Source organism: Pelobates fuscus, chromosome 7 (assembly GCF_036172605.1).
Source record: "Pelobates fuscus isolate aPelFus1 chromosome 7, aPelFus1.pri, whole genome shotgun sequence".
NCBI lineage: Eukaryota > Metazoa > Chordata > Amphibia > Anura > Pelobatidae > Pelobates > Pelobates fuscus.
In genome coordinates, this window is record NC_086323.1 from 16,039,871 (window position 1) to 16,326,212 (window position 286,342).

A 286,342-nucleotide genomic window follows, 5' to 3' on the forward strand; every position below is an offset into this window, starting at 1 on the left:
CTGTGTGTGTTTGGGGGTGCTGTGTGTCTGGGGGTGCTGTGTGTGTCGCAGGGTGCTGTGTGTGTCTGAGGGTGCTGTGTGTGTCTGGGTGCTGTGTGTGTCTGGGTGCTGTGTGTGTCTGGGGGTGCTGTGTGTGTCTGAGGGTGCTGTGTGTGTCTGAGGGTGCTGTGTGTGTCTGGGTGCTGTGTGTGTCTGGGTGCTGTGTGTGTTTGGGGGTGCTGTGTGTGTTTAGGGGTGCTGTGTGTGTGTCTGGGTGCTGTGTGTGTCTGGGTGCTGTGTGTGTTTGGGGGTGCTGTGTGTCTGGGTGCTGTGTGTGTTTGGGGGTGCTGTGTGTGTTTGGGTGCTGTGTGTGTTTGGGGGTGCTGTGTGTCTGGTTGCTGTGTGTGTATCTGGGGGCTGTGTGTGTCTGGGGGTGCTGTGTGTGTCTGGGTGCTGTGTGTCTGAGGGTGCTGTGTGTGTTTGGGGGTGCTGTGTGTGTCTGGGTGCTGTGTGTGTCTGGGGGTGCTGTGTGTGTTTGGGGGTGCTGTGTGTGTTTGGGGGTGCTGTGTGTGTCAGGGTGCTGTGTGTGTCAGGGTGCTGTGTGTGTCTGGGTGAATGTATATTTTATTTAAATTTAAATATATTTTTTTATTAATTAAGAAAAAATATATATATATATATATCCACCCCCCCCTCCTCTTACCTTTAGCCTGGGGGTGCTGTGTGTGTTTGGGGGTGCTGTGTGTGTTTAGGGGCGCTGTGTGTGTTTAGGGGTGCTGTGTGTGTCTGGGTGCTGTGTGTGTGTCTGGGTGCTGTGTGTGTCTGGGTGCTGTGTGTGTGTCTGGGTGCTGTGTGTGTGTCTGGGTGCTGTGTGTGTCTGGGTGCTGTGTGTGTGTCTGGGTGCTGTGTGTGTTTGGGGGTGCTGTTTGTGTTTGGGGGTGCTGTGTGTCTGGGTGCTGTGTGTGTGTGTGGGGGTGCTATGTGTGTTTGGGTGCTGTGTGTGTCTGAGGGTGCTGTGTGTGTTTGGGGGTGCTGTGTGTGTCTGGGTGCTGTGTGTGTCTGGGGGTGCTGTGTGTGTCTGGGTGCTGTGTGTGTCTGAGGGTGCTGTGTGTGTTTGGGGGTGCTGTGTGTGTTTGGGGGTGCTGTGTGTCTGGGGGTGCTGTGTGTGTCGCAGGGTGCTGTGTGTGTCTGAGGGTGCTGTGTGTGTCTGGGTGCTGTGTGTGTCTGGGTGCTGTGTGTGTCTGGGGGTGCTGTGTGTGTCTGAGGGTGCTGTGTGTGTCTGAGGGTGCTGTGTGTGTCTGAGGGTGCTGTGTGTGTCTGAGGGTGCTGTGTGTGTCTGGGTGCTGTGTGTGTCTGGGTGCTGTGTGTGTCTGGGGGTGCTGTGTGTTTGGGGGTGCTGTGTGTCTGGGTGCTGTGTGTGTTTGGGGGTGCTGTGTGTGTTTGGGTGCTGTGTGTGTTTGGGGGTGCTGTGTGTCTGGGTGCTGTGTGTGTTTGGGGGTGCTGTGTGTGTTTGGGTGCTGTGTGTGTTTGGGGGTGCTGTGTGTGTCTGGGTGCTGTGTGTGTCTGGGGGCTGTGTGTGTCTGGGGGTGCTGTGTCTGAGGGTGCTGTATGTGTTTGGGGGTGCTGTGTGTGTCTGGGTGCTGTGTGTGTTTGGGGGGGCTGTGTGTGTTTGGGGGTGCTGTGTGAGTCAGGGTGCTGTGTGTGTCAGGGTGCTGTGTGTGTCTGGGTGAATGTATATTTTATTTAAATTTAAATATATTTTTTTATTAATTAAGAAAAAAAAAATATATATATATATATCCACCCCCCCTCTCTTACCTTTAGCCTGGGAGGAGGGGGGGGTCATTTCTGCCTAGGGGAGATCCGTGTTGCCTGGGGGGAGGGGGGTTGCGTTCTGCACGGGGGGGATCCGTGTTGCCTGGGGGAAGGAGGGGTTCCGTTCTGCCATGCTTCCCTGGTGGTCCAGTGGTGAGAGTGAACTCTAGCCCCTGCAGGCTAGAGTTCACTCTCGCGAGATCTGAGCGTTGCCGTGGTAACCGCGGCAACGCTCAGGCCTCGCGAGAGGACCCGGCGGAGCTGCTGGCTAGAGCTCCGACGGTCCTCTCTCCTGCCGGCGGCCGTCTAGAAGTGCCTGTGGGCCGGTGAGGGAGATCTTTGATCTCCCCACCGGCCCATGGAGACACACAGCAGGGCTGGCGCTCGGGTAGCGCTGGCCCTGCAGGGGCTGGCAGGGGAGATCCTGTGATCTCCCCTGCTGGCCTCGGCCCCACGGCCATCGCGGCCCACCGGGCATTTGCCCGGTGTGCCCGATGGCCAGTCCGGGCCTGGTACGTGCATATACTGGTGTATCGGTCGGTTGGTTGCACGTGGCAAAGATACGATCAGTAGTGTACGGAGCATGTGCGAGAATACCGGATGTAGTATTCCCCTCCTCCATTGTGCTGGGCAAGCCATGCGGTCAAACAGGAAGTTAGTTCTTATTCGTTTGATTGGGTAAGAGAATGTGTGGGTGGAGCTACTTATAGGTGGAGTTACATGCTTATATAAGGAGCCTACACTATTGTCCGGGGCTCAGAACTTGTTGTATTTTGGTGACATTAGTCCCTCTGAGTCTCGATCGGTGAACCGAATAAAGAATCTCTTCCTTCCTGAAGAAACCTGTGTCCATCTCTCTGTGCTTGGCTTCCGTCAGTTTCTCCGGTATCAATTTAAAGGAACACTCTAATTTAGAAAATGAATATATTCATTTTTATTAGAGTGTTAGTTGAGATTACTGCCCAACCCTTATTATAAAAAAGTTAACGATTGCCTTAAACTTACCTTTATTCTAGGTCACTCCCATTGTTGCAGCCAGAACTCCTCTAATGAAGTTCTGATAACCAGGGCATTTAGTGAGAATTTAAAGTTAATTCAAAGCAAATGTCCAATTTAAGGCCAAAATGGCTTTTTGGTTTGGCTGCCCTGGCCCTGAAATTCTCTTTGATTTTTCACTTGGGTAAATAATTCTGCAGTATGAAGTTGTTTTGGTGCTGAGAGATCCCATTTAACCAATCCCTCCTTAATGAACTGATTTCCTTCTTGGAGCATATCAATTCTACTCCCTGCTGGGCAGCACTTTTCATGTGCTGCCAACCAGACATAACACGTGCGGGAAAACAAAGTCAGCAGTCAAATTACATTTCAAATTTTATGCCAAAGTAGCGGAGTTTAAAGCAAAGTTGATTTTTTCCAATTCAGCTATTTTGAGCTTAAATGTGAACCTCACTTTAAATCCTCTCTTTAGTGATTAACCCTGACTGTATTTGGCAATTTGTCCTTTCCATAGTGTCCTATCCTTTACCAAAAAGCATTTCTAAAGATTACTAGATCTTGCATTTCCGAGCTGAAAGAAATTCTTCCTGAGAATTTATACAGGAACGTGGCTGGTTAAAAGATGAGCTGTATGTTTCCATTTAATGTTTTACCTCCTATAAATCATACAGAGAAGATTTATGTATGAGATGTCTGGATTTATGTTTTTCTCCCTAAACTATGTTAGCCTCGGGCGTCAGGCACCCTCATGAACACAGATTCTTTATTTTGCGCTCAAGCAACGGCAGCTGAACAAAACTAGATATACTTTAGAAATACTCTTTTTTTAAATGGATGGCGACTTTAACCCCTTAAGGACACATGACATGTGACATGTGATTCCCTTTTATTCCAGAAGTTTGGTCCTTAAGGGGTTAAATAGGATCCTCTCTCCATCACTGAGGCTGCTTTGTGCGCCATGGCCAGTTGCGTTGACATAACGCTGGAATGGTAGCAGATCGGATCGCGCTTTAACCTGTCGGGGAGTTTTACGTGCAGCGGAGAGGATTGAGGGTTTATTCACTAAACTGGGAATTGTAGAGAATTCATTAGAAATTGCATATTGGAGACCAAGGTAGCTGAACCGGTAATATTTATCTTGCACTGCCATTTTTCCAACTTGAAACAAAACAGAGTGATTAATCACAACGTAAATTACACCCTAAAATGTGTCCTAAATATAAAGCTACGTATATGCAAGGGTATTGCAAGTGCTGGACAATTACAGATGGAGAGCCTATGGAAGCAAAAATATGCAACACATAGTGTGACGAGACCAATCTCGCCACATTGCATTGGAGGAGCCTGGTTGCCCGCCTGCTGCCTTTGGATTATGGACCGGCAGCTAAAGGGTTAATTTTACTGTGCAGAAAGATTTATTTTTCCCTTTCTGCACAGCCGTTCGGTAGATTCTATCTACCGAACAATCAGCTCCTTTTCAGCCTCCCCAGAGCCGTGGAAAGCCGGCCGGCGCTGTTAATGGGCCACCCAGAAGCTGGCGTGTGCCTCCAATCGACCTCCCTGAAGCCGCGGTTAACCGTGGCTTAACAAGCGTGTGCTGGCAATTGACCACCCAGTAGCTGCGGTTAACTGCAGCTTAATTGATTGTTACTGGGTGGTCGCGGTTACACTTAGCCGCCACACGATGGCGGTGTTCTGGAGCTCCCCGGGCAGCCAGCGCTTTTCTGCCCGGCTTTCCTGCACCAAACCCAGACACTATTACGTGGAGGCACCGCTGAGCTGTCCGTCTCCTGGTTCCTATTCGTGGGGATGTAGCCGAACAGCCGTTCATTCGGTATTTTTATGTGAATTTGTGGTAACCCAGATAGCTATGCCATGGAACCTATTCGTGTGATTAAAGAATTTGGCTCCATGGCGATTAAACTGTATTCGTGTGGTCTGAGTGCCATTCACCTAATAATGTTCACTCAGACCTGAGCTATCTGGGGATATGTGACATGTCTGTGTTTAATGTATGAACAGTAACTTTATGTATTTTAAAGCATATTACTGTATTTGGGTCCCCACGTGTGTAATGGAGTCTTGCCTTTGTCCTGGGAGATAATTGAATTACTTCTCCAATTATCTCCAGGGCAGAAGGGAGGAAGCCAGGATGCATTGTGGGGATGTTTTACTTCTGTGAGTCTGTAATGTGATACATGTCTGTCTGTGTTACAGTCTTCCATCTGGTCCCTTAGGGGAGTGTCCACCAGGTGGGAGACCTGCATAAATACAGGGGCAGGTAGCCCTCAATAAAGAGACCACTGCTTGACCCTCAACACGGAGCCTTGTCTCGTTCTTGGGGGGATTCACTGTTGGAGACTGATTGCCAGGAGTGTAAGTTGATGTATGCTTTTCCTGTTCGTGCTATTTTGTATCCAGTTCGGGAATTTGGTGTTCTGCAGTAGCTGTGCCTGTCTCTCAGAAAGGGGCATATTGCCTAAACGGATTTTAACCCCTTGTCTGCTGAAACGGTCCGTTACACATAGTGTATACTGCACATACAAAATAAAGTATTGTATTATTCAATTGTTGCACTCACAGATTACAGAGCCATGCTAGGCTCTCAATAAAATGCCCAACAGTGCCTTTGGGGAAAATGGACACCATCTGTGAACAGCTCACAATGAAGAGTCTGCAATAAGATTGACACCAGCAGCACAGGAATCGAAAAAAAAAAATATTGGCAAAAGGAATTTTTCCAACTTTTCCAAAACTTTTTTTTGGTTTGAAACTTATAATTCTCCATCTATCTTGTTTATTGAATACTGAAAAGACCATTTGATCTGTACTTTGTGCTAGCTAATGTGCTTGCAAGTGTATAGGTGACAGAATCTCTATCTTATTTATTATTCTCATTTTAGGCCATTGTTATAGTGGTAAAAGCAATAAATATGTGTTTGGGTCTGTGAGTGGAAACTCTGAGGATGACACCCCGTGTACTATCGGTAAAGTGAATATTTCCAATCTCATCGTTATTATTATAATCTAGGCAAGAACCCAGCAGATGGTTATGGTGCTTGGAGTATCCCTTTACCATGAGCCACATGTTCCTCTTGTGTTCCCTTTCTATGTCCAATATGTTTTTTTTGTTTTTGTTTTTTTTGTTATGCTTTACTGAACATATTGTGTCTCCTTGTTTCTTTTTCTATTCGCAGATGTTAATGTCTGGAGATCGGGCTTCAGAGAGACTAAGGGGAACATGAAAGATATCCATATAGGGATCTCCTGGACGATGGGTCTGATTATCACAGGCCTTTGAAGTCCGAGTTCTGCCGTCTTAATGTTTCCCTTCCCTCAGAAATTCCAGCTTTACTTAAAGTGTAAGCATTGGTAGAATATCTGGGTATACCAGGACTAACGAGAGATAGTATCCAATAGAGTTTAGTGTTAACTAATAATCCTATCGCCAGTAAACGTCACTCACATACAAACAGGAGGCTTTAGTATCAAAATTCATTGTGAAATGTGAAGAAGTCATCTTTAGACTTGACCTTTAGAATCTAAACATTAACTGTGAGAATCTGCCAATTCGCCCTATGTATTTACCCAGTCACCTTCAGAATCTGCCCGTTCATCCTGAGAATCTGCCAATTCACTCTGAGAATCTGCCCATTATACCTGAGCATCAACCCATTCACTCTTAGAATCTACCCATTCACTCTGAGAATCTGCACATTCACTCTGAGAATCTGCCCGCCCGTTCACTCGGAGTATCTGCCCATTCTCCCTGAGAATCTACCCATTCACTCTTAGAATCTACCAATTCACTCTGAGAATCTTTCTATTCACCCTGAGAATTTTCATATTCATGCTGAGAATCTGCCCATTCACTCTGAGAATCTACCCATTCGCGCTAAGAATCTGCACATTCACCCTGAGAATCTACCCATTCACGCTAAGAATTTGCACATTCACCCTGAGAATCTACCCATTTACGCTAAGAATTTGCACATTCACCCTGAGAATCTACCCATTTACGCTAAGAATCTGCACATTTACCCTGAGAATCTGCTTATTCACTCTGAGAATCTGCCCATTCATGCTGAGAATGTGCACATGAACCCTGAGAATCTGCCCATTCACCCTCATAATCTGCCCATTCACCATGAAATCGGAGTACAAGTCCCAATGCTCTGGGCCAAATGCCAATAATACCCAGGTATATAATGAAGGCCACACAGAGCGTCCCACAGCCAGCGAGCCTCACGCTCTCCTGAGCTGCCATCAGTGAGCAGGTTGTGTTGGCCCCAGTAATTCTGCCTACAGTGCAGGGAGGGGACTGGGATTCAGTTTTGAATAGCAGGAGGGAGGATGGGGGATATCAGATCACATGTTAAAACCTAGCCCAGACAGAATGAGCTCTGAAAAGAATGAACTTGAAATGGGAGCCTCTTACCCACCCAGAGACCCACTGCAGCTCAGTGTCACCCCCCTCTCCTCCTCTCTCCCTCCCTCCCCTGCCTGAACTTATAAAGTGAGGGGGACAGAGGCTGAGGCAGACAGTTTTCCTGCCTGGGATCTGCAAGTAAGCCTCTGCCAGAGAGTAGACAAAAAAAGAATTACAAGGAACATCTTTAGATACTTGGCAGCTGTTAGAAAGTAGCAGAACTGAGTAGACGTTTCCTCTCTCGTGAAAGGGCCGGGATTTTATATAGATATTTATTTTGTTATTTCCAATGGCTACGGGTCAGAAGAATTCTACAAAGAAGACCCATGACTTAAAAACAAATTAGAATAGTTCATTAAGTTCATCACTGGACACTTTAGTAGAAGCAGAGATTTTGCCTTTTTGTTTAATTTTGTTTTGCCATGGGTTTTATCGGCCACTTATTCCCAGGATTACCCAGATTAGAGATGGGCTGTTCTGCCTACTTGCTGGTCGTGCTTTTCGTGGGTGAGTTCTGCCATTCTCTCGCTGCCCATGTGAGCACCTGCGAAGCCAATGGCAGCATCTACTACGTCGGAGAGTGGTACTTCCTGGACTCCGATCACTGCACTCAGTGCGAGTGTACTGCCGAGGGGCCCGCCTGTGCCAGGACAGAGTGTACATCCCTACCACCAGCCTGCATGCACGTCAGCCACTACCCCACCGACTGCTGCCCTCGGTGCGAAAAGATTGGCTGCGAATACAGAGGAGAGGTCTACGAGCTGGGTGAACAATTCCAGGTAAAATCTCCTTTTTCTGATCCACGAACATGTCTAGTCATTTAACCCCTTTAAGGACCAAACTTCTGGAATAAAAGGGAATCATGACATGTCACACATGTCATGTGTTATTAAGGGGTTAAAGAAAAAGTTTTTTTTAGAATTCGGGATTGGTGAGCGAGGAATTGAAAACTTTAAGTGCAGAAAGTTTTTTTTTTTTAAAATCACCATTTTGGCTATTATTCCAATTTGGTGATTTTAGCCTTACATTTGATACCCCCTGGTCAATTCTGCAGACATCCTAGGTTAGTAAATAAAGTTCATTAGGAGTTTTACAGAGCCCTCGTACATACACAAGTGATTAGAGGTAATTCCACACAAACTGAGGAATGAAATGCAAATGTTTAATGGAAATCTATCCCATAGATGTAACGTCACAGCAGACGAGTTTCACCCATTTTTAGGTCTCCTCTCTCTCTTTTCAGATAGTCGCACCGATAAGTCAGTGCAGGCCACAGACATGGCCAAACCTGCTTTAAATTCACAGCTACCTGTGTCTTTGGATCTTAAAATTGTGGAATATTGCCAGGGAAATCACAAATTGTGAGTGAAATAGCTGAAATTAATACATTCACTATTTTGGCTATTTTTACTTAAAAATGCAAACTATAAAGAATTTTATTTTAAGGGTTTCATTAACTAGAGCCCAATGTGTGAAAATGTAATTATCAGAGAAAATGTATTTGTTAGCGTTTGTATCTAGTCCTCTTTCCATCAGTGAAAGATCTCAGAGTGACTTCTTAAATTCCCATAGAAATGTATTGAAATTGCGATGTCACTAAACTATATACGCACATAAATAGGAAACATCCAGATGCAGTACTGAGCGAGTTTACGAAATCATTCATTAAAGTGAAAAATCATCAGTTTTATAATTCAACCCACAATATTTCTTATCAGAATAACTCGCAAGAACAGTGGTCGCGTTATTGTAACCGGCTTAACCCCTTAAGGATTAAACTTCTGGAATAAAAGGGAATCATGACATGTGACACATGTCGTGTCCTTAAGGGGTTAAAGCCTGTACTCTACATTGTTATGTGGCTACCAAGATCCTCAGTAAGCACGGTACTGTGAAAACTTTATCTCTAGTGAAAACTACCAGAATGGGGAATAGAATTCTCCTTTATCCAACTTCATTAAAATATTATCTCTCGATAAATCGAATGGAATAAAAATAGCTCACTTTCTAATACGAATGTTTCACGCTGTGATATACATTTTGTCACAATGAGTGAGTTGGGGGTTTCCAGGGACGGGGCGTTACTGAAACATTTTAGGAGACTTACTAATAACAATTTATAGAACTAAAATGGAATTTAGAACATGCACAATGTATCTCATTTACACAGACTGATTTCTAAGCACATTTATTGTAGATTAAAGACACATTACTGGGAGTATTATTGCTGTGGAGCTCTGTTATACACTCAGACACATTACTGGGAGTATTATTGCTGTGGAGCTCTGTTATACACTCAGAAAAATTACTGGGAGTATTATTGCTGTGGAGCTCTGATATACACTCAGACACATTACTGGGAGTATTATTACTGTGGAGCTCTGTTATACACTCAGACACATTACTGGGAGTATTATTACTGTGGGGCTCCGTTATACACTCAGACACATTACTGGGAGTATTATTGCTATGGAGCTCTGTTATACGCTCAGACACATTACTGGGAGTATTATTGCTGTGGGGCTCCGTTATACACTCAGACACATTACTGGGAGTATTATTGCTGTGGAGCTCTGTTATACACTCAGACACATTACTGGGAGTATTATTGCTATGGAGCTCTGTTATACGCTCAGACACATTACTGGGAGTATTATTGCTGTGGAGCTATGTTATACACTCAGACACATTACTGGGAGTATTATTGCTGTGGGGCTCCGTTATACACTCAGACACATTACTGGGAGTATTATTGCTATGGAGCTCTGTTATACGCTCAGACACATTACTGGGAGTATTATTGCTGTGGAGCTATGTTATACACTCAGACACATTACTGGGAGTATTATTGCTGTGGAGCTCTGTTATACACTCAGACACATTACTGGGAGTATTATTGCTGTGGAGCTCTGTTATACACTCAGACACATTACTGGGAGTATTATTGCTGTGGAGCTCTGTTATACACTCAGACACATTACTGGGAGTATTATTGCTGTGGAGCTCTGTTATACACTCAGACACATTACTGGGAGTATTATTGCTGTGGAGCTCTGTTATACACTCAGACACATTACTGGGAGTATTATTGCTGTGGAGCTCTGTTATACACTCAGACACATTACTGGGAGTATTATTGCTGTGGAGCTATGTTATACACTCAGACACATTACTGGGAGTATTATTGCTGTGTAGCTCTGTTATACACTCAGACACATTACTGGGAGTATTATTGCTGTGGAGCTCTGTTATACACTCAGACACATTACTGGGAGTATTATTGCTGTGGAGCTCTGTTATACACTCAGACACATTACTGGGAGTATTATTACTGTGGAGCTCTGTTATACACTCAGACACATTACTGGGAGTATTATTGCCGTGGAGCTATGTTATACACTCAGACACATTACTGGGAGTATTATTGCTGTGGAGCTCTGTTATACACTCAGACAACTTACTGGGAGTATTATTGCTGTGGAGCTCTGTTATATACTCAGACACATTACTGGGAGTATTATTGCTGTGGAGCTCTGTTATACACTCAGACACATTACTGGGAGTATTATTGCTGTGGAGCTCTGTTATACACTCAGACACATTACTGGGGGTATTATTGCTGTGGGGCTCCGTTATACACTCAGACACATTACTGGGAGTATTATTGCTATGGAGCTCTGTTATACGCTCAGACACATTACTGGGAGTATTATTGCTGTGGAGCTCTGTTATACACTCAGACACATTACTGGGAGTATTATTGCTGTGGAGCTCTGTTATACACTCAGACACATTACTGGGAGTATTATTACTGTGGAGTTCTGTTATACACTCAGACATATTACTGGGAGTATTATTGTTGTGGAGCTCTGTTATACACACAGACACATTACCGGGAGTATTATTGCTGTGGAGCTCTGTTATACACTCAGACACATTACTGGGAGTATTATTGCTGTGGAGCTCTGTTATACACTCAGACACATTACTGGGAGTATTATTACTGTGGAGCTCTGTTATAAGCTCAGGCACATTACTTGGAGTATTATTGCTGTGGAGCTCTGTTATACACTCAGACACATTACTGGGAGTATTATTGGTGTGGAGCTCTGTTATACACTCAGACACATTACTGGGAGTATTATTGCTGTGGAGCTCTGTTATACACTCAGACAAATTACTGGGAGTATTATTGCTGTGGAGCTCTGTTATACACTCAGACACATTACTGGGAGTATAATTGCTGTGGAGCTCTGTTATAGAGTCAGACACATTACTTGGAGTGATATTGCTGTGGAGCTCTGTTATACACTCAGACACATTACTGGGAGTATTATTGCTGTGGGGCTCTGTTATACACTCAGACACATTACTGGGAGTAATGGAAAACATGGATAGAGGGATTTGGGCCCTAAATAGGGACTATTGGGAGGTATTCTGTAGTGAGTTATTTAATTTTTCTCCCCTGACGTTGAGTGTCCTAGTTAGTAAGTAGCAACATAAAGTATGCATATTTGAAATTTCAGCGCTTAGTAGATAATCCCCCTATTAATAAAGAGGGTCTTAAAATAAGAAACAGTGAAAAAAATATATGTAACACTGTAAACCATATAAAACTATGAATGAATATGGAATAAGATGACAAACAAACAAAAATAAAAATTATGAACTAAAGTGGAAAAATTCAACTGATAAAAAATCCAGAATCAAAAGTGGAAAAATACCACTGCAAAAAATCCAAAGTACGGTAAAAAGGAGGATGTAAGTCCTGCACCAAAATCCTAATGTATAATGGAAAGTAGGGGTCCAGATATGCGAAAATACCTTAGATAAAAGGGAAACAGAAACGGTATATAGTGTAAAACCGTAACACAATTTATTCAAGTATAAAATCCCCCCCTACATAAATACTCTTACACGAGAAAAAGAGATACTCATCGTGTAGCAGACTGCTTCTCTGCCCAGTAGTTAGTTCGAATGAAGCTGTAAATCCTCCAAGAAGACAGGAACTGCCCGGTGCACTCGGGAAAAAAATGTCTTTGTTGTTGGTCGGGGAAACAGCGGACTTGCGGCAAATGCGGCTCAAGTGGGTAGCCGATGGAACAGAGAATGCTGCAGATGAAGTCTCAGTAGACACCTGATCAACGCGTTTCGCCCCTACTACGGGGGCTTTTTCAAGATTTAAAGTAACATAAAGTAGTAGAGGATTTTGTTTTCTCCAGAGAGAATAGCACAAGATCGCTGGCAAAACATGAAGCCTCTACTGTGCACAAACCTTTTCTATTTTGTTTAATAGCCAAACTGATAGACTTGTTTAAAGGACAACTATAGTACCAGGAAAACAAACTCGTTTTCCTGGCACTATAGCGCCGTGAGGGTGCCCCCACCCTTAGGGTCCCATTCCCGCCGGGCTGAAGGGGGAAGACGGGGGTTAAACACTTACCTTTCTCTGAAACTGCTATGTTTACAGCAGGCAGGGTTAGCCCTAGATGGACCTGGCACCAAGGCCACTTCATTGAGCTGAAGTGGGCTGGGTGCCTATAGTGGTCCTTTAAACTCATGACAGTGAATTGGCGGGTTCCCTTTGAAGAGGCAGGCTAGTAACAATTTCTACAGGTTTATATAATTTCACCGTGAGTTTGAATGCTTTACACCAGGCAATTAATAACACTGGGACTGTCAAAGTACATTAGTTTTAGACGAGTTAATTCGACTGGACCTTTCATGGAAAAAAAATCAAGTATAAGTAATTTTATTTTGCTTCGCACAGTATAAAATCTGGGAATATGTTTACCTAGACCTCCGACAGGCGGCTATCTGCTTGTGATTAATAGAAACTTATATAATACGCATTATAATTCTGAATGGCCTCCTTCCTGCTTCAAAGCAGCCGCTGTGTTATTGAGTAAGATGCGCGTGATGAACTGCTGGCAAGACTCTTACCAAGGTATTAATGGTGCATATTTAACCAATTCATCATACAGATAGCACAGCACATTGTGGTGACATTGGTGTCAACCCGTCCCTATCTATTAAAACACAAATATCCGACCAGCTCGATTTTCCTTATAAATAGCAATCTTAATAATAGCATGTCTCTCCAGCTTAGGTTACAATTTGGAGCTCTTTTAAAGGGAGCTTATCACAACTCACCTCACCCTATGCTCACCGGCCACCATGTCCTCAGGCATGTACCTTTTTCTAACTCTTGTAATTACTGGGGATCTACTCAGCTTTCAATTAAGTTGTTATGGTACCCAGAGTGTTCCTAAAAAGAGATAACAAACTAAATAAACCAGCTAAATGGTGGTTTTCACACTATACGGACAGGAAAACATTTGTGTTCCTGACCCTATAGTGTTCCCTTAAAGTGGAAAATATAGAAATATAGAAAATTTAGAAATATATCACTGAAGATCTCCCAGCGGATCTAGGTAACTTTTAAAATGTTTGCAGAAGGCTTTACCCCTTACCGTGGGATGGTTCAAGGGGACTCATGGCACCATAACCACTACAGTGCTCTGTAGTGGTTATGGTGCTTGAAGTGCCCTTAAAGGTTAAAGGGGCACATTAAACACTAATATAGATAAGGAGTCCTTGAATGCAGTCCTTATAGTTTTTGTAAAAATTGTTGCTGCAAGTTCTGATTTACGTTGCCTTCACTAAGAACTCCCTAATTATTATTGCCATCCAAGGCTGAGAGATTTTGGTCGGATAAAGGGAAAAACTTTATTATTTATTTATGTATTTTTCTTATATATTATTACAGATAATTTTAGTGGAGGCAAATGGGAAGGATATTCCATGTTTCAGTCAAATGCTCAAGTGGTTTGCAAAAAACTTGAGGGATGACGTCCCCAAAACTCATTTTACAAAAACCATTACAATAAGCTTTATTAATACAACAGCCTGTAGTAGTTATGGTGCGCACAGTGAGGACATATTTGTTAGTTTATTCTTATATATCCCATAGTTTTTCACTCAGTGGTGATTTATCTCTTTGCTCATTTATAAAGAAAATATAAGGAAACAAAAAAGCATTCACAAAACATTGTCATAAAAATAAATACCGTATTCATCTGTTGTAGCAGGTATTATTAGATTCGACTTTGCAAAGTTATAAAAGCCTTTGGGATCAGTGGCAGCAGCCTGGTACGCACTACAACAAGGAGACTGTAGGAAGGGATTAACCCCTTAAGGATTAAACTTCTGGAATAAAAGGGAATCATGACATGTCACACATGCCATGTGTCCTTAAGGGGGTTAAAAGGCCAATCTCGTTTACACTAAACAGATCGACTTCTAGATTCTTGCACAGGACCACATAGTAATCTACCCTACAACAATTAAAAAAAAAGTTAATTTTTCACAATAACTATCCTTTAAAACTACCAGTTTTTATTATTTTGGAAATAATATAAAAGCCTCTCTGCTAAAATTATCCAGTTTTGGACAAAACATTGCCCAAGAGTAACACGGTTTATTTTAATTTGGAGCTAACTAAATAATCACTTAGCCCCATGAGTTCTTGACACTTGGAATAAATTATAAAGACGCAAAACGTGCGAATGGAGGTTTTTGTTCGAAGGTCTCAACATCGTTTTGCTCTTTGCCTGAATTTTTCAAAAGGAATTTAAGAATTGATTTTGTTTTCTTTAAATCTCATTGCTCCAGTCTAAAAGTATATAGAGAGGGGGAGAAGGGGGTGTCAATATTTTGTCTTTTCACAAAAGTAGTCAGATTAATTTAATAGAGCAGTGTTTCCCAAATAAAAATACGAGGATGGGTGGAGTTCAAAAGGTAGAGATCTTCATTATAGTAATGCTGTGACAATAGGACAAAAGTACACGAAACGTTAATTTTATTTTGCTCAATGATCCTATAGTTATACAAAGAATGGACCTCATTCTAATGCAGTAACCATGGGAACGGACACCAATACACTGCTTTAAGTACAGTTTAACGCAATAACCATGGGAATGGACCCCGATACACTACTCTCAGTACAGTATAACGCAGTAACCATGGGAATGGGCCTCAATACACTGCTCACAGTACAGTATAACGCAGTAACCATGGGAATGGGCCTCAATACACTGCTCACAGTACAGTATATCGCAGTAACCATGGGAATGGACCCCGATACACTACTCTCAGTACAGTATATCGCAGTAACCATGGGAATGGGCCTCGATACACTGCTCTCAGTACAGTATAACGCAGTAACCATGGGAAAGGGCCTTGATACACTGCTCTCAGTACAGTATATTGCAGTAACCATGGGAATGGACCTCAATATACTGCTGTCAGTACAGTATAACAAAGTAGCCATGGAAGTAGATCTCAATACACTGCTCCCAGTACAGTATAATGCAGTAACCATGGGAGTGGAGCCCAATATACGTCTCTCAACACAGTATAACGCAGTAAGCATGGGAATGGACCTCGATACACTGCTCTCAGTACAGTATATTTCAGTAACCATGGGAATGGACCTCAATATACTGCTTTCAGTACAGTATAACAAAGTAGCCATGGGAGTGGACCTCAATATACTGCTTTCAGTACAGTATAACAAAGTAGCCATGGGAGTAGACCTCAATACACTGCTCCCAGTACAGTATAACGCAGTAACCATGGGAATGGAGCCCAATATACGGCTCTCAGTATAGTATAACGCAGTAAGCATGGGAATGGACCTTGATACACTGCTCTCAGTACAGAATATTGCGGTAACCATGAGAATGGACCTCAATATACTGCTCTCAGTACAGTATAACAAAGTAGCCGTGGGAGTAGACCTCAATACACTGCTCCCAGTACAGTATAATGCAGTAACCATGGGAATGGGCCTTGATACACTGTTCTCAGTACAGTATAACACAGTAACCATGGGAATGGACCCCAATACACTGTTCTCAGTACAGTATAACGCAGTAACCATGGGAATGGACCCCAATACACTGCTCTCAGTACAGTATAACGCAGTAACCATGGGACTGGCCCCCGATACACTGCTCTCAGTACAGTATAACACAATAACCATGGGAGTAGACCCCAATACACTGCTCTCAGTACAGCATAACGCAGTAACCATGGGAATGGACCCCAATACACTGCTCTCAGTACAGTATAACGCAGTAACCATGGGAGTAGACCCCAATACACTGCTCTCAGTACAGTATAACACATTAACCATGGAAATGGACCCCAATACACTGCTCTCAGTACAGTATAACACAGTAACCATGGGAATGGGCCTTGATACACTGCTCTCAGTACAGTATAACACAGTAACCATGGGAGTAGACCCCAATACACTGCTCTCAGTACAGTATAACGCAGTAACCATGGGAATGGGCCTTGATACACTGCTCTCAGTACAGTATAACACAGTAACCATGGGAGTAGACCCCAATACACTGCTCTCAGTACAGTATAATGCAGTAACCATGGGAATGGGCCTTGATACACTGTTCTCAGTACAGTATAACACAGTAACCATGGGAACGGACCCCAATACACTGCTCTCAGTACAGTATAAAGCAGTAACCATGGGAATGGGCCTTGATACACTGTTCTCAGTACAGTATAACGCAGTATTCATTGGACTGTAGTGGTTATGGTGCTCAGAATGCACTGGCTACATCCCTTGGTGGGTAGTAAAAACAGTCTATATTCATTTAACCCTTGGTGCTGGTTTTCTTCTAGGGAGCCTGTTTGATTCAGAACTTGACCTGTATGTTCCCCGGTGCTAATGTGCATCAAATTCCATTTTAATGAATTCTGTATTTGTAATGTAGTATATATTATTAATGTCCTTCCAGACAGGCATTGTCCTTTAAATTACTTCCAAGAACCCAAGCAGTGTGCTGTAAAACACATATAGAGAAACAGACATCATCTGTCCCAAAATAAATACTTCTCTGCACCCATGATTATCAGCCTTGCTAAATGGTGTGTAATATTATATATATAATATAACATTCCTGTATGACAAGCTTGAATAATTAAAGCAAGGTTTAACAATTCTCAGACCACGAGCCAAAACTCAGGTCTTTTAAATGTGTTCAGCAGATTGTTACATCATTTTTGTGTAGAGAGAATATTTATCTAAAATAATTATTGTAACAGTTCTTCCAGCATTTCAAATGGAAAAAGAGGGACGTTGCATTTTAAGGGTGTGGGTGTGTGAAAATTTCTCAGACATTTTAGGTGAAATAATAATAGTTTTAGTAAAGACACGGAGGCTCCTATTATGCCGTCTCATTTCTTTAATTTTCCTCAGTAGCGAAGAGAGATCGCCCGTCCATCTCCCTCTGGCAACTAGTGAGGGTAATCGGCGTGTTGGCTTCCTCCATTCAGGCAATATTCCCGGGCCCGTTACATTTCAGGCATTACAGAGACTGAAAGCATCTTACCTAAGATGTGGTCTCTCATACGAAATGCACATTTCGCTAGACGAAGAATCCAGGGAAGAAGTGACCTGGTGGTTGGCCCACATGGAAGCGGGGAACGGACGGGCAATCTTAGGATCCACTCCAGATCTAGTGATAGAATCAGACTGGAGCTTACATGGCTAGAGAGCGCGTTGCGGACCCATATCCACCAGAGGCATATGGTCCATGAACAAATCGTTTCTACATATAAATTGCCTGGAATTCTTGGCAGCTTTGTTTGCCATTCGCAGTCTCTCGCCCAAGAGCATCTCCTTTAAAGAGAAATGTAAGGTAAAAATGTAAGGTGTAAAAATGAGGAATCACAAAAAAAACTAAAAGGGTTTTAGTTTTTTTTGTGATTCCTCATTTTTACACCTTTTATCTACATTTCTTATCGGAATTGAATATGTTTTTATTTAAAATGATTATACCCTTTTACTATATTTATCATCAGTATTACTCTTTTTGATAGTAGGTGTCTAATTCTTTTATACTTGCATATTATTATGGATTAGACCTTTTGTCTGGATCTTTTCATGTATAGTATATTCTGCGCAGTTCCTTTTTCGATTTATGTTTTTTATACTTTCACCATCATGCATATTTGTCCAGTTTCTTCATTTTGTCTCTCATTGTGGTATTTATGGTGTTCCTTTTTCATTTATTAATTGTTAGCATTATTCTTTTTTCCTGATAGTTGGTGTCCTTTTCAAATTATTCTTACATATCATTACGGATTAGATAGTGAATCTTGATCTCTTTATGTATAGTATATTATGTGCAGCTCTTTTAAATATGTTTTTATTTTGCATATTTAGTAGACCTTCCCCTTTTTATCCATGTTTTTATGCTTTTTTTTGTGTCTTATATAGTATATATTTAGGTCCTGTAGGTATATCTAATTGATTGTAAACTTTTATTATTTATATGGAATGGATATTCCTCTTTACAGCCACGTTTTTTAGCCTCTTTCTAAGTGACTTGTACAATATTATGAGGCTCTGTAGGCATATCCAGTTGACTGCGGACTTTCAATTTACTTTGCACTATATTGCCCGATATTGAGACTTTGGAAATTTGGATGGCGGATCTGAGGAAGCCGAGTCATCAGCGAAACGCGTCATCGTGCCTTCACGTCATCACGTTGGCACGCTGGTCAGAAGCCCCGCCTCCCAGAAGAGCAGCGCACACAGTACCCGTTTTTTTGGAGTTCCGTAGTAGCTGGCAACGAACCCGTTCTCTTGGCCACACTTCAAAGAGGATTAGCTATACGCAATAAGAGGTCTTACCTGCCAGCCTGCGTGTTCTTTTATATGAAGCTGAGTAAAGTATTTTACTACACCACGGTCGTCACTCTGATTGTATTGAAGAGCCTTTACAGTTCGAGCAGACTTCTCTTGTGAGTTGGATATTCCCCCCTTCCCCCCTTTTTTGTTTACTCCGTTGTACTGTATTGCTCTATGTTTTTCTATTTTATTTTTTTTCATGTGATATTCCTGCAGTAGTTACTCGATGATGATAGGAGTATCTATATAGTGTTCTTATATAGACACAGTTCTTAAGCAACTATTTTTCACTGATTTTTGCACCTTATCGCGGTTGTTTCTATATTGCACTTTATTGTGTTTGATTGCATAGTGCACTTTCACTGATTTTTCTGTGATTCACTTTATATTCATTTATATGATATGAATGTATATATGCACTTTATCATTAAGTGATATCACTATTCACTTTGTAATATTTTTAAAGATCCAGCGCACTTTATTTATATGTTTTTTTTTATTCCTTTTAAGATTGGTCCAGGAACCGGTTTTATGCCTTTCCCCCGTTCAATCTGATTGCTCGGACTCTGGCATATCTATGGCATTGCAAAGGCACCATAGTCCTGATAACTCCATTCTGCATCTCATGGAGATGGTGGTGGATTACCATCTTTTATCTTTATGACAGTATTCTCCATGTAGGAATCAAAGACACAGCTGAATATCCCTTCTATGGGGGTTATGCATAAAGTCTCAGAATAATTTTTATTGTGTTTCTGGGAATCGTTTAATTTTCACCTGTACTGTAACATGTCTGCTCCAAAAAATCTCCCTCTGTGTCTACATGGTTTTTACTTTTTGTTTTGTTTTCGCCAATGCTTTGAGTTTCTGAATTGTCACTGATTAGTGCTGTTTACTGCCAATAAATGTTATAGTAACACTGCTTGCCTGCATGACCCCCGATAAGTGTCTGCAATCCATAGTTATTTTATAATAATCTGAAACAGACTGCTACAAAATATCATTAACCAAGCATTTCATTAAACTACACGCCCAAAGAAAGGTATTTATTTCATTCATCAGACAAACTAAAACTTAACACTAGTTTAAGTCTAAAAAATTAAAATAACTGAATTTAAAAATGAAGAATTAAAACCAAAATGAATCAGATATACAAATAATAAATAAAGGAAATGCAATTCTGCCGTATAAAAATCTGCCGCAAACCGACACAAAATTGGCATCAGAGAAGGTTGTTACTAAAGTAAGAATTCAAAGTAAATTTCAAATTTAATGTCAACATTTGAGTTTGGCTACTCAGGCCTCAAATTTAAAATTCACTTTGAACTCCCAATTATTCTCACATTAGTGAATAAGATGAAATGTAAACAGACAAAACATCTCAGCTTCAGGATACATTTCGACACACCACCTGCGCATGTAACCTGCGGCCAATAAGACCCATATATTCTTCAGTTTGTCTGCTTTGCCCTAAAATGTGAAACTCACTTCGAATTTGTGACCGTTTAGTATTGTGAGTAAATCCCCAGTTCTACGTGTGCTGGAAAGAATGACCCCGAGCAAGTTGTACAGTATGTAAATAGCTGCCATATGAGTCAATAAAGTACGAGGAATGATAAGTACAAACAGGTACAATGGGAGCTGCCAGTACAGGAAGAGACCTTGTGTTCAGGAATGCCCAATCCTTTCAACAAGTGGAGAGCAGCTGTTAGCACGGCCATTAAACCTGGAAATAATACACAATTCAGTACACGAAAAATAAAATAAAAAACTGATATCACAGATCGTAAACAAATAAAAAGGAAATGTTTTATGTAATTACCGGATCAATTTAATCTGTGCCTTTAATTGGACAGGTCTACACCAGCCACACCGAGGACTAACATTTACCGCACCCTATCCGGGTATCTTTAAGGGGATTGTGACAAATGATTTTTTGTAAATCCTGGGAGTAAAGCTGTTTAAGATTTTCAGGGTGTATGGCTCCTCAAGTAGCACCTTGTAAAAAAATGAATGTAGCTCCGCCCTCCTGGTGTTTCATCGCAACAGGAAGTACCAAGTCTTTAACCCCTTAAGGACAGAGCTTCAGAAGCTTGTCTTTCACTTAATGACAACAGCATTTTTTGCATTTTTTGCTATTTGCGTTCAACTGCAATTTGCATTTTACTAATTTATTGCACCGACACATATTATATACCGTTTTTTAAAGGACAGAAAGGGCTTTAATTTGATGTAACACATATATATATAAATGCTTATTTATTATAAAAAAAATACAGAAATATGCAAAAAAATGAATTTTTGTGTGTTTTTTTTACAGTTTTTGCAATAATAATGTGTACATAATTAGTGCAGGTTAAGGAAAGTAATTAAAAATAAATTCATTTAGTTGTTCTGAATTACAGAATATATAATGTGTCTGGGATTTTCAGTTTTTTTTGGTAGTTACAGGTCACAAAGCACAAGGAGTAAAATAAACTTTTTATGTGGAGCGATTTTAGGATTTGGTATGTTTGTCTTGTAAGCCTAATAGCCATAAAAGAAAACAAAATTGCCACACAAAAGTATATATTTATATAAAGTAGACACCACAGGCTATTTACCTAAGGTTGTTTTGACACTTTCTACGTAGCCATTTTACCGCCAACCTCTGCTAAATATTGGAGTAAAATTGTGTTTTTTGGGGGTTTTCGCACACAAACTTATAACAAAGAACTTCTCATGTGTATTTTGTAAAGTTGGTGTGTGCTATTCCTGTACAAAGTTTTATTATGTGTTCAGTTACTTCTGCTGAGTACAACGGTACCCCCATTGTATGTCTTTGGCACTATTTCGTGAAGCTACAGTGCCATATAGGAGACCTGTCCTTTTCAGTATTCACAGTAGAATTTTGAGAGACGGATTTAATGAGCCTATGCTTCCATTTGGGGTATTATAGTAGTTTGACTGTTCAAAAAAACCCCACAAAGGCCTACCATTTGTAAAAGTAGACACTCCAGGGTATCTCGTAAGGTGCATATTGTGCCTTAACATGCCCCCATTTTTTTACCATTACATGCCAAAGTATGTGGTAAAAAATAATTTTGTGCATATTTTACATACGGATTGCATTTTTGCTGGGCATTTTGTATATTTCATGTGTGCCACTAAGTTCAAACCCCCCAAATTATGCTCAGCTAAGTCTTCTGAGTAAAAGGACACCCCCATTGTATGTCTATGGCACTATTTCGTGAAGCTACAGTGCCATACAGGAGACCTGTCCTTTTCAGTATTCACAGTAGAATTTTGAGAGACGGATTTAATGAGCCTATGCTTCCATTTGGGGTATTATAACAGTTTGACTGTTCAAAACACCCCACAAAGGCCTACCATTTGTAAAAGAAGACACTCCAGGGTATCTCATAAGGTGCATATTGTGCCTTAACATGCCCCCATTTTTTTACCATTACATGCCAAAGTATGTGGTAAAAAATAATTTTGTGCATTTTTTACATACGGATTGCATTTTTGCTTGCACATTTTGTATATTTCATGTGTGCCACTAAGTTCAAACCCCCCAAATTATGCTCAGCTAAGTCTTCTGAGTAAAAGGACACCCCCATTGTATGTCTATGGCACTATTTTGTGATGCTACAGTGCCATATAGGAGACCAAGCCATATCAGTTTTGACCGAACTTTGAATTTTGACGCCGGGCCTATGTGCAATTTCCAAGCATCTTTGCAGGTTTTAAATTCAAACTACCCCACAAAGGCCTACCATTTCTTAAAGTAGACACCCCAGGGTATTTCAAAAGGCATATTTTGAACCTTAGCGTGGGATCATTTTTCCGCTAGCGTGTACCAGGTGTAGTGGTTATAAGCGTTTTTTTTCTGCCTTTTTGACACACAAAGTGAGTTTGCACAGTATATTTTGCAAACCATATGTGTACTACCACTGTATAATACTTCATATTTTGCTCAGCTATGTCTGCTGAGTAAAAAAATACCCCCGTATGTACCTTTGCCAGGTATATGTGGACATCGGAGGGGCACATTTGGGACACAGCCATTCCATTTTTTTTTCAAATTTTGAATTTTTACGCTGTGCCCATGTCCCATTTTAGAGTATTTTACCAGGCTATATAATCCAAATACCCCATAAAGCCATACCATTTCTTAAAGAAGACATCCCAGGGTATTTCAAAAGGCATATTTTGAACCTTAGCGTGGGATCATTTTTCCGCTAGCTTGTACCAGGTGTAGTGGTAATAAGCGTTTTTTCTGCCTTTTTGACACACAAAGTGAGTTTGCACAGTATATTTTGCAAACCTTATGTGTACTACCACTGTATAATACTTCATATGTTGCTCAGCTATGTCTGCTGAGTACAAAAATACCCCCGTATGTACCTTTGCCAGGTATATGTGGACATCGGAGGGGCACATTTGGGACACAGCCATTCCATTTTTTTTCAAATTTTGAATTTTTACGCTGTGCCCATGTCCCATTTTAGAGTATTTTACCAGGCTATATAATCCAAATACCCCATAAAGCCATACCATTTCTTAAAGAAGACATCCCAGGGTATTTCAAAAGGCATATTTTGAACCTTAGCGTGGGATCATTTTTCCGCTAGCTTGTACCAGGTGTAGTGGTAATAAGCGTTTTTTCTGCCTTTTTGACACACAAAGTGAGTTTGCACAGTATATTTTGCAAACCTTATGTGTACTACCACTGTATAATACTTCATATGTTTCTCAGCTATGTCTGCTGAGTACAAAAATACCCCCGTATGTACCTTTGCTAGGTATATGTGGACATCGGAGGGGCACATTTGGGATACAGCCATTCCATTTTTTTTCAAACTTTAAATTTTTACGCTGTGCCCATGTCCCATTTTAGAGTATTTTATCAGGCTATATAAACCAAATACCCCATAAAGCCATACCATTTCTTAAAGAAGACATCCCAGGGTATTTCAAAAGGCATATTTTGAACCTTAGCGTGGGATCATTTTTCCGCTAGCTTGTACCAGGTGTAGTGGTAATGAGCGTTCTTAAATGTATTTTTTTACTTTTTAAAACTTTTTTACTTTTTAAAACTATTTTTTAAACTTTTGTTTTGATTATTCATTTTTTTAAAGTTTCCTAAACTTTCGTAAAACTTTTTTTTACAGATTTAACATTTTTCTAAGCTTTTTTTTTTACGTTAACCCCTAACTAGCAGTAAGCAGCACTAACAGTAAATTCCCCATTTTCCCATAACTCCCACCCACCCCAGCTAGCAAAATATTTAATTATACAATATTTAAATTAGTTAATTAAATAAATTTAACCCCTGAGGGTTAAAAAATAAATAAAAGTTAATCGTCAGGGGTTAAAAAAAAAATTAGAACAGTATAATACTGTGATCTGTATTTTGATCACTGTAGGCAGTGATCGACTGGCAGGGAAGGGGTTAATTTTTATTTGGACTGGGTAAAGGGTTTATTTTTAAAATTTTTTTACTTAAATGTTATTAAAACTTTTTTTTTAACTTAATTTTTTAACTTTTTAAAGCGTATTTTTAAACTTTTTTTAACGTTAACCCCTAGTTAGCGTAATACTAAATCCCCCAATTCCCCACTAACTTCCACCCTCCCCAGCTAGCTAAATTTATAATTTTAAAATATTTAAATTAATTAATAAAATAAATTGAACCCCTGAGGGTTAAAAAAAAAAAGAATTAACCCTCAGGGGTTAAAAAAAAAATCAGATCTTAGTAAAATGTAATCCCTGCCAATTGATCACTGTAGTCAGTGATCAATTGGCAGGGAAGGGGTTAATTTTTTATTAAAATGGGTAAAGGGGGGGTAAAGGGGGGTGGGATTTTAATTTTACTATGTTTTCTTTCCACCAGGGGGCAGGATCACTGAAGATCCGTCTCCCTGCACTTCACACAGAACCAGGAAGTGCAGGGAGGCGGAGGTGAGTATACACAGCACATGTGCCCGCTCTGGCATGCTGTCAGAGCGGGCACATGTACTCTGACAGCCCGATCCGGTGCTCCCGGTCTGCCTCTAATGCAGAGGCAGACCGGAGCACCATTAACCCCGCGATCGCCGAGATTGCGGCGATCTGGGGTTAATTTTAACGGGTGACGGACGAGGTCCGTCACTCGTCATTAACGCATTCCCCTGAGTGACGGACCTCGTCCGTCACTCGTCGTTAAGGGGTTAAGCAGAATGTTGCGCAAAATTCTCGAGGCAGCACTTGCCCAGAACATCTGCCTTGCAAAGACTTCTGATTGGGAAGTCTCTGGTTGTAAAGCCACAGAAAGTCTGGGCGGGATTCGAAGGGGAGGGCTTGCAAAAACTGCACACAAGAGGTGTGAAGCTTTTGCAAAATGTTTTTAGATATACACGCATAATTAAATGCGTGCATGTTTTCATTGGGGGTATGTCTACTAAGCAGTGATTTTCAATGTTTATTGTATTCAGACAGGGAAGTGTTCTAAATGTATATTTGGTTGGATGGTCTGAAAAATAAAATTACTTTTATAAAATCCCATTGCTGTATTTATCTTTATTCTTGAATTGAATGGGACTCAGGTTTGGCCGGTTTAAGTAGCTTAGGGGAGACATGTTTGTGTTACTGCCTGGAATGAAAGAGGTTGGCAAAAGTTATGCCATCCTAAAAGGAACACATTCAGGGCCGTCTTAGCGCATGGGCCCACTGGGAAGTTTCCCAGGGTCCCCACAAGCATAGGGGCCCCATAGGTTTGCCAACGTTTCTGTATTAATTCCAGGAGATTTATTCAGAACCTTCCAACCCTCTTTATTAAACCGTCTAGGTGGACTAAGCATCTCAGTATCAGCCAGCTGTTGTTTGTACACGCGATCTTGCTGTTGCAAATACATACTTTGACTTTGACGAAAACAATGTACGCGTACTAATTGTACATAGGCAAGTCAAAATAAACACAGAATTTATCGAAGCTATAATAAAGTTCTTCTAATATCCTGAAGTCCATTGACTTCAATCCAATTATAAAGCAATTCTCTGCAAATAAATTGTGCAAACGTGTTGAACGATTGATTAATAATAAATAATTCATAGTAATTTCGTACTGTGCCATCTCTGTCTGTATGAGTTACCGAGTACCATTTTTATGTTGAATTTCTTGTTTTTCAACTTGAAAGCTCATGTTATATTGTCCAAACATTTGTGTGCAATAATCTGTGCTGTAGAGCAGGTTTTTTTTTAATGTTTAAACACTGATTTTGTTGGAGGTACCTTCATTATAGGTAGGGCCCAGTGCACTGCTTTACCCGGGGGCCTAGAATGCTGTTAAGATGGAGTTGAACACATGCATGACGTTTTATTGTAAAGTAATATGCCAGCTGACACCAATAGCCCGCCCTCCTTTCAGCTGGCCACTTTTCACCCGCAGCCGTCTGTCTTTATAACACGCTAGACTATATCCATAATAATCGCTTCACATACCATGCCAACTTCCGCACATGGTTCTCGCTGTTTGCAGTATGCCAATATGTGCCCATAGCACTCCCTGTACTCACCGTGCCAGAATACACTAATGAGTTTTCTCCCATCATGCCAACATGCAGCTAGAGCACTCAATGCCATTAGCGAGCCGCGGGGACTCATTGCCTATTCTCTCAGCATGCAGCTAGAGCACTCTCTGCCATTAGCGAGCCGCGGGGAGTCATTGCCTATTCTTTCAGCATGCAGCTAGAGCACTCAATGCCATTAGCGAGCCGCGGGGACTCATTGCCTATTCTCTCAGCATGCAGCTAGAGCACTCTCTGCCATTGGCTAGCCGCAGGGACTCATTGCCTATTCTCTCAGCATGCAGCTAGAGCACTCTCTGCCATTAGCGAGCCGCGGGGAGTCATTGCCTATTCTCTCAGCATGCAGCTAGAGCACTCTTTGCCATTGGCTAGCCGCGGGGACTCATTGCCTATTCTCTCAGCATGCAGCTAGAGCACTCTCTGCCATTGGCTAGCCGCGGGGACTCATTGCCTATTCTCTCAGCATGCAGCTAGAGCACTCCCTGCCATTGGCTAGCCGCGGGGACACATTGCCTATTCTCTCAGCATGCAGCGAGAGCACTATCTGCCATTGGCTAGCCGCAGGGACGCATTGCCTATTCTCTCAGCATGCAGCTAGAGCACTCTCTGCCATTGGCTAGCTGCAGGGACTCATTGCCTATTCTCTCAGCATGCAGCGAGAGCACTCTCTGCCATTGGCTAGCCGCAGGGACTCATTGCCTATTCTCTCAGCATGCAGCGAGAGCACTCTCTGCCATTGGCTAGCCGCGGGGACTCATTGCCTATTCTCTCAGCATGCAGCGAGAGCACTCTCTGCCATTGGCTAGCCGCAGGGACTCATTGCCTATTCTCTCAGCATGCAGCTAGAGCACTCTCTGCCATTGGCTAGCCGCAGGGACTCATTGCCTATTCTCTCAGCATGCAGCGAGAGCACTATCTGCCATTGGCTAGCCGCGGGGACTCATTGCCTATTCTCTCAGCATGCAGCGAGAGCACTCTCTGCCATTGGCTAGCCGCAGGGACTCATTGCCTATTCTCTCAGCATGCAGCTAGAGCACTCTCTGCCATTGGCTAGCCGCAGGGACTCATTGCCTATTCTCTCAGCATGCAGCGAGAGCACTCTCTGCCATTGGCTAGCTGCAGGGACTCATTGCCTATTCTCTCAGCATGCAGCGAGAGCACTCTCTGCCATTGGCTAGCCGCAGGGACTCATTGCCTATTCTCTCAGCATGCAGCGAGAGCACTCTCTGCCATTGGCTAGCCGCGGGGACTCATTGCCTATTCTCTCAGCATGCAGCGAGAGCACTCTCTGCCATTGGCTAGCCGCAGGGACTCATTGCCTATTCTCTCAGCATGCAGCGAGAGCACTCTCTGCCATTGGCTAGCCGCGGGGACTCATTGCCTATTCTCTCAGCATGCAGCGAGAGCACTCTCTGCCATTGGCTAGCCGCAGGGACTCATTGCCTATTCTCTCAGCATGCAGCTAGAGCACTCTCTGCCATTGGCTAGCCGCAGGGACTCATTGCCTATTCTCTCAGCATGCAGCGAGAGCACTCTCTGCCATTGGCTAGCCGCAGGGACTCATTGCCTATTCTCTCAGCATGCAGCTAGAGCACTCTCTGCCATTGGCTAGCCGCGGGGACTCATTGCCTATTCTCTCAGCATGCAGCGAGAGCACTCTCTGCCATTGGCTAGCCGCAGGGACTCATTGCCTATTCTCTCAGCATGCAGCTAGAGCACTCTCTGCCATTGGCTAGCCGCAGGGACTCATTGCCTATTCTCTCAGCATGCAGCGAGAGCACTCTCTGCCATTGGCTAGCCGCGGGGACTCATTGCCTATTCTCTCAGCATGCAGCGAGAGCACTCTCTGCCATTGGCTAGCCGCAGGGACTCATTGCCTATTCTCTCAGCATGCAGCGAGAGCACTCTCTGCCATTGGCTAGCCGCGGGGACTCATTGCCTATTCTCTCAGCATGCAGCGAGAGCACTCTCTGCCATTGGCTAGCCGCAGGGACTCATTGCCTATTCTCTCAGCATGCAGCTAGAGCACTCTCTGCCATTGGCTAGCCGCAGGGACTCATTGCCTATTCTCTCAGCATGCAGCTAGAGCACTCTCTGCCATTGGCTAGCCGCAGGGACTCATTGCCTATTCTCTCAGCATGCAGCTAGAGCACTCTCTGCCATTGGCTAGCCGCAGGGACTCATTGCCTATTCTCTCAGCATGCAGCGAGAGCACTCTCTGCCATTGGCTAGCCGCAGGGACTCATTGCCTATTCTCTCAGCATGCAGCAACCACAATGCATGCAAACTAATATTTAAATATATCTTATTAAGCTTATCATTTGTCTTTCCTCTAAACCTATTTTTGAGGCATTGTGACAGTATCTGTCCTTTTCTCCAGTGCCCCTTCCTGCTGAAATATGAATTTCATTTAATTTCCCCTGAGTATTAATAAAAACGAGGAGATTATTCTGTAAAATATCCCTGTGCCTCTGCCTCCTCTCCAGTGCCGTCCATTAATCGTGAAGTACACGGCAATAATTAGACCCACGGTGAATTGGCCGAGTGTTACTCAGAAATTCGAATCTTTCTAAAATTAGCCTCTTTGCTGGCTGCAGTCACATCCTCCGGCTCGATCACCACAACGCCTCGGTGATGGCCTGTCATGAAATGTTTCCCTTGTAAGCAAACACTGTAACGAGCCCTGTAAGTGTGGGGTTTAAAAGCCACTTCAGTTGGGATGAGAGTAAAAAGCTGAGGATTAATCTCCTTCATATTAATATCTTAGTTATGTGTGCCTGCCAAACAAACCAAACAAAAATAGATGTATTTGTGTCAAACTTACTGGGGACCCTGCTGGTTCTAACCTTCTCACTCGACTTATCTTCACTTATTTCAACTTTAACACATTAAATTGTGTCTTTCTCTTAAAGGGAGACTGTCATTTCCCAAGGTTTTTTTTTATTCTGTTTACTTATCCCCTTAAATTAAAGGGACACTCAGGAACCATAAAGCATTTAACTTTGCTGAAATGCTTTATGTGTGAAGAGTGTGTCCTCTTTTTTAATGTTACATAATGTGCAGATTGCATTAGAAATTGGCACTTCTACCTGTTACTTCCTGGTTTCTTTAACTCAGTGGAGATAAATTTAAGAGGCAGCAATAGCCAGAGCACCGACCTGCCCTCCAATGTCTTCTCATTGAGCTGCATGGGGAAGTCTGTGATTGGACAGCCACAGAAAGTCTGGGCGGGGTTAGAAGGGGAGGGCTTGCAAAGGCTGCAGACAAGAAATCTGATTTCAGGGCATCAGAGTCAGTCTGACAACATATCAGTGTTTTTATGATCTTTATTACAATTTTCTGTTTCTGTTGCTTCATGTTGAAACAGTGGGATATTCCATCAGGGCCGGACTGGGGATACAAAGCAGCCCTGGAAAAAATATATATGCCAGCCCCATAAGTCAATGCGCCATATATTGTCGCATGTAATATGTAAGGCTATGTCTTGCCACCCCACATGATTGAGTAAAAAAAAAAAAAAAAAATATATATATATATATATAGCTTTTTCTAATATAAAATATTGGTCCTTTCATAGTAAAACGTTTAATTATAAAGTAAGCATACTCACATGCAGACACAGACAATGTCACTGACACACACAAGTTCATTGATACACAGCCTCATAGACAAACAATCTCACTGATATACATAAGCTCATTGACATAAAAACACAAGCTCACTCACTAGCAGGCACACACACACATGCAAGCAAGCAAGCTCACTAGCAGGCGCGCGCACACACACACACACACCGCTTAATGTAGTGGTTCTGGTGTCTATAGCCTGTTCCTGCAGGCTTTTCAATGTAAACACTGACTTTTCAGAGAAAAGGCAGTGTTTACATTGCTTCCAAGTGACACCTCCTAGTGACATCATGACACACAGACACACACCCACCCACCATGACACAGACACATACCATGACACACACACACCATGACACAGACAGACACATACCATGACACACACACACACTGACAACATAACACATATTACCTGTGGGTGACCGGCCAGGGGGGTCATGCAGGGTAGAGAGCTGGGTGTGATGGCGGCCACTGGAGGAGCAGGGATGCAGTGGCGGATCCAGAGCCTGACCTCGGGAGGGGCACTTGCAGATTATTTAGAGAAATAATCCAGACACAATACCCACTACAGCTCAGTGTAGTGGTTATGGTGCCAGTACCCCCTCCCAGAGTAAGTAGTCAAACCGTTTAAGAACAGTTTGACAACTTACCTGAGGTCTGCTTGGAAATGGGGCTGTAGTAGGGCATAGGAGCAGGGGTGCAGTGTGTGTGTGTGTGTTTTGTAAGAAGGACTGTGTGAGCAGTGTGTGTGTGTGTGTGTGTGTGTGTGAAAGTTGCAGTGTGTACGTGAGGACGGCAGTGTGTGTTAGGGGGGGCAGTGTGTGTGTGTGCGTGGCAGTGTGAGTGGGGGGCAATGTGTGTATGGGGGGGAAGCTTGTGTGTATGGGGGGAAGTTTGTGTGTATGAAGCAGTGTATGTGTGTGGGGGGCCAATGTGTGTATTGGGGGCAGTGTATGTGGGCAATGTGTGTGTATGGGGGAAGTGTATATGTGTGGGATCAGTAGTATGTGTGTATGGGGGCAGTGTATGTATGTGGGGCAATGTGTGTGTATGGGGGCAGTCTATGTAGTTGGGGACAATGTGTGTGAGTGGGGGCAGTGTATGTGTGTATGTGTGTGATAAGGATGTGGGGCTTTTTTTCAATGTTTTTTTTTTGATAAAATGTTTTTTTTTTTTTTAAATATAAATAATGTCCCCCCTCCCTTCTTACCTTTGTTTAGGGAGGAGGGGGGACGTTTCTCAATCCCTGGTGGTCCGGTGGGGAATCTCTGGTGGTCCATGTGGTGAGAGTGAACTCTAGCCCCGGTCTCCAGGGCTAGAGTTCACTCTCGCGAGATCCGGAGCGTTGCCGTGGCAACGCTCCGTGCTCGCGAGAGAAGGACCTGGAGGAGCTGCAGACTGAGCTCCCCCGGGTCCTCTCTCTCTCCCTCCCCTGCCGGCGGCCAGCAAACAGTGCCTGCGGACCGGAGAGGGAGATCTCTGATCTCCCCTCCGGTCCATGAAGGCACATTGCAGGGCTGGCACTTGGACAGGCCAGCCCTGCATTAGCCGACAGGGGAGAGGGAGAACTTCGGATTCTCGGGGGGGCACTTGCAGTGCAGGGATGGCGTCCGCAGAAGAAACTGTGCTGGCGGCCGCTGGAGGAACTTTTCTGGCGGCCGCAGGGGAAGCTGTGCTGTGTCTGCTCCCCCGCCCTCACGCGCTACTGAATGAGACCGGGGCTGGAATATGATGTCATATTCCAGCCCCGGTCTCATTCAGTAGCGCGCTGGAGAGCAGACACAGCACAGCTTCCCCTGCGGCCGCCAGAAAAGTTCCTCCAGCGGCCGCCAGCACACCCACATGTCTGCCCGGCCCCAGGTGCCGACGGCCCACCGGGAAATTTCCCGGTATCCCGGTGGGCCAGTCCGGCCCTGTATTCCATTCCTCCTTTTCATTTGTATTCAATAAACAGAGTATCGGCCAGAGATTGAAGGTTGTAGACCAAATTAGCCAAGCTGGGAAAAAATCGTAGAGTTGCAAATGGTTTCCAGATCTGGTATCTTGACAGGAAGTTTTCAATTGCAACAAACTCACCGTTTAGCGAGCTAACTTCTAGAATAGAGAACATTGTAAGTGTACAACCAATATCTATTTGCAACGATAGAGATTACGGACCCAGTGGAATAAACAATGAAAACTTTTAATTGCTATTTGTGTGCCCAGGTGATTAACGGGAACTAGGGTTGTTATAGGGGCGTCTGCAAAACACACATTCTAGTTAAAACGCAGCCCTAAAATCAACGTTTTTTTTTGTTTGTTTTTTAAAGGCGTCCATTAATTTAGCAGCTGATCTAGTTACCGTACAGGGAGGGCTACACACAGATCAGTTCAGACTTAGACTGACAAGTTGGATCTTGTTAAATCAGTCATGTTATATATGGTGCTTATGGGATTTTGGACAGACTGCGATCCATAAAAACATGATTTGGGTAAAGTGTTCTATGTTCCAGCAACACTGCTAACAAGTAATGCAGTCACATTGCACATGGGAATTATTTTTGGTTTTATTGTTTTAAATTGCTATTAAAAAAAAAAAATGAATGCATAATTGCAAGCTCAGTTACGATATCATAGAAGAAAGCCTTCATTTGTTTTTTGTTTTTTTTTTCATTTTTAGTGTATAGTTATGTATTAAATGTACTACTAGGATAAGGGGGAGGGCTTGATTTGCAGTTCAAGAGTAGAATATTTTCTGCATTCTACTAGGATTTATATAATTATTTAAATAATGATATCCTGAACTCTTTAACACTTCATGAGGTCTGGTAAAAAATGCAAAATGTTAGCCCGAAAACCCCCATTTTGGGCAATTTTGCTGAAATGTAAGAATAACGTACATGAAAAACAATGTTTGGGAGAATATTACACCATCTGTGATTGAGACGTGTTTGGCACATCATTAGCAAACATGGATTTAAACATTGTATATAGAGTTATAAACTATGACTGTTCTGGGGAACAAGAAGCTCATGGCTATACGCAATCCAAGAATACAGTGGGGCTAGCCACACACATGGCATTCTGGGTTAGGCATTGTTGGAGCATGGGCATGCAGGCATCCCAACATTCCTGATTTCGTTGTGACAGTCCTTATGTGAGTGTCATGTACTGCCAACTTTGTTCTTTGGTGTCCCACTTTTGGGGACACCATGAAACTATCTCTAAAAAGTGTAATGTAAGCGCATCATTAGACATGCTAGTACTGCACTCTGGGCACTAGAACCCATTAGAAAGCCATGTAACAGTGCTCCCTATATGGTCCGCCCTGAGTGGGCAATTTGTGTGACTGGCCCACATCCTTTGACCCCTCCCACTTGCGTCTTTCTTTACGGGACACTGAAGTTCGGGGGATTTGTGCATGTACATGCCTCTGTCTGTGCACACTACACCTCAAACTTCAGGCACGTTTATCTTTTAATCTATACAATTGATTTTGCGAGCACATGGCGGGGACGCTGTCACCTACACAGGGGCATTCCAAAAAACTTTCGGGTTTATATGGCAGAACTAGCATTGCCGATACCGGGTGAAATATTTCTGTGTTTTTATGTCACCATATTTGGAGTTAAGATATTTTTGTGCATCACATATATGCATTCTACGTTCTTCCCCCAGGAGACCTGTCTGCATTACAATCCTGGCGTAGAGTCAGAATTCATTACTGGATCTGTCTGTTGAAGTGGAAACTGTAATTTGCACATACTAAGCCCCGTCCAGCTTTATTCTACACACTCAGCATCTCTCTCCCTGACTGTGATGGCGAGGTTTATAGAACGATACACACATCCTGTATTACTCCCAAGATACATGCACACGGCAAGGGTTCCGGGATCTTTTTATTGATGTCTGGTAGCAATTTTCACGAGCTGCTGGCAACACATGAATGCGCTATCTCGTGGCCCTGAGCAACTAAAGGGATTTAGCCACGTACCTTTAAATCCCTCTTGTTGCGCATCTTCAGGAAATGATCAGCCTCATCAAAAAACAGGACAATTCCCAGAGTTTCGCTTCTAGCATTGTCTGTGGAGAGCGGCACAAACGGCAAAAGGCACTTAACCTAAATATTAAAATCATTCATTCAATTTGTGTCCGGGGATTGTCGATCATGGGTCGTGGACAGGTGTAAAGAATAAAAGTGTACAATCCCAAATGATTGGTTCGATATGTAAATAAAACCTGGGTGTATGTTATTAAGTCTTGTAGTCCATTTGGTACTAAAAGGAATTGTGATACATCATGATTCTGAATAGGTGAAACCACTGAAAAAAATATATACACCAGTCCCATTGTATCCCAGCTTTTTTAGAACTTTTCAATGCTTTTCAGAGCTTGACACTTTGATACGTCTTTGCCTTGATACTTTTAAAATCTCACAGGAGGCCAGTACGGTAACATTACAGATGGCGAGGTTTGTAGAGACAGCCATTCCCAGAGTCCCATGGATCCTGGAGGCTCTGCACCCCAATATTCCTATTCACTTGTAGCCTCTTCATCCACCTTCCCTCACTGCAAAGAAACCTGATCTAAAAGTTTATACCATGCAAACCAATGGTGGCATCTCGTAAAAATGGCCGCTTGGTTAAGGAGACGGCTAATATCTCGATTATTATATTTTGTATCTCACATATAATGGTTTAGCTGTTTATTCTTTGGATTGACAAGGGAAAGTTAAAGACAGAATAATGAAATTGGAATAATTGTACAACTAAGCTATTTTTCCATAGCTTTTAGCAATTCTGGTCTAAAACAGGGGTAGCCAATGCAGATTTTATGGGTCACATCTCCCGTGATCATTTTACAGCTTTATGGGTGTAAGAGCATAATGTGTAGTCCACAACATCTGGAGTGTAGACCAGCCTACCCCTGGTCTAAGTTTGCAGTTCCTGATTTAGTAAAGGGCTGTCCTCAGACTTTAGTTTTGGTCTTTTACCAACCGTTTGCCATCTGCTTATTGGATGGATTTGGCTTACCTCCGTCTACAGACTGTTTTTGGCTCGGACTCTGAGTTTTGATCTTAGTGTTTTGGATTCTGCAATATATTATAAAGACAAAAACATACTGTTTAAAGTAAAAGTCCAATAGTACAAAGAACATTTTGTTCAGTAAACACGGCATGGCATGTGATGGTATAATGCAGGTGTGTTGCTTTATATGATTACATTCGTTATTTGTAATTGGCAATCAATATCACTAGGAAGAGTCTCCTTTCTAACCCGTTGACGTGCTACTATATGTCATATTTTAAAATTCTTTATTAAAATGGCATTGTTACCCACCCCACCCTCCACCTGCAAAATCAGTATTTAATACAGATACAATCTTTATAAAATACTCACGCTGACTGTGTTGGAAGTTCATTGAAATTCAAACCTAGTCAAAAGATAGACAAGGACAGGCATAGGCAACCTTCGGCACTCCAGATGTTTTGGACTACACCCAGTGGCGTACACATGACCCATGGGGCCACGGTGCGAAAATTGATCCGTGCGCCCCCCCCCCCCCCCCCCCCCACGCTTACTCTGCGCGGGCCGGAACACATGGCGGCGGGCACCTGGTCGCAGGGGTTGCAGGGCTGCGACCCCTGCAACCGCGGTATGTACGCCAGTGCATGCAGATGCACACACACTTAAAGGACCACTACAGACACCCAGATCACATCAGCTCAATGAAGTGGTCTGGGTGCCAGGTCCCTCTAGTTTTAACCCTGCAGTTGAAAACATAGCAGTTTCCGAGAAACTGCTATGTTTTAACGAGGGTTAATCCAGCCTCTAGCGGCTGTCTCATTGACAGCCGCTAGATGCGCTTCCACGATTCTAAGACACTGAACGACCATAGGAAAGCATTGAGTAATGCTTTCCTATGGGCGGTTTGAATGCGCGCGTGGCTCTTGCCACGGATGCGCATTCGGAGCTGAGAGGCGGAGGGATCCCCAGCCCCAAGGGAGTCCGGCGCTGGAGAAAGGTAAGTGCTGAAGACACACACACTCTCACAAACAGACGCATACACACTAGCTAACAGACACACACATTTACTGACAGAGACACACTCAGCGACAGACATACTGTTGCGGTTGCCGGCTCGCCGCGTGGCAAAGCCCGACTGGCACAGTCTAGCCGACGGCACAAACTTACCTGCTCACCGGCGAGCCGACAACCGCTTCTCCGCATCCTCCGACCGTAGCGCCCGGATCCAAAATGGCGCTGACCGCGTGGTCACGCCTAAACTCTGCTCCGCCCCCAAAGTTTATACGGACGTGCGCGCGACGTCACGATGTCGACGCGCATGCACGTTCTGGGGTCAGAGGTCGCCCTCTGACCAATCAGACCTTTGAGAGGGTTATTTAAATCCCTAGCTCACTCCAGTACCTTGCCCTGTCGTGGTTTCCTGTTCCTGGTTTCCTGAGAGTGCTTTATATTTGTGAATCTGATTTCCTTGTATCCTGATCTTGGCTTTTCCCTGGTTATTCTGAATTCTGGTTTCCCTGACTTGGCTTGTGTAAACAGTATTGTGTATTTTCTGGCTTCCTTGACCTCGGCTTTCCCTTTGACCATTCTCTGCCTCTAGCGTATTAGTCCGGCCATTCTAAGGTCCGGTTTACGCTCTGTTCTTTTATTTTCCTTTTCTTGTCTATGTATATGTTTACATAGTTTCTGCATGCTGGACCACACTAGTAGTCGTGACACATACATACACACTCACTTACAAAACATGCACTCTCACTGACAAACACACACTCACTAACAGACATCAAACAGACTCACTAACAGACACACACTCAGTAACACACACTAACACTAACACACACACTAACACTAACACACACACACACTTTTTTTTTTAATTTAATCCCCCCAGCCTCCTTACCTGCGGGAGTGCTGAGGGGATTCCCTGGGGTCCAGTGGTGTCACCCGGCGGGCAGGCTGGCGGGCGCGCGAAAGAGCACTCTCCCTGGCTGAGTGCTCCCTCTTCAGCTCCCTCGCGCGGCATCATCTTCCGGCTCCGGCATCAGTGCGGTGTACGAGGGAGCTGAAGAGGGAGCACTCAGCCAGGGAGAGTGCTCCCTCGTGCGCCCGCCGGGTGACACAAGGGCCAGCCTCGGGGGGCCCTGAGGTGGCCGGCTCCTGGGCCCCCCAGGAGAAGAGGCTGGCCACAGTGGCTACATACCAGGTCGCAGGGCGGCCGGGCCCCCTGGTATGTACACCACTGACTACACCTCCCTGGTATGCCCTGGTATGTACACCACTGACTACACCTCCCATGATGCTTTGCTAGCATTATTGGTGTAAGAGCATTATGGAGGATGTAGTCCACAACATCTGCAGTGCCGAAGGTTGCCTACCCCTGGACTAGGAGAAAGCAGGGGCTACTTTGTCTCAATATACTTCCTAAACCTGACACTTCTAGACACTGAGAGGAGCTACCCAAGCGTAGAAGTGTCAATGTCTCAGCCCTCATCAGTGACGGCTGCAGAGATATTAGCTGTATCTATGGAGGATCCTGCTGTCTCACCAGATCCTCCATAGACCTCAATGCTGCACTCTCACGCTTCTGACACTTCAGAAAAGGACCGTCTGGAAGAACATGGCAGCACCCGCGAGAGACAGGCTCAGGTAAGTAAATTTCACTATTCCTTTCCCTGCTGTCCACTATACCACCAGTGGTGATGCCACCCTCAGGGGGCCTTGGCAAATTATGCAGAATCCCCAGACAGTGGAAGATGCTCTTTAATTAAGGAGATATTTTATCACACTAAAGATGCCCACTATAACGATCCCAATACTCCAGCTGAATATATCCATGAAGGATCTCCCAAGTCCCAAGCGCAGTAGTGATTAAAGTAGTGAATACAGTGCTCCCAATCCCCCAAACATTAGCCTAGACTTAATGAAGGGGTAGAACGATCTGTTTAATCCAGGCTCCATGGCCTGCTTTTATACAATACAGGGACACAGTAAACACGCCCAGGACACTCCCATATACACACACAAAAATTGTCCCCAAAATGTCATGTCACCATGTCTAAGCATAAAATTAAAAATTATAGAAAACACACAAAAATACACATTTCGCATAGGGTTCCCCCTATAGTTTATACATCCCCGGATAGCCTGGATCTGAGTGCCCAACATATCCGAAAACCGAAACGCCAACGGGGTAACCATATCCAAACACAGCCAAAACGCCACCGGGGTAAAGTTCTGACCGGCCACACACATGGTCCTATGCCCAAAACAGTTCCAGGGCATTTTGTGCTTTTGCCGGTCAACTTTGGGAGTTCCATGCGAAAGAAATACTGAACGCACACTCTGGCTTGTTGGTAGCATTTGTTCGTATGGTTAACACCTAACAAATGGCGCTATCCTGACATGTTTGGGAAGGAAGCAGGCGTTCGTCAAAGTTCAGTGGTGTTCGGGAGTTTCCGTGTTCGATTTTAGTTCCATGCGGTCGACGCCCAAACACCGCTGCCTGCAAGTGAATTGAGCAGTGAAATTGCAGGGGAATGATCTATACACTAAAACTGCTTTATTTAGCTAAAGTAATTTAGGTAACTATAGTGTTCCTTTAAAGAGATTGAGGCAGATTGCTGCAATACTTCATATATGATCTAGCTGTATTCATTGGATTTATTCAGACATTATTTTTACATTCTCTGGCCATATTTAATAAGCTGTACTGTTAGTTATGCCTTCAGGCTCTCCTTACAAATACCTATAAGCTAGGAATGTGTGCGTTTATATATATATATATATACACATTTTGTCATACTTACTGTATGTGAGAAATCGTAACGCTAATATTTCAGACTCTGTGTGAAATATTGCAATTACACCATATAAGGCGTTTTTTTATTTCACTATATTTATGTAAATGAATTATAAATATTGTGTAAATTAAGATATTTTTTTCTAAATTTGAATGCTTGTTAAAATAACAATTTGTACACAATACTGCTGTAGTATCGTGTGTTTATGCTATCTATGCATCCCATGATTCAAACAAATCTTATGCTAATATTTCTGTAAACCCATGCCAGGATGAGCTGGACCTGGTTGTATATAGCATTCTGCTGGGTGTGCTGGGATACCACTGTGATTACCACCTCTTGGAGCCCACAGCGATCTTTCCTGCCCATTCAGTTGCTTCAAATAGTGACCGTAATGTGATTGGGCAAGCGACCAGTGTACCCGAGATGCCAGATATTGGGATTATACTTTGATGATGCCCTAACCATCTTTTGACATTAATGCTAGAATATAATGCTTGTCGCCACAGAGGGCTTTTAAAAGAACAAAAGAAATTAAACTTGTACCATGGGAGGGCCTCATGCTGCACCCTGCTCAAATCATCCCCATAAGGACGCCACTGGAAGATGATTTATAGATGTTTTCGTGGGACCATGGAATAATGAATTGCTTTTTCTGTTTAAAAAGATCCAACAGCAAAATAGTCTCAAATTGTATTATAGTTTGGAACAAAAATTCCACTGTCTGTTTAACCCTTAATGCCTGTAATGCAATATACCGTACCGTGAAGAAATGAAGGGGTTAATAAATAGGCCCCTTTCCGGGGCAATGGCTATACACCGTTGTTTAAATAAGCCCTTTAATGAGATTTCCTGCTTGGTGGGAAAATTCATCGGCTCTCCAAGGTTAATTATTTCCAGCTGTATAAGTTGCACAGGATCCAACAAGGAAGGACATCAGAGAACCACTTAGAACGCTTGTTCAATATCACCTCTCCTGAGGGTTCTGCAAAAAAAGTGATTTCTTCATCAGCGAATCAAGTCAATTCTAAATTTGATGTTTTTCTGCCCCCTTGAGAGGGTTATCTTTGGAAAAGAACAATCGCTTCTTGTTTTTGTTTTCTGTTTGTGTGGTCGGTCTATCAGTCTGTCTATCTATATGTTTGTCTGTCTGTCTATGTCTGTCTGTTGATCTATCTAATCCTGGATATTTTGAAATATGTATACGAGGTCTGTCCAAAAAGTATCCAGCCATGTAATATGAACAATAGAGATATTTATTGAAGATACATTGTACGTAGGTCAATGGCACTTTAGCCCCCTTCAAAGTAGACACACAGTATTCCCAGCGTCTCTTCCACTGCTCAAAACACTGTGCAAAGTCCTTTGTTGGAATCGCCATGAGCTGCCTCGTCGTATTTACCTGAATCTCATCGACGGTCTGAAATCTCTTCCCTTTCAAAGGTGATTTTAGTTTTGGGAAAAGCCAGAAGTCACAGGGCACCAAATCTTTCAACAGATTCTCGACCATCTTTGAAACATTTGTGCCACACTTTTCTGAATCCTCTGAATAGTTTCCGTGGAGGACTATTCAAGCTTAACGCAAAATTTGATGCAGATTCCTTGCTCTGCTCGCTCAGTCATTTTGAAAGTGACAGTCACACAGTACACATGCCCACTCAGCGACGTCTAGACGAGTACAGTGAAGTCGTCATTGTTCACGCATGTGCCTTCCAGTCCACTCTCCTTGGCTGCCAGGTAAATCGATTTCGCGCAAACCACTCTCGTTATATTAACAATGGCTGGACTCAGACCTTGTAGATCAAAGCAATTAGTGAAATTTGGGTAGCTGTGTGTTTGAAGTGGACCCTCATTCCAGGAGAAATGGAGTGGCTTACTGACAAAGTCCATGTCTACGAGAGAGGTAATATATATCTGTATGTCAGTGTACCAATCAATAGACAGATAATGCAGGTATTTTACATTCAGACAACTTGGTGATTTAGTGTTTCTATAATGCTAAAACCTATATTTGTGACCAGGACCAAATTTACATCCCAGGTAACAATCATCAGGAAGAGCTTCCTTTTACCCTAAAATACAAACCGCTTTTAAATTAGAAAGGCTGTGTGGGCAGGATATGGGCTTGGAGCCGTATGGTATAACCCAACTTTGGTGGTGTGTAATAGACATGGACAATGTCAGCTGAAATACTCTTAGGTTATAATTAGGTTTGGCAACATTCCTGGTGCTCTAGGTAAGTAACTAGTCTCACTTTAAGGGAACCCAATATTTTACATTGCTAATAGAGTACATTAACCAGTAGCTATATTCATATGAGGAGGACTACAAACGTGCTGCCACCACAACTGATGGAAACGAATATAACATATCACTTACTAAATAGCAATATGAATAGTTCAGTGGTGCTAGTAGAGACGTTTTAAGATTTCCAGGGCCCTAAGCCGTATGCTAGATTTGGGCCCCGTTCTAAAGCCCTGGACTTTGTTCAGTCAGTGTTGTGTGAGTAGTGTCTGAGTGCAAGAGGGAGGTGTAATCCCTGGTGGTCCCCTGGAGGTATGCTGGAGAGCTGGGGGGATACCTAGTTGTCCAGTGGGGGAGCATTGTGGTCTACACCTCAATCGGTTGCAGATCACTTAAGGAGCTACCTTGTGGTCGAGCACTCAGTTGGTAACTCAGATCATGGCCCCGACGCTCTGAGTCATGGAGAACTGTTGGGCCGCCAGTAAGCTTGTAAGGCAAAATGCTACCTCAAGTATGTGAGAGGGGCACAGGGCTAAGCAGAGAGATCTTTTGATATCCCTTCTGGCTCAAGGAGGCCCCCCTCAGAGCCAAAACTAGAGATTCAGGCTCAGACATTGACACCTATGACGTCTTATGAGTAATTCGGTTCTAAGTGCTTGATCTTTCATTAGGTTTTATGTAAACACTCAAAAAACATCACTAGACCGCACTTAACTGATGCCACCAAATCCACCCATAATCCCCATAAATGTTATGATTTATTAGAGAATAATATAGATGCAAAGCAGGAAAATGTCCATGCACCACGTATAACGTGGAACAGCGGAAACAACTCTGAATAAAAAGAAACCTAGCCTAATTCCACATCTACACGGACACTTTCTCAGAACCCCCTTCTTCATTAGTATGAAGTCCACAGATGGAGACCTGCTCAGGATGACCAAACGTTTGATAAAAGTGAATTGTGACAATAGATTTACTGATGGAGGAGGTCTGTTTGGATCTGCTGAAGGTCCGTGGGAACACGGTCACTTATTCATTCACAGAAGAATGTTTGTTGGTGTTTCACATTGCAATTACGAGGAACTCTGGGCAAATTTTGGAATAATTAAAGCAGTATTGCTGTGGTGCTATCATTGAATTCACTGGAAGCACATGGGAGCATGACATCCCACACACTCATGTTTACGGCTGCTCTCATATGTGTGTAAGGAGATCCGTGACTGGCTGAAATAGATTTTGGACATTTCTTAAATGTTGGGGGAAGCAAAATGAAAGAAGATGGCTAACAGATAAAACTGTGTAGATTTCATTTTTATAAACAATTAGGGCTGGATTTGCTTAGTTAGGGTTTCCTCTACATACTGAATAGCAGTTTTCCCGTAGACTTCAATGAAGCAGTTTCTATATATTACCATAGTAAATGGTAACTCTGTTAAGAATATAACCCATGTTTTTTCTGCTTATTTTGTAGTTCATTATCAAGTAAGTAAAAATTTTATACAAAAAGCAACAAAAATGGTGGAGTTATAGGGGTCACGTCCAATATTGCCTCTAGATCTGTGAATGAAAATGTACCTTAAATCATTTTTTTCTATCTCACAGTCGCCTCTCCGCTGTATTAGGAAGTCTCTTTATGAGCACACTTTATAAGTAGCATTTATTGCGCCTTTAAAATTCGAGTGGAACACGTAGTGAAATAAAAAAGCCAATTCTGTAAATGAAAGAAACAGACTTTGTTTCTTTCTCTTCGATGTGTTTCGTAACTCCAGGACCACCGTGAATGGCCGCTATGAATTTATACAGCGCGCAGGCATTAAGAGTAACGTGTTCTTCAAACATTCAGGCAATTAGAACAATCCCATACGTATCTCTTCCTATTCATCCATACTCTTTCTTATAGAACGTTAGCTTCCAGGTTCTCACAAACACCCAGACGAGCTAAAACAACGTGCCACAACTGGCAGCACTCAGCTTTTCAGATGAATTGATGCGGCTCAACAATGTGATCTTTCCCCAAGTTACATCGAGGCGTGAGAAAATCACAGTTTCCACTGAACATTTGGCAAGGGTTAACCGTAAAAAGTTTAAAGGGACACTATAAGCACCCAGATCAATTTATGTCAACGAAGTGGTCTGGGTGCAATTCCCCCCTAGTTTTAACCCTGCAACTGAATACATTGGCGTTCTGCAAAACTTATTGTTTTCACTGCATGGTTTAAAAACCTCTAGTAGCCGTCACTCAGAGAGTCACTAGAGAAGCCTGGCTATTTCTCAGAGAGACCCTCTAAATTGGTGCAACGCTATAGTGTTCCTTTAATCACTACAATTAGAATTGGGACAAAATGAAAATGAAATTGCAAACACACTATCGAAATGCAATAGTATACATTCCAGATATTTATTACATTTGGCTATTTGGACCTAAAACTTTAAATTTCCCTGTCAGTGGTCTCCAGTTTACTAAATATACCCCCCTAGAGTAGGGGTCTCAAATTCCACCATCCCTCCCCTGCCAGGTGATGATGGCCTACATCTCCCACATGGCCAGACAAACTAGGAACTTGTAGTTCAACAACATCCTGGGGAGGGTTACAATGTCTGCCCTAGAATGTTGGTGCTTGGACGAAGGATGTCATCACACAGGTTTATACAAAATACAGCCCAACAAAACAACATGGTAGGGGTCGCTATACTACTATATCTTGGGGCTCAATTTAATATTTTTGGAATACACTTGATTTTAAAATGATTTTAAAAATATATGTTAAAAAAATATCAATATATCAAAAAATATTAAAATTGTTTTCAAAACATTAAATCTTTTGAAATGTTGATCCAAAATTATTAAATCAAGGACTTAATTGAAAAATAGAGACCAAATCCTAAATTTCTATATTTTCAGGGTGTCTTCAATAATCTGAGAGAATATTTGATTGCACCCCTGATGACTATAATAACGTCCCCTTATTGTAGTGTGCAAGTCAAGCTTCCCAGCAGATGTGCTCCTTTCAGTATCTAAAAAGCAAACATCTGTTTCTCAGCTCTCCTATAATAAGGATAACATGAAGACAAAGCCCGCTGTTCCCCTATAGCAATTTAATTTACCCATATGGATCGCATTAAGGGATCTGGTTACCAAACTCCTAAAATGGAATTTGTCAGAAATGGCCAGGTGCCCGGTGTTGGCAGATACATTCGCTGCGGCCTCTTGAAGGTGTCACAATGAGTGAGATTAAAGAGGTACTAATTCTTATTTATATTTCTTCCTTCAGTCAGGGACTGCCCATTTATGGTTTTACCACAGTGAGAATTAATTAAATCTGGCATCAACTGATTTTGGGCAGGATTCTTCTAAAACCATTAAATGTATCACGAGATATGGGATTTCGCCCAACGATCCTGGGAGAAACATTGTGCGTAATCGTGGGGAAATTGACTTATGGCATTAAATAGAGTTGGGAGAATTATTGGAAGCGTAGTCTAATACCCACTGGAGAATTACAGTTTGATGCCCCTACTCTCATGAAAAGCATGAGACAAATATGCGTTGTTGTTGTTTCATAATACATAATCCTGGGGACATGTAGCTATCCTATTGACTTTCTTGGTTCATGGTGAATACAATAAGTATGTAGAATGTGGGATATTATAAGAAAAATGGAGATTACTGCCTCCACCAATACATCACCCAGCTTCGTCCTATCCATTTAGAGTTTGAGATCACTGTGCCCCCTGAGGTATGCTTACAGACACTGGGAGATATTAAATCATGAAGTTGGGATGGAACTCTGGCCCCACAAGAACATTAGGTGGCAGCCTCATCCCAAAAAAGTGGGGTGCTAACTCTGCAGGTGCTTGTTTAGGGTTGAAAGGTTGTCCTGCCAGCGGGCATGCCGTGGCTGCTCTCACACAGAGATAATTAGCCTTAGCCAGTACCAGCTGGGGGACCATTTTAATGGATAATGATGTGGTTGTGCTGCATTTTGTTTTGGGGTGTTTAGTGTAATGTTTTTTATAATGTCCCCATATAAATTATCTTCAAAAATCCAAGGATGTGGGTCGGGGGCATCAAATCAGGACTGTCCTGCCAGATCTGGGAATGTTGGCAGAAATGACGAATCACTAAACATATATACACAACAGCCAGCATTGTGTAAGATTAGTAAGACCCGGCCTTTTACCACTCTATAGAAGTGCTAACATTTCAAATAACGTTTTCCTTCTATAACAAATACAGCAATACTATTATGCACAGTTACATTTATTTTATCATGTGTATTCCAATATAAACACAGTTTCTTTCTTTCTTTTTTTTGTAATTCTTTATTTTTGTGGGTATGCAGAATTCAAACTTGCTTTACATCAGGTGTATATAGAGTATCAGATGTATACAATACATTTAACATAGACATCACATATTGGATATATTTGCACCCCTGCCGATCCACTCGTTTTCATGTAGAAATTCACCTCAAAAACCCCTCTTGCTAATCACAGTTATTCGATGCTGCGTATTTGGAGGGCGCAGGTAGCCAGCTATAGGAGCCCAGCTTAAGGATGTGGGGGCTAAGAAATTGCCCGAGCTCTTGGTTGGTGGTATGGGAATACTCGGGTATATGGCCAGTGGCCGCTTAGACGGCTAAGTATGGGAGGGGAGGGGGAGGTCGTCTTGAACAGAATCTCAGGCTGTCTGCTTACAGAGCCAGATGCAATAGTTTACGTAAGCTAAAACTTTGCAAGCTATCTTTAAAATACAAGTATTTTTAGAAATAATGCTATGAAAGTAAACTGTGAAAGTGAACTAAACTAAAAACACAACAGACGCTCATAAAATTGATGTATATACTAGATACAGGAGTTATTCATAGGCCTGCATTAATGATTAACGAAGATCAATTATAGGTAACAGGTCCGCTAGGTGTTTGTCTCAGGTCAGGGAGCCTGTCGCCCTCGGTGCTATGTCTCTGGGTGCAAACGGGGTGATATCTTCCATGTTCCATATCGGGCGGGCGCCCATAGGTGCTGCCGGCAATGAAAGTCCCAACGACTGTAAGAAGGTAGACGCCTCAGACAGTGGTGTATCCTGGTTTTGTGCTGCCCTAGGCAGAACAAAACTCTGGCGCCCCCCCCCCCCCGCGCGCCACCCCCACCCAACCTTTACCCCGCCCCGCATTCTAAATACACACACACACATTCACTGACAGATACGCATACACTAGCTAACAGAAACACACACTCGCTAACAGAAACACACACACTAATAGACAAACTCACACTCAGTAACAGACAAACTCACACTCAGTAACAGACAAACTCACACTCAGTAACAGACAAACACACTCACTAACAGACACTCACTAACAGACACTCACTAACAGACACACACTCACTCACTAGCAGACACACACACTAACATACACACACGGTCAGACACACACACACACACACACACACACACTCACAGGCAAACACACTAACAGACACACACTAACAGACACACACACACACACACACACACTCACTAACAGACACACACACACACTCACTAACAGACACACACACACTCACACTCACTAACAGACACACACACTCACACTCACTAACAGACACACTCACTAACAGACACTCACACACTCACACTCACTAACAGACACTCACATTAGTGGCTTTTTTAACATTAACCCCCCCCAGCCTCCTTACCTTTGGGAATGCTGGGGGGGGGGCTTCTTTTTTCCCTGGTGGTCCAGTGGCTGCTGGGCGGTCGGGCGGCGCTGCTGGGCGGGCGGCGAGGGAGCACTTCCTCTGAGCTGTCTGCTCAGCTCCCTCGCGCGCCGCACAGTGAGGCTCCCAGCCTCACTGTGCGGCGCGCGAGGGAGCTGAGCAGACAGCTCATAGGAAGTGCTCCCTCGCCGCCCGCCCAGCAGCGCCGCCCGACCGCCAAGCAGCAGCCCAGCATGTCTGTTAGCCGCAAGGCTAACAAGACATTTGCCTTGGGCATTTGGGGGGCGGCTTTTTTTGCCGCCCCCTGGAAAATGCCGCCCAAGGCAAATGCCTTGATTGCCTCGCGGCTAATACGCCCCTGGCCTCAGATACATGAGACATGGCGATCTGCTTCCCGGCATGTTCCGTTACGAGGCGATGCGGGCCCCATTTATAAGGGACGGAGTTCTCTCTTAGCTGCAGGGTGACGGGACGGAGGGATCTGCGCCACGTGAGGGTCTGTCTGGATAGGTCTCTGTATAGCGTTAGGGTATCACCCTCAAAGGTAACTGTAGGTGAGCCTTTTGCAGCTCCCATCCCTCGGTCTGAGTCTCGAATAAATTTAATGAGTACGTCTCGTGGTGCTTCCCGGGGTGCCTTGGTCGCTTTGGGGAGACGAAAGCAGGAGTCCATCCCTACTTGCTTTGCCTGCTTTGGGACCAGCAACGTGGCTATGAGCCTCATGCAATAATGTGGCAGTTCCATATTGGTGATCATTTCCGGCACACCTCTGATCCGCAAATTCCTAGCCTTTGCCTTGTCCTCCATGCTGGCCATTTGGGCCGACAGTGTTGCACATTGCTTTTGCAAGGACCCCAATGTGGCATCCGTGGCCGCTTGCGCCACCCTGGTGCTCTTAAGGGACTCTTCAATTGACCCCACGCGGCCAGTGAGCGTCGAGACCTCACCTCGAACTTGCGCCATGTCCGCGTCGAACATCGCCTTAATTTCCTGCATCAGTGCCTTTATGTCGGCCTTTGTAGCTGGTGCCGCGTCCCCTAGTTCGTGAGGCGGCAGGAATGTGATTTTTGCGTCCTCCCGGGAGCGGGAACAGAGTCAGGTATACTCTCTTCATCTGAGGATTGGGAGGCATAGGCCTCTCTCGGCGCCATCTTGGCGGGTACTTGCCGCTGTGCCTGCCGCAGAAAAGTGCCAATATCTTGGGAACCGGGGCTGGGAACTGCCTTTTCCCCCATGGTGCTGGTGGCCGGGGGACCGGTTTTCGGGTCCCAGACTTTTGATCGCTGAAATGCGAGGTTTAGCTGGTCCCGTACTCGGAGCTGCCGTGTACCAGTTTCTTTTTTTAAAATCCTGATCAAACCTTTCAAGCAGAAGGCGGATTGGGGTATCTTATTAAGGATGAGTCTCGCACATTGAAAGAGTATCAGTAAAAGACGGTTAGGCCTTGATTTTGTGTTTTTGTCTAAACATTTAAAATGTTTTAATATTATGAGGAATATTTTACTTTTGTAATATTTTGATATATGTAATAAGTTGTGTTCTAAGTCACCCAAAACACAAGCTTTTTTTTTAATCCTCAAATAATATCTAAGGATGGATTCAGGTATCAGTGGGAGATCAAACGGGAATCTCCAACAAGGGTCTCTGAGTCCCGTTCTCAAGTTGATGAATGGACTCCATAAAAAAGAAAAAGTGTTTAAACGCTTTAAATTTACACTTCTTACTAAATCTAACCGTTTGTAGGTTTATTTAATAGATCCAGAGACATCGGAGACCTAAAGACAAATAAAGTATACTATAAAGTAGTCAAAACACAGTATTGATTCAAATTAGTCGATTTTCCGGTACTTTTTATAAAACGGGTTTTTTGTAAAACACTACTAAGTGAAAACAGCAACTTCATTGAAACGGAAAACAGTGGAAGACTTTCATATTATGTCTTTTAAAGCAAAACACATACTAAACAGAATAAACAAAATAAATTATACTTATTTTACTTACAGTAAATGTACTTTTTTTTTATGCATTCTAAAAGCAAGTCTACCAATTAACTGGGCAATCAAAATAACCATTTTTTGAAAAATCAAAATCAAAAAAATGATTAATGTCACCACAAACTAAACTGATAGTTTATTTATCCATCGGATCCTGAACTCTCCCAGAATGGCTAACAGACCTCCAATTCACTGCAGGGGGCACCAGGTAACAGGAGATTCCTGTATTGTCTCCCCACCAGTCACAGGTAATCCTGCACAAACACTAACACACTAACACTATCGTGAATTAAAATACAAAATGAACATTTTGTTGAACAATAGCTGATTTGGAAAAATATCCAGCTAGGCTGTATATATAGTATGTGAAAAAACAGCATTGTTGGGGGCAAATGCTTATTCTAGGGGACCCTCTCAGTCACCAATGCAATGTGGACGCTGTAGTGGTTATGGTGCTTAAAGGGTCCCTTACCTTAAAGGGAGTGTGCCGTCACTTACCTCAGTGTCTGCTGTCCCTCTGTAACGCCCACCTCCGGTCCACCTTTGCTCTTCCTGCTCTCTTCACTGATTTGCCCTAATTGGGGACGCTTCCCAGAGAAGGACAAACCTCCTCCGTGATGCCAACCAAGCTGGCTTCATTGCCAGCATCGTCTGCTAGTAGCGTCGGTTGGGGAGTTACCGTATCAACAGGGTGACCAGATCCACCATGTTTACAGGGAAACATGAGTTTCTCATGTTTATGAAAAAGCATGAAAGGGGCTGCCCTGCAGTGTGTATAATGCATATTCTGCCTATTTGCTTTTTAATCTAATACACCTTCTTCTGAATTCTGCATACTACATGGCTACCCTTTTTATGTGCTGCCTGTTGATATGTATACGTGATATGTGTCCCAGAAAACATGGTAAATATGATCACCCTGCGTAGCAACCACAGGGCATATGCAGTGGTTGCTATGGGTGGAGAGCAGAAGGACTGCCTGTGGGAGGTCTCTTCTACTGTCCTTTGTCAATCAATTCCTTGGCACAGAATCTAGGACAAAGAAAGGATTGACAGGTTGGAGAAAAAAATATATTTTAAAATAGGTTTTCACCCAATCTATGCATAAGCAAAACTTATAGCACAATGTAGCGATGTGATTACATGCTCTTTAAAAAGAGATAAAGTGGTTTTGGACCTGACGGATTTTCTTTAAAATTCCAACAAAATTTTCCTACCTAAAAGCAGGAGAAAAGTGTATGTTGGGAAAGACTGCCATCTTGTGGCTAAACATGTATTTACCTTTATATTTGTATTTTCCATTTAAGGCAGTTGGAAACAAGAATGGTTACAGCAGGAAAAGGTCTAGAGATGATTTTACTCTGCTAATCTGTAATATTTCTGTTTTGTCCCCAGCCGTCAGAGTGTGAGCAGTGTACGTGTGACCTGGATGGAATTGCACGTTGCCTGGTAGCCGACTGCGCGCCTCCTCCCTGCGTCAACCCTGTGTACGAGAAGGGAGAGTGTTGTCCCCGCTGTAAAGACGGTCAGTAAATACAGTAACTAACACAGAAGATTGGGAACATATATATATATATACACACACACACGTTGCTAAAATTGTGAATACTTTGTATTTCTGAGGTTCGATGGCTTATAACGTCAGGGTTTTTAGAACAATGCCTTAAAATGACATATCATTCTATAAATAATTTAATGCAGAATGTAATGCAGCAGACGTTCTTAAAACATGCATTATAATAGGCGTTATACACAGAAAACCATAACAAAGGAAACCATGGTAAAGTGTATTTATTGATTAGAAAGTCTTAGTCTCCTGGGGGGAAGGGAGGAGAAAGAATTGCAGCCGGTGGCTCTTTTAATGTTCTTAGCTGCAAAGTATCATAAATATTGTCCAAATATCTTCAAAATGCCTTGAACCAGGTTGACATAGGTTTTACATGAAATGGTTGACTGACTGAGATTGGTTCCTGTAAACGGTACATAGAGGTTATAGAACTCGCTGACAGGCTCTATAATAAGGCAATGTTTAGTATGTAATTAAATGAACACTGTAATGCTGGAATAGATGTTTAGGAGACCTGTCCCCCACTCTGTGGAGGTTAAAGGTGATTAATGGTGAGGCTGCAGCTGGCCCCGCCTCCTTGACTGAGGACATGTTGATGATCTCAGCCAATCCAATGCTTTCCCATAGGAAAGCATTGGGAGGCTATCGCACATGCGCATCAAAATGCAGCACTGCACCAATCAGCATCTCCTCATAGAGATGCATTGAATCGGAAGCGTTTAGCATGCAGAGCGCGGAGACACTAAACGTAGGTAAGAAGCACGTCTAGTGGTTATCTGAGTAACCGCACATAGAGCAACGTAAACACTGCCTGTTCTCTGAAACGGCAGTGTTTACAGTGCTAATACTTCAGTGACAGGCTATAGACACTAAAACTACTACATTAAGTTGTATACTATACATAAAGCTGTACTGGTTCTGATGACTGTAGTGTCCCTTTAAAATTATATGTCTTGATTTTATCCCATCTTTGCTCTCCAGGTCCAAACTGCTACTCCGATTCCTCCCAGAGTCGGATCATCCCTGCTGGTCAATATATTTGGGTGGATTCATGCACCAAATGTCGGTGTCACGATGGACAAGATGTTGGTTACTGGGAAGGAAACCGTCTGGCAAAGTGTGAGAAAGCCAAGAACTGCAGCCCAGAAGAAGGACGAGAAAACTCTTAGAGTATGGAATTCACAGCCCATACATGGCCGGATCTGCAGCCCCCAACCCTAGAGCTCTGAGCATAGAAGCTATTGATATAGTGGGTTGTATGGATCTTCCTGTTTGGTTTAATCATTGTTCCTTACCCCTCTATATTCCTGTAGGACACTTAGAGTATTCCATAAATTTGGTAGCATTAAACGAGATCCCAGATTAAGCTGTAGCACAGACAACAGCCTTCCCTTAATAGCCTAATGCATCATTCTTCAAAGCATCGGGTCAGCAGAGTCCATCACCAGTCAGATGGTCTGAGGTTGGAATCTTCTCTAGTTTTGATAGAAATGTATATTATGAACCGGTGTGTCTGTTACAAAGTGTAAAGAAGGGTTACTGCATGTCACACCAGGATTTGCAGTTACCTAGATCTCCTGTTTTAGAGGGGCAATGGCAAAAGTGTGCTAAATTATAACTCTAAGTAATGGAGGCGTTCTGGCAGTTAAAGTTCTGCTGTTTATCTCCCATTCTGCAGTTCCACATTTGGCCACTTGGAAAAAGTAGTCCTTTAAATGTTTTAATGCTCCCTACCCTCCTGCCATGTACATTATATAAAGATTGTTTTTATAATTCTAGAGTTCTATATTTATTAAGTTAGTCATGGACCCTGCTCGTCCTCAACAAAAATATAATGACAACAGGCTCTTTTGGGGCATATGCTGTAAATAAAAGTTGGCTCTTTTTTTTTTTATTTAAATGCATTAGAAAAAGCAATCTCGTTTTATAGATCAGTATTCATTTTATTATTAACGTTACAATGAAAAAAACTCTCCAATTATCTACAGTAATAGTACATAGACAAGATCCTGGTGAGAAATTACTTAAAGATTGAGCTCTTGGACATCCTTTAGAACCAGTTTTAAGGAAATCTGAACTGTAGCTCTGTGCTTGTTTCTCGACCCATAAAACAAAACTAGTAAAGGAACAGCCCATAGCTGCCAAGTGGCCCGATTTGGTCAGGGCAGTCACTATCCAGTTTAATATCAATATCTAGATTACTCCACTTAATCAGTCAATGTTGTTGACGCGTGCTATTGCATTAAAAGTTACATAGATTTGATTGTGAATCATAGCTTTTTAAAGGATCATTTAGATCAGTGTGTGCATGGTACCTGAGATGTTGGTCTGGCTGAGTGCTATGGAACAGTACTTCACAAACACTTCAAGGTGCCAAAATTGGTCATCATCGTTTTGTATTATTTAGTAGATTTGTACACAGCGGGATTGTTCGGTTTGAACAAATTTTTTTCACAAAATTTAAAATTTGGTTCAGGAGATCCAACACTCGTGAATCAGGGAAATATTCTGACAAAAAGGCCAAAAAAATGGGCCAATCAGTGTACTGCAAAATATAGACATAATATAAATATTACTGATAGGAGCATTTTCCCAGCGTTTGGTTCACACATCAAGCAAGAAAAAGTCATCATTAGAGGATATATTTAAAGGAAATAGCGGAGGATATATCATTCGAAATCTAAAGATATTTATATATTAGATATAGAATACACAAGTATATACACATTTTGTTTTGCTCCTTTTCCCCTCTATTGGTTACTTCTCACTTGATCTTTTAGCAGCTGTAGCCATTAATTATCTTTTTTGGCGCCTCTGCTGGCACTCAGAATGCCGAATAATAAAACCAAACGTTTGCTCAATTACAAATTTGGGTGGTGCTTTGAGATAAAGAATTCAGTCAAAAAGCTGAATTTATCCAAATGCACAAGTCTACTACTTGGAGTTGGTACAATTATAGCTTTAACCAGAGAGGTTTGTTACCAGAGAGCAGAACACACTGAGGAAGATTCTCAGAACACTTCTCCAAAAGTGGGGCATTCACCTTGTAAACCAACGAAATCACCAGATATACTTCTCAAAGTTGGCCGTGTTTTAGAATGTCACAACACTTGGATACATCTTCCTACCGTGAGACAAGTAACTATTCTGTAGATAACCATGCCTTAACCCTTAAAAAGCCAGAGTGGAGAGGACTTGATTAAAGAAACAAACGCTGGTGGTAGAACCTCAGGATGTGTCTTCAAATAGAGGAAGAAAATATTAACAGAGTTTGTATTAAGTAACAAATCCAATAAAACAATATATATTGTATCCACTGCTCTCAGCAACACGATTTTTTTCTTTTGCTTTTAATATTTTCTAAACCTAAAGAAAGATATTTATTTTGAAAAATGATTTTCAGATTATCCAAGCCAAGATTTCTCTAGAGTGCTGATATTAAATACACAAAGTTATTTTTTAATCTATTTCACAAACTGTACCTTTATTTGGAGAATAAAGTTTATTGTTTAAAAAATATATATAATAGATGGCATTGAGAAGCTGTTGTTGATCTGGAACAAAATGGAGATTAGTTAAAGGGATAGCACAGACTGGATTTCACCATTTTCTAATGTGTGTCATATTATATATATCTTATGGTCATACAATCTTTGTGTGACACTTGGGTTTCAGCCCTGATCACCTGGCAGACCAGCACTGTCATCTGTCGCTGGGAGGACTAAAGAAAGTGCAGCACAAGTGAATGACTATCTGTGGTCATAGGAACACGCCACTGCCCAATAAATAAATAAATAAATTAAAATCACTGTTTAGTAGATACAGCCCAAATAATAACATCCATGTATTTATTATGCATTTTTTCATTGGGAATCTATCTAAAAACAAATTGTAAAAGCTGCAGTTCTGTTGTCTGCAGCCTTTGCAAGCCCTCCCCTTCTAACCCCGCCCAGACTTTGTGTGGCTGTCCAATCACAGACTTCCCAATGCAGCTCAATCAGAAGTTTTGCAAGGCAGGTGCTTTGAGCAATTGCTGCCTCTTGAGTTTATTTCCACTTTGGTAACCAAACCAGGAAGTAACAAGACCAGTTTTCTGACTGACAGCCAGGGGGGTGTAACCAGGTTTGTTTAGAAAAGTGTAATTTTCTATTGAAATTTTTCTATTGAAATCTGCACTTTTTGTCAAGTGAAAAATTAGGACACATTCGTCACAGATGAAAGTTTTCAGCAAGCTAAAGTGCTTTTGATGTCTGGAGTGACCTTTTAAGAAATGCTCGGTATAGCCCTTAAAGCTGCGGTGAGCAGCTTTAACCCCTTAAGGACACATGACAGAAATATTCCATCACGCTGGCAGTTTCCTTCTGAAGCTGTGTCCTAAACGGGTCAAGGGTGGTCCGTAATTACTGTCCCTTCTATTTCTTGGTTTATCTTTAGGCTGGGTTGGAATTTCAGTGAATTTTCTACACAGTCAATATGAATATTTTGTAAAAATTCTATCTCTATGAAATATTCATTTTTGAAGGGGTGACCGTGCCCCTTTAATATGAATTTATGAAAAACAGAAAGATTTGTAAATAAGTGGTTACACAATAATAATTATTTGGGTTTTAGAATTATATATATTTTTTTTACCTTTTACCATTTAATTTACCATTTTGATCAAACCTTCCAAAAACACAGCAAAATATATGGAAACAGAACAATTAAATCCTCCATGAAATCATCTTTTCCACAGCAGGTTTTTTTTCTTCCAATTTTAATTATTTTATGAAAACTGTAAAGGCAGAGATTGCAATAGCGTATTGTCTTGAAATCTCCCATTCCCACAGAAATAGAAAAGAAATAACAGGCAGACATATCCAAAACGGATGGACGGACCCGTCTCCCCCTCCCCGCTATACATACAAAGAGGAGCCGGACCTCTGCCAATGCAGATACTCATTTTAGCAGAGATGTCCCAGGTTACCAAAACAATGCCAAAGCCATCAATGAACTCTTGGTGGCCCTTTCCAGCCTGGGGGGTTACTGTACCATGAATGGGTCTGCAAAGCAGCAGTTCTAGAATTCTCCTGACATTTAAAGGAATACTCACTCTATTTTGTATTATGATTTTAATATTTTTTTTTCAATACCATGCTCCCACATAGCAGATCACATCAGATCTGTTTATGTTTTAACCGCTCAATGTTCAATCATTTTAGGTTTAGTTTTGCCCACCCTCTGTGATTAATGGTCTACCTATGGTATGGCACAAGAGGTAAGTACACAGTTGGTGAACAACTACAAATCCATTGATGCTCAGCCATCTTTAAGACCTAGAAAACGTTATGATGGGAATTGTGGTTGTACTTTTGCCCACCACGTGTAAAAGTCATCCTCCTTCAAATGTGCTGGCATACTGTACTGGGGCTTTAACTTTCTCGACTTTTTAATTTTCTTTTAAGTATTTTAAACCTTATATTGAAGCTGCCATTTATATAGAGGTTATGTTGCTTTTTAATTTATTAATTGAAACTAGAGTACCGGTATATTTAAATGAACACTATAGTGTCAGGAATACAAACATGTGTTCCTAACACTAAAGTGCTGAAATGCAGCATTAGGTCCCTGTCCCCCTCTCTCCGGAGATTAAAGCAGATTTTATGCCTCTCTGCGGCTAGCCTCTCTGGTTCAACTTGCGTGGTGGAGATCATTAATTTCGTTGATCTCAAACAATCCAATATTTTCTCAAAGGAAAGCATTAGGATGATATAGCGCATAGAGTGCTAAGGTTGTAGAGACATGCTATAAACACCAGAAGCATTACACTAAGCTGTAGTGGTTCTGGTGACAATGGCGTCCCTTTAAATGAATAAAATAAAACATGTGACCGGGCTCACTATTAATGTCCGCGATTGGTTGAGCACTTTAGAAGAAACAGTTTTTACTTTTAGGTTAATTCACTAAAGCGAGAATTGTGGGGAATTAAGAATGATACTTTTTTTTGGCTTAATTAACGAACCTAGAACAAGTTAGCGGTTTTCATTTAATCGATTTTGGTCTAAAGTTTGAAATTCACTTTAAATCCCCAACGAATCACACCATAGAGAATAACCCTGGGTTTTATTCATTGTGAAATGTGTAAAATTAACAAGGAAATTGCTCATTTTAGGAAAAAAATTGAAGACTAGGAAAACTAGCGCAGATAGAAAGTTTCTCCAATAAGCAATTATGCCGTAAATAACGCAATTCTCATGTTAACCCTTCAAAGTTCACAGTTTATTAAATAAATAGATATTACCCTCTGAAAATGACCATGTGTGTAAGATTACTCGATGCTTTAAAGGATTACTGCAGCCAAAAGCTGTGTTTTAATAAAACATGCAGGGTTATTCACCAACGTGAGAATTCAAAGGGAATTTAGTCGAATATTTCCAATTCAGCTATCGGGACCTTAAATTTGAAATTCACTTTGAATTCTCCCTTTAGTTAAAGTAAAGTGAGAATTCAATGTAAAGTTTAAATTTAAGGCTAAAACATAGCTGACTTAGAGAATGCTCCAGGTCGGCTATTTGTTCTTAAATAAACACTCCAGATGCTACAGCACTTTAGCTTACCGAAGTGCTTTATGTGTAATGAGTGTGTCCTCCCCCTCTTCCCCCCTGTCCTGTCCTGTGATTTCAGCTCTATAATGTGCTCTCAAGAGACAGCAATTGCCCAGAGCACCTGCCTTGCAAAGACTTCTCATTGAGCTGCACAGGGAAGCCTGTGATTGGACAGCCACAGAAAGTCTGGGCGGGCTTAGAAGGGGAGGGCTTGCAAAGACTGCAGACAAGAGATCTGTAGCTTTTCCAAGCTGGTTTTAGATATACACCCAGTGAGATTAAATATGTGCAGGTTTTCATTGGCCGTATACCTGCTTAACAGTTTTGACTCCCCTTTGGACAATGGTGTGCCCCTTTAAATTTGAAATTCACTTTGAATTCTCACTTGCGATTAACCCTTGATGGCATGGTTAGCTGTGATCCCACACTCTTGTTCGGGACAGGTTAATGACACTAACAGAGTTACACCTCCTGCGAAAAAGTGCCACAACGCTGTATGTGCACTGTTTCAAACTGAAATACTGCACATACTAACTCCAAGTTACGTCCACTTCAAATCACGGAAGTGGTCATGGTGCATGGAGGAACCCTTTAAGTAAAAGCATCCTTTTAAACAGGTTGTTGAATCCTGTATCATCTATACTCATGGGTTTACATTATATGTAATCTCAGAATGGGAACAGGGACAGAGGGTGAGGAATGAATGAGTTCATGTACAGAGTTCCTAGAATTTATGTACTAACCCATTTACCACCAGAAAGCCCAGTAACATTGTGGCTTGTTTATTGGTCCTGGATTAGACCCAGTACTGCATTTTTTTCGCTCTCTTTAGAGAGTTTCATGTTGGCCATCCCTGCTTTATATTCTCAAGCACTGCATAGCAAAGGAACGCACCACATTCAAATAAAAAAAAAACCATTAACATGTATCACTCGTCAGTACACAATCTGCAATCCATGATGCTCAGCAGTCCAGAGGTGACGACCGGTCCTTAGTCCACCAATATTAAAAGATAAAAAGTGCCTGCCCCAGTCTCTGTTGGCAGTGCCCAGAAATCAAAGGCTGATCTCCACAAGGTCCAAGTAAGGCAAATAAAAATGTTCTCCGAAAGTCCATGCACATCCAGGGCCCTGCAATCCGGCCAGGGTTTGCCACTTGTAGGACGTTTCACACCATTATGAAGATCCTGTGTTGGAGCCAACATTACAAGCCGGGTTAATGTATATTTTACATGCACGACTTACAGAAATCTTTATTGGAAAAGGTACACACTAACACAGATCTCAAATTCCGATTACATCTTGCTATCCAAACACAATATGCCAACTCCGTATCCTAGTTACTTCCTGACCTCAGTCCGTTATTAACTGAGCCCGGCAACCCTTTATCAATGCTCTGCACATGTTTTTATATATTTATATAGAGGGTTCACACTTGGAATGGCCAGAAAGTAGGTCCCCCAACTGCTGTAACACTACAACTCCCATGATGCTTAGCGAGCCTTAAAGGGAACCTCTTTAATATTTTATTTACCTCTATTTTTTTTAACAAATATGTACTTAGTACTTAGAAGTGTGTAAAATAAAACTACATGTAGAAATCCACACTTCTTTAATCTACACCATTATACCTTCCTGACAATCATTGTTATTAGCTCTGTCCTATGCACAGAGAAGGGCAAACATTTGCAATATTTGTCTACGTTGTCTGTGAACTGAAAGGTGATGTAATTTGCCAAATTTTAGACGTCACAAAACAGAGCATTGCATAAACAAGTTAAGACTAGTTACAGGTGATTTTGAGTGTTTTATTTAATATTGCTATTTACAGTGACAGTCCCCTTTGAGGTGAGTTAAAGAGATTTGTATTTTTATAGCAGTTTCTAAACTGTTTAGAAAGACACCTCTTTGTGTCTGCACCGTAAAAGGAACCCCGGATAGTTTCCACAGTAATCTCTTTTATAATATGCATTCCGCATCCGCTATAATTGAGCATCTGTTTAGCTCTACAAAGCTTTTTCCACCCCCGGCCGTATTCGCATGAAAAGAGGCAGCTTTTTACTTAACCCTTTTAGTGCCAAAGGGTGGGATAATCCGCAGAAATATCTCATCCCTCTATCACTAGAAGATTATACTGCCTTGAAATGCAGGAGGTAATCTTAAAATGTGATATCAGAGCTTTCCTCTGCCTCTACTACATACAAACATTTAAAAAATAAAAGTTCCATTGAGTCAGAACCTGAACACAGCTCGTTGATATAAACACTGCTTTGTTGCAGTAATTCTCGAGACTGTATTTACTAAAGAGCAAGCAATGGTCAATCTGACGGTCAACTCAAGATTCCATTAATAAAAAGAACCCCAACTCACCTACGCCGTGCTATTTGTAACGCACGGTTTAGCAAACAAACCCTTTGAAGAACTAGTGACATGTTTGCCGTCTTTTAAGGCGGAAGCTGTAATTAAACATTATTTTTCCATGAACAGCAATTTCAAGGCATTAACTGAAGATTCTTTTCCGGATGAAGTTACGTTCTCTACCTTAATGGCCTGCCTGGGCGGACAAGGCCGTAATTGTATTGCTTTATAAGTAGACGAAGCATCAGATGGGAGTAGGAGGGGGTTTAGATCAAGGCTTCACATAAGATTTAAATGGTACCTGAGCAGTCATTTTCTCCCACTTACTGTCTCCAGTACATGATTTAAAAAATAATAATAATAATAATAATAATACTACTATCTAAAATAACCAAACATAAATATAAACCATGCAATTTGCAGAGCATGAAGTCACCGTCTAGTGTTCGGAAGGCCATCTGAACAGATCATTCTAGGATCATCGATTAGCAATGTATCTAGCCGGTGCAATATAATATACCGAACTGGATGGTCTAATGAGTTTGGTGATATCTAATATCCAATCACAGTATAGTAAAATGTCAATATGTGATAAATATTTTCTAATTTCTCCATCTGACTGAGCAGTTGTAATAAATCAAATGACCTTATTTTAAACAAGGAGGCTTATCGCAAGCACATGTTACCGCATGCATTAATATCATGGCTGTCCTGCGCCATATAAAACATGATGCCCACCCCAGTTAAAGGGATGACGTGCTGCCCCCTGTGGTGCAGCTGGTAGCGGTTGTGTAAAGAAGTGTAATATACACTGCTTTCAGAGTAATGTTAAAGGTCCACTATAGGCACCCAGACCACTTCAGCTTAATGAAGTGGTCTGGGTACCAGGTCCAGCTAGGATTAACCCTTTCTGCTGTAAACATAGCCGTTTCAGAGAAACTGCTATGTTTATATTTGGGTTAATCCAGTCTCTAGTGGCTGTCTCATTGACAGCCGCTAGAGGCGCTTCCGCGCTTCTCACTGTGATTTTCACAGTGAGAAGATGCCAGCATCGATAGGAAAGCATTTAGAATTCTTTCCTATGGACTGGCTGAATGCGCACTCGGCTCCTGCCGCGCATGCGCATTCAGCCGATGACGGTGATATGGTTATGTTTAAATGTCACTTCTCTCAAAATAAAATTGTTAAATAAAACATTGAACATCACCTCTAACTTGTGCCACCTTTTTATGTGATGCTTTACTTTATTTTTTATGGATATAAAAAATTTAGCAAACTATATAACAGTTCAGTTCAGACAAGGCATAGCCAAGGCACACAATGCAAATTAGAAGAGACAGAAACACCGCTTCATGACTGACAGGGAAGATGAAGCCGCCCAGTTGCAGGGCAAAGAGGTGTGGATTCTACATTAAAGTACCATTATAGGCACCCAGACAACTTCAGCTCAATGAAGTGGTCCGGGTGCCAGGTCCCCCAGGTTTTAACCCTGCAGCTGAAAACATGTCAGTTTCATAGAAACTATGTTTACACTGCAGGGTTAATCCAGCCTCTAGTGGCTGTCTCCCTGACAGCCACTAGAGGCCGGTTCCGCGATTTACACGGAGTAAATCGCACTTATTTGACGCTAGATGTCCACACGGAATCCGGCGTCAAAAAAGATCCCAATAGGAAAGCATGGAGTAATGCTTTCCTATGGGCCGGTTTGAATGCACACGCACCTCTGGCCGCACATGCGCATTCGGCTCCACTCGGCAGCTGACATCGGCGGCGGAGGAGAGGTCACCAGCACCGGATTAAGGTAAGTGACTGAAGGGGTTTTAACTCCTTCAGAGCCGAGGGAGGGGGGCCCTGAGGGAGGGGGACACTCCAAGAGCCTATAGTGCCTGGAAAACGGGTTTGTTTTCCTGGCACTATAGGATCCCTTTAATTTATTTTTTCACATCCAACATATTTGTTAAAACATAGGGGATAAGGAAACATAACAAACCTCCAAAACAATTTCCACCAACTTTAAACTTTCTTTGGCACTCAAAGAAATCCTATAAACGGGACAACAATGTGGCAAAGGTAACAGCTAGAACGATCTCCAACCGTGACCCACCTTCAATTTAAAGAACAAATTAAAAAACAAAAAACAGCACTGGAAACGTGGTCTGTAATAGCTGCCTACACATCTAGTCAGAGGTCAAATTTCAGAGCTCTACCTGCATAAAAAGGATAATTTTATTCCCTCCCAGATGTATGGATTATAAAAATGTATATAAACCCTGTATAACTACCAATTTGGGGAGAAATGCTGTTAAAATGAAATATGTTCACTGAAATCTATATTTTGTGGCAATGATTTAAAAGTGAAGCAGTCACCATGAAAACCAAAGTATTATTCCTACTAATTGCTCCAAAAATTGCTCTTCATAAAATCATCCCCAATGTGTTTCACAAAGAAAATAAGGAACGAGAGATGTGTTTAAAGGTCACGTTGGATCTTCCTGCGTTTTCATGCGCACTAAACATTGGCTTGGAGACCTCTTCCTATAACAGCACCAGGTTTGTTAAACCACCTTGTCATCCTCTAAACACAGCAGTTCACTTCCACATTAAGTAGCAAAAACCAGGAAAGGAAATATTCCCGCTGTCCTGTAACGGAACACCCTGGTGGAGGCCGAGCAGAATGTACTTTGTTTTCCAAGACTGAAAATAAAAATTGTACAGAATGTGGATCCTTCCAAAGATGGAGTCCAAAATGGGCTACAGGCAGGGAGCAGAGCACCAGTCACCCCCGGATTGGTCGAGGTGGCGGTTTTCCTATATCCACTGTTATATTTGTGTACATGGGGTATTTGGCGGTGTGGATCACTTGGTAGTGTAGCGTGTTTATACCATCCTTCTTCATTGTCATCTTAGTGTTCTGGATCTTTGTGAATCTGTAAGGTAAAGAGAAGACAATTTTAATAAATGGCAAATAACCCAAACTGAAATCCAAACCACAGATCATTGCACCTAAAGGAAACTTTGTTTATAATACATCATACCACGTCATCATATTACACCATCACTGATTTCAGGAGTCCATTACAATAAAGTGAAATTTTAGAAAACAAGATTTAACTTTAGTAAGTATTATGTCTGGATCTATTCACGGAGGATTTTGAACTGAACCTGGAAATATGGGGAGTTGACAAGGGAACTGCAAATATGAAATTGAAAAAGAAATGCCCCCAACCCTGCCGAGATGGCTTCACAACACTAAGAACAATCAGAGGAGAATGGGATCTATTTCTCCAAATTATTAATCTATTTCATCCTTGAGATCTGAACCCCAGCAGCCGGTATTGAGATGAAACGCATGTGTTAATCCGCTAGATCCACAATATAAACAATACGGATCATTTACTGTAAGCACAAACAATAAACTGAGTTTTGGAGATACGAAGGTTACTTTCCCAAAAAGTATTGGATTTTTCCTGTAAACGCTGCATTTATTCACCAAGCACGCCTTCCTCTCACACCCCCAGCAGCTCAACGTGGCAAGTTCTATGTCTCCAAGTGGCAGAGCCACCAAGACACTTCATCCCGAGAGGGTTCTCAAGAGAAGCCGTGATTAATTCAGGTCTAAATTTAGAACATCCCAAGGATTGTGTAAGCAAATCTTATTTGTTCTAATACCAGTACAATTAGGTTTTACATGGTTGTTGTCTTCCTCTCTCTTAATGAGGGGATCTGGGAATACAAGGGAAGAAGACTTTCCTGTCATGCTTGACAATCTCATTTCATAACAAAGAACAGGAGACCAACCCACCTGACTGCTTCTCTGCCTCTGCATTCAACCAAAGCTACGGGGTCACAATTTCCTCCACTGTAGTCTGATTTTATGGTACTGTTAGATCCCCCCCCGAAAAAAAAAAACCCAACAGACTCAACAAAAATGTATTTACAGAAATAATGTTGAGAAAGCAGTCTGGGCTTAAAGGGACATTCCAGACTCCTAAAGCATGTTAGCTTGCTTAAATGCTTCATGTGTGAAGAGTGTGTCCTTTTATAAATGAACCTTGTTATACCCACTGGCTGTCAATTAGACAACCGGTCCCGTTATTTCTTGGTTGTTTAGGTCAAGGTAAACTAAAGATGTGACAATTGCCCAGAGCACCTGTCTGTGATTGGACAGTCAAAGAAAGTCTGGGCGGAGTTAGAAGAGGAGGGCTTGCAAAGGCTGCAGGCAACAGATCTGCAGCTTTTGCAAGCTGGTTTTAAATTTAAATTAATACAAATCTTGTAGTCTATATAAACTCCCAAATACCTTAAATTCCCCGTTATTATTAGAGGGGCAGTTTATTTTCCATAAATTTTGTGTCAACCATTGTGAAGTGGTTTAATTAAAAACCAAACTTTCTCGGGGGGCGTGGCCTGACTGCACATGTGAGCGGACGTGCTGAAACGGAGCTCTCCCGATCCGCGGCAATAAACCGACATTATCAGCAAGTTAAACCCGAGAAAACGAGCGAACAGAAGCACCCAGCCATAGGTGAACACCCAGCACACATGGCATCAAAAAAATTTAAGCAGAAAACCTTAAACTTACACCTGGAACGGCCCCAAACCGTGGAGCCGAAAATCCAAGATGGCGCCGACGGTCGGCACTCTCCTATTCAGGGCTCTGACACGAGGGAATATCCACCTGCGCCTGAGAGCCCAGCGACCAATGCCTCAATCAGGCTAATCATGCAGGAGCTGCAAACTTCATTCAAAGCTGACATTCAAAAAATGACTGCGGACATCAAAGCTGACATCCACAGTATAGGAGAACGCACTGCCTCCCTGGAGGACAGGACAGAAGAATTGGTGGATGCACACAATGTGATGGCTGAGGCCTACACAGAACTCGAACGCAAGCTTAAGTTTCTGGAAGACAAAATGGCCGACCAAGAAGACAGAAGCAGGCGGAATAACATCCGTATAAGGGGTATACCTGAGACCGTAACGCAACAGGACCTATCCAGGTATGTTAAAGACCTGTTTAAAATCCTGATACCATCGCTGTCGGAGTTTGACCTCATACTCGACAGAACTCACAGGCTCCCCAAACCTAAACATCTCCCACCCGAAACTGCTAGAGACACAATTACTAGAGTGCATCACTTAACTGTCAAAGACAGGATCATGCAGATCTCTAGGATCACGAACAAGTGGCCGGAACAGTACAGAGACATTAAACTATTTACGGATCTCTCTGCAGCAACTATGACAAAAAGGCGCACGTTTGCACCAATAACAGAAGCGCTGAGGAGCGCAAATATTCCTTACAAATGGGGCTTCCCCACAAAACTGCTTGTTAAAAGGAATGGCATCGACAGACCCATCATGACTCCTGAAGACGGTAAAAAGGCACTGCAAGATTGGGACGTACCCTTCCTATCCACCAGCCCTAAGAAGAAACAAGCCCCAGCCCAAACACCCAAGGCACTGCAAAAGGACTGGTCGCGAGTGTCTAGAGCCTCCCAAGCACGCACAGATCCCGGAGAGGCACCAACCTGAGACCACCCGCCTACTGACAAGTCGCCCTTTATTGAGGACTTTGACTACAGGTTTATACCGTTCATGTGTTATATTTATGTTATAATATTGTTCACCTATATTACCCTACCAGGGTTTAACTGTAGGCTATAAGCCTAGCCGCTACGGGTGAGTAACACCCGGATGCACCATGCTCTACGTTCCTATAGATCTCAAGCACACTGAGAACTTAGTGTTACACCTCGTGTGGTACACCCCCAAGGCCTTAGTAGCCTTTCTTCTTTGTTGCCTTAGGCAACCACATGTCACCAGAATGTGACTTTCGGATTGATGTATATAGTTTAACCCCCTGTTCTGCCTCCCATCCCTATCCCACCCCCCCGATGAGAGTATCGTGCAGACATAATCTAACTCCTGCATATTTTTATACACCGCCCAGACCTATCAAGGTTACAAAACAACGCGAATACCCCTTAGTATGGCCTGAAAGAGAGGTCGACAGACTCGGCCACACCTCACGAACCACCGGCGCAGCGCGCCAAACACTGATTAGATGGTGATTAAAATAATGTCCCTCAATGCTAAAGGGCTTAACTCCCCGAATAAACGACGCCTGGCCATTCAAGAGGCAAGGAGAAGTGGAGCCCAAGTGGCATTTTTCCAAGAGACCCATTTTAAATGGGGCTCTAGACCCAAATTCACTTCCAAATGGTACCCACACGATTTCCACTCATGCTACTCGGCCAAAAAAAGGGGAGTCTCCATAGTAAGTGGCAAAGATGTGGTGTTTTCCTTAGTTAGAAAGATTAGTGACAAGAAAGGTCGTTATCTAATTATACAGTGTATGTTGAACAATGCTCCTTATACGCTCATTAATGTGTATAGCCCCAACGATAACCAAAATGAATTTTTGCTAAGAATGTTAGCGCTAACTGATATGTATAAACACGGGGAGGTGATCATTGGAGGCGACACAAATTTTTTATTAGATAGCACCCTGGATTCCTCATCGACAGCTCAAGTCAAAAGTTGCACACTCAAACACAGGCACGCACTTACAACAAAGATTTGTTCCACACTAGCCGCAGCACGTATGGTAGACCCGTGGCGCATTCTACACCCAACAGATATAGACCACACCTGCTACACGGCAGCCCACAACAGCTATTCCCGAATAGACAGATTCCTTATTTCCTCTATGTCAATGGCCCGGATAGAGGGAGCCACTATTGGAGTAATGACATGGTCGGATCATGCCCCCATCACACTCAGCATTAGCGAGACGTTCTCCAACAGAGGCTCAGGCTCCTGGAGACTCAATGAGTCCCTCTTAGCAGACCCATCAGTGGAGTCCCAAATAACACAAGATTTACAACACTATATCACGGAAAACAAAACCGATGAATCCTCAATTGAGAATATCTGGTTAGCACATAAAGCGGTCATAAGAGGCAGTTTCATAAAACATGCTAGCCATGCTAAAAAACGGAGAATGGCTGAATACACCAACCTCTTAGAAAATATCCGCACTCTAACTCACCATAACAAAAGGGACCCGAATCCCACCACTAAATCAGAACTTCTGGCCCTTCATAACAAGCTAAACACCTTAGAACTGGCCAAAACAACATACACACTTAGGAAGCTCAAACACAACTTTTTTATGAGTGGCAACAAAGCTGGGGCTATTTTAGCGTCGCAGTTAAAGAAAAGAACTGTCGCTTCCAGGATCGCCTTCCTCCATGATTCTAAGGGTTCGAAAGTAACAAACCCCCAGACGATCGTAGATCAATTCACCAAATACTACAGTGAATTATATAACTTGAAACATGACCCCAACGTCGCTAAGCCGACACCTGATACAATAGATGGTTTCCTATCCTCACTCCACCTACCTAAGCTGACAGAAGAAGACCTTATACCCCTAACACGACCCTTCTCCTTGGACGAACTCACAAAAGCGATTTCCCGACTCCCAGCACGTAAATCACCAGGCCCAGATGGCCTCACAAACGAATATTATAAGACATTTTCTCCCACCATAGCACCACTACTCCTCCAATTAGTCAATGAATGCGCCACTAAAGGAGCACTCCCCGACGAAATGCTCTTGGCACATATCTCCACTCTCCCCAAACCCGGCAAACCTCCCACACATTGCAAAAACTACCGACCCATTTCCCTCCTCAATGGGGATGCCAAATTGTATGCAAAACTGATCAGCAATCGACTAGCCCCCCTCCTCCATAAAATAATTCATAATGACCAGTCAGGGTTCATCCAGGGCCGACAGGGCTCAGACAATACCAGAAAAATTCTGAATATGATCTCGACGTTAGAAACTAGAAAATCACCTCTCGGTGTTTCTGGGGGCAGGAATTTAGGCCTCGCCGCACGGTGCGTCCTGTCCAGCAGTAGGATGTCTATTGGCAGGTCTGGCGCCACGGAGTGGAGTAGCTCAGTGATGTAGGTCTGGAGATCCGCCTGTGTGACTGTTTCTTTAACTCCGCGTATGCGGATGTTATTGCGGCGTCCCCTGTCCTCGAGGTCCGCCATTTTGGACTCGTGTGCGTCTATTTTGGCTTGTAGTGATGTGAGCTTACCTGCGAGCTCATTGTGTGCGTCGGCCATTTCCGCCATTTTATCCTCCACTGTGGAGGTCCGGGTTCCCAATTCACGGACTTCGTTCCTGAGGTCCCCCAGAGCAGTCTGCAGTGTTTGCAGCAGTTTAGTGGAGAGTGCATCTAGCATAGTTTGCATAATCTCCTATGTGAGCGTTGCTGCTGGCGGTGTCACCGTGTGTGGTAGCTCCGGTTCCTCTTCGGCGCCATCTTGGTCTGAAGTCTGGGCCTGTTGGGCTTTGTGCTGGCTTGCCCTGGAGGCAAAAAAGTTGGGTTTTTCTGTTTTCTCGGACTTGTCAGCGGTCCGTTTAGTTTTGCTTTGAGACATGGTCGATAAAGTATGTTCGGCAGAGCGTTAGTGTTCTGGATTATGGCCGTTTTCGTACGGAGCTCTCAAGCCATGCGACCTCTCCGTTCAGTCACACCATTGGATATATAAAATCATGTTACCATTTAAAATGGAGGATGGAGATGGTTGGCAATATCACTTAGTGATGTCACTTCCGCCAACCATTCACACCATTGTATTTTTTTTTTTTTACCATTTAAAATGGAGGATGGAGATGGTTGGCAATATCACTTAGTGATGTCACTTCCGCCAACCATTCACACCATTGGATATACAAAATCATGTTACCATTTAAAATGGAGGATGGAGATGGTTGGCAATATCACTTAGTGATGTCACTTCCGCCAACCATTCACACCATTGGATATATAAAATCATGTTACCATTTAAAATGGAGGATGGAGATGGTTGGCAATATCACTTAGTGATGTCACTTCCGCCAACCATTCACACCATTGGATATACAAAATCATGTTACCATTTAAAATGGAGGATGGAGATGGTTGGCAATATCACTTAGTGATGTCACTTCCGCCAACCATTCACACCATTGGATATTTAAAATTATGTCACCACCAATGAACATTACGTAACTAAACATCACTGATGATTGACAATTTTGTCAACAAATGGAAATTCTCTACCACAGATGTTTTCTCTTGTAACATATAATGTAGCGCGTAACCTGTTTTCCAATTTGTGATTAATTCCACACCATGTGACTTCAAGAGGAGGATCCACAAGGACTTTCAAACATTTAAAAAGAAGGATTCCTGAGGCTATCATGCAGCTACTGAGGAAGCTCATAGAGTGAAACGCGTTTAGCTGATTATTCTGGACTTTTTATTGGACTTTTATTGGATCTTTTTACTTTCTAAGTACCCATTTATTTTGTTTTTAATGTATTAACAATAAATGTTATTTACTATTTTATACTTTAGTCCAAAGTCCTTTATAGCCATCAGGAACTCCATTGGGGAGAGTGCTATTCCCCCTCTAAAGTAGCACATTGTTTATCAACCTCAGAGCCGGGATTTCAGGGCTCTGCAGAAGGTGAGCACAACTATTTATATTTCAAAATACCATTATAGTATGTGCAATTCTACACAGTTGTTTTTCTGCTTTTCTTCTCGTTGTATACTCCTGGAGGGACACTACCTGGGATAAAGGGGTGTGTTGCTGCCCTAAAAGCATAAAGGATCCTTTTACGGAGCCAATACCATATAGGCTCCTGTCCATGTGAGTGGTTTCAGTCATTACTTACTACCAATTATCCATTTTGGAACATCTGCACTATATTTTTGTTTCTCTTGTTTCCTTTTATATGTACATTCAAGTTTTTCAAGACTGTCACTGTACCAAAGGGGTGAGTAAACCCCTCTACTGTTTAGAGCGCTCCACTTGTTTGGTATAATTTGTATACCTTATTTCTGTATATTTGTTTTTTATTGTGGGTAAGGGGTATTCCACTTTTAGTGTTGAGCAGCTTTTACATTTTGGGCACTGTAAAGAAACACTTTCTATCTCTTTATTGAGGTAGTTTTCTCTATTTTGATAAAGCTCAGAGCTGCATAAGGCTCAATGTAAGGATTTGGCTGACGTGGGAATGCAGAATTACAAGCAGAAATCACAAGTGACGTCGGCTGTAAGAACACAAACTGCAGTGACTGAAACTCTCACACTGCACTGGGTACGCTGCCCCTTTTGGCAATCAGGGACTGCATGCTCCCTGCTTTTTAAATGAGCCCTGGGAGAGGACTGTGTATGCTGATGCAACCGTTTCCTTGAAGGATGGAAACGAGTGCTGCTGCAAAGCGTGATTATTTTCTGCCACCCGGCTTACATACTGCTTGTACTAAATGCTGTGTGTCCAATGCATTTAACGTAGTTTACACACACACACGTTAGCCAAATCTCAAGCATTCTTCATTTCCTTTACTGTGTTGCATATTACCACTGTCTGTAAACTAGACATCTTTAACATCACCGCTTCAATTTCCACCCTTCAACCTCAAATCTTGAGAGTGCTCATGTCAACATTATACAACACAACACAGATAATATTTTGACAGAGGTTCCAGAACTTTACCTTCGGCATTGATACTCGACAAAAGCAAGTGCCCAAACAAATAACTTGCAGTGATTCAGCGTGGGATGTTGGGATTTTTAAGAGAAGCTTAATATATCAACATGAATATCTATATAAAATATGTATATGTATATACAACACCACTTTTTCTAATTATCAGAGTTGATAATTATCAAAGTGATTTAAAAGAGAATTTCAAAATTTAGCCTGAGTAGTCAAACTCAAAGCATATCTAGCTTAAATAAATTTTCCAATACTGATAATTAACCTTAAATTCACTTTGAATTCTTATTCTAGTGAATAACGGTATATGTTTAAGGATTTGTAGTTCATTCAAGACAGAAAATTCTCCTAACACATTGTAGGTGAATGATTTACTAACACTGACAAAGACAGTCTATTTACTATCTAAAAGTATAGGATTGTGCTGAATTCTACACACGGGCTAGCATCAGATAGTCTAGATAACACGGGATCCAGGAAAAGCCGAACACATGGTCATTGTCTGTGCAGACCTTTCTAGGGGCTCTTTCATGCTTTATTCCCAACTGGTCAACAGGACGAGGTGGCAAAACACCTTACCCTCCAAAGCAAATCATCAATTTATTTTACCATGAGAACGAGTGAGGTGCCCATGGCAGATTTACACACTCGTACTTCTAGTAACATATAGGTTTACATCATCCATTCGTTTTCATCCTTTAGTACTAAAAGGTTGTAATAAACAGTCAGTTGCAATTTAAACTCTTGTCCGACAACTTAGGCACATATTTATTCAGACACAAAATACAACAATGTATAATAAATGTCAGAATGGAACTACATCAATAAAACCAGTGCAGGATATTTAAACTGTACCATGACATCACTAGAAGTCTTGAATTAGTTAAGATTGTTGCCATATCAAAAGCTCACAGATCTGAAGGAAAATTACTTCTGCCCTTGGTTACACAAAGTTACATTTATTTTAGAGACAATGTTAAAACACTCTGGCTCTCTCCAGTTTGCCCTGATAGCTCTGGGTTTGCGAGATCCCTAGTGGATTCCGTAGTAGTCCTGATTCCACCACCTCGAGTTTAGAGTTTCTCCCACCATACTGAGCCCACTCTCCTCTGATCCACATCACAATCTTGCTTGCCTTGCAATGTACTACTACTGGCTTCGGTAGGTGTCCACAGGTAAGACAGGCAGATGAAATTGAAAAAATAATTTATTGGAAAATTAAAAGCTGGACATATAAAAAGCAGTGTGTAATACACAAATATATATACACTACCACACAATGTCCTTGTAATGTAACAATAAAAAATTACATTAAATTTTACCAAAGCCAGTACTGGCACCATGAGGCTATTTACATAGAGCCTGGCACGGCTCCATACTTGTGAGTGAAACCCTATACACACTCATTGTACATTGTAATGTCATAGATTACACTATGTACGTATGTTTTATCTATTTCCTTTTAGAAACAGTATTCCTGTACTAGTGAATATTGCCTGATACTGTTAAGTCCAAGTTATTATTTTTATCCTTCTATTCCAACACAGGGTGCTGTGCATTTTAATAGTGGTTTTACCTCTATGTGTTTTTGTTTATTGATGTCTTAAGGTGTAAGGGAAAACATCTTAATTGCGTTTATTGCACGTTTACCCACTGTGTGTTATCTGAAGCGCCTGTACACCTACTGGTTTCCAGTATTAGCTTGTTGCAATGTACTAGCGCTATCATCAGGATAAGTTGTGAGTGAAGCAAGTGAAAGGTCACTAAACCAAATAATGTGACATTTAAGGCTCATGTACCATATTCACCAAATATGCATTAACTTGGAATAATTTCACACGTGGCTTACAGACATTTGCGATGCCATGTTTAGTTATTTGAACTTTTCTTACTCCCAGTATACATACAGTATTCAAAACATTGAAAGCGATCCTCATTTTGGTAGAAGACAACAAACACTAGTAAAAGTGAGAGATTACCTCTGAGGATTGGGCTCATTGTGCTTGTCACGTTCATGTTTTATCATCCGATAACGCCCAATGCGGATGTCAGGCCTGGAAACCTTCATGCCGTTGAGAGTTATTCTACAAATAGAAAAGGGGGAAAAAAACGAAATCAGTCAGATCTGTCAAATCAGAGCAGGAAAAGATACACCCAACACGCAGCACACCCAGCCAACCCAAATTACACCAAATCAAAGGGATTTCTTGCAGTCTTGATGGTTAATTAGGCCCCAAAAATGACCAGGTAACGATAAGAGAGAAGGATGACAATGGACACATTCTGTGTATACCAAGACTGCAAATTACAAAAATCTTGTTATAATGTATCCATTTAGTTAAATAAAAGATATGGGTATTTTCTAAAGGATAACTTATTTTGAGCTGCTAATATAAGCATGATATATGCGGCAAAATGAAAAAGTGCAGACTAGCAGAGGATTTTAACTAAAGTGAGAAATCAAAGTGAATTGTACGGCCAAAGTAGCAGTACTGGAAGCCTAGCGCACATAGACAATGTTTCCAGCCGGCTATTTTTAACGTGAATTTTAAACTCACTTTGAATTCTAAATTCGAGCGAGTAACCCTGTAGCTTTGCAATCTTGAACAGGCAACGGGTCCACCACCAGGGGGAGCTCACACAGTGAGAGGCCATCATGCATAAATATTGACTGCACGTCCCAGACTTTATTCTAATATTATGAGAATAAAGGGAATGCTGTGGGCCCAGGGCCTTATCCTCTCTGAGCGACCAAACGGTACCCGGGCCACCAGTGGTGATTAGTTGGGTATAAACGAAGAACAAGACAGCAAATACCTTAATATGTGGAAAAACAAGTTATTTTATCAGATAGAGGATATTCACATGACTGATGTCAAATTAAAACATACTTTAACGATTTGCACACACTGTGTGTATGGTTATTTTTATTTGTTTTAGATAAAGGCCACTTTCTGCCTTCCAGCTACTCCGCCAGGAATCTAATCTAAAGACGAACAAACTGGGTATAAAGTGCCATATAAGACGGTAAGAGATGAGTGGCACTGCCAGGCAAGACTGTGATCACAGTGACTGGTGGAAATACTTGCAGTGATTCTGACCAGCACCATCTGTTGTATCTAGTGTAGGGCTAAACACATATGGCAGAGGAAGGCCAGGAGATTAAAGCCAGCAGGAGAACGCGATATAAAATGAGTGAGAAGGACGGTGATATTAAACGCAAGGTAAAACATTTGCAGCACGGAGACCTACAAACCCAGGGCTGACAACAGAGTTTAATACAAAGTCACAGTGTCTCCCATCATGGGGCGGCATGCTATAATGGCCAGCGTCTACCAAGGACAGGCATAGCCATTAAGAATCCTTCTTTTAGATTATTCTAGAGAAGTAGGGGGGGCGCTCTAGTTTTATTTAACCCTTTTAGATGATTGTTTATAACTAGGCAAAACATTTCAGATGTTGAAACTTTGGGGACCGTGTAAAAGGTTTGCTTGTATAAAGAATAAACTAAATTATAAAATATCTCTTCTGCTTGATTTCTCTTTCACTTTAAGCAAAACATAAAAAGGCTAAAACAACCAAAAAAAGGTCAAACGTTTTGTTTTGTGCATTTATTCTGATGTATGAAAATTAGTGGTGAATATTACAGAGTGTATGAAAAGAATATAAGAACGCACAAATAATAGTATAATGTACCTAGCGAGTGCAATATTACTGTAAGTGAATACGTACCGGTTGTAAATATCATCATCTTCTCCTCCCCATCCCCAGTATTCATTGGGAAAACCATTTATCTTTAAAAACTGAGCCTTACTAAGTCCAGACACTCCTCCAAAATAGCCAGCGTACGGCAGCCTGGGAAGGACAGAGAAAGAATTACAAATGTGTTGACATAATGGACAGCTATGTCTCTCAGCAGGTATTGGAATTACGGTATGTGATATGTTACAATAAAATGCTCTATAATACAGTGTAGATAACATTGTCATTCTTCATCATCAGGCTTTTGAAATATAGCAGGCAAGAGTCAACAGTAAAAGTACCTGAAGGACCGATATTAACCAGCATCGTTTAAAAAACTAAATATATTAGGTCTGCAGGGGAGGGATTCACAGCCCTGCCCACTTAGACAACACCGTGACAACATGTGATCCCACCCCTGAGCTTCCCTGTCAGGTCCTTCCTCTACTGCAGGGACATTGAGAGCCAACTGTGACACTGCAGATGGTAGTAAGTTACATTAGCCAGATTTAGCTGATGTGCCAATGCTAGCCATCTCTGTCCTAAGAAGAGGAAGGGGAGGATGAAAATGCCCAGTTTGTGCCTTTTTATAAAACTATCCACATGTCCACGTGTAGCTTTATTAAAACAAACAAATAAACCAAAAAAAAGGAATATATACACACACTACTCCTGAGCCGCTACCTTTACTTTATGGATTCAAAAACACTCATTAAGTCAAATGCGGCTGATTTGCTTTAAGCTGAATGCCGAACACCATTTCTGCAAGAAGGCTCGATTTTCAATCCAGGACGTAACCTAATCTATTTAAGTAAATATCACAGTGTCAAATAAAAATAATCCTTCTTCCAATTTACAATAGAAACCTGGAATCTCATCTGCTACAAATCCGACGATGCTGAGGCAGCCGACAGCAGGTCAAGAACTGCCGGAATTGCACTCAATATGAGTAAGGGTGTGTGTATGAAAATTAACTATCAACATAACCCCCTCCCTAAATTGCTCTCCTCGTCTACCCAGTGCAGCGCGGTTTCCCCATGCCCAAGTTCAGAAGGTGGATGGGCGGACGTGCCACTCAAAGACAATTGCTGCAGCTGCCAGTCACTGTCGCCTTCAGGCGATGTCATCATAAACACAGTTCGATGAGCACTGATAGCTCTCTCCAGAGCCAGCCTAAACGCAATTCATCGGAAGGGCAATTACATCCTATTAGCAACTGTTATTGTTTCTTAATGTAGCTGTCATATGCTTCCTCTAATCCCATTCTTTCCAGATCAATGATGTTCCGTCATATGAAACTAAATGCCCAGGGGACTTCAGGGCACCTGGAAAAACATAGCTGCATTATGAATTCACCAGCATAAGGCTGGGTTATATGTGTTTTATCATTAACTTGAATTCACTATTTCTATTTTCATGGTTAGGCTTAAATATTGTCTGTTACAATTAACGTTAGGGTGTTTGGCCCTGGAGATCCAATTCATTGCTGGGGTTACACCACCGCCCATCTGATAAATGCTTTGACAATGGCTTTTTAAAGTGGGGCGAGGGTTAGGCCGCATTCAATCTGCTGGGAAACAGAATGGATTCAGGAAAGCTGGTAATTCATCAGAAAAATACTACAAACACAAAGTGTGGGCAGTTTCTAAAAAGTACAGTTAATTAGGCAAAAAAATGTCTTATAAGTGACAAACCAATCTAATGGCTCCTGTTAATTGCAAACTACTCAGTATCAGAAATGAGAGGTTTTTGGGGATTGAGGGAATGAATTATAAATAAATGTTCTCCTCTACTCTATTTTCACAGCATATATTCCCATTAAATTGTTCATTGTGCACTCCCTGACAGCTTTCACAAAATACGCCAAGTCGCCCACTCACACGGGGCTTTAGGAGGGACAGGATTCTGCAATGCCTGGCAGAGTGCCCCCGGCTACGAGACAGTAACATGACAGGATATGGTTACACTGCAGCGGCACTGACACCTCACTTTACAAAACGTCCATGAAAAGGGGCATACAGGTCAGTGATAAAGGGATGGTTTTTTTATTTTCTCTTTAATCAGTACATTTAAAACAAAAACAAACAAAAAAAAAAAAGGAATAAAACATCTGAATTATTAATATTTCCCTGTGTGTATTCTAGTTAGATGTATGTTTAAACACTAAACAATAGACCCTGAGATTATTAATATTTATAATTATTATTATTATTCTCTTCTACCGGGGACCATGTGATTGGTGCAGAGCAGAGATTTTCCGTCCCTGTGCTCTAGCCTCCCAATGATTTTCTAGGATGAAGCATTGGGTTGGCTAACATCATCAAGACAGATTAAAGGACACTCCACTGCCCACATCCAAACAAAATAAAATTCACTGTTTAGTAGCTACACCCCCAGTGGAAACACATATGCTTCTAATTACACACTTTTTTCATTGTGGGGAATCTTTTGTCTGCAGCTTTTGCAAGCCCTCTCTGGCTAACCCCGCCCAGACTTTCTGTGTCCAATCACAGACTTCAGAGGCAGCAATTGCAGTCTCTGGTTTAGTTCCACTAAGCTACACAAACCAGGAAGTAAAATTACCAGTTGTCTGATTGACAGCCAGGAGGGTGTAACAAGGTTAATTTTTAAAAGTGGTTAATTTCTATTGTAATCTGCAGTTTTTGTATAATTAAAAAGAGAACACACTCTTCACAAATAAAGCTTTTCAGCAAGCTAAAGTTCTTTAGGGGTCTGGAGTGTCCTTTTAAGTCTCCTTGCACCTTAACGCTGACTACTGTCTTTGGTTTCCCCACTTTCAAGATAAAAAGGTGGGGTAACAAAAGCAAAATAATTAGCTCTAACATGCCTATTAAACCCTACAATGTTCATTTTTATTGCATATCTTTTCCCTTTAAATGGCTAAACAAACACGCTGGTCTCTCGATCAAATCTTACCTAAACCCAAATTTGTCCATAGCGATGGCAAAGTGTCGCGGCTGCTCGTAGCAGTGATACAGATTTCGGTCATCCATCGGGATGAGGTCTACGTCACTGAAAATAAAACAGTCGTACTCTGCATCCTTTAGAGCTTCCAGGAACCCGATGTTCAGCAGCTTGGCTCGGTTGAAGGTGTCCTCGCCAAACTGAAAAAAGAAAATAAAGGGAATATTAGAAGACATATTACACCCCGAACTGGTATAGAGGGTTAAAGATTGCATTTTTTGGGTAGTATAAATATAGTATAATATTTCAAAGTTTAAAAATAATTCAAGACAAATGTAAGTAAATGTACTGAATGAATACGAAGGTAAAATATTGATGGAGAGGATGAAAAGGTACAAAGGTTTGAGGGGTTTATGAGACTTGGAGAGAAATAATGCAACATATGGAATAAATGAAGAAAGAAGTAGAGAAATGGGGTGGGAACCAAGGGTCAACAAGGTTTAAAGGTGATCAGGGAAATAAGTATTTGAGAAAAATAGAAAAGGGAAAAATGAAAGGGGTAGAGATTAAAGGAAAGTGGGGAAAAGGGTAAAGATGAAGAAGATATAAAACAACCCCTCGCCAGACCTGGTTTCATCAATACTCCGTTGGAACAGAATGGGGAACCCACCAAATGCTGGACCATTGAGGTTCTCAAATAAAGGGCTCAAAACCACTCAGAGTAAAACAACAGTGGAAGACAGAAAGAAGGAGAGAACGATCTAGATGGAAGAAGGAAAGGGTCAAGTTTTATGAGAAAGTATGTGAGCCTGGCAACACCAGGAAACAAAATCTGGACAGCGGGAGGACAGTACCCTGAAATGTGTGTTTTGCTGTGCCACCAAAAGTTGGGACATGGGAGGCATGTGTAATTATAGGCAAGCTGTGCCCAGTTTCTCTCACTTCCACTCTGAACTACAGTCCAAAGCAGGTGAGGAAGAAAACATCCCACGTGTCTGGTTAGTGTTTTTAAAAAGCACCAATTCCACACGAAATCAGGATTTTATAAAATAAGCAATTTAACCCCAAATATTTATTTTTTTACATGGGAGTGTTCCTTTAGAAAAAAAAAAACCACCACATTTTATTATTCTTATTATTGCCATTTTTAAAGCACCCACTTAGTGGAAACAAAAACGACAGACACACAGATTTCTTTAATAACACGGGATCTAATGTGCTGAGTTCACGAGCCGCTGCCACCGCGGAAGGGATGGTAATGTGATTGAAAGTTTTAATTAGCTTTTCTAATTATGAGTTGAAATAGGTGCATGGCAGATGTAATTTACATTTTAATCTCATGAAACCAGTAATCCTAAAAAGCCCAAGCCCATTTAACAGAAACCCCTGAAACCGCGTGCACTCCGGAAAAAAGAAATAAAATTAACTCCAATTGCGAGTGCAGCCTCTTGGAAATTCTCCAGCTTCCATTTAGTATTCTGTACATGTTTAGATCATATACACTATCAATTTAAGAAACTCTGTATAAAATATAAACATGCTAAAGAAATAAATACATTTTTGTCCATTTCTTAAACCAAGTATAGAACAAAATCCTATTGATTTCAACCTTAAGAATCTTATACAGAACCCTAAGGCAGGGATGGCCACAGCAAACTCCCATGATGCATTTTACGTAAGGTCATGGCTTGCAAAGGAATATAAATAAATGCACATCTATATTTCACATGATACTGCTCAAAGCAGCAACCTAAGGTGACCATAGACAGTTGCCTAGGACCAAGGATTAACTATAGGTCCTGGGATCAACAACAATCAACAACAGAATGGCTTAAACAGAAGAAAATACGCCTTCTGAAGTGGCTCAGTCAGAGTCCTGACCTCAACCCGATTGAGATGCTGTGGCATGACCTCAAGAAAGCGATTCACACCAGACATCCCAAGAATATTGCTGACCTGAAACAGTTCTGTAAAGAGGAATGGTCAAGAATTACTCCTGACCGTTGTGCACGTCTGATCTGCAACTACAGGAAACGTTTGGTTGAAGTTATTGCTGCCAAAGGAGGTTCAACCAGTTATTAAATCCAAGGGTTCACATACTTTTTCCACCTGCACTGTGAATGTTTACATGGTGTGTTCAATAAAAACATGGCAACATTTCATTCTTTGTGTGTTATTAGTTTAAGCAGACTGTGATTGTCTATTGTTGTGACTTAGATAATGATCAGATCACATTTTATGACCAATTTGTGCAGAAATCCATATCATTCCAAAGGGTTCACATACTTTTTCTTGCAACTGTATATTGACCGCTCTGTCCATAGCTTTTGTCATGTTGCTTATATCGTCCCTTTAAAGAATTCTCTCTTCGAAAATGTGAAATAAAAAGTTTCCAGTAATTTTAAAATGAAACTTTTTCAGGTCATCCTATCGCTCCTGCCAGCCTTCTGAGATGCTATCTGTATTGTGTGCAGGACCAAGCTAGGAGAGATTAAAGCAGTCACATTTATAGAACTCTGTGTTTCAAAGAACAGAACCCGACAGATATTCTTACAGAGGATCTGCCACCTAATAACACATTGAAAGAGCTAAATAAATGTAAGATTTTGGTTTCAGGATAAAAAAAAACCAAAAACAACCGATTCCATTAAGGTTTAAGGTGTACATTATTACGTATATAGGAATTAACACCTTGATGACATATTGAATATATATTAACATAGAAATTGTCCTGATATAGCATTAACACATACTGCATTGCTTAATACTCTGTATAGAGGGATTAACATTTTATCTTGGTGCTTCTATAAGGTTAATATTCTAGCGCTCCACCACAGGGTTAGGTAGAGGCTTTCCCCTTATTTAAGCTTTGTCCTTTACAAATCTAAAATTTAAAAATGATGTATATATGTAGTTACGTATACTGTATATACAAATACCAGAACAATGCACTTTATTTACTTGTTTAAAGAAAATTTGTTTCCCCAGATTTGATTGCAGACATGTTATTCATGGTTTTTCACCACAGCTAACAGTTTGAAAGCAAGAATTCCTTTGCAGTAATATAAGCGAGTTCATGCGCTTGTTGCATAGTGAAATAACCAGACACCGCGATAAAATGATGGCTTATATGTAACCGTCATTATTAAGATGTGACATCTCCCTCCGCGATCGGATAATCAGATGAACGATCAGCCCTTCACTATCTGCCGTTTTGCAGTAAAATCTTCACTTTTAGGCCTTTTTAGAGGAAAATACAAAATCTATGGGATTAAGAAAAGGCGAGACAGATGGCTTCCAAATTGTTCCAAAGTTATAAAAAGCAACGCTTGTCCTTGAGTTTATTTCTGCTCTGACAATCTGCTCTGATAATGTATATTTCTATCAGAGACTCTCTCCCCCTCCTATTGTAAGCCTTGCCCCGTGTGCAAAGTGCAGACAGTGAAAGAAAATCCTGAAATTTAGGCAAAAACAGCCAAGTTAAAGATTGTCAAACTCTGTCACGGCTTTTGGTTCTCAATTCCCTGTTTAGGGAATAAATCCTCTGCCAGTTCTTTACATTCACCTGATTAGTGCAAAAACTACAAAGAAATTTCAAATGTTCGGCCATAATAGCGTAACTAGAATTTCTGCAGGTCATTTCTTTCTAATTTGGGTTCTGCGGTGTAAAATGTAGAATTATCTGATTGCTTCTCCACAATTCCTGGATTGTGCAGCAATGCTGTATTCCTGGCACTACAGCTAACTCCCCAAATGCAAACCATCACTTCCTGGAATGTAAACCATTTAATAAAACATTGGCGATTATCTATGTGTGTTAACTTTTTATCCACGTGATGCTTGGCTTTCTTTTACATTTATGATACAAGCTGTCAAATGACATTGTAAGCCACACACAGTCAGAGCACACATTGCAAAAGGAACACACATAGAAAATACATTGTATCATTTCTCCTTTCCTCTTTACACTCTCTCTGTGCTGACTGCCAGGTGCAAAGGGAGGAGCTTAGAAAAATGATTGACAGGGAGCAAAGATGGCGGCGCCCAGTTACAGGACAAGGCCGTGTGGATTATCACATTTCATTTTCTTTTTTAAAGCTCACAATTTGTTGATTATTAAGGGAAAAGTGAACACAATTTCTAAAATCTGGGAACCATTTCCCTTTAAAGTTCAATAAGTGAATGACAGCCAAGCAGAAAATGACTATTGATCTGTACGCTGACAGCAGGCCTGTCACCAAATGTATTGGTCAACACCCGGCTGGCAATCTGTACGTAGTCAGCTCACTGATGTAAAGAAAACTGATTAAATGTTATTTTTAGCTACTTCAGCGCACTCGTGTCAGTTTGCATAACAGGTGCTCTCTGAATAATGCATGCGGTATCTTTATAGCAAAATCTGTGCGTGTGCGTGACCTCCTAAAAAACACGCCAGCACTCAGGGAAACTCATCCCCTGCTCCCCTGGAGGTGAGAATGATAGACTCCACACTTACAAGTAAACACAATTTTAAGTTTCCAAATGGTAATGACATATTGATAAACACATTACTGAATATTTGTGGCTTTTCTGGAAAAATATATATTTTTAAAAATATAATACTGGTATTAAAAACACCAATTTGGCTGCCTGCTGGATCACTAACATGACTTTGGTGCATAAGCCACAATATTTCTGTACTCTTGGGGTATTCCAAAATGATAAGGGTTTATGTAAGCTGGCCGTTGATTCCTTTAATGAGTCAGTACCTAAATATTGGGTTACCATTACTAAAAAGCAGACAGGGGGTCAGTTTGACAGTCGTCTTGTCTTGAAATTGAAGGGAACATCAGACAGACACTGGCTTATCCAAAGGATCAATGGCAGCCTCTGTCAGTGGGTGGTGTATACAAGTCATTTAACACACAGCACAATTGCAAAAAACAAACAAAAACAAAAAACACAAAGCTATGTGCACTCATTTAGTCAATACTATTATACACTATGAAATATGTTCCATATTATTTGACAAGTTAACAGCCAATAATGTTGAAGCGACCACAATCACATTGTTTTGATATTTTCTAAAAATTTTCATCCACCAGTATGGGTTCAGTGAAGACGACTCTTTACCGACCATTAAACAATGCCATTTCATCAATCACAATCCTGCCGAAGCAGTTACCGACACTTTAAAGGAACACTCACTACAACTCACTGTAATGTTATGGTGCTTGGAGTGCCCTGGTGCCCCCATCACAAGGAGTAAAACAGTTTGACTTCTTACTTGGGAGCAGGAAGTGGTGCCCGGATTCAAAAATTGTTTGACTCCTTAAGATGGGTAAAGGCGGAGCACTATGGCACCATAACTACTATATCAAGTTGTAGTGCTTACGGTGTTCAGAGTCTTCCTTTGTGGGGACCAGCAGACACTTAGCAATTTCCTGAAAGGACTTTTCTAATGCTTTTAATAACACATAATCCCAAATTATTTCTAAATGTTTAAACATGAAATGAATGAACACCACCAACAAAGGCCCCCCACGGGATGACGATAGCAATAAACAGCGTAAATTACTGATGCCTTGTTATTCAATGGATCCGAATGAAGAACAAATAAGCACTGTAACCAAAATACAACACCGCAACACGATAACAGAATAAAGAATCCTGCGCCTAAAATGGAACACCCTGCAATGTCTCTTCCTTAGATGAGGTTAATATGACATCGGCAAGCCTCCTAACGGCCTTGCTTTAGTTCATTGGTGGCTCGCATCTGTGAACACCATGGAACTGTCTTTGGGTAGTCTAGTGAGGGCGCATGACGCTGTGCAGGAGGCTCTAGGACCCTGCAGGAAGGGTTTCAGCAGTGCTCCATGCATGGTCCTGAAGGCTAGGGGCCTGACAGTGGACAGGCGCGGACACTCCCAGATGGAACACTTCAAATGTCCTTTAACACAAAGTATTGATTAATAGTAGTATTAGTAATAGCAGTATTTGCCTTTCACAAAAGAAATGAACTCCCCCCAAAACAGCTGGGTGCACAAATAAACAGAATGTTCTGCACTGCAGGCCTACGTTAACTAACATAGAAGCCCTTTCGGCTGAGGCCGCCAGCCATTCGGTCCAGCTTTCACTGGTTAAAGACTGTATGGGTGTCACAAAGGCCTGTGGGAAACTTATCATGGACTGTTCAAATGATTTATCTACAAAAATTACCTCAGACCTTAATGATGACTTCTGCAGATAAATCATTTCATGGGTTTATCTAAACCTTTAAATCGTTTAAAAACATATTAAAAAATATGAAATTGAGGCCTATATTAGCGGACCCCATCCAGGTCTCTGAAACAGGGTTTTCAAACAGTAATACCCCAGTTTTGGTACCAGTCGTTTAATTTGTTATGATACAGTACGGCCATGTAAACAAAGGATTCACCTCTTCACAAGGACAGCTCTGGCAAGTGTAAACACATTCTACAGTGACATTATGTAACAGTGTTATTGTAACAGAGAATGGAGCCGTATCTGATCAAATAACATGTAATTGTATGTGTCACCATGGTAACAAGTATCCATTGGAGGAATGAAACCAAGGGCTCTGCACAGCACATCATGTAAATGGGGCTGTGATTGATCGGGTGTGCTATTGTACTTTAACCCTTTCAATCAAAATCCTTCATTATTGTTATAGTTCTGGCAGTCATGGGATCTGAAGGAGTTAAATGTATGCAGCGCATGTTTGTTTTTCTTTTAAACTGAAACAACTAACAATAAAAAAAATAAAAAAAATTTGGCATGGAGAATGTACCCACTGGACTGTGAGTTAGGAAGCATAGAAACATAGAATGTGACGGCAGATAAGAGCCATTCGGCCCATCTAGTCCGTCCAATTTTCTAAATACTTTCATTAGTCCCTGGCCTTATCTTATAGTTAGGATAGCCTTATGCCTATCCCACGCATGCTTAAACTCCTTTACTGTGTTAACCTCTACCACTTCAGCTGGAAGGCTATTCCATGCATCCACTACCCTCTCAGTAAAGTAATACTTCCTGATATTATTTTTAAACCTTTGCCCCTCTAATTTAAGACTATGTCCTCTTGTAGTAGTTTTTCTTCTTTTAAATATAGTCTCCTCCTTTACTGTGTTAAGAAAGACAACGTGTTTATTATATACAAAATATATATAGTTAGAATGAACAAATACTTGATGAAATAGGGAGATATTGCGGAACCTTTTCAAAACGTGAATAGTGATACAGGCAGTTAGATTTGGGAAAATAACAGAGAGTGAGAAATATTTCAACAGAGACCCAGAATTCAGGAAAAGTTATCTCCAATTGAAAAAAAATAAAAAGGACAAAAAAACACTTTCATCGTTGGTTGATATTTTTGCTGATGGAAACAAGTAAAACAAGACTTTATTGGTGCATGTAAAACAATAATAAATCCCTTTACTATGAGAAGGATGTCAAGGACAATAACCACTACGCAAATACATTTCATTGTATTGAGAAATGTGATTTTCTCCCAGTATATTACATGGTTTAGGTAACCTATTTAGATGTTGTTTGTATTTTTATGTAGAAGTTAAATCATAACATCGATCCGCTATTGTAATATTTATCAGGAAAGATACAATTGTTTATTGAGAGCCCTCTCAATCACGCATAATGCTATTAAGTCATTGAGGTTCTGGTAAGACCAACATTTTTTTAGGAGCCCTTTCACAATGACCCCCAAAAAAGAGAGACAAAAACCAAAACATATTACAGATCTTCTTCATGGAGTTAGAAAGCGGGGAGACGGATAATCTAGTGTGGGGGGATGGTGACGAGAGGGATAAGATCCACCCCCCCCCCCCCCAGTCTTGAAGGTGTTATATTTAAAATTATACGTTCTACTGTTAAAGATAAAACAAGACAAATACAAAACACATTTTTGTTAGTTAAGAGTTACTTATTTTCTCCAAATAAAACAATTACATTTCAAGAATATTTAAAAAAAAAATATATGAAAAGACTGAAACTTAGAACATCAACGTGTATTCATTTTGAGAAATTGCATGCATACATACATACATATATATATATATTTATATTTAAAAGGTGAGGCCAGATAGCTCCAATAGGCCTCTATCGCATTCTCCTGATATCCTCCCCAGTGATACTGTATCACTTTGTCTGTTGAACGCAGCGTCGGTTTAATATATGCTCCTCTGTGCCATTTCATTTGCTATGAGATCCTATTCCCACTGGATTTTCTTCCTACGTCGATAACCTGCTTTAAATGTACTGCTCCACACAGACGCACCATAAACCGTGTGATCTATAACATTGTGGCTTTTATTTACTTCTTTACTCAAATCGCTTTAAAAAGAAAAATGCAACTGCTGTGATCACAAAACCTTTTCAAACCATCAACTGCTATCTCATTGTCCCATGACTATATACTAGCAATATCCCCATTCTGATAAAAATTATGACGAGATGAATTGTGACATGATTAAAGAATGATTTCTGTGCAAGGCCTGGTCACGGAGGGATTCCTACTGCTGTAACTAGATTGAAATATAAGGGTTACGCCAAGCATTATATCCACCTAGGTCATGCCACTGTCACGGTTATGGTTATGATGGTAGGAGTACCATGGCCCTGTTGCTCTCGGTGCTCCGGAGCAGGACCAGCAATCCCACAATGACAAGGCAACACAAGAAATTCTCCAGGCACTCAAGGTGTTCAAGTTTTAATAGAACAAAACAAAAAAAAAGGGCAGCAGCGTTTCGACCTGCTAAGAGGTCTTTGTCAAGCTATGTTAGCAACGTTTCGACCTGCTAAGAGGTCTTTGTCAAGCTATGTTAGCAACGTTTCTCCCTGCTAAGAGGTCTTTGTCAAGCTATGTTAGCAACGTTTTGACTTGCTAAGAGGTCTTTGTCAAGCTATGTTAGCAACGTTCCGACCTGCTTAGAGGTCTTTGTCAAGCTATGTTAGCAACGTTTCTCCCTGCTAAGAGGTCTTTGTCAAGCTATGTTAGCAACGTTTCGACCTGCTAAGAGGTCTTTGTCAAGCTATGTTAGCAACGTTTCGACCTGCTAAGAGGTCTTTGTCAAGCTATGTTAGCAACGTTTTGACTTGCTAAGAGGTCTTTGTCAAGCTATGTTAGCAACGTTCCGACCTGCTTAGAGGTCTTTGTCAAGCTATGTTAGCAACGTTTCTCCCTGCTAAGAGGTCTTTGTCAAGCTATGTTAGCAACGTTTCGACCTGCTAAGAGGTCTTTGTCAAGCTATGTTAGCAACGTTTCGACCTGCTAAGAGGTCTTTGTCAAGCTATGTTAGCAACGTTTCGACCTGCTAAGAGGTCTTTGTCAAGCTATGTTACCAACGTTTCGACCTGCTAAGAGGTCTTTGTCAAGCTATGTTAGCAACGTTTCGACCTGCTAAGAGGTCTTTGTCAAGCTATGTTAGCAACGTTTTGACTTGCTAAGAGGTCTTTGTCAAGCTATGTTAGCAACGTTTCGACCTGCTTAGAGGTCTTTGTCAAGCTATGTTAGCAACGTTTCGACCTGCTAAGAGGTCTTTGTCAAGCTATGTTAGCAACGTTTCTACCTGCTATGAGGTCTTTGTCAAGCTATGTTAGCAACGTTTCGACCTGCTAAGAGGTCTTTGTCAAGCTATGTTAGCAACGTTTCGACCTGCTTAGAGGTCTTTGTCAAGCTATGTTAGCAATGTTTCGACCTGCTTAGAGGTCTTTGTCAAGCTATGTTAGCAACGTTTCGACCTGCTAAGAGGTCTTTGTCAAGCTATGTTAGCAACGTTTGGACCTGCTAAGAGGTCTTTGTCAAGCTATGTTAGCAACGTTTCGACCTGCTAAGAGGTCTTTGTCAAGCTCTGTTAGCAACGTTTTGACTTGCTAAGAGGTCTTTGTCAAGCTATGTTAGCAACGTTTCGACCTGCTAAGAGGTCTTTGTCAAGCTATGTTAGCAACGTTTCGACCTGCTAAGAGGTCTTTGTCAAGCTGTATTTAACTTGACAAAGACCTCTGGGCAGGTCGAAACGTTGCTGCCCCTTTTCTGTTCTTTTAAAATGCCTGCGGCTTTAACACCTTGAGAATTTCTTGTGTCACAACGCTAGTATAGAGCACTGCAGATCGTGGTGTTAAGCATTTTAAACTAATAGAGGTGCTAAGCACGGCTAGAATAGTGAAAGCAATTAAACTTTGAATATATTTTGATCGGCATAAGAACTCGGTCTGCCTTATTAGAAGCCAATTACAGTCTAACAAAGCGGAGCTGATTATGTAAGGAAGAGCCTTCTGCATTATTCAAAGCATTGGACACACAATGACAGGAAGACAATGGCAATGCTTTGTCAGATTCCATGATCTGGATATATTAAGAGGGGGACTTATAGCCACAATAAGGAGTCCGCCTGGATCCGTGATATGGAGGATGAAGTGTAAAATCACCCGTCAGTTTTCATATTTTACCATAATAAAATTCAATATGAGAAAGTGGCTCAAAGGTGTGTGGATAAGGGGGGGAATAAAGGAGGGGGGGAGGGTAACGTGTTCTGTTTAAAAGTTACTGCTAAACTGAGATTCCTACACAACTACATCTTACAGTCCTTCTTCTAGAGGCTATATACAACACAGACAGAATGCTAATTAAATGCCAGTGCTTAAAGGGATACTCTGTGTTCAAAAATGCATATTTTGTAACTCCTACTATAAATCATTGTAATAAATAATTATATGATTTTTTTATATACAAAAGAAATAAAAGATTGCACTTAGGATATCGGCATAATGCTACCAAGATGCTGTTAGTGAAGCGGACACTGACAACAGAGTCACAGTTCATGTTTTAGGCCCCCAACTGAATACTTTCCAATACTGTTTCAAACAACACAATTTAAAATATATTGCCAAAACCAAAAAGAGGGTAAACATTATCTAGAAAGAGGTTGTATAAGTGACCTTACTCATGACAAAAAAAACAGAAAAACATAAACAAAGAAAAACTAACAGTAAGAGTGAAATGTGCACAATTCAGATGCTCCAGATATGTAACTACAAAAATATTACATAAGACATCAGCAATCCAATGCCAAATCACTAAACAATGTATCAACCTACAGCCTTTGTACATACATTATAACTCTGTTAAGTACAAATTATACAAATATTTCCTAAGCCCTAAAAATATAGCTTCTATTAGCTGCAGAACTGGCCTTCGCCACTAATGGAGATCCACCGCCATTTTGTCCAGCACTTCCTGTTAGATGGGTGGCTTTATTTAGATTTAGGGATTTGTGACATTGTCAGCCAGTCAGAGAGTATATACTGCCATACACCCAGAAAGAAAGAAAAAAAGCTGCCGAAATTGAATTTCTGTACCCTCCTCGGTAATATGAAGTTGTTATGGTGTTTAACAATAAACCATTGGGAGCTAAGACAGATACGTTTGGAAATGTCTCCAGAATTCCGAGATTGTATTTTCTCACATTATGTATATTCAATAGTATGTGATTATTTGGGGTGTGAGGTTCATGGAATATTCGGGCAGTACTTACACAGCTGGTGGAAGATGTTGCCACCATCTCAGCCCTTTCCGAATAATGATAACCTCGCAGAATTGTGCTGTTTCTGTCTTCCCAGCCGCCCTCCAGGTATAGATTCCTCTAATGAGAGAGGAGCTAAAATACTGAATAAAATTCAGTATATTATTCAATGTTATACTTTATATAAACACACAGGCACACAGAATGTAGCACATTCCCTGTAACCACTATCCACTCTGAGTCCTTTTTATACATTCACACAATGTGTATTGTCTATATTGTTAATATGTCATTGAAAACAAAAACAGAATCACAGTGGGTTCTCTGTTTGTAAACATTTCCAGCAGAGGTTTGCAAGGTCTCCATGAATGTGCGCACACAGTTTATGAGCTTCTGTAATGGAAGTAAAACAAGAGCGAGCCCCCAGGGCCTCTGCCAGGGAATGGTTTAGACTGCTTTGTGACATGGTGGATTTATATCTGTGCGGACTGCGGCCGCTGAACGCTGTGACTGTACTAACACGGGAGGAGAGCCAACTAAAGCCTGAAATTCCCATTACTCTAAGTCATCTTTGCATTGGGGGGGGGGGGGGAATTTTACCCCAATAACAGTCATAAACAAAATGGATGGGTTGGGAGTTGTAGTGACACTAATTCAAGACTGCCTAATGGTGATAGGAGTCACTGTCCAAGCACTGGTCTGGAGGTCATTAAGGGCTTATCCACTAAACTGTATGTTTCAGCAAGCTTAGAAGAAAATGGCAAAATTCAGGTCAAATTAGTCCAAACCAATTATTTCAGAATCAATTATACCATTCAATTTTTAATTTCTAAAATGCCGTGCTTAGTGAATAAACGTGGCAGGCTACATTTTACAACTTCTGCCAACACAGCACAGACATCTTTTTATTGAATAACATGCTTGTGTCTTCCAGTTATCAAATGTACATAATAAAATATTCATAACTATACACAAGCAATCATTACAGGGATGCTATAGTCACCAGAACCACTACAGCTTAGTGCAGTAGTTCTTGTGTCTATAGCATGTCTCTGCAGTGTTAGTACTATAAACACTGCTTTTACAGTGCTGCCTAGTAACACCTCTAGTGGCAGTCACTCAGACAGCAGCTAGAGGTGCTTCCTATTTCAATGCTGCACAGTAGGCAGCACTGGCGTTCAGTGTCTCCACGCTCTGCATGGAGGCACTGAATGTTCTCCACAGTGATTCAATGCATGTCTAGGAGGAGATGCATATTAGCACTTATTTTCCTGGCACTATAGTGCCCTGAGGGTGCCCCCACCCTCCGGGTCCCACTCCCGTGGCGCTGAAGGGGGAGGAAGGGGTTAACCCCTTACCTTTTTTCCAGCGCCGGGCTCCCTCGGCGCTGGGACTCTCCTTCCTCTTCTGATGTCATCGGCTGAATGCGCATGCTTTCCTATAGATGCTGGCGTCTTCTCACTGTGAAAATCACAGTGAGAAGCACGGAAGCGCCTGTCAATGAGACCGCCACTAGAGGCTGGATTAACCCATAGGTAAACATAGCAGTTTATGTTTACAGCAGAAAGGGTTAATCCTAGATGGACCTGGCACCCAGACCACTTCATTGAGCTGAAGTGGTCTGGGTGCCTATAGTGGTCCTTTAAATGTTTTGTCACGCATGCGCAATGGCCTCCAAATGCTTTCCTATTGATGATGATCTCAGTCGTGGAGGTGGGATCAGATGAGGCCGGCTGCAACGAGACAGGAGCAAGTTGGATGAATTGGTAAGTCTTGCTTATCCTGTAGCCAAGCAATAAGCGTAATATTTTGGGGGATTTTTCATTACAGATTAGCCTGGGGGTATGCGGCACCACAGCTGCCAAACCTCAGAGAAAAAGCAGGTCATATTTTGCTTGTCACGTGGGAATTTAATACCTTGTTCAAAAACATTAGCGTAGAATATGGGATTCCTTTTATCAATCGTGATATTGTAATCGATGTTTAACGGTTCTTGCAGGAGTTCTTTCAGGTCGCTCTATGCCGTTGGAGTCTTGCTGTCTGTCATAATAGAACACTTGGCAAGACATGGATAGCTGTGTATCTGTGACTCACTCAGAATCCCATTAAAATGGTTATAGCTGGTGCCTGCCATGCCACAAACCCTTGGGAGGGGTAGACTCAATTTTTAATTTTAACCTTTCTCATTATAAGCCGCTAAGTGCTTTAGGACTGAATAGAAGGTCCATTTCAAACAGCGCTGGCGCCAATTCTGATCCTAACTCAATGTCAACAGTCACGGTGCCAACATTAAGATTTGATGTTTCCTTAGATGCTGGGCAGATAATTGTTGCATCCCAGCTGTTTGAATTTGGCTTCCTGAGTCTCTGCCAGTCTAGTAGGGAATTATGGGAATTGTAGTCCAACAGATGGTGGATTCTTTATCCCTTGAGTTTTGTGGTGTCCATGCCTCGACGCATCAGATCTGTTTTGGCAGCACGAGGGGAACTTATGCGATATTAGGCAGGTGGTTTTAATATTGTGGTTGATCAATGTATACACTGTTTGAAAAGCCTGTCAAGCATTCTTCCTTCCTGGAGCATGGTCGGTTTCTGACAGATCTGAGGTATATATTAATATATTATTACTTTTCTTCCTGATTTTTAATAATACATTGTGATCATTTTCTGTTAACACCTCAGCTAACAGAATGCAGATTTATTGATCCAATACAGCATTGCTGTTAGAAGCAATTTTGTCATTTATAACATTCTTAGTTTAGGTTTTTTACTTGGCCACATTAACCATTTTTTGTTGCGTGCCTTGGACTTTGTAATTCAATGTCACAAAGTAAAACAGAGAATCGATAAAACCAAGGGTTGGAGTACACAGGGGGCCTATCCAACAACTGCTGCAAGGCCTCAGTATGCTGGGCAGGTACCGTGCAGCCGTGCGGGTAGACTGGGTTCCTGTGCAGCTGGAGTTAATCATTAAAAGAGCTTTCAAGTGTTCTTGGAATGGACAGGAAGGAGAAGGACAAAATAATTAACAGGAGATGGGGAGGTGGTGAAAAGCAAGGGAAGAGGGAGAGATGAAAGGAAACTGAACTATGGAAAGTGTTCAAATGGAAGCCATTTTAGAAGATATCAAGATGGAGCCCAATTCTAAAGGATTAGGACGATTCTATGAGGTAGATAGTTAAAGGAAGAGAAGGAGAGCAAAGAGGGGCAAAACGACTCATTGGAATTAAAGGAGATGAGACAAGAAAGGGAAATGCAATGGGAATGGAGAGGCATGAGTGAGATGAAGAGGACTTGGACTGGGAGAAATGAGGGGATATGGAGTGAAGGTGGAGGGTGTAATCAGTTTGGGGTACTTGTATAGGAAGTGTGAGGTATGGTAGTAATTTATGGTAACATTATAAAAGGAGGAAGAATTATGTATGTGTGTATAGAAAAATAAAGCACTGTTAATGATCAATATGTTGGGAAACACAAGTGATTCAGGCAATAAAAATCTAAATGTAAAAAACAAGTAAAATAAACTTTAAAAAGATATGGGAATATACAGATATATACAATTCCAGGAATTGATCACAAAAATAAAATGGCTGCCACACCATGGGACCTACATGACCAAGCAAATAAAATGGACACAGCACAGACATTGCAGATGTCATAATATGTTTAACAAGTTGCAATATTGCTCAGTAGTGAAATACAAGCTGTAATATTGTTCAACGGCAGGGCTCGAGTCCTGCAGGAACGTGTGGGAACGGCGTTTCTGCACTTTTTGCACAGCAAGAACGCCGTTTCCGTTAGTAATTTGCCTTGTTAGCCTCGGGGTAGGCGGCTGGTTGAACTCCAGGCAGGCGACGAGGGAGCGCTGATTTCGGAGATCTTCCTGTGTCGCTGAGTGATGCCGGGAGCCGGAATATGGCGTTATATGTCCCTCACCGCCCACCTGGAACTCAGTTGACCACCCGCCTGCCTTCTTTCCTGTCCAAACAGCCCGGCCAGCAGCCCCACTGGACCCCAGGTAAAAAAAAAAAAAAATCAACCCAGTTCTCCCAATGGTAGGGAGGCTGGGTGGATTTAAATTAAAATAAAAAAAAATAATCTGTGTGTGTCAGTTTGTGTGTCTGTCAGTGAACGTGTGAGTGAATGAGTGTGTGTGTGTCTGTAAGTGTGTCTGTCTGTCAGAGAGTCAGAATCCCCATACACACACGGACACCCCCTCCATACAATATCACCTTCCACAATCACCTTCAGCCCCCACACACCGTCACCCCTTCACCCAGCTATAAATATGCATACAAGGGTATAATTTGTTTTGGGGGGATGGGGAGGGGTGGAAGGTGGATCTTGGGTGAGATTCCACACTCCTTTCCCCAGGACTTGACCCCTGTTTAACGGTGAAAAAAATGCAAATGTACACTTAAATGTAATTAACTCCTGGCAGCCATCTTGATTTGTAAGGACGAATGGCTTTGAACAACCATAGTAGAGGATCAAGCCATGGACATGCTTTCTCAAATTTCCCTTCTTCTAGCAAAGAGTTTCAAGTGAACACAGCCGTGGACACGTGTTCCAAATTTCACATTGTTCTGACAAATGGTTTCAGAGAAGAATTTTACACAAGACAACATGGCTGCAGAATAAGGTGATAAATCTATATAATATATAATCTATATCGAAGTCATGGAATAACTGCACATAGCGATTTGCACACCTGGCGCACCATAGGTCTCCAACACGCCAGATTTAAAGAATTTTTGTTTAACCCCTTAAGGACACATGACATGTGTGACATGTCATGATTCCCTTTTATTCCAGAAGTTTGGTCCTTAAGGGGTTAAACTCTTGGCTTTTTATAGGTATTTTTTTTTTAAAACAAACGCAGTGGTAACATGCTGATGCATGCGGGTTCCAAGGTACGGAGAACATGAGGAAAGATTCTACAAACTGTGTTTAGAAAATATATATTTTTTTTAAATTGTAGTACAGCTTTTCAACACTTCTGGTCCTAAAATGGGGGGAAAAAAGTCGCCAATACAACTATTTTTGTAGCTTAGCCTTTTTGGCCTAAAACTACTTCTCAGTTCTGACAATATTTTCTGGAGCCAGTTCTAGAGGGCTGGAACACACTTGGGCTTTGTACGTGCACCTCCTATGTTTTAGTATCAAAATCCTATAACAGCCAACACCGGCATCATAAACATCTACAACAGATTTCTCAATCTCTGCTATTCAGCGTTTGATTTAAAGCTTTAAAACAATTACTGAAAACACAATACGCCATTAAGAATCTCAGCATAATCGACGTTCGAGCTTTGGTAATTGGTTTAGAGTTTACATATTAAAACAACAATCTGCTGCGATAAAGCTCAGCTTTTGTTTATGGAGAAACATTTTTCCAAATTTCACTGCAATATACATGCAGCTGCCTGCCCTTCAATCTAATGTACATTGTAAGCAACATACCAAACAAGTGTTATTGTCATGAAACATGAAAAGGACTAAATCTGTCCATAACCAGGACCCCTTTAGAGTCTTTCCTTCTTGCTAGGTCCGATTAAAGCTCTTTCCCTCTATCTAGGCTTTCCTGTGGCTCTTTCTAACCAGAGACTGCCTTTGCCTCTATTCATTTTTACCAATGGCTCTATTCCTCTAGCTGGGCTTTCCTAGAACTCTCTCTTTAGTTAGGTCTGCCTATGGCTATTTCCTTTTATCTAGGTCTGCCTATGGCTATTTCCTTTTATCTCGGCCTGCCGATGGCTCTGTCTATCTGGTCCTTCCCATGGCTCAATCCCTCTAGTCGGGTCTGCCTATGGCTCTATCCCTGCAGCAAGGCCTTCCTATGTCTCTATCCCTCTAGCTGGCTTTCATCTGTCTATCTGGGCTTTCCTACAGCTCAATCCTACTAGCCGGGTCTGCCTATGGCTCTATCCCTCAAGCAGGGCCTTCCCATGGCTCAATCCTTCTATACGGATCTGCCTATGGCTCTTTCCATCTATCTAGTCCTTCCTATGGCTCTATCCCTCTAGTCGGGTCTGCCTATGGCTCTATCCCTGCAGCAAGGCCTTCCTATGTCTTTATCCCTCTAGCTGGCTTTCCAACTGCTTTATCTGTCTATCTGGGCTTTCCTACAGCTTAATCCTTCTTGCCGGGTCTGCCTATGGCTCTATCCCTCAAGCAGGGCCTGCCTATGGCTCCTTCCATCTATCTGGTCCTTCCTATGACTCTATCCCTCTAGCTAGGTCTGCCTATGGTTCTATCCCTGCAGCTGAGTCTAATTCTGGCTCTATCCTCCTAGCGAGGCCTGCCTATGGTTCTATCCCTGCAGCTGAGTCTAACTCTGGCTCTATCCTCCTAGCGAGGCCTGCCTATGGTTCTATCCCTGCAGCTGAGTCTAACTCTGGCTCTATCCTCCTAGCGAGGCTTACCTATGGTTCTATCCCTGCAGCGGAGTCTAACTCTAGCTCTATCCTCCTAGCGAGGCCTGCCTATGGTTCTATCCCTGCAGCTGAGTCTAACTCTGGCTCTATCCTATTAGCGAGGCCTGCCTATGGTTCTACCCCTGCAGCTGAGTCTAACTCTGGCTCTATCCTCCTAGCGAGGCCTGCCTATGGTTCTATCCCTGCAACTGAGTCTAACTCTGGCTCTATCCTCCTAGCGAGGCCTGCCTATGGCTCAATCCCTGCAGCTGAGTCTAACTCTGGCTCTATCCTCCTAGCGAGGCCTACCTATGGTTCTACCCCTGCAGCGGAGTCTAACTCTGGCTCTATCCTCCTAGCGAGGCCTGCCTATGGTTCTACCCCTGCAGCGGAGTCTAACTCTGGCTCTATCCTCCTAGCGAGGCCTGAATATGGTTCTACCCCTGCAGCTGAGTCTAACTCTGGCTCTATCCTCCTAGCGAGGCCTGCCTATGGTTCTATCCCTGCAGCTGAGTCTAACTCTGGCTCTATCCTCCTAGCGAGGCCTACCTATGGTTCTACCCCTGCAGCGGAGTCTAACTCTGGCTCTATCCCCCTAGCAAGGCCTGCCTGATATATTAAGCATTAAACATATAGTCAGGCTTGCCTTTTGTATTAGCCATGAAAGTAGTCTTGTGCACCCCCTTGTATAAGACACATGCTGTGAGGCATGGCCCAACATAGTAACTCCATACTTGTTAGACACCAGGCAACCTGGCCCAGGTTTTAGTGTTAGCCCGGTAAGTCGTTCAGGAGACAGCCAGACATGTCATGTAATAATCATGTTCAAAAAAAGTATTAAATCTTATATTAAGTGCTGACTTCCACCAGCCTTTCTGTAAAGCCAGAGATGTAGAAAAAATTACTATTATTTAAAAAATTCTTTTCATATAGGGCAGAAAAATAAAAACAAGCAAAATCATAAACAAAAAAACATCACATTCACTTGAGTAGACCCTCATACTACCCACCTATTTCCCTAGGTTAAGGACTGAAGTATTAACATGGATGTCATTGAATTCCTATATTTTAAATCCCTGATCTAGTGGAAGAGCAATGGGGGGAGATCTTATCTCTTAGTCCCTTATCTTTTAGTCAAATACTATAATAAACCGACTGACTATCCTCATCTAATGCTTGCTTAGATTCTGTTTACAAGGCTTAAGAGAATCAATCTGAATGTGGGTCCGCAATGTCCGCAGTGCTTGTTCGTTATGATTTGTTGCAATTCGAGGTGAGGTGCAATGATTCGATTTGGATTCAGAGATAAGGCAGTTGTCCGTTTGACACAATGGGGAGGGGGCCTTGCTAAGTATCCCTTGCTCTCTAACTGCCAATATTGATAATTCACTACCTGTATTCCCTCCATGGATTTTCTCAATCTAGTAAAGCACTGTTTTTTTGCTTTTATTGGTGTGTAAGAGAGTAAATTCGCTCAGTCTGCAGTCATGCTGTGTAATTTGATTCTGTCACAGAAGCAATAAAGTCTGAGACATTTTTTTAGCTTCTTTTCAAACACGGTCACATTTTGTGCTAAATTAATGTGTAATGTCTTGACAAAGAATGACAATTTGTTTAATACTTCTGCTTTAAAACGGACTAGTTCCTCTACTACAAAATAATCTGCAGTGTTAAAAAATATCAACATATGTATCAGGAATCCCATGTATCCGTGTGATGGCAGCCATCTTAATTTACAAACAAAATCGAAACACTAGCAGGTAAATAAAGCAACTTTTACATTCCACACAATTGCTAATTAAATAATCAAACAGTGAGTTGTCGGTAAATGTTATGTCTGCACAATATATTCACAAATGAAATCTATTTTAACACATTTTGGCTGATTTCATCTGAAGAACAAAACATGGTAATGTGTTCTTTTAACACATTTGAAGAAAGTGATATTTACTGTATGCATGTTTATTAACGTTTTTATCACAGTAGTACAATTATATTTGTTATATTCAATTCTGTAGATACATTTTTCAGTTGTGGCTGGTGGCCCCTATATCGACATAATATACAGGATAATAACCTACTGAAAGTGGAATAACATGCCAATACCAATAGTCATTTTTATAGTGTGTGTGGAACTGCACTCATTCCTATAACCTTTTTATGCTATTACTCACTACTGGCATCATTACCATTCACGGCACCAATTTTTAAACGCCGTTATCATTATTTTGGCCTGTTTTCAACAGTGTATAGCACCCACACGCTTTTAGTTCTGGGGGCTTTAATAGGCAGCGATACTTAGTATCTAACGCTTGATAGCGCGTATTTATCACGTATATAAGTGCACGACTATCGTTTGACCAATGTATGTTACCTAATTACTATCTACCAGTATTACCAACATTTCTGCACTCACTATCAGACGCCGCTACCATTCTGTTTTCAGGTCCTATTAGCTTGTGTTTTGCGTTATCTTATAACCCAGGTTATTCTATGAGAACCTTTGTATGCCACCATCGATTACGGCATCAATTACCAGATGCCGGTACCATTCCGTTTGTTTTCAATAGTGCATAACATTCATCCACTTCTAAGTCTGTCGGCTTTACAGACCGTGATATTTAGAACTTACACTATACAGTGCTCACTCCTGTTAGTGCACTATTATCAATTGCTCAAATTATTGCTTTTATACCACTACTTTTAGCTGCATAGTGGAATTCTTTGCGATCTTTACTAATATCTAGCAATCATATGCTTGCATTATCTGTCACCCAGACATGCTTTCTGCTTTTCTCCATTAACATTTTTAGCCTATGTCTTCCCATCAGCACAGACGTGTGCTGATATACACATAGATACACCGCAGGACAATTTTGTATTTCATTGTTATAATATATTTATGTACTTGACACACTTACCATATTACCCTGATACACTCTGTCATTTATACCAGGTCTGCGTTCTATTGACAGATGTATCATTTATCTACTTGATACACTTATAGTACCATGACACATTTTGTCCCGTATATCCAGATCTGTGTTTCATTGACAGATATTTATTAGTGTGTCAGGTTTGTGTCTTATTGACATAAGTATCATGCGAATATTTTGAATATATTCATTACTACCTGTTCTTTGTTTAGTACTTCTAGACTTTTTTCGAATTCTGTTATATTATTCAGTATTCAATACATTTATTTTTTGTTTTCTGACCTTCTGTCTTTTTAACTCGTGCTCCAGCTTTTATATATATATATATATATATATATATATATATATATATATATATATATATATATATATATGATTATTATGTAGCACAGGCACCTATCGCCTTTTCTCAATATATATATTCTCGGTACTCTATTTCTTCAATTCTCTGAGCCAGGGTGCTTGCTGAACTGGAATCAAATACCAGATTTCCAAAAATGTATAAAGTAATTATAGTAAGAGGTCCAGGCACTCCTTGGTTCAAGACAGGTACTTTATTAAGAACCACAACAGCAACGTTTCGACCCCAAATACTTGACAAATACTTTTTGGGGTCGAAACTTTGCTGTTGTGGTTCCTAATAAAGTACCTGTCTTGAACCAAGGAGTGCCTGGACCTCTATTACTTTAATACTAATAGTGCGGCATAAATAAGTTGACGGCAAAAAGAAAAAGTATAATATTAATATTGTGCGACATGTCATGATTGCCTTTTATTCCAGAAGTTAGGTCCTTAAGGGGTTAAACATATATTTAATATAAAAAAAATTAAAGTCTTGTAATATAACAGACGATTTTGGCCAATGAGACGTAAAATGACTGCCGTTTTTGGAAAAAAAACTGTGAGCACTACTGGAGTTGGGTTACACAGTAATCTAGCTTGGAAAACTTTATCAAGCTCAATTTAGCAATTTCAGACTTTTCTGATGCCCAAGGTTGTATGGCTTTGTAATGCTGAAGCAGAGAGCAGGCTTTGGGAGAAAGACATCATTTTTGTCAAACCACTTAGAAACAGTTTGACTGGGCATTTAGTTAATATTTTTGGAAGGATGGGTAAAGCACTGGGAAATCCTGCAATACAACCCCCGGCAGATGACAAATAAATGGACGCTCTGGAGAAAAGTCACCTTTCAGCTGGATGAACAATCCAACCACACTGGAGTGGACAGGAACAAAGACTAAAAATGTCTGTGTAAAAGTCAAAGGTCTTGATCCAGTTAAGAGCATGTAGCAAGTGTTTGAAAACATGTCCACAAGTAAATGTCCAAATGGTTGATTTTGGAGTTTGTGTGCGTGAAAAATGATCACCATAAAATTAAAAATGTAAGTGTACCATCTGTTACGAGATAAGTTGTCAGGACCAAAAACAAATGGACATTGCCTATATTTTCTACTGACACTGGTAAAACGTTGAAACATTGGGTTTTAGAAGTCACGTCTTGTTGAGTACATATTGAGTTTGTCTATGGTTTTAAGGTAAGGTTTCCACCATTGTGAGAATGACCTACAGCACAACTCAATGTGAAATATTAAATTGTAGAAGGATAAAGAAAAGTGACAAGATAAATTTCTTCGTTTGGCATTTCATAGCTCTAGAATGTTCTATATTTTTTCTTTTCTCTGTATAAATTGTCAAGTTTCTAAGTATGATTGATGTTGAGTGACAGGAACAGAAGGTATTAATCAATAACATAAGCTCTTTTCTTTTTTGGAGTCTCAAAGGAACAAAAAAGTAAGAAGTATTATTCAACATATACATCTTCATAAGGCTGTGGCTTTGTTACTGGTTTATATGCTGAGAACACCAAACAGTTTGTAACCCTACAGGGACAATCTGGGCTCCATAACAATCGGAATACTCTGGGCTTCATAACAACTTAATCGGAATGAGGTTTTCATGGTGCAATGACATCCCAGGTGCCCATCAATTCTGCCCATGAATGTCTGTTTTATTCGGAGGCTTAAATCATGAAGTCTTGGACCCGGGGCGCCGCTTATAGGCAGAGAGCATCAGATGATCAATAGATTCCCATTCACAAAATTGAGTGAAAAAGTTTGTTATGGTGCCCACAGTATTACAAAACGCTATAGTGTCTCTTTTACCTCAAGGGCCCCTTACCTTAACCCCCCACAGCGAATTATGGGACAGGGACACTGCCCCCAGAGCACTTCAATTAGATGAAATGATCTGCCAATAACTATGTATTCCTACCAATGCTACTCAAACAAGCAAAAACTCTCAATCAATTCCAGCTTGCCTTACTTTGGGCACATTTCACTACAAAACAAGGAGCAAATATTAAAGAAACACTCCAATATTAAAGAAAGCACCATAACCACTAGAGTGGTTTTCTTGTGCTAAGTTAGCCCATGGCGTAGAACTTAGCTCATTAACTGAGATCCCTCAGCTGACACTCTCAGCCAATACTCCCGGTCAACACTGCCAGGCTTGCACAGTGGAAGTAATTAAAGCTCTTAGCAGGAGCTTCTGGCTATACAAGAGGCTGTGACCTGTATCTGGGAGATTCTAAGTTATTACCTTTAGAATGTATATAAAGTTTCAACATATTCCAAAGTGCTTTACAATTATAGAAACGGGAGATTTAGTGCAGAAGGCCCTGCTCAAGTGAGCTTATTTGTCAAACTGTTTACAAATGGTTTGATCACGTAACCTGGGAGCTGCACCCATGGCACCATAACCACAACAGCACAGTGGTGATTTAAGTGTTGCTTTAAGATAATTTAACAAAGCATATTACACGTTTCAACAACTTAAATGCAACTCACATTGCGAGAATTGCCTCCCTACAGAATAAATCCATATATATTTCATTTATTGAAAGCACTTTTTCTCTTCAGCACATTCTTCCAACAAGAGAAATTTAACAGAAAATACGTAAAAATCAATAGAATATCAACAAATAAAAAATCCTTGTGTTGTGTTTTTGGTTGTGACAGTTTCTTTGCTATTGACTCCAGTAGACACTATGACGTGTACAAACGGATAGTAATTAGTTTGCACCACAAAAATATAAATATAGAAAATTGTTAATACTGTAGCGCTTCACAATATTATGAGAGGGGGGATTTAACTATAAATAGGACAATTACAATAAAACGTACAGGAACGATAGGTTGATATGTTTTTAAGATGGAATCTACAGGATTTGGCAACATATTGGATGTGAGGTTTAAAGGTGAGGCCAGAATCAAGTATGACACCAAGACAGCGCGCTTGCAAGGATGGACTTATGTGGATACCACTAACTTTAAGGGAGAGCAAAAGAGGAGGATCAGTATTAGGAGGAGGAAAGACAAGGAGCTCAATTTTAGAGAGATTGAGTTTCAGAAAGCGGGAGGACATCCAGTCAGATATGGAAGAAAGGCAAGCACTGACAAGTTGCAGGACGGCAGGGTAGAGGTCCGGGGAGAAGAAATATAACTGGGTGTCATCAGCGTACAGGTGGTAGTGGAATCCAAATGAGGTAATAAGTTTGCCAAGAGCAGTATAAAGAGAAAATAGAAGGGGACCAAGGACAGAGCCTTGGGGTACTCCAACTGAGACAGGATGAGGGGAGGAGGTATCATTAGGAAAAGAGACACTGAATGAGCATTGGGAGAGATAGAAGGAAAACCAAGAGAGGACAAACTCACAGAGACTGAATGATTGAAGAGTTTGAAGAAGGAGAACATGATCAACAGTGTCAAAGGCAGTAGAGAGGTCAAGAACAATTAGTATGGAGTAGTGTCCTTTGGATTTAGCTGCAATTAGGTCGTTAGTAACTTTGATAAGAGCAGTCTCAGTAGAGTGGAGGGGGCGGAAGCCAGATTGAAGAGAGTCAAGGAGAGAGTTGGAATTAGGGAAATGAGACATACGGGTAAAGACAAGTCTTTTCAGAAGTTTTGAGGAAAAAGGGAGCAGGGATATAGGACAGTAGTTAGAGGGGGAGGATGGGTCAAGAGATAGTTTTTTCAGGATAGGTACTACAGTGGCATGTTTAAGGTCAGCAGGGACAACGCCAGAAGAGAGAGAGCAGTTGAAGATGTATCTTAAGTAAGGCACAAGACAAGGAGAGAGAGATCTGGTAAGGTGAGATGGGACTGGATCGAGCGGGCAAGTGGTGGGGCGAGAGGAAAGGAGAAGCGCAGTCACCTCTTGTTCAGTAGCAGGGGAGAAAGTCTAAAGGATAGGAAAGGCTTGATCTACCCTGTGGTTGAGAAAGAGAATGGCAAGGTTGTCGGTAAAGTAGCATGCAAAGCTATCGGGTGTAAGGTTAGTTTGGGGGGTGGCCACAGCAGGACGAAGAAGAGAGTTAAAGGTGTCAAAGAAACGCCTGGGATTGAGGGAGCATGAACTAATGAGAGAGGAAAAGTAGGACTGTTTGGCAAGGGCTGCGCGGTATGAACACAATATGAATATATAATGGAGAAAGTCTGACTGGGTGCGAGACTTCCTCCAGGAGCGTTCAGCACAACGGAAGCAACTCTGCAGATAGCGTGTTGATTTAGTATGCCAAAGTTGGGGGTGTGTCCTCCTTGAGGTGCATGTTTGAAGTGGGGCTGCAGCGTTCAGGGCCGAGGTGAGGGTAGTGTTATATGTGGAGATGGCCAGTGAAGGGCAGGAGAGGGAAGGGATGGACAGCAGTTGTGAATCAATTTCAACTGACAGCTGCTGGATGTCAATAGAATTGGTTCCTCCTGAGTTGAGGTAGATAAGCTGAGGTTGTTGGGTGATAGGGTAATCGAGAGCAAATTATAAGAGGTGGTGATCAGAGAGAGGAAATGGAGTGTTGCAGATATTAGATACTGTACAAGAGAAAATTAGGTCAAGGGTATTGCCAGCTACATGGGTGGGAGAATTAGAAAGTAGTTTAGAGGCTGCTGAGGTCAAAGGTGAGTTAATGGGCATATTGAAGTCCCCGAGAATTAGGGATGGAATATTAGAAGAGAGGAAGTAGGGTAGCCAGGCAGCAAGTGGTCCAAAAAGTGGAAGAGGGAAACCAGGGACGCGATAAATAATGGCAGGTTTGAAGGAGCAATGAGGTGAGAGGAGAAACCCTACATCACCACCTTTACATTCAGAGTGTCTTGGGTTGTGGGTAAGTTGAAGACCACCAAAGGATCAAGATGCAGGGGTAGCAGTGTCAGATGGGGAGAGCCATGTTTCTGTTAAGGCTAGTAAGTCTAGGGAATGAGAGATGAAGAGGTCGTGGACAGCAGGGGATTTTGTAATATTGCAAACAGAGCATGCATTCCATAGGGCAGTATTGAAGGAGGATTTAGAGGAAGAGTAGCATGAGATGGGTATGAGATTGGTGTGGTTCCTTGAGTTAGTACGTGGTGGGTTTGCTGAGATGGGACTGGGGTTTGGAGAGACATCACCAGCTGCTAGAAGCAGAATGATAGAAATTAAGTAAAGGTGGGAGTAGGATATGAATGCCAGGGACAGGTGAGCAGAAGGATATAGATATTTTAGTAATAAGAGAAGTTAGTGTGAAAGTAAAAAATAGAAGGGAGAACATTATTTAGAGAAAATGTGTTTTGTTATATAGATATATACACACATATACCTAAGAATGATTAAACTATGGTTAAGGAATGCAGTTTATTAACAGAGGGATTTCATGGTGAGGAGAGGTTTAGTGACTTGATTGGTGTAGTTTGAAAACCAGCTGATCTGCACTATCTATAAGTATGGTAATCACCTTGAGGTGGGGGTTGTGTGGGGGGGGAGGGGGGGAGGGTTGTGCGGGGAGGAGAGGGTGGGTAGCCTTCCAGAGATGATACCTCTGCTTAGGCTTTTCTGCTTGGTTGCTTGTGAGTACTGGTTGTTGCTAATCAATGATGTTATTTGGGGCCCAGTCTGAAATATAAGGTCTGGGGTTAGAAAAAAAAGCACCATTATGGGTGGGGAGACATGGAGATATAGAGGTAATTAGAGATGAAAAACCAGAAGAGATAACACTTGGGATAAAAAGATATGAAGGATCAGATAGGTGAAAGTCAAACAGTGAACATACATTTACAAGACTATCAGTGAAAGAAGTAACACTAGCTAAACAAGCAATTAACAAAAAAGTAACAAACATTCAAAAAGGACTAATGTACTCGGAAGATGTTTTAAAATGACGGATGAAGAAAAAAAAAAAATCACTAGAAATGCTCTAAAGAAATATTAACCAAAAATGTTTTTGTTTGTTTGTTTTACCATCAAAAGTATAAGAAAAGCCTGAAATAATTGGTCACTAATGTGAGAATTCAAGTTGTACTGTAACAGACGACTTACGGGACTTACCTGATTAATGATATAAATCCCATATCCCACCTTCTGACGCCGCAGTATAGGGTGGAGATAATGCAGCCAGTATTTCAGATGGTGGTCTCGGTGTCGAAATGGAATGATTATAGCCACTCTCTCTTTGGGCTGGCAGTCTGGGGGAGTATATTTGCCCCCTTCAGTCACATCTGGATTTTCCCTCTGAACTCTCTCCATGCTCATAGGCGAGCTAAATTCGATAAGGAGACGCCCAACTGGAAGAGAAAGGACAGACTGATTAACTATTTGTGTGCAGAGGACTTCAGTCTTCAGGGAAAAGTACACAAATCACTTTAAAAACATATCACTAATGGAAAAGTGAGAGTTATAAAATGGGGCAATCACTGTGGAGATCAATGTAAGCTTCCTGCTGGTTACATTGATTTCCATGGCGATGGATCATTTTTAGAATTTTGACCCACTTTCTACAAGTGACAGCTCCATAAATCACTCCTCCGGACAGACTGATTCTATATTTGGAGGAATTATGGTACAGAATATCTTCCCATGCCATATAAATTCTGCTATAAAGTAAAGAGATGGTTAGGAGGACCCTGCCCCTGCTGCCTGTTTTGAAAACATGTTCCGCATAGAACATGTGCGGACGCATGGGTCTATTACATTAATGTAAGCAGCTTGACTGGCACAGAAAACTTTCTTCTTTTAAATATAGTCTCCTCCTTTACTGTGTTGATTCCCTTTATGTATTTAAATGTTTCTATCATATCCCCCCTGTCTCGTCTTTCCTCCAAGCTATACATGTTAAGATCCTTTAACCTTTCCTGGTAAGTTTTATCCTGCAATCCATGAACCAGTTTAGTAGCCCTTCTTTGAACTCTCTCTAAGGTATCAATATCCTTCTGAAGATAGGGTCTCCAGTACTGCGTACAATACTCCAAGTGAGGTCTCACCAGTGTTCTGTACAATGGCATGAGCACTTCCCTCTTTCTACTGCTAATACCTCTCCCTATACAACCAAGCATTCTGCTAGCATTTCCTGCTGCTCTATTACACTGTCTGCGTACCTTTAAGTCATGAGAAATAATCACCCCTAAATCCCTTTCCTCAGATGTTGAGGTTAGGACTCTATCAAATATTCTGTACTCTGCCCTTGGGTTTTTACGTCCAAGATGCATTATCTTGCACTTATCCACATTAAATGTCACTTGCCACAACTCTGACCATTTTTCTAGTTTACCTAATTCATTTGCCATTTGGCTTATCCCTCCTGGAACATCAACACTGTTGCAAATTTTAGTAGTGCCAAGTGGGGTTGCAGAGTCCTGTGCCTTGTTTGTTAAAGCACAAATACAGCTGCTTACATGGGAAAACGTGTAATATCATATAACTTGTATAATATGACATACAATTTATATCATTGACTAGAACTCTGCCATGATTGGGAGTGGACACACTCCTATACTGCTCATTATAATGTCAAAATAGGTACAGACAGAATAAAAAAGGAGGGAAAAAGATAATAAAAATGAAGAGGTAAGAGAAGATAGAGAGATGAGAAGGGAGACAAGAGAAGGGAAAAGGAAAATAAGAAGAAAGAAGAGAGGAATAAAGAAGTGGTTGACAGATGACAGAGAAAGTAGTGGGCAAGAGAAAAAGAGTTTGAGAAAGAAGACGTTGGAATAAAGAAAAAAAGGGGTTGAGAGAAAGATGAGAGGGGAAAAAAAGAGAAGGGATAAAGAAGGGAAGAAGAAAGAAGTGGTAGAGAGATAAAGAACAGAGGGAGAAGGTAGAGATCAGCAGAGAAAGAAGAGGGTGAGAGAGAGGGAGAAAGAAGAGGGCGAGAGAGAGGGAGAAAGAAGAGGGCGAGAGAGAGGGAGAAAGAAGAGGGCGAGAGAGAGGGAGAAAGAAGAGGGCGAGAGAGAGGGAGAAAGAAGAGGGCGAGAGAGAGGGAGAAAGAAGAGGGCAAGAGAGAGGGAGAAAGAAGAGGGCGAGAGAGAGGGAGAAAGAAGAGGGCGAGAGTGAGGGAGAAAGAAGAGGGCGAGAGAGAGGGAGAAAGAAGAGGGCGAGATAGAGGGAGAAAGAAGAGGGCGAGAGAGAGGGAGAAAGAAGAGGGCAAGAGAGAGGGAGAAAGAAGAGGGCGAGAGAGAGGGAGAAAGAAGAGGGCGAGAGTGAGGGAGAAAGAAGAGGGCGAGAGAGAGGGAGAAATAAGAGGGCGAGATAGAGGGAGAAAGAAGAGGGCGAGAGAGAGGGAGAAAGACAATAGAGAGGGAAAAGAAAAGGTTAAGAGGGGAAGAGAAAAATAAGATGTTGAGAGATGAACAGAGAAAGAAAATGTTGAACGAGAGAAAGAAAAGGTTTGACAAGAAATTGAAAGAGTCAAGAGACATATTATTAATAGAACAAGTGATGAGACCCTTGTACCTCTCGGGGATCACATCACTTATTGAGTAGGTGGGTTTTGAGATGTATTGGAAATATACCCACTCAGCCAAGCCTGCGACTTTTAGTAATGTATTAAATACAAGAATTTCCAAAGATTTGTGCAGCCTGGGACATATGTCGGTTATAAATACCCAAATTATATAGCATCATTCCAATCTCAGAGCAGCTAATTAAAATGTACAGGGGAACGAAACTAATCTGCTCAGACTTTAATTATTCCCCGGGGCCCCCCCACCTCCTACTCGGCAAACAAGACAACAAGAAAAAATAGATCTGCCCTATATCTGTTTCTGAGCTGCTGACAGCCTGTCCCACAGACTTAATAGTAAAAATCCTAAAAAGAATAATAATGGTCGTTCCATGGAAGAATAGGCACCGACGTCGAGCTAATTATTCTTATCATTTATTTGCCAAAATATTGTGCAACTGGGAGCGTAGGGAAAATAATCACACAGATAGAACGAAAATTATACGCACGTCCTACCAAACACACACAGGTTACTAAAGAAAAGTCGGGTATCACACCAACTGTGCCCTTCTCACTACCCTAGTGTCCCATTTTCTAGGAGCTCCACAGCAATAAGACTTACAGTGACCTATAGTGTGTATGAATATATCACAGAGCTCCACAGCAAGACTTACAGTGATCTATAGTGTGCATCACAGAGCTCCATAGCAATAAGACTTACAGTGATCTATAGTGTATGAGTGCATCACAGAACTCCACAGCAATAAAACACAGAGTAATGTGCAGCGTATCACAGAACTCCACAGTAATAAAACACAGAGCAATGTGCAGCGTATCACAGAACTCCACAGTAATAAAACACAGAGCAATGTGCAGCGTATCACAGAACTCCACAGCAATAAAACACAGAATAATAATAATAATAATAATAAAGCATTTTAGTTATGAAGAAAGGTTAAAAAATGTAAATCTCTTCAGTTTGGAAAAACGGCGCCTGAGAGGGGATATGATAACATTATACAAATATATTCGGGGCCAGTACAAACCATTATCTGGAAATCTATTCATAAACAGGGCTATACATAGGACACGAGGTCACACATTTAGGCTTGAAGAAAGGAGATTTCATCTAAGGCAAAGAAAAGGTTTTTTTTTACAGTTAGAGCAATAAGGATATGGAATTCTTTGCCTGAAGAGGTGGTTGTGTCAGAGTCTATACAGATGTTTAAACTGCAATTGGATAAATACTTGCAAAAACATAACATACAGGGATATAATTTCTAATTAGTGGGGTAATAGCTGCTTGATCCAAGGAGACATCTGACTGCTATTTTGGGGTCAAGAAGGAATTTTTTCCTAGTTTGTTGCAAAATTGGAGGCGCTTCAGACTGGGTTTTTTGCCTTCTTTTGGATCAACAGCAAAAGCATATGTGAGGAAGGCTGAACTTGATGGACGCAAGTCTCTTTTCAGCTATGTAACTATGTAACTATGTACGGTAACTATGTAATGTGCAGTGTATCACAGAACTTTACAGCAATAAAACACTGTGCAATGTGCAGCGTATCACAGAACTCGCAATGTGCAGTGTATCACAGAACTCCACAGTAATACAACACAGAGAAATGTGCAGCGTATCACAGAACTCCACAGTAATAAAACACAGAGCAATGTGCAGCGTATCACAGAACTCCACAGCAATAAAACACAGAGCAATGTGCAGCGTATCACAGAACTCCACAGCAATAAAACACTGTGCAATGTGCAGTGTATCACAGAACTCGCAATGTGCAGTGTATCACAGAACTCCACAGCAATAAAACACAGAGCAATGTGCAGCGTATCACACAACTCCACAGCAATAAAACACAGAGCAATGTGCAGCGTATCACAGAACTCCACAGCAATAAAACACAGAACAATGTGCAGCGTATCACAGAACTCCACAGCAATAAAACACAGAGCAATGTGCAGCGTATCACAGGACTCCACAGCAATAAAACACAGAAAAATGTGCAGTGTATCACAGAACTCCACAGCAATAAAACAGAGTAATGTGCAGCGTATCACAGAACTCCACAGCAATAAAACACAGAGCAATGTGGCATTCATATTTGAGTTTTCACACCCATACCTGGATTAACCATAATGTGCCCTAATGCCCTGGATTTTGCAATGGACAGGGCACCATGAAGATACTTGGCCATGTAAACTGGGGGGATCTTAATCCTATTTTCTGTGTATATTTTGAGAACCAGACTAGATTCCTTTTTAGGTGGAGCTCCCTGCACCTCCACTATAGGTACCCCTTTGGAGGTGACCACAAAAAAATGTACATTTGAGGAGAGTCAGTGGAAGCAGTTTGAGCAGTAAGTATTGCAGTTAGTATGTTCATCCTTAGTGTAGGACTGTGATGGTGACTAGTGACGGGCTGAACACGGTATGGTCATATAGTGTCACCAAATTCCCATATTTGTTTGCTACAGTAGGTAATTTTAAGTAGCTCTATAAAATTTCAAACTGTATTTTTTGTGTGTGTTTTTATATATATTTTGGTCTTTACAGCAGCACCAGCACAACTGAGAAATACATGTTCTGGATGTGTCCCTTAATTAGTTTTTTTTTTAAATATATTTTTTTCTGGATCTTAAAGGGACACTATAGGCACCAGAACAACTACAGCTTATTGCATTTGTTCTGGTGAGTAGAATCATTACCTTCAGGCTTTTTGCTGTAAACACTGTCTTTTCAGAGAAAATGCAGTGTTTACATTACAGCCTAGTGATAACGTCACTGGCCACTCCTCAGATGGCTGTTAGAGATCCTTCCTGGGTCATGGCTGCCTAAAATGTATCCAAACATTCAGTATCTCCTCCCTCTGCATGGAGACACTGAACTTTCCTCATAGAGATTCATTGATTCAATTCATATCTATGAGGAGATGATGATTGGCTAGGGCTGTGTTTGAATCATGCTGGCTCTGCCCCTGATCTGCCTCTTTGACAGTCTCAGCCAATCCTATGGGGAAGCATTGTGATTGGACCAGGCTACCACTTCTGATGATGTCAGCAGACTGCTTGTTTTTCTGAGTCTAACAGCATGCAGAGTTACAGCTTCAGGCTTGCATACAGTACGATTTTTACTATATTTATGGAGGCATGAGGGGCCCAGGGGGGCTAGATGGTAGTTTTAACACTATAGGGTCAGGAATACATGTTTGGGTTCCTGACCCTATAATGATCATTTAATCCTTCTCTATTCAAATCCTCTCCTAGATTTATTTTTGGGCCCTCCCGCTCTCTTTCTACCCCATACAAGTATCCGCAAAAAGGTAGATATATAACTCTAACTTCCGTTGTCTTTCTCCAGCTAAAAATAAATATCAACTACTTTAATCTGCATTAGAGCTGAATCCGGCTACTGTGTGTTTGAGATGAATGTAAAGTAATTACAGAAGTTGATGGATTCCTACAAATATGTGCATGAAATCTTAACGCAATTAGGAGATTCCATATGAATCCAATAACAGCAGTGAAGAAGCCTAATCCCCTTCCGGTTGAGTTCCATTATTACCGTGTCTTGTTACATCTTCCCACATATTGAAGGGATATCTGGTTAGAATGTAACGTTCTTTGTAATACAATATTCTAAATTAAATAATTAAGATAAAGTATAAAAATAAAAAAACACTAATATGATAAAACTACCACCGTTGATACTATAAACTAGAGTGCAAAGCATTCCACTCTCCATTAGCCATTGGAGCGTAAATATTCACCCTGGTGAGTGTGCCATGGTTGGTGGGAACCTTTTAGCCCTGGGCTATTGGTGTAGGATGTGATATTTTTATATCCCTTAATGCTTTGCCAGCATTATGGCAGTTAGAGCCTTAGAGGAGGTGGTTATAGTGCCTACAGTGTCTTGTTACTGCCGGTAATTTGTAAAACCAATATAACCTCCATGGACGTAGGGGTGTGTACATCGTGTACGACGGTCTAAATATTCTCAGATATTATTCCATTTTATTTCTCACCAAACTGAAAAAGACTGCAAGAAAGATCTCCTTTTGTAGGCATAAAGTCAGGATGTTGATTGAGCTCCCCAGCTGACAGCCTTTGTAATCTGGTACATATGTACGCTAGCGATAATTAGCTGTACCCTGGTGATTGGGACCCTGATGGAATTATAAAAAGGGAGTTTGATTTATTGCGTAGAATTAAAAATCAATGAAGATACGCTCCTAGGAGCTCGGGCTGACAGACAGACAATCGAAGACTCTGAAAGTCACTAAATTAGGTTTTATTTTGCAGCTCCAATAATTTATCTCAGCAGAGGGAAAGCTATAATAAATTTGGGGAGGGGAGATAGGGTGAAGAGTAAAAGTCCATTGTGGCTTTCTCTAAAAAGAAGGCCTAACAGTGGAATGTAAATTAGTTACCGGTATAGGTTCATGGCAAACAGATACAATTGGGGGGGGAATGTAAACTTAAACTAAATAAATCTATCCGTGCTGTGAGCCTTCAGATATCACAGAGATCTTTCAGAAGGGACAATGTGAACAGCCGGTTTTAGGGAGGTAGGGAGCTTTGAAGTGGAAATGAGCAGATGGTTCCTGGAGAAAGAAGTCTATTTTTTAAATTATTTTTTTCCCCTCTTTTCCACAGTTTCACTGAAAGAATTAATGCAGACACAGAATGTCAGGTTCTCCCCCTCCCTCTCTGATGCTGCCCCCTCCTTAAAGGTTTTAAAGAATTAAAGGGACACTAAGGACCATAATCACTACAGCTTATTGTTTCTTGTTTGTTTTTATTTAAGGAGTGTATTGATACAGTCCATTCATATTTTTTCGTCAAACTGTTTTCGAGTTGTTTAATGTATCTTTAAAAGGGTTTATAAAATACTTTGGCGTGGCCATATTCTGCTCATATAAATATTAAGTAAGGTGAAGAATCCAAGCAGAAAGGCTGGACTTAGGGTACCAGTGAATAATTGTTTTTTTTGTCACTTTGACAGAAATTGGAAGGACAGCAGTCACAGCCTTCTAGCAATATAGCCTTTAACCCCTTAAGGACCAAACTTCTGGAATAAAAGGGAACCATGGCATGTCACACATGTCATGTGTCCTTAAGGGGTTAAAGGGACACTATGGTCACCAAAACAACTTTAGCTTAATAAAGCAGTTCTGGTGTTTAGACCATGCCGTTGCTGTTTCGTTGCTCAATTCTCTGCCATCTAGGAGTTAAATCAGTTTTGTTTCTGTTTATGCAGTCCTAGCCACACCTCTCCTATCTGTGACTGACACAGCCTGAATGAAAAAATGTTTCATTTTCAACCTGATGTTAACTTACTTTAGAAGTTTTTATCTCCTGCTGTGTAAATCAACTTTATTTACATACAGGAGGTTCCTGTAGAGTCCATCAAGCTATTGATAGAGCAGGAGATAAGAAATTCTAAATTAAACAGAATTCCAATAAAGGAAGTTTAAACATTAGATGACTCTTTACAGGAAGTGTTAAGGAAGGTTGTGTAAGTCACATGCAGGGAGGTGTGACTAGGGCTGTTTAACCCCTTAACGCCGTTACGGCGTTCCATGCCGTCGCACTTTAAATGGGCTTTAAACCCGTTGCGGCGGCATGGAACGCCGTAACGGCTGCAGTCCCCAGGACCTCGTCGGTACTCACCTCCGCCGCGGTCCTCTTCTGGAGGGCTGCCTGACAGCCCAGGCAGCTCTCCCACGGCAAGTGAGGCCCCCGGGGGCCATGTGATCGCTCTCAAAGAGCGATCACATGGCCCCCTATAGCTGGCTATGGATCTGCCAGCAGGGTAGTGTAAAAAGCAAAAATTAAACATCTTTAAAAATAAATTAAAAGTATTTTTATATATATAATATATATCCATATTATATATATATGTAACGTCATACAAAGTGTATTTTAATACTAATATAAGTATATATATATTAGTATTAAAATATACTTAGAATGATGTTACATATATATGTGTATATATATATATATATATATATATATAATATACGTATAATTAAATAAAATAATAAAATAAATAAAATATTGAAACAAAATTTAATATAAATTATATATCCATTTGTAATTTTATTCTAACTGTATTTTGTTATTAATATATATATATATTGGTAACAAAATACACTTAGAATGACATTCTATATATAAAATACAAATAACCGCAAATATATATATATATATATATATATATATATATATATATATATATAGATAAATACATATAATTACATAAAAGATTACATTAGTATACACGTAGAAATTAAATACATTTCCTGACCAATTCTACATGGCAGCATTTACTCTTGGGTAGCTCCTCCCCTCACAGCAGAAAGGACAGGAAACAGAACTCTGAAACTGGTATATATAGATCCTCCCCCTACCCATCAGGCAGTCTTTTTTTCCTGTCCTTCACAAGCAGTTTGGAAGGAGTCTGCTTATGCAGGCCAAGGTTTTCTTTTATGCTCACCAGGCTATATTTTTGTAGCCATGCCAGGGTTCAGCCTCTAAGCCCTGAAGACCCAGCAATACGCACTAAGATGAAAAGCTGCTACCCTGGGTACCCCCTTTAGTGACCGGGGGTTGGACCCAAACTCTCCCTGAAGGGGATGAAAATGGTCCACTGCATGCCAGGGTTCAGCCTCTTATCCCTGAAGACCCAGCAACAGGCCAGCTTGGGTACCCCCTAAAGGGATGTATGTGATCTACTGTATGAGTTTCCAGCCTGGGTACTTGCTTCAGCATCCAGGGGTCTGTCTCTTGGAAGTAATGACAGTTGTCCACTGCATATATGAGGCCCAGTTGAGTCTAAGCTTTTATCCCTGAAGACCCAGCAAACGGTACATGTGTAGGAGTTACCAGCCTGGGTACCTCCTTCAGCAATCAGGAGTCTAACCCATAACTCTCCCTGAAGGGTTGACAGCGGTACACTGCTTACATGAGGCCCAACAGAGTTGTGACTGCCGGGGTATACCTATTATTTGTGTTCCACCTTGTATGGTGATGATGAATGGCATATGGGGTACAGATGGAAGCCTATAGTTTAAACTGTTTAGGCTGTCAGTTGTTCAAATCCCCATTTTTTCCGCTGAAACTCAGTCCTGCAACGGTTCAGGTGAGTGCATTAGTAGTTTGGATTAAAACTAGTATAGGCACCTGGGTCTCTGTTCTTTCAGTCCCTCCCAGCTGCTTATTTTAGGCTTCCTTCTAACAAATAGGTCACATTTAGGAGATTTGTGTGGTGAGCATTTTAGGTAAGTTTATATTGTTTGGTGCAGGTATATGTACCCAAAAGAGTGCTGATGATACAAGTATGCATTGGGCAAAGTAGTGCTGATAATGCAAAAAGAGTGCTGATAATACAAGGAGGCATTGTGCAAAGGAGTGCTGATAATGCAATGAGACGCTATGAAAAAGAGTGCTAATAATGGATATCCTGGCTGTACAAAGTCTGCTGGAATTCCACAGCCTGGGGTCAGAGGAATATCCAAGGTAAGAGAACCTTCCTGGGTGTCTGTTTGAAGTACACATATGTATATGACAGGTTTTGAAAAACCTAGCTCCAAGGCCACACAAACACTTGTTTCTATCAAGGTATGTGGCATTGATTGCTGTTATCTGTGCATTATCACAAATAAGCAGGCCTTTGCAGACATTGGAAGAATATGCTGCACAGGAGACCACCGGGCCTCAGTATCTGTACATGAACTGGTGGTGATACAGCATCGGTATGTTTCCACTACATGCTCTAATGTATGAACAGTGTGTGTCCGGTATATGCTCTAGGTATGAGTTGCTATGAGGACACGGCCTCAGTATTTGTATCCACTATATGCTCTAGGTATGGGTTACTGTGGGGACATAGCCTCAGTGTAGGTGTCCGCTATATGCTCTGTGTATGAGTTACTGTGAGGACACTGCCTCAGTATATTTATCCACTATATACTCTATGTATGAGTTACTGTGAGGACACTGCCTCAGTATATTTATCCACTATATGCTCTATGTATGAGTTACTGTGAGGACACTGCCTCAGTATATTTATCCACTATATGCTCTCTATAGGAGTTACTATGAGAACACAGCCTCAGTGTATGTATCCACTATATGCTCTATGTATGAGTTACTGTGAGAACACAGCCTCAGTGTATGTATCCACTATATGCTCTATGTATGAGTTACTATTAGAACACAGCCTAAGTATATGTATCCTCTATATGCTCTATGTATGCGTTACTATTAGAACACAGCCTAAGTATATGTATCCACTATATGCTCTATGTATGAGTTACTGTGTGTACACAGCCTCAGTATAGGCACGGCATCAGTGTATGTATCCACTATATGCTCTATGTCAGGGGTAGGCGGCCTTCGGCGCTCCGGGTGTTGTGGACTGCATCCCCCATAGTGCTCTTACACCCATAATGCTGGCAGAGCATCGTGGAGGGTGTGGTCCGGGATGGCTGGGGTGCCGAGGGTTGCCTATGCCTGCTCTATGTGTTAGTTGCTGTGCGAGCACAGCCTAGGTATATGTACCCACTATGGGCTCTGTGTGAGTTACTATAAAGATGCTCTGTGTGTGAGTTGCTGTGGGGACACAGCCTTAGTATTTGTACCCACTATATTGGCTGTGTATGAGTTGATCTGAAGACTCTGCCTCAGTGTGTGTTCTTTATATGCTCTAAGTCGCTGTGAAAACTCAGCCTCAGTATATGTCCTCTACATGCTCTATATGAGACATTGCTTCAGTGTATCTGTTCCCTATGTGATTGATGTATTAGTGGAAACACAATATGTGTGAATGATATAGGGCACATCCGCTATATGAATCCAAGCTAATACTGGTTCTATGTCGGTTGTAAGTCGCAACCTCAGTATATATGACTGGTGTAATATGTGCATGAAGTTCGGTTAGAACACAGCCTCAATTTAGCTCATTCATATAATCTTAATATGTGTACAGGCATAGTGTCACTGTATATAGCAGAGGTAGGCTATGTATGATTTCTGTTTAAACAGACTCCGTATATGTAACTGATATATCTGTGCATAAGGTGCTGTTAGTAACTCTCACAATGTATGTGATTCATATAATCTGTATGCAGGTTGGTATTATTATATAACCCCAATTTATATACGGCATTGGTAGATTTAGTATATACGAATGATCTAAGGTCTGTTTTGCGCTGAAATGTAGCACTGCCCAGTTCTAGCAAATACTAATGCACTAGTAACTGGATAAGTAATTATTGCCTACTGTGGATTTTCTATTTCAATTTTTTAAATGAAGTATATAAGGGAACATACTGCTGTTGGCTTTGTATTAGATTCCTTCTCCCACAGGTGTTTCAGGATAAGCAATTAACACATTTTTATCACTTCAGGTAGATTGCAGGTGTTACTGAACCTGTCTGAGTGCCTCTCCCAGGAGAGAAGGAGACCTGATTTTCCAAAATGAAGCATGGTACTGTTTCACAGAATCAATGTTAATTATTTTTTTTTTTTTGTGGGTGCACATCTATGTAATTATTCATGAGACAATAGATTTTCTATTACCAGGTATCCTCTCCTCTCTGTCCAAGATAGGGAATGTTTTTTTTAATTGGTGACAGTGTTTTACCTTTAGATATATGCTGATTACTAATTCACAGCTAAGTAGATCATACTAGTTGCAAGAGTACAAATTGGGCTAATTGATCTCACAAGTAGGTAACGCTGAGGCCATTACCTGATTTAAAAGCTGTTAATATTGTTTTTTTCTCTCACCTGGTCATAACCTTTTAGTCTTTAAATCTGAATTCATTTCCTTAAAGCATAAATCTTATCTTTTATCCCTTGGGGTCCTGAAAGTTTGGCAATCCCTTTCGTATATGTCAGGAGTGTCATGCTTCTGGTTCTTAATGTGTTAATGATCAGAATCTTCTGACCAATTCCCCTGTTGTGAAGGGGAACATTATAAATTCCTTTCTGCAATAATGGTATTATTTTAGGCTCATATGCTCAGGTAACTTTGATGCTGTGAATTGCATGTATTTTAAGGTCTTTCCAGTCCCCAGTCCTTCCTACCAGGTTTTCTATTTTAGGTAAAAATTCACCTGCTACCTGAACAATAGTGGAAATCCCTAAACAGGTTCTGTAATTGCGACCAACCTGTGGATTATATGTTTGGATTGGGGTTGATATCTTGCAGATATAACAAGCTGCTTATTATCACCATAGGCTCTGCCATAAGTCCTTCTTCACTGTCTGAGGATAAGGTAAGAGGAAGTATGTGGTTGTTCTCCTAGGGATAATTGAATATCTTCTACTGCCCTGCTTATTGTGTGTCTGTTGCCACAATGTATAATGTGCCTCTGGTTACCACCTTCCCATCAGTATCTTGCCTAATATGTGTGTGTATATTTTCTATTACCATGTATATCTTACTTATGTTGCACAACAGTCTCTAGTAAATGTGATTAAACTGTTTGGCATAACCTGTACTATTTTACAAATATAGGTACTGACATGGTTAGCCTCCTTATTGATTATTAGTTGCCACAAATTCTATGGTTCATACCGATATTTCTTTATTTTCCTCAACTAATCTGTATATGGTTCTTCTTGCCTTTTGCCTAGTAATGTGATTAGTTTATCTCCTGTGGCTGATCATTGCTGTATCAATTCGTCCACTGTGTGAGGTTGTGAATCTGAATTTAGCAACATCGGGTAATTGTTGCAGTGTTTTAATGACCGACTCTTATTTCTCTACTAGGCTCTGCCCCTTTCTGACAGGCAGGTATTGATTTGTTCCTGTTGCTTCAGGTAAGTAGTTCACAAGGCAAGAGGAAGCGGTGTGAATCGTCTTTTTTTTTTTTTATTAAATACATCCAGAAAGTAGTAAGATTCTCAGTGTTATTCTCCCCATGTTTAATAGCATGGGGTCTCCGTTCTCATCCAACATTTATCTGCGTGTTACAGTATGATCACTGGAAGTTATGCCTTTGTTGAGGTTTTGATTTGATGCTATCAATTCGGTTTTATATCAGTAACATTTTTCTTCTCTAGTTTATGCTTTTATGGCCTTAATTCCTATCTGACTCTATATCTATTCAGGATATTTCTGGTTTTGAATGCCAGGAGGTTGCTGACCTTGCAGCCTCTAGGGGAAATTTGTCTTGTCTGAGCAGATTTTTATGACAATTTCCTATGGATTCTTGTTTGGCTTTGTAAAGTCTTCTACGATTTATACAGCTCAATAATGGTTTTATAGCTATTGGCTGTTTTTGAACTCTGTCCCTCCCTCTATGTATTGCTTGGGTATTCCCCAAGAGTAAATGCTGCCATGTAGAATTGGTCAGGAAAATGGAAAATTCCTTCATACTTACCGTAATTTTCTTTTCCTGATAATTATACATGGCAGCATTACGGTCCCACCCATATACTATAGGAGGTGAAGCTAGTTACAAAGACTGCCTGATGGGTAGGGGGAGGATCTATATATACCAGTTTCAGAGTTCTGTTTCCTGTCCTTTCTGCTGTGAGGGGAGGAGCTACCCAAGAGTAAATGCTGCCATGTATAATTATCAGGAAAAGAAAATTACGGTAAGTATGAAGGAATTTTCCATTATATATGCATATATATTAAAATTCTACATGTATATTTAAGTAATCTTTTAACATAATTATGTGATTTGATTAATAAAAATTTGATTGACATGCCTGACAACACAGGGAGAAAGTGCAGAGAATTTAATTCGCAAGCACTATATTTGACCCTGTAACTCTCCAAGACACCATAAAACCTGTACATAGGGGGTACTGTTTTACTCGGGAGACTTCGCTGAACTCAAATATTAGTGTTTCGCTGAGAAGTGGCGGCGGAACGGAATGGCCGCATAGAGACCGAGCTCCTCCGGCCCCACTCTAACACGCGACAATAATAAGCCACGGACACGGGAATGGGGAAGCACACCAAGGCGGGGAACACCCCCAAACCCTCGGGGACCCGCCAGGTGAGTCAGACCGCTTCCATGCAGCAGTAATTGGACGCAGCGCCGGACCCGCCATCCCAGGCGCAGTCCGAGGCCTACACACCATCAGAGGCCTCCACGCCACACTCACTCTCCCCAGGCAGTGATGAAGCCAGGGAAACCCCTCCACCGGACTGGCTAGCCCTTCTTCAAGCACTGCCCACACGGGCAGACCTTACCCAGGCCACCTCAGCCCTGCAGCCCTCCATCAGGGCAGACATACAACTGATGAAAGCTGATATCCAGGACATAGCAGACCGCATGGCCCAGATTGAAGCAGACCATGATTCCCTCACTGCAGCACAAGCAGCCCATGCTGTGAATCAATCTAAACAGAACACCCAAATGCAAGCAATGGCCAGACATATAGAAGATCTGGATAACAGAGGCCGCAGACAAAACCTACGAATAAGGGGCCTGCCAGAAGGAGAAGACTCACCAGCTCTTCTTAAAGGTACACTCACGGCCATATTCAACAAGCTCCTGAGTCGCCCCAAAGAGACTCCCATAGACTTCATCAGAGCACACAGGGCTTTAAGACCCAGGGGTCCACCAGAAGCATGTGATCTGCTGCCTGGCACTCTACTCCCTGAAAGAAGATATCCTGCATGCAGCGCGCACAAGAGGCGACATCGACTTCGAAGGCCGACAACTACAACTATACCCAGACCTATGCCCAGCCACCTTGGGGTATCGCAGAGCACTGAAACCACTCACCAGATTGCTTGTGTCACAGAAAATCCGATACCGCTGGACCTTCCCTACAGGCCTGATAGCCACTACCCAGCAAGGCCCTTGGCTGATCCGCACCCCACAGGACTTACAAGGGCTGTCAGAAGAACTACACCTGCCTCCCCTCCACATGTCTTGGCCAGACCCGCTGGATTTCTACAATAGCCCACCCGTGCAGCAAGGAGTATCTTTACCACAACAGCGCAGGAACCGGACGAGATAGGAGACTGTTAGACCGGCTGGAGCAACGCGCTAATGGACTTTCGAGACGAGCCAACGAGCAGGGAGCAGCGCACTGAACTCGTAACTATGCATTGGGACACTATACACATAGGCCCACAACACTTTTAGGCCACATAATGCACCGCTACACTACCTTGCACTACACGTACCGGGGGGGGGGGAGGGGGCGGGTACACTGAAGAGGTTATCCGGGACAATCTGATTGCTCACCCTGAAGAAACGCAAAAGACACACTGGGACTTAATGTCTACTACACACCTGCTTGGGTGGGGGATACGGGGGGAGTACCCTGAAGAGGTTATCCGGGATAAGCTGACTGCTCACCCTGGAGAAGCACAAAAGACGCACTGGGGACTTAATGCCTAATGAACACCTGCTTGGGTGGGGGATCTGGGGGGGGGGGGGGGGGTGAGGAAGGAGCGAATTGGGACCACGTATTGGGCCGCAGGGAAAAGGAGCCGGGGGGCACATGGGAAGGCAATCCCCAAAAGATAACCCGAGTAGCCCTAGCCAAGGAACACAGCCAGACCCCCAACCGAGCTCCCCCACCTTACAGGGCAACCTCAACGGGGAAGAACGAACGCTAGGGTGGGTGTGGGAGTACGTAAGGGACCAAACAAGGGCAACCAGACACATACAGCTACCACACCAGCCTGCACGTTAGCACATAGATACACACTGCCGCACGAAGGGGGGGTGGGGTGGCGGAGGTGACTCAGGCAGGACTTGATCGACTCCAGGGGTTTGCTCACGGACATGCGTCTGGGTGGGAGGGGGAGGGTAGGAGCTGGGTCAGGTAGCTGCCGACACCGCCCGTACCGACCAGATAGCTCCCAAGATGATGGGGGCCGGGGGACATGGGGAACCCAGACAGGGAAGAGTTACACCTCACTTGGCCCTTGGAAGGGGGGAAAAGTGGGGTAGAGGTCACAAGGCCATGCTCCCAACAGACAGGGGCACACAGAAGTTGGCGAGGGGACTCGGCGGTGCAGACAGGTGCGGCGCAGTCGACTCCTGCTTAGCCCGTACCCTAGTCTTTTCTTTTTGTGTTTTTCTCCTTATCCTTCTAGTTCACATTTTATTGGTGCTCCGATACCAACAAGGTTTATTGTTCTAATCTGTTATACAGTTTGATATTTGTAGCTGACGCTCGCCTCTCCCAGCGGGGCCCACGGGGACAAGGGACGAACCCGCGAGAGGTGACCTGCCCACGAGACGCACGCAAAAGCCAGCCGCCCCCACCCACCCCGACCACTCCCACCCGTCACACCCTGTTCACTTCGAACCGTACCAAATATGCCGTCCCACACCACACACAAACAAGCCGAAATAAAATTTCTCTCCATTAACGCTAAGGGCATGAATGTGCTCGAAAAGCGCTCACACGCCCTACGGCACTTTCATAGCCAGAAGTCACAGGTAGTTTTTATCCAGGAAACACATTTCAAAGAAGGCCAAGTACCCAGACTGACGGACCGCCACTACGCACAGTGTTTTTTAAGCAATAACCCTGAAGGGAAATCCAAAGGTACAGCGATACTAATTCACAGATCGCTGCACTTTGCTCCCACCGACACACTACGAGATGACCACGGACGATTTGTTTGTGTCAAAGGAACGATCGCAAACCGCACATACACGTTCGCGAACCTGTATACCCCCAACAAACGCCAACACCAATTTCTCTGCACAACACTCAAAAAGATTGAGGGGTTTGCGGAGGGTTGCCTGGTCGTGGGAGGCGACATGAATGTGGCCCTGTCGCCGAACATAGACACATCTATGGGGTCCTCTGCGACGCCCCAACACATCTTGACCCATATTGCAAAAACCATGAAAGAGCTGTGACTAGTGGACTGCTGGAGAGCGCTTCACCCTGACGACCGTGACTACACTTTTTACTCCATCCCCCATAGAACATACTCCAGAATAGACTACTTCCTTATCCCGCATTACTACCTGACCGAAGTAAGACGAACTGACATCGGGACGGCGACATGGTCCGACCACGCCCTGATCACGATGACATTAGTCTCCCCACTATACAGGCCCACTTGCAGTAACTGGAGACTCAACGAATCAATGCTAAACGACGTAGTAACGACCACGGAGGCTAGGGAACGACTGATACAATACTTTGCAGAGAACGATACGCCTGATGTCACACCCCTCTGCCTCTGGGAGGCCCATAAAAGCGTGATTCGGGGCCACTTTATAGCAAAAAGTGCCGCGTTAAAAAAGGCCAGATCCGCGAAACTAAAAACCTTAATAACAGATATACAGGATCTGGAACATAGGCACAAACAAACCCACCTACCAGCAGACTGGACACAACTGACTGAACTTCGGAGGGAACTTTCCACCATTCTAAACGCCACTCACAACAGGGCCTACCTACACACCAAAGCATTCTTCCACACAAACGCAAACAAATGTGGTGCCCTCCTTGCCCGCATGATCGCCAAAAAGAGAGCGGCGGCCTACATCCCAGGGATCCGGGAAGGGAAGCTACAAACCATGCCGACCGAGATGGCCAGAGCTATCCGGACATATTACGCTGGCCTATATTCGCTAGACGCACAAGGAGGAGAAGAGACCGGAGCCGACAGGAAGACTAAGATAACAGACTACCTAGAACCGCGCATACGCAAGCACATCTCTCTAGAGGCGAGAGCGGACCTGGATGAACCAATCGAGACACACGAAGTGGCGTGGGCCCTCAAAAAGTCCAAGGCGGGTAAGAGCCCCGGTCCAGATGGCCTGCCCTCACGCTACTACAAGACCTACGCGGAGCTTCTCGTCCCTCGCCTCACGACAGCGCTGAACGCGATCCGAGAAGGGCAGCAGTTTCCGACGCAGACTTTGGCGGCTAACATCGCCTTGATACCCAAAGAAGGGAAAGATCCCGAACACTGTGCGAACTACCGCCCCATATCACTCCTCAACTGTGATCTGAAACTGTTCACTAAGATACTTGCACAACGAATACAGGCCTATCTTCCGAACTTGATACACGGAGACCAGGTGGGATTCACCCCACACCGGGAGGCACGGGACAACACGATTAGAGCACTGTCCCTGATACACGTCGCGAAGACTAGACACGAGGGCCTTCTCCTGCTCTCAACTGACGCGGAGAAGGCGTTTGACAGGATCGCATGGGACTTTATGTTCCAGATCCTGGAAACGCTAGGACTGGGACCATTCATGATGGCCTGGATCAGAGCAATATACTCGACACCTACTGCTCGAATTTGCATAAACGGGGCCTTCACCGACCCCTTCCAAATACGGAATGGGACCAGGCAGGGCTGCCCACTCTCCCCCCTGCTCTTCGTACTGGCCTTGGAGCCGTTCCTGAACTCGGTGCGCAACAACCCGAACATCCCTGGGCTGAGGGCTGGACATGGAAAACACTCGGTTGCAGCATACGCTGACGATCTCTTGTTTTTTGTGACCGAACCAGAAGTATCCATGCCCGAGATCATGAAGGAATTTGAATCGTACGGAGCTCTATCGAACTTCAAAATCAATTTCTCTAAATCCACGATCCTCAAAGTATCCATCCCGGGGCCCAGGGCAGAGGCCCTTCAACGAGAGTTACCGTTCCGATGGTCAGACACCTCCCTGAAATATCTTGGTGCAGTGCTCACAAAAGACCTCTCCCGCTTATCCGAAGCAAACTTCCAACCACTTCTGACCACCATACAGAAGGATCTTCAAGATTGGGACCAGGTCCGCCTCTCGTGGTTCGGAAGAGTGGGTGTGCTCAAAATGAATATCCTCCTAAGGGTCCTGTACCTGTTCCAGGCCATCCCGGAGGCCTTCTTCACCTCCCTCAGATCACTCGCCCTTGGGTTCGCATGGCAGAAACAAAAGGCGAGAATTAAACACGACGTGCTCACACTACCGAAAGCCAAAGGAGGTCTGGCCCTGCCAGACTTCAAGAGATACCACAGGGCCACCCATATCCAAAGGATACTGGAGTGGACCAAACAAGGGGTGCAGAAACTGTGGAAGGACGTGGAAGAGACGCTAGTAGGGAGACCGATGGCAGTCCTCCCCTGGCTGGACCCCCAACAGGGTAGACAACTGGCAGCCCCACACCCCCTGATCAAAGCTACCATGCAGGTGTGGCACACAATGGCAACGCCACTCTCGCTCACCACCACACCATCCCCAATGCTGCCACTGGTCCACAATCAAGCCTTCCCTCCGGGAAGAGAACCGAGGTCGCTGGCTCTACTTCTGAACCACGAAATACCGAGGCTATGCCACACCCTGGACAACGGCCACACTAGGACGCTGGAGGCCATGACGGGAACCCCCAATCACTCATTTATGACGCGATTCAGGTACAGACAACTAGCAGGGTTCATATGGGAAGCTACTCAAACCAGGCACACCCTCAGACCACTCACAGCTTTTGAAGAGCTGTGCATGGACCCGGACCCTTTGGCCAGAGGCCTATCAACGCTCTATGAAATGATCATGCGGATGAGGAGGCTGCCGCCCCCAAGCTTCATGGAGAAATGGGAAATGTTGTAAGGCACCACATTCACACCTGACCAGTGGGACAAAATTTGCACCCTCTCACTTCACTGCGCACCGTCCAGCGGGACGCAAGAAACTGCATACAAAATCCAAGCCCTCTGGTACCGCACACCACTCCAAACACACCTATATGACCCCACGACAGACGACACATGCTGGCGCTGCACCACACACACGGGTACATACCTCCACATATGGTGGGAATGCCCGATCATACTGGACAGCCATACACAAGATCATCACAAGATTCTCAGATACCCCACTACCCTTAGATCCCGCAACATTCCTGATCCATCACACTACGACTAAAATGTCCACCTATAAAAAATCCCTAACCATCCGGATACTTAATGTGGCCAAAAGCCTGATCCCTCTTTACTGGAAAAAGCAATGTGCACCCCCTCTAGACACATGGTTCCAACGGATGGAGGAGTTGAGGGCGATGGAGGAGCTCTCCCTGCTGGCAGAGGGGAGGACACAGGCGTATATGACAATCTGGACACACTGGATCTTGACAACGACCAGAGCAGACTTCCGAGACTTGTTGACTGACTGAGACGCCTGACTTGACGACATACCATCAAACCCGGAACACGAAAGCACAATCAAGCAGTGCAGATAAAGCAAACCAACCCAATACGGAAACTAGCTCACGCCCCCACCCCCCCTCCCTCTTAACACACACCGCCCCCCCCCCCCCCTTCTCCCCGGGGGTACCCATAAACGGACAGGCGACACAGCAGAGAGGGTAGGCAGACGCAGAGAACCTGGACAGATGGGCGCCCGATATAGCGAGGGACGCGAACTAGGGGTTCCCTGCACGGCCTGAGACCTAACACCCAGATCAGGCCTAGTAGTGACAAAACCCACCGACGATGTAGACCTTAGGCCTGCACCTGTAGGACTGAGACGTCACACTGACACTCCTTAGGGGAGTGAACCGTATCTCACTAAATACCAAGTCACAGGTCAGGGATAACACCCGCTACAGTAGAGTTCCCAGAATAGCTTTCGAGACCACTCGTTAAGAGGCAAGGCCCGCCTTCACTTATGTTGTAGGACCTGCGAGCCCTACCTGAAACATTTGCTGACAGATGTTGGGTGACTTGCACGTCACCACTGTTATTTCTCTTTTATGTCTACTTCATGTTCAGGAAATACTCTGAAAAGTTTTATCAGCGGACCTGCGTGTCCACAGTTAACACTGCATATATAACTTGAAAAAATGGAATAAACAAAAATTTACCACAAATATTAGTGTTTCAAACTGGTAAATTGTATTACAACGATGATATTTTAAGTAAAAGTTACGTTTTTTGAATTTTTTACTGCATGGACTATATTATTGTTGTAATATGTTTTACTGTTTTAAAACACTAATATTTGTGTTTAGTGAAGTCTCCCGAGAATAACAGTACACCCCATGTACAGGTTTTATGGTGTTTTGGAAAGTTAGAGTCACATATAAGGCTTGCATTTAATTTTTTTCACATTGAAATTTGCCAGATTAGTTATGTTGCCTTTGAAAGCGTATGGTAGCCCAGGAATGATAATTACCCCCTGATGGCATACCATTTGCAAAAGTAGACAACCCAAGGTATTGCAAGTGGGGTATGTCCAGTCTTTTTTAGTAGCCACTTAGTCAAAAACACTGGCCAAATATTAGTTTTTTGCTTTTTTCACACAAAAACAAATATGAACGCTAACTTCGGACAGTGTTTGCGACTAAGTGGCTACTAAAAAAGACTAAACATACCCCACTTTCAATACCTTGGCTTGTCTACTTTTTCAAATGGTATGCCATTATGGGGGTAATTCTCTTTCCTGGGCTACCACACCGTCTCAAAGGTAACATTACTAATCTGGCAAATTTCAATTTGAAAATGGAACGTTCTATATTTGACCCTGTAACTTTCCAAAACACCATAAAACCTGTTAATGGGCGGTACTGTTGTACTCGTGAGACATCGCTGATTACAAATATGTGCATTTTTTTGCAGTAAAACCTAACAGTATTATGCCATTCACAGCTAAAATGGCAGACGGAAATACAAATTTAAAAAAAAAATCTTATTTTCTCAATTTTTTTTAAATGTTATTCATAATGAATTATGTTCCATATATGAATAGTTATTGATAAATTAAAGCCCTGTTTCTCCTGAACAAAATGATATATAATAAGTGTGGGTGCACTTAATGTGACAGCGGTTGAACAGACATATAGCGCAAATTCCAGTTTTTGTTTACGTTTTGTTTTGATCAGAACGTGTACTATTGACTCCGTCCTGAAGGGGTTAAACAATATGATCTAACTCCAAAATGTCAGAGATTTGAACAGTAATACTGCTGGAGCATGATCGATATACCACCACTGCTTCATTAAGCTAAAGTTGCTTTGGAGACTAGTGTCCCTTTAAAATAAGCTGTACAATACGCTATAAATGGGTGTGGGGCTTTGAGTGTCCATTTAATATTTTGTTTCCTGGTTTATGTTCTACAAGAATTTCTGTTAAATCACATTTATTTATTTTTTAATTCAATTAACTCTCTGCTGGCAGTAATTGTCAGAGTCTATGCTCACTTAATGGGACCTGGGTTTTCCAATCAAATATCTTCCTTATTTGTTGCTGTGTAAATACCTTCTTGAAGATAGGTGTATCCACGAAGTATATCCAAAGAGACACTCCAAGGTTACAGTGGAAAACGTACTTGGTCCTTAGATCACTATAATTGCTTAGAATGATTAGGGATTGCAGTAATCACGGAATTTGGGGGTTCTGTGCTGTAGTGATTCATGGATGCCCCTAACTCCAGTCATGAGAAAACATGTACAGAGATATTTGGGAAACTGCAATTCATCTATTCCCATAAATGCAACTGTTGCAGAGGCAGACCCTAGCTTGGGCGATCTGTCCTCTGCCATTAGTACCTGGATTGTATGCATGGGATTTGCCTCTTCTTAATGGGTTAATATTTAGGAACATGTTCATTCGTAAATCCAGGTACCTCATTTTCCAAAAACTGAAGGCAATTATAGTCAGTTTGGCAACTTTAGGGAGGGCTTTGTAATTATTTATTTCACTCAAAGAAAAGCAGAACAAAATGTGTATGTAATCACTTATTATAGATTTACAGAGGGAACAACACACTAAAATGGGAATTCATACAAATTCAACATGAATTTAATTTGTTTTAAAAAAAAATCTGTTTTAGTTTTGCTGTTTATGGCATACAATTTGAAATTCACTTCGAATTCTCAATATTTTAGTGATTAGCCCAGAGAATTGTCAGAAACTCTGCAAGAAAGCACTCAGCAGTATGTGGCAATCACATGCTGCGAACCTACAATCTAGACCTTAATCGTGGCTCTTCCGTTGGAATCTCACATGTGCTTGTTTAATACCTGTAGCATATGAATGCTTCGTACCACTGGGAGAGCTTTTCATGCAGAGTCCCACCGTAAGAAAACATGGCTATCAATAGCCCTAGGTAAGCATGCTCTGGTACTCCAGCTAGTGTGGACTACATCTTCCATGATGCAAAGACGTTCTCTTCATATAGGCAACATGTAACACTTCACTTGCTGTAAATGTGTTTCTCCTTTGGTTGGCTGAGAGCTATGAGAGCTGGAGTACTAGTGCTCCTCGATCTCTGGCTCTTGTCGGCTCTAGATACTTATTAAATACATTACTCTAGCAGTCTGTTCCTGGCACAGCCCACTTTAATCCATTAGTAGGGGGCAGCTGTAATGATAACAATTAAAGAATTAACCAGTAATGGCTCGTCTGCAATGATTACCACCCAGCCCACTGCATTCTAGCTAACTGCTCGTATGGCTGGACCTCGCGTGCTGCTATTAACTTCATCTGTGCAGACTGTAAATGGTTTTCATACACCATGCTGTGACAGGCTGTTAGAAGGGAAGGGATCACAGCATGTTCACATTTTATCAGGGTTACTCGATAAAGGGAGAATTCAAACATCAGCAATGTGCTCAGATTGACTACTCTGGCCTTAAATTCTCACTAACAATTCACACTAGTAAGTAACTCTGGAGGTCTTTCAATTCTATTTCTGGACTCTCCGACATGGATTCCTTAAACAGTGGAATGTAACGAACCCAAAATTTCAGCTAAAGTAACCAAGCAGTGATTAAAGCGGAGTTGGAGAATTTTTCCAAACATGGATATTTTAGTGCAAATTTGTCAATTCACTACAATTGAGTGTTTACGGAATAAACCCGTGTGACATATGGATGTAAATATTTATGTTACTGAATACTGAGATTTAGACTTGTTCAGCACCAAAAGATGTTTAACCACCTCATTAGAAAGCATAGTGTGTTTAATAAAATGTATTTGTCCAGATTCTTATCTTCAATCAACACTAACTACACAAGATCTAAAACACAGAGCTGGTTAAAGAGACTGCTAGAAGATAACAGAGGCTTTACTCATTGAGTAACTCTAGAATAAAGATCTAAAACACAGAGCTGGTTAAAGAGACTGCCAGAAGATAACAGAGGCTTTACTCGTTGAGTAACTCTAGAATAAAGATCTAAAACACAGAGCTGGCTAAAGAGACTGCCAGAAGATAACAGAGGCTTTACTCGTTGAGTAACTCTAGAATAAAGATCTAAAACACAGAGCTGGCTAAAGAGACTGCCAGAAGATAACAGGGGGTTTATTCATTGAGTAACTCTAGAATAAAGATCTAAAACACAGAGCTGGTTAAAGAGACTGCCAGAAGATAACAGGGGCTTTATTCATTGAGTAACTCTAGAATAAAGATCTAAAACACAGAGCTGGTTAAAGAGACTGCCAGAAGATAACAGGGGCTTTATTCATTGAGTAACTCTAGAATAAAGATCTAAAACACAGAGCTGGTTAAAGAGAGTGCCAGAAGATAACAGAGGCTTTACTCGTTGAGTAACTCTAGAATAAAGATCTAAAACACAGAGCTGGCTAAAGAGACTGCCAGAAGATAACAGGGGCTTTATTCATTGAGTAACTCTAGAATAAAGATCTAAAACACAGAGCTGGTTAAAGAGACTGCCAGAAGATAACAGGGGCTTTATTCATTGAGTAACTCTAGAATAAAGATCTAAAACACAGAGCTGGTTAAAGAGACTGCCAGAAGATAACAGAGGCTTTACTCATTGAGTAACTCTAGAATAAAGATCTAAAACACAGAGCTGGTTAAAGAGACTGCCAGAAGATAACAGAGGCTTTACTCATTGAGTAACTCTAGAATAAAGATCTAAAACACAGAGCTGGTTAAAGAGACTGCCAGAAGATAACAGGGGCTTTATTCATTGAGTAACTCTAGAATAAAGATCTAAAACACAGAGCTGGTTAAAGAGACTGCCAGAAGATAACAGAGGCTTTACTCATTGAGTAACTCTAGAATAAAGATCTAAAACACAGAGCTGGTTAAAGAGACTGCCAGAAGATAACAGAGGCTTTACTCATTGAGTAACTCTAGAATAAAGATCTAAAACACAGAGCTGGTTAAAGAGACTGCCAGAAGATAACAGAGGCTTTACTCATTGAGTAACTCTAGAATAAAGATCTAAAACACAGAGCTGGTTAAAGAGACTGCCAGAAGATAACAGAGGCTTTACTCATTGAGTAACTCTAGAATAAAGATCTAAAACACAGAGCTGGTTAAAGAGACTGCCAGAAGATAACAGATGCTTTATTCATTGAGTAACTCTAGAATAAAGATCTAAAACACAGAGCTGGTTTAAGAGACTGCCAGAAGATAACAGAGGCTTTACTCATTGAGTAACTCTAGAATAAAGATCTAAAACACAGAGCTGGTTAAAGAGACTGCCAGAAGATAACAGGGGCTTTATTCATTTAGTAACTCTAGAATAAAGATCTAAAACACAGAGCTGGTTAAAGAGACTGCCAGAAGATAACAGAGGCTTTACTCATTGAGTAACTCTAGAATAAAGATCTAAAACACAGAGCTGGTTAAAGAGACTGTCAGAAGATAACAGGGGCTTTATTAATTGAGTAATTCTAGAATAAAGATCTAAAACACAGAGTTTGTTAAAGGGACACTATAGTCACCTGAACAACTTCAGCTTAATGAGGTTGTTCAGGTGAGAACTATAGCTCCCTGCAGCCTCTCTCATGTAAACACTGTATGTTCTGAGAAAATACAGTGTATACATTGAAAGCTAGGAACACCTCCATTTGCAGTCACTCAGAGTGAACCAGAGGGACTTCGGAGTCGATGGAGGCATAATATGCCCCCATCCACTCAGATCTGCTGTCAGCAGAGCACAGGGCAGCACTGTGCACAGCATCCTGTGATTCAGTATCTCCTCCCACTGCATGCAGACACTGAACTTTCCTCATAGAAATTCATTGATTCAATTCATCTCTATGAGGAGATGCTGATTGGCCAGGGCTGTTTTTGAATCATGCTGGCTCTGCCTCTGATCTGCCTCCTTGTCAGTCTCAGCCAATCCTATGGGGAAGCACTGTGATTGGATCAGGCTATCACATGTCAGCAGACTGCTTGTTTTTCCTGAGTCTAACAGCATGCAGATTTACAGCTTCTGGCTTGAATACAGTAAGATTTTTACTATATTTATGGAGGCATGAGGGACCCAGGGGGGCTAGATGTGTTAACACTATAGGGTCAGGAATACATGTAGTTGCACTGGTGACTATAGTGTCCCTTTAAAGAGACTGCCAGGGGATAACAGGGGCTTTTTTACTCATTGAGTAATTCTGCAATAAAGATCTAAAACACAGAGCTGGTTAAAGAGACTGCCAGGAGATAATAGGGGCTTTACTTATTGAGTAATTCTGCAATAAATATCTAAAACACAGAGCTGGTTAAAGAGACTGCCAGGAGATAACAGGGGCTTTACTCTGAGTAATTCGGCAATAAAGATCTAAAATTGGAGCAATCACCACGGCGGCCAATGGATTGTTTCTGCAGATTGTTACACTTTTAGAACGTTGTGCACATTAAATCCCAGACTGACACTAATCCATTCTGTGTGTTCTATATGTTCTAATTATTTTTCTTATATCATAACAATCTTCCCAATGCCTGTACCTGGCGATCAAGGGTGAAGGAATCTGTCCCCGTTTCTTCGATGGCTGCATATAGGGTGTCATATTAGGAGCATTATTCATATATCTCATGCAGCAATGAAGGAATGCAATGTGGGAGCTCTTTCACCACTTCAAAACATGCACATACACAGGTAAAAATGGAAAGATATGCTTATATTACTGCAGCATGTAACTGCAGTCTCATTACCCTTTTTTTTTTTTCTAACCCCTTAAGGACCAAACTTCTGGAATAAAAGGGAATCATGACATGTCAAACATGTCATGTGTCCTTAAGGGGTCAAATATAGGTCAAAAACAGAAACATTATTGTATCAGCAGGGCTAGGAAAATAGAGACCGAATGCCCTCATAGCAACATTTTGACCAATTTACACCTTGTTACACCTGCATCTCCATCTCAAAATATATAGTTGGAGTCTACAAATATCGGAAAATACCAACTGGCTGTTCCTAAATTAGAACCTTTGTATAAGTAAAAAACAAAAAAAAGTTTAAAGTCTTACCGAGACCTGGAGGAGAATCCGGACAAGGGATTAGAGGTTTCTCGGTGATGGTCTGATTGAGTTCCAGCTTGGCACTGAGTGTAAATGGGTCCCCTGCAGAAGTGGCAGCAGCATAGCTGTGGACAGTGCCATTTGGCCGTGAGAAGTTATAGTATGGGTGTACTCGAGAGGAGTTCTTGATGTTGAACCTGTTAAAGAAGTCCAAGCGTTGGGCATAAACATCAAAGTAGAGGATCATGATGATGACAAAGTGCACCAGGCAGAGCAGGAGGACAGCCTTACAGATCCTCTCTAGGGTGACTCCCAATAGCAATCTGGTCATCTTCTGGGTAGGGGGTAGCGAGGCAGGACACCATGTGCCCCCAAGGAGTGGGAGTCCAGCACTGACTGCGAATGATGCAAGACCTGCTGGAAGGGAAACAGAGAATTATTATTCCAATTTGTGTATTAGCCACGTGAATTACGATCATAAAAATACAAAACATATTTCCGGTTACTGAGTCACTTAGGCCTTGGATTTAATATTTTTTATATAAGCTTTTCAAATGATTTATAGTCTTGGATACATTTTTAAAATGTATATATTTTTCAAAAAAAAATAAATATTTTTTTTTACAAAAAATACAATATATAAAGATATATCAATGTAGCAAAAAGTATATTAAATAGGAAAATCTTTTTCAAAAATATTAATTTCCAAAGTTTATCCAAAAATATAAACATTTGAAAAGCTTATCCAAAAATATTAAATGGAGACCTAAATTGGATATATTATCCTGGAGCCTAGCACGGGTGTTGTCCTCAGTTTTAAGGGGATACCTTTTCAATCGTTGGTTACTATTTTAGTGTAAATGCAGAGTTCATCATCAAAACCTCTTGTAATTGGTCAATCAGGTCAAAGAAAATCCACAAACAGATTTCCTTACCCAAGATAGGTACTGCCTGGGGTTTGTGTAAAACACACCTATAGGTAGGGATTCCACATTCGATTTACGGGGCCCTTGTCGATGGCCAGATACAAGATTGCCGTAGCTCTACGACTGGGAGCATGTGAAATAAACTGAAACTTTATAACGTAAATCCTAGTAGGGCCCAATGAAATACAAAACAATTGGATTACAAGGACCTGTAGACCATCTTGTCCTATTATCCAGAATGGGTCTCGACACATCTGCAATGAAGGTTTACGTGGAGAGCAATTCATTTTTCAGAACCAGACAAGAGTTTGTGAGCTCCCATTGGGGACATACAATTTATACAAGCCTAATGTGTCAGACCAGCGGTGAATATGCCCAATCATCTGACTGCAGCCTTTAAAGGACAATGGTCATCGAATTTTCACTTCTTATTTTTATTTAAAGTTTATTACATGTAAAGAAGCATATCTTTATTTTTTAATTATTTATTGATTTTTTTTTTTTTTTGAGGAAAAAAAAAATGAATCCCCTTTTATCTGGCTGAACAGCCGTGTTGGGTCAGACTTTACGGTTATCGGACCAACTACTGCTCGACCTAGCTTGCTGCGAATTCTCTGTGTGAAACTGCACACAGCAGCTGTGACCCACGGACTCTATAGTCCGCCACTTCGGATCGGGGAGGGAAACTGCAAGAAATTGGATACTAACTGTCAGTTTTCAAACACGGTCTGACCCAAGATGTTTGTATATGGCAGAAGGATCCTGTCTTATTCTAAAGGCAGGGGTGAGTTTTTATTACCGGAATGAGAAACTCTTGAAAACTTGTCTTATAAGTATTATTAGTAGTAAATAGTATGTTAGCCCAATAAGATAACGGTATTGTTGCGTACTGCAATACTCGGTTATTTTGGCATCCTCGTCATTCAGATGTATTGGAAGTGGGGTATATTCTGATTTTAAAAAATGGCAGGGCTCTGCACTTTGCTATCATGTATAAAAACGGCACTGCGATTGAGGAATGATCACTCACATAAATACGATACTACAAACAGATACATTGTATTTACATCACAGATAATTATCCCCTTCAGGACCGAGGACGGTTCAGGACCGTCATCGGCATTTTTGCATTGCCGACCAGTGACGGTCCTGAACCACCCTAACGGTCCAGTGTACTTACACGATCGCGGTCATTCCCCCGGCGGCGATCGGTGTTGCTCCAGTTGTGGGGAGACTGCCTGCAGCCCAGACAGTCTCCTCATGGCGGATTAGGACCCATGGGGCCATGTGATCGCTGAACAGAGCGACCACATGGTCACAATAGGTGTCCATGTGTCTGCCTGCAGGGGGACTGTGTGTGCTGACAGGCAGTCTCCCTGCTAGTATAAAATCATAAAAAAAAATTAAAGTTAATAAAAAAAAAAAGAAAATTATATATAATATATGTTTATATATCATATATATATATATATATATATATATATATATATATATTATTATTATTGCCATTTATATAGCGCCAACAGATTCCGTAGCGCTTTACAATATCATGAGAGGGGATTTAGCTATAAATAGGACAATTACAAATAAACTTACAGGAACAATAGGTTGAAGAGGACCCTGCCCTGCTCAATTGAGCTTACATTCTATAGAATTGAGCTTACATTCTATAGATATAATATATAATGTCATACTAAGTGTATTTTTATATTAATATGTACATATATTAATATAAAAATACACTTTCACCACCCAGCTACGACCTGAGGGGGGTGAGGATAGATCTGTGGGGGAGGGGGAGAAGGGAGAGTTTAATAATGCTGATTGGTTTGTAATGTTTATAAGGTTTTCTAGTTTCCTATTACACATGCTTATTCACACGCATACACACGAAGGGGGGAAACCCATCACCGAGCACTGGACGGGGATGGCTAGGCTGGAGGGGGGGGGGGGGACCAGGACCTCGATGGTGCCACGGGACCTGACACACAACCAGGCTTACACTAAAGAGACCCCGGAGACCCAGGGTCCCACGGTGGTAAATCAGCAGACACGGGGAGGCCCTATCACAAAACTCCCCCATACCGAGGGGAAAATTCCTGATGTATATGACGGTGGGCTGGGAGCCCTGCGAGCAGTGCGATAAATACGACCGTTTACTCCAGACCGGGCGATCCACATACCCCAAGTGACGGACTCACACTGTACATATACTCGGAGGCTACTCCGGTGACACACCCCGAGGGGACTGGACACCGGTGGGCGACCGACTCCGAGGCGAGTCATAGTTACCTACTTTACGGACCGACAACCCTACCCCTGACATTGACCAGACTGAACCCCAACCACCCCTAAACCCCAGCCCTGTGAAATACCCCCACACCCACAACCCACACCGAGCACAGACAGAGATGGGCTCCAAATACGAGCTGGCGCCGCTTACCCTATGGTCTAACAATGTAAGAGGCTTGAACGTTCCCAAGAAGCGATCCCAAATACTCCATGCCATATGGGTGGAGCGCGTCTCGGTGGCGTTCTTGCAGGAAACGCACCTTAAAGGCGCGGGTGCCTCCACCGTGAAAAACGGGCGATACCCCACAGGGTTTTACGCAAACCACTCGGACGAAAAGAAAGCTGGAGTGGCTATCCTATTCTCACACAATGTCCCGTTCGTATGCGTAGAGCAACAGACAGACCCAGGGGGACGATACTTGTTTATCAAGGGGACCATCGCACAGCACACCTACACGTTTGCCTGCCTGTATGCACCAAACCGAAACCAACATGTCTTCCTGAATAAGACACTCACACGGCTAAACAAATTCAGAGACGGCCTCCTGATTGTAGCCGGAGACCTTAACACACCACTAGACACTAGGCTAGATACATCTAGAGGAGAATGCTCCATACCAGGTCATTGCATACGCTCTACGGGGAGAGCCCTGACAAGGAGTGGCCTAGTAGATTGATGGAGGGCGGCGAACCCGGAAGGCAGGGACTATTCCTACTACTCGGCTGTGCATCAGCGCTACAGTCGAATTGACTACATCTTTCTAGCACAGGAAGCCCTACCCTTGCTCCGACGGGCAAACATAGGCCTGATAGCAGAGTCAGACCACGCACTGATCACAGTACAGATCCAATCCCCACTACACAAACCGGTGGAAAGACATTGGAAGCTAAACGAGAACTTGCTACTCAAACTAGAGGACACAGAGCAAGGCAGATAAGCACTGACACAATACTTCGACACCAACAACACCCCAGATACACCGCCCGTGACCGTCTGGGAGGCACATAAATGTGTCGTTAGAGGGCACTATATTAAGGTCTGTACACAACGGAAAAAAGAACACACACGACTGCTAGCCACATTAAACTTACAAATTGCCAAACTAGAACAGGCTCACAAGCAAAGCCAGGACGAAGGGACAAACCTCCAACTGACAGAACTTGGCCAGTGTTTTCGACTAAGTGGCTACTAAAAAGACTTGGCATACCTCATATTGAATACCCTGGGTTGTCTACTTAAAATATGTACATGTGGGGTGTTAAGAGATTTATGACAGATAATAGTGTTACAATGTCACTATTGATAAATTTTAGAAATGTTTTGAAACCACAATATCCTACTTGTACCTATAGCCCTATAACTTGCACACAAAAAAAAAAGCAAAAAAGCATGTAAACACTGGGTATTTTTAAGCTCAGGACAAAATTTTTAATCTATTTAGCAGTTTTTTTTTCATTTACTTTTGTAGATGAGTAAACGATTTTTCAAGTAAAAGTCAAAAAACATGTATTTTTTTCAATTTTTCATCATATTTTTTTTAAATTAAATGACATGAGATTATATAAATAATGGTTTGTAAAGAAAGCCCCTTTTGTCCTGAAAAAAACAATATATAACTTGTATGGGAACAGTAAATGAGAGAGCGGAAAATTACAGCTAAACACAAACACCACAAAAGTGTAAAAAGAGGCCTGGTCGCAAATGTACAACATCGCAAAAACAGTCCGGTCCTTAAGGGGTTATATCATGCTTATAATCCTCAACTGAAGATCTGCCACTAGGGTTAATCCCAATATTTAAATCTCTGTGACTGTTGACTAAAAGAGCTACTGAAAGCATGGGATGTCAGCAGCCAATCAGAAGCGGACTTTCACAAATAAACTTTTTTTTTAACGCTTAGTATTCCATTGTCCAGCAGTGAGAAATTGGTTGTTTGACCTGCCTGATGAAGCCAGTATTATGAAGAATCTCAGTTTATCTGAGAATCTAGCTGGGGGTCTACCCGGCAAGTACGGTATCTTGAAAGCCACAGATTCTGAAAAAATATTTTGCAACTACAGAGGGAAGCAGGTAGTTGGAGATCATGTGAATGTAATGAGGTCCTGATATGTCCCCCCCAGATTGGAAAATGTCCTAAGCTGCGGCAGACAGAGAAACATTTTATGAAAACAACTTATTGGATTTTTAAGTCAGGTGTAAGAGTTTACATTTTTATTATTTATAGCCAATGTATGAAGTGAAGAGAGGGAGATCCTGAATTAACAAAGACACCAAGGTCAAACTGTGTCTGCTGTTTGATACCATTTGGACAAAGGGCATATTGTATAGTACAATCTGCTCCTATCCCCCATCACATCCTATTACAAGCAGAATGGGTTTGACGTGTGCATCAGAGGGGAAACAGGAACTCACTCAATATGTATATATTCACTCAGAAAAACAAATATTGCATTATTACATAAATCAAAGAAGCTTGTTCGGTTTTACTTTTTTTAACCCATCTGTACCCTCTATATGTCCGTTACTTATATAGTACAGCGGTTGGTTAAACGCCTTCCATATCTGGGATCATCAGTAAGAGTGTCCAGTAACTGCCCACCCCCGGGCATTGCCAATAATGCCCTCCTATTTCCAACTGGGCGTTGTTGGTAGATTGGGCAATGCCCGGTGCATGCTGGTTACAGAATGTACTGGGCTTTTGGTGGATGTCTCAAGCACACTGGCGGCTCATTATGTTTTGTAATGGTGGGGCACTGACTTGATGGGCTCTACCCACTTAGCCCCAGGGGTGCCATGCCGTGTTCAAAACCAGCACCATCTCAAATCATCAATAGAGAGGAGAATGGTACCTGAACATATAATCATGACATACACGTCTTCCTAACACACAATGTCCAGTTTTATTTGCAACACTGCTCAAGCACGAGACATCCATTAATACAATCACGGACACCTTCCCAGTATCGGAATATTATGACCAGCTCTCTGATGTTTGTCAGACTATTGTGCCAGGCCTCAAGCGGTCTCTGTGCCCGGCGTGTACAGACTACAGAGTAATGCTGGCAGTCTCAGCAATAGAGATTGATTGGCTCCCCGGGTCATCACCTGACAGCTAAGTCAACGTGATCACGTGATTGGCTCCCCCAATAATCAATCAGCCTGGGGGCCAATCTACAAGCAGGTGTCTGAATTACTGTTGGGGTTAGCTAGTTAATAAATATATAGGGGGGGGTGGGGGCGGGCCGCCGAGTTGACCAGACGCTAACACATACAGCTCCGGCTCCGGGCCCCTAAAAAGAACATAAATCACCTGAAGCAACTATCTCCAAACCCGAGGGTGAAAATGCAAGGCTGAGGGGAATACCCCAGAAGCTTCCCGGAGCAGGGACATGGTCGTTTTTCGACCCAGACATGAATGTCGATGACCGCGGCCTACCTTCACGTGTGAGCCTACTCCACGGACAGGGAGAACAGTGCCCTGGCGGTTTCACGTGCGGGAAAGGCTCGGCCCCGCTCTCCCCCCCCTGGGCTGGGGGGGGTTATCCCGGCCCATCACCACACAAATATAGCGGATCAACCGCGGGCTGAACAGGGCCTGCAGAAATTGTGGCCTAACTACTTCAGATTGCTTTCCCCAGCATGCAACTACCGATAACGCCGCTACCATTTTGTGGAAGAGGGGTGCAATCTTACCTGGCGGAGGGTCTGTCACGTCCAAGCTTCAAGATCCTGAGTGGCTTTCCGGGGAGCGGTGTCTCCTGTTCGGAGGAGCGGCTGTGTGAGCCTTGGCCGACTGGATGTCGGGGAATATTGTCCCTATCGCTGAGAGCCCAGCTGGGGGGTATCGAGGCCTCCGGTGGACCGGTGGCTGTGAGGCCAAGTGTGCCCTGTCTCAGAGAGGAGGCCGGCGGTGGGCGAGACATGAAGAGGCTGCATGTATTCCTGGCCGGGACCAGCAGCATAGCGGAGGTGCAGGAAGCAGCTGACCCGCAGACTCGTGGCTCGGCGGGCTTCCGAGTGCCCGTGGTGCGGTGGATACCCGGGTGGGACAGTTCTGCTCATGCCGACCCGGGGCACTTGCGATCCAGAGAACCCTAGTGACAACCCTTGGACAGTGCGGAGAGAGCCTCCGGATTCATGTCCCTTACATTTGTTGATGCAATCTATGAGGCTAAACAATGTGTCCTCCTGCATGTACTTCCCCAGCGTTTCTCTCTTGTTATTAATAGGCGGTAGTATGCTTTATAATACTTCTCAGTTTACAGTTGACTACCAAACATGCACAGTGCATATACCTTAACCACTACTGACACGCGGTTTATATAAGTTAGCACACACTGTGGTATATTTATCTCTGTCTTTAACAACTCACCATAAGCATATATTGTGCATTAACCTCCACTACAACCATTAAGCGAGTAACCCAATCTAACATGCACTATGCTAGTTTCCACTAACTCACTATAAGCACATACAGTGCATACACCTTGTATTACTACGACTACGCTAACGATATCGCCAACATACACGAAGTTACTCCTGTTTATCTCGATGCATATTACCTTGCTGTATTTAGTTACTCGGTGTCAGACTACAAAGCATATCTTTTATAATCCTTAAGTATTTTCATTCACTGGCACGTCTCGATTTGACCTGTATTTTATTGAAAAATTTGTGCACCGTATTTTTGATGCCATGTTACAACCTGTTGACAAACGGTCTCATACAGCTATTGTGGCGTAACAGACCTAAATGTTAATTCATGCATGAACAAAAATAAAGAATTAAAAAAATATATATATATAGGGGTGTATATAAAAATAACCCATTCTGTCTCATTAGAGATATCTTTGCCAGAGACTCAAAGAAACAAGGTGAATGGTTAGAGTTAGGACCCACCTAGGAGGTCTGCCTTGACGTTGGCAGGTGGGCTTACCTTCTCATGGCCATTGGAGGTAACTAAAAAAACCTCCATTTGTTTAAAAATACATAGGGATTAAGGAGAGAGCGCAGGTAACTTGTTTTTCTTTGGGTTTTTTCTGGGGTTAGCTAGTGTTAGTGTTTGCCAAGGTTAGGGTTAGCTAGCGTTAGATAGCGTTAGATAGGATTACGGTTACATATGTTAAGAGTAAGAAATCGCATCAACATTTGACACAGTCTTTTGACACAAAAACAATGTCTATAGGGTAAAATTACAAAGGTACATAAATGGGGTACTGCTGTGTTCAGGATATGATGCAGAGAACAAATTGAGTTTTTAAGGTAGTAGGATTATGGGCCTGTGAAATTCACCATTAATTACTTTCAATATGTATTTGCTAAAACAACAGAAAATGGTGATAAAATGGCCAAGGAAAATGAAAAACAAAAAAACAACAAACTAAAAATGCCCCATATTAAGTAGTAAATAAATAGTTTACTGTGATGGGAGTAAAGTGCTCTTTGGGGCTACTATTTTATGTGTACGAGTGTCATGGCCAGTAAATAAATTGGTGAAAATGTGAATAATTTATATTGTTATGTCTGATCGATTTTTGAGACTTTGTCAAATCAAATCACAAAGGTCTACAAGGGAGTATTAATGTTCTCTAGGGAAGCAGCATAATACAAGTCTGAGGTCTTTACCGTAGTAGGACACACACAGGCTGTGATATTCCTCATGAAATTTAAACGTGTAGAAAAAAAATACAACCAGCAGATTTAGCAGAGGTAAGTGATGAAAGAGTTAAACAAAAAAATGTGAAAACAATCTTATTTAAAATTGCTGGTAGTCTGCTTTCTACAAATATACCCAGTAGCGGTTTTGGATTACGGTATTAACCCCTTAAGGACACATGACATGTGTGACATGTCATGATTCCCTTTTATTCCAGAAGTTTGGTCCTTAAGGGGTTAAAGGGACACTATAGTCACCAAAACAACTTTGGCTTAAATAAGCAATTATTGTGTATAGATCATTCCTCTGCAGTCTCACTGCTCAATTATCTGCCATTTAAAAGTTAAAGCATTTATTTTCTCTTTATCCAGCCATAGCCACACCTTCCCTGGCTGTGACTGACACAGCCTGCATGAAAATAAAAATGATTTCACTTTCAATCAGATGTAACTTATTTTAAAAGTTTATTTTATCTCCTGCTCTGCAAATTGGTCTTTAATCACATACAGGAGGCTCCTGCTAGGTCTAGCAAGCTATTAACAGAGCAGGAGATGAGAAATTCTAAATTAAACAGAATTTGCAATAAAGGAATAGTAAACATTAGAGGACTCTTTACAGGAAGTGTTTAGGAAGGCTGTGTAAAGGCACATGCAGGTAGGTGTGGCTATGGCTGCATAAACAAAGTGATTTAACTCCTAAATGGTAAATAATTGAGCAGCGAGACTGCAAGGGCATGATCTTTACACCAAAACTGCTTCATTAAGCTAAAGTTGTTGTTTTTTTACTATAATGACCATTAGTCTCAGCAGACCAAATTCTGCAAACATTTATTGCTAAAACCATAATTCAGTCCTTGCAATATTTGTCATATAACTTTAATGAATTGACATCCTAAACATTGACATTTTTACAAATCAGGAAGTAAATATAATCTGAATTTGTTTTCCTTAGTTGTACAATTTATGTAAAAATTATTAGAAGTATTTTTCCATTTGTTTTTTTATGTTCTTTATACTTTTGTGTTGTGTATTGATATAGATTATCAGAAAAAGGTTCTATATTTTACTTAAATATTGATCAATAGATCACTCAAAAAGAAAATGTACATTTATGGAGGAACAAACACATGGTAAATGTGCAAAGCTCTTGTAAAACATGGTTTTGTTTTGTTGTTGTAATTTCCATTTTCTGTATCATATGTATGGGCTAAGTTATGAAGTGGTTTAAATTCAAAAAAACAACTTTCTTTACAAACTCAAAATGATAGCAAAGACTAAATCACAAAGTGATCAGGAATATTCTTGTACACTGTCAGATGTCAGAATTCAAAGTGAATTGCACATTTCATACCATATTAGCCAAATTGGATAAAATATCGAAGTCAACTATGCATCTGGATTGGCTACTTTGGTCGTAAAGGAAGACTAAAATGTTAGAATTACAAACCTGCATTCCAAACGCTTTTAGTGTCCCTGTACCTAGTTAGACGAATTCCCCACCCGCATGCAGAAAAAGAAAAAAAAAAAATATGATAAAATAAAGGTTTTTACTTAAATTTTCCAGCACTTAGAGTCCCTCGCGCTGCTTACTTCTCGGCCTCCCACAACATCACGGAGGAGCATAGCCTCCCCCCAGCATGGTCCAATAAAATGTGACTCATAAAGGGATATTGCAGGGCTAATGCGCATACGTGGCAAATGCCACACACATTCTAGTGTCCCCATGGGAAGGCATTGAATCATGTCACGTGACCAAGTTTTACACTTTTCGTGCAATGGACGCACCTCTAGTGGCTACGTGGCAGGGCTAAACTTACAGGACCACTGCACCCAGGCCACTTTATTGAAACAAAGTGGCCTGGGTGACTTCAATGGTCCTTTAAATTTAGAAACCCCTTTGAATACCAGACATTTCTCACTATAGTGAATAGTCATGTGTGGTTTATTCACTAAATTATCAACTGAAATAGTGAACTGAAAACACAATTGCAGAACGTTAGCTAAAATATTAAAACCGCCAGTATAGCGTAGTATAGAGTTGGAGATATTTGGGCCTAACTTTTGTTTTTCAGTTGACTACAATTGGCTGTTTCTGGAACAGAACCAAAAGCGTATACTCGCTAATGACTTGAAAACGGCAAATAAAAAAAAAAAAAGCAAAAAAATAACACAATATATAAAATACATTATAAAGGGCTAAGTTGTGTCAGTTTGATTTTAATATTGTAATTGTATGTAATATTTGGAATTCACTAATTTTGTGTTGTAATTTCTTTTTTTTTTTTACAATATCTTATTAGTAATGTTTTACAATTTCAGGATTATATGAACATTGAATTTAATAAAAATGGCAAATTTGAGGCTAAAATAGCTTATATTCAAAAATTCTCCAACTATAAATCACATCTCGAATATTTTAGCCTACATTTTGACATTTGGCTTTAAATACAATAAAATGTGGTGTTTAGTGAATAACTTGGTTGATGTATGGCTCTATTTCTTATATTTTTTTTACATCAAAATAAAACTCTCTCATCACAACTGCTTCACAAAAATGGCACAAACAGGGCAATTTATGCATAAACAAGCAGAAATGCAAATATATGCTAATCCCATACCTTCCCCGTAATTCCTTGTGTGTGAATTTGTAATTAGCATACAAATTGCTGTGAATTGCACAGGAATAAGCTAGTGGCAACATTCCGCTAACAATAAATAAGCGAGGGGTTAGCAGAAGGATTAGAAAATAAAGACATAAAAAGGCAGGTTCAGGGAGGGGTGCTAAATATATATATATTTTGAATATAGGGGTATTTACTGGGAAACAAAATAAATAAACTCAATAAAACACCGAAATACAGGAAGGTGATAGTTTGTATCGTGTTGATATAGAAGGGTTTTAAGGAAATGTGTTTATAAATGCATACTGTAGAGTTACACAAGGAATCCAACTTACCAGCACAAGTAAATGGCAGGCTAAACCAAAACAAGGAAAACCAAAATTGACAAACTGTTATGAAGCTCGAATACATCATTCTAAGGCAGGTTTCCCCAAACTCCAGCCCTCCAGATGTTGCTAAACTACAACTCCCATGATTCTCAGTCTATTTAATTCATAGAATCATGGGAGTTGTAGTTCAGCAACATCTGGAGGGCTGGAGTTTGGGGAAGCCTTTTCTAAGGTATAATTTGCCATTCCTGGCATGCATCTCTCAGGTTTCGCCCAACGTTTGATGATGCCAGTGTTGTGACTTTTGGACAGACTTCTCGGGCTCTGGGGCAAAGTGTTACAATTCATGGTTTGCCAGAGTTAAATGCTTCAGTAATGATTTAAGGATAAATATGGCATATACTCAAAAAATAAAAAAAAGAGTCACCAAATATTCAATCAGGTGCAGAGTCCTGAAAGCCTTTAAAATGTCTAAAGCGCACCTGCTAACTAACTTCAAAAACGTTTCTTTCTTCAAGTTAATGGGTCGGTCATGTTAACCTTTAAAGCGGACCTGAAGTGGTAGAGGTTAACACAGTAAAGGAGTTTAAGCATGCGTGGGATAGGCATAAGGCCATACTAACCATAAGATAAGGCCAGGGACTAATGAAAGTATTTAGAAAATTGGGCAGACTAGATGGGCCGAATGGTTCTTATCTGCCGTCACATTCTATGTTTCTATGTGTTTCTGTCACTTTTCAGTATTTTAGAATGATATAATCTTCATGAAATGCTGATTAAGACTGCATTGGAATTTTACTGCAATGCTAACGCAATCCAGTGATACCATAAGGCAAAGTAGGTGGTTGACTAAAGTTCGAGGTCCTCTATAAAGTTTTGGCCAATCCCAGCAGCCATCACAAATGATAAGTGTGGGATTTAGGCTTTGTGGTCTTGTGGGATCCTCAGGCATGCCCGAGAGTACAGCACACGCAAGGCTCCTGGCAACTTACAATAGGTATAACACAAAGAGCTGAATATAGTGTCCCTTCATATATACTACCAATAATAACAGTAAATAATAAAATGGCTAAATACCGTGCTTCTAGAAATTTGTAAACTGATGCCATTCTAAAATTGCAGCTCCCAAAAAATAGCACAAGACTATGACACTGTCCACATACAGGAAGTACGGTCATCATGCATCCGTGCAATGTGTGCTGCCTTCTGGGAATCCTTGTATGCAGGGCTTGGCAAACGTGCTTGGAGCCAGCTAAAAAAGTTAGGAGCCAGGGTTTTTTTTTTTGTGAACTAACAGTTTAATTTTAAACAAGAAAAAAATAAAATTCTTAAAGGGACACTCTAGTCACCAGACCCACATGGCTTAATGTAGTGCTTCTGTTGCCTATATCCTTTCCCTGCAGGATTTTCAATGTAATTACTGTCATTTCAGAGAAAAGACAGTATTTACTTAACTGCCTAATAACACCTCTATTGACAATCACTTGGACAGCCATTAGAGGTGTGTCCTGGGTCTGTGCTGCCCAATGTGCAGCACTGACGTTCAGTGTATCCACACTCTGCATGGAGGTACCGAATGTTCCACAGAAAGATGCATTGATTTAATGCATCTCTATAAGGAGATGCTGATTGGCCTCCCAATGTTTTCCTAATCATCAAGATTGATTATCTCAGCCATGAAGGCGGGGCCATCCATGGCGAGGCAGGCACAGTGTGGAAAAAAGGTAAGTAAAAACCCATGCAATCGGAAAGGTGGGGGGCAGTCACCTAAATAGACGCACACGCTGACAGACACACACGTACTTACTGACAGACAATCAAACACTCACAAATTATTATTATTTCTATTTCAAGTCCAGCCAGCTTTTCGACATCACTGAAAGGGGTGCGAGGGAGCAGAGCAAGAAGATCAGGAAGATTACTGCTCGCTTGTGCACCTGTCTCCATGCTCCCTGGGCCACTCCCTGGGCCGCCCACCCACCACCGCTGACAAATATCAGTTGCAATGACAAACTGGTGACTGGGATTTGTCAAGCCCTACTTGTATGTTACTGAGTGTCCTCAGTGCTCTATCTCAGTCTGCAAAAACCTCTGGTTGCCAGAATTCACCAGCACAGTTTGCCCAGAATAGGCTGTGGTTCCCTTACAAGGAGGGAGTTTGCAATTTATAGCTCCTATATATGGATATATATATATTTTTTAATTCAACATGCACAAACCACCTCCTATTATTAAATACCGATCCAACTAAAATAATTTTTGACTTAATTCCAAAAATCGAACTTTTTCACTGACAAAAATAAAAGAAAGATTTAAACTCACCTTGCCTTGTAATAAAGGCAGTGAAACGCCACTTTTAACAAGGCTCTCTCCGGAGTTTAAACACTAGGCCGATGTCTTGTTAATGTACTCAAACTGATATTCAGAGGAATGTTGCAGGAAAAAAAAATTAAAGTAAAAATATTATGCTGTAGTTTTGCCAGCAGGTACGATCATCAGAGAAAAGCAATTTCATCTGTAATATAGAAGCGCATAGCAGGGATCCCTTCGATATTAATGTCAAATAAAGAATCATAATATATTCTCTACTTCTAGATATATAATAGGAACAAAGTAGCCGTACCATTGAAGAAATTATTGGAGAGAGAAAAAAATGCAGAGAGCATTACTTTATCATGAATGAGAAAGCAGGGGGGAGAGGATACTAGAGCAGGAATAAAGTATATTACATTGAGCACAGCCAGACTCACAGACTGTAACAGATATGGACCAACACTACACACTGTTCCACTCCACTAATTCAAGTACTTCGATATGGATTCACACAGCCGAGCTGGATATTGCGCCTTCTTGTCTGATGAGCCATTATGCTTGGTTGCATGTGGTCACATCATATTAGAGGGCTAGGCAGTCACGAGGAATGAAATGTTCCAAATATAGGTTATTCAAAGAAAAATAATACTCTCTCTCTTTTTTTTTTTTAAGGGAAATGAAGCCAGGGTCACGTCAGGTTAGCAGGCCAAAGGCCTCTTTTCTAACAGAGCGACGATCAAACCATTCATCAGATTATAAAGAACAATTTCTGAAGACGAGGCAAGCAAGGAATTTAAAGCGATATCATAGTTAAAAATACAGTTTGATGTCTATGAAATAAATGTTTTTAATGGGTAGAACGGACCCCTTAAAGCGGCACTGTCACTACCTCCAGCAAGGAAAATGAGTATTTCATAAAGATAGAATCATTGTGAAATATTTAATTAGGGACTACGTTGCCTCTGTATATTTCCTCCACCCAGTGGGATGCTCCATAGACCTCTTGTGCATGCACGAGAGTACAACAGTGATGTTGGCTCCTTGCACTGTGGCACCAGGAGCTGGTGAGGACACACGGGAATATGGCGGTGCCCGAGAGGGACAAGTTTATGTAAGGAGAACTCACCTTTACCTTCCCCTCCAGGCACTGAACCCCCCAGTGATGATGTTACCATCGGAGGTCTCTACCCATTCTGCAAAGTCCCCAGACAGTGACAGTACCACTGAAAAAACAATCTAAGAAAACAATATGTGAGACCTACCAGGCATTTTCTATGTTTTAAGTAAAACGGCTGTGTAGTACTAAAAAATCCACCAGTGTGAGTAGCTTTATTCTAGAAAATATAAACAAATAAGGCAAAAAACACAAAACTAAAACATGAATGATCATGGAGTATTAGAAAGAAGATGGGACTGGAAGGTACACATAACAGACTAAGACGGAGTACGTCCACCAGACCTCTGTCAGGTTTGTATTATAACCAGCTGTGTAATAATTTGATGGAACATTTCACTTGCTTTGTATCTCAGTGGTAATTAGTCATAAGTGCTTAACTGATTAACTACTCCTGAGGTATGAAACGCGTTAACAGATGCTGTGCTTTATTCTTACCGATGGAAGAGCTCAGTTTTAATCTGTTGAGTGCGCCTAACACACTCTTATTGTTTTATGAAGATATTGCAATAACCTATCCCTCCCCCTATAGCTCATATGGATTTATTTGCTAAACAGCGAATTGTCATGGAATAAAAAATACGAAATTTCTCAAAATGTATGCCAAAATATCCGGGATAGAGGAATAGCTTTAGAACAATGCAGCTATTTTAGCCTTAAATGATCAATCTGGTTTCAGTTTACCACAATTCGCTGTTTAGCTTTTACAGTTACGTCACTACTTGCCTAAAAGGCTAACAATTAGAGCGCTCGAAGGAAGCAAATGTGTAATAAGACCCCACTGATGTGTGCGAAGAGTAACCTATATTAGGCTGATTAAACATTGAGGAAAACAGAGTTTAAACATCTGAAGTGGCTCCTATTGTACGTCCTTGTTAACAGGAAAAAACACAACCACGTTTAGGGATTTTGGTGACTTGGGAACGTGTGTTAATTTCCATATATAGGAAATTCGGCCATTCACCTGCTGTAAAGCGATATTACCGAGTGACAAGACCCGGAGCAGATATCAGCGCGATTCTCACTGGGAATCCACTACAACAAACAACTAACCGCGTGTCTATTCACACACAAAACGGTCTAAAAAACAGCCAACCACAAATTGGAACCTCAAAGGCCCTTGAAAAGGTTAGAACTGACTCCGTCTTATAAACATAAAGCACTAGAAATAAAGCAAAAACATTGCATTTCCCTCATTTACTGCAAATCCCTAGGATCTGTAGTTTCTGCCGTGAGATCAGTGAAGATCAGAATGTTTCACACACCATACAGTTTAACAGAAAATTATATTGACATTTATTTTAAAAGTGTCAGCTCTGTGGCCCAAAAATTATCAGGCAATGCCCAGAAAATTGGAAATTGTAGGTCATAATAAACCAACCTGAAAAAATTAAAAAATTAACAGAGAAGGAGAAATTAATTAATTTAAAATATACCATCCCGTGGACAATTACCGATTTGGTAAAAACAGGGTGTAAGAGAACGCTGAGAAAGGACTAAGACACTACTGTGTGTGTTCCTCCTGCAGTGAATAAATGACCAATAAAATTATGAAACGTTTGACAGAAAAATAAATCTGTTAAATTCTAAACGGAGAACAAATATCTCAAAGCTTAATAAAACTGTACAATAAAGAGACAAAATGGTCCACTCTGTCTAAAAGGCCGATACTATGAAACAGTTAACACACACTGTGAAGTATCACCGCTATATATTTCATTGGAAAACGCAGGATTAGCTGGCGGTTGCTGAGCTCTCTGATGAACTACAGGACAGGAAACAGATCTTCCAACTGTGTTTGCTCTGAGATTTTCTCCAAAACAAATATCCACAGAGAGAGACCTTGTAAAAAGGTTGCATCAATCACGATGGTGAAGGTAGGGGCAATCCAAGGAACCAGAACAATAAATACTAATAGAGCGATGATGCTGTAGCCCTAGTTATCCTATGTCCTCGTCTTCTTGTACAGCAGCTAATGAATGCAAAGATTTGTAAAAAAAAAAATCACACAGTTATAACATACCTTCAATCAGTCACAGATTTTGCAGCACAGTCCTTAATTTGGGCTCCTGTCAAACTGTCCAGGATTTGTTTATGGGGGCACAAAGGAAATTTCACCAGGAAGTGCATGTACGGCATAAAGTAACCTCTAGGCATTGAACCCATGCCAGACCACTTTGTGCAGAACGGGGCTGGCCAGACAGGCGTGAAAGTCAGCACACACGCCAGACTGATATGACACTTTTCCATGTAGTTGTCCGCTTTGAAAGTTGCCCCTTGTCTGAGACTTCCTCGTCACGGATCTCTTGTGAATCGCCCATTTTCCCATCTTGCATCCAAATATCCCAATGTTGGGAGGTATGCTATAAGCCTGCGCTTTCAGACATCAGTCGAGGAAGCTATACCTTATCCTCTGCTTGTCCGATTAGAAGTAGAGTGTGGACACACTACTACTACAATTTCCCCTGACAGGTTCTGTATGAGAGTCCGAGCCCAGGCAGTCACATTGAGATGACACTGACCTCCATTTGCAAAACGATGAACGGATCGGTAACTAGAGCTTATGGTGGCCACAATATCGCTGGTGTCTGCTTAGCCATTCATGTTATGTGATGAATTCCTACCATGTGCTTAAAGGGACACTATAGTCACCAGAACAACTACAGCTTGTTGTATTTGTTCTGGCAGGTATAATCACTCTTTAGACTTTTTGCAGTAAACACTGTCTTTTTAAAGAAAACGCAGTGTTTACATATGGCCTAGTGATAACTCCATTGGCCATTCTTCAGCTGGCTGCTAGAGGTGCTTCCTGGGGCCGTGCTGCACAGTGTGACTGACATTCAGTGTCTCCACCCTCTGCATGCAGACACAATTTTTCTCAATGCATCTTTAGGAGTAGATGCTGGTTGGCCAGGGTGGTATTTGGCTCCACCCTCTGTCCCACTTGCTTGGCAATCTCAGCCAACCCAATGCTTTTCTTTGGGAAAGCATTGTGATTGGCTCAGATCATGACTTCTGACGTTGTCAGTCAAGGAAGCAGATCAGGGGTAGATCCAGCACCAGCAGGCTGGAATATAGGTAAGATTTTACTATAATTATAGGGGGAGCAAATGTTGATTTTAAAACTATAGGGTTGGGAATACATGTTTGTGTTCCTGACCCTATAGTGTTCCTTTATCTACACATCAGACTCAGATGGGCAGGGATTTATGGAATAAGTTCATGATCCACTGAATATAACGAGTGCCTCCTCAAAGTCACTTTCTGGTCTGGACATAGCTCAATGCAAAAGCTGGAAGTGTAAAGGGGGTCATATTCTTATTGTAATCTTTTATTTTTTTGCATATATTCTTTAAAATGAATAATAAAGGACTCTTCCAACGTGGAATTGATTATCTACAAAGTTACTGAGGTGTAGGCAGGAGGTAGAGATATCAAGAAGATTTTAAGTTTCAGAGCGGCACATTTCCTCTGGTGTGAAACCGAACAGATTGTCACTTTAATTAAAGAATGTTTGTTTCTGCATTCTGGCGAAGAAACCCACAGCTATGCTCCCTCGGAGGACCAAATATAGGCCAGCTCTCAGCAAAAGGTAGCTGCAAAGCATGGCATTTAAATCACATCTCACACAGTAAATGGAAACCCCTCAATGTGACGGGGAGTTCAGAGTCTTTCTTTTTTTTTTTAATCTTTTAAAGAAGCAGAAGCTGAAATCTGATGGCAGATAATGAATTCATAGAACACGCCTTCCCAATATGACTGACGTGGGTTATATTTAATAATTTATATATATATTTGCAGGTAAGTACTGTGTGTGTTTAATTGTTGTACTTTTAGTCATGCATATCTAGGCAGTTAGGACCCACCGTAATTGGAGTACTTTGGCGCAGTGGTGGGCTGCATACATCTTGGCCATTTATGTATGTCTAAATCTCCAATGTTTTACATTTATAATAATACTTAGCTATGTCTCCTCTTGTTTTGCCTTGTACCTCTTGTCTCGTTTATTTTGTCTTGCATTCCCAGTTCATGTACAGTTCTGTAAAAAATAGAAAGTGTATACAATAAAACCAATGTGAACAAGTGTGGTAGCCAAAATGCTACAAGCCACCTGAGTGGGAAGACCCCTCACACCACTCAAAATAACATAATTAATACATACAATAGGTGGAAAATCACACTTCTGGAGGATCTGTAAAATATATAGCACACACAGTAGTGTAATACAGTTAATATAACTGAACAGTATAAAATATGCAGATGTGGTACTCACAAACGTGGAGCCAATTATATGTGGCTCTCACTCGAAGTGCCTTGGGACTTTTTGTGGGAGGATGTCCCTCTCCTGACTGGATCACAGGTCCCACTTAATCTCCGGATAATTCAAGGCTGGATAGGTATGCCCAATTGTGCGGTAAAAACAAAGGGTTCCACTCTCCAATATAGGGTATAAAAAGATGGCATCAACAGCCAAAATATTTATTGGAACAATACTGGTAAAATAACAATAAAATAAAGAAAACGTTTTCTATTAAAAACAGAGCAATGTAAAATAAATCCGGCTATAAATGCAGGATAAAATAATAGCCCAATGGCTAAGAATCAAGTCCGAAACGCGTTTCGCCCCTTCCAGGGGCTTTGTCAATCGGTATGAAAGTCCAAACTTCTTTTCGGCGGCTTTTTCTCAAATGCCGACTATTTTAGACTGTTCAGTTATATTAACTGTATTACACTATTGTGTGTGCTATATATTTTACAGATCCTCCAGAAGTGTGATTTTCCACCTATTGTATGTATTAATCATGTACAGTTCTGTCCTGCCCTGTCCATGTCGTTGTTCTTGTTCCCCTCATGTCTTGTGTACATGTTCTGGGTTCTGCTTTCTGTCCTGCTCCGGTTCTGGGTTCTTCTAGTCTTGTCTTGCTATCTTGTTTGGTGCCTGTTCTAGTCTTTCCTTGTTTATAGTACTGGATACATATCTGCATTTTATCAAGCTCCTGGGATCCACAGAAGCTGCTACAGGGCCCTGGTATGTGGCCGCACAAACCCTGGTGCTCATTGCCAGGGTGCATGTGGTTACCCAGCACCAGACTCGGATTGGTCATTTCCAACAGAATGTTAAAAAAAAAAAAAAAAAAAGATAAAATTAAATCCTTCATTTGAGCATAATGCCTTTTATTTTGCCTTTCATTTGAGCATAATAGTTACATTCTATTTTTTTTAAAGGTCTTTTAAAAGTACCATTGCAATTTTTTTTAAATCTATTTCTGTAGAGCTGTAATGTTTACAGTAAAATTGGAGAGTCGCTCGTTTACTGTAGGAATGCTAGCACCCATTGAAACTAACCTAACCTTTCTATTTGGAATGAGGGGTTAGCTGTCAATTTCATCTTACAGGCAGATATTAAATAATTGTTAAATGGCTCTCAGCAGAGACATTTAGCCCAGTCTAAGTTGGCAATCATTCCAGGAGTATGAATTAATGGGATATTTTTTTATTTTTTTTTAAAGTGAATTTAAAGTTTCCAAATTTGACTATTTTGGCTTTGAGTGGCAATTAACAAAACATCATACTGCTTTTGCGATCATTTTCTTAGTATTATTTTGGGATCAGTGTGAATGAATATTAGTAGTCTGTTTGCAATTTAAAGGGACACTATAGTCATAAGAACAACTACAGCTTAATGCAGTTGTTATGGTGAGTATAATAGCTCCCTTGGAGCATTTTCATGTAAATAATGTGAGGGAGGGAGAGGGGGAGGACGAGGGTGGCAAAGCAAAATGGTGTGTTTTCTCTATAGGGTCAGGAATACATTTTTGTGTTCCTGACCCTATAGTGATCCTTTAAGTCAATTGGTAATACTGATTTGGTCTGAGAAGACTAGCCAACTCGAGATTTAGATTTTGTTACAAATACAATAATATATGCTTTATACTAACGCCAAATGCAGTCACGCTCACACTGCTCCCAACTTTTAGGGATTTTTTTCAAGCCCTGATGTTGTGCGTGTGGATGTACATATAAGGTTAAACACGGATAGTCTAATTCCAGAAAATATAAGAATAATCCTACTTGCAAGGCTAATTAAAGCAACAACATTTCTTCTATTACAAGGGTTACTTAAATCATCATAACCACTGTAGTAGTTATAATGCCAGGTGTATCCTTGCCGGTTCCCCAATAATGGGACAAACTGTTTAGAGACAGATTGCCCCCCTAATCTAGATCCTAGGGGCAGATGCTCCCCTGTGGTCTGGTGTCACACTCCGTAACATTCCTTGGCTGAACGCATCAGCTAACTATTCTCAGTCAATGACTGACATTCTGTGCGGGAGGTAGAGTTCCCCTGCCGGCAGGAGAGGGGTTAAACTCTGTATATGCAGCTTTTCATATTAAAACGCTGCACATACTGACTCCAGGCACCATAACCACTTCAAATTGTAGAAGTGGTTATGGTGTTTGGAGTAAGTTGTTGAAAATCTTCATGAAAATTTGTATTGTAGCTCAAAAAGAAATGGCTGCCTTAAGATATCTAGCACAGGAAGGAGAAAGCATATCTCACAGTTGTGAGGGCTTATGGTTTCAATAATATTTCATATTTTGTTGAATTTTCCTGTCTTTAACCAATAAATAGATGATGATCTAATTTAGCCATTTAAAAAAAAATATATATATTTTTTTTTTAGCTGCCCCAGTTACTGTTCCCTGAACCATAAATGGTAAGCACCTCCGGTTAGTCTCTACGTTTTATTAAGATAAAGTACATAGTTTCCTATGGAAAGGTCTAACAATGTAATGACCAATTCAGATTTATATTTGGAGATCACCTGACATTTATAGTTCCAAAATGCATTTGTCAAATTATCTAGATGTAATATTCTCCCTGAATGAGGATTTCTTTCCAAATGACGCATTGTCTTTTTTTTATTATGAGCAATTCCTCATTTCAAATAGGAGTTCATTAAGTCTGGTTCCCCCCATCCCTCTTTGCAGGATCTCTGACATCACTTATTAACTGTGCACATGCCACCGGCCCCTGCTGATGCTATAATACCTTTCGGAATGCTCTAGCTGTTGAGACAAGCAATATGCCATCAGTGTACAGAGCTGTGCTGGGCACAGAGACAAACAAGGAAACTGACGGACGCTGATGGACATAATTATTTTAGTTGAGTTTGTTGGTATTCATAAGGGATACTCTAAAAACCAAAATAACAGCTTAATGAAGTGGTTTTGGTGTACAGATCATGGCCCTACCATCTAACTGCTCAATTTTAGACGTTCAGAAGTTTAAGACACACCCCACACCCCTAAAGCACTTCAGCATGTGCCATTTTTGTCTGAACCAGAAGGGGAGACTGTCAGCACTCAGACATACCAACAACAGGGGACAAAATATTTGGTAAAAGGAGCATTGCAAGCACTATAATGTGTTGTAGTGGTTATGGTGCCAGGAGTGGCCGGGATTCTTCTTAGGGTAAGTAGTTAAACAGTTTGACAACTTAACTGGGGTATACTGGGTGCTAGTCACAACCTCCATTAAGAGACAGAAGCTGAGCGTTTGTTAGTTCTTGCGAGCTAAGCCCTGCTGAGAGAATCAGACGATTGCTCTCAGCCAATGAGCTAAGCCCTGCTGAGAGAATCAGACGCTTGCTCTCAGCCAATGAGCTAAGCCCTGCTGAGAGAATCAGACGATTGCTCTCAGCCAATGAGCTAAGCCCTGCTGAGAGAATCAGACGATTGCTCTCAGCCAATGAGCTAAGCCCTGCACTGGCAAACAAGCTCCATGCATTGAGCTTCTAGGTTTCAATGAAGAAGGCGACCATTGCTTGACAGACCCTAGTAAAGTGGTCAAACTGTAAATAATCTGACTGATTACATTGGAGCTGCTGGCACACTCCAGCCACCATAACCACTACAGCATGATGTAGTGATTCTGGTTCTTGGAGTGTGTCTTTAAATATATGGACTGCACCCTCCAAAAGAAGGATCCTTGGGAGACATGATAAAAGATGTGCAAGATAATGCAAAATGCTGGTTGTAAGAGAATACTGAGAGTTGGAAAGACATTAAAAGGGGTAAATAAAAAAAAATCAGAAAGAAAAGATGGTAAGAATGGGACTGGGAAAAAAAAAAAAAGGGTACTCGCGGCTTCCAGCAACTTTTATCTTCCAATTATAATCATATGTGAGAAGAATGTAACGGATTACAAACCGAGATTTTGCACAATTTACAGAAATATAAATTTTATTTATTTACTACAAATCCATTAAGTGAAAATCAACTCACTAATATAGGAAAGCCAACCACAAAAAAAAATGTAAAAAAAAAATACATTTTAATTGTTTATGCAGAGAATTTTTGGTTATACAAAGTATTAAACCTTTTGATTGTAACAAGTCAGGTTATTGTTTTCTCAAACACTCATTAGGGAAATCCTGCGGTGGCAGACCTCGGGAACGAGTGTCACATGCCTACAGTGATCTTTGAAATAGTCTTCGGATGACTGATTTAGAAACAGAGTAACAATGACTTTCTGTAAAACTGTATCCATGCCAACTATACCCTGCTCGGTCCCACAAGATAATTGACTATTTAAAAGATATTGAACGGGGCTTTTTTTTTTTTTTTTTTTTTACTTCTTTAAATTACACAGACAGGGGACAATGATGATCTATGATGTTGATCTATACATAGTACAATTTAAATAACTATAGCAATGTATAGATTTAATGATAGTATAATTAGACTGCTAATTAAGCACGTTAACTAAATTAAGCAAGTATGGGTATCTCCCATAAGTCAGCCTTTCTGTGTCTCCCATAGGTCAGCTTCAGCCTGTCTGAGCATGGACCTCATGTGATCCCTGCCACCATCACCCCCCTACTCACCTTTTCACAGTCAATACCTGAAGATCGTAGTCATCATACATAGTCAGCTCACTCACATGAAACAAAGCATCACCATAAAGACAACACACAAAGAGCACAAGCATCCCCACCTTACACACAACACAAGAAACGAACCCACACACAGATGCTCCAAGACACAGAAGTGCAAATGCACACATTCACACACAAGGATGTTCAGGCATAGACATAAGTACACAATGTCAGAGATACGGACAAATTCAGTGAAAAAAAATGTATGCTCCCTCTCTTTCTCACATAATGCTAGACAGACACACTCGGACCCCTCTCCCTCATATACACTCACCTCACCTTCCTCCATACACTCAACATTCAGCCACTACACACACACTATTCACAGAAACAGAGCACAGGGCTCTAGGAGGGGGCCCCAACATGGCAACCTGCCAAGTGCCCAGGGCAACATTAATCCATCGCTGATATCTCCAGTATGTAGGGATCTCCAGAACAAAGGCACATCCCAAGGGTAGGCACAATAGTGCATCTTGAACAATCCAAAGGAGAAGCATTCTGATCAATTTCTATAGATAGAAAGATTGACAGACAGATAGACTTAGTCATAGTGTCAGAGTCCCCTGGTGCTCCATTAAAGGGACACTATAGTCACCTGAACAACTTTAGCTTAATGAAGCAGTTTTGGTGTATAGAACATGCCCCCGCAGCCACACTGCTCAATCCTCTGCCATTTAGTAGTTAAAACCCTTTGTTTATGAACCCTAGTCACACCTCCCTGCATGTGACTTGCACAGCCTTCCATAAACACTTCCTGTAAAGAGAGCCCTATTTAGGCTTTCTTTATTGCAAGTTCTGTTTAATTAAGATTTTCTTATCCCCTGCTATGTTAATAGCTTGCTAGACCCTGCAAGAGCCTCCTATATGTGATTAAAGTTCAATTTAGAGATTGAGATACAATTATTTAAGGTACATTACATCTGTTTGAAAGTGAAACCAGTTTTTTTTTTCATGCAGGCTCTGTCAGTCATAGCCAGGGGAGGTGTGACTAGGGCTGCATAAACAGAAACAAAGTGATTTAGCTCCTAAATGACAGTGAATTGAGCAGTACAATCACAGGGTAATGATCTATACACTAAAACTGCTTTATTTAGCTAAAGTAATTTAGGTGACTATAGTGTTCCTTTAAGTGTTTCAATCTATTTAACATTAAACAATGGCTCCAGGCTATGCACAGCCATGGCCCCTACAGGACGTATGGCCAAGTAAGAGATTACACCCTTCCTCCTAGCCATACCAATTCACACCAGCAATGCGTGCTCTCATAAGCTGAAAACAAGGAACAAGTACCACAAAGGGGATGGGATGCTGGGACTCTTGTTTAGCATTAAAACCAGTCTAAGTCAGAATGGAAAGAAGGCTGGCGGCAGGGGACACCATACACTATAACCACTTCAATGGGGTAAAGCAATAACAGCGCCTACAGTGTAACGCTAAGAAGGAACAGTCACTTGGTAAATTATAGCACAGACTGTTAGTTAGCTATGGTTATTTTAGAATATACTCTGCTGGTCTGAGTACATAAATTATTTACATTGTGCACAATACTGCTCGAGAAAGTGTATAAACGTGTACAACATCCTCATAGACTGTTAGCTCGTTTGAGCAGAGCCTTCATCACCTTGTCTGTTAATTACTCGTTGTCAGGTATCCCCATTTAATCATTGTAAAGCGCTGTGGAATATGTTGGCGCTTTATAAATGCTTATAATAATAATTTCTCCAATACATGAGTGTGCATGCATGCAATTGAGGCATCATGGGTTTGAGAGGTCGCTGCCACATGTAAGTGCAATGGAGATAACGTTATTTACTAACCCCCACTGCGTTCTCCCCCCCATAAAATGATGCAATAGCGTTTCCTGAGGTGAAGGAGCAAGGAGTTCCTCTTTAATAAATTCACCGCTTCTGTTCTAAAAAAATTTATTGAAAAACCGACCACCAAAGCTTTACAATTTAACAACAGAAAATACTCAAGAACAATAGCCACAACCTTCACAAAATTTAGAGTAGATTATTATTCAGTTTGATAGAAATTGGTAACCTTCTAACTTGTTCCTGATTAACAGCGCGGCAGGAACACACTCTGTTTGAGGGCACAATCGTCGTCCTAAAAATTATAGAAGAGAAAAGAAAATATCCTTCTTCCGCCAACAGGTATTGATTTGGTGGGGAGGGAGGAGGAGGGGAGATTGGGATTTATAGCAATTTTAAAGAGAGAGTGTCATCATTACGGTGATGAAGGTTCCACTTTTGCTTTCCCCAATAAATGTGATTGAAGCACTTACTGGGGCGAGGTGTGCAGGGGAAAAAGGGGGAAATGAACTTCGCTTCACTGCATTCCGAGCGACTGGGCTGCTATATTCCCAAGGTGACCTGCATTAACATAATTCCTGTGACGTCTAATTATGTATTTACAATTTTTATTTTTAAGCATGTAACCTTCAGAATCCTCATCATACTCGATATCAAAGAAATCTTAAAACCGTTTTCCTGGTAAACACATAGTTGCAAGATAATTAAAGTATTGCAGTATCTTGAAGTAGATACTAACAGGACTGAGGAAGGAAAGCTTCCAAGAGTCTCTTTTCACACGCTCTAAGCTCCATAAAGAATACTTGGAAAAAGAGCAGTTCTCTAAATACTTGTCAATCAGAAGGTATTACAAGAACTTACTGTAACCAATGCATCTACTCTGAGTCACAACATAGACAACATCTAACTCATGAGGTCGAAGGGGACCAACGTTATCCTCTCTGGCGGAAGGTAAAGAGGTGAATCCAGTCTTGCAAACTCTAGAAATTAACAACATAATATACATAATAGCTATAGCAAACATTGTGAGATTTAAGAGACATCATGATAAAATTTAATGGCAGAAAAAACAAAATAATGGGAGGAGGAGAGATCTTCTTTAGGATTGAGCACCTGGCTTTCTGACAGATATTTTACTTTTTTATAAACAAGCACTGAGTATTGCTTACAGTCCTAGAATTAACACACACACACTGGCATTAAAAGGGCGCTGTAAGCACCATAACCACTACAGTGCCTTAGCGCTGTCCCATGGTATGAATTCAAACGGTTTTCGAATGGTTTGTTACTTACCTGACAGAGAATCATTACAGCTTACTACAGTGGTAATTGTGCCACAGAGTCAGTTTCACGCCAACACTTAATAAAGCTTAGAGCTCCTGGTATGGACAGCAGTGATAACGAAGAAGTGAAGGCTTGGCTATGGGTTCCAGGAAGACCCTCCATTTTTTTTGTCAAATCTCTCAAATTGGCAACTCACTCAAAGACTCCTTGCACCACAACCACTGCAATGAGCTGTGACAATGCAGTACACTGTAGTGGGTAGTGATGTTCTGGCAGGGACTCTCTGACTAGAATTAGGCACAAAGGAGTATTTATTAATTATAATTTAAAAAAAAATAATAATAAAAAAATACAGTATATGGGGGGCGGAGCCTGGCTAGCGAGCGAGCAAGACGTGCTCAGCTCGAGCTCCCGCTGAACGGGAAATTTAACGCTGAAAATCAGGGCGCACATACCGGGAAAATCCACAAACGGGGGCTCAATAGACGGAGGAACCCAGTAGGCGCCCGCAGATACCGGTCTCATCTCCCGGAGTGCCCGGGACCCGAAACGGTGGAACGAGGCAAGTGAGAGAAGGGGAGTTGGGAAGGCGGCCGCTTCCTGCTCAACACTCCGAGCCACAAGCACGCACGGAACATCCCCCCCCCCTTTGGACCGGTGGGGGACATCCCGGTCCCCGCCACACAGACCCAACCCGGTCACTGACCTGCTATTGCAAACAACGGTTCAAGCAGACGGACCAGAGGGGAAGGCCTTGAAAATGGCGGCCAAAAGCGACGACTGCACTCGTGACATGCAGCAGCAGCATGCATCACATTACCCCACTCCTAAAGCGAGAGACTCTCTGGACATCATTTTTGATAAGTTTTGGGCCCAGCTAATGGCCCATATACGACCAGCTACAGTCATACCACTCCCTGACCCACCTAAAAGGCAAACCAGCAGCCCTGGGAGGACCGGGAAACCTCTGATGGGCGCAAAAAACGCCAATCCACAGTAACCAAAATGAAGCGCCTGCCTGGACAGAGGGCAACGGGGGGACCAACCCGCAGGTACCGGCCACACAAACGGAGGGCTACAGAACCCACACGACGGCCCGCGCCAGATACACGCAAGGCCCGCCGCACCCGCTCGTCGGGAAAGACCCTGGACCCAAGTGGACCCCAGGCTCGTGGCCTGAAGGTACCAGCCCTCACACTGATCCAGGGCCGAGGAGGCGCCAGGCCTACGAAGGGCTGCATGGCTGACCAGATAAGCCTCTTCAACTGCTCCTACACCCAGCTGCGTATAGGGATCGGATGATCGACCTGCAGGAGAGATGCAGCTGAATTGGCCTTACACGCAGTGGGGCTGTAATGCTTAAACCATACCTGGACTCTCCTAAACACACTTGCGCTTTACGTATGCTCTTCTGCATACTCTTACCTGATCTGTACGTCCTGTTAACTCATCTAAACCAAACTAGAACATAAGCTGTCGAAATATCGATCTTATTACTTTAAATATGCAGCTGACAACACTGTTAAGCTGGAATGTACCTACATATTTAGATTTAATTACTTCTCATAACTAGTCTAGCAACGACAAGCGTAGATGGTTTTTCATTTGTTTAATTCATTTAACTCTTGATGATACAATCGTTTAGTTAAAACTACCATTATAACTGTTACTTTATGCGTGCTATTAACCTATTGAAAAGTTTGCTTAATATAAAATATAAAATGAGGCTGTCATTCGAAGGAGATGTACTACTGTGTTAAAGCAATCCCACTTTGTACAAATACTGTGCATCCCCTCTTCTTTATTCTGTACCCCATTTAACTCCTGCCTCAATAAAAGAAAGATTGACAAAAAAAAAAAAAAATACAGTATATAAAATATCTAAATCTGTGACAAGGTATTATTCATTTAAATTCTTGGCCCAATGGGGCAAATAGGCCTCCACATCTCAAAGACCTCAGTCACCTGTTCAAGCCTTACCAGTTTACAGAATCCCGGTCCTTTAAAATCCTATTTGACATTGATAAATTACTGCTGCAACAACAAACTAAAACAAACCAAAAAAAATTCAGTTTGAAATGTATAACCCACCATTAAAATAAAAAACAGTCAATTACCCCATGAAAAGCAGGACAACGAAAGCCACCCAATCGTCTGTTTAACAGGTTTCTAAAAGTGAATAAATGTGACAGCCATGATCTCAGAGACCTTATCGCCCTAACAAATCTCTTACAATCTGTCCCCTTATTTCTTGCACCCACCTCCGCTGCTCTGTTAGTAAGTAGGCAGAGGTAGGGTCCAGTACATAAGAATTCTAATGTTTATGTAGTCCTTACAATACTTTAGATTGTTTGATACCGGTTCTATTTTACAGAGATACAAAGCCTCCAGGTCTCGTGTAAAACTATAAATAAATAGAGAAAAATATAAAAGAATAATGACCACAAACACAACACAAACTTATTGGTGATTCTATTGGTTACCGTGGTGCCTGTTCCACTTTTTAGAACGTTTCCTCGTGTTTATTAATATGTAGCAAATTGAAAGTGTAGAAACGTGCACCGGACCTTGAGGGGAAAAAACATTATGGGAGACAGCAATGATTTAAATGGGTGGTGTAAACAAACAATATGGCAGAATGGAGAGGGGACTGCCATTTTGTAGATTCTGGTTCCATAGGATTATGAGATTTTATCAGCTGTTCAATTAAACCATGGTATAAAGGTAGCTAAGGACATAAAGGTCTGGTATCGCCTACTGTTTCTAATGGACAAAAAGGGCCAAATTAGTTGAATAAGGGTGTAGCAAGGGATGGATGGTGGTATACTGAGAAATTTTAGGGGACTTAAAATTGTAATTTAGAACAAAAACAGCGTATCTTATTTACACAGACTGATTTGTAAACACATTTATTGTAGTTTAAAGACACATTATTGGGAGTATTATTGCTGTGGAGCTCTGTTATACACTCAGACACATTACTGGGAGTATTATTGCTGTGGAGCTCTGTTATACACTCACATTACTGGGAGTATTATTGCTGTGGAGCTCTGTTATACACTCAGACACATTACTGGGAGTATTATTGCTGAGGGGCTCTGTTATACACTCAGTCACATTACATAGAAACATAGAAACATAGAATGTGACGGCAGATAAGAACCATTCGGCCCATCTAGTCTGCCCAGTTTTCTAAATACTTTCATTAGTCCCTGGCCTTATCTTATAGTTAGGATAGCCTTATGCCTATCCCACGCATGCTTAAACTCCTTTACTGTGTTAACCTCTACCACTTCAGCTGGAAGGCTATTCCATGCATCCACTACCCTCTCAGTAAAGTAATACTTCCTGATATTATTTTTAAACCTTTGTCCCTCTAATTTAAGACTATGTCCTCTTGTTGTGGTAGTTTTTCTTCTTTTAAATATAGTCTCCTCCTTTACTGTGTTGATTCCCTTTATGTATTCAAATGTTTCTATCATATCCCCCCTGTCTCGTCTTTCCTCCATGCTATACATGTTAAGATCCTTTAACCTTTCCTGGTAAGTTTTATCCTGCAATCCATGAACCAGTTTAGTAGCCCTTCTTTGAACTCTCTCTAAGGTATCAATATCCTTCTGAAGATAGGGTCTCCAGTACTGTGTACAGTACTCCAAGTGAGGTCTCACCTGTGTTCTGTACAATGGCATGAGCACTTCCCTCTTTCTACTGCTAATACCTCTCCCTATACAACCAAGCATTCTGCTAGCATTTCCTGCTGCTCTATTACATTGTCTGCCTACCTTTAAGTCATCAGAAATAATCACCCCTAAATCCCTTTCCTCAGATGTTGAGGTTAGGACTCTATCAAATATTCTGTACTCTGCCCTTGGGTTTTTACGTCCAAGATGCATTATCTTGCACTTATCCACATTAAATGTCGGTTGCCACAACTCTGACCATTTTTCTAGTTTACCTAAATCATTTTCCATTTGGCTTATCCCTCCTGGAACATCAACCCTGTTACATATCTTAGTATCATCCGCAAAAAGACACACCTTACCATCAAGACCTTCTGCAATATCACTAATAAAAATATTAAAGAGAATGGGTCCAAGTACAGATCCCTGAGGTACCCCACTGGTTACAAGCCCAAGCTTCGAATATACTCCATTGACTACAACCCTCTGTTGCCTGTCACTCAGCCACTGCCTTACCCATTCAACAATATTGGAATCCAAACTCAAAGATTGTAGTTTGTTGATAAGCCTTCTATGTGCAACAGTGTCAAAAGCCTTACTGAAATCTAGGTAAGCAATGTCTACTGCACCAACCTGATCTATAATTTTAGTTACCCAATCAAAAAAATCAATAAGATTAGTTTGGCATGATCTCCCTGAAGTAAACCCATGTTGTCTCTGATCTTGAAATCCATGTGTTTTTAGATGTTCAACAATCCTATCCTTTAACATGGTTTACATCACTTTCCCCACTACTGAAGTTAGGCTTACTGGCCTATAGTTGCCCGACTCCTCCCTATTACCTTTCTTGTGAATGGGCACAACATTCGCTAACTTCCAATCTTCTGGGACTACTCCTGTTATCAATGATTGGTTAAATAAATCTGTTAATGGTTTTGCTAGTACACCACTAAGCTCTTTTAATAGCTTTGGGTGTATTCCATCAGGTCCCATTGACTTATTTGTCTTTACTTTTGACAGTTGAAATAGAACCTCTTCCTCTGTAAACTCACGTGTAATAAATGACTCATTTATCCTTTTTCTTAACTGAGGTCCCTTTCCTTCATTTTCATCTGTAAATACCGAACAAAAATATTCATTGAGGCAGTCAGCTAGACCTTTATCCTCATCTACATACCTTCCTTCTTTTGTTTTTAATCTAACTAATCCTTGTTTTACTTTTCTTTTCTCATTTATGTATCTAAAAAAGGGAGTATTATTGCTGTGGAGCTCTGTTATACACTCAGACAAATTACTGGGAGTATTATTGCTGTGGAGTTCTGTTATACACTCAGACACATTACTGGGAGTATTATTGCTGTGGAGCTCTGTTATACACTCAGACACATTACTGGGAGTATTATTGCAGAGGGGCTCTGTTATACACTCAGTCACATTACTGGGAGTATTATTGCTGTGGAGCTCTGTTATACACTCAGACACATTACTGGGAGTATTATTACTGTGGAGCTCTGTTATACACTCAAACAGACCAACAATGTGGAGCTCCTAGAAAACAGGGACAGAGGGCTTTGGGATAAAAATAGGGACTATCAGTTCTAAGTATGGGCACTTGAGAGGTATGGGTCTATGGGTTATTTTACAAAAAGGCCGTGATGGGGCAGGGTCAGTCAGTAGGAATATTCCAGGTCATTTCCAAGGTAACAAGACCACATCAAGTACCTTGCCCATTATCAAGTACCTTGCACATCAAGTACCTTGCACATTATTGGGAGTATTATTACTGTGGAGCTTTGTTATACACTCAGACACATTACTGGGAGTATTATTACTGTGGAGCTCTGTTATACACTCAGACACGTAACTGGGAGTATTATTGCTGTGGAGCTCTGTTATACACTCAGACACATTACTGGGAGTATTATTGCTGTGGAGCTCTGTTATACAGTCAGTCACATTACTGGGAGTATTATTGCGTTGGAGCTCTGTTATACACTCAGACACATTACTGGGAGTATTATTGCAGAGGGGCTCTGTTATACACTCAGACAAATTACTGGGAGTATTATTGCTGTGGAGTTCTGTTATACACTCAGACACATTACTGGGAGTAATATTGCTGTGGAGCTCTGTTATACACTCAGGCACATTACTGGGAGTATTATTGCTGTGGAGCTCTGTTATACACTCATACACATTACTGGGAGTATTATTACTGTGGAGCTCTGTTATACACTCAGACACATTACTGGGAGTATTATTGCTGTGGAGCTCTGTTATACACTCAGACACATTACTGGGAGTATTATTGCTGTAGAGCTCTGTTATACACTCAGACACATTACTGGGAGTATTATTGCTGTGGAGTTCTGTTATACACTCAGACACATTACTGGGAGTAATATTGCTGTGGAGCTCTGTTATACACTCAGACACATTACTGGGAGTATTATTGCTGTGGAGCTCTGTTATACACTCATACACATTACTGGGAGTATTATTACTGTGGAGCTCTGTTATACACTCAGACACATTACTGGGAGTATTATTGCTGTGGAGCTCTGTTATACACTCAGACACATTACTGGGAGTATTATTGCTGTAGAGCTCTGTTATACACTCAGACACATTACTGGGAGTATTATTGCTGTGGAGTCTGTTATACACTCAGACACATTACTGGGAGTATTATTGCGTTGGAGCTCTGTTATACACTCAGACACATTACTGGGAGTATTATTACTGTGGAGCTCTGTTATACACTCAGACACATTACTGGGAGTATTATAACTGTGGAGCTCTGTTATACGCTCAGACACATAACTGGGAGTATTATTGCTGTGGAGCTCTGTTATACACTAGAACACATTACTGGGAGTATTATTACTGTGGAGCTCTGTTATACACTCGGTCACATTATTGGGAGTATTATTACTGTGGAGCTTTGTTATACACTCAGACACATTACTGGGAGTATAATTTCTGTGGAGCTCTGTTGTACACTCAGACACATTACTGGGAGTATTATTGCTGTGGAGCTCTGTTATACACTCAGACACATTACTGGGAGTATTATTGCTGTGGAGCTCTGTTATACACTCAGACACATTACTGGGAGTATTATTGCTGTGGAGCTCTGTTATACACTCAGACACATTACTGGGAGTATTATTGCTGTGGAGCTCTGTTATACACTCACATTACTGGGAGTATTATTACTGTGGAGCTCTGTTATACACTCACATTACTGGGAGTATTTTTGCTGTGGAGCTCTGTGATACACTCAAACAGACCAACAATGTGGAGCTCCTAGAAAACAGGGACAGAGGGCTTTGGGACCAAAATAGGGACTATCACTTCTAAGTAGGGGCACTTGAGAGGTATGGGTCTATGGGTTATTTTAGAAAAAGGCCGTGGGGGCGGAGCTAACCGTGCAGCAGAGAGGTCGCATTTTTCGGAGCTCCGTCTCTGACTATCGCAAAGTTGAAATATATGGTGGAAACCGGGCTAGATATCACCCACAATCAACTCTAGAGAAAGCAGAAAGGCCATGGGCAGAAAATCTAAAAAGGCGAAAGCCGACAAAAGCCCGCACGGGAGGGATATCGGAGAAATGCTCCGGGCCACGCAACAGGCCGCATGGTCCAAAATGGCGCTGCCTGACGATATGTCCTCGTACTCATCGGAGGATTTCACCACAGAAGTCCCAGAGGGGGCCGCATACAGACACCCTTCGGAAGGCAAAACCAAAAGCCTACCAACCGGGGACCCGGTCACGGCTGACCAGCTCAAGGCTATGTTGGCGGAACTCCGCAAAGATTTGGCAGCAGACATGGCTTGCTACCGTAAGGCCATAGAAGGAGCCACAATAAAAATTACGCAGTTGGAGGCCTGCACTAGCACCCAGGGGGAGAGGCTTCAAAACGTTGAACAGAAAATAACTGACCTGATCAACGGGCAAACAGCGACCACTGACCGCCTAGACGCCATGGAGGATCAGAGGAGACGTTATAACCTCAAAGTAAGGGGGATACCGGAGTCGGTAGCCCCTCCGGACTTACCCCACTATATCAGGCGCCTCCTGGAAGTCTTGTTCCCACCGAAACGGGTGAAAACTGTTAAACTAGATGGTATGTTCCGGCTGCCGAAATCACCTCGAGCACCGAAGGCAGCGACCGCGGATCTCATTTTGCGGTTTCAAACGCTGGCAGACAAGACAGATCTTCTCACGGCACTGCGGGGCAAAACTCCCCTGATGTTTGAGGGGTCGTCGCTCACGGTGTTTCCAGACTTAACCAGAAATACGATCAACTGGCGGAAAACATTACAGCCCCTTCTGCACCACCTCCGTACCAGAGACATTCTATACAGATGGGGCACTCCACGGGCAGTACAGTTCACCCATAACGAGACCCACTACAAGGCACAGAACCGACAGGAGCTGGAAACCCACCTGCAAACCATCGGCATCCTGCCAAAGGCGCCAGAGAGCAGTAGAAGCCTATCCCAGCTGAACCCGGCCGGCATCCGAGAATTCGTCCCACGGGACTCCCCTAGATTCTCTACTGGCGGATCGCCCACCTGAAAAAACGGAGACCAGCCACCAAAAGAGGGATTACCCTCACCATCCCGCTCCACCAACCATGCAGAAGCAACGGTCCGTATAGTCAGAGACTCATAATACTCGGACTCACTACTCCTCTCTGGACACTAACATAACACGTTATCACAATTTGACGTATTGGTTATACTTTTGTTTAGGTTTTTATTCACCTCAGCTATAGTAGGTACAGCCTATTTCTTATGACATACGAGGGCAATACAAGGGGGCTTTGCTCTCACGAAGAGGGCCACCGTTTATGAGATAGCAAACCACATTAGAGAGCACACACCCAACCAAACCGCCGGATCCCGAAACACTCGCACAAAGATGCTGGCACGTACACACAACACATAGAGGCACAATACAGCCGAATTGTAGAGTGATAACCTGACATCCCCCCCCCCCCCCCCCCTCCCGCCGACACAGAGCTGGACACATAGGATATGAACATGGGGGGAAGCCCTATAGGGCTAACTGTTTAACCGTTAGGCTACACGAGTCTTAATCCCTCACAGGGCCTAAAATCTTTATAACACATTTGTTTTTCCTTTTGTTTGAAGAACTCATATTACTATAAAAAGTGCAAGGATAAAAAAAAGCCACGTTTGTTATACAATGCATGTGATGTCTGTGAACAAAAAGCTGTTGTGGCTTCGTTCACAATGTTGTTACCACTTTGCACACAAAAATAAAGAATTAAAAAAAAAAAAAAAAAAAGAAAAAGGCCGTGATGGGGCAGGGTCAGTCAGTAGGAATATTCCAGGTCATTTCCAAGGTAACAAGACCACATCAAGTACCTTGCCCAAGAATTGATCTCGATAAATAATGTGCACTGTGTTACAAACTATGGTGGGTATGTAAAGGAAGGTTATAGAGAATATACACAGCAGGTCATTGCATTACTTCTACCATGAAAGACAGGTATACTGCCTCATAATCTAATTAGCCGTAGCATTAATGGAGCACCAACATACACCATAGCGCTTTACAGAGATACAGTGGGGATAAAAACCAGCAAGTAACTGACAGATACAAGAACTGGCTGAAAGAATCCTTACAATAAAAACGCTTTCAGATTTGCAAAGTGATTTTAATTGCTTTATTCACTAAAGTGGGATAGATGGAGACGCAATGAATGAAATGGGAGAAATCCTTCAGCCCGCTGTGAGTTCTCTGCAGTTTAGTGAATAATTCCCCAAGTGTTAGCAAGAGGTGAACCCGATCAGACGTACATAAGAGCTGCAGAATATATCAGAACTTTATAAATAAACTAGAATATGAATCATCTGCAGGTCTCTGAACAGATTTCTAAGCTCCGCACAGAGAAGAACATATTGTTCATGACACTTTACATATTGTATAATTATTATGGATCAAGAATGGACTATTTACCAACAGAGACAGAACATTTTTGACAAATCGTATTTTTATTTCAGCCATAGACCTGGTTAAGACCCAAGATATCAATCCAGACAGCAGATCTAGAGTCAGGTTATAGAGATCTGCAAGGTTTTTTTTTTTGTTTGTTTTTTCTGTGGTACAATAAACAGAATTAGAGTTAAAAAGAATAAATAGAGATGATAGCTAATGAAGAACATTTAATGGGTTGGAAGAGGCCTTTTTTTTTTCTTTTTTAACAACTTGTAAATAAATGTACTAATAGATTAAATAAACAAAGGTCTGGTGTCATTGTGCCTTCCTCACCTCGTGTGATCAAAGTATCAAATGCACAACATACGGACACATATTATGCATATTATTATTAATAATGGCATCTATACAGCGCAAACCTATTACTCAGTGCCTTACGATATCATCAAGGGGGAAATTTAACAATAACAAAATAGGAACAGTAGGTTGATGAGGACCCTGCTCAAACGCGCTTACAGGCTACAGGAAGTGCGATTTAAAACCACAACAACACACATCGCCCCTCTGCCAATCCTTACACTGGCTTCCTGTTTCCTATAGGTGTCAATTCAAAACACTAACCCTTAACTATAAAGCCCTAAACAACTCTAGTCCCTATTACATTTCTTCACTAATTTGTAGGTATGTCCATTCTCGTCTCTACTCGGCCGGTGGTCTTCTCCTGTTCGCTGCTCGCACACTTACCGCTAATTCGCACTTTCAAGACTTCTCGTTGGCAGCTCCTTTCCTTTGGAACAGCCTGCCTATTCCCATCAGACTCTCTTCTAGTCTTTAATCATTTAATAAGTCCATCAAAACCCATCTCTTAAGAAAACCTTTTGGTCTCCCAGGTACCATCAACTTGCAGGGAGAACGAAAGAAGAGGATCAGTATTATGAGGAGGAATCATAAGAAGCTCAGTTTTAGAGAGACTGAGTTCCAGAAACTGGTAGGACATCCAATCAGAGATGGAAGAAAGGCAAGCAGGGCAGAGATCAGGGGAGGAGAGATATATTTGGGTATCATTGGCATTCAGATTGTAGCAGAACCCAAAAGGAATTTAATAAGTTTATAAAGACAGGCAGTGTAAAGAGAAAACAAAAGGCAAAGAAGATCAGAGACTTGGGGGACGTCAACGTAGACAGGACAAGGGGAGGTGTCATTAGCTGTCATTAGAAACATGGATACTGAATGAATGTTGGGAGAATTAGGACGATAGGACAGAGACCGAAGAATTGAAGAGTTTTTGAAGAAGGACATTATTAACAGTGTAAAAGGTAGAAGAGAGGTCCAGAAGAATTAGTAGGGCGTAGTGTCCATTCTATTTAGCCGTGATTAGATCGCTAGTTACTTTAATCAGAGCGGTCTCAGTAGAAGGAAGAGGACGGAAGCTAGATTGAAGAAAGTCGAGAGTTGGAATTGAGAAAGCAATCAAGATGGGTAAAAGTTGTTCCTGGTTAATCTTGATCGTAAAATAGCACTCAAAGCTATCAGCTGAAAGTTTACATTGGGGGGTGGCCACAGCTGGGCAAAGAAAAGAGTTGAAGTTATCAAAGAGACGCCTGGGATTGTGGAAGCATGAACTAATGGGAGAGGAAAGGTATGATTGTTTAGCAAGAGTGAGTGCTGCGCTGTACGAACGCAAGATTAATTTATACTGGATAAAGTCTGACAAGGTGCAAGACTTCCTCCAGCAGCACTCAGCTGAACGGGAGCATCTCTGCAGGTAGCAGGTCGAATTAGTGTGCCACAGTTGGAGGCACGTCCTCTGTGAGTTGTATGTTTAGAGCGGGGCTGCAGCATTAAATGAGGAGATAGAGACAGGCATCTAAAAAGATAAGATCATGGGTATTGCCAGCTACATTACGTTAGATTCACAATTGCTGCCTTAAAGTTCACAAAAAAAAAAAAAGTAGAACACGTCTTTTGTCCGTCCCTTACATAGGGGACACAAACACTACCCCCCCTTACACATACTGCACCCCTCAAACACATACTACACTTATTACACACACACACACACACAACTCTGAATTCTCAACACACACTAGAATCCCTATAAACACTCTGAATCCTCTACACACACACACACACACACACACGGTAAACGTCCTATACACACATACTTTGGGTCCTCCACACACACCGGATCTCCTACAGGCACAGACTGTACCACCCACACACATACACACTACATTATGATATACACACTCTGGATCCGTTATGCACACACACTTTACAACACCTACACACACTACATTATCTATACACACACATACACTACAGCACCTATGCACACACTCCACTCACTACATCTCCTTTACTAAGATTCTCTCACTCTTTACAGCCCATAGCCAGATATATTACACTTCAAACACAGCACTACTGAAATCGACATTTACATAAAACACCACACTACAATTAACTCACTTTACACACAAGCAATCCCACGAGCAGGCTCCTAACACATGCACAATACACTTTCCTGGCCCTTTTGTCCTCCGGTATCCCACTAATGAAGACACCAGCGACAAGTCACAAGAAAACAGCGCAAACATGTTATTAAATTTGCTTGCAATGCGCAGAACAAATACAAGGCCTTTTTCTCTGCGCATGGTCTACCCTGGAAGAGCATTGAACCAACATGCTCACTTTGAGAGTGGGTGTGCTTGACATTGGTGATGACAACCCCCCCCCCCCCCTCTCTGGACCCATCCCCTTAACAGTGGGCCACTGTGATTAAAAATGCCCGGGTCTAAAAAAAATGTTACCAGTCTGGCCCTGGATAGAAGCATCTCTGGATGGCTGGATGGAGAGAAGAATGAGCACGGATCTCATTGCTCGTTGTGAGTGGGTGTCTAAATTGCATTTATACAGAAAGGCAGTGATTATGCATTGTATAGGTCACTGCACTGGGAAATATAATAATCCACATGGAATCTTTACTACATCTGTACGCAAAGAAACACATGCATTGAATAAATATTCCAATAACATTCTTATTCTGTACATTCAGACGTAGGAGCTCAAAAGCGAATATGACTAAAATACGAAATCACCTTTCAGTGAATACACAAAGTCAGACCCATGCCCTCAATCACATACACACGGCATCCCTGAACAGACACAGGTATTTTATTGTGGACACACTACTTGAATATACACGTAGGCTTCAATTCAAAACCACTGGCATCTGTTTTCCTATACACAGACCACACATTACAGTTTATATTACATAGAATAGGCCCATATTATTATTATTATTATTGGCATTTGTATATAAGCTGATATTACACTGTATATTACATAGAATAGACGCATATTATTATTATTATTGTTATTGGCATTTGTATATAAGCTGATATTACACTGTATATTACATAGAATACGCCCATATTATTATTATTATTGTTATTGGTATTTGTATATAAGCTGATATTACACTGTATATTACATAGAATACGCCCATATTATTATTATTATTATTATTATTGGCATTTGTATATAAACCCAGCAGAGTGATATTACACTGTATATTACATAGAATACGCCCATATTATTATTATTGTTATTGCCATTTGTATATAAGCTGATATTACACTGTATATTACATAGAATACGCCCATATTATTATTATTGTTATTGCCATTTGTATATAAGCTGATATTACACTGTATATTACATAGAATACGCCCATATTATTATTATTATTGTTATTGCCATTTGTATATAAGCTGATATTACACTGTATATTACATAGAATACGCCCATATTATTATTATTGTTATTGGCATTTGTATATAAGCTGATATTACACTGTATATTACATAGAATAGACGCATATTATTATTATTATTGTTATTGGCATTTGTATATAAGCTGATATTACACTGTATATTACATAGAATACGCCCATATTATTATTATTGTTATTGGCATTTGTATATAAGCTGATATTACACTGTCTATTACATAGAATACGCCCATATTATTATTATTATTGTTATTGGCATTTGTATATAAGCTGATATTACACTGTATATTACATAGAATACGCCCATATTATTATTATTGTTATTGGCATTTGTATATAAGCTGATATTACACTGTCTATTACATAGAATAGACCCATATTATTATTATTATTATTGTTATTGGCATTTGTATATAAACCCAGCAGAGTGATATTACACTGTATATTACATAGAATACGCCCATATTATTATTATTGTTATTGGCATTTGTATATAAGCTGATATTACACTGTATATTACATAGAATACGCCCATATTATTATTATTGTTATTGGCATTTGTATATAAGCTGATATTACACTGTATATTACATAGAATACGCCCATATTATTATTATTGTTATTGCCATTTGTATATAAGCTGATATTACACTGTCTATTACATAGAATACGCCCATATTATTATTATTGTTATTGGCATTTGTATATAAGCTGATATTACACTGTATATTACATAGAATACGCCCATATTATTATTATTATTGTTATTGCCATTTGTATATAAGCTGATATTACACTGTATATTACATAGAATACGCCCATATTATTATTATTGTTATTGGCACTTGTATATAAGCTGATATTACACTGTCTATTACATAGAATACGCCCATATTATTATTATTGTTATTGGCATTTGTATATAAGCTGATATTACACTGTATATTACATAGAATACGCCCATATTATTATTATTATTATTATTATTGGCATTTGTATATAAGCTGATATTACACTGTATATTACATAGAATAGACGCATATTATTATTATTATTGTTATTGGCATTTGTATGTAAGCTGATATTACACTGTATATTACATAGAATACGCCCATATTATTATTATTATTATTATTATTGGCATTTGTATATAAGCTGATATTACACTGTATATTACATAGAATAGACGCATATTATTATTATTATTGTTATTGCCATTTGTATATAAGCTGATATTACACTGTATATTACATAGAATACGCCCATATTATTATTATTGTTATTGGCATTTGTATATAAGCTGATATTACACTGTCTATTACATAGAATACGCCCATATTATTATTATTGTTATTGGCATTTGTATATAAGCTGATATTACACTGTCTATTACATAGAATACGCCCATATTATTATTATTGTTATTGGCATTTGTATATAAGCTGATATTACACTGTATATTACATAGAATACGCCCATATTATTATTATTATTGTTATTGCCATTTGTATATAAGCTGATATTACACTGTATATTACATAGAATACGCCCATATTATTATTATTGTTATTGGCACTTGTATATAAGCTGATATTACACTGTCTATTACATAGAATACGCCCATATTATTATTATTGTTATTGGCATTTGTATATAAGCTGATATTACACTGTATATTACATAGAATACGCCCATATTATTATTATTATTGTTATTGGCATTTGTATATAAGCTGATATTACACTGTATATTACATAGAATAGACGCATATTATTATTATTATTGTTATTGGCATTTGTATGTAAGCTGATATTACACTGTATATTACATAGAATACGCCCATATTATTATTATTATTATTATTATTGGCATTTGTATATAAGCTGATATTACACTGTATATTACATAGAATAGACGCATATTATTATTATTATTGTTATTGGCATTTGTATATAAGCTGATATTACACTGTATATTACATAGAATACGCCCATATTATTATTATTGTTATTGGCATTTGTATATAAGCTGATATTACACTGTCTATTACATAGAATAGACCCATATTATTATTATTATTATTGTTATTGGCATTTGTATATAAACCCAGCAGAGTGATATTACACTGTATATTACATAGAATAGCCCCATATAAACCCGACAGAGTGATATTATACTGTATATTACATAGAATAGACCCATGTAAAGCCGGCAGAGTGATATTACACTGTATATTACATAGAATAGCCCCATATAAACCCGGCAGAGTGATATAACACTGTATATTACATAGAATAGCCCCATATAAACCCGGCAGAGTGATATTACACTGTATATTACATATAATAGCCCCATATAAACCCGGCAGAGTGATATTACACTGTATATTACATAGAATAGACCCATGTAAAACCGGCAGAGTGATATTATACTGTATTTTACAAAGAACATTGGGGAGGTAGATAATCGAAGGATAGATTATGGTAGTATGGATAGACTGGGGAGGTAGATAATAGGAGGATAAATTATGGTAGTATGGATAGACTGGGGAGGTAGCTAAAGGGTGATAGATTATAGAAGTATGGATAGACAGGGGAGAGATAATGGAGGGATAGATTATGGTAGTATGGATAGACTGGGGAGGTAGATAATGGAAGGACAGATTATGGTAATATGGATAGCCTTAGAAGAAGGATAATGGGGGGCTAGATAAAGATATTATGGATAGACTGAGGAGGTAGACAATAGGGGGATAGATAAAGGTATTATGGATAGATAATGGGAGGATCGATTATGGATGTATAGGTAGACTGGGAGGTAGATAATGGGGTGATAGAATATGGTCATGGGGTAAATTAGCAAAGTAAATTATGAGGATAGTTTATGATAGCAGGAGAAGATTGAGAATGTAGATAAAGGGAAGATAAATTATAGAAGGGCTAGAAAGGAAGGATTGGTAATGGCAGTAAGGGTAGATGAAGGGGTTATATTCAAGCAGTAGGGGTAAATAATATGGATATAAAAAACAAACCAAAAAAAAAAAAACAGTAGGTCCTTACGGTAGAAACATTGGCGGCCCTTCTGAGAAAGACATTGCCAATTAAAGGAATTGTGGTTGGTCGACAAGACCATTTCGTTTCCCTTTATGCAGACGATATAATCTTAATATTATTATCTCCTGAATCTTCTTTTATCGAAGTTCTAAAGACATTACAGACATATAGTCTGTTTTCTAATTATAAACGTAATTTCTCTAAAACTCAAATAATGTCTTTTTATATTTCTAATTCTAATTTTCAAACTCTAAATGAAAGCTATGAAACGTTAGATTGGTCTAATAAAGAGGTACGATACCTAGGATTTAAACTTTGTTCAGATTTTAAGTCTACACTTTATAAAAATCATTCGGAGCGAATTATAGATCTCAAAGAGACAGTAAGTAGACGGAACGGCCTAGAGATTTCTTGGCTCGGACAAATAAATATACTTAAAACATACTTACCGGTAGTCCCAAAAACATTTTTCCTATTTAGAGTTAGTCCGATTCCAGTAACATCCAATATAATAAAATACATGGAAATTATTTTATCCACACATGTCTGGGGAGCTAAGAAGCAACGAGTCCCTAGGTCTATACTTAAAAGGATGATAGATTCAGGAGAACTGGGATATCCAGATTTACAAATAAATTAATAAAAACTTGTGTGCTTTCCCAATTATTTATGTTAAATATTAAAAGAGATAAAGACTTGGGATGGTACAATTTAGAAAGGTGCAAATGTGGGAGGGTGGGGGGCGGAAGGATCGACCCTTACTTTTTTCTCTGGTTAGAGTACAAACATTTTAGACAACTAAAAATCTCAAATCAAATACGGACCAGACTGATGGGTTGGCTCTTTAAATTTAGAAAGAGGTTTGACCGACAGACAAACCCTAAATGTTATCACTAGAGCTAGTACTGTCTCATCTCTCTTTGTATATAGAAAATTTGGACATCTCCCACTGGCAATCATACGATTTAAAGATCTATATGATACTGATTCAATAAATTCTTTCTCCAACTTACAAGATAAATTTGGTCTTTATCCTCGGGAAATATTCAAATATATTAGGATAAAGCATGTTCTTACTCCAGACCTGCCTAGACACCCACTTATTATGGATAATCTACATATTACACCACTTAATTTACAAACAATCACTACAATTGGTAAATTTATGGATAAGAAATTTTTTTAAATAAGTTTAAAGCTTTGTTGAACTGGGAGAGAGATTGTGCTTTTACTGCCCCATTAGAGACCTGGAACAATGCATGGTGACTATCAGGATCCGATCATGACAACCAAGTTATTATTCTGTTTATTTCATGCAATACCTGTTTCTCACCTCTAGTGGCCTCTCTAGCCACTAGTCTCCTTAGTCACCTTATCAGCCTCACCTGCCTGGACTAACAAAGAGGCTTCATAAGGCTCCACCCCACTCACAGAGAGAGAGAGAAGTTGTGCTCTGCTCTGCTCCTGGCTCTTACTGAGATTTGTTACAATCTGTTAACCCCTTAAGGACACATGACATGTGTTACATGTCATGATTCCCTTTTATTCCAGAAGTTTGGTCCTTAAGGGGTTAAAGGCCTGTTCCACCCTTACTTACCTACAACCATCCTGATTCATCCAATACAACCCTGCTTTATTTCTAAACTCGTCTTTGGTTTCATATTGATTTCCTGGATATTACTGACATTCTTATTATTTTGCAATTATCCTCAAACACCCTGAATCTGCAGTTCTGTTTTCCAGCCAAAGAGGCTGATCACCTCAATTGTTACTTTTAACCTGTTTCTTTATTCTTTTTATATTCCTGTTTAGTTTTAACTAATTGTCGTCCCGTCCCCCCCCCTTTATCTTTATTATCCATTTCTCTGTTTATCCAGTTATATTGTTTCCTTTGTCTGAACCATGCCTGATAATTCCAATAAACTACCTGAAGAACCATGTCTGACCTGATCAGAACCATGAGAGTGGCTCATGAGAGCCTCCATGCACAGTCAGTCTACATGAGCAATATTTTCAGTTAATACAAAGATGGTCTTTGGCTCCCACATGGCTTGTGAGATTTTGTCCTAATTCAGAGAACTAAATCATTTGGGTACACAAACTCCTAGATGGTGGGAATGTCCAAGTTTGGCGTCTATTAAAAGATACATAGAACTACAGCTGACAGGTCACTTCTAATTGACATGTATCTTAACGCCACACGCATTTTTTATTTCATATCGATTTACCGGTTACAGGCAGACATGATAAATATTAAGGCATTAATATCTTTGCAGCAACAAAAATGTGTTTAGCCAGACATTGGAGAAGTATTTCTATCCCATCATGGACTGAAATAAAAACTCACTCTTTTTAGAGAGAGTAGACATTAGATACATATAATAACATTTGAGAACCATGGATTCAATATTCTAGAACTTAGTACCCTGTGAATTGACTCAACCTCTTGGAACTTCTGCTCCCCTTGAGGGCCACCTATAATACCCTCCCACCTAACTAACTATAAGTGGGCAATAATTCTTTAACTATATAATGGTAAACTCATCTTTCTTTTTTTATTTTTTATTTATTGTCTCTTTAGACTAGTCCAGAATCCATCCGAATGTATGTTACATGTTGTAAGCTATGTGCTGTATGATTGTTTAAATACATATCTAAACATCGTATTGACAAATATTTGATATATGTATGTATGTCTTTTTATATCTTAAATTAATAAAGTTGTAATTTGAGGAAAAAAAGCAAGAAAAAAAAAACAATAGGGATAGATTGGCATAGATAAGTAGGATCGACTATAGCTGCAGGGGTCTAATAGGAGGGATATATTTTGGCTGTAGGGGGTAAATAATAATACAATAGCAGGAGGGTTGATAATACAGCGTATATAAAGAAGGCAGGGGTAAATAATAGGTGATATGTTACACCAGATGGCAAAGATTATGGGCTAGATTAAAGCAGTAGGGGCAGATAATTTGGAGAATATGGAAAAAAAAAAAAAAAAGAAGCAGGTGTTGATAATGTTGGGGGATTTAACGACAGTAGGAATAAATAATATGGAGGTATATTAAGGTAGTAGGTGGTAGTGTATGAGGGGTATATAAGGCACTAGGGGTAGATAATGTGGCAATAGATTATATCACAAGTGGTGGATAATGTGGGGTACAAAACGGCAATAGAGGTAGATAATGGGGATATAGTACAGCAGCAGGGGTAGATAAAATGGGGAATTATAAAGCAGGGGGTAAATAATGGAGGGATAGATTAAATATGTAGGGTATATAATATAAAGAATATTAAGGCCAGGGTTGCAGATAATGGATTATATTAAAGCATTTGTCGTAGATAATGATGTATATTAACAGTAGGAGTAGATATTGGGGCATATTAATACAATAGGGTAGATAAAGGGGTATATTGAAACACTGATGCTAGATGATGGGGTACAATACGGCAGCTTGGGTATATAATGGGGTATAAATCAGAGCTAAAACACTGTATTACTATTCTAATATTCAGGCCTTAAAGTTACTGGCCTCTGCAAGTCATATTGTACCCTCCAGGGGTAATTCCTACACACCATTGGCTAGTGAAAGTTTTGAGCCCTGATATAACATTATAGCAGAGATAGATAATTAATGCAGTAGGGGTATATAATTGGGAATAATAATACAGATAGGGTACATAATGTGCTTATTAACACAGAAGGGTACATGATGGGATATATAATACAGTTTGGGTAGATAAAGGGATGTACTAACACAGAAGGTTACATTATAGAGTATATTAATATAGTAGGGGTAGATAATGGGGTATATTAACACAGAAGGGCACATGATGGGGTATATAATACAGTACTGGTAAATAATGGGGTATATTAACACAGAAGGGTACATGATAGGTATTTAATACAGTAGGGGTAGCTAATGGGGTATATTAACACAGAAGGGTACATGATGGAGTATATTTATATAGTAGAGGTACATAATGGGGTATATTAACACAGAAGGGTACATGATGGAGTATATTTATATAGTAGGGGTAGATAATGGGGTATATTAACACAGAAGGGTACATGATGGAGTATATTTATATAGTAGGGGTAGATAATGGGGTATATTAACACAGAAGGGTACATGATGGAGTATATTTATATAGTAGGGGTAGATAATGGGGTATATTAACACAGAAGGGTACATGATGGAGTATATTTATATAGTAGGGGTAGATAATGGGGTATATTAACACAGAAGGGTACATGATGGAGTATAGAAACAAGAAAGGAAATATTCGAGATGGACCAAGTCTACCTCAAAAAATTCCCAATGGGTTACAGAGATATCAGAAGGGCATGAACCCCATATGTGTTAAAAGAAAAAAGACTAAAGTGAAATTGGGTATTCCATTACAGTTAGAAAAAATTGGACCCCTGTTTCACTAAAAGATATCTCTAGAAAAATTGAATAGATGTACGGTATAACCTTTATTTAGCCGCTTACGGACAACACAAAAAACAAGTGAAGTAATAGTGACACACTCGTGAAAATACAAGTGAATTAAAAACTGAGTAGATGCAGTATGGATATTGTCCACAGGTAATGGAAATGGCAGTGATATCTGAATTGTAGTTAGAGTACAGAATACAATATATAGTACGGTATAGATTAAGTCAGATATCACATACACCAAATTCCTCTAGAACTAGATATCCACAGTCTGTAAGACTTTAAAGGTATCTCGGCTATAGAGGTGGGATTGCACCGTCAGGCTGAGATGAATTGTATATCAATACTATTATTTGTTAAAATCAATAGTAGTACATAGGAGACTGTGGGGTATATTAACACAGAAGGGTACATGATGGGATATATAATACAGTTTGGGTAGATAAAGGGATATACTAACACAGAAGGTTACATTATAGAGTATATTAATATAGTAGGGGTAGATAATGGGGTATATTAACACAGAAGGGCACATGATGGGGTATATAATACAGTACTGGTAAATAATGGGGTATATTAACACAGAAGGGTACATGATGGGTATTTAATACAGTAGGGGTAGCTAATGGGGTATATTAACACAGAAGGGTACATGATGGAGTATATTTATATAGTATAGGTACATAATGGGGTATATTAACACAGAAGGGTACATGATGGAGTATATTTATATAGTAGGGGTAGATAATGGGGTATATTAACACAGAAGGGTACATGATGGAGTATATTTATATAGTAGGGGTAGATAATGGGGTATATTAACACAGAAGGGTACATATTGGGGTATATAGCACAGTAGGAGTAAATAATGGGGTATATTAACACAGAAGGGTACAGGATGCAGTATATAGCACAGTAGGGGTAGATAATGGGGTATATTAACACAAAAGGGTACACGATGGAGTATATTAATATAGTAGGGATATATAATAGGGTATATTAATGCAATAGGGGTAGACAATGGGGCAGAAGGACACATGATGGGGTATATTAATACAGTAGGGGTAGATAATGGGGTAGACTAATACAGTAGAGAACGTCTTGAGCATATCATGTATTTTTCCCCAGAAGGAAGCCACCCTAGGGCAATCCCACCATATATAGCGGAGAGTACCCAGGGCAGCCTGGCATCTCCAACAGTTGCCATCTCATAGAGAGCCTATTGTCTGTAAAACCTGTGACAACCTGGGTATGACTTGCCAGGGAGCAGTGATGGACCAGGTCATCTATTATTTTCCCATTGGGATTCTGTAAAAGTGGTGTTCAGCGCCACCTCCCATTGGCCAAAGAACGGAGGAGCAGGACACCTGTTTTGTCACTGTATGGTGGAATGCCCATGCACCATTGGTTCCGCCTCCATGCACAAACCCTTGAAATCCATCAGATCTGTGGTAAGGAAGGGCCATTGTGGGATATGTGCTATAAAAGCCGTAACTTGCTGGTAATTAAATCTTTGCATGAAGGTGGGCTCCAAGCTACCAGTAAGTCTACCCAGCGGGATCGCATGTTCTGATTATATGTGTCTCAGCTGGGGGATCGACTGAGAGAGCGATGTAGCAGGGTTACAGGCTGGAAGCAGGTGGGTAACTCTCCAGGAAAATAGTTGCTTTGATTTAATTTACAATGTTAGCTTACTGAAACCTGCTATATTGAATTGATGGCATTGTGACACTAAAAACACTGCTTTTCATTGTATAATGTCTCATTGTATGCTAACGTTTGCGTCTGTGGCAACCAGAACTTCAATAAACAGATATTCACAAAAATATATTTATATATACATATACTTTTACAGTAAAAGAAGATAATGAGTACGGTATATTGATACAGTAGGGGTCGACAACAGGGTGTATTAATATAATAGGTGTAGATTATGGGGTATATTAATGCAGCAGGGGAGATAATGGGGTATATTAATAGACTGCAGTGGTAGATAATTGGGGATACTAATACAGTATGGGAATTGTTTGGGGTATATTGATACAGATGGGGTAGATAATGGGGTATATTATCACAGATGGGGTAGATAATAGGGTATATTGATACAGATGGGGTAGATAATGGGGTATATTATCACAGATGGGGTAGATAATGGGGTATATTATCACAGATGGGGTAGATAATGGGGTATATTAACCCAGTGGGATTAGATAACGTGTATAGTAATACATTGGGGTTAGATTTTTGGGTGATACACTATATGGGTATATAACCGGCTTTATTATTACAGCAGGGGTGTTTAATTGGGTATATTGATATAGTAGGGGTGTATAATGTGGATACTGATAAACAAATAGGTGTGTATAATTGGGTTAATACAATTAATGTTAATACCGTAGGGCTAAATAGTAGAATATATTAACACAGTTGGGGTAGCTAATGGGTATATTAACAGAGATGGGGTAGATATGAGTATATTGCTACAGTAGATATGTATAACTGGATATACATGATGTTAATACAGTAGGGGTAGACAATGTGGTATATTAATACAGTAGGGGTGTATCATGGGGTACATTGATACAATAGGTGTATAAAAAAAGTATTATATTGATACAGTAGGTGTGTATATAATGGGGTATATTAACACTAGTGGTATATAATTGAGTATATTAATACAGTAGGGGTGTATCATGAGGTACATTGGGCAGATAATGGATTATTTATTATTGTATGGTATATAATGAGGTATATTAATGCAGTAGAGGGTAGATATTTGGGTATATTAACACAGAAGGGGTATATTGATACCGTAGGGGTATATAATGGGTATATTAATACAGTGAGGATAGATATTTGGGAATGTCAATACAATATGGGTTATATAATGAGGTATATTAACACAGTAATTGTATATTATTACAATGAGTGCATATAACTGGTTATATTATGACAGTGAGGTATATAATTGGGTATATTATTACTGATCGAGTATATAATTGGGTATATTATGACAGCAAGGTATATCATTTGGTATATTATCACAGATGGGGTATATTATCACAGATGGAGTATATTATCACAGATGGAGTATATAATTGGGTATATTATCACAGATGGGATATATAATTGGGTAGATTGTCACAGATGGGGTATATAATGGGGTATATTATCACAGATGGGGTATATAATTGGGTAGATTGTCACAGACGGGGTATATAATGGGGTATATTATCACAGATGGGGTATTATAATGGGGTATATTATCACAGATGGGATATATAATTGGGTATATTGTCACAGATGGGGTATATTATGGGGTATGCTATCACAGGTGGGTATATAATGCTGTATATTATCACAGATGGGGTATATAATTGGGTATATTATCACAGATGTGGTATATTATCACAGATGGGGTATATAATCACAGATGGGGTATATAATCACAGATGGGGTATATAATCACAGATGGGGTATATTATCACTGATGAGGTATATTATCAAAGATAGGGTATATTATGGGGTAGATTCTCACAGATGGGGTAGATTATCACAGAAGGGGTATATAATGGGGTATATTATCGCAGATGGGGTATATAATGTGGTATATTATCACTGATGGGGTATATAATGGGGTATATTATCGCAGATGGGGTATATAATGGGGTATATTATCACAGATGGGGTATATAATGGGGTATATTATCACTGATGGGGTATATTATTACAGATAGGGTATATTATCACAGATGGGGTATTATTATTATTAATATTATCATCATCACAGATGGGGTATATTATCACAGATGGGGTAGATAATGGGGTATATTATCACAGATGGGGTATATTATCACAGATGGGGTATTATTATTATAATTATTATTATCACAGATGGGGTATATTATCACAGATGGGGTATATAATGGGGTATATTATCACAGATGGGGTATATTATTACAGATGGGGTATATAATGGGGTATATTATAACAGATGGGGTATATAATGGGGTATATTATCACAGATGGGGTATATTATCACAGATGGGGTATATTATGTGGTATATTATCACAGATGGGGTATATTATCACAGATGGGGTATATAATGGGGTATATTATCACAGATGGGGTATATAATGGGGTATATTATCACAGATGGGGTATATATTGGGGTATATTATCACAGATGGGGTATATTATCACAGATGGGGTATGTTATCACAGATGGGGTATGTTATCACAGATGGGGTATGTTATCACAGATAGGGTATATTATCACAGATAGGGTATATTATCACAGATGGGGTATATAATGGGGTATATTATCACAGATGGGGTATGTTATCACAGATGGGATATGTTATCACAGATGGGGTATGTTATCACAGATGGGGTATGTTATCACAGATGGGGTATATATTGGGGTATATTATCACAGATGGGGTATATTATCACAGATGGGGTATATAATGGGGTATATTATCACAGATGGGGTATATAATGGGGCATATTATTATTATTATTAGAATGATCACAGATGGGGTATATAATTGGGTATATTATCACAGATGGGGTATATTATCACAGATGGGGTATATAATGTGGTATATTATCACAGATGGGGTATATTATCACAGATGGGGTATATAATGGGGTATATTATCACAGATGGGGTATATTATCACAGATGGGGTATATAATGGGGTATATTATCACAGATGGGGTATATTATCACAGATGGGGTATATAATGGGGTATATTATCACAGATGGGGTATATATTGGGGTATATTATCCCAGATGGGGTATATTATCACAGATGGGGTATATAATGGGGTATGTTATCACAGATGGGGTATATAATGGGGTATATTATCACAGATGGGGTATATTATCACAGATGGGGTATATTATCACAGATGGGGTATATAGTGGGGTATGTTATCACAGATGGGGTATATAGTGGGGTATGTTATCACAGATGGGGTATGTTATCACAGATGGGGTATGTTATCACAGATGGGGTATATAATGGGGTATATTATCACAGATGGGGTATATAATGGGGTATATTATCACAGATGGGGTATATTATCACAGATGGGGTATATAGTGGGGTATGTTATCACAGATGGGGTATGTTATCACAGATGGGGTATATATTGGGGTATATTATCACAGATGGGGTATATAATGGGGTATATTATCACAGATGGGGTATGTTATCACAGATGGGGTATATATTGGGGTATATTATCACAGATGGGGTATATTATCACAGATGGGGTATATAATGGGGTATATTATCACAGATGGGGTATATAATGGGGCATATTATTATTATTATTAGAATGATCACAGATGGGGTATATAATTGGGTATATTATCACAGATGGGGTATATTATCACAGATGGGGTATATAATGTGGTATATTATCACAGATGGGGTATATTATCACAGATGGGGTATATAATGGGGTATATTATCACAGATGGGGTATATTATCACAGATGGGGTATATAATGGGGTATATTATCACAGATGGGGTATATTATCACAGATGGGGTATATACTGGGGTATATTATCACAGATGGGGTATATTATCACAGATGGGGTATATAATGGGGTATATTATCACAGATGGGGTATATAATGGGGTATATTATCCCAGATGGGGTATATAATGGGGTATGTTATCACAGATGGGGTATATAATGGGGTATATTATCACAGATGGGGTATATTATCACAGATGGGGTATATTATCACAGATGGGGTATATAGTGGGGTATGTTATCACAGATGGGGTATGTTATCACAGATGGGGTATGTTATCACAGATGGGGTATGTTATCACAGATGGGGTATATAATGGGGTATATTATCACAGATGGGGTATATAATGGGGTATATTATCACAGATGGGGTATATTATCACAGATGGGGTATGTTATCACAGATGGGGTATGTTATCACAGATGGGGTATATAATGGGGCATATTATTATTATTATTAGAATTATCCCAGATGGGGGTGATATTATCATTATTATCACAATGATGGCAGTCGGTACTCACCCCCGGTCGCTGTCCAGCCCGCTGTTACCCCCTCCTCCCTGCAGCCATGTCCCGGGTGCTCCCCCCCCAGCCCCGGGCCCCGCGAGGTTCCATCTCTCTGTTACTTTGTATCCGTTCTCATGGCCGCCCCCCCTGTCAGCCGGCCGGGGGGAGGGAGGGAGGGATGGAGGATAAGGGGGGGCTCCTCCCGGGCCACACTGACTCCCCAGCCCCCAATCCCGGACAGACAGCGGGAGGAACACGGGGCCACAAGGATGGGAATAAATATATAACCCGAAACCCCCCAAAAAGCAGCCGCTACGGAGAGCCGGAGAGATCAAACTGCAGGAGAATCAGAGCTCCTTCCCCCCCTCCTCTCCATCCTCCTCCCCCCACTCCCTCTCTGTCTGCCTCCCACCTACTGCTGCTCTACACTACCTGCCCCCTCTATCTGCCCATCACTACCTGCCCCCTCTATCTGCCCTGCTACCAACCCATCTATACCTGCCCCCTCTATCTGCCCATCACTACCTGCCCCCTCTATCTGCCCATCAATACCTGCCCACTCTATCTGCCCTGCTACCAACCGATCTATACCTGCCCCTTATATCTGCCCTGCTACCAGCCCATCAATAACTGCCCCCTCTATCTGCCCTGCTAACAACCCATCAATACCTGCCCCCTCTATCTGCCCTGCTACCAGCCCATCAATACCTGCCCCCTCTATCTGCCCTGCTACCAACCCATCAATACCTGCCCCCTCTATCTGCCCTGCTACCAACCCATCAATACCTTCCCCCTCTATCTGCCCTGCTACCAGCCCATCAATACCTGCTCCCCTTATCTACCCTCTCTGCCTGCCCCCTCTATCTGTCCTGCTACCAGCCCATCAATACCTGCCCCCCGTATCTACCCTCTCTACCTGCCCCCTCTATCTGCCCTGCTACCAACCCATCAATACCTGCCCCCCTTATCTACCCTCTCTGCATGCCCCCTTTATCTGCCCTGCTACCAGCCCATCAATACCTGCCCCCCGTATCTACCCTCTCTGCATGCCCCCTGTATCTGCCCTTTGCATACTTCCTCTATCGGTCCTGTTACCACCATAACCTCTACCTGCATTCTCTATCTGCCCTACTACCTTCTCATCACTAACTGCTCCTCTACCTGCATTCTCTATATGCCCTGCTACCTTCCCATCACTAACTGCCCCTCTACCTGCATTCTCTATATGCCCTTCTACCTTCCCATCACTAACTGCCCCTCTACCTGCATTCTCTATCTGCCCTGCTACCTTCTCATCACTAACTGCCCCTCTACCTGCATTCTCTACCTGCCCTGCTACCTTCCCATCACTAACTGCCCCTCTACCTGCATTCTCTACCTGCCCTGCTACCTTTCCATCACTAACTGCTCCTCTACCTACATTCTCTATATGCCCTGCTACCTTGCCATCACTAACTGCCCCTCTACCTGCATTCTCTATCTGCCCTGCTACCTTGCCATCACTAACTGCCCCTCTACCTGCATTCTCTATCTGCCCTGCTACCTTCTCATCACTAACTGCTCCTCTACCTGCATTCTCTATCTGCCCTGCTACCTGCCCATTACTAACTGCCCCTCTACCTGCATTCTCTATCTGCCCTGTTACCTTCCCATCACTAACTGCCCCTCTACCTGCATTCTCTATCTGCCCTGCTACCTGCCCATCACTAACTGCCCTCTACCTGCATTCTCTATCTGCCCTGCTACCTGCCCATTACTAACTGCCCCTCTACCTGCATTCTCTATCTACCCTGCTACCTTCCCATCACGAACTGCCCCTCTACCTGCATTCTCTATATGCCCTGCTACCTTCCCATCACTAACTGCTCCTCTACCTGCATTCTCTACCTGCCCTGCTACCTTCTCATCACTAACTGCTCCTCTACCTGCATTCTCTATATGCCCTGCTACCTGCCCATCACTAACTGCCCCTCTACCTGCATTCTCTACCTGCCCTGCTACCTTCCCATCACTAACTGCCCCTCTACCTGCATTCTCTATCTGCCCTGCTATCTGCCCTTTACTAACTGCCCCTTTACCTGCATTCTCTATCTGCCCTGCTACCTTCCCATCACTAACTGCTCCTCTACCTGCATTCTCTACCTGACCTGCTACCTTCTCATCACTAACTGCCCCTCTACCTGAATTCTCTATATGCCCTGCTACCTTCTCATCACTAACTGCTCCTCTACCTGCATTCTCTATCTGCCCTGCTACCTTGCCATCACTAACTGCCCCTCTACCTGCATTCTCTATATGCCCTGCTACCTTGCCATCACTAACTGCCCCTCTACCTGCATTCTCTATCTGCCCTGCTACCTGCCCATTACTAACTGCCCCTCTACCTGCATTCTCTATCTGCCCTGCTACCTGCCCATTACTAACTGCCCCTCTACCTGCATTCTCTATCTGCCCTGCCACCTTCCCATCACTAACTGCTCCTCTACCTGCATTCTCTATATGCCCTGCTACCTTCTCATCACTAACTGCCCCTCTACTTGCATTCTCTATCTGCCCTGCTACCTTCCCATCACTAACTGCCCCTCTACCTGCATTCTCTATCTGCCCTACTACCTACCCATCACTAACTGCTCCACTAACTGCCCCTCTACCTGCATACTCTATCTGCCCTGCTACCTTCCCATCACTAACTGCCCCTCTACCTGCATTCTCTACCTGCCCTGCTACCTTCCCATCACTAACTGCTCCTCTACCTACATTCTATATATGCCCTGCTACCTTGCCATCACTAACTGCCCCTCTACCTGCATTCTCTATCTGCCCTGCTACCTTGCCATCACTAACTGCCCCTCTACCTGCATTCTCTATCTGCCCTGCTACCTTCTCATCACTAACTGCTCCTCTACCTGCATTCTCTATCTGCCCTGCTACCTGCCCATTACTAACTGCCCCTCTACCTGCATTCTCTATCTGCCCTGTTACCTTCCCATCACTAACTGCTTCTCTACCTGCATTCTCTACCGGACCTGCTACCTTCTCATCACTAACTGCCCCTCTACCTGCATTCTCTATATGCCCTGCTACCTTCTCATCACTAACTGCTCCTCTACCTGCATTCTCTATCTGCCCTGCTACCTTGCCATCACTAACTGCCCCTCTACCTGCATTCTCTATATGCCCTGCTACCTTGCCATCACTAACTGCCCCTCTACCTGCATTCTCTATCTGCCCTGCTACCTGCCCATTACTAACTGCCCCTCTACCTGCATTCTCTATCTGCCCTGCTACCTTCCCATCACTAACTGCTCCTCTACCTGCATTCTCTATATGCCCTGCTACCTTCTCATCACTAACTGCCCCTCTACTTGCATTCTCTATCTGCCCTGCTACCTTCCCATCACTAACTGCCCCTCTACCTGCATTCTCTATCTGCCCTACTACCTACCCATCACTAACTGCTCCACTAACTGCCCCTCTACCTGCATACTCTATCTGCCCTGCTACCTTCCCATCACTAACTGCCCCTCTACCTGCATTCTCTACCTGCCCTGCTACCTTCCCATCACTAACTGCTCCTCTACCTACATTCTATATATGCCCTGCTACCTTGCCATCACTAACTGCCCCTCTACCTGCATTCTCTATCTGCCCTGCTACCTTGCCATCACTAACTGCCCCTCTACCTGCATTCTCTATCTGCCCTGCTACCTTCTCATCACTAACTGCTCCTCTACCTGCATTCTCTATCTGCCCTGCTACCTGCCCATTACTAACTGCCCCTCTACCTGCATTCTCTATCTGCCCTGTTACCTTCCCATCACTAACTGCTCCTCTACCTGCATTCTCTACCTGACCTGCTACCTTCTCATCACTAACTGCCCCTCTACCTGCATTCTCTATATGCCCTGCTACCTTCTCATCACTAACTGCTCCTCTACCTGCATTCTCTATCTGCCCTGCTACCTTGCCATCACTAACTGCCCCTCTACCTGCATTCTCTATATGCCCTGCTACCTTGCCATCACTAACTGCCCCTCTACCTGCATTCTCTATCTGCCCTGCTACCTGCCCATTACTAACTGCCCCTCTACCTGCATTCTCTATCTGCCCTGCTACCTGCCCATTACTAACTGCCCCTCTACCTGCATTCTCTATCTGCCCTGCTACCTTCCCATCACTAACTGCTCCTCTACCTGCATTCTCTATATGCCCTGCTACCTTCTCATCACTAACTGCCCCTCTACTTGCATTCTCTATCTGCCCTGCTACCTTCCCATCACTAACTGCCCCTCTACCTGCATTCTCTATCTGCCCTACTACCTACCCATCACTAACTGCTCCACTAACTGCCCCTCTACCTGCATACTCTATCTGCCCTGCTACCTTCCCATCACTAACTGCCCCTCTACCTGCATTCTCTACCTGCCCTGCTACCTTCCCATCACTAACTGCTCCTCTACCTACATTCTCTACATGCCCTGATACCTTGCCATCACTAACTGCCCCTCTACCTGCATTCTCTATCTGCCCTGCTACCTTGCCATCACTAACTGCCCCTCTACCTGCATTCTCTATATGCCCTGCTACCTTGCCATCACTAACTGCCCCTCTACCTGCATTCTCTATCTGCCCTGCTACCTGCCCATTACTAACTGCCCCTCTACCTGCATTCTCTATCTGCCCTGCTACCTTCCCATCACTAACTGCCCCTCTACCTGCATTCTCTATCTGCCCTGCTACCTTCCCATCACTAACTGCTCCTCTACCTGCATTCTCTACCTGCCCTGCTACCTTCTCATCACTAACTGCTCCTCTACCTGCATTCTCTATCTGCCCTGCTACCTTCCCATCACTAACTGCCCCTCTACCTGCATTCTCTATCTGCCCTGCTACCTTGCCATCACTAACTGCCCCTCTACCTGCATTCTCTATCTGCCCTTCTACCTGCCCATTACTAACTGCCCCTCTACCTGCATTCTCTATCTGCCCTGCTACCTTGCCATCACTAACTGCCCCTCTACCTGCATTCTCTATCTGCCCTGCTACCTTCCCATCACTAACTGCCCATCTACCTGCATTCTCTACCTGCCCTGCTATCTGCCCTTTACTAACTGCCCCTTTACCTGCATTCTCTATCTGCCCTACTACCTACTCATCACTAACTGCTCCACTAACTGCATTCTCTATCTGCCCTGCTACCTTCCCATCACTAACTGCCCCTCTACCTGCATTCTCTACCTGCCCTGCTATCTGCCCTTTACTAACTGCCCCTTTACCTGCATTCTCTATCTGCCCTACTACCTACCCATCACTAACTGCTCCACTAACTGCCCTTCTACCTGCATTCTCTATCTGCCCTGCTACCTGCCCATTACTAACTGCCCCTCTACCTGCATTCTCTATCTGCCCTGCTACCTTCCCATCACTAACTGCCCCTCTACCTGCATTCTCTATCTGCCCTGCTACCTTGCCATCACTAACTGCCCCTCTACCTGCATTCTCTATCTGCCCTGCTACCTGCCCATTACTAACTGCCCCTCTACCTGCATTCTCTATCTGCCCTGCTACCTTCCCATCACTAACTGCCCCTCTACCTGCATTCTCTATCTGCCCTGCTACCTTCCCATCACTTCCCATCACAGAATACAAAGAGTTGTCGTTAATGGTAAATTTTCAAGCTGGACAGAGGGGGCAAGTGGTGTCCCTCAGGGGTCTGTTCTGGGACCCCTTCTATTTAACATTTTTATAAATGATCTTGAAGACAGCATTGAAAGTCATGTTTCAGTGTTTGCAGATGACACAAAACGTTGTAAAATAATACAATGTGAGCAAGATATTACTTTGCTGCAGAAGGATTTAGATAGACTGGAGGACTGGGCACTCAAATGGCAGATTAAATTTAATGTTGAAAAATGCAAAGTTATGCACTTCGGCGTAAAGAATACACAAGCAACGTATACCCTTAATGGAAGCGAATTAGGGATAACAACACACGAAAAGGACTTGGGAATTGTTATAGACAACAAACTATGCAACAATGTGCAATGTCAATCAGCAGTGGCCAAGGCCAGTAAGGTATTGTCATGCATGAAAAAGGGCATTCATTCTCGGGACGAGAATATCATTTTGCCTCTCTATAAATCACTGGTAAGACCACATATTGAATATGCTGTGCAATTTTGGGCACCTGTTCTAAAGAAGGATATCATGGCACTAGAAAAAGTGCAGAGGCGGGCTACAAAATTAATAAAAGGAATGGAACATATCAGCTATGAAGAAAGGTTAACAAATTTAAACCTATTTAGTTTAGAAAAACGTCGCCTGAGAGGGGATATGATAACATTATACAAATATATTCGGGGCCAATACAAACCATTGTGTGGAAATCTATTCACAAACCGGACTTTACATAGGACACGAGGCCATGCGTTTAGACTGGAAGAAAGAAGATTTCGTCTAAGGCAAAGGAAAGGTTTTTTTACTGTAAGAACAATCAGGATGTGGAATTCTCTGCCTGAAGAAGTGGTTTTATCAGAGTCCATACAGATGTTCAAACAGCTACTAGATGCATACTTGCAAAGACAGAATATTCAAGGATATAATCTTTCAATGTAGGGTAATAACTGCTTGATTCAAGGATAAATCTGACTGCCATTCTGGGGTCAAGAAGGATTTTTTTGTCCTAGCTTGTTGCAAAATTGTGCTTCAAACTGGGGTTTTTTTTTTTTTTTTTTTTTTTTTTTGGATCAACAGCAAAAAACAGGTGTGAGGAAGGCTGAATTTGATGGACGCAAGTCTCTTTTCAGCTATCTAACTATGTAACTATGTAACTATGTAACTATGTAACTGCCCCTCTACCTGCATTCTCTACCTGCCCTGCTATCTGCCCTTTACTAACTGCCCCTTTACCTGCATTCTCTATCTGCCCTACTACCTACCCATCACTAACTGCTCCACTAACTGCCCCTCTACCTGCATTCTCTATCTGCCCTGCTACCTTCCCATCACTAACTGCTCCTCTACCTACATTCTCTATATGCCCTGATACCTTGCCATCACTAACTGCCCCTCTACCTGCATTCTCTATCTGCCCTGCTACCTTGCCATCACTAACTGCCCCTCTACCTGCATTATCTATCTGCCCTGCTACCTTGCCATCACTAACTGCCCCTCTACCTGCATTCTCTATCTGCCCTGCTACCTTCCCATCACTAAATGCCCCTCTACCTGCATTCTCTATCTGCCCTGCTACCTGCCCTTTACTAACTGCCCCTTTACCTGCATTATCTTTCTGCCCTACTACCTACCCATCACTAACTGCTCCACTAACTGCCCCTCTACCTGCATTCTCTATCTGCCCTGCTACCTGCCCATTACTAACTGCCACTCTACCTGCATTCTCTATCTGCCCTGCTACCTTGCCATCACTAACTGCCCCTCTACCTGCATTATCTATCTGCCCTGCTACCTTGCCATCACTAACTGCCCCTCTACCTGCATTCTCTATCTGCCCTGCTACCTTCCCATCACTAAATGCCCCTCTACCTGCATTCTCTATCTGCCCTGCTACCTGCCCTTTACTAACTGCCCCTTTACCTGCATTATCTTTCTGCCCTACTACCTACCCATCACTAACTGCTCCACTAACTGCCCCTCTACCTGCATTCTCTATCTGCCCTGCTACCTGCCCATTACTAACTGCCACTCTACCTGCATTCTCTATCTGCCCTGCTACCTGCCCATTACTAACTGCCCCTCTACCTGCATTCTCTATGTGCCCTGCTACCTTCCCATCACTAACTGCCCCTCTACCTGCATTCTCTATCTGCCCTGCTACCTGCCCATTACTAACTGCCACTCTACCTGCATTCTCTATCTGCCCTGCTACCTTCCCATCACTAACTGCCCCTCTACCTGCATTCTCTATCTGCCCTGCTACCTTCCCATCACTAACTGCCCCTCTACCTGCATTCTTTATCTGCCCTGCTACCTGCCCATTACTAACTGCCCCTCTACCTGCATTCTCTATCTGCCCTGCTACCTTCCCATCATTAATTGCCCCTCTACCTGCATTCTCTATCTGCCCTACTACCTTCCCATCACTAACTGCTCCACTAACTGCCCCTCTACCTGCATACTCTATCTGCCCTGCTACCTTCCCATCACTAACTGCCCCTCTACCTGCATTCTCTATCTGCCCTGCTACCTTCCCATCACTAACTGCCCCTCTACCTGCATTCTCTACCTGCCCTGCTATCTGCCCTTTACTAACTGCCCCTTTACCTGCATTCTCTATCTGCCCTACTACCTACCCATCACTAACTGCTCCACTTACTGCCCCTCTACCTGCATTCTCTATCTGCCCTGCTACCTGCCCATTACTAACTGCCACTCTACCTGCATTCTCTATCTGCCCTGCTACCTTCCCATCACTAACTGCCCCTCTACCTGCATTCTCTATCTGCCCTGCTACCTTGCCATCACTAACTGCCCCTCTACCTGCATTCTCTATCTGCCCTGCTACCTTCCCATCACTAAATGCCCCTCTACCTGCATTCTCTATCTGCCCTGCTACCTGCCCTTTACTAACTGCCCCTGTACCTGCATTCTCTTTCTGCCCTACTACCTACCCATCACTAACTGCCCCTCTACCTGCATTCTCTATCTGCCCTGCTACCTGCCCATTACTAACTGCCACTCTACCTGCATTCTCTATCTGCCCTGCTACCTTCCCATCACTAACTGCCCCTCTACCTGCATTCTCTATCTGCCCTGCTACCTTCCCATCACTAACTGCCCCTCTACCTGCATTCTTTATCTGCCCTGCTACCTGCCCATTACTAACTGCCCCTCTACCTGCATTCTCTATCTGCCCTGCTACCTTCCCATCATTAATTGCCCCTCTACCTGCATTCTCTATCTGCCCTACTACCTTCCCATCACTAACTGCTCCACTAACTGCCCCTCTACCTGCATACTCTATCTGCCCTGCTACCTTCCCATCACTAACTGCCCCTCTACCTGCATTCTCTATCTGCCCTGCTACCTTCCCATCACTAACTGCCCCTCTACCTGCATTCTCTACCTGCCCTGCTATCTGCCCTTTACTAACTGCCCCTTTACCTGCATTCTCTATCTGCCCTACTACCTACCCATCACTAACTGCTCCACTTACTGCCCCTCTACCTGCATTCTCTATCTGCCCTGCTACCTGCCCATTACTAACTGCCACTCTACCTGCATTCTCTATCTGCCCTGCTACCTTCCCATCACTAACTGCCCCTCTACCTGCATTCTCTATCTGCCCTGCTACCTTGCCATCACTAACTGCCCCTCTACCTGCATTCTCTATCTGCCCTGCTACCTTCCCATCACTAAATGCCCCTCTACCTGCATTCTCTATCTGCCCTGCTACCTGCCCTTTACTAACTGTCACTCTACCTGCATTCTCTATCTGCCCTGCTACCTGCCCATCACTAACTGCCCCGCTACCTGCATTCTCTATCTGCCCTGCTACCTGCCCATTACTAACTGCCCCTCTACCTGCATTCTCTATTTGCCCTGCTACCTTCCCATCACTAACTGCCCCTCTACCTACATTCTCTATCTGCCCTGCCCTCCAACTTGCCCACCACTGTTGTACCTGCTATCTGCCCTAATTACTGACCAATTCCATGGCCACCCTCTAACTACCTTCCCTCTCTTATCTGCTCTACGCTACCTCGTCCTCTGCTCCACTATCTGCGCACCCCCGCCCCTGCCACTACATGTCTCCTCTGTCTGCCCCACTACCTCTTTCTCTCTGCTCCACTATATGCGCACCCTCCCCTACCCCCCGCCACTATATGTCTCCTCTGCCTGCCCCACTACCTCTCTCTCTCTGCTCCACTATCTGCGCACCCCCCCCTAACCCCGCCACTACATGTCTCCTCTGTCTGCCCCACTACCTCTCTCTCTGCTCCATTATCTGCGCACCCTTCCCCTCTCCCCCGCCACTACATGTCTCCTCTGCCTGCCCCACTACCTCTCTCTCTCTGCTCCACTATCTGCGCACCCCCCTAACCCCCGCCACTACATGTCTCCTCTGTCTGCCCCACTACCTCTCTCTCTGCTCCACTATCTGCGCACCCTACCCCCCGTCACTACGTGTCTCCTCTGCCTGCCTCGCAAGCAGCCCCTACCCTGCCAGAATCCTTACCGTCATTTTATAGGCAGCACTGTGAGCCACATAGTAACTGCACATGCATTCCCCTAGCACTCACTGGTCCACTCCTCTCCTAACCTTCTTACTAGCAGGCAGAAGTTATTAAGATGGTGACTATAGTGTTCCTTTAACGCGGCTCTGTCACTGTCTGGGGTCTTGCAGAAACGTCAATGTTTACCTCGAACGGTAAAACACATCACCAGTGACTGTTACACTGACAGACACTAGTGGTGTTTTTGCTGCAGTAGACTGAGTTAAACTCGGTCAAGTGACACGGAAGCCATCGTAGAAAAGTAGAAACCTTTATATAACCAGGGACAGGGACTCTAACGCTTTAGTGTTCCTTTAAATTTTGCTTTAGTTTTTAAAACCCACTACAGTTAGGTAAGGGTCTGTTCACTGTCTCCCATTTGTTTAAGAAATAAAAAAAATCCTTCAAATTGCGAATTTGCATGTTTATTCCTAGTAATAATATTTGTCTTATTTTGTGAATGTAATCAAAGGTGTAATCATCAGGGAATAAAATTCTAAAAGAGGAATAAAAAAAAGAAAGATTGATAACTTTGTCGCATGACAGACAGAAAACAATGTCAGTAACGTATAAAGATGGCGTTATAGGTTTATACAAATACGAAAATGGTTCATGCTCACGTTATGGATGCAAACGTGAACCCAAATGCACGTTTTTATGCAAAACTCCATTATTGCACAATTTGTGCCTTGGCTGTGAACAATATTATGATGTCGATTGCAAAGTCTGTCATACACATTTAAAATAAAAATAAGTCTCACGTGACAAAAAGGAATACAAATGATATAGGTGATTTGCTCTGATTTAGTCGATGGTGTAATTTCCAGAGAAGTAACAGATCCCCTTTAAAGGGTCACTCCGAACCATTAAAGCACTTTAGCTAGCTGAAATGCTTTATGTGTGAAGAGTGTGTCCTCTTTATTTCATTTTAGAAAGAGTGCCGATTTCAATAGAAATTGACACTTCTATAAATTAATCTTGTTACACCCCCTTGGCTGTCAATCAGATAACGGGTCCTGTTACTTCCTGGTTTGGTTAGCTGCCTCTTGAGTGGAGACAAACTCAAGAGGCAGCAATTGCCCAGAGCCCCTGCCTGGTGCTGCATAGAGAAGCCTGTGATTGGACAGCCACTCAAAGTCTGGGCGGGGCTAGAAGGGGATGGCTTGCCAAGGCTGCAGACAAGAAATCTGAGACTTTTGCAAGCTGTTACCCAAACATAACAGTATATACAATGAAAAAAGCAAAATGAAACGCATACATGTTTTCATTGAGGGTTTGTGTACTAAACCGTGATTTGTATTTGTTTATTTTTGTATTAGGACAGTGAAGTGTCCCCATAATGTTTTAAGGGAAAAAACGTGATAATTTAATTGGCTGGTAACATGTTAATCAATTTTTATTTTTCTCTTTTTTTCTACACTTCTGAAGACTCCTTTCTTTCCTGTAATATCTCTGCAATATTTCCTGTAATTATCTTTTTGAATGGTGTAGTCTTTGATAAGGAAGCTCTGCAACAATCACAACTGACAATATGGTACCTCAAGTTCCCATGGACATTACAGGATGTGGAAGCTATGAACATACCAATATTAAATATTTCAGCTCTGAACTGCTCATACAGTGCAAAAAGTAATGTCCACACGTAAGAATATGTGTATGCTTCACAAAATTTTAATTTCAGTATAATGATTCTCAGAAGAGAACAAATAAGGTAAGAACACAATGTGTCACATTTTTTTTTCTTATTCGTAAAGCGCCACCATGTTCTGTAGCGCTGTACAATTAATAATTGAGACAAGTAATTGCAATTTTAAAAAAAATGGTTTTCATGAGGGAACAAGAGGTGATGACAGATCTTCAGTGAGATCACGGTCTAGTGCAGAGATTCGTTGTTAGCCGAAGCCCCTGACCTGATAAAGTACCGCTCCACGATCTACATGTGAAGTTAAAAGTATCTCTCCTGACTGTCCCACTGGGAAGGAGCTCTGTATGCTAGATACGAACCTCCCCCTCTCTCAGAGTATGGAAGAATGGAAAGGGAGCCTGGGAAAGAGGCGGTGAGGGCATGGGAGAAGGATGGCAGACGGTTGAGAGATTGCCCAGCAAACATATGGCTAGTATCTGATCCCTGTGTGTGAGCAGACTGACACCTCAAATCATGGCAACCAAAATCCACGGGAGGTTGCCAAGGTGTGATATCACTGGGACACGGTTATTCACTAATGAATTCTGAATTTGATGCCAGACGTAAAACTCGAATTGCGCTTTAACTTTCTTTCCTTGCAGTAAAGTATGTGTAAACGTGAATAAAATGGGACGTTAGAAAAGCCAATCACATCAAAGCATGCTTTAATTACCATTGTATCAATTCTAAGCGATTTTAAGTAAAATTAAAAACGAATATTTTTATTTTTTTCTTTTAATTTCACTGCGTGTTTCCTGGGCTCTGAGGGTGCTGTGAGCATGATGCTTAAATGATTACTCAAAGCATCATAAGAACTACATCCCGCAGTGCCCTGCTCCGTTTAACCCCTTAAGGACCAAACTTCTGGAATAAAAGGGAATCATGACATGTCACACATGTCATGTGTCCTTAAGGGGTTAACCGGTAATGGGGCAAACTGTTTCGCAATGACTTGCCCTCTTTTTTCGGTCACTGCCAGGCTCTGAGGTTATTTTTATCCTCAGAATCGCACTCCAGCATGCTGTACAAAAACAAAATCCACAGAACTGATATACCCTTGTTCCAGGCTGGCTAATGATGTTCCTATGACGGTGCCAGAGGTGAAGTTAAACCTAAGGCAGCTAAGGGTTTAACCCCTTACGGACACATGACATGTGTGACATGTCATGATTCCCTTTTATTCCAGAAGTTTGGTCCTTAAGGGGTTAAAGGGACACTATAGTCACTGTATCTCATTAAAGTGGTCTGGGTGCAGTGTCCCTGTCCCACTTAGTCCTGCCATATAAAACATTGCAGTGCTGGTGGCTAACAGACTTTTGGTCCCCTAAATGACACTGGACGTCCTCACGCTGAAATTGCTGAAAAGATTAATGCTGGCCATGATAGAAAGGTGTCAGAACATGCAGTGCATCACACTTTGATGCACCTGGGGAGGTGTAGACACAGGCCAGTCAGAGTGTGCATGATGACCCCTGTCCACGGCCAAAAGTGCCATTAATGTGGATGGGAGCATCCGAACTGGACCATGGAGCAATTAAAGAAGGTTGTCTGGTCTGTGTAATCACTTTAAAATGAAAAGTTTGAAAAGAATGTAAGCTTGTTTGAGCAGGGCCCTTAATGCAATCTGTTCCTGTGCGTTCAGCTCGTCTTGATGCAAAAACATGTCTGTTAGTCCACCTATTCTACAGCGCCATGGAATTTGTTGGTGCTTTTATAAATAATAATAATAATAATAATGGAGATGAAGCGGTCTGGGTGCCTATAGAATCCCTGTAAGGACAAAAGAGCTGAACTGGTAGCATAGCAGATACAGGCCCGTCGCTAGCCGACAGGCAAAACAAGCAACTGCTTGGGGCCCCGAGCTAGAACAAGCTAGAACCACGACAGGGCAATGAGCTAATGAAGGAAGCTCTGTTAAATACCCTGTTCAGAGCAGCAACCACACCTCCGAGACGTCCTGATTGGTCCTGCAGCAATTGACTGACAGGTCGATCCGGGGGAGTGTCCTGATGATGACTTCCTGCCTAGATGGTGTAAAAGGCAGTCACTCCCTCGCGGCCGGCCTTGCATGACCGGATAGACCGCGGGGAAGGGAGTCATCAGACCGTCTGAATGGTGGAACAGCTAAGTCTCTACCTCTTTTGGAGGTAGAGACCACAGGTACCCTGACAGTACCCCCCCTCTCAGATACGCCCACCGGGCGGAATGAACCGGGACGAGATGGGAAGCGAGAGTGATACGCCCTGCGGAGACGGGGAGCATGAACATCCTCCTGAGGTACCCAACTCCTCTCTTCAGGACCATATCCCTTCCAATCAACCAGATATTGTACTCTCCCCCGGGAGATTCGAGAATCGATAATAGAGTTGACCTCATACTCCTCCTGACCCTCCACCTGAACGGAGCGAGGAGGGCCTATTGTGGAGGAAAATCTGTTACATATGAGTGGTTTCAGCAATGAAACGTGAAACGAGTTCGGAATGCGTAAGGTATTAGGAAGAGCTAAACGATACGCAACCGGATTGATACGGGTCAGCACCCTGTAGGGTCCAATATACCGAGGAGCAAACTTCATGGAGGGCACTTTTAAACGGATGTTCCTCGTGCTCAGCCATACCCTATCACCTGGAACAAAGACCGGGGCCGCCCTTCTACGTTTATCAGCGTGTTTCTTGACCAACATAGAGTTGTGCACAAGGATTTGTCGAGTTTGATCCCACAACTTCCTCAAATTGGCAACATGAACATCAACCGACGGCACCCCCTGGGAAGGAGAATCCGAAGGAAGAATAGACGGATGAAAACCATAATTCATGAAGAAGGGGCTGGAATGAGTAGAATCGCAAACTAGATTGTTGTGTGCAAACTCCGCCCAAGGAATCAAACCGACCCAATCATCCTGGTGTTCAGAAACAAAGCATCGTAAATATTGTTCAATTTTCTGGTTGGTACGTTCAGCAGCTCCGTTAGACTGAGGATGATAGGCAGAAGAAAAGTTTAATTTAATACCAAGTTGAGAGCAGAAGGACCTCCAAAAGCGGGAAACAAATTGGGAGCCTCTGTCCGATACAATTTGAGAGGGTATCCCATGTAGGCGAAAAATCTCCTTGGCGAATATCTCTGCCAATTCGGAAGAAGACGGAAGTTTAGGCAGGGGAATGAAGTGTGCCATCCTAGTAAACCTGTCAACCACGGTGAGGATAACAGTCTGTCTTTTAGAGATAGGTAGATCGACAATAAAGTCCATGGCCAAACAGGACCATGGTTTCCCTGGAACCTCCAAGGGTTGCAGGAGTCCACATGGAAGCGTATGGGGTTGTTTGGTTTTAGTACAAACTTCACATGCAGCGATGAACTCCTCAACATCCCTCCGTAAAGTAGACCACCAGAAGTCCTTAGAGATCAAGGCGTAAGTTTTGCGAATACCAGGATGTCCCGCCATCTTGCTATTATGTAAACACTGTAAAAGTTCCAGTTGAAAAGCAGGAGGAACGAAATGACGACCCGCAGGGGTCTGTTTAGGTGCGAGATGTTGCAACTTAATGATCTCGGCCAGTAATGGAGAATGAATCCTGAGATTCGTATTAGCAATGATATTGCACTTCGGAACTATAGAAGGAAGAACTGGTTCAGGTACAGTAGAAGGTTCATATTGGCGAGATAATGCATCGGCTTTAGAGTTTTTAGAACCAGGTCTGTAAGTCAGTACATAATTGAAGTGAGTCAGGAATAAGGACCAACGAGCTTGTCTAGAGGATAAGCGCTTAGCCTCCCCAATATATGACAAGTTTTTGTGGTCTGTCAAAATCGTAATAGGGTGTAGGGTCCCCTCCAACAAATGTCTCCACTCCTTTAAGGCTTTAATGACTGCTAACAGTTCCCTGTCCCCGATGTCATATCTGCTCTCAGCCCCAGAAAGTTTCCTGGAAAAAAAAACACACGGGTGTAATGGTTTATCTACCGCTAATCTTTGTGACAGAACCGCACCTACTCCTGTCTCAGAGGCATCGACCTCGAGTAGAAACGGCAAAGTCGTATCAGGATGGACTAATATTGGAGCAGAAGCAAAAAGTTATTTGAGCCTCTTGAAAGCAGCGAGAGCTTCAGGAGACCACGTCTTAGTTTCTGCCCCCTGTTTGGTCATATTGGTAATGGGCGCAATAATAGACGAGTAACCCTTAATGAAGCGCCTATAATAATTGGAGAAACCAATAAACCTCTGAATAGCCTTAAGTCCCTTAGGTAATGGCCAATCTAAAATAGACTGGAGTTTGTCAGGGTCCATCTTAAAACCTTCCCCAGAAATCACGTAACCAAGAAAATCTATCTGAGACTGATCAAAGCTGCATTTTTCCAATTTACAGTATAGACCATGTTGCAGAAGTTTCTGTAATACCGCTCTGACCTGTCTATGGTGAGTTTCAATCTCCCTAGAGTGTATCAGTATGTCGTCTAGGTAGACAATGACACAATCATGTTGAAACTCCCTAAGTACCTCATTAATCAGATCCTGAAATACTGCAGGAGCATTGCAAAGTCCAAACGGCATAACTGTGTATTCATAGTGACCATACCGAGTATTGAACGCCGTCATCCACTCGTGTCCCTGCCGGACTCTCACCAAATTATATGCCCCTCTGAGATCTAACTTGGTGAAGATTTTGGAGCCCTTAAGACGATCAAATAACTCGGTAATAAGTGGAATAGGATAGGCATTTCTGACAGTTATTTTATTCAAGCCTCGGTAATCGATACAAGGTCTCAGCGTGCCATCCTTTTTCTTAACGAAAAAGAACCCAGCCCCGGCCGGGGAAGAAGACCTCCTAATGAATCCCTTTTCTAAGTTCTCCCGAATATACTCCTCTAGAACCAAGTTTTCCTGAACAGACAAAGGATATACATGGCCCCTCGGAGGCATAGTCCCAGGTAGGAGCTTAATTTTACAATCAAATGGCCTGTGTGGCGGCAAAGAATCGGCATTCTTCTTGTCAAATACTGCCTTTAAGTCTAGGTAAAGGTCTGGTATCTGTCTTTCTGTGGACTGAATAGGAGTCTCAGGTATGTTAACATTAGCTAATGGAGAAACCTTGCATAAACACCTATCCTGGCAACCCTGGCCCCACGAGAGTATCTCCCCTAACTCCCAATCGATAATAGGGTTATGTTTCTTCAACCATGGGTACCCCAGAACTATGGGAACGGAAGGGGATGAAATGAGCAAAAGAGATAAATTCTCCACGTGTAGGATACCAACATTTAAACTAATGGGTATGGTTTCACAAAAGATAACAGGGTCTAGTAGTGGTCTACCATCTATGGCCTCAACGGCCAAGGGTGTCTCCCTTAGCTGGGATGGGAAATTGTTCTTAATAGCAAAGGCTTGGTCGATAAAATTCTCAGCAGCACCGGAATCTATCAATGCCATAGCCCTTACTACTTCCTTCTCCCAAGTTAAGGAAACTGGTAGCAGAAGCCTGTGATCTTTATAATTAGGAGTAGAGGACAAAATAGAAACACCCAAGGCTTGTCCTCTAGAGAGACTTAGGTGCGAGCGTTTCCCGGACGGTTAGGACAGTTCGAGAGTAAATGACCCTTGGCTCCACAATACATACACAAACCCTCTCTTCTCCTGTACTGTCTTTCCTCCTCAGAGAGGCGGGTATAACCTATCTGCATAGGTTCAGGAAGCAAAGATACCGTGGAGTCAGGACTTGGAAAAGCGGGGGCTAACCTAGAAGAAGGTCTCCGGTTCCTCTCTCGAGTGTTCTGTCTCTCTCTTAAACGTTCATCTATACGAGAGATGAACGAAATTAAATCTTCTAAATTCTCAGGGAGTTCTCTGGTAGCAACCTCATCAAGGATTACTTCAGATAGGCCATTCAAAAATACATCCATATACGCCTGCTCATTCCACTTGACTTCTGACGCCAGAGACCTGAACTCTAGTGTATAATCCACCAGTGTTCGGTTCTCCTGTCTCAGGCGCAACAGTAATCTGGCTGCATTAACCTTTCTACCTGGAGGATCAAATGTTCTTCTAAAAGCAGCTACAAATGCGTTATAGTTATACACTAATGGGTTCTCGTTCTCCCATAGTGGGTTGGCCCATCTCAGAGCTTTCTCAATAAGTAGGGTGATAATAAATCCTACCTTTGCCCTATCTGTAGGATAAGAGCGGGGTTGCAATTCAAAGTGGATACTAATTTGGTTTAAAAAACCACGACACTTCTCAGGAGCCCCACCATAGCGTACTGGGGGGGTAATGCGAGAAGAAGCACCCACTGTGGCTACCTATAGACCTAAACTGACAGGAGAAACAGGGGTATTACGTATCTCCTCTGGTGGGTTATTGGCATGAGATAATAGAGCCTGTAGCGCAAGCGCCATCTGATCCATTCTGTGATCCATGGCTTCAAACCTAGGATCAGGAGAAGCCAGCTGACTGTTTGTACTTGCAGGATCCATTGGCCCTGTCGTAATGTCAGGATCGGGACAGGGATCCAACACGCAGAGTACAAACAGTAGCCAGATACGTATACCGGACCTTAGAATGGCCGGACTAACGTAAGTAGTACCGTATAGAATGGTCAAAGACAAGCCGAGGTCGAGGGTAACAGAAGACAGGTAAGCGAGAGACAAGCCGAATCAAGGGTAACAGAGATAAGCAGAGTAAGGTAAACAAGCCGGGTCAAAACCAAAAGGGATAATAGAATACACAAGCACTGAGTGACTAGAACAAGCTAGAACCACGACAGGGCAATGAGCTAATGAAGGAAGCTCTGTTAAATACCCTGTTCAGAGCAGTAACCACACCTCCGAGACGTCCTGATTGGTCCTGCAGCAATTGACTGACAGGTCGATCCGGGGGAGTGTCCTGATGATGACTTCCTGCCTAGATGGTGTAAAAGGCAGTCACTCCCTCGCGGCCGGCCTTGCATGACCGGATAGACCGCGGGGAAGGGAGTCATCAGACCGTCTGAATGGTGGAACAGCTAAGTCTCTACCTCTTTTGGAGGTAGAGACCACAGGTACCCTGACAGCCAGCCTCTTCTCCTGGGGGGCCCAGCAGCCGGTCACCTCAGGGCCCCCCCAGAGGCTGTCCCTGCTGACACCCGGCGGGCGCGCGAGGGAGCACTCTCCTCTGAGTGCTTCCTCTTCAGCTCCCTCGCGCACCGTACTGATGCCGGAGCCGGAAGATGACGTCATCTTCCGGCTCCGGCATCAGTATTCGGCGCGCGAGGGAGCTGAAGAGGAAGCACTCAGCCAGGGAGAGTGCTCCCTCGCGCGCCCGCCGGGTGTCAGGGACAGCCAGTTGGGGGAGGACATTTCAGTGAGTGGGGGAGAGGGAGAAAATTTGAGTGGGGGGGGAGGGAGAAAATTTGGGTAGGTGGAGGGGGGAGGAGGGAGAAAATTTGAGTGGGTGGGGGGGGAGGGAGAAAATTTGAGTGGGTGGAGGGAGGGGAGGGAGAAAATTTGAGTGGGTGGGGAGGGGGGAGGGAGAAAATTTGAGTGGGTGGGGGGAGGGAGAAAATTTGAGTGGGTGGGGGGGAGGGAGGGAGAAAATTTGAGTGGGTGGGGAGGGGGAGGGAGAAAATTTGAGTGGGTGGGGGGCGAGGGAGAACATTTGAGTGGGTGGGGGGGAGAGGGAGGAAATTTGAGTGGGTGGGGGGGAGAGGGAGGAAATTTGAGTGGGTGGGGGGGAGGGAGGAAATTTGAGTGGGTGGGGGGGAGGGAGGAAATTTGAGTGGAGTGGGTGGGAGAGGGAGGGAGGAAATTTGAGTGGGTGGGGGGGAGAGGGAGGAAATTTGAGTGGGTGGGGGGGCGAAGGGAGGACATTTGAGTGGGTGGGGGGAGAGGGAGGAAATTTGAGTGGGGGGTGAAGGAAGGACATTTGAGTGGGTGGAGGGGGAGAGGGAGGGAGGAAATTTGAGGGAGTGGGGGGGAGAGGGAGGGAGGAAATTTGAGGGAGTGGGGGGGAGAAAGAGGGAGGAAATTTGAGGGAGTGGGGGGAGAGGGAAGGAGGAAATTTGAGGGAGTGGGGGGGAGAGGGAGGGAGGAAATTTGAGGGAGTGGGGGGAGAGGGAGGGAGGAAATTTTTGGGGGGGAGAGGAAGGGAGGAAATTCGAAGGGGGGGAGAGGAAGGAAATTTGAGGGAGGGGAGGGAGAGGTAGGAATTTGAGGGGGGAGAGGAAGGGAGGACATTTGAGGGAGGGGGGAGAGGACATTTGAGGGAGAGGAAGGAAATTTGAGGGAGGGGGAGAGGAAGGAAATTTGAGGGGGGAGGGAGGAAGGAAACTTGAGGGGGGAGGGAGGAAGAAAATTGGAGGGGGGAGAGGAAGGAAATTAGAGGGGGGGAGAAGGAAGGAAATGAGAGGGAGGGGGAGAAGAAGGAAATTGGAGGGGGGAGAAGGCAATGAGAGGGAGGGGGAGAAGAAGGAAATTGGAGGGGGGGAGAAGAAGGAAATTGGAGAGGGGGGGAGAAGAAGGAAATTGACGGGGGTAGGGGGAGAGATTGACATCCATCACACACACACACAATGCACCCCTTGCACACAGAAAAACACACAATGCATTACACACAGACACACATACACAAGCAATGCATCCCTTACACACAGCAACACACAATGCACCCCTTCCACACACTCAGTGCATCCCTTACAGCAGTGTTTCCCAACCCAGTCCTCAAGGCACACCTACCAGTCCAGGATTTAGGGGTGACCCAGTTGTGTCTAAGGTGTTTTTTCTTTTTTTTCTAAAAACCCCTTAGACAAAACTGGGTAATCCTTAAATCCTGGACTGGTAGGTGTGCCTTGAGGACTGGGTTGGGAAACACTGCCTTACAGACACACACACTGCATCCCATACATACACAAACTCACCTTGCAGCCCTTACACATACAAACACAGATTCACACAATGCATTCCTTACACACATCAGGACATCCCCCCCCCCACACACACACACAGGGGGTTCAGGCGCCGGGGGGCCCAGACCTTGAGCGTGCATGTGGGGGCCTCCATGTCCGTTTTGCTTGGGGCCCCCAAATTCCTTCAAACGGCCCTGAGCAGATAATTATTATATTTCAGCTATTTTGACTTTAAATTGACTTTGAATAACCTACAATTCCCACAGAGACATCCCAACTCCGGCATTCTGCAAATCGTACCACCGGTGGCCAGCCATGCGATTGTGTCACTAGCTTTGCCCCTAAAGTCCTGGTTAATGGCAGGTCAGTGTGGCGTGAATACCCACCAGGCCATCCCACTGAGGGCACACCCTGCAGGGAGCACAGTTTCAGGGTCCTACTGGCCTAATCATAACGCAGTCGCATATATTAATGCTGTGAATGTCGGGGACAGTTCCCTGGTGTTCCAAAAAGCTGAGCACCCATGAACTAAGGTGGGACGGGACCCGTAAATTGTGACTGTCCCTATGAATTCGGGACGGTTGGGAAGCTTGCCCAAAGGGACACTGTAAGCACCCAGACCACTTTAGCTAATCCCTTTTGCACAAAGTGCTGCAATGTTAAACATTGCAGTTCCAAAAAGGGCTTCCTAAATGGAAACGGACCTCTGCTCCGGTATCTGACCCTGGACGTCCTCCCGCTCTGCATGAGTACACCCAGCGTCAGATTTTTTCCCATTGGAAAGCATCGATTCAATGCTTTCCTATAGAAAGGTCTAATGCACGCGCGGCATTGTTGCACATGCACATTAGCACACACTTGTCGCGAAACGGAGTGGGGGGGGGGGGGCGTCGGCCCAGCACCGGGGGACATTGGCGCTGGGCAAATGTACAAAAATAAAGGATTTTTAACCCTTTATTTACCCAGGTGGGGAGGTGCGAGGGAGGGGGAGGCAGAGGGAGTTATAGTGCCAAGAATACAGCTTTGTATTATCCTTTTCAGTAAATAACCCTGGTATATGGTGTGCCACCCAAGACATTAGAATTATTATTAGAATTTATATAAAGCCAATATATTGCATGAAGATAAAAAAGGGAAGAAAAAAAATAACAAAATTGGTTAAACAAACGGGAACAAGATAATAAGGTATTTTTGCTTTCCTGATTTAATATATTATAAGCATTGATGACTCGTTGTTACGGTAAAGTTAGAGGAGCACAAGTAAGTCATATTTAGGCCACTCGTTATTTTATATCCTTTCTTCGAACCTCTCTAATTTATTTATGCGCCAGGCTTAGATCTTATCTCAAGAGCTTGTATTGCTAAGTATAGTGTGAATTTAAAGTCTTAAAGGGACATATTCAGCAACATAAATACTACAGTTTGCATGCTTGGAGTGTCCTAGCATCACCCTCCGGTGGTTTTGGAACGGTCGGCACTTCTGGAGTCTTCCCCCTCATCAGCTGGTTTTCTAACGTAGAATTAACACTTCCACGTTGTAAGTGTCTATTTCATCCAACCTGGACACCAATGATTGGCTGAGAGTACTGGGAGGGGCTTAAATGGAGACTATGGGCACCCAGGGTGGTCTGGGAGCAGTATCCGAGTCCTACATAGTCCTGCAATGTAAATCATTGTACTTTTTGAGAAACTGCAATAATTACATTGCAGGACTAAGACTGCCTCTAGAGACTGTCAATCACACAGCCACTAGAGGTGCTTCCTGGTGGCTAAGCTACTTTTGGTCGCTTAACTGACATCGGACGTTTTCACACTCTGCATGAGAGCATGTCACGATTCACACCGTGTCATATGGAAGGCCAAGTGTTGTCCTACTGGCTTTGGACTCTGGACTTTTTCTGCCTTAGTCCTGCTGTTTCTTGCCTCTGAGCCACACTTCAGCTCGTGTTGCAGCTTGATGTTAACCTTGCCTTGTCTCCAGCACTAGGGGGTAGGAATTTACCTGTGGCTGCTCCTGTCAATCTCAGTCCACCTGAAGCAGATGCCTAATTTGCCAGGTATAAGACACTGCCTCTCCCTGAGGGCAGTGTCAGTTCATTGACTCCGATTCTCCTGTTTGGTTCATGTTATTGTGTATCCTGATCCTGTGTTCTCCAGACTGATTCCGGCTTCCGACCTTGGCTTATTTCTTCGTTTACTCTGACCTGGCTTCCCCTGACTTTGGCTTTCCTCGACCACTCTTCTGCTTGTCCTTGCCTGTACTGAGACTTGGAGCACTATTCCTGTACAGCCCCCGTGCACAGACTCACAGCCCAGGTGGCTTCTTACCTGGTGACGTTGGTCTGTGTTTATTTGCAAGGCTGTCCACTGATATCAATAGGATATTTCGGGTACTAAAATCCACTTCGCTTTTCACAAAGGCATGCAATGCGTCTCTACGAGTCTGCATTATAAAGATTTTTGCTTCTAAATTGCAGATTATTTATGTTTACAAATGACGGAAGGAATGTCTCCACAGTGAAATAAAACAAATCACAGATTCAATTTCCCAAATGTTAACTTAATATTCGAGGCGTAAGACACAGTTTTTCCTTTGTCACAAAATTTACATTTTTCTTTATTCAGAGAAAAGGAATCAAGTCAAACTAAAAAAATACAGTCACTCAGTCAGTGACAGCAGTAAAATCCAAGTGAAATAACACCAGACAATCTTTCTCACGGTGATTATTGGTTTAGCGTGTAATCGCTAGATATTTACTATTTAAATAAACAAAATATTAACCAAATGTCAATGTAATTAACGAAGACTCTTCCTAACGATTCTTCTACATCTGTTTTTATTACAGAGTTTTCAAAGTATACAGACATATAATAAGACACCAGACTGCAATCTCTGAAGGATTTCGTCATACATTTAAGACAAATAGATTTAAACAAGAAGACTGTTATCTCTTAAAAGAGACCTCTAAATATACAAAACTGAATAGGGAAAAGGCCTAACTCAGCAAACTAGCCAAGATATTTTGGAATACCCTCTAGAGAGTAAGAGTTTTGCTAAAAAGGCTGCAGCACAGATACTCAGTGTGACCTGAATTGCAGTAAAACTATTTAAATTTACTAATTTGCGATATCTCGTTTTACAGTTAGCTCAAGGCTGCTAGGCCTGCCTTAAAGCCGTGTTTTAATTCTGAATCAGGAGGGTTAATAACTGCGGCCAACTGTTGGAGTAGCGTAGCTGATGATATGAGATTAGATGATCTCCGGGGAGTCCTTCAAGACTTCCTCTTAAGTCCCGGATAACACTGACTGCATAGGCCAAGATCACACACAACAGCAGTCACTATAGCAAACATCATCAAAGAATAAAAAGATCTTGCCATTATTAGTTGAAAGAGAAGTCAGCCATCTTGTGGAGCTGTGCGAGGCCCTCTCATGGAATATCGGCTGAATTTGTTGCAACGTGATATTTTTGGACCACTATCAATTTCACAACTCCCGCCAGTGGGACAACTGGAGCCCAGTGAGACATTTGCACAGTTCTTCTAGGGACATTCTTCATTCTCTGCTTTACCAAGATGGTTTCTGTGAGCAGATGGTAAGTTCGAGCTATGGCAGCCTGTTTTCCACCATTGCTCTTGTAGAAGTCCAGCAGATAGCACCATCTTCAACGTGTACGTCAACAAAATCCTCTGAGAAAGTATATGTCAAAAATGGAAAAGGACTTTAATATGGTCAAGAACTGGTTGTGTGTGACTCGAGGTTGCATCGAGATACATCATAGGAATTAGAAGCCATCAAGGTATTGGGTAGTGAGTACCATTTTAGGTTTTGAAGGCTGAAGACTGTGGACCAGGTATCGTTCAATATTGGCTTTTTTTTAGAAGGCATTTTTTATGACCTGAATGCTTGCGTCCCCTACCCACGTTGATTGTGGATGGCAGATAGTAGTAAAAACCATATATATGTTTGTAGTGAAAACTAATAACAAATAATTAAGGTGCTTATGTCTGAAGCACAGGAAATATATGACCTATCACAGGCACAGCTGTCTGCGCCCTCCCTTCTTCCCCCTATACTCTTCCTAATCCTTCAGTGCGTTCTCTGCAGATGTCAATAGTTTTATATGTGGCGCCATGTTCTAAGTTTTGGTTCTGCAACGGACTATTTCCTATGATGCACAGCTAGCTGCTCTGAGCTTTGTGACCTAGCAGCATCCATGCATTTGCATAAATCTGCTTCCAAAACTCAGATACACTGAAAATGCATCTTACAGCGATATTTGCCAATCACTAGCGAGATCCTTTCAAAAGTAAATGGTTAATTGGACGTTATCTTTCAAAGCTCTAATGTTTTTTGCAACGTTAAGGATTTCTTGCTCCCATCAGCAGCAACAATCTGCACATCATTGACAGTCTACAACGCCGCGATATGGACTTGGCGTGAATCCCAGGCTACGGGTGATCGGACCTCTTATGAATGGGTCTGAGAAGTTGGCAGGATCCATCAAATGAGTGATGAGAGCGGCCTCGGAGCCACAATAGGCCCCACTGTCTGAGACCTATAAGGAAGTGGCCCAGTGATGCTGTTACTCTCTTTGAAGTGGAATAACCCGGTTTAATGCAAGCCAACTTTGACTATAAAGAGGTCGCTTGATTTCCATTGACAGAATTTTTTATTTTTTTCCTGTGGTCAGTATAAACACCGCTCTGTTTCTCAAATTTCAAGGATAGATATAACTTCAAAGGATGTTACACAGATAATGTTTTACACATAATAACCTTAATAGATCATGTCACTAGCTACCAGTCTCTTCGAGCTGCACAACTGATCGATCTTCCGACATACATGAAAAACATAAGTTAACATGAGATCCGCAAGAGGATGTCTTGATTTTTATTTGTTTGCTAATATGAGTAAGGAAATAAAAATACAATTGTCAATGCTAACAAAATAAATGTAAAAACACCCACAGGTTTCAAACATATTGAACATTTTTGATATGTTGATTTATTTTTTTTAAACGGTTAGCTCTTACATTTTTGCTTCGCAGATCTTGACAATTTTTTCCACTAAAGTCCAAATTCCCTGTTCCGAACAGGGCAAAAACATCGAGCTGCATAAGGAGCGATTCAAACTGCGCAATGTGGATGTGTTTTTTGGGGGGCTTGAATTAGATCTGGATTTCAGTCGGGCCGAACACAACAGAATGGCTGAAATTAGGACCAGAATGCTTCAAATCCTGGCCCGCGATTAACTTTTGTTAATGTGGCAGATACATAATTAACCCTTTCATTGCTGTTGGGCTTTAAAATTGTTTTTCAAATGATCATTTCACTTGGGGGAAAAAAACAAGTGAATAATAATTTTCGGAACGTTCATCGCGTGAGACGCATTTGATTCTGAATTGTATTAATAAAAGTGCATTGTGAATCTTTTGAATTATTTACTTTGCATGAGATTGGATGAGAAAGCACTGATTTTGACCCCGAATGCATCCGGAGGATTAGTGTACTTTCACTCGGGGCCCACTAAATTCCAACCGTATTTGGCTTTACTAAATATAACAATGAGTCATTTTTACCAGGTTTTACCCATTTGGACAAAATCCGTTATTTGGTGTATAACCCTATGAGTAATCTATTTTCTGCCTAATAAAAGTAAATTAATAACCATGGAAACCAGAATGGTGTTCATGCCGATTGCCCATCTTTTCTACGTTTCCCCTGTTTTGTTTCAAAATTACAAAACGTTTTTTTCTGAGATTGTACTTATTATATGGGACCGATTGAAAACCGCAGCATTAAAACAAAAGTTCAAAATGCTGAGTTATTGGAGCGATGCTGTAATGACACTAAAGTCATAAATACATTACAAAACCGCTTTCGAAGGACTTTTTGTAATGCTAATGTATGCGTTTTAGGGCAGAAAACCGTTTATATTATGCACAGCATGTTGTTGTAGCAAAGCACCATTATGGAAAAAGCTATTGCAATCGCATGTATACCGTGAAAGTATCATTTTAATAACACCTATTTGCCATTTAATGGAGCGATTTTGGTATTGTGTATATAATATAATGTGAAAAAAGTATGAGAACCTGTTTGCATTTGCTGACCCAGAGCCTCCCTCCACCATTATTACACATCACCAATTTTTGGTTTTTTTTTCTCACAATACACAAACTAAACACTTAGATGACTCATACACTGCAGGTATGGTTGACAGATGTTATATTATTTATTCACTGTAATATTTATTAAAGAAAGACGGAGGAGCAGTTTCAATGTCATGGGGTCACCTGGGGACAAACCATTGTTTGGTCCGCCAATGCCCCCTTTTTATATATTATCCTTTTCTTGTCCATGACCAACAGCAAGCTATAAGGCATTACTATAACTGCTGAGACCGGCAAGAGGTAGTGAATTAAAAAATAATAATTAAATACCCAACTAAATCTACATAGTTTCAGAAGATTGCCACAATCTGGAATTATAGAGAACTTGGTCTTGATGTTTATCGACGGTGATCTAAATTACAGGTAAGTAGATCTATCAATGGGTAATATAGTATTAAAAAGTACCTTTCCTTCCTTCGTTGTTTCCTGCGCGTAATACAACGTGCGTAAGATTTTTAGCCGAACGTACCTAGAAAATAGAGATGAGATGAAGGGAAGAGTTACTGTCTTGCAAGCATTGTAGCGTAAAGCTTTGGCTGTGCAGCATAAGAAAAGAGGGGTCCAATATTCCAGGCACCAGGAATTCAACTGTATCCCTGGGGTCAAATGGCTTTCTTTGCTTTCAATCACATTTTGTAGGAGCTGAAATGATTGGTTAGAATTGTAAGAGGTTCCTGGCCCATTACCAGTTAATGCATCCTGTTCCTTGTTACAGTAACAGATAATGTCATATTGTATTTACGGAATTTACTGTAGACTTTTAACAAGCGTGTATTATCGAATGGATCTAGTTAGTGGAAGAAATGGAGGTTTAATGTATGTAGAAAATTGTTTCTCGTGTTTAAGGCTATCTAAAAAAAAATCACTTTGACAAAATGTAAGCACACTGTCAAAATAGAATTTTAAAATCTTTAGAAAATAAATACAAAATCAGAGTGGCTCCATACGATTGGCATAGAATGCTGGGATTCAAGAAAGGCTCAGATGTGTCTCCTCTGGATCCTCACTTAGAAGGACGCGCTGCATCAAAAGTGTAATAATGTATGCAATAAAAAACTGAGCAAAAATCTATTTATCCTGATTTGTAGTCATGATATCAGATACATGCTTTGAAAATGCGAAATTCTTTGTGCCGTACTCTGATGATCTGATGAGGCTTGAGAAGCCAAGAGAAAAATCAAGTTCCTCTATTCCAAAATATTATTTGAGAGGTCAAATAATTCGCTTGTTTTATGTTTTATGCATTTTAAGAAGAGAGGTTGCAAATTGAAAGATGGCCCTGTCAGGATTACTAGTTGATCCAGCACGTAGAATTGTGTCACACAGATGACTAATAGGTGATGTATTACTGGGCCTTAGAATGGCCAGACTTAACGTACCAAAGAATAGTCCGGATACTTGCCGAGGTCAGGGGATACAGAAAGAGACACAACGATAAGAGAAAGCCAGAAGTCAGGGATACAGAATACAGGGAAGTCAAAATCAAAGCCAAAGTCAAAAACCAGAAGAAACTTGAATCAGGAACGCGCTCTCAGACAACCACAAGGGAAACCACGGCAGGGCACTGAGCAGGATGAGAACTGGGCCTAAATACCCCTCCTCTGGATCTGATAGGCTGTAACTGGCCTTTGACCCCAAAGTCAGTTACCAGGTTTCCATTTGCATAATTGCTGCTCAGCATTAACCCTTCTGTGGATTAGGTTGCTGCTCGGCACAACTTTTCCTGTGTGGACAGTAAATGTAATTAACCACATTTTTATAAGCGGATGAATACGTGACAGGCCCAGAGTGTGCGATGTTATGATGATCCAAAAGGATCAGCCTATATTTGGATATAGTCGGTATCTGTTGTGGAATGGACTCTGTAGACTTCTATTGGGGCATCTGGCTAAATGAATTGTCATGGTGCTTGATCGGCACCTGATCGGTACAGTCACACTATGGCAGCGCCTGATTGGCGCAGTCACACTAAAGGAGGGAGAGGTTACTCTCCTCACTCCCAGAGCCTCTCCCTCCATGCTGTTTGTGGATCGGGGGCCGGGTCCATTGTTGGGAGGGATGCCGGCCGCTGCAAAACGGCACTAATTAATAACGCCACCCACAATGACATCACTAGTGAGATGTGCATGCGGCGTCACGTTTTCGCCGTGCACGCACGTTATGGGGTCATGGGACTCAAATCAGCCAATAGCAGGGTTTACTGGGTTATTTAAACCCAAACCTGCAGTTGTTCAGTGCCCTGTCATGGTTTCTATCCGTTTGGTTACCTGAGAGCACATTCCTGATTCTGATTATTGGTTTTTGATCTTGGCTTGACTTGACTTCCCGTATATCTGGTATCCTGACCCTTTGGCTTTGGTCCTTTCTGTATTCCTGACCTCGGCTTGTGACTGTTTATTCTCTTACGTTAATTCCGGCCATTCTAAGGCCAAGTAATACGTTATTACTGTTTGTATTTGTTACGTGTTTTACTTAATTCTGCGTTGGGTCACTGGTTCGTACTGGCCACTGGTTTGTCCTGACATGTGTCCATTGTAGTCTAGTTAAGATAAAGCGATAGTAAGGCAGTAAGTCTACTCTGTGCTCTTCCCTGTCACTAGGTAAGGAAGCAGCCCAGAGGGACCCTTAGTCAAATGGAAAAAACATCTAAAGATGCATTGAAACTCATGGCCCTCAAAAAACAGGTTCAGCTGCTTCAAGCAGAGGATCCTCCATGCCTTATCTGTATTATTCGAATCAATAATCTGCTTGACCTCTTCTCTAAATTATCCAACCCGTACTTTATTCAGTAAGCTTGGGGTCCCAAGTTTTGTCAGTCATACCAGAACCCACACTACAATACTATCAGTCCCTCTGTATTTCTGGTGGTTCCAGAGGTCCTTTAACAAAACGTAGGCCTTGACATCCACCAGCTGCTGTAGGAGATGCCTGTATGACCAACATAATTTCTCACAATACTTTAGGATCACCGAGGTTATAAATTATACAGAATGCTGAGTTCCGTAAGATGTCTTTTAGGTGGTGATGCACATACTACATCGCTATATTGTATAACTGGCACGCACTATATGAATTACGACAGATTCTATTTAAGTTCAAACGTCTCCTTAGGTAGTCAAATCTTCATTTATAACAGTGATAAATTCTTTATTTATTTGATTAAGAGGATATTGATTAGTAATTACCTCCCCTCCATCAATGCACCATGATCCTTGGTCTGTGAAAGTTACACTGTAGCCCTCAGTATCGGTGTTAGAATGGAGAGACATCTGTCAATCTGTTCCTATATTCCCCACAGAGAATCGAGAAATATAGCAACGAAGAGGCTATCACAGCAGCTAGAGCACATATAATACAGTTGGTATAATACAGAACAGAAGGAATGTCTATAGAATGGTTCTCCTGCCTTCCTCTGTCACTCAGCTTTGTGGCAGAAAGGTCTATTCTATTGGTATAATTATTTGTCGGGATTTACTGTATATTTACTCAAATTTAATGTGCACCTTTATTGGCAAAATAAAGTCTTCAAAATTTGAATGCACTAGATTCGATGGCGCATTAGATTAGAATATGAACAGCGCATTACATTCGAGTACGATTTCAGTGCAAACAAAAAGGAAAGCACCGTGCAAAAAAGGCAAGCCGTGCATGCGTACTACTCTCTCTTGCTTACCTAGTTGATCCTCCCTTTACGACCTCCTTGGACAATGACCACTCGGAGGTGGGAAGGGCATACAATGCAAATTGCATTCACATCACTGTGACAGGGATGCAGGACTTGGAATTGCATTCGCCAGCAACAACAATTTTTGGCTTCCAGGTTTCAAAAATTGAAGTGCGGATTAGATAGATTCAATTGCACATTAGATTTGTATACATACGGTATTGATAGTTGAGGGAAAGGAACACATCTTAATATAGGTTTGTTATAAAATGTATAGATTTGTAAGCAGTTCTAACGCAATGTCTAGCTGAATTTTAATGCATTTTTATTTGTGTGGGTGTATGGCCCAGATGATGAACAGTTTTTCAGGTAAGTTGCAATTTATGCTTTTCTCTAATTCTGAAAGTGTGGTATGCTTCTTAGAATAACCGCACATCAGTTTTATGTCAGATCAGGATATTGATTACCATTAACTTATGACATTTATTATATTCATGTATTATTTTCCCCTTTTCTCTGAAAGTGACAGTCTCACATTCTTATACCAGTTAAATTCTGAAGAAGCATTGTGGCGGTCACCCCGAGAGAAGAGGGGTTTCTGCCGCCAGAGATGTCCTTTCCCCCTTAGTTCTTCCCAAGCAGTAATCCAAGCGGTAATTAAACAGGTATAGCTGTTCCCTTGTAACGAGAATATACCCCTACACGCAGGATCCAGCTAAACAGAAGGCAGAACAGAGGAGAGATACGTCTACCGGACCTTAGAATGGCCGGACTCGACATATATAGGAGAAGTCAGGAACAATCCGAGGTCAAGGGCACAAAGAGACAGCGTAAACGAGGACAAGCCGGGGTCTGGTACACAGGAAACAGCAAGCCGGCAAACAGAACAGACAAGGATAAAGCGAAAACGAAGTCAGAATACAAAGCCAAGGTCAAGTACGGAGGAACACAACTGAACACAACAAGCGCTAAAGGGAACTGTAGCAGAAACCACGATAGGGCAAGGAACTAAGGGAAAAGGGTAAGTATAAATAGGTTCAAAACTAATGTGATTGGCTCCTGTCACTTCCACCTCCCCAAAAGGTAAGTGTATGGGGTGTGTGGGATGACAGGGGCCAATGGGAGCCTTTTGGCAATTTAGGCTCCCACTGTCTCTTTAAGAGCGCGCCCGAGACTCGCGGCGCGCTCTTAGATTCAGGCGGGACATGTGACCGCATCTCGCGGTCACTGCCCGCCTTCCTGTCTGAAGCGTCGGATGAGCCGCAGGACCGCGCGCGGCTTGAAGAGAGGACCAAACGCAAACCAGCCAAATGCTCATCCAGAACTGGCATGCCCTGTGAGGAGAATGCAGCCGGGAGAACAACTGGATGCTGGCCATAGACGACGTAAAAAGGGCTTTTGCCGGAAGAATCATGAGTGGCGTTATTCCGAGCAAATTCAGCCCAAGGAAGCAGGTCAGACCAATTGTCCTGATGGTGAGACACAAAACAACGGAGGTACTGCTCCAGAGACTGGTTGGCACGTTCAGCAGCTCCATTAGACTGGGGATGGTAAGCGGAAGAAAACGAGAGAGAAATACCCATTTCTGTACAAAAGGCTTTCCAGAACCTGGAAATAAATTGGCTACCCCTATCGGACACAATAGATAAGGGAATGCCATGTAACCGAAATACTTCTCTAGCGAAGATAAGGGCCAGTTCCTTGGATGTGGGCAACTTGCGAAGAGACACAAAGTGAGCCATTTTGGAAAACCGGTCAACTATCATCAGGATGACTGTGTTACCATTCGAAGGGGGTAATTCAACAATAAAATCCATAGATAGGTTGGACCAAGGTCTCTCGGGAACGGGTAACGGATGCAACAGCCCACAAGGAACTCTACGAGAGGATTTCATACAGGCACAAGTAGTACAAGCACTTATATAGTCAGTGACATCCTTTCGTAAGGAATCCCACCAAAAATACCGAGAAACAGCTGACACTGTTTTGGAAATACCAGGATGTCCAGCAGTCTTAGTATCGTGATATAGTGACAGAATATCCCGTCTCTCGGGAACGTCAACGAACAATTTATCATTAGGCCTCTCGCTAGGTGCCATGCTTTGTTTCGCTTGTATGGCCTGCAAGAGGGACGAGGAAATAGACAATAATGTAGTTGCTATTATCCTGTCTGGGGGAATGACAGGAGTAACATCAATCTCCTGTTTGTCAATAGTTTCAAACTGTCTGGACAGAGCGTCCGCTTTAGTGTTCCGATCACCTGGCCTATAGGTGATTATATAATTGAAATGGGACAAGAACAGTGACCACCTAGCCTGCCTGGAAGACAATATTTTAGCTTCGCTAAGGTAGGACAGGTTCTTATGATCCGTAAATATGAGGATGGGATCCTTAGTGCCTTCTAACAAATGTCTCCATTCTTTGAGTGCTAAAATGATAGCAAGGAGTTCGCGATTACCCACATCATAATTCTTCTCTGCTTTGGACATTTGTTTAGAAAAGAAGCCACAAGGATGCAATGGCTTTTCAGGAGACTCTCTTTGAGATAAAACAGCACCTACCCTGATATCTGAAGCATCAACTTCAAGTATATAGGGCAATGAGGGGACAGGATGCTGTAAAATAGGTGCAGAGGCGAACGTAGTCTTAAGGAAGTCAAAAGCTTGAAGTGCCTCGGTAGACCAGACACGAGTATTGCCATCCTTTTTTGTCATACGAGTAATAGGTGCTACAATAGACGAAAAACCTTTGATAAAACGTCTATAATAATTAGAGAAACCCAGAAAACGCTGGATGGCTTTTAGACCTTGCGGCAGAGGCCATTCTATGACAGCAGCGAGCTTCCGGGGATCCATACGAAAACCCTTAGCGGAAATCAAATACCCCAAAAACTGGACTTCGGATTGGTCGAATAGACATTTTTCTAATTTACAATAAAGACCATTAGCAAGAAGGGTCTTCAGAACGGTCGTAACATGTCTGTGATGAGTGTGTAAGTCTGTAGAATATATTAAAATGTCGTCCAAGTACACAATAACAAATGAGTGAATAAAGTCTCTTAAGACATCATTAATAAATTCTTGGAATACTGCTGGGGCATTGCAAAGCCCAAATGGCATGACGGTATACTCATAATGACCTGACCTAGTGTTGAAGGCTGTCTTCCATTTGTGGTCCTTTTTTATACGTATCAAATTGTATGCTCCTCTAAGATCTAATTTGGTGAATACCGTAGCACGTTTGAGCCTGTCAAACAATTCTGTTATTAATGGTATAGGGTAAGCATTTTTGATGGTGATTTTATTAAGACCTCTATAATCAATGCAAGGTCTTAAATCACCTTCTTTCTTCGATACAAAGAAGAACCCCGCTCCAGCCGGAGAAGAGGATCTCCTAATAAATCCCTTGTCTAATGATTCTTTAATATATTCCTCCATGACACGGTTTTCTTGAACCGATAAGGGGTACACCCTGCCCTTTGGAGGTATAGTGCCAGGCAACAGGTCAATAGCACAATCGTAGGGTCTGTGAGGCGGTAATTTGTCAGCCTCTCTTTTATCAAAGACAGTCTTTAAAGATAAATACTGAGAGGGTATAACCGTAGACAAAGGAGGAGTGGTAGGAACATTAATATAATTCACAGGCGTGACTTCAATAGTACATGACTCATGGCAGGCCTCACTCCATGATTTTATCTGCCCTGTCTCCCAGTCAAAAATGGGATTGTGGGCACGTAACCATGGATACCCTAACACTAACTGTGAAGAGGGAGAGGTGATGACCTGGAACCGAATGGTTTCATAGTGTAAAACCCCTGTGTACATGTGTAACGGTGCAGTCTCATGAGTAACAACTGGAGATATCAATGGTCTACCATCTATGGCCTCAACGGCCAAGGGTATCTCCTTCTCCCTGATGGGAATGTTGTTTTTCTTTACAAAACCAGAGTCTATAAAATTCTCAGCTGCCCCAGAGTCAACCAAGGCGTATATATTTTCAACTATACAACTCTCTCCCATATGTAAAGAAACAGGGAGAAGCAGTCGGTTAGGAGGCAATGTAGGAGACTTAGAAATCACACCCAAGGCCAGTCCCCTATAAGGTCTTAGGTGCGAGAGTTTTCCGGGAGCAAAGGACATTCCTTTACCATATGGTCTCTCCTACCACAATATAGGCAGAGTCCCTCCCTTCTCCTATGTAATTTTTCATTATCAGAGAGTTTGGCAACCCCTAATTGCATAGGTTCCTCTTCAGATACTTTAACACTCTCCGGTGTATTAACTCTGGGGTGAATAGGTGTAACAAAACGTCTATTCCTGTTCTTGGTATAGAGCCTGTCACGAATCCTATTATCTATATCAATGAGGTAGTCAATAAGGTCCTCTAAAGCAACAGGAAGCTCCTTAGCTGCTACCTCATCCAATATAGAGTCTGATAAGCCTTCCATGAAGGCAGTAGTTAACCCATTGTTGGTCCAATCTACCTGTGAGGCAAGAGGACGAAACTGAATAGCGTAATCAGCCACAGACCTAGAACCCTGTTTAACTCTCATTAATGCTCTTGTGGCATTTTTAGATATTTTCATAGTGTCAAAAGTTCTGCGAAATGCTGTAAGAAAACTGTGAAAGTCATGCACCATAGGTCCATTAGCTTCCCAAATAGGATTCGCCCATTCAAGTGCTTTGTCGGTAAGTTGGTGCATAAAGAACCCAACCTTAGACCTCTCTGTGGGAAATGAACATGGATACATCTCAAAGTGAAACTCTATTTGGTTAATGAACCCTCTGCATGTCTTAGAATCCCCTCCATACCTAGGAGGAGGTGTTAAATGGGCCGTAGCATTAGGCACAGTCGATACTTCAGGAAGAAGGGGTGTAGGAGGGTTAGGTGGGGTTGCTGGAATGGTTCTAGCTAAGAGCGTCTGGAGAGCCTGGAGATCCATTCGGTGATCCTGCTCTACAAATCTAGCCTCATGAGACGCCATCTGTTGAGCTAAATCTGCGGGGTCCATGGCCCTATCGTAATGTAACGAGAATATACCCCTACAAGCAGGATCCAGCTAAACAGAAGGCAGAACAGAGGAGAGATACGTCTACCGGACCTTAGAATGGCCGGACTCGACGTATATAGGAGAAGTACAGAGTCAGGAACAATCCGAGGTCAAGGGCACAAAGAGACAGCGTAAACGAGGACAAGCCGGGGTCTGGTACACAGGAAACAGCAAGCCGGCAAACAGAACAGACAAGGATAAAGCGAAAACGAAGTCAGAATACAAAGCCAAGGTCAAGTACGGAGGAACACAACTGAACACAACAAGCGCTAAAGGGAACTGTAGCAGAAACCACGATAGGGCAAGGAACTAAGGGAAAAGGGTAAGTATAAATAGGTTCAAAACTAATGTGATTGGCTCCTGTCACTTCCACCCCCCCAAAAGGTAAGTGTATGGGGTGTGTGGGATGACAGGGGCCAATGGGAGCCTTTTGGCAATTTAGGCTCCCACTGTCTCTTTAAGAGCGCGCCCGAGACTCGCGGCGCGCTCTTAGATTCAGGCGGGACATGTGACCGCATCTCGCGGTCACTGCCCGCCTTCCTGTCTGAAGCGTCGGATGAGCCGCGCGCGGCTCGTGCAGCCGCAGGACCGCGCGCGGCTTGAAGAGAGGACCGCGGCCGGCCCCTGGGAAAGGTGAGTAACGCTACATCCCTACAATCATGAGACGAGGCTCTGTGTTGAGGGTGAAGTTAAACTGTTATAATGGGGCCCACAACTGACCTTATATGCAAGGGGTTATCCATGACATATTCCAGGGGCATTCCCCACTGGACATGAGATGAGACTGTGACAAAAGTACACATTGTAATTACATTAAATCTCAGGTCCAGGACATACATAACGAACACCCCAAAATATACACGTAACAATTAGGTACCCCCTCAAGTCCTATTTCCCCAGATAGCCTGGATCTGAGTGCCTAACATATCTGAAAAGTACTCAGATCCCACATACGCAGCCAAAACACCACATGGGGTATAGTTTAGACCAACCGCGCATGAGACGCCTGCCCAAAAGAGTTCCATGAATTCAGGCAGAACGGCCGGTCTCTTTCGGGATTACATAACATAATAAATGTGTACATTGGTCGTGTGCCCCTTGTTCGGGATTTTGCTCCCACCGAACGCCGCTATTTTCAGATGAATGGAACTGAACACCTGCGGGGGTGGAAGTCCCAGTGGTGTTCGTGCCGTTGAGTGCCCGATAATAGTTCCATACACTCAACGACCAAACACCGCTGCAGGCATTCGCAAGAACATTTCCCATTTATCTTTAGTTATTTCATATTCCTGGTATTAAAATTTACATTTTTTATATTTATATTTAAAAACAATTTGCAGTATAGTGTGTAAGTCATACAAAGAGATTGTGAAAAAAGGTTTTAATACTTTTAATTAACAATAATTCCGGGTAGATTTGAAATCACCTTACTAAGTGCAGTAATGTTCTGCAATCCTTGTTAACGTTGCATATCCAGCTGGCGTACAAATAGATAAACTAAAAAAACAAAAAAACAATATTTCAACAACTGCGTCTAAGCTCTACAGAATAATTAGTCGATCACGTGAGCGAACGCTATAAGAAGGTGAATTAATTATGACTTTCTCTACAGTTCCCAACACAATATGGAAGACTTATTTGTCCAAGACTGGGCATAGTGCTACCTTGAAGCTCATTGCTAATTAATGTCCTTTGCAGTCATAAAGCTTTAATGAATTTCCAAACTGCACGAAGAAAAAAAAGTTAAAACCTCTTATGCATCATACGAACAATGTACAGCGATCACTTTTTTTCTGGCTGACAATTCTAATTAACCTTTATTTATGACCCCCATAAACATGCACTAAGCCCCCTTTTGCAGAACCATTTGTTAAGACACGCGCGTTTTTTTATTTCACGCTTGGTCCTTAAAAGATAATGTTGCCATTAAGAGCACGTTCCTATTTCTTGCCCATCCTTTAAGGGTATTTAATGAACGCATGTAGACTTTGCATACAGCGTACCTGCATAGGTCAGTTCAGAGCAATTATTGCACAACAAAGTACTGCCTCTTCGTGACATCAATTGGATTTGCAAAAAGAAAAAAAACACTCGGCCATGAAACAGATTTTCTTTTCATTTTTAATATATTTTCGCGCAATTAATAATTGATATTTTACAGGAATGCAAAACATATTAGATTGTCAAGGCTTTGCATTAGGAATACAATACACATAGAAAGGAAGCATTTTATAATTGCTCACCTAGATAACGTATATACACTATGCATAAATTGTTTTGTGTGAATTTATTTTGTCAGTTTTTAAATACTTTTTTCTTTTGCCTTTTTAATTTTTTTTAGAATATATTACCGGCTTGATTTTTGTTGATTTAAAAACAGGATCCTCGTGGGGGGCAGCAAGCACACCATGCGAGCCAAAATGCATACCTGAGACAGAGATCTATAGCGATGTTCAGCGGCGTCTGGATGCTGCTTTTGCCCGATTCTGGCACAGAACGGCTGCAAGCACCTCAGGTTAGCCTGCAAACCCTACCGGATACGAGTAAGCTGAACCGAGCCCACGAGGAGCGGAGAAAGACGCCACCGCAAAGGCAGACAGAATGCAAGACCGGAGCTGGTAAAGGGGGGAAGAGGCGCCCTACTGCGGGCAATGCAACCACCCCCAAGCAAGCCACACCAGCACACAGCCCGCCCAGGCTAAGGCCTGCGAAGAAACTGCCCCTGCAGAATTGACCACCATGCAGTTGGAGCGCCCGCCGCAGGCGGCGAAGAAACACCGGCTCCACCTGCATCCAACATGGGAGTGCCTCGAACTCACAGAACCCTCGAGTCAGTGGTCTGACGATGCCTCCCTCTGCATGGGCCTGGGGCTGGAGGGGGTCCTCGCCCCGCAACTGCCGCTCCAACATCTTTTCCCTTCCCGACCCGGATGAAAATTTACCGCGCACCGGCATGGGCTGAAAGGGACTGAATGCGGACATGCTACACTCTTTAACTCTCTCCTCTCATTTTCTTTTATTCCTAAATGTTTAATAGACGTAACACTAAGCTTCTAATTATTGTCTTTAACGCAGCCTATGTTAGCTAATATTGAAAATCTGAGCACTAGAGAGGGTGACGTAGAATGATAGACCGCACAAGCACTAGGATTAGCAGGCACTGCAAAGCCTCATTCGAGCTTACTATTTAGGTCGTAATCGTTAACCAATTCTCTGCCATACTTATTATATTGTTACATGGTTACAGAACCAGAGATTCCCAACGCCAGCAACTCAACTCACACCTAGATATAGCATGCCAATCGCCTCACTAACTGACGCATGGAGCTTATACCTGCACCCAATCTCCATATATGTTTGTCTCGCTCCATACCCGTAAACGTATCTATGCCCTACAATTACTACTAGTATTGTGCACTGCGCTGGTGGGCTTGTTTAATCTTCATCTTACTCTTGAATTTATGTAGTATTCACATGCCAGTCTTAGCTTGCCTAATTCAGACTACAGATTCCTCTATAATAACTGTTTTCACCTAGCTACTCTGATAAGGCGATTTACTTTACCCTAAAAAAATGAAGCAGACACTCGTGGGAGAATATACAAAGTTGTTATTCGTTGTATTCTTGCGTCTGTTAACGAATATATACCTCCTTTTCTTCCTTTCTGTAGCGCTCACTCGATGCTTCAATAAAACAAAGATTGACAAAAAAACAAACAAACAGGATCCTCATTTTAATTTTACCCCCAATTTCATCAACATACACGCAGTAAGTAGAGTAAATACCCATTTCGTTTTCTATTACAGATCATTTAAAATGAAAACAAAGTGGTTTATTTACTAAACAGTGAATTATGGAGAATCGGAAAGAGGATTACAAGACATAGTCAGTGGAAATAGCTGTTTGTTTAATTATTTTTTTTGGGGGGGGGGGAGAGGGGGGAGTTTCAACAAAAAAATGCAGTTTCCCCTGTAATTTTAACACCATGAGCAAGAGCCATGAAGTAACCGAGCCAATTGGTTCTATTACCTAATACGTCTAATAAGTTATGGTCGTTCATTTCAGACACTGAGAGGTAGGCAGAGGACCACATTAGTCTGATATAAGAAGTTAATTTTTTTTGCATACTCCATTTCTTGTGCAGATGATTAAAAGTGGACCTGTCATTTGGCAGTTTAATTAAGATGAATTCTATATTAAAGTATAGTGTCATCTGAAAATGATTTTCCATAGCTCCACATAAAACAAGAATTTAACTAGATTAATGCTATTTTCATCTAAGCAAGCTATGTTACGTTTAGCTTGAACTGTCACCTAAAGATCAGCCAGAGTTTCATGGAGGCGGCAATATGGGAATTGCTAAATTTGCAGACCCTCAGTGGCCGCTACTGATGTAAAAACAAGGATGAGGAGACCACGTGATGCCACAGCCAATCAGTCTGCGATTTCCAGCGTAGCTCCCAGTAGCCCACTTTGCAGAGGGCAGGAAATGGTCCTTTCAACTCTCAGAATGCAACGTGGCCAACATGCCCCGGGATTAGCTGGGAAACATTTCATTGTTCTTAATCAAAACAAAAATGTTCAACTCAAGCTATAGACAGGTTCCAAAAATGTCATGTGATGGGACTTGAGAATGTTTTAATGGTAGAGATAGTTCCAAAGCTTCCTGTTGCAAGTCTGTTTTCAGTCATTGATCCCAAAGGCTTATTCCAGCACACCGAGCAATACATGCTTATATTAATTTTATGTACACGTTCAAAAAGAATAGACACTGTCAGGATATGCACAATGACAGGAGATATTTTGCCGACAGTAGCTGCCTTACAGAATCTACCCCAGACATCTGCATTGTATTCTAATACACGATGATGACGCTATGCTTAGTCTTTTATTACAATATACGTCTGTGTATGGTACCATGAGTTCCTTCAATGGAACTTGGAGACCTTACCCCAAACCTGCTGTTTTTTTTATTATCTTATACATTACTTTTCCTCCCACATACCTGTTCAGTTTATTTTTATACCTCCATATTTTTTGCAGTTTTGTGTTGATTCATGCAGTTAAGTTTGTGTGTTTTTTTTTTTTTTTGGGGGGGATATAGTGAGATGTTTTGTTTTTTTGAAGTCTTTATTTGTACAATTTCCAGAATATATACAGTGAGTATTCATGAAGAGAGGGTAAAAAAAACATCAAGTTCTGTGTACACCACATAGTTAATTAATTAATGTTTAACCACATATCAAATGTCAGCATTCGGGGTTCTCCCTTTGACCTCATCATGGTACGGGACCACCTCCATAAGCCTCTTATGACATATCCGTCTAGTAATGGGGGAATGCAATGTTTAGGTAAGCATGCTGTGAAATTATGAATTAAATAAAAATTGTGGGAAAGGGAGATGGGGAAAAGGATTAAAGGGGAGAAGCATTGGGACATGTAGTCAAGAGGAGAAAATTATTTAAGTCTCCAGTCCGGCCTTTCAAAACTGCAGTATGTTCCGAAATATGATGGTCCTATGCCATATCTAACTTTATCTCATCAATTTATCATAATAAATGTAAACATGATGTTTTCTTCTTTCTTCAAACTTTCTTGTTCCTCTTTAACCCCTCTCAGTTATAGCCATTCCAGAGAAAGTCTAAGAGACTTATTAAAAAAATAATTTGGAGTGATGTGTCCGAATGAAATTCATGTTAATCAATACTGGAATTAAACGATTCCAAAATGACCTCACCTGTACACTGCACCAGTTAAATCTACAGGAAATACAATTCGTTCCACAATTACCCGACATTTTATTCAGACATATCGCTGAAGGCAATTTTTTGCAAGTGTCTAGATATAAATAACAAATTGATTCTGAGTTTTTCTAGCAGGTGAGAGGCGACGAGCGCGGTGAGACAGACTTTCTTATCTAGTTTTGAATGTCAGGTTTCTTGGACAGTATGATACATCCAAACTGGTGAAATCTATTGCTGTTAAATGAGTGATTTGATGTCATGAGCTTTGAAATCCTGAGACGGAGCCATGTGTCAAGCAGTCAATGAAATGATTATCTGATTCAACGTGACTTGCAGGCCAAGGGGATGATTTTAGAAGGCCCGTCTCTTGTAGGTGCACAGCCATAGATTGTACTGATAGAACCGTCTCTAAATGTCTTATCTACAACAACAAAAAGTACATTTAGGAAGCCATGCACCTACAAAATCGCAACAAAAATAGATAGTTACAAATAATTAGGACATTTTCTATATGTACTTAGTATTTGTAGCAATTTATATGAAAAGAAAGTTGTTGGTAAATATTGTGATTGCACAAATACATTAGAAACTGTGCTATTTTATCATGTTGACAAATATCATGTTAAAAATACCCCAAATATGTGTTGTCTTTATATGGTTTTTAACTGACATTTTACATTTGTGCATTTACATTTTTGATTCACAGAATCTCTATATTGATTTTGGCCAGTCATAAAAATAAAGACTTTAATGTTTTTAATTAGTTACTACAGTTATTGTCAGTTTTGTTCTCTGTCACCAGTTATAACAATGATCCCATCCCTATCAAATGCTCCCATCCCTATCATGTGCTATAGCAATGCTCCCATCCCTATCATGTGCTATAGCAATGCTCCCATCCCTATCATGTGCTATAGCAATGCTCCCATCCCTATCATGTGCTATAGCAATGCTCCCATCCCTATCATCAGCTATAGCAATGCTCCCATCCCTATCAAATGCTCCCATCCCTATCATGTGCTATAGCAATGCTCCCATCCCTATCATGTGCTATAGCAATGCTCCCATCCCTATCATCAGCTATAGCAATGCTCCCATCCCTATCATGTGCTATAGCAATGCTCCCATCCCTATCATGTGCTATAGCAATGCTCCCATCCCTATCATGTGCTATAGCAATGCTCCCATCCCTATCATCAGCTATAGCAATGCTCCCATCCCTATCAAATGCTCCCATCCCTATCATGTGCTATAGCAATGCTCCCATCCCTATCATGTGCTATAGCAATGCTCCCATCCCTATCATCAGCTATAGCAATGCTCCCATCCCTATCAAATGCTCCCATCCCTATCATGTGCTATAGCAATGCTCCCATCCCTATCATGTGCTATAGCAATGCTCCCATCCCTATCATCAGCTATAGCAATGCTCCCATCCCTATCAAATGCTCCCATCCCTATCATGTGCTATAGCAATGCTCCCATCCCTATCATCGGCTATCGCAATGCTCCCATCCCTATCATCGGCTATAGAAACACTCAATGCATGCTTCTCTAGCTAATGATCATGCTAATTCCCTTCACTGGCAGTATCCCACTCATTGGCAGTATCCCACTATTTCTCTGGTATTGTTGCCTCTCCTGCTTTGGCCTTACAATACCAAGTTGCCTAGTGGCAACATGGTGCACAAAGAAAAAGGGGGGGGGGGGAATCAGTCCAACAACACATTGCTGATTATTTTGGCATTGCAATGGGTAATATCATATTTCCTATGTCATTTACTTTGTGGTATAAATTTGAACAATTTACAAACACACCCACGTGCAAAGCATTCAGTTCAACCACGGATTAGGTACTCAAAGGGTTACTGCCGTCACAACAGCAATCTTCAGCTTGTCTGCAAACCTTAACAATAGCAGAAAATAATTAGTTTATTAAATAGATTTCCTCACAGCGGCACAGTATAGGAAGACCGTCTGCATAGTTACTTATTGCTGACACATTAACAGAGTTTATCTTTTTATTTTATTTTTTCATTTTATTTAGTAAAAGGAATTGGTGGGGTGGGGGGCAGAGAGGTTTTCTCTTATAGCAATGGCACCCTCGCAAACTAAAACATGCGCAACTCTGTATTTTTGTCTATACTTGGCACCCAAATGTTTGCCCATGATGTTCAGCCTGTCAAATAGCTAAGCATAATGGGATATGTGTGTTTATAGTGGATGCAGTGCGTGTGTGTAATAAAGGAAGCATGTATTACAGGGGACTCGGGGCAAACAATGAAAGGGTGCCAAAATGAGTTGGGGCACTAGCGTGAGTCAGCCTCCTCCGCCCCAAGCAATTCCCCTGCTGCTAGGCTGTCTGCCCTGCTATAATGCCCTAAATATTAACTTTGTGTGTGGGATGTCAGGCGGCTATTTTGTTAATTATGCAGTGGGGTTCTTCTTCTGGTTAGAGAACTGTAACGTTTATTGACAATAAAGTGCATGGAATCAGTGCCCCTCCTGGATGCTGTGGGGCGCCGTTTGCTTCCACCCCTTCTAAATCTGTGCTATCAGACATGTCGATGTGAGGTTTCATTGCTAAATGCTCCTAAAAATGGATTCCTCTTATAAAAATATGATTTGATGCAATTTTGGTTTTCTGGAAAGACAAACGTTGCTACTTTCATGTCCAGTTTAATCTTAATCCTTCTGTAGTTTACTCCGCACTGGCATGTGAGTGACAGGTCTGAACTCAGAGTTTTCTCAGCCAGTAATAATGCCTTTGGTGTTTCATGTAAAGAAAAATGAGAGAATCCTGATTTGTGGTCAAAATTGTTTAGAGAATATCAAGTTCTCCTACTGTCAGTAAGTGTCACACAGTGATTAATATCAGCGAAATTCACCCTTTTTGTATTCTACCCTTAGAGGTGGAATAAAACTGAATTGCAATGAAGTTTAAAACAAATTTCTAAATTCGGGCCAATGGAACTGACTCGAAAAACATTTCAACTCGGTTATAGTCACACAGAGACAGTTGGAGTCCAAATTGTGCAGTTTGGTTTTCAGTTTATTCAATTTAGGGCTATTAAATAAACTCTACCAGGGACCTGGTATCTACAAACAGGACTGCGCTCAGAATGTGGGGTCTTTTACAAAGCTACCGGACAGGCCGCACCGACATACACTCCAAGATATATTCACAGACAGCCACAGAACATTCACAGACACACTCACACCCTCACAGACACAGACACCAGATCACAGACACACACATATACTTACTGCCTGTCATGTTGCCTGTAGTGATAACGCGAACATAAAATTTTCGGTTCGCGAACCGCAAACGTGAATTTCCGCAAATGTTCGCGAACCGGGCGAACCACCATAGACTTCAATAGGCAGGCAAATTTTACAACCCACAGGGACTATTTCTGGCCACAATAGTGATTGAAGGGGGGGGGCATAAAGATAATGAGGGGGGGACCTACTGTCCTCCCCCTCTCCGGCCCCCACCCCTGGGCGGCGGGTGGGGGCCATAATGATAATGAGGGGGGAGACCTACTGTCCTCCCCCCCAGCCCCCACCCCTGGGCGGCGGGTGGGGGCCATAAAGATAATAAGGGGGGGACCTAATGTCCTCCCCCTGGCCCCCACCCCTGAGCGGCAGGTGGGGGTCCTAAATGCAAATTTTAGCAGAAAGATTTTAGCAGAAAGAAAACATCGAATGGTAAGTTGTTTTTTTCAAAACATTTTTTACAGGTTCTTAGTTAAAGGTCCCCCCTCATTATTTTTAGGGTGAGGGGGGTAGGTAGGGGGATATTCTTTTGGGGGGGAGGGGGTGACTAGGGTCCCCCCCATTTGTATTTAGGGCCCCCACCCGCCGCTCAGGGGTGGGGGCCAGGGGGAGGACATTAGGCCCCCCTATTAGTATTTAGGGCCCCCACCCACCGCTCAGGGGTGGAGGCTGGGGGGGGACAGTAGGTCCCCCCCTCATTATTTTTATGGCCCCCACCCACCGCGCAGGGGTGGGGGCGGGGGGAGGACAGTAGGTCCCCCCCTCATTATTTTTATGGCACCCACCCAACGCTCACGGCTGAACCCCCTGATGGTGGCTCATCTTACAAGCACATTTTTACCAGAATTAACCTCTTTGACTTTATGAGTTATTGGGGATGTAAAGGGATTAGCTGAATTCCTGACCGAAATGTGTTAAAGGGACAGAAATGTGTCCCTGCTCTAAGACATTTCAATTACCAATTACCAATTACCAAACAGGCAGACTGGAAGGTAATATATCTCACATGTTGAACATGTTTAAAGATGACATATCTGAAGAGGGGGTGATAAATTCCCTTTAACATGAGAATATGACTCCGGTACGTCATTCAGCAGCGTGTCCAGGAGAATTTTCAAATGTTTCCTGAAAGGTAGACAAAGATTAGATCCCTAGATATTGCCGAAGTACAGTCATTACTAGTCCTCAAATATTTCCAGCATCATGAGTATTTATAAACCGTATCCTGGGAAGGAGTTTTTGTAACCGGTAACCAGTGGTGTATCCTGGTTTTGTGCTGCCTTAGACCGCGGACCAACGTTCCTCCCTATATTTCTATTATGGTGGCTTATAAGGCTTGAATTTGTATCACATGATCTTTCTTTTTCGACCACATTTAGGTTACATTGTATATCCTTTTAGTCATTTTTACTTATTATCATTGACACTGTTGTTTCTCCAGGTAGATTTTCTCTACATTCTATGTGAGATGTGCAATTTTCTCTAACTCCCACCTTACCTGATGCCACCAAGGCTTGATATCTTGCCTGACACACGAATCATGGTTTCGGGATCACAGAAATCTGTGGCAGGTTCTCATGTGAACTCCCGAGATATAGGGACTTTATTGCAATGCCAGCGGTGGCAATAACAGCCAGCGCCCTCTGGTGAGAAATCACATCTCTCCTCGGGGGAGGAAGGCTCAATAGATACATTGTTTGCATTACCTACTACAGAAAGGTACTGCCACCAAAGCGTACATCCAAAGCCTGCTCTCTGAAATAAAGTCTTGCCCCTTCTCAGCATTCTTAGATTATCTATTTAGGTAGATTAAAAAATACATATATGGGGGGCGGAGCTAGCGGCACACTGCAGCGGTCGCCATTTACCACAGCTCCGACAAGCCAGCGTGCAAAACCGGCCCAAACACGGCACCAACAGCCCATCGACTGAAAAGAACCGCAGGGTCACTCTCAGGACTCCCGGCGGATCTCGCAGATGCCTTTTTTTCAAAAATCGGGCACCAAACGCCGAACCAAGGGATCCGGGGCCTACCGCACGAGTGAACGCCACCTAACCAGGGAGCTGACTTCGTGGCTCGGCGGGAACTCACTGCTCTACGACGCCGACTTCCACACCACGGAAGAAATGGGGCGGAAAACCCACAAAGCGATCCCGAGCACCCCCAAGCCACAAAGGGACATATGCAGCATGCTGCAATCCCCTCCACCTGCACGGACCCAAGACATGGAGGCGACATCGCCCGAGGGGTCAGAGGACGAAGACTCCACTCACAGTGTGATTAAGGCAGGCGCGGGAAGCGCAAGTATGCACACCCAGGCAGTGGCGTACACATGACCCATGGGGCCCCGGTGCGAAAATTGATCCGTGGGCCCCCCCTCGCGCTTACTCTGCGCGGGCCGGGGCAGCAACACATGGCGGCGGGCACCTGGTCGCAGGGGTTGCGACCGCGGTATGTACGCCACTGCATGCAGATGCACACACACTTAAAGGACCACTACAGACACCCAGATCACATCAGCTCAATGAAGTGGTCTGGGTGTCAGGTCCCTCTAGTTTTAACCCTGCAGCTGAAAGCATAGCAGTTTCAGAGAAACTGTTATGTTTCACTGAGGGTTAATCCAGCCTCTAGTGGCTGTCTCACTGACAGCCGCTAGAGGCGCTTCCGCCATTTTAAGACACTGAACGTCCATAGGAAAGCATTGAGTAATGCTTTCCTATGGGCGGTTTGAATGCGTGCGCGGCTCTTGCCGTGCATGCGCATTCGGAGCTGAGAGGCGGAGGGATCCCCAGCGCCATGGGAGTCCGGCGCTGGAGAAAGGTAAGTGCTGAAGACACACACACACACACTCTCACGAACAAATGCATACACACTAGCTAACAGACACACACATTTACTGACAAAGACACACTCAGCGGCAGACATACATACACACTCACTTACAAAACATACACTCTCACTGACAAACACACACTCACTAACAGACATCAAACAGACTCACTAACACACACACACTCAGTAACAGACACACACAGTAACACACTCACTGACACTCCCTAGCAGACACACACTCTAACACAAACACCAACACTCACACTAACACACACACACACACTAACGCTCACACACTAACACACACACACACACACACTAACACTCACTCACACACACACTAACACACACACACACTAACACACACACACTAACACACACACACTAACACTAACACACACACTAACACACACACACTAACACTCACACTCACACACACTAACACTCACACACTAACACACACACACTAACACACTCACACTCACACACACACACTAACACTCACACACACTTACACTTACACATGTTTTTTTTTTAATTTAATCCCCCCAGCCTCCTTACCTTTTGGAGTGCTGAGGGGATTCCCTGGGGTCCAGTGGTGCTGCTGGGCTCCTGGGGGGGCCGGTCACCCGGCGGGCTGGCTGGTCCTGCGGGCGCGCGAGGGAGCACTCTCCCCTGAGTGCTTCCTCTTCAGCTCCCTCGCGCGCCGCGTACTGACACTCAGGGGAGAGTGCTCCCTCGCGCACCAGCCGGCCGCCGGGTGTAAGCAGGGCCAGCCTCGGGGGGCCCGGAGGTGGGCGGCTCCTGGGCCCCCCAGGAGAAGAGGCTGTCCCAGAGCGTACATACCGGGTCGCAGGGGCGGCCGGGCCCCCTGGTGGGCCGGGCCCGGTCGCAGCCGCGACCCCTGCGACCCTGGTATGTACGCCACTGCACCCAGGATGACACGGCACCGGCATCGAAACGAGACATCCAGGACATGCTGGCCGGTCTCCAAAAGAACCTTCAGCACATGTGGCAAGCTGACTTAAAAGGGCTGGCGGCAGAGGTACAGGCAGTAACGGCAAGAACCCAGGCCGCAGAACAAGAGGTGAGAGAAATACGCCAAGACATCATTACCCTTAAAGACACAGTCTCCCAAATACAATCCACACAAGCAAACACCATCAAGCAATTGGCTATACTGGATGATAGGGGCAGGAGAAAGAACATTAAAATCAGGGGGATATCAGAGGTGGTATTACTGGACGAACTGCCCCACTTTATCAGACGCCTGGTAGCTGCACTCCTCCCCAACAGACAAGCGAAACACTTCATGTTTGACGGAGTATATCGCATTGCAAAACCGCAGCAGGCACCGAAAGCAGCCCCGCGCGACATCATCCTACGATGTCAATCCCTGACAGACAAGATAGCCCTGATGATGGCCATCAAAGAGAAAACAATGAAAGACTTTGAAACACACAGAATTACCTTCTTTCAGGACTTGAGTAGAGACACTCTCCTTTGGCGCAAAAGCATGCAACCCATCACGACCACCCTGCAAGCAGCGGGCCTCAAGTACAAATGGGCTACTCCCAGGACACTATGGGTGACTAAAGATGACCTACATTACAAGATCTCCAATGAAGGAGAAGGACCGGCTCTATTGACTACTCTGGGACTGTCCACTAACACCAGGGCACCAGCCACAACTCTGCCGGGACCGGCAACCTGAAACCTGCATTGGTCACACCAGACTATTACTCTTATTTTCATTTACTGTTATTATGTTTTTATGCTATCTATATTCAATGTATATCGCACCCTGTTTTGATATCTCTTTTGAAGACGACCTAAACCACACATAACCTGGTCCGCTGACCCACCCTCACTGGGTGACACCGACCATACGGCCCCGAGACGATGAAACGACGGCCTAGGTTCAACTAGTGTGCTTCATCCCCCCCCCCCTGAATGCCCAGGGTTACAGGGCACAGCCCTCTAAGGAGCCCCCACAGTACATCACATAAACTGAACTCCATCTCATCCCGCACTCACACTTAGACAAGACATAAAGGCTTAGATCCTACCTGTTACCCACCACGACACACGTCAAACCACACAAGGAACTAAATGATTACCAAGGCCATAACCTGTGCCAGTGTTCTAACATAGTCGTATAGTCCCCTCGGGACGACAACAGCCACATAGAAACACACACCACTGGCATGTCCGGATCCTCGCTACAACCACATAGCCCACACCAACACAAAATGTGCATAACTCGACTCGGCCCAACACATAAGTCGACTGTATTGTGAATGTTTTATTGTGCATCTAATGTTGTGGCATGACTACTTTTCTATGTACTCGCTGAAACTGCACCAAAAATAAAGAATTAAAAAAATATATATATATATATCTATATATATATAATTTTCTGTCCATAGTTTACCTTTAAGAAACTTTTAAGTAAATTCCGTGTATAGACAGCAGTCCTTAAGTGCAGATGTGATGATCCAGGGGCCAGTAGGAGGTCTAGCAGAGGTTTGGGGTAATGAAATCACCCATGGTAGGGAAAAAACATGAATTTCAGCACCTTGGTCAGCTCCACTTAAACACCACAGCACCTTCAGCATTGAGAACCTGTTACTTTAAACAGAACAATAGATTGATGTGTTATGCATTTTTTTTGTTCTTATATCGTAAACATTTAGTCAAATTCAACACAACGGGGATTATTCAATAAACTGTGACTGGTAGTGACCTGAAAACTGATTTGCAAAAATAGCGGATTTAAAGACCGGTAGGATTATTCACTAAATTGAGAATTGTCTGGAGTTTAAAGAGTGAATTTCACATTTAAGGCCAAAGTAGCCAAACAGGAATCATTGCTGACTTAAAGTTTAGGTATTTGGGCATTAATTACATGTGAAATTCACTTTGCATTGCCAACAAACCTCACCCTGCAGGATTCACAGACAGGCTGTTTTACCCTAAACTCTGCAATCTGCCACAATTTGTGATCCCTTTACAGCATTACACAGAACAATAGTGCAGGCCATGTGACATGTGTTGCATTGTGTGTTACCTTAGGGGGACATTGTAGGCACCCAGACCACTTCAGCTCATTGAATTGGTCTGGGTGCAGTCTCCCAGGTCCCATAACCCTGCAATGATAATTATTGCAGTTTTTGAGAAACTGCAATAATTACCTTGGAGGGTTAAAGGAACCCTATAGGGACAGGAACACAAATATGTATTCCTGACCTTATAGTGTTAAAAGCCACCATATAGCCCATCTGACCCTTACTTGGCCTTTCTAAATATAGTAAAACCTAACTTGTATTCATGTCTGCAGCTGCTGGCTCTGCACCTGCTCTGCCTGCTGTCTGCTGACATCATCAGAAGTGGTGGTCTGAGACAATCACAATGCATAGGATTGGCTGAGACTGTCAAGGAGGCAGATCAGGGGCAGAGCTAGCACAAGTCAAACACAGCCCTGGCCAATCAGCATCTCCTCATAGAGATGCATTGAATCAATGCATCGCTATGAGGAAAGTTTAGTGTCTGCATGCAAAGGGAGGAGACACTGAATGGCAGTCACACTGTGCAGCACTGCCCCTAGAAGCACCTCTAGCAGCCATATGAGGAGTGGCCAGTGGAGTTATCCCTAGGCTGTAATGTAAACACTGCCTTTTCTCTGAAACAGTGTCTACTGCAAAAAGCTCTGAAGGTAATGATTCTACTCACCAGAACAAATACAGTTGTTCTGGTGACTATAGTGTGCCTTTTACTCCACCTCAAGTCCTATCTACCAGACAGCCACTAGAGGGACTTCCGGGTGGCTAGGTTCACAAAACTGATGCTGCACATTCTCACAGTATTCCAGCTTCATCCTTCAACTTGTATAATGCTTTCCTATGGGGAAAGTCCTAAAACGAGCATGGTGAGCACGCACATGCACATTAGGCTCTACCTTCCCCCCTCCCCCCGACGTCGGTGGAGGAGCGGAGGCGGAGCCTGAACGAGCATCAAGGGACATCGGAGCTGGAATCAGGTAAGTGACAGAAGAGGTTTTTAGGGGTAGGGGGCTGCCAGGGAGATATAGTGCCAGTAAAACAACTTGGTTTTCCTAAAACTATAGTTTCCCTTTAATGTTGTGATCAGCAAGATCTGTGAATCTGGTGGCACAGATTTCTCTTGCGCTGCTTCCTTCCTAGTGCAGGGAAGATCTTTGCAGTACACCACAAATCACCCCTAGGACAATGCAACTTATAGGAATAATCCTGGCAGCTGCTGAGGGATGCATGTTATAAGGAGTAAACCAGTCATGCCCAGGGCTGAATAGGAGGCCAACTGGAGACCTGACTCTACTAAGATTGAATGATAGACTACATTGACACAAATGGCTTTGCATTCTGGGAAATATAGTCCAGATGTTTTGAGGTCCCATAGGTTAAATACTATGGATCTAAAATATGAAAAAGTAGCCTAGATATTTCTATGTATAAAATAGAGCTCAGCTAAGATCAAAGTAATTGACCCGAGAGATTTCTTCCTGTGATAAAAATTGACACATTTTAATAATTTGAAAGCCGACTTTTTATTGTTCTGTCTTTAACCCAGAACGAGAGACGTTAAGCTCAGCCAACGCAGTGTCTGTTGAACAATGTATTCGTCTTGAAGATAAGATTGTTTCCAAGAGTTTAAATGAAATGAGACGTTGTTTGTCTTAGGTGACAGCTTGGCACTGAGCACTCAATAATGTTTCGTAGCCTTGGCTACACAATCACAGCTGGAGAGCAGCTACAAAATCAAGGAGACTGATCCAAGGTGCATATTTTTGTGGGTCATTTTGCACTCTCTGATAGTGTTCCCTGTAAGCACTTTGTATGATTGCCTAGCGCTGAAAAGTTAGGTGATGAAACTTAAAGAGCACTCTGGGCCCCATAACAACGTAATCATAGGTTGTTATGGTGCATGGAGGTCCAAGGCCTTTTCTTACCATTAGTGGTTAAACAGTTTACAAATGGTATAACCGCAAAGTCTGTGTTCCATTGCCAGATCGCTCTCCCCCCCCCCTCCCCTCCTTCCACTTTCCTTCCACTTTTTAAAAATTCTTCAGAAGGAAAGGCTCAGACAGAATCAGGCAGGGGTGCCACTGATTGGCACAGGACTGGAGCAGGGATCAAAGTGGAAATGATGGTTTGGACTGCATGCTCCTTCATGCATAGTGCACCTTCGTGCCATTCTGATGCTGGATGCCATTCTTTATAATAGCAGAGGTGAGCTAAAATGCGTGTAAAATGCAAGACTCATCGAATGGGGGAGGGGAGAAGGCTGTTTGAGTGGTTGTCTGTTCTCAATGTTCTCTTGTATTCTGTTTAAGTTTGGCCAAAACAGGGTTCTCCTAGAACCTAAAGCATAGGCCCTCTCCTGACACTCAGCTACAGTGGAAAAGCACATGTGCAGAGCAAGCTGACACAGTGAATGACGGGCCACTATACAGTGAATGCTGACCTATTGTTTCAGTGAGTGCTAGTCCACTGGTACAGTGAATGCTGGCACATTGATACAGTAAATGGTGGCCCATTGATACAGTGAGTGCTGACCCACTGATACAGGGAGTGCTGACCCAATGATACAGTGAGTGCTGACCCACTGATACAGTTAATGGTGGCCCATTGATACAGTGAGTGCTGACCCACTGATACAGTAAATGGTGGCCCATTGATACAGTGAGTGCTGGCCCATTGATACAGAGAATGCTGGCCCATTGATACAGGGAATGGTGGCCCATTGATACAGAGAATGCTGGTCCATTGATACAGAGAATGCTGGTCCATTGATAGAGAGAATAGTGGCCCATTGATACTGAGAATGCTGGTCCGTTGATACAGAGAATAGTGGTCCATTGATACGGGGAATGCTGGTCCATTGATACGGGGAATGCTGGTCCACTGATACAGAGAATGGTGGCCCATTGATACAGAGAATGCTGATCCACTGATACAGAGAATGGAAGCCCATTGATACAGAGAATGCAGGTCCATTGATACAGAGAATAGTGGCCCACTGATACAGAGAATGCTGGCCCATTGATACAGGGAATGGTGGCCCACTGATACAGAGAATGCTGGTCCATTGATACAAAGAATGGTGGCCCATTGATACAGAGAATGCTGGTCCATTGATAAAGGGAATGGTGGCCCACTGATAAAGGGAATGGTGGCCCATTGATACAGAGAATGCTGGTCCACCGATACAGAGAATGGTGGTCCACTGATACAGAGAATGGTGTCCCATTGATAAAGGGAATGGTGGTCCATTGATAAAGGGAATGGTGGCCCATTGATACAGAGAATGCTGGCCCATTGATACAGGGAATGGTGGCCCATTGATACAGGGAATGGTGGCCCATTGATACAGAGAATGCTAGCCCACTGATACAGAGAATGCTGGCCCATTGATACAGGGAATGGTGGCCCATTGATACAGAGAATGGTGGCCCATTGATACAGAGAATGCTAGCCCACTGATACAGAGAATGGTGGTCCATTGATAAAGGGAATGGTGGCCACTGATATAATACGGTTTGATTTGCACATAGATACTATTATTTCCAGATTAAGCAGTGAGTAATGGGTCCAGCTCTGAATACATCAGACAAAGTTCTTTATAACGGAATATTAGTCAGACAGTGAGAGATGATCTCAGCCTCTCTCCCTGGTTTTGTCATAATTAAACCCAGAATAATGGGCAGTTTGGTGAGAGCCAGTGTTGGCATAGCTAAGATTGTACATTATTAACTGCTTTTAACTTCATTTTAAATGGCGCTTCTTCCAAGAATGGCGAATCAGCGGATTGTATTCTCACAACAATTTGTTTTCAGGTATGACAGAACTAATGGCTGTGATCGATGGTTGGCGTCACTGTGATGGCAATAAGCGTGCATTTCATCTCACTCCCAGTTCTGCAATCATTGCTTTATCCTCCACAGCTCCACAGTGCCCCTATTTAAGAGAGCCAGTCCCTCCATTCAGTCTTGATGTCCCTCATTTGTAGGAATAATTTTGTGATTGAATAAATCACAGGGATCTATAATAATCCAATACAGTAAAATGCCTTTAGCCATATAAACTGTCTGTAAGATGTTATGGCTTGTCTAAATAAATTGATCTCTTATAATAAATTCTAGGCCATTTTGATAGTCTAAAGGTATGGCTATGGCCCCAGCCTAGCACTTCAGCTGTTGCTACCATCACTATCAGCCAACCAAAGTATGTAGTGAATGCAAACTGCTATCATGCACAGGCAGCCATGGTATTTTATTCAGTGAGAGTGAACATGGCCACAGCAGAATCCAGCAATGTCCAGGAGCAGTGTCAGATCTATATTGTGATTGATAGCTATAGAATTATATGGCTCTCGTTCTCGTGTCTCAATGATTGACAAGTGGACGTTCTCCGTGATTGATAACATATACTTAATCTGAGATTCTCTGAGGGATAGGCCTACTTGAGAGGTACAGATGACATTGTCTAGAAGTCTCTGAACTGCTATCAAGTCAGTGGTTTTGAATTATAGAAGATTCATTTTAAACTATAGAGATGTGGCCAATAATTCAGGCAGTTGTTTCTACAGAATGTCTTGGAATGCAGGTCTACAAAGCAGTTACTTTTGCTTGCTCAGCCAGTGTCCTCCCCCCCTGGCCCCCACCCCTGAGCGGCGGGTGGGGGCCCTAAAGTAAAATTAATGGGGGGGACCTATTGTCCTCTCCCCCCGGCCCCCACCCCTGAGAGGTGGGTTGGGGCCCTAAATACTAATAAGGGGGGGACCTAATGTCCTCCTCCCTGGCCCCCACCCCTGAGCGGCGGGTGGGGGCCCTAAGTAAAATAATGGGGGAACCTATTTCCTTCCCCCCCCTGCCTCCAACCCTGAGTGGCAGGTGGGGGCCCTAAATCAGAATAAGGGGGGGATCTATTATACAACCCTTGCCCCCATCCCTGAGCGGTGGGTGGGGGCCCTAAATTAGAACAGGGGGGGGGACCTTATGTCCCCCCCGGGCCCCCACCCCTGAATGGTGGGTGGGGGTCCTAAATAAAAATTTTACCCACCCCCAGGTGACTAGGGGTCCCCAAACCCCTAGTCACCCCCCCAAAAAAGAAAAATTAACCCCTACCTACCCACCTCACCCTAAAAATAATGAGGGGGAACCTTTAACTAAGTACCTGTAAAAAAAAATAAAACTTACCATTTGATGTTTTCTTTCTTCTAAAATTTTCTTTTTTCAGCCCCAAAAAAGGCCAGATAAAAAATCCATAATAACTGACGCACTTTAAAAAAAAAAAAACGAGTGCAAAAAATCCTAAACTTACTGACAGGTAAGTCTCTACATTTACCTGTCACAGCACTCTGATTGGTTGATTTGGTTGACTCTGATTGGTTGACTCCACCAATCAGACTGCTCTGTGTCATTTTACACAGCGTGGGAAAGTTCTTTGGAATTTTCCCACGCTGTGTAATTTGACTCATAACTCTCGTGTTTGGTTACTTAATCCACCAATCAGAGTGTTATGAGTCAAATTACACAGCGTGACACAGAGCACTCTGATTGGTGGATTTCAAGTCAACCAATCAGAATGCTGTGACAGGTAAATGTAGAGACTTACCTGTCAGTCTCTTCATTTACCTGTTAGAACACTCTGATTGGATGGCTTAAACCCACCAATCAGAGTGCTCTGAGCCTAATTGCAGGGCGGGGGAAGGCTTTACAAGCCTTCCCTCGCCCTGCAGAGCTCAGTCTGCGCGGAGCCCTCCATGAGTGAAGATGGATTATTATTTTTTGTGCTAGTTTTTTTTATTTTTTTTAGTGCGTCAGTTATTATGGATTTTTTATTTGGCCTTTTTTGGGGCTGAAAAAAGATCAAATGGTAAGTTTTATTTTTTTTACAGGTACTTAGTTAATAGCCCCCCTGATTATTTTTAGGGTGAGGTGGGTAGGTAGGGGTTAGTGTTTTTGGGGGAGGGTAACATTTTTATTTAGGGCCCCCACCCGCCGCTTATTAGTATTTAGGGCCCCCACCCACCGCTTAGGGGTGGGGGCCAGGGGGTAGGACATTAGGTTCCCCCCTTATTAGTATTTAGGGCCCCCACCCACTGCTCAGGGGTGGGGGCCAGGGGGGAGGACATTAGGTCCCCCCCTTATTCTAATCTAGGGCCTCCACGCACCGCTCAGGGGTGGGGGCAGGGGGGAGGACATTAGATCCCCCCCTTATTAGTATTTAGGGCCCCCACCCACCGCTCAGGGGTGGGGGGCCAGAAGGGAGGACATTAGGTCCCCCCTTATTAGCATTTAGGGCCCCACCTCCTGCTCAGGGGTGGGGGGCCAGGGGGGAGCACATTAGGTCCCCCCCTTATTCTAATTTATACCCCACCCCCTACTCATGGTATAGCGAGTAGGGGCATAATTTACTAATACTAAGTAATCTTTGCTTAGTATTAGTAAATTTGGCTGAAAGACCAATTCAGGTCTTTCAGCCTTTTAGTAGATAGCTCCCTAATACCGTGGGAATTAGGGAGTTATCTACTTATTCATTCCTGTCATTACATTGACTGGCCAAGTAACTTACATTTTATATGAATGTATGTTACTTGATTGTTGTAAGTGTTTCAAATGCTTACAGCTGAATCCTGGCTATGTTTATATACTTTTTATTTAAAATTGTATACAGTGTAACATTCTTCATTCTTCCACTGGGTAACCATTCTTTGTATCAATACTGTGCTTCGGAACTTTGGCAACTTCTGGACTTCGACACTTCGGAAATTTGGTAATTTCGGAACTTCTGGACTTCGACAATTCGGCAACTCATCTATTCGGACATTCGGAAGTACCCGAATGTACGAATTGCCCAAAATTCTCAAGAACTTTCCGTGTTTTATTTCACACACGGCGGGCATGGTTTTTAGAACTGGTCAACTGCCTCCGTTTTCGGTAGGAGACTCTCATTTCCTTTTGCAGTGAGAGATCAGAGCTAATGACCTTAAGAGTTGGGTGATTGGATATTTTTTTTTTTTTTTTTTATTCAGAACAAAAGAAGTTTGAGTTCTCATAATAAACAAGATATGTTAATTTACTTTAATGAGCTTTTAAGAGGCTTCTGTAAATTGCACACCAAGCAGCAATGTTACCATCAGGAGTTTTCACAATTTTTTTTTTTTGTGAAATACCCATTGAAATTCAGAATTACTGTTGTGAAGTTTTGTCAGCTCCCCAGCTATCACTAGTGACAGCTTTGAGGAAGAAGACGTTGTGTTTGCAAGTTCCCGTGGTCTTGTGGGATCTTCCATAGACATAAGTATTGTACTCTCCAACATACGCCAGAGTACAGCACTGGCGTGGACTCCTGAGCTGAACAGAGTCCCCCAGTTGGACATGGCCACATGGCACATCTCCAGGTAAGTTTTAGAGAGATTGAGTTTCAGAAAGCAGGAGGACATCTAGTCAGAGATGGAAGAAAGGCAAGCAGTGAGACGTTGCAGGATGGCAGGGGAGAGGTTCGGGGAGGAGAGATATCTCTGGGTGTCATCAGCGTACAAGTGGTAGTGGAATCCAAATATGATGTTGTGTTTATATGAATCAAAGACGTCCAGGATTCCTGTAGGAAAATACCTGCAATCCCTGGTATAATACTTTACCCTCACATATGCCACCTGGAGGTTAAATGTAATTTTAATAAAACAGTTGTCAAAGAAGAGAGAACCAGAGAAGGATGGAAACATTTTTATGTTTGTTCGTGTTTTCATTCTGGACATTCTGAGCAGCATATTAGACTTATTTGTCATTTTCCTCTCATTACATCGTGGCATGGAGGCCTGACATACAAAGTCTTCTGTGACCATGCTCGAGAGATGTTGGTATTTCAGACACTCTTTGTGAATAAAGCGTCTTCGTCCCGTTTCACGGGAGCAGTCATGCAGCGTGTTACGTTCTGGGATATTCAAGGCAGGTCTTGGGAGTCCTTGTCTAATTACGGGATAGATCCGTGCAGAAACTTCTGTCTCAGAGTCGTTCTACCCTTCCTCGGCTCTAAAACTTCTGATATCTTATACTCTGTGAAGTTGTCATAACAAGAAGCTTTGTAGAGCGAGGCCAGGCATTCTCACCGCATCTGCTTATAGTTATTTATTTATCATCTATACCACACTATGAATAATAGACAATGTTTTCTGTTGCTTGGCTGGGGGGAGTAGAGGAAGCTGTAAGCGTTTCTAAAGGATAGTGTGTCTTCCTTGGAGCTGATAGGAACATATTGTACACATTCAGGCTGACAATTTAGGGGAAAGTTTGAGAACGGTTTACAAATTATGTACAACAAGAAATCAACGTTTAAAGAATTCAGAAAGCAATGTAATAAACAAACTTTATACTGATCATAAAGAGAGAAAAAAAGTGAAAACTGAATGTGGGGAACACTCCCATACCATGGGTGTGGACCAAATTCGTTTTCAAATATATACCTCAAAATGTGAAAGTCACATACGAAGGGAAGGGGGAGGGGAGAGGGGTTAAACCTTTATTGAAAAGACAAATACAATTAAAGTCAAAAAATGGCTACAAAAAGTGCCAATACACAATAGGACCTAGAAGGTGGGCGAATATGGTATCATAGAGTTAATTCTGATGAGGAGTCAAAAAGCTCCAAGGTATAGGTATCTGAATAAAAGGGAGAACGAGGAATTAGCATTGGCTCAAATCATGCCTTGGGAACGCCCCCTGCACAGTGATTGGCGGTTCTCCGCCAATGGGAGGACACCTTCCCCTTCAAAACCGGCAACTAGTCCGTCCACCTTTCAGCTCTTGACAAAGGCGTGTTGAAACGCCGAAACGCGCGTGGAGCGTTCATTTCGAGCCGATGCTCTTATCTATATTTCTCACTTTAAACATGGAATGATTTGAGCCAATGCTAATTCCTAAGATTGAGTTTAATACCTAATTTATATCTTTATATTTCCTATCTGGGTGGGCTAATATTCTGAATATTCGATATTTTCGCTATGTGGTTTATCTACTAAGGGGTGGGAGAGACTTTCATATATCTTTGCATGTTGTACTGATTGGGGAGTTAGGGACATCTTGAGGCTGCCTTGAAGTAGCAGTTAGTTCTGACACTCACAGATGTGAGTTAGACAGCTAGCCCAGGGCAAGTTTAAGACGTCTGTGTGGTATGTGGGAGAGGTGTGGATACTAGCTGCGCTGTGTAGCAGCAAATTTGTGTCTCCTGTTGTTGGAGCATTTCCCTCGCCTTTGTGCATCCCACTTTTTATACACCTGTTTTTTGGCAGTAACCACAGCCCTTTTACTCCCCATGACAAGCTAATGTACCTTCATGTATATAGTGCTATATACACAATTCCTGTGTTAATACCTCCGATGCAGGGGTTTATAGTACTTATATGAATATTTCCTGTTTTTTCTCTCCTGCCCCTCCTCGTTCTCCCTTTTATTCAGATACCTATACCTTGGAGCTTTTTGACTCCTCATCAGAATTAACTCTATGATACCATATTCGCCCACCTTCTAGGTCCTATTGTGTATTGGCACTTTTTGTAGCCATTTTTTAACTTTAATTGTATTTGTCTTTTCAATAAAGGTTTAACCCCTCTCCCCTCCCCCTTCCCTTCGTATGTGACTTTCACATTTTGAGGTATATATTTGAAAACGAATTTGGTCCACACCCATGGTATGGGAGTGTTCCCCACATTCAGTTTTCACTTTTTTTCTCTCTTTTTGACATTATTTGGGGTCAAGCCCCTTATATACCTCTAGTAACCTATTTGGAGTGTGTGGGAGTTGGTTAGTCCAACTACACTCACTCTCCTCTTTTGAGTTATACTGATCATATTAATGGAGAACCATCACTTGTCTTGTAACTTCACCATTAAAAATCTTTTTAAATACTGTGTTAAATGGACACTATTTAAATATTCACCTAAGCAACTTTAGCTTAATGAAGCAGTTTTGGTGTATAGATCACGGCTCTGGAGCAATGTTCATTTTGTTGACTAACAATTTTAGTCAGATTTTAGTCGACTAAAAGTTTTTAGATTTAGTCGACCAAAACTAGACTAAAAGTAAAACAATTCAGATGACCAAAATACGACAAACTCAAAAGACTATACTTAAAACTAAATTGAAATTTGCCGTCAAAATTAACACTGGCAGGTAAGACACATGGGGGGTGGGGGCGGAGGAGGGAGGAGAAGAAATGAGACACATGGTGGTCTAAGGGATTGAAACTCATGGGAGGCTGGGAGAATAAGAAACATGAGGGGGCTTGGGGAAATTAGACACATGAGGGGGCTGGAGGAATGAGACACATGAGGGGGCTTGGGGAAATTAGACACATGGGGGGCTGGAGGAATGAGACACATGAGGGGGCTTGGGGAAATTAGACACATGGGAGGCTGGGAGAATGAGAAACATGAGGGGGCTTGGGGAAATTAGACACATGAGGGGGCTGGAGGAATGAGACACATGGGGGGCTGGGGAAATGAGACACATGGGGGGCTGGAGGAATGAGACACATGGGGGGCTGGGGAAATGAGACACACGGGGGGCTGGAGAATGAGACACAGGGGGGGCTGGAGAATGAAACACAGGGGGGGCTGGGGAATGAGACACATAGGCGGGGTTGGGGGAATGAGATGTATGGTGTGGCTGTGGGGCTACAAAGCAACAAAGAGCTTCTTGGGAAAAGAGATACACAAATGGGGCTGTGGAGAGAAAGAGACACACAAAGGGGATGAGAGGGGGGACAATGGGCCAAAGAGGGATGGGAAAGTGGCAAAAGAGACAGACAGGGGCTTGTGGGGGGAGATACCTTGAGGGGCTGGGGGGACACAAAGAGACACAGAGGGTAAAGGGCAAAATAAACAGAGGCTTTAACTAAAACCATTAGATTTTAGTTGTGTCAACTAAAACTAAAACAATTCAGATGACTAAAATACGACTAAAATAGCTTTTAGTCACAGCCTCCCCTGGCTGTGTCTGACAGCCTGCATGAAAAAAAAAAGTGTTTTATTTTCAATCAGATGTTAATTAACTTTATAACTTTTTATCTCCTGCACTGTAAATTTAACTTTAATCGCACACAGGAGGCCCCTGCAGGGTCTAGCAAGCTATAAACAGAACTGGAGATAAGTAATGCAAAGTTAAACAGAATTTGCAATACAGGTAGTGTATAGATGAGATGACTCTCTACAGGAAGTGTTTAGGAAGGCTGTGCAAGTCACATGCAGGGAGGTGTGACTAGAGCTGCATAACCAAAGTGATTTAACTCCAAAATGGCAGAGAATTGAGCAGTGAGACTGAAGGGACATGATATACACCAAAACAGCTTGTTTTGTGGCTATAGTGTCCTATTGACTTTTTTTTTTTTTCATGTGATGTCGGTTTTCTTGTAGGTGTATATTGAAGGATTAACAATTGACATCACAATCCAATTCAGTCCTAGCACAGTCAGGGCACACATTGCATTGGAGAAAAATAAACCGTAACATTGCTGAGGGAGTGGAGGGATAAGTACGGATGTAGCTGCTTATCTTGGGACAGTCGGATGGGCTGTTAGTTCAGTAAAGTTAGAAAACAGTCACCTAAAACAGTCTGGATGACTTGAGACCGGGATGGCAGTCTGTGAATCAGAGCAAGCATCAACTATACATTTGGTATCGTGGGTTGTCTATCATCCCTGGGCAAGGCGCTTTCTAATCATCTGCTCTCGGCAAAAAAAATCAAAAATAATAAATAAAAAAACACAACAAGGTTTTTAAAGAATTAGTCCAAGAACCATGACCAAATCAGTGATTTGCAGTGGTCACGGTGCCTGGAGTTGGCATGTGCAGCATTTTGCTATGAATGATTGCGCATATGCAATTTAACCCCTTTGCTGCCAGATGTATAACTCAACCTCTGCAGTGTCAACGGGATGTCGTCAGCCTGGAACTAAAGTTCTAGGATGGATAATGTCAATTCTGTCCAACTTTACATAGCTTTATTTTAATGTTTAAATTATCTTTAACTTATTAGTTTTTTTTTTTTTTCAGGAAATTTGTAGACATTCCTTATATAATATTTCACAAAAAGAATAAATTAACTCCAACGTCATATGATATAGCCTTGTACAGAATATGAATATTAACGAGCAGAACTCATTGGTAATTCTGCGTTCTATGTTCTAAATATCGGCTCATTTCTCCAGACGTTCCTGCTCCTGGACATTTCAGTAATCGAAAAGTACAGTCTGGACGTCAGTCCTTGGGACTGTTCCAGGCAAAACAGCTTATTGGATCCACTTAGCTGGAGGTGGCAAGGCAGCCTTACTGCCAGATCCTGGTCACCCAAGGCAAATTTGGCAGTTCCACGTATCGTGGCAGCAATAAAGACAGCATCCCCTCCTCACTGCGCTTTTACATTGCTATCACATCAGGTGAAAATGAACTTCTCCAAGGCACAGAAAAACAAATTACATTATTTCTAAACAATCTGTTATTCCCAGCAACCAACCATATCACAAAAAGCTGCAGGATATTTGGAAAAATGTTAATCTGAGAACGGAGAGATATCGAGACGTCAAACTAAACATTTAAAGTGTAAATGTATCCATAGCGAACACCGTTAAATGTTGTAGTGTATCCGTCAACAAAATAACCATTTACGTTAATAAAGAATAGAAAATATTGCATTAATTATGTGCTTTTATTAATAGGTTATTTAATTCAGTATACTGCCGTATGCTCATTATGCATTGTATAAGTGTGGATTTAAGGAGGAGCTGTCACTTCCAGGATTTTAAATATTATATTTATGTATCCCCTATATTTAACAAAAATGTGATTATGAGGTCTCATATATAAAATTAAATGTAGAAATTCACACTGCTAGATTTACCCACTATCCAAAACTGTGTGCCTCTATCCTGGCTCCATGTTAAAGGGACACTCAACTGCCCCAATACAAACTAAATATAAATCACTGTTTAGTAGATATACCCCAAATGAAAACTTGCATGCATTTAATTATGTGTTTTTTCATTGCCGATATAGCTAAAAAATGTTTGCAAAACCTACAGATCTATTGACTGCAGCCATTGTAAACCCCAGGCTTACTGTGTCTGTCCAATCAAAGACTTCCCAAAGCGGCTCAACAACAAGTCTTTGCACGGCAGGTGCTCCGAGCAATTGCTGCCTCTTGAGTTTAGCTCCATTGAGCTAACAAAACCGCCCTGAACGCACAGGTGGAAAAGTGGCTGACTCCGCAGCAACTGGATATCGTCAAAGTGGTTTGTGACAACGGAAAAAATTTGTTAGCGCCATTGAAGTTGGGCAAGTTGACACATGTGCCGTGCATGGCACATGTGTGTAATCTGATCGTACAACGCTTTGTGCATAAGTACACAGGCTTACAGGACGTCCTGAAGCAGGCCAGGAAGGTGTGTGGCCATTTCAGGCGTTCCTACACGGCCATGGCTCACTTTGCCGATATCCAGCGGCGAAACAACATGCCAGTGAGGCGCTTGATTTGCGACAGCCCGACACGTTGGAATTCAACACTCCTAATGTTCGACCGCCTGCTCCAACAAGAAAAAGCTGTTAATGAATATTTGTATGACCGGGGTGCTAGGACAGCCTCTGGGGAGCTGGGAATTTTTTTGCCACGTTACTGGACGCTCATGCGCAATGCCTGTAGGCTCATGCGTCCTTTTGAGGAGGTGACAAACCTAGTCAGTCGCACCGAAGGCACCATCAGCGACATCATACCATTTGTTTTCTTCCTGGAGCGTGCCCTGCGAAGAGTGCTGGTTCAGGGCGTAGATGAGCGTGAAGAGGAAGAGGAAGAGTTGTGGTCACCATCCCCACCAGAAACAGCCTTATCAGCATCGCTTGCTGGACCTGCGGCAACACTGGAAGAGGATTGTGAGGAAGAGGAGTCAGAGTAGGAATGTGGCTTTGAGGAGGAGGAGGAAGACCAACCACAACAGGCATCCCAGGGTGCTCGTTGTCACCTATCTGGTACCCGTGGTGTTGTACATGGCTGGGGGGAAGAACATACCTTCATTGACATAACTGAGGAGGAGGAATGGGAAATGGGGTCTTTCATGCTGTCGTGCCTGTTGAGGGACCCTCGTATAAAAAGGCTGAAGGAGAACGACCTGTACTGGGTGTCCACGCTAATAGACCCCCGGTATAAGCAGAAAGTGGCGGAAATGTTACCGAATTACAACAAGTCGGAAAGGATGCAGTATTTGCTAAATAAATTGAAAAGTATGCTTTACACAGCGTATAAGGGTGATGTCACAGCACAACGGGAATCTAACAGGGGGAGAGGTGGAAGTCATCCTCCTCCTCCCACGACCACGCCGGCAAGGACAGGACGCTTTAAAGATGTGTTGTTGATGGAGGACATGCGGACCTTTTAATTCCTACGCATCGCCACAGCCCTTCGGGATCCACCCTCAGAGAACGACTCGACCGACAGGTAGCAGACTACCTCGCCTTAACTGCAGATATCGACACTCTGAGGAGCGATGAACCCCTTGACTACTGGGTGTGCAGGCTTGACCTGTGGCCTGAGCTATCCCAATTTGCGATAGAACTTCTGGCCTGCCCCGCTTCAAGTGTCCTGTCAGAAAGGACCTTCAGTGCAGCAGGAGGTATTGTCACTGAGAAGAGAAGTCGCCTAGGTCAAAAAAGTCTAGATTACCTCACCTTTATTAAGATAAATGAGGGATGGATCCCGAAGAGACTGACACTGGGCGATACATTCGATTAAAAAAGGCCTGATGAGATGAGCTGCCTTGGGCTAAAAATGGTCCACACGCTGCTGTATTTTAGCTCTGAATGCCGGTTGACTTGCGTGACTAGGGTTCAAGCCGCCAAGTTTTAGGGCACTTTCTGCCTGTGAAACAAACATCAATTTTTCTGGCCGCTGCTACAGCAGCGGCTGCAACAATACCTAATTTTTCAGGCATGTGTACATGCCTAATTTTTAGGCCATCTGGTGCTGCACTGTGGCTTCAAAAAACAAAAAAAAGGCACATGGTGACCCTATGTAGGGGGAACAGTCCCTATTCTGCTCTGTGTCAGTGTGTATCAGGGATTTGACTATCTTTATTCAGATTCAAAAATTACAATTCCAGGAAAAATGTAACAAACATTTACAAGAACATGTTATGCACATCATAGAAACAACGTGAACCTCTTTAAAGCCACAAACTTAAGACAAAAAATAGGTACACACAATGTGTAAGGGTTTGAAAGAAAATTCTGAATCCTTACATGTTTACTTTATCGTTTGTTTGACTTTTGTGAACCATGTCTAAACTACAAGCAGCGTGAAAACTATAAAAACTCAAGTGGCCATGCTGATCAAATTAAATAGTATGCTTTACACAGCGTATAAGAGTGATGTCACAGCACAACGGGAATCTAACAGGGGAAGAGGTGAAAGTCATCCTCCTCCCCCCACGACCACGCCATATCTGCCAAGTGACCCTATGTAGGGGTAACAGTCTCTATTCTTCTCTGTGTCAGTGTGTATCAGGGGCTTTGAGGACAGGTGTCAATCCATATCTGCCAATTGACCCTATGTAGGGGGAACAGTCTCTATTTTGCTCTTTGTCAGTGTGTATCAGGGGCTTTGAGGACAGGTGTCAATCCATATCTGCCAAGTGACCCTATGTAGGGGGAACAGTCCCTATTCTGCTCTGTGTCAGTGTGTATCAGGGGCTTTGAGGACAGGTGTCAAACCATACCTGCCAAGTGACCCTATGTAGGGGGAACAGTCCCTATTCTGCTCTGTGTGAGGAGGAGGAACGGGAAATTAGTAGCTCGGCATCCAACCTTGTGCAAATGGGGTCTTTCATGCTGTCGTGCCTGTTGAGGGACCCTCGTATAAAAAGGCTGAAGGAGAACGACCTGTGCTGGGTGTCCACGCTACTAGACCCCCGGTCTCTATTCTGCTCTGTGTCAGTGTGTATCAGGGGCTTTGAGGACAGGTGTCAATCCATACCTGCCAAGTGACCCTATGTAAGGGGAACAGTCCCTATTCTGCTCTGTGTCAGTGTGTATCAGGGTCTCTGAGGACAGGTGTCAATCCATATGTCAAGGTGTCAATCCATATGTCAAGGTGTCAATATGTCATATGTCAGGTGTCAATCCATATCCATTGCGATTTAGGAATGTTAGGTGATTTCTGCCCTTTATGGATTAAAACCAGACTCTGCATCAACTGTATAATTTTCCATGGGAGTTTTGCCATGGATCCCCCTCCGGCATGCCACAGTCCAGGTGTTAGTCCCCTTGAAACAACTTTTCCATCACTTTTGTGGCCAGAAACAGTCCCTGTGGATTTTAAAATTCGCCTGCCCATTGAAGTCAATGGCGGTTCGCCCGGTTCGCTGGTTCGCGAACGTTTGCGGAAGTTCCCGTTCGCCGTTCGCGAACCGAAAATTTAGTGTTCGTGACATCACTACTTATTAATCAAGAGAATATACAGAGACAGTGACAGGGAATCTCCGCAAACCATGCAAGATGACAAGAAGATTGTTATGGTGATTGGAGTGTCCCTTTAATTTAGCCAAGTGTAAAATCAGAGCAGAGAATAGCTGCACATTTTTGCTACACTTGAATTTGTTCTGAGAGGGTTAATCAAAAAAGACCACGTTGTTCATATAGCTACACAAATAAATAATGTGATAAAACCATTTAGCCTGAATGAAATCCTAAGTTCTTACTCAGAAACCAATTCTCGGAGGAGCAGAAACGTTTAAAAAGCTTCTCGTGTGATGATGTTTTACAGCAATTAAGCGAATAATAGGATGTGGCTATGGGAGAATCTCAGGGGGTCATTGGAGAATTAAACTGAGAGAATTACAGAATATTTTCTCTTTATTTCTATTCCAAGAAACGCGTAGGCAGGGGCACTAACCTTCTCACACCGTGACTCCCAGATACCTGTACGCTGGCTGTGCGTTGTGGGAGTCACAAGTTGCAGCAGTGGCAGGACAACTTCCCTTTTTATGTTAATGGGTTTTATTAACAAGGGGCTCGTTTCAATGCTTTTTGTTAAGACACAGCCATTAAGCAGGTCTTCATCCCAACAACTGGTAGATGTTTGTGGTTAAATGATATTGAAAATAATTCATAGTTCTATCCTGTGTTTATCATCTTCAGCCAACACCCCTTCACCCCCCACAGGTACTGACCATCGGTTAACAGTTACAATTTCTCAAAATGAACGTATATCACCGAACTGCGTCTTTTCCAATTTGAGGGGTTCCATGACTGCATGACTTGCCAAATTTCACCAGTATTTATTGAAATGTCCATATCTCGTGCTTATAGATAGACTATAGAGCTTAAATATGGAATCCATTTATTTAATATAAGGATGCATGTAGATTTTGCAATCATTAACTTATCTTTACCTCTTTCATCCCATGGCCTCCTGCATCATCTATGTCTAGAGGTCACATAGAGGCCAAGCTTGTCCCCAATGAACATTGCTATATTAATAATGAATGGGGGCAAAATCAGTAATCTTCCTGGGGCCCTGTGAGAACCTTATCCTTCACTGATAGGTTTCCCACAAGAACAGAACATGAAATCCGCCTCTGGATAAGTTTGCATTCCCTTGACACTCTCCAATTTTGGGGAAAGACTCTGAATCCTGAATGGCTGAACCCACCACCCAGTCAGTCAGATAGAACAGGTAGATGGTATAATAACATGTCTGATAGAACCATTTCACATTAATTAAGCCATGAAGAGCCATGTGACATTGAAGAGGAACTTTCACTTCTCGGGAATTTACACCATTGTATAAACATCAAAAATTACGTACCTGTAATCAACAAATTATTATGCAACTTTTAACATGTGCCCGGCCTACACATAAGGGCAGGCAGTTATCTCTGAAACTATGCATCTGTATGTATATTCTTATTTTATATATATTTATTTATTGATTTATTTTATTTTATTCCTCCTTTTTTGCACTGTGTGATTGTCCCCTTTGTGGGGGCTGCCACGATATTTTTCACACACAGGCACATTTATATTGTTCCTTAGCTGAATTTTTTGTTCTTGTATACTTTTTTTTTTTGTGTGTGTGATTTATTTACTAGCTATGGGTGCTCTGTTTAAGCCCCGGTGAAGGGCGTGGCCTGCTTTTTGTCCGCTGGGCCACTCGGTAGGCTCTACTTTTTTGTGTACCAAATTTATATAAAGAAGAAAAAAAGAGAGGAAGGAAAAAGGTAAAAGGAGAGGGGGGGAAATAAAAAAAAAAGATAAGGAAATCAATTTTTTTTTATTGGAGCCTGGGATATACACTTTTAGGAGTTATTTTTGTCTACAATGTCCAATACAAGTTTATACCACCATCCGACGCCTGTAGGGCACACCTAATTGCATAAAAAAATCCCTTTTAACACTTACCTCTTGTCTGCGTCTGCCTCTTCCAATGTCGGCGATGGGGAGAGCCTAATGCGCATGCGTGGCGAGGACATTAGGCCTCCCTATTGGAAAGCATTGAATAAATGCTTTCCTATGGGGGATTGGAAGAAGCTGTTAAACTCCGTGAAACACCAGGAAGAGCCCCTAGTGGCTGTCTGGAAGACAGCCACCAGAGGCAGTCTTAACCCAGTGGCAGTCTTAACCCGACAATGTAAACATTGTTGTTTCTCTGCAACTGGAATATCGTATAGTGCATGGTTAAGTGGACAGGGACACCGCACCCACACCACTTCAATGAGATGAAGTGGTGTGGGTCCCTTTAATGATTTAGAAAATTAAATCATAATCCAGTATAGTCAACGCTCAGCCAGGGCAAACTGTTGCATTTCTCGGGCTGTAGTGAGGGGGGAACAGAGATTGCCTGATTGTGCCATAGCAGCGGTAAATCCGTTAATGAGGAGTAAGGAATTGGCAAAGCTTCAGTTTAATATCTCCCGCAGAACATTGTATTTTATTACATAATAATGATATTGTCACAAGGTTCAGGCGAGAATTTATTATGAACCATATGAAACGTTCAGACTATAATTATTTTAAAGCGATGATACAATTATAGGTGTAATATAATCATTGCATATTCTCTGCTCAAAAGAAGGGTTTATTTATTTTTTTAATTAGGTGAACAACCTGCACAGTTGGACCTAAATTAGCAATTCCAACACTAACGTTATGTAAGCCTCTTGTTGTGATTTTAACCCTTCGCAGGAAGAGTGTAGAATACATCCGAGCAAATCCAAACGTTTTACTCTTTTCTCTTCCAGCTACCCTTCCATTTCTGTTTTTAAATGTATTGAAGCGTCTGCCCCACAATCCTAGGCTCAGGGTGAATAGTGATACTTACCTGGGGTACGACAGGTGTCTTAGCTCAGTGGCTAAAAGAGATCCATTCAGCCTGGGAATGCAGGCAGCAGCATCTCAGTAACCCAGGAATAATTCTCAAAAACAGTTTGACTCCTGACAATTGGGGGGGCACCACAACCACTACAGCATGCTCTTTAAAAACAAAAGATTGAATGGGCAGATATTCTGGGTTGAATGGGCAGATATTCTGGGTCTCAGTGTGCATAGGCCGATTATTATAATAAATGGGCAGATTCTCACGGTCTCCGGTGAATTGGGAGAACCTCAGGATGTTATAGTGCGTTGCCTGGTCTGATGGCAAGGCAATCTTCGATCTTGAATTAAAGAGACACTATAGGCACCCAGAACACTTCATCTCATTGAAGTACCCAGTCTCCACTCCTTGAAAAAAACACACTTCTTCAGGAACCATATTTAAACTGTTAGCGGGTTTTCATTACTCCCATATGACTCCTCTCCTGCAATTGTGAATACTTTTCTAGCAACCTATTTCATTACCCCTACTTATACCTTTTGTGTCACTATACCCCACTCCCTTTAGCATGTAAACTCACTGAGCAGGGCCCTCAATCCCTCTGTTACTGTGTCACTATACCCCACTCCCTCTAACATGTAAACTCACTGAGCAGGGCCCTCAATCATCCCTCTGTTACTGTGTCACTATACCCCATTCCCTCTAACATGTAAACTCACTGAGCAGGGCCCTCAATCCCTCTGTTACTGTGTCACTATACCCCACTCCCTCTAACATGTAAACTCACAGAGCAGGCCCTCAATCCCTCTGTTACTGTGTAACTATACCCCACTCCCTCTAACATGTAAACTCACTGAGCAGGGCCTCAATCCCTCTGTTACTGTGTCACTATACCCCACTCCCTCTAGCATGTAAACTCACTGAGCAGGGCCTCAATCCCTCTGTTACTGTGTCACTATACCCCACTCCCTCTAACATGTAAACTCACTGAGCAGGCCCTCAATCCCTCTGTTCCTGTGTCACTATACCCCACTCCCTCTAATATGTAAACTCACTGAGCAGGGCCCTCAATCATCCCTCTGTTACTGTGTCACTATACCCCATTCCCTCTAACATGTAAACTCACTGAGCAGGGCCCTCAAGCCCTCTGTTACTGTGTCACTATACCCCACTCCCTCTAACATGTAAACTCACAGAGCAGGCCCTCAATCCCTCTGTTACTGTGTAACTATACCCCACTCCCTCTAACATGTAAACTCACTGAGCAGGGCCTCAATCCCTCTGTTACTGTGTCACTATACCCCACTCCCTCTAGCATGTAAACTCACTGAGCAGGCCCTCAATCCCTCTGTTCCTGTGTCACTATACCCCACTCCCTCTAACATGTAAACTCACTGAGCAGGGCCCTCAATCCCTCTGTTACTGTGTCACTATACCACACTCCCTCTAACATGTAAACTCACTGAGCAGGGCCTCAATCCCTCTGTTACTGTGTCACTATACCCCACTACCTCTAACATGTAAACTCACTGAGCAGGCCCTCAATCCCTCTGTTCCTGTGTCACTATACCCCACTCCCTCTAACATGTAAACTCACTGAGCAGGCCCTCAATCCCTCTGTTCCTGTGTCACTATACCCCACTCCCTCTAACATGTAAACTCACTGAGCAGGGCCCTCAATCCCTCTGTTCCTGTGTCACTATACCCCACTCCCTCTAACATGTAAACTCATTGAGCAGGCCCTCAATCCCTCTGTTACTGTGTCACTATACCCCACTCCCTCTAACATGTAAACTCACAGAGCAGGCCCTCAATCCCTCTGTTACTGTGTAACTATACCCCACTCCCTCTAACATGTAAACTCACTGAGCAGGGCCCTCAATCCCTCTGTTACTGTGTCACTATACCACACTCCCTCTAACATGTAAACTCACTGAGCAGGGCCTCAATCCCTCTGTTACTGTGTCACTATACCCCACTCCCTCTAGCATGTAAACTCACTGAGCAGGCCCTCAATCCCTCTGTTCCTGTGTCACTATACCCCACTCCCTCTAACATGTAAACTCACTGAGCAGGGCCTCAATCCCTCTGTTACTGTGTCACTATACCCCACTCCCTCTAACATGTAAACTCACTGAGCAGGCCCTCAATCCCTCTGTTACTGTGTCACTATGCCCCACTCCCTCTAACATGTAAACTCACTGAGCAGGCCCTCAATCCCCCTGTTACTGTCACTATACCCCACTCCCTCTAACATGTAAACTCACTGAGCAGGCCCTCAATCCCTCTGTTACTGTGTCACTATACCCCACTCCCTCTAACATGTAAACTCACTGAGCAGGCCCTCAATCCCTCTGTTACTGTGTCACTATACCCCACTCCCTCTAACATGTAAACTCACTGAGCAGGCCCTCAATCCCTCTGTTACTGTGTCACTATACCCCACTCCCTCTAGCATGTAAGCTCATCGAGCAGGGCCCTCAATCCCCCTGTTACTGTGTCACTATACCCCACTCCCTCTAACATGTAAACTCACTGAGCAGGGCCCTCAATCCCTCTGTTACTGTGTCACTATACCCCACTCCCTCTGACATGTAAGCTCACTGAGCAGGGCCCTCAATCCCTCTGTTACTGTGTCACTATACCCCACTCCCTCTAACATGTAAGCTCACTGAGCAGGGCCCTCAATCCCTCTGTTACTGTGTCACTATACCCCACTCCCTCTAGCATGTAAACTCACTGAGGAGGGCCCTCAACCCCTCTGTTACTGTGTCACTATACCCCACTCCCTCTAACATGTAAACTCACTGAGCAGGGCCCTCAATCCCTCTGTTACTGTGTCACTATACCCCACTCCCTCTAACATGTAAACTCACCGAGCAGGCCCTCAATCCCTCTGTTACTGTGTCACTATACCCCACTCCCTCTAACATGTAAACTCACTGAGCAGGCCCTCAATCCCTCTGTTACTGTGTCACTATACCCCACTCCCTCTAACATGTAAGCTCACTGAGCAGGCCCTATATCCCTCTGTTACTGTCACTATACCCCACTCCCTCTAGCATGTAAACTCACTGAGCAGGGCCCTCAATACCTCTGTTCCTGTGTCACTATACCCCACTCCCTCTAACATGTAAACTCATTGAGCAGGCCCTCAATCCCTCTGTTACTGTGTCACTATACCCCACTCCCTCTAACATGTAAACTCACAGAGCAGGCCCTCAATCCCTCTGTTACTGTGTAACTATACCCCACTCCCTCTAACATGTAAACTCACTGAGCAGGGCCCTCAATCCCTCTGTTACTGTGTCACTATACCACACTCCCTCTAACATGTAAACTCACTGAGCAGGGCCTCAATCCCTCTGTTACTGTGTCACTATACCCCACTCCCTCTAGCATGTAAACTCACTGAGCAGGCCCTCAATCCCTCTGTTCCTGTGTCACTATACCCCACTCCCTCTAACATGTAAACTCACTGAGCAGGGCCCTCAATCCCTCTGTTACTGTGTCACTATACCACACTCCCTCTAACATGTAAACTCACTGAGCAGGGCCTCAATCCCTCTGTTACTGTGTCACTATACCCCACTCCCTCTAACATGTAAACTCACTGAGCAGGCCCTCAATCCCTCTGTTACTGTGTCACTATACCCCACTCCCTCTAGCATGTAAGCTCATCGAGCAGGGCCCTCAATCCCCCTGTTACTGTGTCACTATACCCCACTCCCTCTAACATGTAAACTCACTGAGCAGGGCCCTCAATCCCTCTGTTACTGTGTCACTATACCCCACTCCCTCTGACATGTAAGCTCACTGAGCAGGGCCCTCAATCCCTCTGTTACTGTGTCACTATACCCCACTCCCTCTAACATGTAAGCTCACTGAGCAGGGCCCTCAATCCCTCTGTTACTGTGTCACTATACCCCACTCCCTCTAGCATGTAAACTCACTGAGGAGGGCCCTCAACCCCTCTGTTACTGTGTCACTATACCCCACTCCCTCTAACATGTAAACTCACAGAGCAGGGCCCTCAATCCCTCTGTTACTGTGTCACTATACCCCACTCCCTCTAACATGTAAACTCACTGAGCAGGCCCTCAATCCCTCTGTTACTGTGTCACTATACCCCACTCCCTCTAACATGTAAACTCACTGAGCAGGGCCTCAATCCCTCTGTTACTGTGTCACTATACCCCACTCCCTCTAACATGTAAACTCACTGAGCAGGGCCCTCAATCCCTCTGTTCCTGTGTCACTATACCCCACTCCCTCTAATATGTAAACTCACTGAGCAGGGCCCTCAATCCCTCTGTTACTGTGTCACTATACCCCACTCCCTTTAACATGTAAACTCACTGAGCAGGGCCCTCAATCCCTCTGTTACTGTGTAACTATACCCCACTCCCTCTAACATGTAAACTCACTGAGCAGGGCCCTCAATCCCTCTGTTCCTGTGTTTCCAACTTGTCTGGTTACAAATACATGTCTGTTAGTCCACCCATTGTACAGCACTATGGAATTTGTTGGCGCTATATAAATATTAAATAATAATAATAATAAAGAAACTAAGAAATAAAACATTCTAAGGATTATGAAAATGGTAAGGATAGGAATCTGGTTTAAAATCAGACCCAAACTGCTGCAATCTACAGTAAAAACTGTCCACACGCTGTGAGAAAGGTGCGCACTGCACATGTATTACCATTATAGGATATTTATAAATTATAAAATATTTTACGGTTAGAAAAGAACCCGAGTGTGACCTGGGCGCTAGAAAGTCCAGGGTATAGGGGGGACTCTGAACCAAGCCCCCCAATATTAAATGCATATTGAATTGTTACTTCGAGCACCATGGCCAATTCAGTGATTTGAAGTGGTGATGGTGCTATCAGTCATTATGTGCAACATTTCAGTTTGAAGCACATACAGAGTTAAAGCAGTTTGTAGCTGGACGTATAACTCCACCCCCTGCGTCACTGGGGCGTCATAACCAGCCGAGATGAGTGTTCCGGTCAGGTTACTGTTAATTCTGTGCATATTAGCCAACTGTAGTAAGCGTGTGTGGTCTGTGGGTGACACGCAAACATTGGCGGCACCCCCCTATACTCCCAGAATTCTTCCCCACAGCACCCCCCCTGCAAAAAGGAAGGTTGACATCACTGACAGGGTGAGGTTGCATTTGTTTTTTCTTATAAAGGGGGCGTCAATGACTGCAAGGGTCAACAACAACCAACAACAGAACACGGTTTTATTTGTAATAACTCTTTAAATGCTTGTCATCTACACCACGCTCATCGCTACAAATAAAATCCATGCATATCTCACTGTACATTGCCTATTTATATTTACAGAATATAAAAATATATAAAATTATAGCGATGCTTAGATCTGCTCAGCCAGGACCGGAGCTACGGCAGCATCATTAAACTTCAAATTAACTTCTAGTGACTCACATTGTAAAGGATAAAACCATTACATCGCTCCATGCCCTCCTTCCCCTCCTGACAGTTATTATCCGACAGAATCTCATATTTTAGATTTTCCATTAATTTATAGACTTCCTGTTATTCTCAATGTTCGGTGATCTGATGTTCTGCTCTGCGTTGAGTGAGGATGAGTTTAATGATATAAAAACCATGTACACAGACAGGCTGACAGTGTCACTGGCATTTCAGCTGCCAAACACTACAACTCCTATCATCCTCAGCTTTGCCTGACTGAAGTTCAAGCATTAATCAAATGTGTAAACTACAACAGCAACACAATTGTCTGTATACTTGTCAATAGTCCGAACTCGGCAAGCCATGACAATTTTGGGTCCCTGTACATCTGTCCTGCGTGTACTAGCTGAGAATACCCAGAAACCCTATTACTATAGCACCATGAGCGTGTGCAGCACGTTTTTATTAACGTATGCACCTGAGTTTGCAGGACCTAGGGGGGCATGTTAGTAATGCAGCTTAAGAGCCAGATTAAGGTTGTCCAGGGCCCTAGCAGGGCCTGAACTCTGTTTCAGTGAGTGGTGTGTGTGTGTGTGTGTGTGTGTGTGTAGTCTAGTGTAGTGTCTGAGTGTTGTGTGCGTGTGGAGGAGGCTGATCGCTTATTATTATTTACCTGTGTATGTCCCTAAAAGAGTGTGTGCATTTCTGACTGAGTGTGTGCAATTATAAATGTGTGTCTGTGTTTCTGGTACTGTGTTCCTTTGTATGTGTAATTCTGACTGTGTCTTTGTCATTGTTTGCCTGTGTATGTGTCTGCAAGTATGTGTGTAAATCTGAGTGTGTCTGTGCCTTTGGTATTGTGTTTCTGCGTATGTGTCTGCGAGTGTGTGTGTAATTCTGAGTGTCTCTGTGTCATTGTCATTGTGTGCCTGTATATGTGTCTGTGAGTGTGTAATTCTGAGTGTGCCTGTGTCTTTGGCATTGTGTGCCTATGTTTATGTTTGCAAGTGTGTGTGTGTAATTCTGAGTGTGTCTGTGTCTTTGGCATTGTGTGTCTGTGTTTGTGTCTGTGAGTGTGTGTGTAATTCTGAGTGTGCTTATGTCTCTAGTATTGTGTTCCTGTGTATGTGTCTGCAAGTGTGGGTGTTATTCTGAGTGTGTCTGTGTATCTGGCACTGTATTCTTGTGTGTGTGTGTGTGTGTAATTCTGAGTGTGTCTGTGTCTGCTAGTGAGTAATTCTGTGTGTGCCTGTGTCTCTGGCATTGTGTTCCTATGTATGTGTCTGTGAGTGTGTGTGTAATTCTGAGTGTGTCTGCGAGTGTGTAATTCTGAGTGTGCCTGTTGTCTCTGGCTCTGTGTTCTTGTGTATGTGTCTGCGAGTGTGTGTGTAATGTTTAGTGTGCCTGTGTCCCTAGCACTGTGCTCCTGTGTATGTGTCGGTGAGTGTGTAATTCTGAGTGTGCCTGAATGTGACGGCAGATAAGAACCATTCAGCCCATCTAGTCTGCCCAATTTTCGAAATACTCTCATTAGTCCCTGGCCTTATTTTATAGCTAGTATAGTCTTATGCCTATCGCACGCATGCTTAAACTACCTCACTGTGTTAACCTCTACCACTTCAGCTGGAAGGCTATTCCATGCGTCCACCACTTTCTTGTGTTCTTGTGTATGTGTCTGCGAGTGTGTGTGTGTAATTCTGAGTGTGTCTCTGGCACTGTGTTCTTGTGTGTGTGTGTGTGTGTAATTCTGAGTGTGTGTGTAATTCTGAGTGTGTCTGTGTCTCTGGCACTGTGTTCGTGTGTGTGTGTGTGTGTGTGTGTGTGTGTGTGTGTGTGTGTGTGTGTGTGTAATTCTGAGTGTGTCTGTGTCTCTGGCACTGTGTTCCTGTGTGTGTGTGTGTATGTGTGTGTGTAATTCTGAGTGTGTCTGTGTCTCTGGCACTGTGTTCCTGTGTCTGAGCATCTTTTGATATCCCTTCCAGCTCAATTTCTATTGAAATCTGCACTTTTTGTAAAATGAAAATTGGATACACTGTTCATGCTAAGCACGTCAGCAAGTGTTTGGAGAGGTCCTTTAAAAACTTGTAGAAAACAGACTTGGAAACTGTTTTCAAAGTTGTCTGTAGGCCACATGGTTAAGTAAGGAACTTATAATGCACGTAAAGGGGTATAAAGAAAATATATTGTTTTTCCTCTTTAAAAAACAATAATTAGACCACTGATTGAAAAGTCACTGCATTGTTTGACATCCATTTATCAAAAAGGACAAGTGACAAAATAAATAATGCCGTTAATTAGATTAGAAAATATAATAATTTAACAAATGTACATCTTAAAAGAGAGGACACAATAACATTATGCAAATATATAGACAGCCAGCAGAAACCTGATCATTAACAGGTCTGTACAAAACGAAAAGCATGACTTCACCGACAGTAACATACTTAGTTAGAATGTTTGGCTTAGGAAGATGCATTGCACCTGGGAGGTTTATAGCGCTGCCCCCTGCATGCTGGAGCCTGTGGGTAGCACGTGGCGTTGAGTGTAGAGGTGTTGGAGCGGCTTTTGCATCGAGGTTTGGAGCCATTCTGGAAATTGTTTGCAGTTGTTTTGGGACTTTCTGGTGCATTTCTCAAGCTGTGGAAAGGTAGGGAGCTAAGTTTCGTCGTGTGCATGCCTTTTACTGTGTATTCTGCATTGTGGGTTGGTTTCCATGCCAGCTCATTTTTACTTTTTCTCACCTCCAGAACGGATTAATTGGTTTTCAATGCATTCCTATGGGAAACCACATTTTGGTTTACAAATTTTTCGCAATATAAAACGTCCCGGAGAACGCATTAATTTCGTAAACCGAGGTCCCACTGTATATTAAATGTAACGTCTTGTTTCCAAGATAGAAAGGATTTTTTCCCCCATGCCATTTTAAAAGACAACTGGAAATCAGGTGAATATTTTTTTAATCTTCTGAATGAGGAGCAGTAATTGGAAGCTTGTGTTATGTTGGTGATATGTTGCCTAAAATGTTTATTTGCCAGGAATATTATTACTGTGAAATATTAAGGTTACGCAGCCTATATAATGGCACTTGGAAATATCCTAGAGAATTGTTCATTAACTTCTAAATCACTTTCTATATGTTATAAATACTTTAATAAAGATGTTTATTGCATTTGTAGCAGCGCACTGAAAGAGAACCGTCATTAAATTACCCACGTTCTCTACACTGTGCTGGTCCTCTCCCAGTAGCGGAATTCATTTGTCCACCAGGGATCCGATTTGTCTCTTTGACATTTGTACATGAACGTGCAAGACTCAATTTGTACAGTGCTGAACATCAGCTAAAGGGGAAGACAAGTTAGGAATACATTGGTAACACCTTAGGAAATATTTCTGGGTTTCTATATTAACATGGACTGTCCTTGTTTGCCAGGAATCTGTATTTGCCAATTTATACATGTATATTTTTATGTAAATATATGTTTTTCAAATGTGTATTTAGAATATTATTTAAAGGGACACTATAGACACCTAAACAAATTTAGCTTAATGAAACAGTTTTGTTGTATAGGTCATACCCCTGTAGTCTCACTGCTCAATTCTCTGCCATTTATTAATTAAATTTATTTGTTTATGCAGCTCTAGCCACACCTCCCTGCATGTGACTCACACAACCTTCCTAAACACTTCCTGTAAAGAGAGACCTAATGTTTACATTTCCTTTATTGCACATTCTGTTTAAGTTTGAATTTCATTTTTTTCATGCTCTGTTAATAGACTTCCAGACACTGCAGGAGCCTCCTGTTTGTGACTAAAGTTAAATTTACAGAACAGGAGATACAAACTTCTAAAGCAGGTTAACATCTGATTGAAAATGAAACCATTCCCATTTTTCTTTGAGGGAAACTTAAGAGATGCCTAGGATAGACGAAGTCAGTGAGGCAATGCAATCCTTGTGACACGTTAGGTAGCTCTCCCTGGACTCCTCCCCCCTCCCCCCCTTTTTTTCCATCCTTCCCATACCCACCCCTAACTTATTTTCTCTACTTCCTCGGACCCTCGAGGATGCTTTTTCTTTTTCTAGCTCCAACCTTTTGAACTATGTTTCATTTTCCTTACAATTGTAAAATCATGCACCACGGGACTATCAAGGGTATGCAGTACAGCTAGAGAAGCAAGTGCGAGTATGCATAGTACCCTTAAAGGTTCTTAGTACAAGTTAGAGCATGATAGTTACATGTTTTATTTTAACACGAAAACACCAAGTGGGATGTCTTGAGATACTTAAAGAAATTAACCACACCCAGGAAAATGCAGGCAAAAACGCATTGTATGATTACGAATCCCGTAATATGTAAAAATTAGAATGTGCATTCGTGCCGATACTGTTGTAAACCGAAAACTGCTGCGTCTATGCCTATCTTTAAAATGTATTAATATTGTTATGTGTGCTGTTTATAAGTTGTCCTGCTTTGGAACAAATTGAATAAAAAAAATAAATAAATGAAACCGTTTTTTTCATGCAGGCTGCATCTGTCACCACCGGGGAGGTGTGGCTAGGGCTGCATAAACAGAAATAAAAGTGATTTAACTCTTAAATGGCAGAGAAGTGAGCAATGATACTGCGGTGGCTTTATCGTTATACTAACCCAGCTTCATTAAGCTAAAGTTGTTTCGGTGACTATAGTGTCCCTTTAATATTATTTGTTTGTTTTTGTTTATCTTCTTTTTACTCTGAGATTATGAACTTGAGATAAAATTATATCTAATGAAGAAATTCAGTTTATGTATTTCAAATATATCTGATAAGTCCCTGCATGCTTATTTATTTGTGTGCATGGTTATGTTTTGTACATGACAGGTGCACAGTCGGATTTGCCGGCATATGTGCTAACCTTACCCCAACCCCCATTAAAACACGGACACAGGTTATACTGTTGGAAATAATGAGTCCACAGCTTTATTAAATTATTAATAAAATAATTAAGGAATAACAAATGGGGTCATTGCCAACAAATCTTATTAAAGTTAACATCCCCCCATATACATAACATACCCCTAGCAATGACCCCACAATAATAACAATAGATAACAATCTAAAAACATGTTAATACAGAAACTGGGCGTCCAATATGACCACATTTCCACCAGGTTAAATTGTAGGGGTGTACCGAGACACCGCTACCCACCATATCGATTGTAGGGGTGTACCAAGACACCGCTACCCACCATATCCATTGTAGGGGTGTACCAAGACACCGCTACCCACCATATCCATTGTAGGGGTGTACCAAGACACCACTACCCATCAGTTCCAGTGTAGGGTGTACCAAGACACCACCACACCCCCAGGTTCGGAGCCACCGACGGGCTCGAACCTACCAACCACGTGCAACACTGCCCAATCCACACTAAACCTCAGGATGCCCACTTTCTCCTCCATCTACCCTCCGATTTAACCAGGCCATTCCCCGCCACAGCTCAGGACTTGACACCTAAAGCTCCTGAGCGACCCCCACCACACCGGAATAAGGCCTGTTGAATGCCTTCCTGAAGGCCCAATTTAAACAGATCACACCTTACATCCGAAAACGTACCCCATCGCCCCTGGAGTACCCAGGGAGCTTGCCTCCCAGTCCGTTGTGTCTCACTGTTACACCGCCCCCACATCTGATAAATACCGCCATCATTTTTTTTTTTATTAATTTGTCCTCGCCACCGAGACCGGGTACCTAGTATGTCTCCAATGTAACCGAGGAACCATCTCGGACCGCACCACCACCACACCTGTGGCCAGCTCCCATAGCCAGTCCACCTCCCTCTGCCTCCACCTGTTCAATTCCTTTTCCGGGACCATGCCGATATCCTTCCCTCCTGTCAGGGTACCTGAAGCCTCTACCTCTGAGAGAGGTAGAGACTTAGAAGCTTATCCGTCCGGACGGCATGTCTCCTCGGCCCCTCGCGGTTCACTCGGTCTTGCTAACGCCGGCCGCAAGGGAGTCACTTCCTTTTATAACAGGAGGACCGGAGGTAGACGTCATGACGCCAACCCGGAACATCCTGTCACTCAAATCTCGGGAGACGAATCAGGACTCGCCGGAGGCGTGTCTTCTCTCCCTAGCCAGGATACTTAACAGTGGCTCTCTCATTCACTCATTGCCCTGTCGTGGTTCTAGTCCGCCTAGTCACACAGTGCTTTGTTATTCTCTTGTCTTTTGGTTCTGACCCGGCTTTGGTATTTACTCTCCTGTCTTTCTGTTATCCTTGACCCGGCTTGTCTCTCGCTTACCTGTCTTCTCGTTCCCTCGACCTCGGCTTGTCTCTGACCATTCTATCGTAGTTATACGTTAAGTCCGGCCATTCTAAGGACCGGTATACGTATCAGCTACTCTTTGTACTCTGCGTGTTGGATCCCTGACCCGATCCTGATATTACGACAGGGCCATGGATCCTGCAGGTACAAATTGTCAGCTTGGTTCTCCTGATCCTAGGTTTGACGCCATGGATCATAGGATGGATCAGATGGCTCTAGCACTACAGGCGCTGCTGTCTCGTCCTATTAACCCACCTGAGGAGATGCGTAATATGTCTGCTCCTTCTGTGGGTTCGGGGCTAGAGGTAGCTACTGTAGGTGCTTCTTCCCGAGTTACCCCACCTGTACGTTATGCTGGTTCTCCTGAGAGGTGTCGTGGCTTTTTGAACCAGATCAGTATTCATTTCGAGCTACAGCCTCGTTCATACCCTACCGATAGGGCAAAAGTGGGATTTATTATTACCTTACTCATTGAGAAAGCTCTGAGATGGGCTAATCCGTTGTGGGAGAATGATAATCCATTAGTCTATAACTATAATTCCTTTGTAGCTGCTTTTAAAAGAACTTTTGATCCTCCTGGCAGGAGGGTCAATGCAGCCAGATTACTGTTGCGCCTTAGACAAGACAACCAAACACTTGTGGATTACGCACTAGAGTTCAGGTCTTTGGCGGCAGAGGTAAAATGGAATGAACAGGCCTATATAGATGTATTCTTAAATGGATTATCTGATGTAATACTTGATGAGGTAGCGACAAGAGAGCTTCCCGAGAACCTGGAGGACTTGATTTCCTTTATCTCTCGTATTGACGAACGTCTAAGGGAGAGACAAAATACTCGAGATAGAACCGGTAAATCTTCCTTTAGACTAGCACCATCATTTCAAATTTCTGAAACCAAAAATCCACAGGCTTCAGAACCTATGCAGTTAGGTCTTACTCGTCTCTCAGAGGAGGAGAGACAGTACAGGAGAAGGGAGGGACTGTGTATGTATTGTGGGGTCAGAGGTCATGTACGTTTGAGCTGTCCCAGTCGTCCGGGAAACGCTCGCACCTAAGTTTCTCTAGAGGACAGACCTTGGGTGTTTCGATTTTGTCCTCTACTCATAACTACAAAGAACATAGACTCCTATTACCGGTCTCTTTAACTTGGGAGAAGGGAACTTTAGAGACTATGGCATTGATAGACTCCGGCGCTGCTGAGAGTTTTATCGACCAAAAGTTTCTCACCAAACACACTATCCCATCCCAGTTAAGAAAGACACCCTTGGCTGTTGAAGCCATTGATGGTAGACCTTTAGTTGAGCCTGTGATCTTCCGGGAGACCACACCTCTTTACTTAACTACTGGTATTCTACACAAGGAGGAAATATCCCTACTACTCATTTCATCTCCTTCTGTTCCCATAGTCCTGGGATACTCCTGGCTTAAGAGACATAACCCCGTTATAGATTGGAGATCAGGGGAAATAGTTTCGTGGGGTCAGGATTGTCAAGAGAATTGTTTAAAGAAAGTGTCACCTCTTTGTAGTGTCAACTCACTTAATAACGCTACCGACTCTACCAAAGTACAGATACCGTCCTTGTATCAAGATTTAAAGGCAGTATTTGACAAAGGAAAGGCTGATACCTTACCACCACATAGGCCTTTTGATTGCAAAATTAATTTACTCTCTGGTACCATGCCCCCCAGGGGTCATGTATACCCTTTGTCTACGAATGAAAACTTAGTTCTAGAGGAGTATATTCGTGAAAACCTAGACAAGGGGTTCATTAGAACAGTGCTCCCCAACCTTTTTATCGCCGCGGACCGGTAAACATTTGATAATTTTTCCGTGGCCCGCTTGTTTTGATTTAATAAGACAAAAAAAAAAAACAGTCACATATATTAAAAAAACACACAGACACATACATAGTCAGAAAATCACAAACACAGTCACATAAAGACATAGACTCAAAATTGTTGGTTCAGGGTCCCACACATACTCAGACTGAATGTATATAGCATGTTCATGTGAGAGTTAATAAAAATGGGGTACATATGAGGGTATGTGACAGACAGGATAGGTAGGTAGTGTTACACCAGCAGACTAATGCTGATGTAACACCACCTATACTCAGCAGCTTCTTTCCCAGTCACAGACTGGGGGAGTTTCTGTGGCTGGGAACTCAAGGCTGTATTTCAGTCTCCTACCTACCTTGTCCCAAGCTGCCTCTGCTTCCATGCAGTGCCCCTTCTCTCTGGTGCCTGATCACAAGTCTCCTCTGCCCTCTGTTATGGCGCCAGTAGTGTGTGCATGGGGGCAGTGTTTGTGGGGCAGTGTGTGTAGTGTGTGTATAGGGGCAGTGTTTGTGGGGCAGTGTGTGTAGTGTGTGTATGGGGGCAGTGATTGTGGGGCAATGTGTGTAGTGTGTGCATGGGGGCAGTGATTGTGGGGCAGTGTGTGTAGTGTGTGCATGGGGGCAGTGTTTGTGGGGCAGTGTGTGTAGTGTGTGTATGGGGCAGTGTTTGTAGTGTGTGCATGGGGGCAGTGTTTGTGGGGCAATGTGTGTAGTGTGTGCATGGGGGCAGTGTTTGTGGGGCAATGTGTGTAGTGTGTGCATGGGGGCAGTGTGTGTATGGGGGGTAAGGAGGGTAGGGAGGCTTTTTTATATATTTTTTATTTAATTAAAATTAATATATTAATGTCCCCCCTCCCTTCTTACCTTTACTGGGAGGAGGGGGGACATTTCTTAGTCCCTGGTGGTCCGGTGGGGAGTCCCTGGTGGTCCGGTGGGTATTCCCTGGTGGTCCGGTGGTGGTGAGGTGAACTCTAGCCCAGTTACAGGGCTAGAGTTCACTCTCGCGAGATTTGGAGCGTTGCCGTGGTTACCGCGGCAACGCTCCAAATCTCGCGAGAGGAGGACCCGGAGGAGCTGCAGGTAAGAGCTCCCGGGTCCTCTCTCACTCCCTCCCCTGCCGGCTGTCAGCAATGTGCCTGCAGACCGGGGAGGGAGATCTCTGATCTCCCCTCCGGTCCGCAGGCACATTGCAGGGCTGGCACTTGGGCAAAGCCAGCCCTGCATTAGCCGGCAGGCTCGCACACCCCTGGGCGGCCCGGTACCGTTTGATCCACGGACCGGTACCGGTCCGCGGCCCGGGGGTTGGGGAACACTGCATTAGAAGATCCTCCTCTCCTGCTGGGGCTGGATTTTTTTTTGTTAAAAAGAAGGATGGTTCTTTAAGACCCTGCATTGACTACCGAGGTCTTAACAAGATAACCATCAGAAATGTATATCCGATTCCCTTGATCACCGAGCTTTTTGATCGATTAAAAAGTTCTAAAATTTTCACTAAGTTAGACCTTAGAGGTGCTTATAATTTGGTGAGAATTCACGACGGTGACGAGTGGAAAACTGCATTCAATACTCGATATGGGCACTATGAGTATACTGTAATGCCTTTTGGTCTCTGCAATGCCCCGGCGGTATTTCAGGACCTTATTAATGAGGTTCTTAGGGAGTTTCAAGATGACTGTGTGATTGTATACCTTGATGATATACTTATACATTCCAGGGATATTGAGACTCACCACGGACAAGTCAGAAGGGTTTTACACAAACTCCTTCAGCATGGCTTATACTGCAAACTAGAGAAATGCAGCTTTGACCAATCCCAAACTACCTTTCTTGGTTATGTGATTTCTGGGGAAGGGTTTGAAATGGACCCGGAGAAACTCCAATCCATATTAGATTGGCCTTTACCTAAGGGTCTCAAGGCTATCCAGAGATTTATTGGTTTCTCCAATTACTACAGACGTTTCATTAAGGGATACTCCTCTATCATTGCTCCCATCACCAATATGACCAAACAAGGGGCTGAGACTAAGAATTGGTCTACTGAAGCACTTCTGGCTTTTAAGACACTCAAGGAGCTGTTTGCTTCCGCACCAATTTTAGTTCACCCTGATACTACACTACCTTTCCTACTCGAAGTTGACGCTTCTGAGACAGGTATAGGTGCTGTTCTGTCCCAAAGGTTGGGTGTAGATAAACCGTTACATCCTTGTGGATACTTTTCCAAAAAATTGTCAGGTACTGAAAGCAGATATGACATTGGTGACAGGGAACTACTAGCGGTTATAATGGCCTTGAAGGAGTGGAGACATTTATTGGAGGGTACTTTGCATCCTGTTACTATTTTGACAGATCATAAAAACTTATCCTATATTGGAGAGGCTAAACGACTATCATCTAGACAGGCTCGTTGGTCCATATTTCTCACTCACTTCAACTACGTACTCACATATAGGCCAGGTTCCAAGAATTCTAAAGCCGACGCCTTATCTCGCCAATATGAACCGGCTGCCGTATCTGAGCCGGTTTTGTCCTCTATAGTACCCAAGTGTAACATTATCGCTAACACTACTCTCAAAGTCCATTCTCCGCTACTTGATCAGATAAGGAGCTTGCAGCATCTGGCACCTAGACTGACTCCGGCTTCCAGACTTTTCGTTCCTCCTGAACTCCAATTGGACCTCTTACAGTGTCTTCACGAGAGTAAGGTGGCTGGTCATCCGGGTGTTCGCAAGACGTATTCTTTGATCTCCAAGGATTTCTGGTGGCCTTCGTTACGGAGGGATATTAAGGATTTTATCGGAGTTTGTGTGGTCTGTACTAAAACTAAACTACCGCATTCACTTCCGTGTGGCCTTCTACAACCTCTGGAGATTCCTGACAAACCTTGGTCCTGTGTGGCAATGGACTTTATTGTGGATTTGCCTGTTTCTAAAAAGCACACTGTTATCCTCACCGTAGTCGATAGGTTTACCAAGATGGCACATTTCGTACCTTTGCCTAAACTCCCGACTTCTCCTGAATTGGCGGAAATCTTTGCTAAAGAGATTTTTCGCTTGCATGGGATTCCCTCGGAGATCACTTCTGATAGAGGCTCCCAATTTGTTTCACGTTTTTGGAGGTCGTTCTGTTCTCAATTAGGCATCAAATTGAATTTTTCGTCCGCCTATCATCCTCAGTCTAACGGAGCTGCCGAACGAACCAACCAGAAGATTGAGCAATACTTACGTTGTTTTGTTTCCGAACACCAGGACGATTGAGTCGGTTTGATTCCTTGGGCGGAGTTTGCGCACAACAATCTCGTTTGTGACTCTACGCATTCAAGCCCCTTCTTCATGAACTATGGCTTTCATCCATCTATTCTTCCCTCGGTTTCTCCTTCCCAAGGAGTACCGTCGGTTGATGTTCATGTGGCCAATTTGAGGAAGTTGTGGGATCAGACTCGACAGATTCTTCTACACAATTCTGTACTGGTTAAGAAACATGCTGACAAACGTAGAAGGGCGGCTCCGAATTTTGTTCCAGGCGATAGAGTTTGGTTGAGTACTAGGAATATTCGTCTTAAAGTTCCTTCCATGAAATTCGCTCCTCGTTATATTGGTCCCTACAGGATCTTGACTCGAATTAACCCAGTGGCGTATCGTCTAGCCCTCCCAGCTACTTTACGCATCCTGAACTCCTTTCACGTGTCATTGCTGAAACCCCTAATCTGTAACAGATTCTCCTCCACAATCGCCCCTCCGCGCCCTGTTCAGGTGGAGGGTCAGGAGGAGTATGAGGTTAACTCCATTATTGATTCTCGTGTCTCCCGGGGGAGAGTACAATATTTAGTTGATTGGAAGGGATATGGTCCTGAGGAGAGGAGTTGGGTACCACAAGAGGATGTTCATGCTCCTCGCCTTCGCAGGGTATTTCACTCCCGCTTTCCATCTCGCCCCGGCTCCTTCCGCCCGGTGGGCGTATCTGAGAGGGGGGGTACTGTCAGGGTACCTGAAGCCTCTACCTCTGAGAGAGGTAGAGACTTAGAAGCTTATCCGTCCGGACGGCATGTCTCCTCGGCCCCTCGCGGTTCACTCGGTCTTGCTAACGCCGGCCGCAAGGGAGTCACTTCCTTTTATAACAGGAGGACCGGAGGTAGACGTCATGACGCCAACCCGGAACATCCTGTCACTCAAATCTCGGGAGACGAATCAGGACTCGCCGGAGGCGTGTCTTCTCTCCCTAGCCAGGATACTTAACAGTGGCTCTCTCATTCACTCATTGCCCTGTCGTGGTTCTAGTCCGCCTAGTCACACAGTGCTTTGTTATTCTCTTGTCTTTTGGTTCTGACCCGGCTTTGGTATTTACTCTCCTGTCTTTCTGTTATCCTTGACCCGGCTTGTCTCTCGCTTACCTGTCTTCTCGTTCCCTCGACCTCGGCTTGTCTCTGACCATTCTATCGTAGTTATACGTTAAGTCCGGCCATTCTAAGGACCGGTATACGTATCAGCTACTCTTTGTACTCTGCGTGTTGGATCCCTGACCCGATCCTGATACCTCCCTTGCGGGTTACCAGAATGTCCTAGACAGTACCCCTAGTTACCTTCCGGAAAATTTCCTCCACCATTGCCTTGCCACCAAAACCCCCGAAAACCAAAACCACTTCAGCTCCACCAATTCCAAAGGAAAGCCCAGTTGCGCTTGACCCGAACCGCGGCTCCCTTCTGCGCCCCTTAGATGTAAGAGTGGCCCACCAACCATGTCACCAAACCTGAAACGAAAGCAGCATAGCCCAAACACAAACCCATACGTCCATAGCCATTAAACCAAATAGACCGGCCGTAAACAGGACTTAAACCGTACTGACTCCCACTTGCCTAAACATTTCCCCAGGTCCTCACTTAAAACCAGGCGGGACGCCTCTGTCGCCGCCATTATCCGGGAAGCTTGGGCCCCAAAGTGCCCAGGATCCAAACCCAACATTGTCAAGCCCCTCCGAACAAACCCCTGCGTGAATTGAATCGTGACCGCGCCGATCCGTCCCCTTTTACCAGTAAGCCACCCGGGATGTCCGGGCGAAGCTCCAAGTAACATGATGCGCTTGGAGCCGGGCGTACCCCTGACCCCAGCAAGGAATATAGCTTTACCAAACCTCCTTTACCATACACATCCGTTCTTGTACAACCCCACCGAATCATTACCTCAACCGACTGAGGTTCAACAACCGAGTGTAGAACCCCCCCAACACCCGCCTGAAAGGCACTCACCAGCTCCCCAATCCGAATGGCTCCAAGCCCCCGAGAAGGCCACCGCAAACAAACTCACCTCAAAAGTAGAGTAACACCCCACCAGGCGTTGCATTACCCAAGGAAACCAGCCGCCCGGCACCGACATATTTCATACCTCTCCGTAAGACCCGCGATGCCTAACGGACGTGTCAACATTCCGTCACTTCCTCCCAATCGGTCAGTTTGAACCCTAACGCCAATGTCGCCATGCTCTTGCCCCTTGCCGATGGAGCTAACGCTGAAAGAACAAGTGGCTTAGGAACCACAGCAAGGTATCCTTCCGCCCCTCCTTTGACTGGGACCCCCCAGTGAAACCAACCGCCTCGTCCTATATATCCCAAACCTCCACATAGGCCGGTGCCATAGGATTCCGTATCAATCCTCCAAGCATGGCGTCTCAAGCTTCCACACTTCCACCAGACCGGCCTGTCTCTCCTCCCGCGCCCCTTGGGGCCGCCATTCGCAGCTTGTCCCCTTGTGCGCGAGCCCAGTAACCAGCCCCTACCTTCCGCCAACCAGGCACGTGGCATGCCTGCACCCGATATTAAACGACCTCCACCATAATACGAATCGCCGCCATTGGCGTACCTCCTGTACCGAGGACCCGGCTGGATGGTAAACCGCATGAACCCCGCCGTATTGTCTGTGAATTACGACTTTTCGTCCCTTAATCCTTCACCTTTTAGAGCCACGGCCACTCCCAATGGAAATAACTCAAAAGATGCCAACTTCGAATTAGAGGACTTACCTTTCATGCCTCCTGCCACCGCTCCGCGCACCACCTGCCTTCCAGGTATGCTCCGGAATCTATGTTCCCAGAGGCATCCGTGAACAACTCGATACCACCCGCAATGGCTCCACAAGTAGCCCTCGCCATGAAAACGGCTACAGACCCATTCCTCGTGACTAACCTGACATGCAAACTTGAAACTGCCTTATGAACAACTGCGATTTCTCAGCGTGACCTTCTTGGGCCTGTGAACCTTCACCCTAATTCCCGAAGTGCAGTCAACTGATCCCCAGGCAATTGACACTCTCCTACCACCGAAACAAATTCCAGCCTAAGCTAAGACGCGCGGTAGGATTCCCGCGACCGTAAGGTATGTCCACAAAGGCCCGGCCCAGCCGAGCCCACACAGCAAGCTATCTTACAGATAATGTACTAAGGAACCCCTTCCTGATTCCTCTTTCACCACCCACTCCCAGACGGAACCAACTTCCCGAAGTAGGAACATGAAATGGAACTGCCCCTTGGCAAGCAGAGGTTACCAATAGGCACCTGCAAACATGCAACCCAAAAGATGGAAGGGTCGTCAATAATCGAACACGTCCCGCTCCCCCGAACCAACTCGACGGCAAGGCCGAATGATGCCAAAGATACAGAACAGGTCTGTGTCGATGTCCTCATTTACCGATGCCCCTTTCGGGTGCGATACGTTTTTTATCAGACTGAATTTTCCTGCTCCTGGGGGCGTGCAAGCAGCCCCCGAAAAGAGCAAATTTCCTGCACCATCATTAGGAAATGGGGACCTTACCCCGATTACCCTACTAGGATACAAAAGCCCTAAGCCAATTCCCAAAGTCTTCACTATCTTGCAATACTTCCGCCTTTCCCCTCCTCTTCTTCTCTTCTTTTCCGGCCTCCTTTCTATCATCCACTTTTAAAATCAAGGAACTCCTCGAGCGGAAGACAGGAACATTTTTTTTTTTAAATCCCTTAATCAAAACTTATCCTCCGCCTTCAAGTTACCCCCCAAATGTCCCCGCGATGGACACATGCCCATTTCGTCACGCCGCGCCTGGAATATTGCCACACATCTAACTGTTCTCCTTCCCCGTCGAATGTCCCCGGTACCGGTACACCCTATTCCCCTTCCCGGCACGCCATCACCACCGTCCTAACTACTGCCTCCCGACCGCCCTTCGGTGACCCCACCCTTCCGCACCGTGGGGATGGCCCCTTTTTTCCTTGATCATGACTCTAAAATGATTTTTGCAATTTAAAAAGTGTGGTGTGTTTATTGACTCACCGCCCGAACCCCCGTCTGTTCTGTCCTTCCGTCCACCTTGCCAGGCTCTGGAGTATCTGGTGGACGCCGACTCCTGTCCGCGCTGGTCCCGCCTCAAGCTCATAGGAGTAACACTCCTCGACCACTGGAGAACCCGGCTGTGCCAGGCCCCGGGGATGCCGCCCTTCCGTCCACCTTTTCAGGCCCCGGAGTGTCCAGATGACGCCGACTCCTATTCGCCTGATCCCTCCTCAGGACCGTAGGGGTATTGCTCTGCGACCTGTAAGGAGAAGACAACCTGGGTAGACTGTACCGCTGGGACCCTACCCGTCCTTCCTCCCTACGCTCCTTTTCACTGTTCCAAGCTTCGCACCTCCGCACCGGCCTAACTTCCTTGCTCCTGGCGGCCCTCCGCCGTCCCTGCGCACTGCAGCCCGAAGAACCAGATGCGCTGCGCCACCTCCTCCCCCGACTGTCCGTGGAACTGGACCTCCTTCTCCTCCCCCTGCAGCTGGTCTTGGAACCACTGCGCCTGCTGTGTGACGGGCTCCTGCCCCTACTCCACTGCCGACCTGCTGACCTCCTTCCGCTGCTGGGCCTGGCGCTAACGCTGCACCGCTCCCTTCTGTAATCCCTCCTATCCGTGTCCCTGCTGCGGTGCCCCCCGTGAGAGCCGCCTGAGGGGCCCATCCTCCCGCTGCAGCAGCTCCTGTCATCCCAGTCCAGTGCATCACCCCGTGACTCTCCCCTGTCCGCTGGGCCTGGCCCAACGTTGCCCGCTGCGCCTGGCTCTGGGGCACCCTGCCCCCCCTGGCAACCTCCCAGGCCGTCTCCGAACTGATCCTGCTGACCGGGCCACCCCTGAGCGGCTGGGGGGCCGCCTGTGCGGAGTTGTCACCTGTTCCACCATTCCCCTGCCCCACAGTGACAAGTATAGACTCACCGGGACGCCTCAGCGAACTGCCTCTTTCCATGTGCTGTTCCGCCATCCCGGCCACCATTCCTGCCGTGCTGGAGCCTTCCTCCCGTGGTATCTTGCCGCCAGCCGCCATCTTAAGTGGGGCGCTTGCCGCTGCAGGCCCGCGCTTTGCGGCCGTCCTCGTCCGACGGCGCCGCGTCGAACATACGGCGCCGGCCGTCCTCCGGCAAACTCCGACCCTCCTGCCTCCTGACTTGGCGCCGACAGGCTCCTCCGATGCCGTGGTGCGGGCGCCATGCCCGGGCTCAACGCTGGGGCGGCCGTGCTCTTCGCGCCGTCCTGCGCTCCGCTGATGCCGGAGGGGGAACCGCAGCCCCCAGTTGCTCATGGAGCCAGGCCAGCCCAAGGTCCTTCACTGCTGCCCTCACTCCAGCCAGGTTCTCTTCCAGGGATGGCATGGACCTGCAGAAAAAGAAAAAAGAAGAACTTCCCAGACCTGTCACAATTAACAGGTAAGTGAAGCTCTGATTAAAAATGTTCTTCTATGCTGCCTCCATGCTGCCTTCTGCCTGAATACTGCTCTGTACTTCCATGCTGCCTCCATGCTGCTGGCTTCTCCCTCCAGGGCAGGCAGCTTTCACAACTGACAGGTAAGCTTAGGTTCAGTTAAAATGGCCACTTCATATAATGGCTTGTGTAAATATTCCCCTTATGGCTCCGCCCTACACAGCATGCTAGCTGTCACTCACTTCCTGTGGTTGCTATGCCTACCTCCTGGCTCTGTCAAGGCCTATTCCTCTTAGCTGCGCTGATCCATGGGCTACATTCCTGTTTGTACATCTCACTGACTGGACTCCATCTAGGAATATTTTATAATACATACTGGCGGTGGATTTAGTTAGCGCAATGTATAGATTTAATGTCAATACTTGTCTGCTGCGAAGCTTGTTACGCATAGATTTGATGCTGACAAAGTGCTCTTAAATCGTGCCATGCTTTTTGATATTCAAATATATTTGTGTGAATGTTAATGATGCTATATTTCTCGTGCGTTGGATTGCGAGTAGCCCACGTTTTAGTTAGTTTGCTTTTAACTAGTCAGCCAATTAACGTGCGTGTTTTCTGTACGACATGGCTTGGCAAGTACTGCTGAGTAGGCAGAAAGGGAGGGAGGAAGCTATGGACACCACCATTTAAACGGAAGGAAAACAGGACATATTTTCTATCCGTTTTAATTAAGCTCATTAGGTGCATATTGGATATTCAGCAATGGGATAAAATTCAGTCCTCGTTCATCTCTGATAACGAGGTCATTTAGAAAATTTTGCAGTGACGGGTGTATGTCAGGAAGCAATTTGCAGGCGTATTCAATATTATCACTATTGTGACACTGCAGCCTGCTTTTACAATATTGCCCATTTCAGTCCCAGAATACACCCTCCAACGATCCACAGATATAGTAAAACTACAAGCATAAAGCTGCAAAGCATTACAGGCCATAAGGAAATCCTTTTCCCCCAACCCTGCCATGTTGAGTTTGGGTAGAAAAGGCAAGTTTAATGTTGTGTAGTAAGTTCTTGCCTGGCCTTGTTAACCTATATCTAGGGCCCAATTCACTTCTAGGCAGCTGCAGGAAGCAGAATGTTTGTGGGGAATGTCCTGAGAGACAGATGTCAAAGCAAATGACGCCAAGACAGCATGGGAATGGAAGGGACCCCACTCGGAGATGGCAAAAGCAAACTCAGTCTCAGGAAAAAGCTTGATTTGCAGGGACGGCTTGGGAACAATACAGAATGGGGACGTCATTAAAAAAAGTATTAACTAAACTCTGATTTGTTGCAAATTTTAATGTGAATGGCAGAATTCAGGCTAAAGTAATCAGCCAGTGACTATAGCGCATTGTGCATTTTCTCCAACTCGCCGTTGTTGCTGAAATTGAGCGAATTGTGTTTGAATTCCCTACAATTTGGAGATTAGTGAATATCCCCCTTATGCTATGCATTTCTTCTGGATTTATATCCGGACAAAGCGTATCAAGCAGACATTTCATGGACTGTGCGTTTCACGTTCCTGAGAGGGCTCTGCGTTCTCACCATATTATTGCCACCATTGCATTAACAATGCTATTATTGTGCAGCTTTCAATGATTTCAATGTGCAATTAAAACATTATCAGTGGGGCTATAGAGCATTATCAGTGGGTGCCAGAGAAGGACCTGAATCTTGTCATCTTGTCATCTTGTCAAATCGTTCCAAAATGATTTTCCAAAAAACAGTCCCATAGCCACTTTGTCAGGCTGCAGTAGTTATGGTGCTTAGAGAGTAACTCTAATTAAATAAGAATTACAAAGGAACTGTTTTCAATCATTTCATTTCCTCCCTTTCAGCAAATGAATTCTACATACGGCAGGGCAGGACTTTTCATATGTTGGCAAACAGCATGAAGACTTGATCTGTGTCCAGGTAACCCAGAACATCTGCATTGGTCATCCCTAGGGATCTTTCACCAAAACAACCATTAAAAACCACTTCAGAGCCTGTAAAGGGATTAGGTGCAGGGCCATCTTTAATATGGATTGGACCCTGGGCAAACATTTGCTTGCAAACCATTTATAACACAGCAAAGAATGCATTAAAATGGAAAGCCTCCAACTCCCCTTACATTTTACTTTATGTGAAACTGTGGCAGTGTGGGGTGACAGTGGCGGTGTGGGATGACAGTGACATTGTGGGGTGACAGTGGTGGTGAGTTGTGACAGTGGCAGTGTGGGGTGGCGGTGTTGCATTCAACACACACAGACATACTGACACACAGACAGACATACTGATACACACACATACATACTGACACACACACAGACATACATACTGACACACACACACAGACATGCTGACACACACACAGACATACATACTGACACACACACAGACATACTGACACACACACAGACATACATACTGACACACACACAGACATACATACTGACACACACACAAACAGACATACTGACACACACACAGACATACATACTGACACACACACAGACATACATACTGACACACACACACACAGACATACTGACACACACACAGACAAACTGACACACACACACACACAGACATACTGACACACAGACACTCTTCAGTTTCCTACCTTTGAAAGAGGCTTCCTTCCCTGGGGTCCAGTGTGCTGGCTGGGGTAGTTGGGAGTTGGGGGTCTGGCTCTCCTTGCTCCCCCTCCTCACTGGATGCTGGTTCAGCAGCCTCCAGCGCGGCCCGATGTCTGTGAGGTGGGAGGAAGTGATTCGCGGACGTCACTTCCTCCCATGCAGCCGTTAAGCAAGGGCCCGGTCGTGCTGTTAAAGGGCCACAGCGCCGACCGGACCCCTGCTGGAACATGCTCACTGGGTGGCCCTAAGGGTATGAGACACCCGGTGGGCCCCCTTAGTGTGCGGGTCCCGGTGGAGCTGCAAAACTAGCACCGCGGGCCCATTAGGTAGGGAAATATATATATATTTTTAAAAAAAAATTATTGCAGGCGGCGGGGCCCACGGGGCAGCTGCTTTGGGCCCCCCATGAGTAACTGGGCCCAGGGCAGCTGCCCCATTTGCCCCTCCTTAAAGACGGCCCTGATTAGGGGGAAGGGGGAATACTCTGCAACACGCCGTGAGGTAGGGCCTGCAAATTGATTTTTGTTTTGGAGGGGTTAAAGGAACACTATAGTCACCTAAATTACTTTAGCTAAATAAAGCAGTTTTAGTGTATAGATCATTCCCCTGCAATTTCACTGCTCAATTCACTGTCATTTAGGAGTTAAATCACGTTGTTTCTGTTTATGCAGCCCTAGCCACACCTCCCCTGGCTATGATTGACAGAGCCTGCATGGAAAACAAAACTGGTTTCACTTTCAAACAGATGTAATTTACCTTAAAAAATTGTATCTCAATCTCTAAATTGAACTTTAATCACAAACAGGAGGCTCTTGCAGGGTCTAGCAAGCTATTAACATAGCAGGGGATAAGAATATCTTAATTAAACAGAACTTGCAATAAAGAAAGCCTAAATAGGGCTCTCTTTACAGGAAGTGTTTATGGAAGGCTGTGCAAGTCACATGCAGGGAGGTGTGACTAGGGTTCATAAACTCCTAAATGGCAGAGGATTGAGCAGTGAGGCTGCAGGGGCATGTTCTATACACCAAAACTGCTTCATTAAGCTAAAGTTGTTCAGGTGACAATAGTGTCCCTTTAAGATTTGCCTTAGTTGCAAAAAGAAAAAAAGATAGCAAAAAGAAACAGAAATAAATGTAAGTCTATATATACAGTTTTTTGAGTTTTGTTACACCGAGGGTAACACATAAATATTTTTATCTGCATAATTTTATTCTTAAAATGACTAAATTCAGGTGCAAATTCCCAAATCTAAGTTAATTAATGTGTGCTTTTAGCACTTTAACTCACGGGAAGCATTGTGCATGTCACCATAGATGGTTTCATTATATCATCACCGTTTCCATTATTAGAATAAGCCCGGATTCAAAGACTCTATTCTCTCGTGTCTCCAGTGACTTCAGATCTAAGTGCTTCAAAACGCATTTACACTTGGAAAATGGAACTTAAATAGGAGGATTCTCAGTAAGAACCCGATATAGCTCAGAGCAAGAACAAAGCAGGACGTCTACATCAAAATGAAATCCTGAGGAGCTTCTAAGAAGTGCCTCATTATTCCTTAAAATGGCAGCTTCTACCGTCAGCTCACAGCACTGCCCTTTAACCCCCTGCTTTATTGGACAAATGTAACTTGTTTCTCTCGCTCAGGAGACACTGCATTATGTGACAAAATACATTTATTCTGCATCCTGTTAAACAGTTCCCTCTAAGAACTCCCAGTCAAAGGTCCAGGAAGGAGTCAGTTCTAAAAGGAATCTTTGTATCGACCACAGCTCAGATTGCGTTTAGATCTGTTTGTTACCAGGTCAGAAAAGGGTGTGTTTTTTATTTTAAATAAAAATGAATTACAGCTCTATCATGGTACACAGATAGCACAGCCCTACATTGAGTCAATATGTGTTTGTAAATGCTAACAAATAAAATGAAATGTAGAAATCCCCACTGCTGTGTTTACCTCCGTCCTGACACTGGGCGCCGCCATCTTAGCTCCCTATCAATCATTGTTATAAACGCCGCCCTTTGCACCTGGCAGTCAGCATGGAGAGACCATACAGAGAAAAGGAGAAATTATACAATGTATCAATTCCTTCTCATCTGCAATGTTTTCCGGGCTTTGCACATGATGTCACTAAAACATGATGTCACAAAAAAGTTCTAGCCCACATAGAGAGTTGTATTCGTGTGATTTCCAGAAAAGTGACTGTTACCTTTATTCCGCTTTTTTTTCCCAATGTACTAATTTCTAACCTAAAGGGTTATTTACTAAAGTGAGAATTCAATGTTAAAGGGACACTTTAGTCACCAGAACAACTACAGCTTATTGTATTTGTTCTGGTGAGTAGAATCATTCCCTTCACTTTTTGCAGTAAACACTGTTTGTTTCAAAGAAAATGCAGTGTTTACATGACAGCCTAGGGATACCTCCACTGGCCACTCCTCAGATGGCTGCTAAAGCTGCTTCCTGGGGCAGTGATGCACATTGTGCAGCAATGCCATTCAGTGTCTCCACCCTCTGCATGGAGACACTGAACTTTCCTCAAAGTGATGCATTGATTCAATTCATATCTATAAGGAGATGCTGATTGGCCAGGGCTGTGTTTGGCCAGGGCTGTGTTTGCCTAGTGCTGGCTCTACCCCTGATCTGCCAAGCTCAGCCAATCCAATGCTTTCCTATGTTAAAGCATTGTGCTTGGCTGAGAGAATCACTTCTGATGATGTCAGTCAAGCAGGCAGATCAGGGGCAGAGCCAACAGCAGCAGGCTTGGATAAAGGTAAGATTTTAGTATATTTAGGAGGGAAGGGGGACAAGGGGGCTAGATGTAATTGTTAACACTATAGGGTCAGGAATACATGTTTGTGTTCCTGACCCTATAGTCTTCTTTTAAATATTGGGGATTATGAAACCTAATATTAAAAATCATGTGAAGTGACAGTTTTCCTTCATATATGCCTCTAACATTTCTACCAGATAAAGAGGGACACTTTATTACATTCTAGGGGTGGACTGGGTGTGTGGCCTGGGCTGTTTTGAGAAATTTTAGTTGGCTTACTAATAAAAATGTATACAACTAAAATGTAATGGGTCAGTGTAGGACCCGCTTAGGGGGGTCTGCCTTGACGTTGGCAGACGGGCATTCCCTCCATTGGAGTAACTAAATGACCACACTCAGACACATTACTGGGAGTATTATTGCTGTGGAGCTCTGTTATACACTCAGACACATTACTGGGAGTATTATTGCTGTGGAGCTCTGTTATACACTCAGACACATTACTGGGAGTATTATTGCTGTGGAGCTCTGTTATACACTCAGACACATTACTGGGAGTATTATTGCTGTGGAGCTCTGTTATACACTCAGACACATTACTGGGAGTATTATCGCTGTGGGGCTCTGTTATACATTCAGACACATTACTGGGAGCATTATTGCTGTGGAGCTCTGTTATACACTCAGACACATTACTGGGAGTATTATTGCTGTGGAGTTCTGTTATACACTCAGACACATTACTGGGAGTATTATTGCTGTGGAGCAGTGTTATACACTCAGACACATTACTGGCAGTATTATTACTGTGGGGCTCTGTTATACACTCAGACACATTACTGGGAGCATTGTTGCTGTGGAGCTCTGTTATACACTCAGACACATTACTGGCAGTATTATTACAGTGGGGCTCTGTTATACACTCAGACACATTACTGGCAGTATTATTACAGTGGAGCTCTGTTATACACTCAGACACATTACTGGCAGTATTATTACTGTGGAGCTCTGTTATACACTCAGACACATTACTGGGAGTATTATTGCTGTGTAGCTCTGTTATACACTCAGACACATTACTGGGAGTATTATTGCTTTGGAGCTCTGTTATACACTCAGACACATTACTGGGAGCATTATCGCTGTGGAGCTCTGTTATACACTCAGACACATTACTGGGAGTATTATTGCTGTGGAGCTCTGTTATACACTGTCACATTACTGGGAGTATTATTGCTGTGGGGCTCTGTTATACACTCAGACACATTACTGGGAGCATTATCGCTGTGGAGCTCTGTTATACACTCCGACACATTACTGGGAGTATTATTGCTGTGGGGCTCTGTTATACACTCAAACACATTACTGGGAGTGTTATTGCTGTGGAGCTCTGTTATACACTCAGACACATTACTGGGAGTATTATTGCTGTGGGGCTCTGTTATACACTCAAACACATTACTGGGAGTGTTATTGCTGTGGAGCTCTGTTATACACTCAGACACATTACTAGGAGTATTATTGCTGTGTAGTTCTGTTATACACTCAGACACATTACTAAGAGTATTATTGCTGCGGAGCTCTGTTATACACTCAGACACATTACTGGGAGTATTATTGCTGTGGAGCTCTGTTATACACTCAGACACATTACTGGGAGTATTATTGCTGTGTAGTTCTGTTATACACTCAGACACATTACTGGGAGTATTATTGCTGTGGAGCCCTGTTATACACTCAGACACATTACTGGGAGTATTATTGCTGTGGAGCTCTGTTATACACTCAGACACATTACTGGGAGTATTATTATTGTGGAGGTCTGTTATACACTCAGACACATTACTGGGAGTATTTTGCTGTAGAGCTCTGTTATACACTCAGACACATTACTGGGAGTATTTTGCTGTAGAGCTCTGTTATACACTCAGACACATTACTGGGAGTATTATTACTGTGGAGCTCTGTTATACACTCAGACACATTACTGGGAGTATTATTACTGTGGAGGTCTGTTATACACTCAGACACATTACTGGGAGTATTTTGCTGTAGAGCTCTGTTATACACTCAGACACATTACTGGGAGTATTTTGCTGTAGAGCTCTGTTATACACTCAGACACATTACTGGGAGCATTGTTGCTGTGGAGCTCTGTTATACACTCAGACACATTACTGGCAGTATTATTACAGTGGGGCTCTGTTATACACTCAGACACATTACTGGCAGTATTATTACAGTGGAGCTCTGTTATACACTCAGACACATTACTGGCAGTATTATTACTGTGGAGCTCTGTTATACACTCAGACACATTACTGGGAGTATTATTGCTGTGTAGCTCTGTTATACACTCAGACACATTACTGGGAGTATTATTGCTTTGGAGCTCTGTTATACACTCAGACACATTACTGGGAGCATTATCGCTGTGGAGCTCTGTTATACACTCAGACACATTACTGGGAGTATTATTGCTGTGGAGCTCTGTTATACACTGTCACATTACTGGGAGTATTATTGCTGTGGGGCTCTGTTATACACTCAGACACATTACTGGGAGCATTATCGCTGTGGAGCTCTGTTATACACTCCGACACATTACTGGGAGTATTATTGCTGTGGGGCTCTGTTATACACTCAAACACATTACTGGGAGTGTTATTGCTGTGGAGCTCTGTTATACACTCAGACACATTACTGGGAGTATTATTGCTGTGGGGCTCTGTTATACACTCAAACACATTACTGGGAGTGTTATTGCTGTGGAGCTCTGTTATACACTCAGACACATTACTAGGAGTATTATTGCTGTGTAGTTCTGTTATACACTCAGACACATTACTAAGAGTATTATTGCTGCGGAGCTCTGTTATACACTCAGACACATTAC

General features: G+C 42.7%; 2 protein-coding genes across 4 annotated transcripts; one reads left to right on the forward strand and one right to left on the reverse strand.

The window, feature by feature from the left end:
- The first annotated feature begins 7,320 nt into the window (after positions 1-7,320).
- On the forward strand, positions 7,321-53,767 carry LOC134568970 (von Willebrand factor C domain-containing protein 2-like). Of its 2 annotated transcripts, XR_010084074.1 has the most exons (4): positions 7,321-7,998; positions 50,284-50,413; positions 51,437-52,514; positions 52,806-53,767. XR_010084074.1 is itself a non-coding variant. In XM_063427726.1 (3 exons), exons 1-3 carry the CDS (start codon positions 7,642-7,644, stop codon positions 51,622-51,624), a joined length of 675 nt encoding a protein of 224 aa, XP_063283796.1. In that variant the 5' UTR covers positions 7,321-7,641; the 3' UTR covers positions 51,625-53,767. The 2 variants fall into 2 exon arrangements, 1 of the variants encoding a protein (XP_063283796.1); XM_063427726.1 differs by having other exon boundaries at positions 51,437-53,767.
- Positions 53,768-60,910: 7,143 nt separating this feature from the next.
- Positions 60,911-186,113, reverse strand: B4GALT2 (beta-1,4-galactosyltransferase 2). Of its 2 annotated transcripts, none has more exons than XM_063427729.1 (7): positions 185,817-186,113; positions 131,454-131,858; positions 103,881-104,116; positions 76,651-76,838; positions 73,705-73,827; positions 71,952-72,056; positions 60,911-62,323 (listed from the first exon to the last, which is right to left on the reverse strand). In XM_063427729.1, exons 2-7 carry the CDS (start codon positions 131,773-131,775, stop codon positions 62,173-62,175), a joined length of 1,125 nt encoding a protein of 374 aa, XP_063283799.1. In that variant the 5' UTR covers positions 131,776-131,858; positions 185,817-186,113; the 3' UTR covers positions 60,911-62,172. The 2 variants fall into 2 exon arrangements, with proteins under 2 accessions (XP_063283799.1, XP_063283798.1); XM_063427728.1 differs by having other exon boundaries at positions 131,454-131,861.
- Positions 186,114-286,342: the final 100,229 nt, after the last annotated feature.

Coding starts and splice junctions, on each gene's coding strand:
- LOC134568970 (XM_063427726.1), top strand. CDS start 7,642: ATGGGTTTTATCGGCCACTTATTCCCAGGATTACCCAGATTAGAGATG. Junction 7,999..50,283: donor AGCTGGGTGAACAATTCCAG/GTAAAATCTCCT, acceptor TTTTGTCCCCAG/CCGTCAGAGTGTGAGCAGTG. Junction 50,414..51,436: donor TTGTCCCCGCTGTAAAGACG/GTCAGTAAATAC, acceptor TTTGCTCTCCAG/GTCCAAACTGCTACTCCGAT.
- B4GALT2 (XM_063427729.1), bottom strand. CDS start 131,775: ATGACCAGATTGCTATTGGGAGTCACCCTAGAGAGGATCTGTAAGGCT. Junction 73,828..76,650: donor ATGGACAAATTTGGGTTTAG/GTAAGATTTGAT, acceptor TGTCCTTCCCAG/GCTGCCGTACGCTGGCTATT. Junction 62,324..71,951: donor AATGAGCCCAATCCTCAGAG/GTAATCTCTCAC, acceptor TTTACCTTACAG/ATTCACAAAGATCCAGAACA.